Source organism: Equus przewalskii, chromosome 14 (genome assembly GCF_037783145.1).
Source record: "Equus przewalskii isolate Varuska chromosome 14, EquPr2, whole genome shotgun sequence".
NCBI classification, from domain to species: domain Eukaryota; kingdom Metazoa; phylum Chordata; class Mammalia; order Perissodactyla; family Equidae; genus Equus; species Equus przewalskii.
Genome location: NC_091844.1, coordinates 8,476,265 through 8,764,622, shown reverse-complemented (window position 1 = coordinate 8,764,622; position 288,358 = coordinate 8,476,265). Strand labels below are relative to the sequence as shown.

Here is a 288,358-nt window from a genome sequence, read left to right as displayed (position 1 = left end):
AGAAGCATCATTAATCGCCATAGATTGGTTTCACCTGCTGTGGAACTTCCTATAAATGGAATCATACACGATGTACTCTCTTGTGCCTGGCTTCTTTTGTTCAGGGCAATGTTTTTGAGATTCCTGCATGTTGTTAGGTATATTAGTAGTACTTTTTATGAGTTGTATTCTTTTCTACATATATTCTGCTATTTGTTTACCCACTAGACGGACATTTCAATTATTTCTAGTTTTTGGCTATAATGAACAAAGCTGGTATGAACCTTCTGTGCAGGTCTTTTTTTGTGGACATGTGTTTTTGATTTCTCTTGGTATAATGCCTAGGAATTGAATGCTGGGTTATGAGAGATAGATGTTTAATTTTTTTAGAAACTGCCAAAGAGTTTTCCAAAGTGGCTTCATCATTTTCACTCCCACCAGTTATGAATGAGAGTCCCAGTTGCTCTACATTCTTAATGTATTTGCTCCATATTCTCACTATATTCTCTCAATATTTGTTGTTGTCAGATTTTTTAAATTAGAGACATTATTGTGGGTAGGTAGTGATATCGCACTACAATTTAATTTGCATTTCTCTGATTGCTAATGATGTTGAAGAATTTTTCATGTGCTTATGAACCATTCGTATATCTTTCTTTGTGAAATATCTGTTCCGTCTTTTGTTTTTTTTAAAGCTGAGCTCACTTTTTAAAATGTTGCATCATAAGAGATATTTAATATATATTATACACAGTATTTTTGTCAGATGTATGTATTGGGAATATTTCCTCCTATCTATGGTGCTTTTTTAGAAGTTTTTAATTTTGATGAAATTCTATTTAAAAGTATCTTTGCCTACTTCTATAGTCGTGATGATAGTTTTAGCATTTAGATTTAGATCTGCAATCCATTTTGAATTAATTTTTGTATATGGTGTGGGGTAGGGATCAAGATTCTTCTTTTTTTCTGTATAACTATCCAATTTTAGCACTATTAATTGAAAAAAAAACCCTTTTCTCATTGAGTTACTTTGGTTCTTTTGTTAAAAATCAGTTGGCCAGATATGTGCCTGTCCACATCTGGACCATATTCTGTTTCATTGATCTATTTGTCGATTTGTATGTAAATATCATACCATTATGATACTGTAGCTTTATAGCATGTCTTGAAATCAGGTAGTATACATCCTCCAGGTTGTTCTTTCTAAAAATTGTTTTGGCTATTTTAGGTCCTTTTTAATTCAATACAAATTATAGAATCGTGCAATCAATTTCTACAAAAAAAGCCTGCTGGGTTAGGGAGAATTGATATCACAATAATTTTGAGTCTTCCTATCCATGACATGTTATTTCACTCCATTTATTTCATTCTACTTCATCTCAGTAATGTTTGGAGATCTCAGTGTGGAAGTCTTGTGCATCTTTTGTTAAATTTAAGTCGCGGTATTTTTATTTCTTATGTTAATGTTAATGGAATTGTTTTTCTCAAATTTCATTTTCCAATTGTTTAAAGTTAACATGTAAAAATAAAAATAGACTTTTGTATATTGACCTTTTATCCTGTGACCTCACTAAATTCACTTATTCTGGTAGCTTTTCTGAAGATTTCTTTGTATTTTCTACGTACAAAACGATGCTGGCTGCAAAATAAAGACAGTTTAAACTTAAGTTCTTCCTTTTCAGTTTGCATGTCTTCTTATTTTTTCTTGCTTTATTTCACTAGCTAAGAGATGCCATCTAACACAAGGTTGAATAGAAATGGGGAAAGCAGGTAGTTTTCGCCTTGTTTCCAAGCATAGTGGAAGTGTTCAATCTTTCACCATTAAGTCAGTGTTTTCCACAGATGCCTGTTGTCAGGCTAAGGAAGTTCCCTTCTGTTCCTAGTTTGCTGAGAGTTTCCTTTCTTACCACGAGTGGGTGTTGAATATCGTCAAATGCTTTTTCTGCATTTATTTGATGAGTGTATGGTTTTTCTTTTATTCTGTTAATGTGGTGAATTACATCATTGATTAATGCTAAATTAACCTTCAATTTCGGAGATAAACTCTACTTGGTCATGATATATTATCATTTTGCGTATTGCTGAATTCTATTTGCTAATATTTTCTTAATGATTTTTGTTCCTATAATTCACAAGTAATATTTATCTGACGTTTTTCTGTTATGTAGCATACTGTCAAGCTTCGATATCCATGTAAGTTGAGTCAGGAAGTGTTTACTCCTTTATTTCCTGAAAAAGTTTGTGTAAGGTTGGTATTATTGCATCCTGAGATGCCTGATGAAATTCACCAGTGAAGCTATGTGGGCATGGAGTTTTCTTTGAGGAAACTTTGTAGTTACAAGTTCAATTTCTTTTGCAAATAAGGGAAAATTCAGATTTTCCATTTCTCATAGTTCAGTTTAACATTTGTGTCTTTCAAGGAATTTATTCATTTTGTATAAGATGTTGAATTTATTGGTATAAAATTTCCATAATGTCTCTTTATCATCTCTTTACTGTTTACGAGGTTTGTAGTGATGGCTCTTCTTATATTCCTGAGATTGGCAATTTCTCTCTGTCTCTCTCTCTCTTTCTCTCTCTTTTTATTACCAAGGCAATGGAGTTGTCAACTTTAATTTTATTGATTTCCTTTATTGTTTCTTTTCTTTTTCATTATTTTCTTTCCTTATCATTCTAATATTTTCTTTCTGCTTAATTTGTTCTTCTCCCTACTAACTCCTTAAGGTGGGATCTTATGTCACTGGTTTTGAATCTTTCTTCTTCTCTCATGTAATCACTTAATGCTATATATTTCCCTCTAAGCACTCCTTTGGTTGTCTTCCACAAATTTCAACATGTAGTGTTTTTGTTGTCATTCATTTAAAAATATTTCAGATTTCCCCTGTGATTTCTTCTTTGGCTCATAGCATATTTAGAAATATGTAACTTCATTTCTAAATATTTGGAGATTTCCAAGTATTTACTGTTATTGATTTCTAATTTAATTTTATTGTGATCAGAGAAGTTGCTCCTTATGATTTTAGTACTTTATCATCTATCTTGGTAAATGTTCCATGTGGCCTGAAATAAACGTGCATGGTGTCAGTTATTGTGTTTTATAAATGCCAATTAAGTTGGTTGATATTGTTCTATAAATGCAATTAAGTTGGTTGATATCTTTTGCCTACTTTTTCTATTAATTACTCAGAGAGGAGTGTTGACATAGCTAAGTGTGATCATGGACTTGTCTATTTCTCTCTTTAGTTCTGTTGACTTTTTTCTGAATATATTTTGAAGCTCTTTTATTAAGAGCACACACATTGCTATGCCTTCTTTCTGAATTGACCCTTTTTTCATTATTAAATTTTCCTTGTTATCTCTGGTAATATTCCTTAAGGCCTGCCTTGACAAAATAATACAGCTACTCAAGCTCTCTTATAGCTAGTGTTTCCACAGTGTGTCTTCCCTTTCCATTTGCTTTTAACCTTTCTGTGTCTTTATTTTTAAAGTGTGCACCTTGTAAATAGCATGTAGTTGAATCTTGAGTTCTTATCCAATCTGACAAGCTCTACCTTTTAATTGAAATGTTTTGCCAACTTTGCTATTGTTTTCTATTTGTCCCATCTGTTCTTTGGTCATTTGCTTTTCTTTATCCCCTTCTTTTGAATTAATTGAACAAGTTTTAGTATTCCAATATATCTCTTCTATTGACTTTGGGTTTTGTAGTGATTTCTCTGGAGACTATAATATGCATTCTTAATTTATTGTAGTTTGTCTTTAGTTATATTATATCACTTTATGTAAAATGTAAAAATCCTACAACAATACTGTTTCATGTATTTCTGTTCCATCCTTGTGCTATTTTTTACTACATTTTAATTCTAAGTATGTTATAGTTTCCATTTTGTGTTCTCTTTTTTTCTTTTTGTTTTTTTGTTGAGGAAGATTAGCTCTGAGCTAACACCTGTGCCAATCTTCCTCCACTTTATATGCGGGTCACTGCCACATCATGGCTGACAAATGGTCTAGGTCCATGCCCAGGATCCAAACCCGTGAAAGCAGGCTGCCGAAGCAGAGCATGCCAAATTTAACCACTATACCATGGTGCCAGCTCCCTATAATGTAATCTTAATATTTTTGTTTTAAAGAGTCAATTATCTTCAAAGAAATTAAGAAAGAAAAACAGTTATATTTACCATTGCTTCTCTCTTTATTCCTTCATGTAGATTTTGAGTTCCCATCTGCTTTCATTTACCTTCAGCCAGATGAACTTCCTTTAACCTTTCTGGTACTGTGGTGTATTGATGAATTCTTTCAGTCTCTGTTTAGTTTGAAAATGTTATAATTTCACTTTTTTTGAAGAAGATTAGCCCTGAGCTAACATCTGCCACCAATACTCTTCCTTTTGTTGAAGAAGATTGGCCCTGAGCTAACATCCATGCCCATCTTCCTCTACTTTATATGTGGAATGCCTGCCAAAGCATGGCTTGATGAGTGGTGTGTAGGTCCACACCCGGGATCCAAACCAGCAAACCCTGGGCTGCTGAAGTGGAGTGTACAAACTTAACCACTATGCCACCAGACCAGTACCTAGTTTCACCTTTTTAAAGGAGATATTTACTGGAAATAGAATTCTAGGTTGATGGGATTTTTTCTTCAGCATTTTAAAGATGCCATTCCATTTGCAGTTATTCTTAGTGTTGTGTGTAAACGTGTCTTTTTTACCTGCCTGGTTTAACATTTTTCTCTTTTCATTGGTGTTCAGAAATTTTACTAACTTACCCCAAGTCTTCTTTTTGTTTATAATACTCAGGATTTGTTCAGCTTGTTGGATTTGAGCTTGTTGGGTTGATATATTTCATCAAATTTGGAAACATTTCCACCATTAAATTTTCCTTTCTTTTTTTCTTTGCTCTAATATCTCTTACCTCTCCTTCTGATCTGAGACTACAATTACACCCATGTTAGAAATGTATGTCAATTCTCTGTCCCAACTATTTGTTTATTATATCCACATTTTCCTTATAAATCCTTGAACAAATATGTGACAGTTGTTTTAAATTTCTTGCCTGCTAATCCCACTATGTGTGTCATCTCTGTGTCTCTATTGACTGTTTTTATTCTAGTCTTTGGTCGCATTTCCTGCTTCTTTGTCTAGTGATTTTTGAGTGTATGCTATACATTGTGACCGTAGTATTATTGAGGGCCTAAATTATATTTCCTTCCTTTTAAAGAGTCTTGCATTGTTTTGGCAGGCAGTTAATTTACTGACAGCACAGCTTGGTTTTAGGTTTTTGTATGATAGGCTAAGAATAGGTAGGATAAGAAAGAGTAGCCCTTATTTTAGGGCATGGTCTTTCTGGGGTCTTAACTAAATGCCTAGGATGTTCAGTGAAGTTTCTCCCCTCTGGCAGGTTGAAGCTCCAACATTTCCCAGTGCTGTGCCATCTCTGGAATTTCCATTCAGTTCCCAGCTCCCAGCAGTTGTTCTCTTCCAGAAGTTTTAGAGTCTCATCTCTACATGTGCATGTGTAGCTTAGCATTTGACCACAGACTCAAGAGGTCCATTATGCAGATTTCTTGGACTTTTTTCCTACATAGCTTCCTCTTCTTTGGTATCCTGCCTCTCAAATTTCACTTGCCTCATCATCATCAAACTCTTATCTTTTCCTTCCACACAATGATAACACTGCTCTCTATTTCAGTTCCACTTCCATGCCATGGTTTAGAAAGTGTTCTCAGGTAGAAAAGCTAGCATAAATGTGAAGTTATTCAATGTGTTCTCTCAAGCTCTGCACGGTCAGCTGTCCAATAACTGAAAACAGTTGTTTCAAACTTTTTTTCAGTTTCGTAGTTGCTTATGGTAAGTCCAATATCCAGCATTGCATCATGGCCTGAACTGGGAGCCTCCACAAGTCCCTTTTCTACAGATGAGAGTGTGGAGGCTTAGAAACGCCATATGTTTCGCCCAATCAAGGTTACTGAGGTAGTGAGTGTCAGAATCCTGACCAGAGCTCTGATTTATACCTTTACTTTCAAATTTCTCAGGATCACATTTCACTTTATATCAGTCCCTGGTGTGTCCTTTACTAGTGCTGCATCTCTTGGAGACATTGGGTGGCAGAGTGTACCAGGCAGGCCTGGTTTGGAATCAGATTCTCCACTTACCAACTGATTGACCTTACACAGGTTTCTTCACATCTGTACCTTCAATTCCTTATCTATAAAGAGAGTATAAAAACACTCACCCTTGTGAGGGATTCATGGTGATCAAATGTTCAGAGCTCAGCATTGTGCCTGGTGTAGAGACATGCTTTGTAAATGTGAGCCAACCCCTGTCAGACTCTGTGACCGGGGGTTGGCAACGAACAGATGCTGCTCCATCTCTTTCCATGCACATGGCAAGTCTGAGTTGTTTTGTTTATTAAAGCATTTTGATGCAACAGCACTTGGTGAGTCCCAGGTGTTATTAATATCTCTGAATCACTATGCAGTTCTTTAAATATCTTTTTTTCCTCTAGCTATGTTATTTTTTCCCCTTATCTCACTAAAATGTAAGTCAGCAATGAAGTTATGAATTACCGCTCCCTTATTCTCTGTTCTGTAATTAAGGAATTGCTAGGGAAGAGCACTCGCTGAGGGAGGGGGGCAGCAGTGCAGCAGGCGGTGTGAATGCTGGCGGCTGGTTGCCACTAACGTGCCACCTGGGGAGAGTGCGCTGTGCAAGCAGCCCAGCTTACCCAGCTTACAGGAGCAGAGCTTGGTATGCAAAGGCTGAAGGGTGTAATCAGTCTCGGCCCATGGGGATTCTCCTTGTTGGGCTTTAGTCTTACCAAAGGCCAGTTTCCTAACCTGGCAAGCACCTTGTTTTAGGCCTTAGCATCTCCTCAGCATCTCCTTTTGCTTATCCGTGCCTACCAGAATCAACCAGCCACCCATTTCAGCTGTACCCCATGTTCATTATGTTAAGCTGGGGAGGGGGGCTTTTCAGCAGAATTTGATCCTTTCCAGGTATCCATCTGCTTAGGCCTGAGGGCAGAAAATCTTGTAAAGCTACTCTGCCTCCAAACCCACTGACTTTTGAAGACTTTACATCATGAAAATGCTGTTAAGAAGGGGAAAAAACAGTTTCTGACAACAAACACTGCATTTGTTTTCTTTTGACCAACAGGATGACTTCTCCCTTGACTACCTCCAGGTTCTTGGAAAGAGAGAACTGTGGAGAGAAGTTGTGAAGTAGCTTTCTTTGGGGAAGGCCTTTGAACATGGGAGGGTTTAAAATTAAACAGACATGAGTTCAGATCCCACTCTGCCCTCTTCCTGTGTTTATAGAGAGGTCATGGAGACTCAGAGAGCCTATGACAGAGCCAGGGTTGGACCCTGTCAAACTGGCTCGTGTCACAGCTCTTAACCACTTCACTATGCTGAGTGTTTAAAGCAAGTAAGAAACCTGTCTGCAAACTCTGAGCCACGTGAGCCCTTCTCTTGCCTCATCAGCAAAGCAAGTTTAAAGAGACAGGACAGTGGAGGTGCCAGCTCCACAATGTGACTGTAGAGGAGTTACTTGACTTATCCCAGCCTTGAGACTAACAAGGACCCTTTTCATGGGAACAGGGTTATGTTCCAACTTAGGAGGAAATCATCTGAATAAGAAAGTAATGCAAAAAGCATGAGCTAGAACTCCCAAAATGGCAGAGTGAGGAACTCAATGGGCCCTCTTCCCAACAAAACCACCATTTAACTGGAGGAAATGTAACAACAACAACAGTTATCTAAAAGTCTCTGAAAACTTCTGTAAGGACATACAGAAAATGAAAAAATATTCATTCAAGAAATCTACTAAATCCCAGTAGGAGTGAAAGTCCGTAGCATTTGAGCCTTGACCTGCTCCTCCTCCAACTTCTCTCCAGCTCCCTCTTAGATGCTCTACCCAGGCCAGCACAGCCAAGAAGAGGGGGTCTCTCTCTCTCCCCTGATCCCCAGTATAGAGCTACAGTCTCACCCTGGGGGAGAGGATGGGGTGGAACAGGCCACTGGTATTTCTCGTCTCCTCCAGTCCCATGTTGCAACAGCTCTGTTCCTGGTGAGTGTGGCAAAGAGGCTGAAGCTCTTTCCCCTCCATCCCCACCCAGCCCCTGCTCTACTCAGTAAAGATACTCTATTCCAGGTGCAGCAGGCCAAGAATACTGGGGCCTGATTTCCCCTCTTCGCCTATCCCCACTCCAGCTTGTCTGTAGAGTGAAACCTGGACACTGGAGGGGCAAGCCAAGAAGACCAGAGGCTACCATCCCTCCCCCAGTAACTGCTGGCAGTACAGAGATATCACTCCAGGAAAAGTAGGCTGCTGGACCCGAGTTTCCGTGTAGTGGTGCTGAGGTTCTGCCCAGGGAGGCCTTAAGGAAAAAATGCTCAGCAGCTCCACCTGAGGAAACCGACTTTATTTGGAACAGAGCATGGAAAATTCCATGCCTACGAGCATGTTGGAAACAATGGAGACCTTAGTGGAAAACAATTAATAGGGCTCTCCTAACTTTCTGATACTGTAGCAACAAGCAAAATAGCAGAGCAGCCAGAAGTTTGACAATAAGAACCCAAGAAAGAGACAACCAAGACGAACTCTCCTGAGATGACAGCCAACCCTCATAGGTTGGGAAGACTATGAGCATGGACTAGGCTGCACCCACTCAGGAACAATCAGCAGCACGTGAGGCAAACTTGAAAATATTCAAGGCTGCTCACAATCCACCAACCAATGCGCAAAAGCCTCACAAGGAGCTCGATCACAACCTCTGACCAAACACTGGCTGAGCAATAAGCTTATGTGATCCAGGGGCAAATCTTAGGAAGCCAGATCTAAAAAAATCATATGCATCCGGCAATCTGGAAGACTATATGCATACCCAAGGCTGTGCTCTTTGAGCTGTGATCAGGAAGAGAACATCCAATCTACTGCTCTTTGGCTAAACATGCAGCAAACCCACAAACTCCTTGAATTGTGATAGCAGCCTCCAAGCCATATACATAGTAAAGGATAAAAAATATAACAGATGAAGAGGACTTAAGTACAACCTTCGACCAATAAGTGTTTTGTGATGACCCAGAGCAAACCCTAGATAGGTAAGCTAAAAGATAAAAACAAGGCAAAATATTGGAGCAGGAACATTAGAGACTACCAGTGCACAGGAAATAGATTTCGCAGAGTTAGTTTAGTCAAATAACTAAACCAATGAAAAAATGACCAAGCAAACAACAATGACAACAGCAGCCCCAAGGTGGGAAAAGTGACAGAGAGTCGATATCCAGAATCACTACAATACGTTACCTAAAATAGCAAGTTTTCAACAAAAAAAGTATGAGGCATGTAAAAAGTTACGAGACTTTCCAAACAAGATAACATGAGCCTTAAGAATAAAGCAGTCAATAAAACTGAGGTGACACAGATTTTAACTTGCTAAATAAAGATTTTAAATCAACTATTACAAATATATTCTAAGAAATAAAGGAAATCATGTCTAAAATATTAAAGGAGACTATGACAACACAGTCTCACCAAAAAGAGATTATCAATAAAGAGATGGAAATTATTTTTTTAAATGGAAATTCTGGAGTTGAGGAGTAAATTAACTGAAATGAAAAATTCACTAGAGGGCTCAATAGTATTTTGAGCTGAAAGAAGAAAGAATCAACAAATATGAAATAGACCAATAGAGATTATGCAATGTGAAGAACAGATAGTGAAAACATCTCAAATTGGATTAAGGCCATTAATCTACACATGGACAAATCTCAACAAGCCCCAAGTAAAATAAACAAAATAAGTTCACACCCAGACACATGAGAGTCAAAATATTGAAAGCTGAAGATAAAGAGAATTCAAAGCAGCAAGAGAAAAATGACACAGGACGTACAAGAGATCTTCAAGAAGATTTACACCTGACTTTTTATCAGAAACCATTGAGGCTGGAAGAGGGCGTACAAAGAGAAATAAAAAGTGTCAACCAAGAAAGTTATAACTAACAAATCTTCCAAAAATGAAGGCAAATAAAGACATTCCTGGATGAACAAAAACAGAAAATTCACTGCTGGCAGATCTATGCTAGAAGAAATACTAAAGAAAGTTCTTAGACTGAAAGCCAGTGACACTGGACGGTAATTTGAATACACGCACACACACACGCAACAAAAAATGCCAGTAAAGGTAATTCTGCAGCTAATTATAAAAGATAAAATAATTGCACATTTCTTCTCTGAACTGATTTAAAAACAATTGCATAAAATAACTTGTGTATTTTTGTATTGTTGGACTTATACCTTATAGAAGTGTAAAACATTCGGCAATAACACAAAGGAAGTGGATGGGAACAAAGCTGTATTGAAGTAAGGAAACTACACAGGATGGTAACTCAAATCCACAGGAAGAAATCAAAAACAATAAATAAGAAGGTTAATATGGCAAACTCTACAAATATATACTTGCTCTCCATTATTCTCTCTGTTTCTTTAAAAGACATATTACATTTAAAGTTCATAATACATAAAGAGGTTAAAAATGAAAGGATAAAAAAAAGCCATATCATACAAACAACTACAATAAGATAGCTGGAGTTTCTGTGCTGATAGCATACAAAATAGACTTTAAAACAAAAAACATTACTAGAGATAAAGAGGGACATTTCATAATAATAAAAGGGTCAAGTCATCAGTAAAACATAAAAATTACAACATGTATGCACCTAACAACAGAGCCCCAAAATACACAAAGCAAATCTGACAGAATTGAAGGGAGAAATAGATAACTCAAAAATAATAGCTGAGACTTCCATGTCCCACCTTCTGTGATGGAATACACATTCTTTCAAAGTGCACATAGAATGTTCTCCAAGATAGAGCATAAACTAGGCCAGAAAACATGTCTTAATAAATGTAAAATGATTGAAATCATATGAAGTATGTTTTCTGATCACAATGAAATTAAATTAGAAATTAACAGCAGAAGGACATTAGGGAAACACATAAATATGTGGAAATTAAACAACACACTCTAAATAACCAATGAGTCAAAGAAGAAATCACAGGGAAATTAAAAACGCCTTGAAATGAATGAAAACAGAAACACAGCATACCAAAATTTATGGGCTACAACACAAACAGTGCTCAGAATAAAATTAATAGCTGTAAATGCTATTTTAAGACAGAAGATGGCTCTCAAATCAATAACTAGATCACACCTTAATAAACTGGAGAAAGAAGAGCAAACTAAACCCCACTCAAGAGAAACAAGAAATAATAAAAATTATTCAGATGAAATGAATAGAAAAATAGATTAAGTAAAACCGATGAAATAAAAAATAGAAAACCAACAGAGAAAAACAACAAAACCAAAAGATGGTTCATTTGACAAGATCTACAAAGCTGACAAACTTTAAGCTAAACTGACCATCAGGGGGAGGAGGAGAAAGGATCCAAATTACTAAACCAGGAATGAAAGAGGGGACATCGCTGCTGACTTTGCAGAAAGAAAACGATTAAAAGAGAATATTATGAATAATTGTATGACAACAGTTTAGGTAACTTTGATGAAATAGGTAAATTCCTAGAAAGACAAAAACTACCAAAACTGACTCAGGAATAAGTAGGAAATCTGAATACAGCTAAAAGAAATGAGTTCAAATAAGGTTGCAGGATGCAAGATCAATATATAAAAATCAATTGCATTTCTATACACTGACAATGAACAATCCAACAATGGAAAAAAGAAAGAAAAATTCCATTTACAACAACATCAAAAATAGTAAAATACCTAGGGATATATTTAACAAAAGAAATGCAACACTTGTACACCTAAAAGTATAAAATATTGTTGAAAGAAGTTCAAGAAGAATGGAAAGCTATCCCATGATCATGAATCAGAACACTTAATATTGTTAAGATGGCAACACACCCCAAATTAATCCATGGATTTAGTACAATCCCTATAAAAACCTCAGTTAGTTTGTGGTTTTTTGCAACCATTGACATGCTAAGCCTAAAATTCATATGGAAATTCAGGGAACTCAGAAGAGTCAAAACAATCCTGAAATAGAAGAACAAAGTTGCAAGATGCACCTTTCCTACTTTCAAAACTTACTACAAAGATGCAGTAATCAACAGAATGTGGTAGTGGCATAAGAACAGACATAGACCAATGGAATAGAATTGAGAGTCCAGAAATAAACCGATATATTTATAGTCAATTGATTTTTGACAAGGATGCCAGGAACATTCGATGGCGAAAGAATAGTCTTTTTAACAATTGGTAATAGGACAACTGGATATCCACATGCAAAAAATGAAATTAGACTCTTACCTTACACCATAAACAGAAATTAACTTAAAATGGATCATAGATCAAATGTAAGAGTTAAAATCATAAAGCTCTTAGAAGGGAACATAAGTTTTCATGACCTTGAATTAGGCAATAGTTTCTTAGATATAATGCCTAAAGCTCAAATGACAAAAGAAGAAGAGATAAATTGTTCTATATAAAAAATGTAAAACTTTTGTGCTGCAAATCATATTATCAAGAAAGTGAAGAAGACAATCCACAGAATAGGAGAAATTATTTGCAAATCATATATGTGATAAAGGACTTATATCTATAATACATGAAACAAACTTTTACAACTCAATAATAAAAAGACAACCCAATTAAAAATGGGCAAAGAATACGAGTGACGTTTTCCCTAAAGAAGATATACAAATGGCCAAGAAGCACACTGAAAGACACTCAACATCATTAACCATTAGGAATATGTAAATCAAAACTGCAACGAGATACCAGTTCACACTCACTAGGATGGCAATAATCAAAAAGACGAATAACAAGTGTTGGTGAGGATGTGAAGAAACTGGAACACTCATTCAGTGCTAGTGCGAACGCGAAATGGGGCAGCCACTTTGGAAAACAGTTTGGCAGTTTCTCAAATTGTTAAACATGGAGTTACCGTTTGACCCAGCAATTTCACTCCTAGGTATATCCAGAAGAAATGAAAACATATGTGCACATCTTGTACACAAATGTTCATGGCATCATATACATAATAGCCAAAAAGTGAAACGACCCGAGCGTCCATCAACTGATGATGGATGAAGAAAGCATGGAATATCTGTACAATGGAATATTATTCAGCATTAAAAAGAAAGGAGGTACTAATACATACTACTGCACAAATTGATCATTTATTTGAAATGTCCAGAAAAGGCAAATTTATAGAGGTATAAAGTACATTGATTGCTGCCTAAAGTTGGGAGTAGTAAGAACGGGAGTGACTGCTAATGGGCTTCTTTTTAGGATGATAAAAATATTCCAAACTTAGGTTGTGGTGATGGTTGTACAATTCTGTGAATATACGCAAAACCATTCACTGTACACTTTAAATGGGAGAATTGTATGGTATGTGAATTATATCTCAATAAAGTTGTTTTTAAAAATGGTTTAGCAATCCTGGGCAGAATCTTGTAAAATTGTATGGAATGATTAATGCTTAGAATGGAACCCATTAAGTGCACACGATTCTATTGGGCTACGTGGTACGAAGAATCATCTCTATAAACACATCTGGTCTCTAGACACAACTTATCACTTGCCCACAGCCCACTCTTTTAACTGTGTGATTCATAACTTCTTGCCCTGGGACCCCTCATTGTGCCAAATCTTCTCCTCTTAACAAATATCAAAATAAAAAAGAAGAATTTTTTTTAATCTCCAAAAAGTTAATGAGGCAAATGTTCTCTCTGGGAACATATTCAAAAGCACTTTAAACTATTGAATTTATTCCAAAGGGAGGCATCAATATTATCATTTTTACTATACATACTCAGGCTATAAAATCATAAAAGCTAACTTCATGAATCACATGAGAATGTCAAATTCATGACTTATAGTCACCTTTATTAAATCATTAGCCATTGTATTGGATATTTGCCCTGAGATAAAAATTGGAAGAGCATCGCCCTTCGTCATGAGATTGGAAGGCCACAGAAGAGCTTGCCCCCTACTGTGGACTCTAGAGTGGTCTCCAAGGATGCCACATGTGCGGCACACGAAGCTGCACGCACACCTTGTACATCCTTGGCTGGCATTGCCCATCAATCCCGACACACCCACCTACCCAGGAGAACGGCATAGCCTGATATAGCGCTCCAAGCAGCCGTGCTTGAAGTGGAGTTTGGAGGAAGGGGAACCCCACTGACCCCTGCCCCGAGCACTTGCTTTGTGCTGAAAAAAGTCTGGCACTGACAGGCCTCTGGTCACAGACTCCAGACTCAGGGGAATTGACTAGGTCAGTTTTGGGGTATAATTTCAAAACTCATCTGGACGGTACTGAAATGCTCTGGATGGGATGGTTTCGATTAGGCCTACGTGTCCTTCCTGGAACCTTGTTGGCCTTGTCTGAGCCCCTTGGGTGAGTGATCTGAGCTGATTCCAGTATGCCAGGCCCTTCAGACATTTGAGTCCTATCTCAGAGGACCTGAGGGTAGAGGGATGCAGACAGGAGAGAGTTCCCACATCCTTGACCATTCTCTCTGCCCCTTAGGCAGGTCTGGTGGCTGAAGGCTGCCCTGGGCCTGAAGATGGAGCTGGGAGCCCCAAGAGCCTCTTTTCTTCTGCTTGTCAATAGCATTGTGCAGTTTGACCATTTTCCTTTTGGAAAGCGACCACTTACTCTTACCTTCCAAGCGAGAAAACCTGTCAATCATGCAATGGTGAAAACTCATTATTTGTATAAAACAAACAACCCTATAAGAACAAATATTTAAATGTGATGAAATTTTGCTTTGGCTGGGAGTGTTATCCGTTGAATTATGTTGCCCCAAAATTCATAGATTTAAGTTCTAACACCCAGTACCTCAGAATGTGACCTTGTTTGGAGATAGGGTCTTTACAGAGGTAATTAAGTTCAAACGAGATCATTAGGGTGGGCTCTAATCCAATATGATTGATATCCCTATAAAAAGGGGAAATTTGGACAGAGACACATGTACAAGGAGAATGCCATGGAACGTGAAGATGGCCATCTACAAGCCAAAAAGGGAGCCTGGAATAGATCTTTCCCTCACAGCCCTCAAAAGGAACCAACCCTGCCGACATCTTGATTTCGGACTTCTAGCATCCAGAATTGTGAGAGAATATGTTTCTGCTGTTTAAGCCATCCAGTCTGTGGTACTTTGTTACAGGCAGCCTTGGCACAGTAACACAGCGGGTTTCTAACCCATCCATCTAGGGTCTCCTCTGAAAGGCTGGCATATGGCCAACATGGTGACACTCCCACAGAAACCATTTTCCCTTCAGGCTATGGCTTTCCCTCAGCAAGACCCCTGAGGCTGAGGGTGGTCTCTGAGCTGGGCTCCTGACCACACTGGCAGACTTCTAAACCCCAGGTGTGGGATGGCCAGATGGATGGCCAAAGGCCTTGTGACCCCATTCAGGCTCTGTCTCCTCCACTGCCTTCTTTCTTCAACTAGCTCTTCTTCAAACCAACCCCTTTCTGGCATCCAATCCCTCCCCAGTGTCAGTCTCATCACCAAACAACCTCTAAACCACCGTGTCACATTCCTTGAAAGTTTTCGCCTCTGGTTCCAGGGCTTCCTCTTCATACCTTTAATGCCCACACCATTGGTCCCTCCAACACCGAGCCTTATCATGCCTCAGGACCTTCGATTCCAAGGTTCCTTCCCCTCACCTCAGGTCCCACAAGTATGGTCACATCCTGGACCTTCTCCTCACCAGGAGCTACTCCTCTTCTGGCGTTTCCTCTTTTGCCACAACCTCCTGGCTTTCCTCCTCCCAGGCCCGTTGAACTTGTCCATCTCACCGCCTTTATCCCTTCTCAACACTGTTAAACTGGCATCCAAGAAGAGCGATCTCTGAGAGGCAGAGATCCACTTTACAATTCTGGGTCCTACTTCCCTGGTCAGACATTACTTCTCATCCACCACTCCCTCCTAATGTCCACTTGGCCCCCAACCCCAGTCTTGGCATCACTCACCTTTGAATAAGACCACAGATTCCGCTTTTTTGGGCTTGACCTTGATCCTTCTCTCTATAGAGTTTTTGCATGCACCCTCAGTCTCTGTCTGTCCCCACATCCCACTCACTAACTGGCCTTCCTATTTGGCCCCGGGTCAGCCCTGTTAGTCTGCATAGCTGGCCTCTCTACAGGATCGGATCAAACAAAATCTATTCTTCTGTGTCCCACAGACCCCAACCCTTTATCTCCCTTCTATAGGGTCTGTTAGTGGGTTCCCATTACCTCCCACATTGTCTTGCTTTTCCATTCCTTCCAGCTGCTGCTCCAACCCTTGACACATCCCTCCCTCATGGAAGACAGCCTCCCCTCCTACTTAACGCCAGGGAAAAGGTGTGGCTGCCTCATTACATGAGTTCGTGAGAGTGGGAATGCGTGTGTGACAGACTTCTGAGCAGTTATAAAGCAGTGATTTGAAGAAAGAGAGAGCCTTGGACGCTTACAGCCTGCAGGAGTTTCCAGTCCAGGGCCAGGTGCTTGAGAGACATGCCGCTTTCACAGTCCCTGCTGCAGCAGGCGGAGCACAGCAGCCTGCAGCTTAAACTTGGCCTTAGCACTTTGGCCTAAGAACTTGAAACCTTCCCGAGAAGACGAGAAACAGGAAAACCTGGTGAGAGGGTGAAAGGTAGGCTCAGGGGCCAGCAACATGGTTTCTCTGTAGCCCAAGACTTCTCAGGGAGGCATCTGGGTGTAACACGTGGGCTCCAGCTGTCAGGTCCTGGGGAAACGTGTGTGGGCTCCTCTGTTAGCACTGCTCACTGTGGATATCAAAATTGTTTTCAAGGGCTCCAAGCCAGTGGGTAAAGTGAGGTATGGATTTGGGGAGAAGGTCGTTCTCTCCCCTTGTGCTGAGGTCCCAGGTCCTCCCAGCACCTGGGGACAGGAGGCTCTGGGAGCATCAGGGATGGTTACTGTCACCCCTAACACTGTTGTTCTCATGCAGGGCACTGGCAGGCCTGGCAGCAGCAGCTGGAGAGACATAAATGTGCCCACAGGGACCTGGAGTCGAAGAGGAAGATGGCAGCCACCATCATTAGAGAGACCTCGTCACTTCGCTTACTCGGAACCGTGTTTAACCCTTCCATGCCTACACCCACACACCCACATAGCATCATACACACACACACCATGCTCTCACACACACCCTCCTCAGGGCCCTGCTCCACCATTATCACCCTCCTCGTGCACCTCCAGACTTTTCTACCCCTTGGCCACGCTGCCTCCCCTACACAGGTAGTCCAGGCTCTCCCAACCAGGGACACTCGCCTGTCAATACTTTCTTTCCAGCAGGGACTATTGGCCTCCCTTCATCAACACAGTCCTGGTAAAAGTTGTCTGTACTTCTGCCTCTCTCCTTGTCTTCAACCACTGCACCCTGCATTTTGACCTTCAGCCAAAATCACAACCAACTCCGAATGGCTGGATCCAGGGTTCTTTCCCAGGGTTTTTGTCATATCCAAATGCTCAGCGGCATTTGACTGACCATACTTTCTTGGAACTCCAGCCTCCTTTGTTCCCCAGGCACCTCACTTTGGGTTCTCTTTTTTCTAACTGCTTTTTCCTCTTCCTCCAGCTGGTCTGCAAATGGCACTACCCTCTCCAAATTCCATATAAATCCTCTCGTCTCCTTTCTCTACAACTGCCACCTGAGGGTGCCCGCTCCTGCAGCTTGAAGTACAATCAGAATCTCCATTCTCAAAGCAGCTGAGCTCCAGACACCAGGTTCCTAACTGCCCACTGGGCACTTCTCCCCGGAGGCTGGACCCTTTCGGGCATCTTAACCTCAGCCTGTTCAAAATGGAACTTTTCTTTATGTCCCTCCAATGAAACGTTGAGGCATAGAAGAAGGAACCTCACACCTTCCTCTTTACAATCTCCAAAACAAGTGCGCAGCTTGGGGCTGGAGGTGCATTTAGTGACAGTGTCACCACTACTGTTTTCTAACCACAGATGAGTTAAGCCACAATGCAGATCAGCCAAAAGGAGATGAAAATTCTGACTGAAACTTTTATGGAAAAAGATTTACCATGATGAAAAGCGTTCAAATTGTCCCATTCTTTTCTCTAGGTAATTACATGTTATATTACCACTAAGTATCATCCCAATCATCAGACCAACACACTGATTGGGTGAAATGTTGTCCCTGTTGCATGCCAGCTCTGTGCTGCATAGCCTTCTTCTCTTTCTCCGCATTCATCAACATCTTACCCATCCAAACCCTTTTGGCATGTTGCTTGTCTCTGTCTGACATTGTTCATGGACCACACCGAGGAGCACCCAGTTATTCGGTTTGGAGTTTACAGACCAGGATGTCAGTCGCAGACAGATTACAGGTGAGCCTTCAGCATAGGTGACATTTCTGTTCTGCATCCTTGTGATGAAAGGAATGATTTGGATTTTGCTCTTGTTTTGATGTCAAAGAGAGAAGGAGGTAGAAATATATCCGTGTTACAAGTCACAGCGCCTCCAGCAGAACCACTAGAACAACAAAGGAAATTCATTTTCTCACCCTACTTGTTGGTGCATGATTTGTTTATTCACGGAGAGACAAGCACGCGATAGAATATAAAAAGTGAAAGCCCGCAGAAGGATTTAAAAATGGTGTTTACATTGCTATTAAAGTTCAGTCTTGATGTCACAGCAAGAAGGCAAAATCAGAAAAGTACATAATGTAGTTTGGAAATAACAGAGCTGCCATAGAGCGAAAGAAGGATGGAAGCACGGAGTGAAAAAGAGAGAGACTGGGGGAGGCAGAGATGAAGATGCTTGTGGGGGCAGTGAGCGGAGAGACCTCCCCTGCTCACCAAGGCACACTTAAGCCCTCTGTGTGTGCGCCTTCCTGAAAACCTTACCTTTTCTTTCAGGCAAAGAAAATTCTCTTTCAGAGAATTTTAAACGGTGTGATTATAAACAGCAAGAATTGAGGCAGAGAGGAATTCTCTCTAAATCTGCAGCCCCCTCGAGCTTCCTCACTTGATCTCCTACAGACTCTTTCCTTTTCTGTGAAATAGGAAAGGTTTCCTAGGTTTATAAGGAAAAAAAATTTTTAACCCTCTAGAGCACTTTTTGCGTAGATATTTCATCTGTGAGTGGATGCGGAGGTAACTACAGCCATCCACTACCTTCAACTCTGTGAGTGAATGCCACGGCGGACCCACAGCTGGCTACCTGGGGGCTGCTAGAGAGGGGCCAGAGCAAGCGGCAGCACAGAATTGCAGGTGGTTTGTCAAATTCATAAATTGCTAGAATATGTCAACGGCACAACAATTGCTCTTCTGGATGCTTCAAAATGAGGGAGGGAGCATCATTTAAATCAAAATAATAAGAAAGTGGTAGTGGTCAACCACATTCCCATGGGCAAGCCAGAGATGAGGGAAGCCACATGGTCATGAGGGCCCTGGAGATTGAAAGCTGCTCTGCCATCACTTGATTCTGGCATCAGACAGTCCTAAGTTCAATTCCCAGCTCCACCAATGACTAGTTGGCAAGCCTGAGTAGGCACATAACCTCTCCAGGCCCTTCTCCCCAACTCTAGGAAATGAGAGTGAGAGGGGACACATCTTGTAAGACTGTTGATAGAATTTTAAAGCATAAAATGTGTAAGGTGCTTATCTCAACATGCCTGATGTAGACACACGTACAGAGTACTCAGAAAAGAAACCGCTATTACCATCACCTTTCTGGTCGCCAGTAGATACTACTGGTCCTCGATCTCTGCTTTTTATCCTTTGCAGATCTTTCCCCTCGTGTGAGTGGCTCTGCCTTGGCCACCCCAGAGATGGACCCCTGACCAGGCTGGTCAATCAGCACATCCTTCTCCTTCAACACAGACATGGGTCAGGTGGGTGCAGGACCCTAGGGGCCAGTGAGAGTGATGCTCCTTCAGTGATGCTCCTGTCTCTAGAATTATTCTCGGTAAGGTGATGTTGAGGGGTCCTCTCCACCTCCTCCATAGAAAGGGTTGGTCAGAGGATGAAGCCAATGGGGAGAAATCGGAGCTGAGAGAGGGAGAGAGAGAATCCACAAGGCCCCTCTGGAACCCTGGGATCCAGCCAAGCCACTGAAATACTCCAATTATGGGTACCCATAGACCCTCCTTTCAGCTTAAGCTACTTTAAGTTGGATTTCTTTCTCTGGCCACTAAAAAAACTCTGGCTAATGCTACCTACTCAGGGTGAAAAATTGAGTAAGGGTACCCACCAATGCCATGGGTGGTTGTCAATCCTGATTATGTGACAAAATCACCTGTAGGGCTTTTAAAACAATACAGGGTCTAGGTCCCAGCCCTGGAGACTCTGATTCAATACAACTGGAGGGGTCTAGGCATCCTTCTGTTTTAGTAAAGAAAGAATGAGGAACCAGGCACCTCCAGGAAAATCTAGGGCATCTCAATTACTGTGGGGAGAAAGAGGCTTGGGGCTGTGAGGCTGAAATCAGAAGAAGGCCTGTCACTGGGAGTTCTGTGAAGAAGTCTGAGAGGGCCATACTATCATTGCCTTTGTTTTTCTTGATAAGAAGTGGGCTTTTTTTCTTATAATAATGGTGAGCTTTCATTTGATGTAAACAGAGATCCAATTATAGCATTTTATTACTAAGAAACCATTTCAATCAACCCTTAATTCAGGTTCACGCTGAGTCTTGACAGTGGTTCCTTTCTCCCACTGGTGTGGTCACCCCCCACAAATGTCATTTATGTTCAGGCAGTTCTTGCTTGCATGCTCCCCTCACCCAGCCCCTGGAAGAGACTGGCCAACCCTGACGGAACCAGTGAGTACCACCTTTCTCCAGCCAGTGGGGACTTTCTCCAACCCCCAAGTGGCCCTCGTTCCTTTCCAAAGGGCACTCCCAATAGCATATTTGTTTAGCCAAAACGCATCCATGTTTGAAGGAGAAAAAAGGGAAGTCCTCTTTGCTGTGATCCAGTGTGAGACGAGGAAGGGGAGGGAGTGCCGTTTCAATGGGGGCCTGTTTTGACTACCCGGTGCTCTGAATACTGGCCACAGCCATCCAGCTAATGCCCATGGGACTCAGCTTCTAATCATGTGGCTGAACTCTGGAGCCCATTGTTAAAATTCTGCACTCAGTTCCAATGTGTGTTTTTTTCCCCACACCAAGTAATTCTCCGACATCAGCTGGGTCAATTCAACTCAATTCTGACACCATTTACCTGGAAACAGGGTCAGATCCCGCAGGTTAAGGGCTCAGTCCTATGAGATTGCCCCCCACCTTCAGATGCTGATTGAGAGTCCATGTTGTCACCTGTGCTTCTGACTATAGACTGGAGGTTCCAACATCCCCTCCTTGGGTTCAATTCATTTGCTAGAGCAGCTCACAGAACTCAGAGAGACATTTTTCTTGCTAGATTAGTGGTGCTTTACAAAGGTACAACTCAGGAACAGCCAGATGGAAGGGTATATTATGCGCAGGGCAAGGTATGGGGAAAGTGCGTAAAGATTCCACGCTCTCCAAGCTTGCCACTCTTGCTGAATTTCCACGTGTTCATCAACCGGGAATTTCTCTGAACCCCATCCTTTTGAGTGTTTATGGAAGCTTTGTTACATAGGCTTGATTAATTAAATCATTGGCCATTGGTGATTGAACTCAATCTCCATCTCCCTGTGCCTTCCCCAGAGGTAGGGAGTTGGGACTAAAAGTTCCAACCTTCTAATTATATGGTTGGTTCCACTGGTAACCAGTCCCCATCCTTGGCTGCTTCCAAAAGTCACCCATTAACATAACAAAAGACACACTGTTTGCTCTCATCACTTAGGAAATTCCAAGGGTTTTAGAAGCTGTGCACCAGAAACTCTGAAGACTAAGTATGTATTTCTTATTATAAACTACAGTATCACAATGGTCTTGCCCCAAGTCATCTCTCAGCCTTATCCAATCCTATAGTGAGTGTCTTCTCATTCCCAACATCTCAGACTCCTTCAAGTTCATGAACTCATGAGTACAGATTACAGGGCACTGGCTACAAAAGGAGGTTTCTCAAAACAGGGTCCAGGAACTGTCCACACCCAAACCCCTGGAGATATTTGGTTTGGAAAAAAAAAAAAGCCAGATCCAGATTCCTAGTCTTCTCCCAGACCAGTGGAATCAGACCCTCTGTGGAGCTGGGGCCGGGAAGCTGCATTCCATGCAGCCCCCCAGGCATTCCGAGGCAGGAAGTCTGAGAATCTGGGGTGGGTGGCCCCGGCTCCTCTCCTCTCTCTCCTCTCTGGCGTTAAGTGGTGGAAATCAGAAAGCTGGGCCCTGAGCGGGCTCCGGGAGGAAAATGGGAACCTTGCCTTGCCTTCCCCGGCATGCGGGACCTATTAGGAGGACTTGGATGAAAGGCAAGAGGGAAAAATGGTTCTTCCACCAGGCTGGCATTTTAGAAAACCCTGTTTCAAACACCCTGAATTTTCGGACCTGAAAATAGTTATTATTTTTGCCCTCATTACCTTCTTTCCCTATTTAAGATGTAATCATTGTCAGAAAACTGCAGCACTGCACATTCCTGCCACAGCCTCACACAATAGACACTAAAAATAGGGCTCTGCCTCTGAGCTCCGAAAAATTCTCCAAAATGAAATATATATGTATACATATTACTGGAGGTCCTTCCTGTCTTGTCTACTGACATCCGTTTTGCCTTTTCTTTCCCCGAAATAGCCTTCCCTTGTTTTCTCAATGACCTCCTTCTCCTGATGTGCGCCGGTCAGGGCCAGCGCTGGCCTGGCCTGGGCCCTCAGCCACTCTTCTTGGGCTTCCTATTTTGATTCATGATCCAGTTACCACTGCAGACAAAGCCGATCCATCTGGAACCTTCTTGGCAAATGTCAGACTTGCCAGCAGCTGTGACGACGCCACCCCGGTCCTGCCCACCCCTCGCATTAGTTGGGGAGATAAAAGCCCTAGATGATTGATTTGAAGGCACCAGGGCCTGGCAGCTGCTGCGGGCGCTGGGAGGGGACCTTGTAAGCGGATGGCCGCCAAGTGACTTCACAGAGGAGCGTGCCGTGAGGCAGATTACTAAATGTGAGCGGAGAGAGCTCAGCGTCTGGATAGCGGGAATTTCGCACGGGCAGACATATTGCTGCCTTGGCATTCTGGCAAATTCTAACACCCGAAATAGCACGACTTCTTTTAAATTCCTCCTGGCATCTGCCCAGGGCACCCACACCCAGGAAATGGTGGGTGGGGTCTGTTTGGGCCCACTGCAGTGAGCTAGAACGATTTCACTCGCTTCGGAAAGGAATATATCAGAGACATGAATGCAGCTCAGGAAAAGGCAGGGCTTCCACAGAATGATTTCATTCTCTCTGGCTCTTCCTTCTGTGACTTGGGCCCTGCTGTGACTGCTGCATGTGCGTCACATGGGACGATGGGGCGGGGTTCCTGGCCTCCACTAATGTGAAGCCCCCTTCTCCATCAGCTCCTTAGCTCAGTTCCCTAACCTGGTGTCTAGAAACCAACATGTCCCAGACCTGCTGTGGGTTTGATCCAGGGCCAGGGGTTCCAACACTTCCACAGCCTCCCCTGGATCCGAACCTGGTTTTCTCTCTCTGCAGCACTGCCCTGAGCAACTCACGGTGCTCTGTGAAATGGGCTGAGCAGGACAGGGCTGACTCCACTGTGGTATTTTATTATCCCAAGACACCGTGGTCAGCCATGTTAATGCCCGTTATCCACAGGCATTTCCAGCATCACCTTCTCTGGGCATCTGTGGGCACACTATCTCTTGGGCAGCTGCCACCACACAATAGATGTGTCCCAGGAAAGTTATGTATGAGGGTGATTTTATAAATCTGACCTTGTGCTGAAAACGAAAAGTTATCCTAGTTGTAGAAGTTTTGTTTTCATGAGTAATTCTCTTAACCTACAGCTCACCCATGCACATTCTCACTGACTTTCCAAAGACAAGTGCAATCACACATAGGCCAGTTCTTTCCGTTATCTACTGCTGTGCAAGAAACCGCTCAGACTTACTGGCTTAAAATACCCATTTTATTTTTTTCTCATGATTCAGTGGGTAGACTGGGCCTCAGCTGGAAGTTTCTTCTGCTTGTCTCTCATAGGCCTGCAGTCAGATGGCTGGACATCCAGGATAAGTCTGTTCACATGACTGGTGCCTTGCTGGGCTTGGCTAGAAGGCTGGGGCCCTCTTATTCAATTCATGTGGTCTTTCCATGTGGCTAGCTTGAGCTTCTTTACAGCATGGCAGCTGGCTCCAAGAGCAAGCATTCCAAGAGGATCAGCCCCACTTTGCCAGCAGGTATCAAGCCTCTGCTTGCTTATGACCCTTTGCCCAAAGCCAGTCACATGGCCAAGCCCAGAGACACTGTGGATAATCCCGGAAGGCAGGGCTCCTTGGGAGGTGCAAATGGAGCAAGTCTACCACGCCAATCATCCTATAAATGTAACCCACAGAGGGATAACTGAGTCTGACACACCTTAAACACCATAAGCAAATCAGGGTGTCTGCTTTTCTCACAGAGGAAACTGGAACAACCATAGAGCCATTCAGTATCAAAGGAAGAGCTGGCCAGCTCTCCTGAACAGCAAATTCTCATTAACACATAGGAAGTTGGAGGACATTTTTGGTTCTTTTTTTTTTTTTTTTTTTTGTCATTTCGATTTTACTAACTTTTAAAAATAACATTTTAATTGAAAAAATAATACATGCACATCATGGTTCATTGTTTACATTCTTCGTATTCACCGGATTTGAATGATAATAACTATTTACATCACTCCTGGCGCATAGCCTTCCCACAGGCTTCCCTCCTCTGAGAAACAAGACCACCAACTTTGCTGGCAAATCCCCCAGTTCTCCTGCAAGTTTCTCAGAGAAACCTTGGCCATCAGCTGCTGATCTCGCCTGCGGTGTCTACAAAATACAAAACATCCAGTTGGCTCAAAGTTCTTTCTCTTGGACCTGAGTGCCCACGATGTCTGGCACTTTAAAAGCTTAAATCAAGAGGAGGATTTGTTTTCTTTTGTTTTGTTTTCAAGTAGAATTGACACACTGTCCTGGAGTCCCGCAGATACAAAGTTTGGATTTTAAAAACTCAACAAGTAAACCCAGGGACAATTATTTTGAAAGATTAATAAGAAATAATTAACAAATAAGAATCCAATACATACAGTATGACATTAAATAGCACAAGAGGAAGATGAGGCAGAAGTAATTTTTTAAAACACTTTCTTATGGAAAATTTGAAACATTTATATAAGGAGCCAGAATACTATGATGAACTGACTGGTGTCCATGATCCAGCTTCAATAATTATCAACTTATAGCCAATCTTAGCTCGTCTTCACCCTTATCTAGTACCTGTCTCTGCCCCCCCTCCGGGTGGGTAATTTTGAGGTACATCGCAGACATCATATCTTTAAATATTTCAGTGAATCTCAAAATAATTATGCTGATTGAAAGGAGTTAGACAGAAAGAATATATACTTTATGATTCTATTTATTTAAGATCCTAGAATGTTCAAACAAATCTGTATTGACAGAAATTAGGCCAGTGATTGGAGATGGGGGTGGGAGAGGCAAGAGCGGGGATTGCAAAAGAATATCAGAGACTTTTAGGGGTGATGGATATGTACATTATCTCGATTGTGCTGATGGTTTCACAAGTGGGCACGTATGTCACAACTCACCAAGTGGTACATTTTAAATATATGCAGTTTATTGTATATTGATTATACCTCCATACATCTATTTTAACATAATACATTAAGGTTGAAGATTGGGTTTAAAAACAACCAGGTTTTAAAAATGGACTTAGATGTTTAAAATGGTTTTATTCTTTCTATTTTTATTGACATGAATATTTAAGGATATGCATTTTCCTTTGAGCTCACTAAAACTCACAGGTTCTGTTGTATAGTTTTTTTCAATTGTCACTGTTTTCTAAAATTTCTGCAATTTTTGTATGTGTTTCTTTTTTGACCTAATAGATGTTTAGGATAGAGTTGCTTATCTTTTTTAAAATTTCAGATAGAAGAATCTTTTTCCGTCTCTCTATTTTGTTACCAATGTCTAGGTTAACCGTATCATGATCAGAGTGTTTTCCTGTGCTCCTCCTACTTTTGGGAATTTTTGAGATTTTCATTATCACCAATTATGTGCTCAGTTTTCATGGGTGTTTCATTGACTCTTGTGTTTCATTGACTCTTGAAAAGAAAGTAAATTCTCCATTTTCAGGACATAGATTTTGACATAGATCAATCAGATCAACTTTCTTAATTTTTACTTATTTTTGTTATTTACATTAATTCTGACATGAATTAATAAGGTTGTAAAAAGTTTCCTACTAGAAGTGTGTTTCTGTTTCTCCTTATATCTTCTGTAATTTCTGCCTTATGAATATTGTTGCTACGTGATTTTACGCACAGATATTTGTTAACTATTCTTTCTTGGTTGTGTGAAGTATGGCTCAGCATTATAATGTCCCCTCTTTTGTCTCATTTAATGGTTTTGCCCTGAATTTCCTCTTCTTTGAAGGTAAACTGACAACACTTACTTTTTTTTGGTTTTTGCTTGCCTGGCACACATTGTTCCTCCTCTTCATTTTCAACCTTTATGGTTCACTGTTTTAGGTATGTTGCTTTTTTTTGGTGTAGAGAATTGTCGCTGAGCTAACATCTGTGCCAATCTTCCTCTATTTTGTGTGTGGGATGCCACCACAGCGTGGTTTGATGAACAGTGGGTAGGTCTGCACCCAGGATCCGAACCCACAAACCCTGGGCTGCCAAAGCAGAGCATGAGAACCCAACCACTAAGACACTGGACCAGCCCCAATATATGTTGCTTTTAAATAGCATAAAATTGGATTGTAGTTTATGACATAATGTGAAAACCATTTGATCCCATTTATACAAGTTAATCTTATTTAGATTTGTTGATGTGATAGATGAGTTTGAGCTTATCTATGCCATACTATTTTGTTCTCTGAATATAACGTTTTAAAATCTTTCCATATAAGTCTATTTGTTTTCTGGGGGGGTCAGGCCAGGGAGGAAAAAGAGAGGAGAGGAGAAAGGCCTCAAGAGAAGAGAAGTTCTGATATTTAGGAGGATTTGTAATATTGTTCTGATGATTGTCTTCATAATTTTGTCACCTTAGAGAACCTTTGAGCATCTGCTTTTTAAACACGTCGAGAAATAATAAAATTAATGTGTATTTCCTTCCCTTTCTCTTACCTCTCCTCCACTTCCTGACTTTAGTCAATAATACTATCCATATTAGTTTTTACTTTGGACTCTTGAAAATGTTTATATATGTCCATTGATCCTTTAGCTTTAAATTCTCTCCTTCGTCTCTCCGATTTTACAGGTAAGGCAATTACTCAACTCCCTGCCATCTTTTACCCCTTTCCCATGCCAATTTTGGTTAGTTGTATTATTTCTACATTGTCAGAGCATACAACATTTACACTCTACTTTGTACTCCAATCCCCACATCACATTTACTGTTAGATCTAAACCTAAATATAATCCGCGCTTACAGACAGACTTGGCTAAAGTTTCTGTAGTTGACTCTCAGTTGGCCGAAGTTCATTTTCTGGTTGTTTCCTCAAGAAGGGTTCATGGGAACGACACTTTCTGAGCTCTCGCATGTTCAAACAGTTTGTTACAGCCTTTCCAATTGTTCAACAGCTTGCACGATATAAAAGTCTTGGTTTGCACTTTCCTTAAATATCTTCTAAATGTTTCTCTATTCTCTTCTAATGTTAAATGCTGTTTTGGCGAAGTCTGAGTTCAACCTGATTTTTTTGCTCTTTGAAAGTGACTTAATATTTTGTGCTTTACTTCCCAAAGCATACTTTACGTCCAATAACTTGACGAGGCAATGTCTCATGTGGTGACTGTCCCGAATCAGGTTTCCCTTGTAAGTGGTATGAACATTCAATAAGGAAATTCAAGCCTTGCTTTATTTTAGGAAATGTTTTGAATTATATTTTAAAATATTTGTTAATTGTATTGTTTTGCAGGCACTCCAACTTTGTACAAGTTGGCTTTCCTTTGACTTCCTGCTAGCACTACCATTTTGTCTCTAATCCTCTTAAACTCCTTATCTCTATTTCATGAGTTTGCATTTCATATTTTTACCTTTTGCTTCCCTTACGGTGTTTTCTGCAGTGGCTTTGTTCCCTTTTTCTCCTTCCAATTTTGTCTTCATTTTGGGGATGGCTTTACATTTTCTCCTTCTTTCCTGAGTCTTCTAGTCGTATCTCATCACCTCCCATTGCCTCGTCATCTTTTATTTGAGCTCCTGCATTTGTGCTCTGTGGTTTTCCTTTAGAGAACAAATTGTTTTGTTATGGTTTTTTGGTTTGGTTTGGTTTCTAATTCATGGTGGAAAGTTGGATCATAATTTCATCTCTTCCAGACCACATTTTTCTGGTGCATGTTCTGTTGACATGATTTACTGGTCTTTGTGTTTTATAGTATGTTTGTATCAAATCTATTCTACTTTTTTTTCCCATTACTTATAGAGCATATGGGTTGAACTGTCCTAGATAAAGCCTTTTGCAGGAGGTTCTAACCAGGGCGGGGGCAAGAACAGTCTTCCAGAATTCTTAATCCCAAAGAATCTCTCTCTCTGTTTCCACAGAGATGGACTGCTTCCTGAAAACTCTGCCTCCTCAGCTTCTCTGAATCAACCCAAGTCCACGACTGCTTCTGCTGCCCATCCTAGGACCTCCAGTTCCTTCCCCAGCCAGAGCAAACAAGGGGCAGGTGAGTGACTCACCTTCACGAAGTGTAGTTTGCCTGCACTTTCTAAGCCCTGCTGCCACTGTCCCCTAGACACTGTTGCACCTCTTCCTGTGAGGTTTCTGCTCTTGGCAGCCCTTACACATGTTTTGGAGTCTACAGATCGTATCTGTCTCTAAGTTTCAGTGTAGGTGAAACTCCTTGAAGCCATGTGTGATTTCCATGAGGAGAAAGAAGCACCACCACCACGCTCATTTCCAAATCGGATAATTTGGGGGAATTGATGTTAAGCTTCCATGCTCTCCTGCCCAAGGCTGTTAGCAAGGTACAGTTTGAGGCTTACTGGACGTATGTTCCTCCTCCATCACTTTCATTCCCCCTCTCTGGCTCCTGCACCACTGTTCAGGCAGGTAATGTGGGAATATGCATTAGTGAAGAGGGCAGTTGGTGAGGACAACCAGGAGTGGCGGGAGCTGTAGCAAAGCAGGGAACACATGTGTCATCTAAAAACATTCAATATCAACTAAGGGGAAAACACACATACACACACACACAAACATGTCTGCAGGCCCTTGGTGTACCACCTGGTCTACATCATCTCTGGGCTCCTTCTCTGCTATCTTGTATTAAGGATCCCCACTGTGACAGCATATTTTCTTGGTGGTTTCTCCACCCCTCCACCAATCCCTAAGGCTCTCCTTGATGCTGACTGCATCTGTATCACAATGTCTTTGTGGAGAAACCTTGCTTTTGCATCTACCCTACGACCCCACCTTTGGCCCTGTTCCAGTCTGATCTCTTTGCCTTAAACAGATACCTTCTCACCGTGCAAAGCCTTGACCCAAAGCAGCTCTGTGCAGGCTGGAGTTGTCCTAGGCAAGTGCACCACACTAGGGGCTCTAGTTTCTTCCAGAACTAGATTTGACCACCCCAACCTCCCAGTTCCAATGTCCACACACAGAGTGTGGAAGCAGCAGGGTGAGGCAGCCCTCTGTGGAGAGAGATAAGCTGGGCAAGCTGGAAGGAGGAGGCAGAGGAATGCCAGTGTGGCAGAGCGGCCTGGGTGGGCCTAAAGGGGAACTGAGGACAGGCCCAGGAGGGGAGACCTATGCCCCCACATGTCACCTGGGGCTCTGTGCGGAGATTTCTGAGCTGCTGCGAAGCTCCGACTACTCTGGAACGAAGTTGGAATGTTGCTGGAGAGCAGCCTGGGCAGGGGAAGGGGCCAAGTGCTCTGGACACTTACCAGAAATAAACAGGCTGCAATGAAATAGATCAAGAATCCCTTCCAATTAGGACAGTTGTGTGGGTTAAAAAAAATTTCCTGAAGTAAGAAAAGGAACCAAATGCAAAAATCTGTTCTTTTCTTCCAAAGGCTTTAAGTAGCAAATAAGCAAGGTGTCAGGACTGGGAAAGCCTTCTGTCTAGGCTCTGAGTAAATGAACTTGCCTTTTGGTAAAGAGTTTGAGTTAAAATTAAACAGATACATATGCATAGCTTGCAATAGAATGATTCTGCATGCAATGCCTGAAAAAGAAATCTGAACAGTTTTCTGAGTAGGGCAAGCAAAGAGAATGAGACAACAGTCCCTCCAGAAATCCATGAACAGCCTCTTTCCTTCCACAGCAGAGGAAATTTCTCAGAGCGGCCCACCAAATGTCCTCGTGGGCTGACCACAGAAGCACAGGGCTTTCTCTGGAGCTTCCTGACAAGGGGCTTTGGTGCACCCCCAAAGACAACATTCACATCAAGGACTGCCTGCCTACCTCCACGTCTGCCCCCACCCCAGCGGAATCTTCAAAGTCTGCAGAAACATCTTCGGTCCTTATACCAACTATCTGTGTTGGCCCTTTTTAATGTAAACTTGAGTTCAGTTTCTAATTCCAATTTAGATTCTGTATTCTCAAGACCTAGAATAGTGCTTAGCTCATGGTGGCTGCTGCATATACATCCAGCGGATGGATGAATCTCATGCCGTGCTATGGCTTCCAGTCTTCTAACTTCCCTCCCTCTCCTATTTTCAACTGTAATTGATTCTTTGAAAACCTGACCCCAAAGAGGTCAGTTTTTTTCAACATAGCCACAGGCACCAGCTGGCAGAAGGTGGTCAGTGACCTTAGGGAGGGCTCATGGGAGCATTTGGATGACACCCCAACTCTTCACTCTACTAGAAAAAAGGACTGTGTCAAGTTTCTCTGGGGACATGGGCAGATGTTAGGAACAGCCTGAGCAATGCAGGTTTAGAAAGAGAAATCTCTTTTAGAATGAAATCATCACAGAAGGCGGGCTTTCTAGAAAGTGCCGTGGAGGGAGGTTGTCTGCACCCGTGCCCTGGGCAAGTCATCGAGAGTGGACCACACCACATGCTTTTACCTTCACTCACTCACTTGTTTCATGACCCCCAAATTCTCATTCATTGACTCTCTAAATAGATCACTTGAACTTCACTGTAGGCACTAGGGTGTGGACTGACTGAGCCCAGGGAAGGGAGGTGCCGTGCCCTGTCACACACAGAGGTGAGGAAGAACAGAGGGCCCCAGAGCCATTTGTGTAAAGCACAGCTTCTTTATCCCTACACATTTCCATGGAACTGGATTATCCCCTGAATCCAGCAACACAGGCTCCAAAGAAACCTGCTCCCCTAAGACCACCTGCTTGATGCAACGACCCTCAGGGCCATATTGTGTATCTTCTGTCCTTCAGCCACCCCATCCCTGCCCCGTCAGCCTCCCCCAGCATAGTGGCATCACCCTTTGGGCATCTGGCATTTTCACCAGTGGAAATGCCTACCAGGAATCACAGGCACTGGATCTTGCCCTCTCTGATCCTACCCTCTCAGAAGCACAGTTTGGCTCATTTGCACTTTTCCTCTGTGCTCCGGCCATCACTCTTCCTTCCGCTGACACCATCCCCATCACTTCCTTGCGGCTTGTGTGGAAGAGGCCCATGGGGTGGATTTCAGCTAAAACCTTTGGTAAATAATCTGAAACTCTGCAGGTACAGGGAGTTGCTTCCCAATCAGTTGTGAAAAAAACAGAGACTAAGTTTTTCACTGCCCAAGCCACTCCAGTCATCAGCGCATCTCTTTGGGAAGCAGTGTGAACTCTTGTTCCCAGAGAATTGTTTGGGAGCTGGGTGAGATGCTGTGAGATAATAGAGAATATGTATTGGTCTCTGCCCTCAGTCCCTGGCATAGAACTCCTAAAACCCTTGTAAATTCCTAAGTGATAAGAGCACTAAGAAAATCTTTTGTTTTAATGAGGCAATTCTGCGTGGGCTCCTGGACGGTTCCTGGGTGGGCGCTGGTCTCCAGAAAGACCAAGACATGATTAGAAGCTTGGAATTTTCAGCCCCAACTCCCACCCTCCAGAGAGGGGAACGGGTCTGGAAAAGGAGCCAATAATTGATCACGCCTGTGTGAGGAAGCCTCCATGAAATCCCAGTCTCAGGGGGCTTGGAGAGCTTCCAGGTTGGCTAGCACATCCACGCTGGGAGGGTGACACACCCCAGCTCCACAGGGACAGAAGCTCCTGTGCTCAGGACCCTCCCAGATCTCGCCCTTTGTATCTCTTCACCTGGCTCTCCATCTGTCTCCTTTACCACATCTTTTAATAAGCTGGTAAACGTAAGTAAGTGTTTCCCTGAGTTCTGTGCGCCGCTGTAGCAAATTAATGGAACCCGAGGAGATCTGATTTGCAGCCAAGTCAGACAGAAGTTGTGGGTGACCACTACTCGCAATTGGCATCTGAAGTGGAGTGGGGGCAGTCTTGAGGGACCGAACACTTAACCTGTGGGATCTGACACTATCTCCAGGTAGATAGTGTCGTAATTGAGTTCAATCATAGGACACATAGCTGGTGTCGCAGAGAATTGTTTGGTGTCGGGAAAAACCCCCACACATCTGGTGTCAGAAGTCTTGTGAGTGTTCTGTGTGAGTAGCGAAGAAGTACATAGGATAGAAATACAGACGGAGGTGGAGAACTGGGTTTTTTCCTGCATAGGAGACTGAACTGAGTTTTCCCTTTATAGATACACTTACGATTTGCATGATGTGTCCATTTCAGAGCCATCTTCCAGTGATGTTCAGAGGACTTGATTAATTTTGACCAAGTTTGATATTCGCTTTAGATTCCATTAAATCTACCACCTTGAAATTGAATGTTCTTTGCCCCCGTGCCTCCCCATGTGGCCCCCCCAATGGTGTGGTGTGCCCCCTTCTCTAGGAATACTCCGTGAGTATAACAAACTGTCTCTTCAATGACACTCATCTCCCAATCTGTTGGCCTCACCAAACCTGAATCATAATAAAACCTATATTTTAAAACACCATCTACAAGTCAGCTGGGCAGCTCTTCTGGACTCAGTAGGGCATCTGTGGTCGGCTGTGGGTCCAGCGAGCCGCTCTGCCGATCGTGACTTTGCCACCTCCTTTGTTTGGGACTTGACTGCTTTATGGCTATAAACTTCTAGGATGTCCCTGACTGAGCCAGCCGGGCTCTCCCTCCTGGGGTCTCTCACCCTCCAGCAGGCCAGCCTGGCCCTGGTCACAGGGCAGTGGCAGGGAGCCAAGAGTGTAGAACCGGGCAGGATCTCTGCAGGTCTCAGTTGGGAGTAGGCGCACGCCACTTTCCCTGCATTCTATTGGCCAGAGCAAGTGACAGAGCACCCCAATTCAAGGGAGAAAGAAAGAGACTTTAGCTTTTGATAGAAGATGCAGTAAAGTCTCATTGCAAATGGTGTGGATGCAAGCAATGGTGGGGAAATGGAGACACTTCCTAGGCAATCTACCACAACATTCTTCTGCACGAAAGAATAAATTATCTAAAACACGATTTCCCCACAGGCTCAATAAAGGTATTTACATTTTAAGCTAAAAAAAAAAAAAGAAACAGTGGCCTGTGTGTGTGGACAATTCTTCACTGTTCCAATAGGACTAGAATTAGATGGCATTTCATCATCTCAGTGGGGGGAATAACATAAACAGGAATGATTGGGACAAAATATAGCACTGCAACTGGGAGTTACTGGGTGCACTCGTTAAAATGCACATTCTTGGCCCCAGAAAATCTAATTCAATAAAGCGCAGGATAAGGTCCAGGAGTCTGCATATTAACCAGCAACTCTGCGAACTTCATACACGTGATCCTGAGAAACTCGGTCTGAAAAATGCTAGTGTCAAAACGTGCCCACGTGTGTGTGTATGTGTGTGTGTAGACCAGTAATATCATCTCCGCTTTACAAGAGGAAACTAAGGCCCTAAAGCTTAGACCTGTTTAGTGACCTGTCCAGGTTCACTCAGAAGGTTCATTGCAGAGCTGGGATTAGGACCCGTGTCTCTTGGCCCTTGACCAATGAGGTGTGATTTAAGGGGTGCAGAGAGCCCCCATTGCTCTTAAACCCTTTCCCCCCCGGGCTGCCGCAGTGCCTGAGAGCCCCCATCAGTCATCCTTGGGCTCCTCTTCAATATCAGCAGGATTATTCCCAGGCCCGTCTGAACCTTGCAAGGGGTCTGGAATTACTCGGGCAATGGTGACATGGGGGGAGGAGGGAAGGCAAACATATTAAACCCACTGGCCTAACAGTCATGCACCTTAGCTTAAACTGATGTGCTGTGTTCGTTGCTAATTCCCAGCTTAGTCCCTGAGGAGCAGGCAATGAAAAGAGAGCAGGAAGGGAGAAAGAAGGAAGAGGAAGGAAAACATCTCTGTGGTCATTGCTCTCTCTTCACAGGCAGATTCCTCGTACTCCCATGGTGACGATGATGATGGCAGCCATCACTGTGGCCATTCTACAGGTGGAGAAACAAGGACTCAGAGAAGCTTACCCGGATTTCCCAAGGGAGACCCAGATCCTGCTTCTGCTGGCCTCCTCCTGGAAAATGATCATTTGACAAATAGAAATCTCCAAATTGCTTTGATTTGGTGTGTTTCCTCAGAACTCTGGAACAGATATTGATGGTTTCCTCTGGAAGAAGAGAAAAGTGAGAAATCAGCTCACTTTAAGATAAATTAAGTCTTTAAGCTTGGTGTGAAAAATGACACCCGGGACACATACCCAGCTGGGAATTTGTGATGGCACAGGCCCGTGCTGACTGCCTTGAGAGCAAGCAAAATGTTATCAGGAAGACAGAGATGCATCTGTGCCCAGTCTGTTCAGAATTTTAAGCACCAATGTCAATTGCACTTCAGACTGATAAAGAGAATAATCCTCATCAGTTTGTCATTGGCCCTTGTCTCTGGGTTATTCCTCCAGGGGTCTGTGGCAACCTCGGATGGTGTATTAGTCAGGTCCTCAACAGAAGCAGAACCAATAGGATGCATGTGTATATTACATTATTACCTCTCCATAGATGGATGGATGGATAGATAGATAATATATCCCTATATCTACATATCCATCTAGAGAGAGATTTACCTTAAGAAATTGGCTCACAGGGTTGTGGGGCTGCTAAGTCCAAAAGCTGCAGGGCAGGCTGGCTGGCTGGAGACCGAGGGAAGAGCTGATGCTGCAGATCAAGTCTGAAGCCAGAGAAGGTTGGCAGAATTCTTCGTCCTCGGGGGACCTCAGTCTTTTTTCTTCTAAGACCTTCAACTGACTGGATGAGGTCCATGCCTGTTATGGAGGGTAATCTGCTTTACTCAAATCCTACTGATGTAAATGTTAACCTCATGTAAAAAATGCCTTCAAAGCAACATCTAGTTTGGTGTTTGTCCACAAACTGGGTACCATAGCTGGCCACGTTGATGCATAAAATTAACCACCACAGCTGGGCAGGGGGTACACCGAGGGGAAGCTGGGGATCCGTGTTTAGAACAGGCTTGTTGCTGAGCCGGACTTGATGCCAGGAAACAAGACAGAGGTGCAGCCCCAGCAACTCCAGCTTCTGAGTCTCAGTAGAGTTGGGGTCAAGAGCTGGTGTGGCCTCCTGGGGAGCGAGCTGATTCCTCCCAAGTGTGTTTGAGCAAGATGGGCTCTTGTGCAGTGTAAGACGGGGCGGCTCTGCTGGCAGCTGTTACTCCATGAAGCAGACCCTTGCTGCAACCCCTACTTGTGCCTCAGGCCCCACTCTCTCAATAACACCTCTGGCACACAACTCCCAAAGAGACCCACAAAGGGCCTCAGAGTGACAAGTTCTGGATTGTTCTGCCTTGTTGCTCCTTGAAGGCTGTGCATTCAGCCGGCTGGATCCCCCAGAGCCCGGGTTCTAGGAGTGTGACAGACGAGTCGGGGCAAGCCCAATGGGGGTGGTTTCAAGCTGCTTGAAAGCCTGGGAAACACTACAGCACTGAGTGAAACAGGAAAGCTGCCTCCTGGGTCTCTGTAACAGGCTCCAGGCGCAAAGAGTGGAAGCGGTTGGGGAACCACGCAGGAGGGAGGGGTTTGGGTGGTGTTGCCAGCAAGTTGGGGGAGATGGTGAGAGGGGGGAGGTGAGGAGGGAGGAAGAGCTGGAGAGGAGGACGGCAGAGAAAGGTGATGGCCCACAGCAGTAAATTCTACTCTGGTCTCTAGAAAAACAAGAGAGAGGTGGAGGTGGAGAGGCGTCCCTTAGAGCCCTGTGAGCTGGACGGTGTGAAGGCGGCCCCTTAACTGGGGCCAACACACAAACGCTGGACGTCACTATCTGGATGTTCCTGGTGCAAGTCGTGTATTTTCAGTCTTGATTATCTGAATAACTTGCTTGAATAGCTCTAACCTGAGGTAACATCTGATTGGAGAGAGAGAAATGTGAAGCCCTAGAGAGGGAATTGTGGACAGCAGGGCTGGCCTGGGGGAGCATCGGAAGGGGCGGCTCCTCCAGGCATCCTCTCCATCCTCCTGCAGCCCCTGAGCTCAGAGCTGCCTGCGGCCGACTTCCGCTGCAGGCAGGGGGCACTCCTCTGTGACTCCCCGAACCCTCACCACGGCCCTGCAAGTGATAATGAAATCTAACATTTACTCGCCTCTTCCCATGTGCCCGGCCCTCTTCTCAGAGCTTCGTATACTATATCATCACGTTTAGGAAATAAAGTCCCATTTTACAGGCCCGGGGATGTGACATGCCCGCTGGTGATTCAGTCTCCCTCTGCCTCAAAGGCCCCTGTTAGCTCCCCTCTGCAGCTGGACGCAGCCTCTTGCTGTTTCTCACAAAATACTGAGCCCAGGGGATCGTAATGCTCACCTGATCCACCCCCTTCATTGTACACAAGAGGAAAGCGAGACCCAGGGAAGGTGAGCAAGCTCTGTAAGGTTGCACAGCTGGTTAGTGGCAGGGTCAGGACTAGAACTCAGATGACCTGACTGCTGGAGTCACTAAGATTCCTATTTGTGGAGACGAGCTGATAGACTCATTCGCACTGTGGTGTCAGTGACTGATAATGGCTTAATCCTGCCATCCTGGAGTCATCTGAATTTTTACTGAGAAAGGAAACTGTCAACCATTGGCCAAGTAGGGTATAAGAGGGTGAGTTTAAGGAGGTTAAAGTTAGGAGTTAAAAGAAAACATTCTTGGTTCTCCTCAGATGGTATCACATAGGCAGTCAGCTCTTCTGCTTACTTAATAGGCACGAATTGCACAATAATTCACCCACCATATTACCTTAGGTTCCAGCTGGAATGACTGATAAATTCTCACAATGCGCCGTGGAAGGGAACTTCAAGATCATCTTGTTATGGAATGGCAAACATGCCCCTCTGCTTGCATCTCCCTCCCATGCCGTGGAAGGCATACTAATCGATCCCAGAGCATTTGCTCCTCTTCCCTCCATTCCCATCACTGCTGAGAAGGGACTGGTTCTGAATCCTTTTCAGCCAAGAGCTCTACCAATTAATTACAGTAGATTAAGGCGCTGGTAATCAAAGCCAGGTCTGCAGACCACAGCAATGGCATCGCCCTGGAGCTGGTCAGCATGCAGAATGCCACCCTGGATCCAGATCCACCAAATCAGAATCTGCCTTTCCCCAGCTTCTGGGTGATCCACATGCACACTGCGTGTAGAGAAGCACTGGCTTAAGTTTCCTCTTTGCTGAATAAGAGAGCATATGCTTCGAGCGACGGCGCCAATGCTCTTTAGAAGTGGCAGTGTGGGAAGGTCATGAGACGGAAGCCAAACCCTCTGGGTTAACCCACGTCCCTAATTAACTGGGTGACCTGGAGAAAGTCACACAAACTAGGCTATTAGGCTGAACATTCCACGCCCTAGGCCCGAGTCTAATTCCCCTCTGAATCTCTGGTGCCTAGAATGTGTGGAGCTCAGCAAGCGCTAAGGGAAAGAGCCACCTGCGGACCTCAATTTACTCACCCACAGGTGAAGGTGGACTGAAGAAGGACTCCCAAACCCTGCACCCACGTGCCCGTGACGCACTGACTTGTGTCTCGGTGTAGTCACATGGGACAGGTGGGTTGGCAGAGAGCTAGCAGGCAGTGAGAGTTTCTGCCCGGGAAGACTTCTTGGGAGGGGAGACTCCAGGATGGGAAGCTGCGGGTCAGGACCCTGGTCCTTCTGCTCAATCCCAGGAACCTTGGTCAGGCCCAGTCCAGCTTCTTGTAACCCTCTCCTTCCTGTTCCAGGCCTCTACACCCTCCCTCAGTTTCTCCGCCACACCCCAGGCACCCTGGCCTGTTCCTTCCTCTCCCCCAGCCTGGATATGGAGTACAAGGCAGCGCCCCCATCGCCCACTTCTCTGCTGCCCATTCTCTCAGGCACAAGAGCACCTTTTGGTTTTAAGGGTTTTATTGCCAATCACTACAGGCAAAGCAAGAATGGGGGTTGCATAGTCGGTAGAGTTCCCATAACGCCCCTGGAGGTCTATAATCTTAGACTCCCCCTTTGCACCCCTCACCTTCCACCCCTTTCCAGGCTGGACAGTCTTGTGGTGCCTCAGGCGATTTGCAACACTCTGCTCCCTACCCCCGACCTGGAGCCCCAGCGAGCTGAGAGGCCCTGGGTCTTCGAAAAGCGTCTCCAAAGGGGACCAGTAGAAGACACAAAAAGAAGAAGAAAAGAGACAAGGGCACCCTTAGCCATTTGAGGATCTTTTCTTTAGCCTGATCAATAGCCAGCATCTCACCACGCCTTCTAGCTCTTTGAGATCACCCCTGGGTTCCCCCATGGGCCAGAACTCCGCAGCTTTATCGTCCTGCCAGGATAAATTCTCCCAAATGTTTTAGTAAAATAAAGCTGCTGGCCCCTTGGGTTTCTCGTGCAAACCAGTCACAGAGTGATTTGATAGAAGGATGCTTTGCCTTACGCACACATTAGGGGATGACACTGATATTTGAAAAGTGTCAGGATTCTCGTGCTCTTGTTGAATTAATAGTGTGATTTATTGGAAGGTCGGGGGAAAAATGAGACATACAGGAATAGGCACCACAAATGTGTGCTTGCAAAGTTATTCCCCCAAGTCGTCTGTTAAATTCAGAACATTTAACAAATGAACCAACCAATCCGAACAGATGAGTGGCCATAAACTTTCAGGAAGGCTGCCCTGAAGGCCGGGTTCCTACCAGCCCTGCTGAGGGCCCTTGGGTGTGATTTCCATTCTAATTATCTTGACCACCAGTTCTACCTTCCACTGCAAGTTTGTTGATTGAAAGCAGAAAAATCAGGATTTCTAGAGCCCCTGAAGATGAAACGACCAAGAATTCTGAGCTGACAGAAGACACGTCTTGTTACCAGGGCAAGACAAAGATCTGTCTCTGGGACGATATCCTCTTGTTGGCAGTCCAGAGAATGGGCTGTTCCAGTTGTGGCTAGATAGTTTATTGAGATAGTAATTCAATCTTATTCTTATTACTGACAGTGCCAATAGAGTTAATTTTCTCCTTTGCCTCCTTTCTAAAACAACAGCCAGGCTTTTGAGTCCTAAAGATGTGTGATGCCCTTGCCAAAGGAGAGAAGGATCCCACCTTTGATTTCTAAGTCCCAGGCTGGGAGAACAGCAGGGCTCTTTATCTGAAAAGGGACAGTTTCCGTTGGATGAGTGATGGGGGCAGAAGGTATGGTTCGACCTTCGGCGGTGGGATTAGGTAGGCAGTTCGGTGAGAGTGGAGGTCCATGTGTGCTGAAGACCCGAGCCCCAATTGTTCATAGTGTCCCTAAGGAAAGACGGCTTCTTGGAGAGCTGGGGAAGGCTGAAATCTATGGTCCTGTTAGTCCAAGTGTGGTCCATGATCAGCAATGTCAGCATCACCTGTGAGCTAATCAGAAATGCAGAATCTTGGGCCCCATACCAGACCCCCTGAATCAAATCTGTTTTTTAACAAGATCTCCAAGTGCTTCATGTGCACGTTAGAGTTTGAGAAGCACTTCTCTAGTTTATGCTGCCTGGGAGTCTCAGCAGCGATGTCAACTAACTCCGCACAAAGGAAGAAAGTGGGGTCGCAAATTGGAACACTCCCCACCGACTTTGGACAAGATACTTTAGGAGCAGCAGTGATAAATCATTCTACAATTTTCCAGACTGTGTAAGCACCAGTGTTCCCACACAACCCAGGCAAGGAGGAGGACCTCCAACACAAGGCTGAGATGGAATTTCCCACCAGCCCTACGGGTGAGTGTGTGAATTTACAGAATTCAGGAATCTGACGTGTCTTTCACCTGGTGCTGTGGAGGAAGTTTATGCTCTTTACCTGGTTAAATGGATTTCCTGAGAAGCTATGTGTGAAATACCGACTCCCTAGCATCACCGCACACTGTAGATGTTAATTCTTACTGTTGAAAATTCAGCAGCATAGGTGTAATTAATTAGTTTTTGCTGCACGAAAATCTGAAGGTTTCAGTGGCTTATAACAACAAATGTTTCTTCTCCTTGCTCATGGATCTCAGGCTCTCTGTGGCTCTGCTGGGATCTGCTGGGCTTGACTCCCAGCCATAGGTTGAGTTCAAGTCTGCTCCACGTCTCCTTGTAGCTGAACCAACAGCTGCCCGAGGCATATTCTTCTCACTGCAGATGGCAGATGGCAGAAGCAAAGCACGTAAGCCAAACCATAAAGCCTCTGCTAGCATCACACTGGCTCACATATCATTGGCCAAAGCAAGTCACATGGTCAAGTCCAGGTGAATGAGGAAGTAGGCTCCACCTACTCTATTGAGAAGCACTGCAAGGTCATATGGCAAAGGAAGAGAGGAGAGAAATGGGAACAGAAATCCAATCTTGCACAACACATTAGCCCGTTTTCCTGCCTAGTAAACCTAGTGAACCCAAGTAAGGCTTTCTAGGATGCTGAAGGCGCTGACTAGCCAGGGTCCACCTAGGACCAAGGATGTAGGCAGGCAGAGAGAAGCCTGCTTCTCCAGAGAATGCCGAGGCTGTTATTTTAAATATACCCTGCTCACTTCTTATTAACCTGATCTGAAGGCAGCAAAAAAATACCAGTTCACTTAGGGATTAATTTCTGTGATTCTGGTTAGTCAAGATTTTCCTGATTGAATGCAAATGGGCTTTTTTTTAAAATATGCAATAATTATGAATTTTAAAGAATATGTAGTGCAAATTCAGAATACGCTTTCTTATAGAAAATTTTCAAAGAAATAGTATATGGTATAATAATAATAGCAAGGATGATGACAAAATATATTGATTGCTTACTATATGCCAGACACATTTATTCCTCAGCCAACTCTATGAATTAAGTCACATTATTATCCTCATTTTGCAAATGAAGAAACTGAGACATAAAGTCATTTTCCTAGGGTCAGACAGCCAGCCAGAAGAATAAAAAACTCTTGAACTGAACATCTCTTAGCCTCATTGTTCTTGTCTGTGAAATGAAAATAATAATCCCCATTCTGATATTATTAGTAATAAATATAATATCTATAGGGCCAGCCCGGCGGCATAGTGGTTAAGTTCCCATGCTCCGCTTCATCAGCGTGGGGTTTGTGGCTTCAGATCCCAGGCAGACCTACACATCGCTCATCAAGCCATGTTGTCGTGGCATCCCACATACAAAACAGAGGAAGATCACCACTGATATTAGCTCAGCAACAATTTTCCTCAAGCAAAAAGAGGAAGATTGGCAACAGATGTTAGTTCAGGGCCAATCTTCCTCACCAAAAAGAAAAAAGGGATAATATTTATAGAATCCAGGTATAGTGTAGGCTTTCTATAAGTGATATCTACTTTAAAGGAACACAGCTTCTTGATCTACAACATGAAGGCAATCCCTGAGACCTTCCTCACTGTAGGAAATGGGCTTAACTATTCTGATAATCAAGTCCATAGTGGAAATGATAGCAGATAACCAAGTTATTAATATCTTCCAAGCTTCTCTCCAAAATGCTGAATGAGGGCTTGAAAAGAGTATTAAGGCAGGGTTGAAGATTTTCTAAGAGAGAAGAACTGTGCTTTCATCTCTTTCCTCTGGTAGGAGGGGGAGGTTCAAGAAGAAGGAGGAGGAAGAAGTGGTTGAGCCTGTGTCAGTCTTTTCCTGAACTGGCTGGTGGGAGCTCTCCCAGACTGGGGAATAGAGGCCTGATGGCAGCAAAAAGCCCACAAACCAGAGAAATCAACCACCACCCTATATTTGGTATCTAGTCCAAAGATGCCATTCCTGTTGCAAATCCATTTATAATCCCTAAAGATATGCAAAACCCAAAGACCATAAAAGAATGTTGTTAGCAAGTTGAAAAGTCATAAGAATCAATGTAACATGCCTCTTGGTGGAATGTGTTCTTTTTTTTTTTTTTTTAAAGATTTTATTTTTTCCTTTTTCTCCCCAAAGCCCCCCGGTACATAGTTGTGTATTCTTCGTTGTGGGTTCCTCTAGTTGTGGCATGTGGGACGCTGCCTCAGCGTGGTCTGACGAGCAGTGCCATGTCCGCGCCCAGGATTAGAACCGACGAAACACTGGGCCGCCTGCAGCAGAGCACGCGAACTTAACCACTCGGCCACGGGGCCAGCCCCGGTGGAATGTGTTCTTAAAAGAATCAACCACAGACCTCATAGCCATTGAAAGGATAATAAAGAAACAGTATGAACAACTCGACATATGTTAAGTTCAACAACTCAGATGAAATGGATCAATCCCTTGAAAATTACAAACTATCTAAACTCACCCAAGATGAATAGTCCTATAACTATAAAATCAATTGAATTTATAGTTAAAAACCTTCCACAAAAGAAAACTCCAGGCCAAGATAGTTCCACTAGCAAATTCTACCAAACATATAAAAGAAATAACACTAAATATACACAACCTCTTCCAGAACATAGAAGAGAAAGAAAAGTATCTCAACTAATTTTATAAGGCCAGGTTTGCCCTGATATCAAAACCAGACAAAGATAGTACGAAAAATTAAAACTACAGACCAGTATCTCTCATGAACTTAGATGCAGAAGCACTCAACAAAATATTAGCAAACTGAATCCAGAAATGCATAAAAGGAACTATACACCATGACCAAGTGGGATTTATCCTGGGTACACAAGGCTGGTTCATCATCCAAAACATTGTTCAAAGTAATCCACCGTATCAATAAGCTAAGAAGAAATATCATATGATCACACAAATTGACACAGAAAAGGCATTTGACAAACTCCAGCACCAACTCATGATACAAATTCTTGGCAACTTAGGAATAGATGGGAATCACTTCAACCTGATAAAAAGCATCAACAAAGAATAATAAACAACTAATATCATATTTAATGGGGACAGACTGAAGACTTTCCCCCTGAGACTGGGAATAAGGCAAGGCAAAGATATCCACTCTCACCACACTTATTCAATATACTACTGGAAGTTCTAGACTCTGCAATAAGGCAAGAAAAAGAAATAAAGGCATACATATTGGAAGGAAAGACATAAAACTTGGCGTATTTTCAGACGGCCTGACTGTCTACATAGAAAAACCCAAGAAATCTACCAAAAACTCCTATAAAATAAGTGAGTATGTTAGTCTGTGAGGGCTGTCATAACAAAAATACCGCAGACTAGGTGGCTTAAACAGCAGGAATTTATTTTCTCACAGTTCTGCAGGCAGGAAGTCCAAGATTAAATGCTGGCAAAGTTGATTTGTGGTAAGGTCTCTCTCTCCTTGGCTTGCAGGTGGGTGCCTTCTTTGCTGTGTCCTCACGGGGCCTTTCCTCTGTGCACATGCTCCTAATGCCTCTTCCTCTTCTTATACGGACACCAGTCCTACCGGATTAGAGCCCAACCCTTGTGACCTCATTTAACCTTAATTACCTCCCTAAAGGCCTGTCTCCAAGTACACTCACATGGGGGTTAGGGCTTCAACATACGAATTTTACAGGGACACAGTTCAGTCCATAAGTCAGTTTAGTCACATCCTAGGACACAGAATCAAATCACAAAAATCAATCATATTTGTAAATACTGGTAGTGAACAATTGAAAACAAAAAAAGTAGTATGTACAAGAGCTCCCCAGAAAAGGAATATGTAGACTTAATTCTAGCAAAATATACATAGAATCTGTGTGCTGAAAACTCTAAAATGCTAATTAAAGGAATCAAACAAGCCCTAAATATGTGGAGAGCTATACCATGTTCATGAATTAGAAGTCTCAACATAGGAAAGATGTCACTTCTGCCCAAATTGATCCATGGATTGGATGCAATTTCAATCAAAATCCTAACATAATTTTTTGTAGATTCTCATTCTAAAATTCATATGAAAGGCAAAGAAATGAGAATAGCCAAAGAAATATTGGCCTTGGAAGAATCCCACTATCCAATTTTAAAACTTACTTTAAAATTACAGTAATCAAGACAGTGTGGTATTGGCAAAGGGAGAGGTACAGAGATCATTAGAACAGAATAGAGAGTATAGTCATAGACATGAACAAATGTGAAGTATTGATTTTTGCCAAACATGCAAAGGCAATTCCATGGAGAAACAATAGTATTTGGCATTCATACACACAAAAAAGAGAACGTCAACTGAACCTCACACCTTATACAAGAACTATCTCAAAATGGACCATAGATTTTACTGTAAACATAAAACTCTAAAACTTTTCAAGGAAAGCATAGAAGAAAATCTTTGGGAACTGAGGTTAGGAAAAGATTTCTTAGACATGACAGCAAAAGCATGATTTGTAAAAGAAAAAATTGATAACATGGACTTTATGAAAACTTAAAGCTTTGTTAAGATGTTGTGAAAGATAATGCTAAAGAATGAAAATACAAACTACAGACTGGGAGGAAATACTTGCAATCATATGTCTGACAAGGGCTTGCATGCAAAGTGTGAAAAATTGTCTTAACAAACAACCCAGTGAAAAAATTGGCAAGAGACTTGAACAGACCCTTCACCAGAGAGGCTGTATTGATGGCAAACAAGTACATGAAAAGATGTCCAACATCACTAGCCATTAGAGAAATACAAGTTGAAACTACAACAAAACAACACTATACCTATTAGAATGGCTAAAATTGAAAATGCTGACAATATCAAGTCCTGGTGAGGTTGCAGCTGTCTGGAACCAATGTACAATGCTAGATGAAATGTAAATCAGTGCAGCAACTCTGGAACAGTTTGGCAGTTTCCTGTAAAAATAAATATATACTTATCTAACCAGCAATCCCATTTCTAGGTATTTACACCAGAGAACTGAAAACTTATGTTCACTCAAAAATCTGTACACAAATGTTTAAAGCTGTTTTATTCATAATTATCGAAACCTGGAAACAATCTAGATGTCCTCTCATGGGTGAATGGATAAACAAAATGGTATACGCATACATTAAAAAGGAACTATTGATACATGTAACAATGCGGTCAACCTCAAAGGCGTTATGCTGAGTGAAAGGAGCCAGTCTGGAAATGATACATACTGTATTGTTCCATCTATATGAGATTCTCAAAAAGACAAAAGCATTGTGATGGAGAACAAACAAGTATTTGTCAGAGGTTAGGAGTGGGGAAGATACTGTGATTATGGTCAGGCAGCACAAGAGAATTTTTTGGTAATGCAACCGTCTGTATCCTGATTGTGGTGGAAGTTACATAAATCCATAGGTGTGTTTAAACTCATGGAATTGTACACACAAAAAAGGTAACTGTGGTGTATATTAATTTGAAAACAAATTTTAAAAAGTCATATTTCTTGGAGGAAGAGAATTTTTAATCAGAAAAAATATACACACTATGGGAGAAATTGCTATTGTCCCCTAAAATCCATTCTCCCTTTCTCCTTTCTGGAAGAAATAATGACATTCTCTCTGTGTGAGTTTTCGTAGGGCACATGGCTGTCCAGTTAGAGACTGCTTTCCCAGCCTCCCTTGCAGCTAGATGTAGCATGTCACTAGGTGTTGGCTAGTAGATATGATGAGGTATGAGAACCTCCTGGACAATGAAGCTGCTTATACCCTCCCTCTTCCTCCCCCCTTCTCCTGGAGGTGGTGATGGTGAGCTACGCTCAACCACAACGATGAGGACAACTGGAGCAGACACCTTAGGCAAAAGAAGGACAGCCACCTTCTTTAAGGAAGGCAGAAATGCAGGGCCAGCTGGAAACCTGGATGACCTCATGGAGCAGAGCACAACGTTCTGCCCTGGACTGTTAACATGAGAGAAAAAGAAACTTTAAACTTACATTGGCTAATGCATTTTGCAGTCTCCACTTTGGAGCAGCTTAATCCTTACCATAACTAACACACATATTCATTGTAGAAAAATACAAAAGGTAAAGTAAAAGTCATCCTGAGTCTCACCACCCAGGAGAGACACACTTTGATCTCACCTTAGCCCTTTCAATATGCTGGTAGGGTAACGTTAAAAAAGAAATCTGTCAAAGAATATGAGCTTGTCTTGTATTGTGGGAGATTTTTTGAAGAATCCTGGATTTGGAGGGCGGGATAGAGCATAGAATTCTTTTTCAGCCCTTCGATTGCAATAAGCCCCCTAGGAAACACCACTGTCTGGAGACTGCTCCACCTACACACTACCACTCAGTGCCAGAGTAAAAGCAGACTAGCAGGCACTTCCTGCTGAGGCCATGTTCCTGTCCCACCCCTGGGGAAAGGAACTGGTACAAGAGCGTACTTAAGAGCTTGGTCTTTGGAGTTGGGAAGCCATGGGTTCAAGTCCTAGCTCCACTTCTCACTACCTGTGAAACTTTGGCAGGTGTCTTAACTTCCCAGAATTTCAGTTTCCTCTGCTCTAAAATGGGAATAAATAATAGCCCCTCCTTCATGGGTAGTTGTGAGAATTAAATGTGATCAGAGATGCAGAGGTATGGCACAGTGCCTGGCCCTTAATAAGTTCTCAATAACTGGAGGTGATTTGCTCATTCATTCATGCACCATGTGTTAATTAAGTGCTGCTATACGCTAGCACATTTCTAGGCACTAGGGAGATAGAAGTGAGTGACTCAAAAAAGATCTTTGCTTTCATGCATCTTATCTTCCAGTAGAGGAGACAGATAATAAACAAAATTTTAAAATAATAATAGATCTCATGAAATTAAGACGGAGAAGAGTGACTTATTGTTAGTAATGATAATAGCTCTGGCATGTGTGAGGATGTTCAGCTCCAGGTTCCCCCCTCAGATCCCCACTCAGGTTCCATGCAAAAAGCAGGATGGGTGTGGGCAGTGCGGACATTGACCGTCTTTGACAGAAGAACTGTGCAGTGCATAACTTGGTGAGTCGTGGCAGGTGCCCGCTCCAGGCCTTGAGTTCTCCATTGCTGAACATGGCCAAAGCCTTCAACTGCGAGAGCCTTGCAACTACAGGCCAGGAGGACAAGCCTGGAATTCCAAGGATGGATGCAGGAGGCGGAAGCTGTGGTCCACCAGTCAGATCTCCCGGCCCTCTCTAGGGAGCATAGGTAGTCCCCTTTGGGGACTTTTTCTAACTAATGAATGGCAGGCTGTTTCTACTGAGAACAAATTTCTCTATCCATGGATCAAGAACTAAACAGCAGTTCTCAACCCTGTTTTTCATCAGATTCACTTCTAGATCTTTAAAAAACAACAAAACCACTCACGTCCTCCCATTCTCGGAAATTCTGCTTCAGTGCAGCTCAAGGATGGAGACTGGGCATTCCCACAGCATTCCAAGGTGATTTAGATGTGCACTACGTGTTGGGAACCACTGGTTCCAGATCCAACTTTCATCCTTAAACCAAATCATGGACCACCTCTTGCCCACAGGCAGGAATGGTCGAGATGCTGTGCCATTGTAGGGCCAGCTTGTCACTTCCCTCCCCGGAGTCTAGACAAGAGTGAAAGAACATTCCCATTGGAGAAGCAGACTGCTTCCCAGAAGTGCAGAGTCCAACGATCATGCTTTCCCTCTAGCCTGGAAGGCTGGCTCTTCCTCCTCTCCCGGCATCTCCAAGGTCCAACCAACCTTCAGGCTTGCTACTTCCAAACCCCCTCTCTGGCAATGGCAGCTCTCAAGAGCCTCTGCTTTCTTTGAAATCTGGCCTTCTCAGTAGTAACCAGGTTTTACAGTTTATGAAGAACCGTTGCGTATATTATGTTATTTAATATTCTCAGCAGCCCTTGAGACAAATCTCGTAACCATGTTACAAAGGGAGAAACCAAAAACTTAGAACATTAAATGATGTGCAAAGGCCACTTCACCTGTAACTGGCAGATGGGGAGCCCAGGTCTCCTTCCTGCAAAGTGCTCTCAATTTCTACCCTACCCGGCACATCTTCTTAGGCAGCGTCCTGTCACTGACCGTTTAATTTCTATAGGTGTCAAAGTTGTTAATTTAATCTTCCCAAGTGCTTGATCACAAAAATTACATTTTGTTTTCCTCCTATGTTGCTCGTTGTATTAGAATGGTTCATTCATGATAGTACTTATTTGACTGAATTTATCAAACATACATTGTTTACCTAGTGCCTAATTTAAAATGGTGTTATTTACCCCCCCAAAAAATCGAAATTCCTTTTCTGGAAAAGATTAACTACACAAAGTAAGGCATACTTTTCTAGCTTTAGTTCTGAGTTCTAAATTTAGAGAGCCAACATGGACATGGGCTGGGCTGAATTGAGCTTGCCGACTGGTTTGCTGGAGCATAGGAGGTCCAGGATCATGAGAGTTTGGATACTGTTGTATTTTTAACAACCTTCGTGGAGTCACACCTTCCCCACATATCTCCTGCATGGGCGCTCATTTAGTATAAAAGCTCAAAGGTCTCAGGATAGCAACTAGGCACTTTTTCTGGAAGGTCATCGGCCCCATCATTTTCACATTTTCTTGCAGGAAAACTACAAACGATTAATGGAAGTTACAGAGTCATCTGGAAGAGACATACAAATGATTTGCACATCGAATAAAAAACATTGCCATTGCCTCATCCTCAGGATGGGTTTTTTAGGACCCATTACTTTAAAGTGCCTTGATAGAAATGATCAGAACACAAATCATTAGGCAATTGTTAATTTCGTTCACATCCCAAGGATACTGGCACAACAGATTTGGCAAGGAACATTTCCTGTGTTCCTCTCACATAGCTCAGATTTCTTCATCACTCACAGCAGCCAAGTTAAGCGGCTCTGTTGCATAGAGGGAACTGGTGGGCTGCCAGCTGTGGCATTGTGCGGACCTGGAGATATTTCCAATTAGACGAGAGTAGGAGGCTGCCTCTGAGAGACATGAGAAGATGACTACTCCCTTTGCACTACGGAAGGGAAGAAAATTGGCCCCTCTAGGGAGAGAGCTCACAGTTGAGAAATAGCTGCATTCCCATTCAGTTTCCCATGGGGATCCGTGCAGCAGACCGGAGTATAGACCTTCCATTCTCCATGGGCTGAGCTGAAGCTGAGCATGGTGAGACCACACTGGACCCCTGGAGCTCCCAGAGTCCCCCTGGATGCTTCCCATCTCTGTACCTTTGCACAGTCTCTCCTACCCCGGATGGGAATAGTAGTGAATTAGACACTGTAGAAGGAAAGATATATAAACCTGAAGATGAATACATAGCAAAATAAACTACCCAAAATGTAGAACAGAGAGGGGAAAAAACTTTTAAAAGTGAACAAAACAACAATGTCTTGTGGGACAAATCAGGCAGTCTAACATATATGCAATTGGAATCCCCAAAAAAGGAGGGGGAGGAAGAGGAAAAAAATATATGAAGAAATAATTTTTTCCAAATTTTATAAAAACTATAAACCCAGAGATCTATGAAGATCAACAAACCTCAGGGAGGATGAATACAAAGAAAACCACATCAACTCACACCATAGTCACATTCCTGAATCCCAATCATAAAGAAATCATCTTAAAAGCAGCCAGACAAAAAAGACACTTTAAATACAAAAAAACAGAGATAACAGTGGCTGTAGATTTCTAGTAAGAAATTGTTTTTAAAAAACAGAAGAGAAAGGAAGAAAATATTTAACATAATAAAACAAAAAAGGTCACCCTAGAATGATATACCCTATAAATATCTTTAGAAGGAAGAAAAATTGAAGACTTTTCAGACAAACAAAAGCTAAGATAATTCTTTATCCATAGACTTGTACCATGAGACATGGTGAATACGGTTCTTCAAGGTGAAGGAAAACGATACCCAATGAGAACTTAGATCCATACAAAGAAAGGAGAAGCAATAGAAATTTTAAATATGTAGCTAAGTATAAAATATTCTTTTCTTAGTTCAGAAAAAACCTCCTTAAATGCTAATTGACTGTTTAAAATAAAAACAATGTTTCATGAGATTTATAATATAGAGGAGTAAAAAGCATAACAATAGCACAAAAGATGGGAGAGGAAAATGGAAGCACATTTGTAAGGTTCTTATATGTGAGGAAGTTTGATATCGTGTAAAGATAGACTTTGATGATTGAAGATGAATATGATAAACTCTAGAACAAACACACACATGGAAACAAAACAAAAGATGTAGCTTAAGAAATCAATAGTGGAGATTAAAAAAGGACTAATAAAATACATTCAATACAAAATAAGGAAGAAAAGAGAAAAAAGGAACAAAGAAGAGATGGAAAATATAAGAAATAGAAAACAAATAACAAGATGGTAAACTTAAAGCCAATCATATCAATAATTACGTTAAATGTCAATGGTCTAAATCTGTCCTGTTCCATACACTAGCCACTAGACACATGGGCCTATTTAAATTAGGTAAAAATTTAATAAAATCAACAGTTTAGTTCTTCAGTCACACTAGCAGTATTTCAAGTGCTTGATAGCCACCCGGTTAGTGGCTAGCATATTGGACAGATCATTTATAATATTTCCATCATCACAGAAGGATCTATTGGAAAAGGCTGGTCTAAGTACTCCAATTAAAATCAGAGATTATAAGACTGAATAAAAAAGCAAGAGCTATCTTCCAAAAGAAAACACTTACACACACGAAGACATATAAGTATGAGGGATGGGGTGTGAAAAGTTAAAGGACAGAAAAAGATGTACCACGTAAACATTAATTATAAGAAAGCTGGAGTGGTTCTGTTAATGTCAGACAGAGCAGACTTCTGAACGAGGCACATAACCAAGGATAAAGAGAAACATCTCAAAATGCTAAATGGATCATTTTACTTAACAATCTTTAAAATACTAAAAAAGATTTAACAATACCAAAGATGTCTGTATCCAATGACAGAGATTCAAAACCCATGAAACACTGCTCTGGACATACCCTCCTGCATGAAACACCATAAAAAACTGGACAAAATGTGTGAAACAACGTTTTTTAAGACATTAGACATGAGGCAACAGAGGATAGTGATCTTTAAGAGACAGGAAACAAATGAGAAGAGCCCTATAATTGCCCGTCTACAGGTCCTGGCGCAGGGATGGGAACACAGGTGGAGCCTGGTGGGCTCCCTGAGTGGAGGAGACAGAGCTAATGGTCCAGGGAGATGAAAGTGGCTAAATATTACAGGGCAGAATGCTAGAGAAGAGAGAGCTGTACAAAAAGAGAACTTTGGAGATCTGCAGGGTTCTGCATCAACTATTAAGCAGAGTACTGATAGTGAAAATGTGAAATTGTGGAAAGAATCACCCATAAGGATTAGAGGGAACGTTATACGGAGCTCATACAAGGCCAGGAATAGTGTGTGTTCACCAGACAGGAAAACTTGCTAACGGAGAAGGCACTGGGCAGAATACTCAAAGGGTCTTGCCTACATAGTGGGTGAAAACTAACCCTAAGTTGATTTCAAACGGCCATATACGTGATGAAATTTATCAAACTGTACATTTAAATATGCACAATTTACTGAATATTAATTATAGCTCAATAAAGCTACTTTAATCTACTTACTTTTATCTAAAAAAAGATAAGGACATTTATGAGCAACTTTACACCAACAAATTCAACACCATAGATAAAATGGACAACTTTTTTGAAAAACACAAATACCAAAACTGTCTCAAGAAGAAATAGAGAATGAAGAATTATATATGTATTTAAGATATTGAATTCATAAATACAATATTCTCACAAAGAAAATTATAGGTACAGATGACTTCCTTGACAAATTTTCTAAAACTTTTAAGGAAGAAACACAGAAAGCCTACTCAAATTCATTCAGAAATTAGAGGAGGGAACACTTTCCAACTTATTTCATGAGGCCAGCGTTACCCTGATACCAAAACCAGACAAAGACATTACAAGAAAAGAAAATTATAGACCAACACCACTCATGAACATGAATCCAAAAATCCTTAAAGAATTTTAGAAAATCAATTCCAGCAACATATAAAAAAATAATACATCATGACCGAATGGGTTTGATCCCAGGAATTCCAGTTTCATTTAACATTGGAAAATCTATCAGTGTAACTCACCATATCAACAAACTAAAAAAGAATGAAAATCCAACAGATTCAGGAAGATCATTTGACAAAATTTAAAACCCACTTATGAAAGACTCTCAGCAAACTAGGAATAGAAGAGAATTTCCTAAATCTGATAAAAGGCATCCATGAAAAATCTACAATTAAAATCATCCTGAGAGTAGTGATGGATAGAGTATGCTTCCCTCCTAAGTTCAGGAATAAGGCAGAGTGTCCACAGTCACTGCTTTTATCCAACATCATACTGGAAGTCGAAGCCAGTATAATAAGGCAAAGAAAAAAAGATATTAAAGGCATACAGATTGGAAAGGAAGAAGTATAACTATCATTATTTGGAGATAATATATTTGTATACAAAGGAAACCTTTAGAATCTGCAAAAAAAGCTTTTAGAATTGAGTAACTGAGTTTATCAAAGTCACAGGATAAAATTCACAGGTCAATAAACAAAAAAAATTGTATTTCCATATACTAGCAACAAACAATTGAAAATTCAAGTTAAAAAAAAATACTATTTACTGTATCACCAAAAAACAAACATAGTTAGGGATAAATTTAAACAAAATACATTAAAGAAATATACACTGTATGCTATAAAACATTGCTGACAGAAATTAACACCTAAATAAATGGATAATTATACCATTCTCATGGGAAAAAAAGACTCAATATTATTAAGATGCATTCTCCTCAAATTGATCTATAGACAACACAATCCCAGTCAAATTCTCAATAGACTTCTTTCGTAAAAACTAGATGATTTTGAAATTTATATGGAATTACAAAGGATCTAGATTATCCGAAGAATTTTGAAAAAGAATAACAAAGTTAGAGCACTCACGTTATCTGATTTAAAGACTTACTATAAAATTTACAGTTAGTAAGACAATGTGGTATTGGTGTAAAAATAGACAAAGATCTAGATAGACATTCGCATATCAATTGATTTTTAACAAAGAGGCCAAGCTAATTTAATAGGAAAAGGAGAGTCTTTCAACCTATGGTGCTAGAACAACTGGATATTCATACCAGGAGAAAAAAAGGAAGCTCAACCCCTTCCTCCCAGTATAAACAAACTCAAAACGGGTCACACACCTAAAAGTAAAAGCTAAAGTCATAAAGCTTTTAGAGAAAAATATTGGAGGAGATCTTACTGATTTGAGAGTAGACAATTTCTTAGACAGGACTCAGAAGGCAATAACTATTAAAGGAAAAATTGATATATTACACTTCACCAAAATGTAAAACTTCTGCCCATCAAAAGTCACCAGTGAGAAAATGAATAGGCAAACCACAGATTGTGATAAAATGTTAACAGGAACTTTGTCTGATAAATGACTTGTACCCAAAATAAATACATCAACTCCTGAAACTCATAAATAAAAGAAAAAGAATTTAATTTTAAAGGATAGGAGAAAAAATATTGACCAAAAGAGATATACAAGTGGCAAATAAGCTCATAAAAAGATGTTCAACATGTTAGAAATCAGAGTATTAAAATCACAATGATATAGCAGTACACACCCACTACAAAGGCTAAAATTAAAAAGATTGATGATACTGAATGTTGGCAAGGATGTAAAGTATGGCAGACATAACTCAAAGATGGCCCCCAGTGATCCTGGCTTCCCGGTGTTTATGCCCTTGCGTCCTCCCCTCCCTTTGAGTGTGGGTGGGACCTATGGCTTGCCGCTATCCAATAGAATGTGGCAAATGTGTTGGGCTGTTGCTTCTGTGTTCACATTACATAAAATTAAGCCTCCATATGAAGGGCCCATGGGGCGAAGAACTGAGTGTGGCCACTGGTCAACATCCAGCAAGGAGCTGAGGCCTCACAGCCCATGGGGAGATGAATCCTGGCAACAAGCCCATGAGCTTGGAAGTGGATCCTTCCCCAGTGGATCTTCAGGTGAGTCCAAGCTCTGCCAGCATCTTAATTGCAGCTCATAAGAGACCCTGAAACAGAGGACTCAGCTAATTAGTGTCAAAATTCCTGACCTGCATAAACTGTGTGATAATAAATATGTGTTGTTTTAAGCCTCTGAGTTTGTAATAATTTGTTATACAGCAATAGATAACTAATGGATGGAACAAGTGGAACCATCATTCATTTATGGTGGGAGTATAACATGGCATAATCATTTCGTAAAACAGTTTGGCAGTTTCTTGTAAAGATAAATATGCATTTACCCTAAGACCCAGCAATTGTACTCTAGGTATTTACCCAAGAAAAATAAAAGTATACGTCCATACAAAGACTTATACATGAATATTCGTGGCAGCTTTATGCATAGTAGCCCACAACTAGAAACAACCCAAAGGCCCGTCCATAGATGAACGGACCAAGAGTAGAATATCCACACAATGGAATACTACTCAGCAATAAAGAGGAACGAACTAATGCATGTAACAATCCTGATGAATCTCAAAAACATCAGGCTGAGGGAAAGAGGCCAAACGTAAAAGAATATATGATCTATGATTCCATTCATATTAAATTCTAGAAAGCACAAATCTAATCTATGGTAATGGAAAACAGATCAGTGGTCACCTACACCTGGGAGCTGGGGGTTAGGTTGGACAGTAAAGGCTCACAGGCTGACTTTCAGGGGTGATGGACGTGTTCTACATCTTGATGTGGCCGTAGTTACAGTCAGTTATCAAAACTCACTGAGCTGTTCACTTAAAGTTGACACATTATGTTATATATAAATTATTCCTCGATAAAGCAGATTTTTAAAACATACATCTTAGAATGGATTAAAGACTTAAAAGATAAGACTAGAAACTGTAAAACTAGAAGAAAGCACAGGGGAAAGCTTCATGACATTGGTCATAGCAATGATTTCTTGGATGTGTCACCAAAAGCACAGGCGAAAAAAGCAAAAATAGACAAGTGGGACTGCATCAAACTAAAACGTTTCTGCACAGCAAAGGAAACTTAGAGTCAAAAAGCAGCGTACGGAATGGGAGAAAATATTTGCAAATCATATAACTGATAAGGGATTAGTATCCAAAATATATAAGGAAGTCCTACAACTCAATGGCAAAAAACAAAATAAGCCAGTTAAAAAATGGGCAGAAGGCTTAGATACATAGACATTTCTCCAAAGAAGTTATACGAATGGCTAACAAGTATATGAAAAGATGCTCAGTACCACTAACCATCAAGGAAATAGCACAATTAGATATCATCTCATGCCTCTTAGGATGGCCATTATCAAAAAACAAAAGATAAGTGTTCATCAGAATGTGGAGAAATTGGAATTCTTATATGCTCTTGGTGGGAATGTGAACCGGTGCAGCCACTACAGAAAACAGTATGAAGGTTCCTCAAAAAATTAAAAATAGAACTACCATATGATCCAGCACTCACGCTTCTGAGTGTTTATCCAAAAGAATTGAAATCAAGGTCCAGAGGAGATATTTGCACCCATATGTTCACTACAGCATTATTCATAATAGCCAAGATGTGGAAACAACCTAAATATCCTTCTAGAAGCAAGGGGATAAATAAAATATATTGTACACACATTAACCTTTTTTTTAAAAAAAAAAAAAAAAAAAGGAAATCCTGTCATATGCTATAATATGGACGAACCTTGGGGGTATTGTGCTAAGTGAAATAAGCCAGTCACAGAAGGACAAACACCGAAGGATCCCACTTACATGGGTTATGTAAAGTAGTCGACTCATAGAAGCAGAGAGCAAAATGGCGGTTGCCAGGGGCTGGGGGGAGGGGGAAGTGGGGAGTTGATATTCAACAGGTATAAAGCTTCAGTTACGCGAGATGAGTAAGATCTAGAGATCTGCTGTACGACATTGTGCCTACACTTAACAATGCTGTATTGTACGCTCAAAAAAATTTTAAGAGGGTAGATCTCACGTTAAATGTTCTTATCTCGCTTTTTTAACAGACCCTCAAATGGGTGATTTGCCCAGCTGTATCTGCTGTGAACCTGGACCGGGTGGATATGACTCAGCTGTGCAGCCCTGGGACCCTGAACCTCCCTTTCCACAGAACTTTCCCCAAACTATGTCATGGATTGTTCCATTGAGGGTCTTCCCATCTAAAATATAAGCACTCTATGGAATATCTCCCTAGGGCTTACACAGTGCCTGGCCCAGAGCAGGCATTTGTGGAATAAAACATAAATTTTTACAAAATTTTGTGGAACGAATGAAACTGTATTCAGTTCTTCTGCCATTGTGAGGGGTCCGACAGTCTGAACCAAGCTATTTTGTGGTCTTCATAAAATTCCCCATGGGAGACTATGCGTTCACTCTGACTGAGTTGTCTGCAGACCTATTTCTGGGTCAAGTTCACTCCAACGGACACCTGTGATCAAAACCGTGTTGCCAGAAGTGGCCTAAACTAAGGAAACCAGCTCCCCAGCTCACTTCTCTCCAGGCAGCTCCTCCTTACACTTGACAACTCCCGGCCCTCCTCAGGAGCAGCTGGACTGAGCTGCTTTTCACATTCCAGTCTCGAGGATCAAGGAAGGTTCTTCCCAGTTGTCCCAAGCAGGACTGGCAAGCCCTTCCTCTGTGACCCCCAGGCCCTTCGTTCTTACCTCTAGGCTAACCTTCAGGCTGTCAGATTGTCATTATTGCTGGTGCGTCTGACTCTCTGGTCGAGTCGGATCTCAGTAAAGTGGAGTCAAAACCATCTTTCCAGCACTCATTTTGTTCACATATTTCAACATTTCTGAGTGCCTGCTGGTTGGCTGGCATTGAGCTAGAAAAAGCCCCAGCACAGTTTATCAGGCACATAGCAGGCCTTCAAGAGACGGGTGCTGCTGTTAGTCTCTGTGGCAGGGATCTTGGTGTTGGTGTTTCCCAATCCATTGGAAATCAAGCTTGCTATGTTTCAGAACAACAGTTTCTCCTGGTCTACCAAAGGTGGCCTTACAACTAAATAAAATGCACAGGTTTTTAAAGGATGTGAAGGAAGGCCCAGTAGCAGAGACAGCTGGCTGTTTGCTGAAAATCTTCCTCTCCTTCTTCTTTAGGAGTAGAACCTGGATTTTGAGTAGGGCACATTACCACATACCTAAAGACTATTTTTCCCAGACTCCCTTGCAGCTACAAGTAGCCATGTGATTAGATTTTGGCAGATGAGATATTAACAAAATTTTTGTGCCAATTCCAAGATCTCTTTAAAGGGAATGGGCATCCCCTTCTTCACCCTTACCCATCTGCCACCTGGAATAAAGATGTGATCGTTGGAGCACTAGCAGTTATCTTGGACCATAAGGATAGAGGTCAAATAATAGAGATGGTAGATTGGTGAGCTGGAGGGAACCTGGTTTCTTAGGACTGAGTGAAACTCTCAAGCCAGCCCTGGACAGACTTCTTTCATGTTAAAGGAAAATATACTTCTATAATTGTTGTAGCCACAGTTATTTTGGGTTTCTGAAAAGATAACACTCAGCCAGGAATGATGCTTTGATTCCACTTTTAGACTTTTTCTCTTTGACGTAAGAATTGCAAGTTTTTAAGTAAATGCAATTACAGAGACTTCCACTCAAGTACCCTGCAGCTTGAAGTGTGTATAAATGGGGGGAAAATTCTCTCTGAGTCTTGCAATGTTTCAAGCCTGTTCTCACCTCAGGGCCTTTGCACCAGCTGTCCCACAGCCTGGAATGCTCTTTCCCCAGATCTTGAAAAGGCTGGCTCCTCCTTGTCATTCAGGCTTCAGCTTACCTGCCACCTTCTCAGAAAGGTCTTCCTTGCTGTATAAAACAGTGCAACCTGACATTTTCCACTTTAGGTGTTTATTTATTGTCTGTCTCCCCCTCACACCAACTGAAGTTAAGTCTGATGAGTCATTTTATTTACTCACTCACCACTGTATCCCGGCACCTCCAACAGTGCCTGGCACATGCCTGTTGTTGCCCACTTGTTGATTGACTGAACACAAGACTGAGCGTGAAGGGCCTTCTCCCCAGGGCAGCCGCTGCTTTGCTTTTGCTCATCCCTACTTGGCTTTCTGTTTTTAATACGTCCCCTTCTGCCTCTCAAAAATGTTATTATGTGCGAAATGGAGCGACTTCCCTTAGGCCTAATTTGCATAAACCAATTGTTCTGTAATGCCTGGTGGTAGCTCGACACCAGCCAATACAGTACTTTGGACTGTCATAGATTATTAAAACTGCAATAATAATCCATTTATAAGGTTATTTCCTGAGACTAGTTTTTAAGGCATGGGGAATAGACAGAATGTGAGAGCCTTGGTCGCCTAAGGGGAAGTAGCACCAACAAGGGGAGAAAATACACAGGAAGAGGAGGCTGAGGTGCGTGAAAGGTAATTTCCATCTCATGGCTTCAGACAGTCTATTAGTTGGGGTGAAGGTTCAGCAGTACGTCACAGAGACCCCAAGTACCAGTGGCCTAAATGCATCTGGTTGATATGATAGGTCTACTCTGTGAAGGCGTCAGAGACCCAGCCTCCCTCCACCTTGTCACTCTGCCATCCCTAGGGCATTGCCCTCAACACTGGGGTCCAAAACAACTCACCACCAATTCAGCCCTTGGAAAGAGGGAGGTGGGGGCACTCCCTGCAGAATGCATCCATCACCTCTGCTCACACCCCATTGGCCGGTACCTAATCACATGGCCATAGCCAGCTGCAAAGGAGCCTGGGAGGTGAATCTCTTCTCTGAGCAGCTGTGTAGCCAGCCACAAATCAGGGGTTCTACTTAAGAGAGGGAGAAAATGAAGACCGAGGGACTCCTGGCAGCCTCTGCCCCACGTAGCATGTCTTGGTGGAAGGATTTTTAATGAACAGTCCACACAGACAGACTTGTAAAAAAGGTACATAAAATAAACCCATGCACATTTTTCTACCAGTCTATGATTTCCTGGGAAATCCAAGTGTGGCAAAATAAAGAAAATCTTACTGGTTTTCCACTCCTGCAGCTCCTTACTATTCACATTGGCCAAGGAAGTAAGCACCACACTGTTGGGCTCTCTGTGGGCGTTTCTGCATGGATGCGAGCAGGTGTGAGAATCTGAGTATGCATTCATACACAGACCCTAAAGTTATAGGTGGATGGAGAAGCAAGAATTAACGATTTGCTTTATTTCCAACACAACATGAAAGTTCGAAGTTAACTTGTATACCAATCCCTTCTGTGTTTTAAACTGTTAAATAAGTTCCATCTCCCCCATTTTCTTCTGATTCCTGAGCAGCAGGACCATGTGGCTAGTCTGGCCCCTTCCCCATTCTAGGGTGGAAAGTGATTCACTTTTCCGTCATAGACAGCCGTATGTTTTCTTCTGTTTCTAGAGCACAGAAAGGATGAGAGCTGCTGGGGGTGTGCCACAGTCTGTGTGGCTCCTGTCGGGGAATGAAAAGGCAGCTCTCCGAGGATGTGAAGGCTGAGAGCACCGGGGACCAAACCCTGCAGTCATGCCGCACGAGCCTCCTTCCTTCCTGGGCTCATCAGCAGGGACGGACGCAGTGCACGCAAACAGCCATGCTGGCTCCAGTCACGTCTCATTTTTAATCAATGCTCCAAATCTCTCCCAGAGCTGAATGGAAATACGTGTGTTCCCATCTACCACGAGGGGGAACTAGACACGGACAAGGGTAGACTGGGGCTCAGTGTCCTGGCCAAAAATATCTACATCACAAAATTTGCTTTTCTATTGACTTACTTGACTCCCGTAATCTACTGCAAGACACATTATGCCTTTCTAGAACTCAGGGCTAAGGAGGGGGTCACTTGAGGTGCCACAATGACCACTGAAAACTCAAAAGACTCACGTTGACCAATAAGCAGATAGTTAAGCAGCTGTAAAAAGCAAAGTCAACAGGAAGTGAGTGGTCTCTTTTCTCTCCAGCCCTCGCATTTGTTGGGCAGCCATCCGTGCCAGGCACTGTGGCAAGCACTGCGGAGCCAGCGCAGGACATGCAGACCCAGTCCTGCCCTCGTGAAGCTTAGCACTCAGATTCCAAATTCAGAGTCTACCCCACCCCTATTCAGGTCAAATTTGACTGCACCAGCCCAGACCCATGTCCCTCTGAAACAGGCTGCTCTCTTCCTTGACCCCCAAAATGGCTTTCCCCCAAGAGCCCAGAATTACAAGGTTTCCCAGGATGCAGGACGTTCAGTGCTGAAAGAGGAACATCCCAGGCAACTCGGGTTGAGTTGGCCACCCTACCTCGAACTGAAAGATGACCCTGCAGGAAAGGAAAGTGGAGAACCTCGAAGCGGTTTCTCACCTGGACTACGACACAGAGCCCTATAACTCATACAACCCCGGCCTTTCCCAGAACACCCGTATTCACACACACACACAACTGGGTAGAATTTCACAGGTGCAGTCTAGACCAAATAGACGTCCAGGGATGGCTGGAGCCCAACCATGTTCCCACAACCGGTATGGCACGCAGTGTGTCCTGGTGGCCTGACCCACACGCCCCAGCCCCGATTCTCCCCTGAGCATTACTGTCACTCCACTCCCACCCCCGCATTTCTGTCCCAGAGCCTGCCAGACCATCCGCAACCTCTGGACACCCGCTTAAATGGCCCCCACCACCTGTCCTGCCAGCTGCTCACGGACATCCCTTCATTTCTGCCGCTGCCTTGGCCTCGGCCCTGCTTCCATCACTGTGTCCACTGCCCCTGGAGGCACTAGGGGGCAGTGGCTGAGAGCACGGGGTGTGGGCATCAGATACATGGGGTTTCAATGTCGCTTCTTTCCAGTGGGCAGTTGGGCAGATTAGGCTTTTCAGGTCTCGGGGTCCTCATGAAAAATGAGAATAATAATATCCAGCTAAGAGGCTAAGGCGATACGTCCCTATAGGGACTGACACAGGTAAAACCTCAGCTGACGTCAATACTCTAGTCTGGTGCACCTAGTGGCTCACGAGCCTTTGTCCCCTGGTCCATATCTCCCCAGTGCCTGGCACAGAGACATTCGCTGAATGAATGAAGTGTGATGCAAAAGTGAAAGTTTGACTTCTAGAATTGGTTACTGAGAGAGTATATTTGGTAATCTTAGGAAACTGTAGAAGTGACAGGTTGTGCCTTCTCAGCCCAGAGGGGCAAGTGACAAGGACATTCCCACTCTCCCCACATCTAAGGGTGGAGAGCAATTTGGCTCATGGATAACAAAAGCTCTCAAAATCGTCAGTTCAACAATTGCCCTTCTAGAAATTTATGTGAAGGAAATCATCAGAGATGTATACAAACATGTCTAAGCGGGCTGTTAAGAGCACTGTTGTTAATCAGAGTGAGGATTATAAATAGCCTACCTAGCCACACTAGTCGGCAGTTAAGTGAATTAAAACACGCCCGTGAAGAGGGACTACAGAAGAGCGACTGAGAACCCGGTCCTGAAGCCAGACTTCCCGGGCTGTCCCGGTCCTGCCACTTACCAGCTGTGCAATCCTGGGCAAGTACTTACCCTTTCTGTGCCTCTACATCCTCATCTGTAAAATGGGGCTAAAATGAGGAGTACAGACCTGGTATGTACTAGGTCTTTGATGCGAGTTCGCTACTCTGATTATTTTCCTACTATTGAAAATCGTCTTGTAGAATGTTAAACATGAGAAATTGTTTACAAATTTATTATTAATTTTTCTAAAACAGAATGCAAAAGTGAATGTCTAGCATAACCCTAATTTAAATTCTAAAATGTAGCTTTTAGAACTAAAGAAATATATATGGCAACCAACAATGGTTATCTCTGGATGGTAGGGTTACAAGTGACATTTTCTCTTCTTTTGGTGCTTTTCTTCTTTTCTATGTTTCTGCTATGAATGGTTCCTTGTGACACATATACTAAAATGAGAAGGTGGGTAGCATGGTGATCGGCAGGAAGCCTTGAGCTGGGGAAGGGCGCCTCGGTCCTACTCTCTGTCCTGCCTCCAGCTGGCTGCGAGACCAGGCATGTCCCTTCCCCTACACGTGCGGTGATGGGGTGGGCTAGAAGCAGTCCTCCCGAAGACCCCTCCAGTTCTGAGCTTCTCTGAGGCACATGGTCCCTATGCAGAGATGTGCCGAGGGCTAGCTAGAGAGGCAAAACAGAGAGCAAGTTGGAAATAAATAAAGGTATCTTTAATTAAATGACATGAAAGCCAGTTTCCTCACAAAGGCCAATTCTGACCCCATCAGTCATACAAAGGCCTGCAATGAGCCACCACCCTACCCTAAGTGTCCTGGAGCTGGTAGTCACCAACTCGGTGAGATTTCAAGGGCCACAAGAGATCCACCTTCTGGAAAATGCCCCTTCTCCCAACTTTTTAGATGGCAACTCCCTGCTCTCAGTCCTTTGGGAAGCCGTTATCTGCAAGGAACTCGGTTAAAATGCAGATTTTTTATTTTTTTTTTTGCCTTTATTCCTTTAGTGTGTCCTTAGCCAGTTGTGTTTATCTTGCCCCCTTGGTAGTGAACACTTTTCTAGGCACTGAACACACAGATGTGTCTGAGGTTCGGCCTCTGATTCAAGGAACTTACAGTGTGAGGGGACTCTGAGGGGAGGAAATAGGCATTTGCAGCTCCTGTGAGGAAGGGGGAACACAGGATGCTGGGAGCCAGCCAGAGGGCAGCTGTGTGGGTGAGTGGATCAGAAGGGCTTCTTGGAGAAGTGATGTCTGAGGCGGCCCAATGTAACAACAACAGGTAGCCAACCCAGGTAGGCTCATTCCTCCCCTGGATTGGACAGGAGTTTCTCAGACACCAGGTGAGCCCAATGCCACTGGCAAGTGGGGCGGTTGGGAGCCCCCATAACAGTAAGCAGTGAGGAGAAGCATTCTCCCCTCACCAGGCCTGAGGCTCCCCTTGTCCATGGAGAGATGGGGGAGTCTTAGGCCTGTGGTGACAAAAAGGCTTCCTGGGCCAGGCTTCTTAAGGGACTGAGAGCAGGGATTTACCACCTGGGAAGTTAAGAAAACTCAACTTATCATTAAATGATAAGTTCATTGGGATTTTTGTGGTTCTTGGTACAATGGGTGACATTCCTGTCCCTCACCCAGAGACACTCTGTCCCCTAGGAAACCCCAGCAGGGACCAGTGGGAGCCCCAGCAGCACCAGCTAAACCAAACACCAAAATAATACCACAAATGCTTAGAAAACCTAACTGTCATGGGAAGCACAGCCCTTACAATTGGGCCAGGACCCCATGCTAAATCCAAACAGGGTGATTGCCTACTAAAATATAAGACTTAAATAGGAACCAGAGTCTTCTATCATAATAGACAAAATGTCCAGATTACAATAGAATATTACTTGTTGTACTAAGAACCAGAAAAATCTCAATTTGAGCGAGAAAAGACAATGAATTGATGCCAACTTCGAGATGAATCAGATGTTGTCATTATCTGACAATAATTTTAAAGTAGCCTTCATAAAAATATTTCAGCAATAAATTACAAACTTTCTGGAAACAAATGAAATATTTTAAAATCTCAGAAAAAAATAGAAGCTATAAAAAAAGAACCAAATGGAAATCATATCACATAAAAATACAATAACAGATATGAAAAACTCTATGACAGTAAAATGGAGGTGACAGACGGTAGAATCAATTAACTTGAGGATTGATCAATAGAATTCATCCAATACAAACAATACAGAGAAAACACCAAAGGAAAAAAAATGAAAAGAGTCTCAGGGACATGTGGAACAATAACAAAAGATCCAACACTTATATCATTGGGTCCCCAGAAGAAGAAGAGAAAGAGATTGGGGTTGAAAGAATATTTGAAAGAATAATAGCTGAAAATGCCCCAAATTTGATGAAAGACATTAACCTACAGATTCAAGACACTAAGCAGACTCAAAATTGCATAAATCCAAAGAAATCCATGGCAAGATACATCACAATTTAATTTCTGAAAACTAAATACAAGGAAAAAATCTTGAAAGCAGCTAGAGGGAAATGACACATTACCTATAGGGGAGCACCAATTTGAATTTTTCCTCAGAAACCTTTCTTTATCTTCATGAGTTTTATAAATCATATTTGACGCTTGAAATAAAAATAACAACATCTGATACTCAAGGCAATGATATTTAAAAGTGAGGAAGATAAAGGAATCTAAAAGAAAGTTTTCCACACTTCACTTGAAGTAGTAAATGTTAGCTGTGATATAACAAGAGCAATCACTATGAAAACATTGCAAAGAGATACACTCAAAAGCTCAATAAATAAATCAAGATGGAATCCTTAAAAAGTTCAAGTAATCGTAGAAAAGCAAGAAAAGAAAAACAGAGGAACAAGAACCGGAGGAAATGAATAGAAAACAAATATCAAAATGGCAGACTTAAGTGCTAACATGTCAATGATTACTTTAAGTGTAAATAATCTGAATGCACCAACCAAAACACAGCTTGACAAAGTGGAGAAAAAATCATGACCCAACTATATGCACTTGACAAGAAACTCATTCTAAATTCCATATAGGAGGAAACAAAACCCAGAAAGTGGAAGGAACTTGCTTCAAGTCACACAGCCAGTTAGTGGTAGAGCAGGCACTAGGATCTAGGTCTCTGTTGCCCCCCACCCCACCCTGCCCCAGCGCAGAGCCCCTGGCCTAGCTCACCCTGCTGTCCCCCTTGTCTGTACTCTCGAGGGAAACTGCCCTTTGTGTGTAGCAGGAGTGGGGGCACGAGAGGTGGTCCTTTCCCTTTAATGAGGATTGAAATAGAGAAACATCACACATGAGTGACCCGACTGCAGCTCCTTTCATCATGCTGGACTGTCCTGCCGACTAGAAATTTTCCCACTGGTATCGTGTCACTGTGTTGGACCCACACTCTCTCATCCCCTGACTCTGCCCCTGTAATCCCTTAGATCATTTCAAAAGTGACAGTCCCCAGGTGACAGGTTCCAAACTGAAGCAGCCAATCACCTTTCTGACAACTAAAATCGTGCCGCACTGTGTGATGTGTGTGTCACCATCACCCCTTCTACAGTCACTCCATCGCAGGGGACTTGTGGGACTGCATTCCCCAGAATCACCCTCTCTGTGTGGCTGTGGAGTAGAGTTTGCCAAGGAGAGGAACCGGAGGGGGAGAAAGAGTTATTCTCAGGAGAAATTTGCAGGTGGGCATGTGGGCAGCCAGCAGGTGTGAGGTTCATGGCACCTTCTAGGTGAGTATTGCTTGCCTAAAAGTGCAGGCTGTGACCTAGTAGGTGGTAGCTTCTTCAGATGCTGCAGGCTGAGACAGTTGGCAGGACCTCCCTGGAGTTTCCTGAGAGTCTCGCTGGTTTCCAGCGAGCTCCTGAGAAGCTCTTCAGGCCGACTTCTTTAGGAGTGGCTTCTCTGCTCTTCCAGTGATTGTAAAAGCCCTAATTCTGTGTTAAAACTCTTCATTTTGCAGCTGTGGCTTCTACTTTCCTGAACTGGGAGTCACTGATTCTATTCACTAAACGTTTCTGTTTTTCTTCCTTCTGAGCTCAAGGAAGGTTTGCCTGTTCATGCAATTTGCGTTGACCATTCAGATGTGAGGGAAAGCCACATACGATCCTTCTAGAAAGAAGCTCTAAGAGCTGAACGATTTACTGTTTTCCCTTCCCTCTACATGCTCAGTCTTGCCTATACTGACTGATGCGGAAACAGCAAATAGGGTGACAGGCCCAGACTGTAGTGCAGACATTTCTCTTCACTGGATGGTTAATATACAGTTTGAAGGTGGTACACGGTTTCAGATTACAGTCTGAATGAAAACTCAAAGTGAATCTGTACATCTGCTAAAAACAACAGCAACAAAAATTAAAACACCACAGTTTCTCAACTGTCTACATTTGGAAGATTTGGAAGTTTCAGATTCATGAACCTTTTTCCTGCATTCCTTCAAAAACTATCTCTTGTGCTACATCTAGGAGTCAAGTACGGAGGCAGATGCAAAGAATAGAAAAATGAACAAGACATAGTTCCTGTTCTGAAAGAACGTGCATCTCGCTCTGCAGATGGTGTGCAACCAAGTCGAAGACAGTATGCTAATTGCAGAGGGAGAAATATTCATCCATTTCTCCAGTATCTACTGTGCACCAGCCCCATGTCAGCCATTTTATACACCTTATCTCATTTAATCCTCACCACGGCCCCCTTAATTTGGAGTTATGATCCCAGCATTAGACCTCAAGGCTCAGAGAGGGTAAGTAACTCATCTAAGATTATCCAGCAGGTGAGGGGCAGAGCCAGAATTCAAGCACAGATTGGCATATCTCCAAAGCATGAGCTCTTTTCAATACACGTGGCACAGTAAGTGTCAGAACAGACATGGCCATGGTGCCAAGGGAACCGAGACTGAGCCCAATGCTGTTCTCCTGTGGTCCGAGGGACATCAGATCAACACACTCTGCCCTCAGGCCAGCTACAGAATGCCCTGGGTCTGACAGTGTCTAGCAGGGAGGGAGGACATGGAGAGTGGACATTGCCTGAGAGTTAATCCTCCACCAAGCTCTCTCCAGCAGCATAGACTTGTCTTCAGTTCACTGATCCCAAATGAAAGGATGGGAGGTTCTCCTTAGCACCCAAGGAAGGAATGTGAAGCCCCTCAAACTGCAATGACCTCACAGCAAGACACTAGGAAGATTCTGGAAGCAATTGGAGAACTGGAGGCCGAGTCTCTAATGAGTCCTGAGCCAGTGGGGCCTATTGGGTACACGTAAGCTGAGTGCTGGCCAGAAGGAGGAGCAGCCCTGAGGCTGAGGATGGAGGGAAGAAATCCTGCCGGCTGGGAGCCAGGAGCTGGGGAGCCAATGACAAAAAGGCCCTTGATGCAGCCCACGCTACCGAGCAAAGCAGGGAACGCCTTGGCTGCGTCGGCCTCCTAGCCTTCCACAGTCAGGGAGGGCTTATTACCCTCCTTTTGCAGCTGAAGAAATCTCACCTAAGCCTCAGTTAGATGGTCTGCACCTGGTCCAAGCCAGTGGGGCTTCCTCTGCCCCCAGAGACGGCCCCTCAGGATTGAACCAGGGCCTGCTCAAAATGAAGTTTTCATCCAGGTCAGACCAAGCATGAAGGGTCCTTCGCTGGGCTTCTGGGAACCTCTTGGATCCTTCAGGCATTACCTGCTAATACGTAGCTAGAAAGTCAGAAATGGGCATCAATTTCCCCAGAGAGAGGGCCACAAGACCCACAGCTTTCCATTTTTCAAGTCCTTAGGATAAATTTGTGGGTTGTAATGTGCAAGTTTTACACGGCCCAGACAAACGACGGCAGCCTCCAAGACTCATTTAGGCCAAAAGGGGGAAGCTGGCGTTGTGGGAAAACCTGCCTGCACCTCGCCTGTAAGCGGCTTTCAGGGTCCTTTGCAGTGAAAAGTCAGCCCTTCAGGTTCTTGGTGCGAATCTCGCAGCGTGATTCCACGGTGGGAGTTTCCTTAGCACCGCGATCGTATTTGCCTTCATTTTCTGTTTATCAAGAAGCTAAAGAAGAGGAAGCTCCCTTCTACCAACCGCAGGGATTTCTCCAGAAATACCTGGCAGCCTCTTTTATTCAAAGGTTGCCCACTGAGTTTAAAACAAAACAAAAAACCGAAAAACAAAATAAAACAAACTTGTTAACATTCAATAATCCCCAATCTTCAATCCCAAGAGTAGCTTCCATTTATTTTTCTTGTTCTGGTTTATGAGTTTTCTATTTCCACTGTGTGCTGTGAAAATAAAACATTCTAGAGTTTTAACAATACATCAGTTTCCAGTAGATAATTTTGGTGTGAAGTTAAACTTTATGTCTATTTGCATTTTTTCTCGATTTTTCTAATATTTCCTATAGCACCATATGGGCTGCATTTATCACCTGTTCTATCCTTTGTCTCTGATTTTTTAACTCATAATCAGCAAGCTTTGTAAAAAAAATAAAGGAATTGTCAAGTTATAAAAGTTGTTTTATTCGAGTCTATTTTAATTTAGTTAAGCATCATCCTTTTCAGTTTTCTCTCATATTCTCATCTAGGAATTATAAGAAAGGACTAAATGGAGTATAATTTTATATTTATTGAGTGCACGCCATGTGCTGGGTACTATAGCAATAAAGATGCTTTCATCTCAATAATGGAAAACTCAACCTTAAGTGGCATAAACAATAAACATTTACTATCTCACATCATAGAAGTCCCAAGGTTGGATAACTCCAAGATGGCTAATTCAGTGACTAAACGACATCAAACCCATCCTCCCTCTTTGCCATCCTCAGGCTCCCCTTTGCAGTCATAAGATGACAGACTTGTTCTCAAGTCACCACGCCCAATAGAAGAAGAGATTGACTCTTCCTCCGCATCTCTTCCTATGAAAGAGGAAACCTCCCCAAAAACGTACCATGTATGTCATATTGTATAAACTACAATTCACCTCTGAGCCTAAACCCACCATCAAGAAGGGGAATGGGACTAGCCAGTTAGCTTGGAGATGATCCTGGCCTCATAAAGATGGAAGGTTATCTGAGCTAAACCAGTAGGAAGAGGAACGTATGGAAACAACCCATTTTATTTAGTCCCCACGACAATCTACAGATGGGAAACTGAAGCCTGGGAATTTCAATTTCTTTGCCTGATTATCCATACATAAAATATAACAGAGACAGGATTCAAGAATTGTCTTCCTGTTGAATTCAAACTCATTGGAACCATTTCACATTCTGACTTGGAGGTTACAATAATTCTCTGTTCTTGATAATTAAGACAAAATTAGGTACACAATAGCTAGAAAGTTCATGGCAAAAAACCCACAGAATTTTGGAGTTGAGAAGGGACTTTGGTGTCTCACTCCCTACGTGGGTAAAACAAGTGGTTGAGCGTCCATCCTATGTGAAGCACAGCATTGGGAGCCGCTAGACACGGTAAGATGAGTAAACTGTGGCCTCTGCCCCCAGGGAATAATTGGCAGAATGAGATAGGTATACAAATAACAATATCATATGGCAGAATATGGTATGTGCCAAGTGAGAGGTATCCGAAAGCATTAAGGGAGTGTTAAAAAAAGAAAAAGGAAAAAAGAAATGTTGACGGTAAACGGTTGTCATGGAAAAGGTGGGTTCTGGCAAGGTGCCTTGGAGATACCACTTCAACAAGCAAAAATGGCTGGAAGGGAAGTGGATCCCAGGATGAGAGCCCCATGCAGGAGCAGTAAACTGCAGGCCATGTGGACAAAATATCAGACAGTTAAATTTGATGGGAGAGTAGGAGACAAATTACTCCGGAAAGCAAGATGTGATCTTGAATGCCAAATTGAAGAGGGTTTTTTTAGTTTATGGAATTGAGGGGGAAGAAATGAAGGTTTTGATCAAGTGTGACATGATCAAAATTGCCTTTTATAAAGACTAATCTGGCAATAGTGTATTTAGTAGGATGTTTTGTGTCTCTGTTGGGATGCTTGGTCTGCAAGCAACAGAAAACCCAACTCAATATGGCTTGATCAACAAGGGAATTCATTATCTCTTTAAAAGATGCCTGGAAAGTTGGGTCGTTCCAGGGTTGGTTATTTCAGCAGCAGCTCACTGGCCACCTCGCTGCTCTACCGTTCCCAGGATATCAGCACTGTGCTCAGTACAGCTCCTCTTGAGAAAAGGGCTGCTGCGGTCCCCAAGTCTCACAATCGTATCCAATAACATCCAGAGGAAGAAGAGATAATCCCTTCCTGCTGTCCCTCACAGGAATGAGGGTATCACTCCCAGAAGACTTCCCCTTCCATTTCATTGGCCAGAGTTGAGTCAGATGCCCTGGCCTAAACCAATCACTGATAAGGAGAATGGGACACTATGACTGGCTTCACCCAATTGTTACATACCTCTGAGAAACAGGGAGGAAGGGTGGACTCCTCGACACATCTAGGAATCTGTAAATGTGGAAGCAGTGAGGAATGGATGCTGGGAGACAATAAATAGGGCCTACTGGATGTTCCATAAGAAAGGAATTAGAAGCAAAAAGGTCAGCTGGAAGGCTATAGCTCTTTTCTAGCTAAGAAATAATGACTTAAACTAAGGTCACTTCTATACGAGTGAGAATCACTGTTGTTCTTGTATGGTCCCTGGACTCACCATATTCTCTGCTTGATTATCTTCAGTGATGGAGAACTCTCCACCTCCTGAGGCTACCATATTCCTCCTCCAGGGGTTGAGCCAAAACCCCTGGCTCTTTTTCACAGGAACAGTATCCAAGCCAAGAATTCCCCATATTGTGTTTATGCAACTGACTTTTTCATCTTTAATGGTCTTTACTTTTCTCCCCATAAAATGTAACTTTGTTGATTTCAGTACAACATTCCAGCCTGATCTTTGAACAACCATTGATTAACTCTCCATTGTGTACAGGTGGTGTAGTAGGCACTAGAGATAGACAGATAAATAAGGAGCCCACAGCCTAGTGGAGAGGTAGGCACGTGGACAAGTAACTACAAACCTAGTGTGACAGTGCTGTGACACGAAGCAGGGTTATGCAGTGTGGACTCCACACCGCCTACCGCAGCATCCTATTGGCACTTGCTCAAAGCACTTGCTCCTGCCCTCCCCCAGGCATGCTAGGAGTGGAATCCAGACACAAGCATTTAAAACAGCATTCTGGTTGATTCTTATGTGTGTTACATTGGATACCCACTAAGAGATGGATGGAACAGGGAGGACATGAACTTCTGGGACTCCTTGAATAGCGAGCCTGTCCTCCAACTATGACTCATCTTTCCTGGCCTATGGCATTTGCAAAAAGAATAAACAAACTTCCACACCTTCTCTCAAGTTCCTGAGGAGAGTGCTGACCAGGACAAACAGGCAGCGAGCCCTCCAGGACTTCACAGAACCATAAATCAACACTCTGCAGTGCAGTGGCCCAACCAGCAATGAATGCACGTAACCGTACTGTTATTCAGACTACATTTCACCCTTTCATTGCAAGGGGAGCCATGGGAAGTAGTGTCAGATATCCGAAGCCAAGATTGATGACACCCATGACATTCCACTGCTCTTTGTGCCTCAGACACTCTGCTTTTGATTCCATGAAAAAGAACCTTCTGTTGGATTTTCCCTGACCCTCCTTGACACTTCTGAGTGGAGCAGAGACTCTGACTAATACCAAAAAAATTAATTTCTGTGGCCTTCACATTGGAGGTTGGGCTGGGAAGATGAAAAGCAAGTATTGGGGCTAATAAAATATCTACTATTTGAACTAAAGAGAAACAATATTGCTATTATCCTGATCCATCTGTCATCTGTCACCTGGACAACCACATCAGCTCCTAACAGGTCTCTGCCTCCACTCTCACCCCCACGGTTGATTCTCCATTCAGCAGTCAGAGGGAGCCCTGCGTGAAGCCCTCCAACAGCTCAGCTCTCCCGTCCTCAGAGAGGCCTTCCCAAATACCCCAGCTCAAATAGTGTCTGGCACATAGTAGACACTCAGTGTGCACACCGAATAAAGGCAGGAGTGAGTGAATTGCTGTACAAGCACTGATACATGTATTTTACAGACATGTGGCAACTCTTTTAGAGTTTGTTAATGAGATGACTTGTTGATAATATATGCGTTTCCTGTTCAAAACTAGGTATTCAAGAGTGAAAGGAAGATCTCGTTATAATTATACCAGGCCACAGGAGTAACAGGACTGTTTCAAGCAAATGAGATATATGGCCACACTTATTACAGCTAATTAGGAGTATAAAGTCTTTCTTCCCTATAAGAGATAAACCACACGAGGACCAGGGTCAAGCACAGTGTGTGGCACATGATAGGTACACAAGAAATATGTTGAAGGAATTGAATGAACGAATGAACAATATGTTGTATTTGGCACCCTTACTTAATGGCAAAACTAGCTTTAGCCACTGTGGCCACAGATCCAGGGTAGGAACACTGCGTTGAATTGTTGGTCCGGTCAAGGCCACAGTGTTTGTGCTTCCATTTGAGAATCAAGGGGACCATCTGTAACTTCCCCGTAGTTACTAGCAGTCTCAGAAGTTTATCATCCCCCATGGAAGATCTCCTCAGACGTGGATTATTTTCCATGTAGAGGGAAATTTCTGGTTTACAAAGCTCCCACATATATTTTTATAACCATCCTGTGCTATGAACGTGGTATTTTCACTCCTGTGCGACAGATGAGGAAGCCTAGAGTCAAAGGAAGCTTAGTGGCCTGAACTGAGGCATCAGGAGAGATTGTCAGCGCCCCCTCGTATCGCCATCATCATTCATCTTTCCTACACTCAGCGGGGCTTTCTACTGCAGGAACCTGCCTGAGGGCTATCTCAGGCGGCCCTCAACCAACAGGGCAGGAGCTGGTGGATTAACACCCAGCTTCCTTGTCCCTCTGGTGGAATCATTCCAAGCTCTGCTCTATACTGCCTCCCGGAGGTCCCTGTAGAGCCGCATAGCGGTAACTGCTTATTAACACACCTTGTATTGATCCAAAAAACAAAATAATAAATGTTGGCAAGGATGTGGAGACACTGGAACACTTGTGCAATGTTGGTGGGAACCTAAAATGGTGTAGCCACTATGGAAAACAGCATGGTGGCTCCTCAAAAAGTTAAGCACAGAATTAACCATATGATCCAGAAATTGCACTTCTGGGTGTGCACCCAAAGGAAGTAAAAGCAGAGTCTCAAACAGATATCTGTATATCCATATTCACAGAAGCATTATTCCAGCTAAAACAAGGAAGCAACCCAAATGTCCTTTGATGGATGAACACAATGTGGTTTATACATACAATGGAATATTGTTCAGCCTTAAAAAGGAAGGAAATGCTGACACGTGCTACAACTTGGTTGAAGCTTGCAGACATTATGCTAAGTAAAATAAATCAAACACAAAAGGACAAATACTATATGATTCCACTTAGAGGGGGAATCCAGAGTAGTCAAAACCATGGAGACAGAAAGTAGCACAGTGGTTTCTAGGGGTCGAGGGAGGGGGCATTGCGGGATTATTGTTCAAGAGGTACAGAGTTTCAGTGTGGGACAAAGAAAAAGTTGAGGAAATGGATAGTGGTGATGGTTGCACAACAATGTGAATATACTTACTGCCACTGAATTGTACACTCAAAAAGGATTAAAATGGTAAATTTTATGTTACATACATTTTACTACAATATAAAAAATGAGGAAAATAACCTTTGTGTTGGCTTTCTTCCCTAGCCTATTTCTCTTCCCACATAAGTGCTTGCACTCAGATCCTAGTCTCAGCGTCTGCTTTCCGGGGAAGCCAACCTAGGACAAGGCTCATAAACAGCAGAGCCAGGATGTGACCCCCAACCTTGCAACCCAAGTCTTTAGCTGTCCAGCTCCTTGCTCTTCAGGCTACGTGAAGCTCTCTCCTGTGCAGCATCAATAAAATAAGCTTTATCAGCTAGAAGTCAACATTTCCTGACTTTGGAAGTCTTTGCAGCACCCTCACCTAATTGCAAAATAGATCTCTTGGGTTGTGTAAGAGAAAGTAAAGACATGACATATGCCTTTTATTACTAGAACCGAGTTCGTATTACCGTATACCTCCATCTGATCCTTTGTCTGCAGCTGGCTGGTTTTCCTGAAATTCACAAATAGAAAAAGGGTTTTAAAAAAGGTTTCAGGGAGAAGAATTTTATCCAAGCTGTCTACGGATTTTGTTTCTTACATTTATTTCAGAAATATTTAACTCCTAAGCATTGTAAATTTAACTCGAGGCATCCTTCAAGAAATATAATATCTGTCAGTTTCTCTCCACAGGTGAGGCCATTTCTACCCTTATGCCCAGAAACAAATAAAATCCTGGAAAAAAGTAACACCCATTCAGTCTCATGGGTCCTAACAGAATGGTGACACACGAACACACCTCCTCCTTGAAGTCCTCCGTGGAATCACAGAATGCTGATTTTAAGACGTTAAATCTGTATTCTTCAGATCATGACTACCAGACCCCCAGTGAGTCAGTGCATCATTTCTTTTAATGACAATGGAAATGAATGGAATGGAAATCATTGGGGCAAACAGTGAAGTCAATATTGTTTTGTGAACTTGCCTAATTTATGTGTGTGTGTGTGTAATTGGACTGTTATATAAAATGTATTTCTTATTACAGGTTTTGGGGAAAAAGGTGTTGAAAGCCACTGTTTAAAAACGAACTTCTTAGCTTTCTCAAGAGATCTTTTCTGCATCGTTTGCACTGAGCATCAAGTATTTTCTCCTCTCTCCTGATCCCTTCGCTTTCTCCTTAACTTGTTGGCACTGCGTTGGCTGTCTTTCCCTTCCAAAAAATGAGAGAGTAATCATGCGCCAACTGCCCTTTCTAGCGTTCTTAGGTGTGTCTATCGCCTAAATGATGGCTCATTTTCTCGAAGAGTAGCCAATTATTTCAGTTGTGCATATAAACAAACACACACCACTGACAACAAAACTCAGCTCACTGATGTCGTGTTTCCATTTTTCATTCATTTCTTTGGCAAGATGTTGACACAGTCACACATCCCTCTGGCTGAATGAATGAGGTGAGAGGTCAGACAAATTAAGTACGCCATCCACAATAATTTAGTGAACGAGACAACTTACAGAGATGAGTCTCCCCACTTAGAAAACTTACAAGTTCAAACCCACATAAAATGTAGGCTAAAACACAAGCACTTGGAGAGCCACAACCCAGAGAGTTGGGACAGATTTTGAGGTCGGCCACTTGAAATACCGTTGCTTTGATAAACAAGCTTTCAAAAGCCACTCTTCCTTCAAGGGGTGCTCTGGCACTTTGGCAACCTCTTGTCTGACCCCCTGCTCAGCCCCTCCATAGCCCACCTCTTTCTTCTCCAGGTTGAAATAACCAGTTGTACCAAGTAGTGTCTACTGCATGCAAAGTAAAGTGAAAACTGAGTTGCTCAGTATAATTTCATCAATTCAGGCCTGACTTTAGCCCAGCCTGTGTCTCAATACTGATCAAATCAACCAGCTAACAGTTATGTCTGCTGTAACTCAGGACATTGTGGTCACCGTCACTGATGCAATACGCTTCCAAGGGGAATTTAAGGGCGGTGGCGGGGAGAGGATGCTGTTCCATTATTCTCAAGACTCTACTATAGCATTCTCTATAATATTATAATGATTGGTCATTGCACAATCTCCCCACTACCTTTGAACACCTTGAAGGCAAAGAAGGTCTTTCACTTTAGCACCTAGTGCACACAGTAGGTGAGCATCCTGCTTGGCAATGAACAGCCTAACACTCCTTAATCCTGAGAAGATTGAGGCCCTCCGCCACAAGATCTCTCAGCTTCCTTTCCTTCTACCTCAGAAGACATCCATATCTTTACAAAAGACACCCATATCTTCTCATTCCCTTGAATTTCAGAAGAAGAGTGGGGACTTTGGAAACATGTAGGCCTGGGATCAAATCTCAGTTTTGATACTTGTCATCCAGGCCAAAGCTTCTCAAACGGTTGCACACACAAATCAGCTGGGGAGCTTGTTAAAACAGATTCTGACTCAGTAGGTCTGGGGTGGGGCCTGCCTGCTGCATTTCTAACAGGCTCCCAAGTGATGCTGACGCTGCTGGTCCACAGGCCACCATTTGAGTAGCAAGTTTCAAAGTCTCAAGGGTGTAAATGAGCTTGCTCAAATTCCTTAACTATCTGAGCCCATCCCTTCCATGGGGGAAAAGCAAGAGGTCATGTCGGTCAAGCTTGCATTGACTCCATGTAATAAAGACCAAACAGCTTGAGCAGTTAATGGATTTATCTTTTCTCACTTAAGAAGCAGTCCGTGGATAGAGAGGCTGGGGCTGGCGCTGCTGCTCAAGGAACCAGGCTCGTCCACTCTTCTTGCTTCGCCATCTACAGCACATAAAGTTTTATCCTCAAGGCCATAAGATGAAGAGCAAAGGGCAAAAGCCATGTGCCAGCTGACCCTATGTTTAAAAAATCAGAATAAGTTATAAGTTACCCAGAGCCCCACCCTGTACAAGTCTATGTACAACACATTGGTCAGATCTGGGTCAAGAGACACTCCTGGCAGCTCAGGCGTGTGACAGGGTGAGTATTCTAGCTGGGCATATTGCTGCCTTGAGCAAGATTGGGGAGTTATTAATAAGGAACAAGGAGGACTGGACATTGGGTCGCATCTAGCAATGTCTGACGCGAATATCTATTTTGTACCATTGTAATGGGGCTTAATGATGCTTCTGAGGCGCTATGACCAGCATAGCACCTACTACGGAGGAAAACTCAACAGATCTGTGTTTCTGCCTTTCTCTCCTATGGGCCTGACTGCATCCCCTCCAGGAATTGCTGCATTTAGGATTTCTTCTTTCTGATGTCTTGAAAATCTTTTAATGTGTTGCCTTTTTCCCTTCAGCCTTCCCAACTTACCCGTCTCTCCTAGTCTGAGAAAGTCTCTTCCCGGCTTCCCCCTCAGGCTCCCACGCTCTTGTACACCGCTCCGCCCATCATCCCGACAACCACCTGGACTTCATGGGCTTAAGTGCCTATCTCTCTCCTAAAACTGCATTCTCAACAATCAGAAATATCACCCTACCCACTAATTCCAGCAGCCTCTGTTCCTTGCTCATCTTACTGAACATCCTGGCAGCGTTTTAACATCATTGCACACTCCTCCTCCTTAAAACCCCAACCCCTTGTCTGAAGCACGCGGCTCTCTGGTTTCCCCTCCTTCCTCTGGAAATGCTTCTCTTTCCTTCTCTGCCTCTCCCTCTGCCTTTGCCTTGGAAGTAGGCATTTCCCAGGTTCTCTTCTGGACATGATCATTTTGTAATTTCATTCGTTCCCATAGTCTAGAGCAGAGGTCAGCAAACTATGGCCCTCTGGTCAAAGTTCACCCTTCCTTCACCTCCCTCCAACTCCCAGTCCAACTCCAATTTTTTCAATAAAGTTTTATAGGAACATAGTCACACCCAACTCATTTCCATATTGTCTATGGCTGCTTTTGCACTACCATAGCAGAACTGCTACAGTGACCCTATGGTCCGCAAGACTAAAACATTTACTATCTGGTCCTTTACAGAAAAACCTTACCAACCTATGCTCTAGGCTCTTAACAGTGTCCACGTCCACTTTGCTCGCTAGTCTTTGCTCATGCACTCCATCATTTTAACTGCCTGCTAGATAATTCAATAGGATCTCCGCTAGCATCTCTAATTCAAGTCCCAAACTATCCTCCTCCCCAAACCTGTTCCTGCTCTTATTTGCTTTATTTCAATCAGTGACCTCATCCATCGCCTACCTGTGGTGAAACTGAACCTTCGCAGTCAACTTACGGCATTAAGACGATGGAGCTATGAAGGTCCCCCAAGTTCAGAGTTTCAATAGTATCCATCATGAGCATTGAACTGGTTTTGCCTTTAAAAATCAGTGTGACGTTAGCAAAAGAAAAAGCAAAAAGCAAATAAATGACACTTGAATTCAGCTTCTTTTTCCTTAAAATCTGGCTCTAAATCACAGTGCTGGCTTACTCATTTCAGTGTGGGGCCCTATCTCCATGACAGTAGAGGAGGTGAAATTCCATCAACATGACACTCAGTTCTCTCCACTGGCCTATAGAGCAATCACTCATTCCGTCAACATTTAAGTGCTACCTTCCTAACTTCTAGCTCTGTGAGTAGCTGCAAGACTGAATTATATATTACTGAAGAAATAGAAGGACCAACACGTAAACAATATCACAGTCAAGTTTGTTTATAATTCACTTTTTCTACTCCCCCAAAGACTACCCTTCTCAATTTATTACTTCTCAAGTTATTAGAACAGAATATAAATTATTTGGCCTAAAAAATTCTGCAGAAGTATCAACTGAACACACCAAGATCTCCCCGGCAATGTTGGGAGTCCCTTGTGAAAGCTCTTTGAACTGTGCTGGCTTTTTAGCAGAAAGGATTCAGAAGACTTTACAAGCATTAGCAAAAACAAAGAGCAACAGTTGTCTGCCCTTTGATTTGTCCTTTCATCTATCAGATTCCTGGGCATCCGCTATTTGTCAGACACACATGCTAGGTGCTGGAGATACCAAATGAATGACACCGCAGAGCCCCATTAGAAGTCTTACAGAGTGCTCAATGAACCCTGCTCGTTTTGTAAAATCAAATCCACGGGGCCACAGAGCAAGTGATTCATAATACTCATGGAATGAATGAATGTAGGAATGACATTTTCAGGATACGACTTCCCATCAATTACAGAAGGAAGGAGGTGACCATTTAAGTGCCCATGATATGACAAGTGCTGTATTATTTCCTCAGTCTACAGGATAGGCTGGATGAAATCCTGAGCCTTGTCAAAGAATGATGACAACTCAAGAAGTGGGTTTTAATAATCAGATTTCTGCACACAGGGACCACATCATCTTTGCTATACAGTGGCAGCAGTCTTCAGCTTCAATGAGCTCTTGTTTATATTTGAATGATTATTTGTAGTTTCAAAGCATTTTAAAATATGTCGTATCTTTATTCTGCTTCATAAAGCTAGGGGCTGTGTATTTTGATCCCCATTTTGTAGCTAAAGAAACTAAGTGTCAGAAAGTTTAAATGGATTATCCATGCACGGCTAGTGAGCATTAGGTCAGGCACTGGAGCCTAAACCCCCTGCCTCTGTGTCTGTAAACCTTATCACCAAATTCTCCACGGAGCCACAGAGCTCATGACTGGGCAGGGAGTCACCGGCCTCTTCTCGGGCCCAAGCTGCTTGCCAGACTGCTATAGAGTTGACACTTTCTCTCTTACTTTTAAACTTTGAAAGCAATACATAAAAAGGTAAACAAAAATGAGACCTCATGATCCCATAGCAAATCACCTCTTCATTGCTAGTCAGTGGGTGCTGGAAGCCAGAGGAGAATGAAAAGGAAATAATGAAACAGTTAAGTAGCAGTCAAAGCCCAACACTGGGTTCCTTTAGGAGAGAGAGCTTCAGAAGGGACAAGGTCTGGGTCCCAGCACACGCTGCCTGGAGAGCAATGGGCAGGGGGCCTCTCAGCTCATAGCTCAGGCCATGGACTCTGGAGACAATTCAGGCAGCTCCCCCAGGAAACCAGCCTCAGGGAAAGCAGAAGGCCAACAGTCCCACACCTGGCTTCCCGTGCCCTCTCTCCTCAAAGGCAGTCCATTCTTTGGCTTTTTACCTTACTCAGATTTAACATGCTGATCCAGAATCCAATCTCTGTCCGACTTCCTTGCACAGAATGATCAGAGGATCCTCCACCACAAGGTTCAATGAGGACCCTGAAGCCCTGTGCACCTAACTCCAGCCATCACCACCCAGCGTTGGAGACTCTAGAGGCAGCTGCCTGGCCAGTCTTCTTGGCTGAAATTGACTGACCTCACATGTAAACTGGGAAACTTTCCCGCAAGTGGAAAACAACTGTATCCAAGATAAAGAGCAACGAATCCTGTCTTTGTGTCACAAGCCTCCACCAGAGGAAAAAGAGTGAGCAGTGATGAACGTCTCCCACAGGCAGCCTCTTGGCCAGCGCCAGAGATGGGTCTCTTGGATTTTCCATGCATACAAATAAGAAGTCTGCTCAATGAACTGGTCACTTAAATAGGCTTTTCCATCTGTGGAGTTTCAATTTAAAACACTGGCAAACCATCTTTGGAAAAGGTTCTCTTGTATTTATCTCTCCCAATTCACTTAAATTAATTAATCTGCAATTGTCCTCGCAGCTGTGTGATGGGGAGAGTTTCTAAGAACTGAGTTTCTTCTAAGAACATGAGCTCGCTTGCTTATTTGATTTGCCAAAGGCAGCAAGGGAGTATTTTCTCTACACTTTCCTAAGATTTATTACCGGGCTTCTAATTTATTCTCTGTTTAAATTGGGCATCTCTAACCCAAGAAAGTCGTTAGAAAATGAACAGAAGACAGAGGTATGTGATCAGACTCTGCGAACAGAGTTCACTTGAATTGATTGAAACTTTTAACGAAGTTCCACCAGAATTTTAGAAACAACAATAAACAAACAATGGAGATGGAGCACGAGATAATACTGCTACCAACAGAGTGGGTTTTCCATCTTCAGGGACAGGCAATCAGGAAGCATGTTCCACCTTACTACACCCCACCAAGCAGACAGAGTCATGTTCATTAATTCCTACGTAAGGAGAAAGGGAGGAGAAGGTAAGGTCCTGACTGAATCGGTGCCCAGTCACATTGTCAATGGTCCGTAAGAAGAGCAGAGCTATTATCTCAAGTGTCCTCCACAGTGGAAAGTGGTTAAGAGTAGGAGCTCAGGTGCCAGACCTACAGGGTTCAAATCCCAGCTCCACTACTGACTGTGTGGCCCTGGGCAAGTTACTCACCTCTTTGGGCTTCAGTTTCCTCCATGGCAAAGTGAGAATAATAACAGTGTCCCTCACAGGATTACTGTGAGGACTCCTTGATTAACATGTGCGCAGCTGTTAGAACAGTGCCAGTGAGCCATGTAAGTGTTTGCTAGTATTCTATGCATGCAGTAAGAGATCTCTGATGAACAAGTATTGCTAAGGAGGATGCTCTGAGAGCCCATTTAACCAACACATCAGAGAGAGGTCATTGTTTATATACATCCGTGATGCTGCTCTAGTGAAGTTTTGGTGTTTTTTCTTTTCTAAATATTTAGAAACAATTTGATATTTATAGTAGACTATGTCATTGAACTGGTTTGAGTATTTATTTACTTTGTAAACTCTCTTCATAGAAAGGATTAAGAATCATCCCAAGGTTCAAATCATTCAGGTCTGAAAAATGGAAATGTTTGAGGAACACGTGAGGAAAGATTTTGAAGCCGGGAAGGGACAGTCATATACTCTAGAAATTACCATCAAACCTGGGATCTTCTAAAAAGATGCATCTTATTGATTTTTTTGTTGTTGTTAGAACAGCAAATATGCCCACATTTCCTAAAACAACAAACATCAACAATAACAAAACATAACAATAACATGGGGAGTCAAATCTGATTTCTAGGGTTACCACATTATATTATCTAAAATGCCCAGTTTTTGGTGAAAGATTTTGAAACATAAAATAAATAGGAGGGTATGGCACATGCACAGAAAAAAAAAAAGCAGTCAATAGAAACTGACCCTGAGGGGGCACCAATGTTACACTTACTAGCTAAAGACTTTAAATCAGCTATTATAAATACATTCAAAGAACTAAATGAAACCATGTCTAAAGGAAAATAAGACAATGATATCTCACCATATAAAGAATATCAATAAAGAGAAATTACTCTATCCAATTCTAGAGTTGACAAGTACAATAACTGGGAATGATAAATTCACTAGTGGGGGGCCGGCCCGGTGGCACAGCAGTTAAGTTCGCACATTCCGCTTCTCGGCGGCCCAGGGTTCGCGGGTTCAGATCCCGGGTGCGGACATGGCACTGCTTGGCACACCATGCTGTGGTAGGCATCCCACATATAAAGTAGAGGAAGATGGGCACGGATGTTAGCTCAGGGCCAGGCTTCCTCAGCAAAAAGAGGAGGACTGGCAGTAGTTAGCTCAGGGCTAATCTTCCTCAAAAAAAAAAAAAGAAAAAAAAATTCACTAGTGGGACTCAACAGCACATCTGAGCTGACAAAAGAAAGAATTAACGATCTTGAATAAAGATCAATTTAAATTATCCAATCTGAGAAACAGAAACAAATAAGAATAAAAACAAAAATTAGCAGAGCCTTAGAAATGTATAGAACACCATCAAGTATTCCAACATATGCATGATGGGAGACCCAGGAGAGAGAGAGAGAAAGGGTCAGAAAGAATACTTGAAGAAATAATGGCTTAAAATTTCTCAAATATGATGAAATACATGAATCCATACATCCCAGAAGCTGAACAAACTGGAAATAGAACAAACTCAATGAGATCCACACTCAGACACACTATAGTCATACTGTTGAAAGACAAAGACAAAGAGAGAATTTTGAAAACAGCAAGAAAGAAATGACTAATCATGAGAACAAGGGATCCTCAAGAAGATTAATGACCAACTTCTTATTAGAAACCTGAAGCAGTGAAATGACATATCCAAAATTCTGCAGATGGGGAGAGGGAGAGTGGGGAACTATGACTCAAGAATTCTGCATCCAGAAAAACTATCCTTCAAAACAAAAAAGAAATTAAGACATTCTCAGATGAACAAAAACGGAGAAATTCATGGCTAGCAGACTTGCCCTACAAGAACTAGTAAAGAGAATCCTTTAGATTGAAATAAAGGATAATAGCTGGCCATTTGAATTCACACAAAGAAATGAAGGGCACTAGTAAGGATAATCACAAGGTAAATGTAAAAGAGAGTATAAAATATTTTTGTACCTCTTTTCTTCTCTTATCTGACTAAAAAGAAAACATAAAGCAATGATTATAAAACTGTGTTGATGAAGTTATAATACATAAAGATGTAATATATATGACAATAATACCACAACACAGGACAAACAGAATGGAGCTATATCAGACAAAGCTTCTGGATACTATTGCAATTGTTAGTATTAATATGAACTAGATTGCTTTAAGTAAAGAAGCTGATTGTAATCCCCCTGGCAACCACTAAGAAAATAACCAAAAAAATAATAAAGAGAAACAATAAGTGAATTAAAATGGTACACTAAAAAATATCTAAATATCTGTTTAATACAAAAGAAATCAGTAATAGAGGAATAGAGGAACAAAGACATAAGAAATAGAGAACACAGCACAACCACAGGCACTCACAGCTAGAATATACAACTATGTACTGTGTGGGAGAGAAGAAGAAGGATGAAAAAAGAAAAGAAGATTGGCAACAGATGTTAACTGAGGTGCCAATCTTTGGGGGGAAAAAGATATCTATAAATATTTTTAAAAAAAAGAAATAGAGAACACAAATAGCAAATAATAGATGTAAATTCTACTTAGTAATTACATGAAATGTGAATGCCTTTTTTAAAAGGCATATTGGCAGAATGGATAAAACAACAGACTCTAACTGTGTTGTATCTACAAGAGACACAATTTAGAGTCAAAGGCATAATTAGATTGATGTAAAAGGATAGAAAACATGCAAACAGTAACCAAAGAGAGAGGGAAAAATTGGAGTGACAATACCAATACCAGATAAAATAGACCTTAAGACAAAAATTGTTATCAAAGACAAAGAGGGACATTATATAATGATAAAAGGGTCAATTCATCAGGAAGATTAGAAATAATTATAAACATATATGCACCTAACAACAGAGCCCCAAAATACACAAAGCAAAACCCGACAGAAAGGGAGAGACAATTCAACAAATAATAGTTGAGAAATGCCCCACTTTCAATAATGGATACAACTAACCAGAAATACATAAGGGAATAGAAGACACGAAGAACACTATAAGCCAACTAAACCTTTACAGACATCTATAGAGCATATTTAAAGCGCACATGGAACATTCTCCAAGATAAACCATATGCTAGGTCATAAAAAAATCCTCAGTAAACTAATAAGGATTCAAACCATACAAAGTATATTCTCCTGCCATAAGATGGTTAATTTTATCTGTCAACTTTACTGTGCTAAGGGATGCCCAGATAGCTGGTAAAACATTATTTCTGGATGTGTCTGCAAGGATATTTCAGAAGAGCTTAGGACATGAATCAGTAGACTAAGTAAAAAAGATCATCCTCACCTGTGTGGGTAGCCATTGTCCAATGCACTGAGGGCCTGAATAGAACAAAAAGGCAGAGGAAGGACAAATCCTCTGTTTTTGCTTGAACTGGTTTGTCCACCTTCTCCTGTCCTTGGATAGCAGAGCTCCTGGTTCTCAGGCCTTTGGACTCTGGCACTCACACCAGCTGTCTCTCCCACTCCACCCCGGATTCTCAAGCCTTTGGCCTCATACTGGGAGTTACACTGTCAGCTCTCTTTGTTCTGAGGCTTTTGGACTTGGACCGGATCACACTACCAGCTTTCTTGGTTCTCCAGTTTGCAGATAGCAGATTATGGCACATTTCAACCTCCATAATGGCACGAGCCAATTCCCATAGTAAATCTCCTCTCATATACCATACATAGCCTGTTGGCTCTGTTTCTCTGGAGAATCCTGACTAATGCACACCACAACAGAACTAAATTATAAGTAAATAACAGAAAGAAATTAGGGAAATTTGCAAATAGTGTAGAAATTAAATAACACATTTCCTGCATAGATACCTAAGTGAAATGTACATATATGCCCACACAAAAATTATACAAGAATGTTCATAGTCATATTATTTATAACAGCCAAAAAGGTAGAAACAACCCAAATGTTGATCGACTGATGAATGGATGAATAAACTGTGGTATATCACACAACGGGACATCACTCAGCAGTGAAAAAAATGAAGTACTAATATGTGCTACAGCACATATGACCCCTGAAGACATTATGCTAAGCGAAAGGAGCCAGACACAAAAGACCACGCTGAATGATTCCATTTATATTAGATGTCTAAAATAAGCAAACCTATAGAGACAGAAAGTAGCTTGGTGGCTGTCTAGAACTGGGCATGGGGGTACAGGGAGTGACTACTAATGGGTACCAGGGTTTTGGGGTTTTTTTTTAAGTATAATGAGAATGTTCTAAAACTAAATTGTAGTGATGGTTGCACAGCTTTGTGAATACACTAAAATCCATTGAATTATACACTTTAAATAGGTGAATTTATAGTGTGTAAATTATATTTCAAATAAGTTACTAAAAAAGGGGAAAAAAGAACAGCAAGCTCTGTGATAAGGAAGAAAAAATGAGGAGAAGCTAGAGAAAATATCTGGTTTTCTTTATAATTTTGCTTTGGGACAGCCCTGCCCAGAATCCTACGTCAATTATCTCTCTGTCCCCACATCTAGAGGCCCAGTATGATGAGTGCCACAGAGAGAAGAGTGAATGAGACATGTCAGAGGAAAGAGAGAGAAAGAGTGGATGTTGGAATTGGAATGTAAGGGGGATGCCTTGACCTAAGAGGTGAAGGATAGCAGGAAGGGCATTCGAGGCAAAGAAAAGAGCCGTGCCGAGGAACGGATGAGGCCTGGGGTGAAATGCCTCTGAGAATGAGCGGAAGGATGGTTGTGTGGCCAGGAGCAGGGAGAGAGAGCTGGAAAAGCAAGGAGCCTGGGAGGCCTCCCGGGACGTGCTAAGGAGACTGGTTTTTATCCTGGTGTGGGAGAAGCCGGCAAGAGTTCCTAACGAGAGCATCAGATCTGGTTTGTGAAAGCTATCTCTTGGCTTCAGAGTAGATGATAAATTAGGAGGGCAGAGGGCGGGGAGAGACAGGAATAAGTGAGACCTGCTAGAAGCTAAACGCAACAGCGCAGGAGAGAGAAAGCGGCTGGTTCGTTCTAATCAGAAGGCAGCATTAGAAAAATCCATTCTTTTAATCAGGTATCCATCTGTAATCTAAAAGACTATGGTTTGGGCTGTCAAAAGATGATATTCAATTCTCATACCCAAAGAGTACATCACTCCTCTGATAAAAAGATTCGAGAGCAGAAGCTGTAATAAGAACATAACAAGCTGAGGGAGAATGCACTTCTCCAAGTCCCCTGAGTCTTATTTCAATGGATGCATTTACAAGTTCTATCATTAAAGTAAGTTTAAATTCTGTGATGGAAAGAAATGTCATTTTCATCACTGCTTTAATGGAAAGGCTCATCTCAGAGGCAGGGAACTACTCAGACAAATGGATGAAGAAAGCTTGGTATCTCTCAGTCGAGCGGGAAATGAATTTCTGCAGACCCAGTGGCTCTGGAAAACCATGGTCTGTGCTGTCCCCATTGAACTGCTTCATTTCTTAAGGCCTCTGTATTTCTAAATGCTCAATGGATCAGGGACACTTACCACATATATTAAGTAGCACTGTGAGAATTAATAAACTGCCATGGGTCAGAAAGATGGTGTTGGGGCCAATAAATAAAAGACTTTGGCAGACATTACCATCCTTTATGAAAGTCAGACTCGCAGAGAAACTGCAAATTCACTGACGGGCCCATATGGAACTTAATGGAGACGTTCTAACTGCCATTAAACACAGAAATGGAATTCTGAATGCTTTAAACAGGAGGAAATAAGCTGCCAGAAAAATATTGCTAAATAACTGTATGCATTCTTCCAGAACACCGGAAACTGAAGCATTAGGAACTATGATTTCCCTATGAGAAGCCCTCTAAAGAGGAAAGGGCCATCCCTCACACCCATGTTTTGATTTGTTATGGTCAGAAAGAGCAAGCTGCAAGCTGCTTTCATGACCCCAAGATATAAAGCCATGAAAATGTCACAATACTGTCTAACATTTTTAAGCCGTTAACATGTGCCAGAAACTGGCTAATGCTTTATAGTATCATTTAGGCCTCACAATAACCCTAGAAAGTTGACAATACTACTCTCCCTATAACACAGCCAGGGAGATTGAAGTTCAGAGAGATGAAGGGGCTTGCCTGAGGTCACACAGCTCACATGAGGCAGATACTGTATTCAAGACCAAGTTCAAGGGCGGGAGACCCTGAGCCCAAACTTTAAATGACTTGGTTAAATTGCCTCAAATTATAAAATACATGTGCCCTAGAGGTGGAGCAAGAAAACCAGCCAGGCCCAATGCCTGGATGTCTCTCTCTTGACCTTTCCACTTCTGTGCACACTACCTCACCCTATACAGTGGCATTTCTGCTCCCTCATAACTTTGACTCGCCAAGGGTCTGGCCTGCCCTGGCCCAGAATCAACCCTGCAGCACCCTTATCATTGGGGCTGTACTGCTAACTGGTCCTGTCTCTCAGGGCCCAATTCCAAATTCCTGTGAAAAGAATCTTCCAGGTCCAGCTCATCCTTTCAAGCCAGCCTCATAGGTGAGAATCCCCTAGCCAACCAGCACTAATCTACCATGTGTCGACTCGTCCAGTCCGGCAGCAAGGCCGATGCGGGGTCCCATGGAGCAGAACTTAGCCACCTAAGCAGCAGGCCATGGGGCAGGGCGATGCTCCTGGAAGGAGAAAGGATAAAAGTGGGCGGGGCAGGCAAAGGTCAGCATCACCTGATGGGAGGAGCATTCCTCATCTAGACCTACTTATGGAACCAAGGCTGCTCCTCAGAAAGACACAGAGACTGAGAAACTCCGTGGTCTATTGATGACAGGATGACCGAGGGTTAGGAACACGGACTATTGAGGACTGGTCAAAATTTATTAACACTACACTTTGCCTCAAGCTCAATGACCTCATTCCATTGACATCTTTTCCTCCAAGCATCAGACCTACAACTTCAGTTCTCCTCATTGTCCTCCTTCCTGGGCCTCCAAGACTGATCGGGTTTATTTTTCAATTCTCCCTAAGAAATACCTCTAGAATCCATACTTGGTTCCTGAGCCCAGGTCCATATCTCCCCTATAATAGTAACGCAACCACCACAACAATCCTATGAGGAGGGAGTATTATTACCCCCTTATTACAGATAAGAAAACTGAGGCCAAGAGAGGTGAAGGAACTTGTCCAAAGCCACACAACTTGGCAGTAGTTGACTGGGGCTGAGAGCCCACAGACACCCCTGTGCTCTTAAACACTCTGCCAAGAGCCTGATTATGCCAGGTGCTGGGAATAGTGGAGAACCCGACACACAGGGTTCTGCTCTCCTGCACCCTATAGTCTAGTCCACGAAACAGACCAGAGAGGGAGACGCAGAGTTAAGTTCTAATTACAAACTGTGCAGACAAGAGTTAAGCAAGCAGGCCCTGAGACGGCTATACGCAGAAAGGCCTGCTGATAAAGTCGGCCCTCGGCTGGCGTCTGGGAACTCGGATCCCAGAGTGTCCCAGTCAACAGTTAACTGCTAAGGGTGGCTCCCCGTGCCTTGTCTGTTGGTGCAGACAGCACAGTTTACGCTGAACACCTGCTTTCCTCCTGGGAGTCTGGAATTTTAGTCTGTGCTAGGCAGAGGGTGCCTATGTGACCAGCCCCCAATAAAAATCTTGAGTATCAACTCTCTAATGAGCTTTCCCAGGCAGAAACATCCCACATGTTGCTGCATTTTCATTACTGGGGGAGGATGTGCTGTGTGGCCCCTCACGGGAGGGAGAGAGCATGAGGAAGCCTACACGGGGCTCCTCCAGACCCTACCTGTGTCTTTTCCCTTGTGGTCTGGCTGTGGTTCCTTACTACACCACTGTGACAAACCTTAGCTGTGAGCACAACTACATGCTGAGTCCTGAGAGTCCTTCTAACGAATCTCCAAACGTGGGGGTGGTCGTGGAGACCCTCCACACACAAACTATGATAAAGACTATAAAGGAAGAATGCAGGTGACACGAAGGAAAGAGCAGGAGCCCAGTTGACGTGGAGGCTCCAGAAGACCCCTCTGAATGTTCTGTCTCAGCTGAGACCTGATGGAGTTGAGGAGGCAAAGAGCAGGAAGAAAGTGCTCCAGACAGAGGAAGAGCAGGACAAAGGACGCGACAGGTGAGTGCACGGCTCAGCGGAGGGGCTGAACACTGTCCACTGTGGCTGCAGCCCTGCAAGCTGGGGGGCCTGGGGGGGCAGAGCCGCAGACAGAGGCTGCTCAAGGTGGGCCTGGGGTCTAAGTGTTGGACTTCATGCTAGGCCTGCCGGCAAGCTATTGAAAGGTTAGCAGGTCAAAAACATGATCACTTGGCTTTTTTCAAAGATTTTTCTGGCTGCCACGTGGAAAACAGATTCGGAAAATAAGAGGTGGAAGCAGGGAGAACAGCAGGAGGATCCATGGTCCAGGCGATACCTAATGTCCCCGTGGTTGCCAGGGATAGAGGGTGGGTTCAAAAGGCATTTTAGGAGAACAGGTTCCAGCAGCGGCCTCCCAGCTGTCTCCCCAACACCCAGTGCTCAGCCCAATCCAGCCCCCTGCCTGCCTGAGACCTCAGGCTATGCCCCATCCCCAGACACTCCCCAGGGCTCCCCCCGGGGCCGTGGGGGGCAGAGCTGGCCTGTCTGCGATGATGTTCTCAGGCTTTGGCAAACGTGTGATAAAGGTTGCCAGCTGTCCTTTCTCAAAAGTATTGTCCTTTATTTTGACAATTCATTCTCCATATTTTTTTTCTAAAGGGTGTTAAAATATCTTTTCATTTACAAAAGCACTAGAATAGTTAATGGTGTGTGTGTGTGTGTGTATGTGTGTGTGTGTGTGTGTGTGTGTCCTTACATGGAAAATAAAGTTGGTAACCTACTTTCATTCTTTCCCAACTTAGCCCTACTTTAAAAAAAAAATCAATGGTCTATGGAATCCAGAGTTCTGGTGAGCACTTAAGGGGGCCAAGTCCAAACTCAGCCCTGTGTGGGGCTCTCTACAACCATGCCCATGTCCACCTTTACCTTCCAGCATTCTCTCTCACAACTCCCTTACCCTCTGCTCCTGGTTTTTCACCCTAAGTCCTTGTCCCACCCCCACCCCAGCACCCTCCTTCCCAGATTGCCTCAGCCCACAGTAATCTCTCTCTCTCTCTCTCTCTCTCTCACCTCTGTCTTCTCAATCTACTCCTTTCTCTGACTGGGATGGTCTACTCCTCCCATTCAGCCAATTTTCCCTTTCATGCTTTTCTACCTGTGTTCCAAACCCTCCCTGCTGGAGGCTGGAGCTGCCAGGCTCCCACCGCCCTCTCTCTGAGCGCAGGGCCTGCCCAAGCCCTGCAGGGCGCATCTCACCGCCTTGCTGCTGGCTCCACCTGACGCTGTCTGGAGCTGTGGTTGTCTCGCCCAGCGTTAGATCCAGGAGAGGAAATGAATCCAAGGCTTGAAAGGCAGTATTCACCGTCTTCCAGAGGTAAAGTGAGCAGTAAGCACCCCCCTTTGTTATCCAGTTGCACAAGCCTGGAACAAAGAGGCCACTCAGAGGACCACAGGGAAGTCAGAGCGCAGCTAATGAAGAGAGAATACAGCTGCCAACGCCGCCTGTCATGGAGGCCTCAGAACATGGTTTAGATGACTCTAGGCAGGACGAATAGTTCGCTGACATAATTGTAGTTATGCAAGCTATAATAATGATACATTTCCTAAAAGACTCGGATTTCAGGGTATAAATAGATTGGTTTCAGGGATTAGAAAAGAGCTTCCCACGTAGGAGTACCTGTTCCCCCAGCAAAGCATATCTTGGGAGCTTCAGTTTCCTCAAGTGCCAGTGTCATTGTCCTAAGTAAAAAGTTAAAATAGTAAATAGGAAAAATAATCAATCTGTCAACAGGCCAGCAGTGTACTGAGCACTGGGTTGTACGTTGCAGAAATACAGATTTACTTTTAGTTGGGGAGACAAGAAAACAACAATAAATGCGATAAAACTGAATATTCTTAAATTCTTCTGCAAAACGGATATTGAAGGCATTGTCTGGTGTATAACTCAATGTGCTCTACATGAGGACTTAGTAACAAATACTGCTTCAAATATAGAGCCAAGAAAATTGTTTTCTAAAAATGTAAACAACCCTTCCCCAAATGAGGACTGTGTGGACCCGCCAGCTCTGCCCATCAGTGGTCCTTGGCAGGCTGCTCCGCCTGGGGTCTCCTTCCATGTGCCGGCCTCCCCGGTCCTGGCTGCCCCGTCTCTCTGACCCCGCGGCCATCGGTCTTCCCCCTTCCCCAGACTCAGCTGGCTTCTGGCTTCTCCTTTGCCTCAGTCCGTCTTTGCCCCATTTTGCCCTTTGGTCGTGTGAATCACAGCTCAGGATGGGGAAGCATCTCTCCTTCCCCCAGCCCCCAGCTCCCACTCACAGAAGAGTGGAACGGTCAACCCCCTACGTCTCCAAACAGAGCTTTCTTTCTTTTATTTTTTGTTGTTTCTTCTTTACTTTTTATTGTTAAATAAAAATTATACAGAAAACTGCACAAATGTGCAGCCAAGTGGATCCACAGAGGATGAACCCCTGCCACCCACCCTCCCACTGCTCCCCACCAGTCACCGCACCCCAGGAAGCAGCAACTCTCTAGAAACCCTGGCGTCTCTCTTCATTCCTCTCTGTCCCTCGGACACCTGCCACACCCAGGGCTGTTGATTCCACCTCCCAGACTCTCCTCTATCTGAGCCAGGCTCGACCACTCCGCCTTCCCCTGAGCTCCACTCCAGCGCACGAGGCTCAGCCTGCAGGCTGCATTCGGGGCTCACAGACTGGAGTCTTCCACCCGTGCTCAGCCATCAGAAGTCAGAGAGGGGAGCCTTGGGCACAGTTGAGGGACAGTGGCTGTACCTGAGGCCCCTCCATGGCTCCAGCGCCCTGAGAATGCACCTGCTGGGGCCGCAGACTCAGTGACACCGCCTTCTTCTTCCTCTCCTCATATAGGGGTGGTGGTGGCTCCCCACCTCCCCACCCTGTGTTTGCCTTCTCAGCTCCTCTCTCACCAGTGTCATTAATCTCGGCATTCAATCCCCCCTATTGTAGATGGATACAATCCACCCCCTTCTCCACCTCCAGAGCCGCCCCTCCCACCTCTTTCTGCCCCACTCCACGTGGCCTCCAGAGTCGCTTCACTCTTGTCTCCCAAACATAGGTGGCCATAGGTTTGACTGGGACAATAATACTTTGTACGTTGTCCTTGCACACTTATTCACAAAAACCTCCTCATCCTCAAAGTATCCTGGTTGGGACGGCGAGCTGTGTGCATCTCACTCTCCACACAGCAGCCAGAGGGGTCCTTCAAAAACACAAAGCAGGTCGTGCCACTGCCTGCTCAGCACCCTCCAAAACACACCCAGTAGGATGGCTCTGATCAAAACACAAAAGCAGAAAATAATAAGTGTTGGTGAGGATGCGGAGAGGTTGGAATCCTTGTGCACTGTTGGTAGGAATATAAAATGGTACAGCCACTGTGGAAAACAGTATGGTGGTTCCTCAAAAAATTAAACCTAGAATTACTTTATGATCCAGCAATCTCACTTCTGGGTATAGACCCAAAAGAATGGCAGCAGGATGTTTGCACACCCATGCACATAGCAGCATCATTGACAACAGCCAAGAGATGGAAGCAACCCAGGTGCCCATCAACAGATGAGTAGATGAGCAAAATGTGATCTATAGACACAATGGAATATTACTCAGCCTTAAAAAGGAAGGGCATTCTGACACACGCTACAACATGGATGAAGCCTGAGGACATTATGCTAAGTGAAATAAGCCAGTCACAAAAGGACAAATACTACATGATTCCACTTGTACAGGGTTCCCAGAGCAGTAGAATTCAGAGACGGAAAGCAGAACGGTGGTTGCCAGGGGCTGGGGGAATGCTGAGTCGGTGCTTAACAGGGACAGAGCTGCAGGAGGAAAGCATCCTGGAGATGGATGGTGGAGGTGGTTGCATGACAAGTTGAATGTACTTGCCACTGAACTGCACACTTAAAATGATTAAAACAGTACATTTTATGCTATTTATATTTAACCACAATTAAAAAGAAAAAAACTCTCCAAAGACTTTTCACCAAAATTGGAATAAAATCCGTGAATAAACCAAGGCCTGAAGGCTGGCCTGCCTCTCCCAGCGCTCTTGCTGCGGGCCATTCTCCCGCGCGGTCTCCTCTTCCTGCAGCCGTCATCCCCCACGTCTTCCCGCGACATCCCCACGTCTTCCCGCAATGGCTCCTTCACACCACTCAGTCGCAGCCGAGACGCAGCCTCCTCGGAGAGGCCTTCCCTGATCTCCCTCTCTTCTTTCTAGCTTCACTTTTTCTAACCAAATTGTGTGAAATAGACTACCTGTATTGCAGGAGTTTAGGGGTGGGTGGTCAAGGACAGTAAAGCCATCGTCAGAGAGGGAGGTGGGGAAGATGGGATTGGTCCCATGGGTGGGCTGATGGAAAGAAAGAATGAACTGAGTGGCAGGAGGGAACAGCTGGGAGGTCTGCGGGGCCTGTGGTAGCTAACCTTCCTCGGTTGTGACTATAAAAATCACTCAGACACCACTGCTTGATTTGTTCATCTGACTTCAAGGTCTACTTAGTCCATCTCAAATACCTAAATAAACAGTTTTACATCCTACAGCCAAAAATGTCCTCCCAGGTGAGCATGTGTCCCTGTGTAGCCTCGCTTCTTGGAAGGATCGAGGGAGCGAGGGAGGGAGGGAGGACGACACCCTGGTGACAAAGGGTCTGGGACAGAGGCCCAGGAAAGGTGAAGGGTCTGGATCCCGAGGAACCCCTGGCAGCTCTCTGGGAGGTGTGACTCTGGCGGAGCTGAACTTTCGCTCACTATCACTCTCAGACGCGGGAGAGCTCCTGCGAGACCATCACCCTCATTTTGAAGGTCAGTCCAGCCCACACCCTCTGAGCTACTTAACACCCAGGACAATAGGTTTTGATCAATTTCCAACTGACATCTATTAATGCGGTTCTTCTGGGTCAGCATCTCAGCAGATCTAATGACTAATTTGGAACATAAAGAAAATGAGAGGGGAAACCCTGTCCGACTTTGCACTGAGCAGAGCAATGTTTGCCTAACATTCAAAGATGGAAACACTTTGACTACCAGGAACCAAAAAGCAGGCTGAAAAAGAACAGTGCTAACCAACGTTGTCAAGCTTCCGTCCTGTGCCAGTCACTTTATATCCACTTTCTCTAAACTGCACGAACACCTTGCAACAGGAGGACTATTGACGCTGCTTTACAGATAAGGAAACTGAGGCTCAGATGGATCACGAATTTGTCCGAGTTCTTATTCCAGGGCTTTTTCTCCTCACCCTTGCCCGTCTCATTACAAAGGCCGCTCTATTCAATCATATGCACAGCCCATTTGGGTATTTGAGATATAAATCAACCAAAATAACTAACTATTTTGGTTGATTTATAACCTTTAAAGTGTGACTTATTGGTCACAAAGGCGGCTCCGAGCTACTTAGGCCCAGCCTCCAGGAACAGGTTGATTACAAGAAAGGGTTCTTGAGTGCCCACTCCAGGCAGGGCTCACGCTAGAAACCAGGGAGCTTGTGAAGAAAGGCAAGCCGCAATTCCTGTCCTCAGGAGCTTAAAATCTGACCCGAATATCTGGGTGTTCTTGGTGCTCCGCTCCCCCTTCACACCTGTGGCCACCCCGTCCTGCAGCCTGTCCAGCTCAATGCCCGGAGCTGTCAGTCATGCTCTCCCAGGGCTCTCGGATGTGCGGTGAACTGTGTCTGAGCCTCAGTTGCTTTCTCCGCAGGCTGGGCTGATGATCTTTGCCCTGCCTCTCTGGTGGGGAAAGACAAAAACGAGGCAACAGAGGTGATAGCACTGCAAAGTCAAAAGCATCCTATAAGTCTAAAATGTTACCTGTTGTAACTTCCGACTGGAACTCTGCCTTCTGCTCAGTTGCCAGCTGCTTGGTTCTGGTTTGTGCTGAGTATTGTGGTTATGACAGAACAGACTCGCACGTGTCAAGCTGCTGGTTTGCGCCAGGCGCGTGGACTGTCTCGTCGAATCAGCAGAGCAGCTCCGTGGCGTGGGGACTCCTGTGACTATTCCCATTTAACCAAGGCGGAGACTAAAATACAGACAGCTTGCGCAACTTGCTGAGGGTCCCAGAGCTGCGATGTGACGGGGGGGTCAGTCACTCCAGAGCCCGTGTGTGCCACCAGGCTCTGGGGTCTGAGCAGAAGCAGCTGCCTTAGGATTGGGAGCAGGTGGGCGTTGTTAACCCACTAAACACACCAGAGCTCAGGCAGGCTGGAGGCCCCTTGCTGCGGGTGCTTGCCTGAGAGGAAAGCTCCCTGGCATGCATGGTTCTCCCAACACAATACCACAGGCAAACAAGGACGCCCGGATTCAGAAAAGCGGAGCTCACATCACTGTCGCCCCCACACCCCAGGGTCGGGCAAGAACAGGGACCCACACCTAGAAACAGACATCAAGCCTGCTTGGCTGGCATAATCCTGTCAGAAACTGCTCTGTTTGTGTCACATTCGATGTTTGTTTTTGCTTCCAAGCTGCGTACAGTTGTTGGGACAATTATTTTACAGCCCTCGCAGGTAAACGACATTTTCCCGGTAACTACAGGTAATCTGCTGTCATAGCTTTATTTCAAGGCTTCCTCCTGTGAGCTCCATCCCTTCTTCCTGTCTGAAACTGTTCAGCCCTGGAAAGATTCCTCCTCAGCTTCAAAAAAAAAAAAAAAAAAAGCAAGTTGATATTTTGCCGAATTTGAATAACAACCAGAAAAGAAGGTCAACTTTTAAAAGAAGCAACACGGGATTGGATTGTAATTAAATCCGCTCTAGGCTGGGTACGAATGATTCATTTCAAGTACATAACATTCTGGAAAGCACGTGACCAAAGGTATTTTTCTAAATAAGCTCAAGTGCTAGTCGAGTTATTCTTTAAATTGCATGCCAGCGACATCTCCTAACTGGTATTTCGCTTGGCGGGCACCGAGCCCCACCACAGCCTGGATTTTCCTGCAGGCAGAGCCCGGCCTTGTTTTGACAGTCGTTTCTGCCGCTTTCCACTTCTGCCTGGAAGGATCGCCCAGCTGCCGAGGCCCAGGGAGAGATGCGCTTGGTGGGCTCCCAGCTATCAAAAGCACCTCTGCTTGGGTAGGGGGCCTCCTCTGTGGCCCCAGGAGCTGGCCCAGGGCCCTCAGGGGAGGGGGGGCATTATGAAGCCTTAGGTTTTCTCCAGATGATGGCACTGCTGAAATTCCACCTCTTCCAGGGAGCTTCCATCAAAACAATTAGGAGACCCCAGGTGACTGTCTTCTTAAAAATCTCCTTCTAACAGCAACAGTCCCCCACCCCACTGGCCACTCCCATCATCCAAATGGTTCCCAAGGTTGCAGTCAGGGTAATGCACGGTGACTCTACTCTTGGGGTGTACCAAGTAGGTCCTGGCATGGCAACCTGACCCGAGCTGAGCCCATCAGAGTCTGTTCAAAGCCAGGCTCTCTATCTGTGGACCCCAAAAATGGAGGAAGCTGATCTCAAGAAGAGAGGGAGAATTGATCAAATATGCAGACAGGAGTAGGGCTAAAGTCAGAGGGAGAAGGTTCAGACGGTATCTGGGTCCCCAGTCTCGATTTTCCCTGAAGCTCAGCCATCCTTAGGTCCTGCAAGACACTGGAATATTTTTTAAATTAGTTTCCTTTTCCCTTAGGCTGGTTCAAGTGGAGCTTCTGTCACTTGCAACCTAAAGATTCCTAAAAATGTCACCTGACTCTCTCGATCACAACCTCACTATGAAGCATGAAATCTCTGTAACCACACTTGGTCTACCTGGACAGGCATCCTATTTACAGGTGTGCTCACTGTAAGAAAGCTTGGTGTGTTGAAACACAAATAATCAAATCCAAAAAATTAATGGATACGTGTTCATACCCCCAAAAGAATTGCTTGTTCTAGGAAAAAAAACTTGCTAAAAGGGATTCTTTTCATTGCAGTTTGCCTACTGCATTAAAAATATTCTTTTGGAACCGAAGTGTCCATCAAAGGGGCTAGTAAAATGAATTTTGGTGTACCATGTGTATTGGTTTCCTAGGGCTCCCATAACAAAGTACCACCTTCTAGATGTTCTTAAACAAGGAAAGTTTACTGTCTCACAGTTCGGGAGGTTAGAAGTCCAAGATGAAGATGTTGGCAGGGCTGGTTCTTTCTGAGGACTGTGAGGGAAGGATCTCTTCAAGGCCTCTCTCTTTGGCTTGCAGATGGCGGGCTTCTCCTCATTCCTCTTCATATCATCTCTCTCTACGTGTGTCTGTCTCTGTGTTCAAATCTTCCCTTTTTATAAGGACACCAGTCATTTTGGATTACAGCCCATCCTAATGACCTCACTTTAACTTGATTACCTCTGGAAAGACCCCATCTCCAAATAAGGTCACATACTGAGGTAGTAGGGGTTAGGACTCCAACATATCTTTTGGGGGGAGATACATTTCAACCCATAACCCCAGGCAATGGAATACTACACAGCCAGGACAAAGAAAAAGGTGTGTCTGCAGGTGCTGAGAGGAAAAATCTCCACAGATATAAGGTGAAAAAGCTGGTTTTCATGTCTATATATTTTGATACCTCCGTAAATCATGTGTGTGTGAGTGTCTGTGCATTGACATTAACACTTGTACATGTAGGTGTATTTGTTTAATGTCTGGAAGGAATCAAGAAAAGTTCACAATAGTTACCTTTATGAAGAGAGATCTGAAGAAGAGAAAAAGACTTTCACTTTTCATTTGTACTTTATTGACTTTCTATTTCTATATTGTCTGAATCTCATGTGTGTATATATATACACATATATACATATGTATACATATATGTGTGCCTGAGTATGTATATGTACATATATATATACACATTTCTTTTCCTCTTTATGTTTTTTTGTATTCTATTAACAGTGTAAACTATGCATCGTCTTAAAGATGTGAGTTGATTTATACCTAAGTTCTCAGAAATAGGTTTCACGTGCCAAGCACAACCTCCATTCTGTGTATCTGTCTGTACTTGTAAGCTCTGAAGAGGTTGTGTTTGTTCTTACTCACATATGCGGTGTCTAGCATGATTGGCCAGGACATCAGGTCCTTTTTAGTGTTCTGGAGATATTCATGGGGAGGGGGCGATGGAGGTGATGATGGTGAAGAAAACGAGTTGGTCACAGCTTAGAGTTTGCTAGAACTGCTTCCTTGGATAGTAAAATAGAAGCTTTTTCTTATATACCAGAGAGTAATCAGGTAAGACCTTGGACATACCATAATCTCTATTCCACTCGGATACCTGTACTGTTTCTGTAGGTCCAAGAAAAATGTCCTTGGAAAGAATGAGAAGGTTGGGATTCAGCGCATCATTTTTACTTGTCAGAGATCTCTCTTTAGGCCAGTTCCAGGAGAAAAGTAAGCCCTGAGGTCCTGAGCCACCCATTGAACATAGTCAATTCTCTTCTCCAGTGTGCACCTGGAATGGCCCTACAAACGCACCGCTCCAGGAATGTTGAGGAGATGGGCACTCCCACTGTATTCTGCAGTGCTTAATTCTCTTGCAGAACCCAGTTTAAAAAGGATGCCTAGACTCTGCTGCCTCCACCCAGTGATCCTGTTCCATGGATTCAAACATCTTCTACTTCTAAGAAGGAGCCAGGACTCACTGTGGCCCGTATAACAGATGACAGCCAGGCCAGACCATCCGGAAGGTTCCAGCCCCACCCAGAAGGCAGGCACCACCTGGCACATCCACTCTTGGACCTAGACTCTAGGCTGTGCTGTCCAAAACGCTAGCCACACGGCTATTTGAATTTAAATTTAAGCAAAAATTAAAATTCAGTTCCTCAATCACACTAGCCACATTTCAAGTGCTCAGTAGCCACCATATTGAACAGCACAGATTAGAGAATATTTCCATCACCAAGGGAAGTTTTCCTGGAGAGTCCTGTGAGACATGATTGTGAGATGGGCCCAGAACTATACCCAGAGGGAGTTCTTGCTCCAGACTCCATCAAGTCAACAATCCGTTGAGAATGTCAAAGACCACACCGTGGAATGAGAGCCATACACAGCTGATCCAACAGCTTTAATAATAAATAATCATCACATAATAGTAACCTAAGCATAGGTGGATGCTAGGAACTACAAATATTAAACAGGGAGAACTCAGTCAGTGTGAACTCCCCATCTCTGCAGTGTGGCACGGGCAGCGGGGCTGCTGGTCCTAGTGCTCTCATTCTCGTCTTCTCCTTCTGTCTCCCATCCAGCTGCTCCTCTCATTCCCCTCCATCTGCACTGAATGATTGTTTTTCCTGCACACTCTGGAGAGTTGTCAATCTCTCTTTCCCCAGTTGCTCAGTTATTTTTCACTCTCCTTTGCATGTTAAAGAAATCAGGTAAATGCTCTGTAGAAATGTGCACGCTCCTGCTATTCCAAAAAAAGTTGTGTGCTTTTTTCCAAGCATTTTTTCCCTTTTTTTAAAGATTGGCACCTGAGCTAACAGTTGTTGCCAATCTTCTTTTTTTTTCTGCTTTTTCCCCCCAAATCCCCCCAGTACATAGTTGTATACCTTAGTTGTGGGTCCTTCTATTTGTGGCGCGTGGGATACCAGCTCAGTGTGGCCTGATGAGCGGTGCCATGTCCCCACCTAGGATCCAAACCAGTGAAACCCTGGGCTACTGAAGCAGAGGGCGTGAACTTAACCCCTGGGCCAAGGGGCCGGCCCCACCAAGCTTTTTATTGTGATGAAATACATATAACATAAAATTTACCATTTTAGCCATTTTTAAGTGTACATTTCAGCGGTATTAAGTACATCCACATTGTTGGGCAGCCATGATCATCATCCATCTCCAGAATACTTTTCATCTTACAAAACTGAAAATCTCTGCCCATTAAACAAGAACTCCCCGTTCCCCTCCCCCCAGCTCCTTGCAACCCCCATTCTACTTTCTGTCTCAATGAGTCTGACTACTCTGGGTACCTCACATAAATGGAATCTGTTCTTTTGTGTCTGGCTTATTGCACTTAGCATAACTTCCTTGAGGTTCATCCATGTTATAGCATATATATAGCATATACATAGCATATAGCATTTCCTTCCTTTTTAAGGATGAATAATATTTCATTGTATACATATTTCATTATGTATATTAAAAAGTCATATTTTTAAAAAGTAAAAATGTGTTTACGAATTAATAAAAAGACCATAGGAACATACTGACATATCGGAGACCTCTCTCTGCTTACTATTGGCTCTTCCCCAAAAGACCCAGCTTCTTCAGGGGTCAGTCCAGGGAGGCAGGCTCAGGCAGGGACGGCTGCAGGCCAGGAGACGAGTCAACAGAAGCCTGCAGCAAGCTCCGGGGCATCTGGGAGACACGAGTGAGTCCATTAGAGATGAACTAAGTAGGGGCTTTCTCTATACCTGTCATCCCAGACACCCAGGGGAACTTGACCTTTTGTCTACTCTTGGATGGCTCTCATTCACTCAAAGTTTCTAGATCCTTGTCTCCCTGAAACTTAGGGGCATTCGTTTTCATCTGTTATGACCTGGAATTCTGTCTGTCACCGCGTGTGGGCCAGAAATGGCACCGCTGCCGGTGCATTTCCCGACACATGCTACCAGCTGCTCTCTCTGAGTCTTGCAGTTGGGGTGCACTGCGGTCTAGGCATTTTAACAGGAAGAGATCCACTTCTGACCAGAGCTGTGCCCACCCACACCCCAATCAAAACAGTTTCCCACCATGCAGAAACCAGGGGCTCTGTGAACGCATGGTTGACATGCCCAAAGTCAACCATCCATTGCCACCCTGTCTTCCTGCTCTCAGCGACCCCACACTCTACCTGGCCACCGGCCAGAATCACAGGCGGTATCCCTTGCTCTCACTGACCTCCCACCTCCAGCCGAGCACCAAGCCCTATTTACTCTTTCTCTCTGTATCTCTTGCTCCCTGCCTCTTCTCTACTTCCAAGACCGTGATCTCCAACTCGGAGGGTGGCCAGAGTCCCTGACCTGCCCCATAGCTAACCCATTCAATCCCCAAATGGTAACTCAGTGCCCATATTGCAGCTCTCACTGAGCTACATCCCATGGGTCATGAGCAAGACGCCTGCTTTCTCTTAAAACTGACTCAGAAACATGTCATTTCAGTACAATGGGACTAGTACTCTAGCAGCCAGAGGGAGGCACACCTGGCCTGAACTTAGAGGTGGAGGAGGGCTTCCTGGAGGAGGTGATAGCCACGCTTAGACCAAAAGAATTGTTACAAGTTCTCTGGGCAGAGCACAGAGTAGGGGGCAGGTTGGGAGTAGGGCAGGAAGGGATGTTCCAGGCTGAGGAAACAGCCAAGGCAAAGGCCCAGAGGCAAAATTGAGCCTAACGGGAGGGACCTGCAGGCCCCAGGGCTGGAGCCCGAGCATGGGTCCTGGGCAGGGCCAGAGGAGGAGGGCAGGATGGGAGGGGCTGTAATCTGCACAAAGTGGCAGACTCCCAAGTTTTGTGCCTCAGAGAAGAGAGACAAAGCTGGGTGACTTAAAAAGAATAGAAATTTATTCTCCCCTGGTTTAGGAGGCCAGAAGTCCAAAATCAAAGTGTCAGCAGGGCTACACTGCCTCCGAGGGCTCTAGGGGAGAGTCCTTCCCTGCCTCTTCCAGCTTCCGGTAGCCCCAGGCGTTCCTTGGCTTGGGACTACAAACCTCCGTCTCTGCCTCTGTCTTCACATGGCCTCCTGCTCTCCGTGTGTCTTCTCCCTTCTCTTCTCTTATTAGGACACTTGTCATTAGACTTAAGTCTCGCCTTAATCCAGGATGATCTCATCTTGAGATCCTTAATTTCATTACATCTGCAGAGGCCCCGCTTCCAAATAACGTCACATTCACGGGTTCTGGGGCATGGACAAATCTTTGGGGGCAGCGGGGAGGGGGCGCACCACTTAGCCCGCTACAATCACTCAAGCAGCCACATTAAGAAATAAATCGCAAGTGGTACCAGGTCCCCCCCCGCAGCTCAAGCCTGTGCAGCAGCTCCCCGTGACTGCCAGCACAGAGCACAAATGGTTTTCCCTGCCTTCCGAGGCCTTCTGGGATCTGGCCGCACACCCGCCCTCTGCTCTCACCTGTCATGCCCCTCGCAAAGCACTGAATGCCCCCCTGCCACAGGCTCTGTGACTTCTCCTGTGATCCCCCTCCTGCATCACTGAAAATGGTGCCTCCTTGGGGGCCCCCAGACTTCTCCTAATGCCTCCCCCATCTGGGGGAGGTACACCCCCAGAGCTCCCAGAACACCTGTGACCACCGCTGTCCATCATCTTTTTTTTTTTTAAAGGGAAGTTTTTTTTCTTTCATATGTAATGCCAAATGACTTTTTTTTTTTTTTTTAAAGATTTTATTTTTTCCTTTTTCTCCCCAAAGCCCCCCGGTACATAGTTGTGTATTCTTCGTTGTGGGTTCCTCTAGTTGTGGCATGTGGGACGCTGCCTCAGCGTGGTCTGACGAGCAGTGCCATGTCCGCGCCCAGGATTCGAACCGACGAAACACTGGGCCACCTGCAGCGGAGCGCGCGAACTTAACCACTCGGCCACGGGGCCAGCCCCATGTCCATCATCTTTTTGACTTGACTTATCTGTCTTCACTGCATCTTATTTACACTGGTCAGAGTAAGTGCACACAATGCCTGTTTGTGGAACTAAATAATTAAAGGATTAACTATCTGGGTGACTAGGTAGGTTAGTGTGTTTGTGTTCTTTATGCCCACTCGTGGGGTTTACGTCTATGAACACCATCTCCACTGGAGGTCTGTTCGTCAGTCCCCGCATCTGTGGGGCTGCCTCCTTCCTCTCAGCCTCCCCAGCCCTGCCCTTTATCTAAGTTCCAGAACAAATCCATTTGGCTCTGCAAGCCCTCCCTGATTTCTGTCTATAAGATGAGAGGAGGACCTAGTAAGATCAGATAACAGTGAGAGGGAAAAAAACCCTAAAGAACAAAAAGCAACTTCAATCATCCATTCCAAAGTTTTTACGTTGCTTCGATGCCATGCTGGGTCCTGGGGACATGAAGGGAAACAAACTACAGACGTTGCCGCCCTCATGCAGCTTACAGTCCTGGGGGGGGGGGCGCAGACATACAAACCAAGGTGAAATTGCAACTGTGACAAGTGCGACAAGCCAGTTTGAGAGGTCGGAGAAGGCTTCCCTCTGAAGTGAGGCCTCAGCTCTGAAGGCCGGGTGGGGTTAACCGGGAAAAGCACTGTAGGAAGAGGAATCTGGAAGGGAGGAAAAACATGGACAAATGTTCCGAGCCTGGGGGCGCACAGCGAGTGGAAAGAACCCTGAGAAGGTCAGCGTGGCTGGCATCTGAGTCGGGAACCTACTGGAAGAGGGGCAGAGAGGTAGGTGGGCAGCCAGACACTGCCACCAAGTGAAGGAATTGGGCTGTATCCTGAGGGAATTTAGAGTCTGAAGGGTTGAGGGCAGGGAAAGATTTTCAGCAGGGGAATGAGCCATCAAGTTTTGAAAGATTACCCTGGCTGCTGTAGGGGGAAGAAAGCAGAGGACCAGGCTAGACCTGAGTAAGCCGTGAGGCTGGAGGCTCCTGTGGATGCCCAGTTGAAAGATGATGGTGGCAGCAGTGGAGAGAGCGAGACCTGGGCAGATGAAGAGTGTTTAAGTGGTAAAATCAACAGAAATTGGCAACGGTCTCAACCTGGGGGGAAGGGAAGCTCTTTCTTCTCAGTGACCACACACTCCAAACCTGGCCTCCAGCCCCCGTGTCACCATTACACACAGAGAGGAGCCTGACGTCTGTACTTACCTGCTTCATAGTGACGACCAGGTAATTTTGTTCTATTGAACAACCTGCTTATCCCCCATCATGGTCTCTCCCTACTAAGAGAGACAATAACGTAAGACACTGAAAGATCCGTAGGTCGTGGCATTTTTTCTTCAGAGAAGCCCATGATGGGGCCCCAGATGAAGACAATTTCTCACATGCTGTATTGGTTAGGATGCTTCAACACAGGGGTTCATTACCTCACAATAAGGAGGTCAGAAACAGGGGGTAGTTGGGTTCAGCAACTCAGCCAAGTCAGCAAGGACCAAGCTCCCTCTGTGTCCTGGCCCTGCCACTCTTCCCACATTGACTTGGACTTTAGGCTTGTCGCATCATGGTCCCGAGACGGCTGCCGTGGTTCCAGGCAACACGTGCGGTCTCTCAACAACATCCAGTCAAAGGGGCATTTCTCCTCTTAGTCACCCAGTCATTCAGCAGAGACTGGCAGCACACCTGCCGCAAACACCTTGTTAGTGGCCCTACCTAGTCTGGCTCTCGGGAATTCTAACGCCTCCGAATCTTCCAGCCCCAAACCTCCACATACACACAGAGGGGAGTGTGTAAATACCTTCATGGGAGTTTCAGGATTGGGGATGGGGGTGTTAGGTGAGGGTGGGGAGTGTGGCTGGTTGTACTTGGACTTCAGAGTGTGACCTGGGTTCTTCAGAGAAAGTGGCATTTTGCAGGGAGTTGTCAACATAGAACCCTCTCTCTCTTTCTCTCCCACACACACACTCACACACACACACTCACAGAAAGACTATTCATGATAGGCTTTCCAACTGGTTCCTTTATCCAACTCAATAGAAGGGAGGCTCCTAAACGACTCTGGCCCTAAACTGCTCTAAATGAGCATTAATTTGTTCCTAAACACTCGTAGCATTTCAGGTTGCTACTTTAGGACAGAGTCAAATGCAGCAAATAACCTGACAACAGAAAACTCTCACCTTCCAGTCTGAAAACACTTCAACATGGCTGAGCTCCTAGAAACTTCTTGATCCCTGAGTTCTGGGAGATGGCACTGAGAGAAAGACGTCCTCTTGGGCTACCTTTGTGCTGTGATTATTCTCTCTGTGAAACCCTCAGGGCTCCTCTTGAGTTTTCACTAGACTGGAAGCCCCAGGAGAGCTGGGCCTGCACTGCTCACTGCCAAAGGCCTGGGGCAATGCTCGGCACTCAACCAATATTTATTGAATGAATGGACAACAAATTCATGAAGGGATGAATGAGTACACACCCATGGCGATATCCATTCCCCATCGCCTGGCTTAGTTTAGGTTTCCTCAGAAGCAGATCCTGAGATAAGGATTCAAGTTCAAGCAGTTTATTTGGGAGGTGATCCTAGGAACATGATTAGTGGAGTGTGGAAGTGATATAGGGGAGGAAAGACAGACAATAAAGGGAAATCAGGTTACCTTCTACGGGCAACTTAATCCCACTGGAGAACTCTGGGTGCCAGTGCCACGGAATTATTCCACCCGAGGGTGGAAGGAGCTGGGGTGTTTATAAACCAACTCTCCTCAGTTATGGGTTAAGAACTGCTCCCAGAGCCTTAATTCTTTGGCACTTGCTAGCTGCCTTGCATGTGGGCAACGAGGATCCCAGGACACCCACAGCCTCTGCTACACACTTGAGTAACCAACAAAGAGAGGCTTCATTCCACTTCCTAGATCCTCCAGGTTCGCCAAATCTATACCAAAACCTTTCCCGAAGCAGACACCCAGCAAAGGCCAAGGCTAGCACTTGCCGAGTGTCTAAGGTCAGCTTCTCCCTTGGTTTTCAAATTACTGCCCATTCTTGTGGCACAGGCATCGGTCATGATGGCGGCCAAGACTACTGTAAAAATGAAATGTGGCAGCCAAGAGCCTTGTGAAGACGAATTCTCAAATGTATGCCTCTACATGTATGTGTCAGCCAGTCAGTCTACAGTTATTTATTGAGTGGCTTCTATATGCCAGGCCCATGTGTTACTTAACCAAAGCTAGATGAAGCTGGTGGCCAAAGCAGCAGCAAAAATAATTAAAGCAAGCAAACCATTGCTCACCAAGTCTTTGAAGCTCTAACAAGATCTTTTTGGTGAAACATGAAATACTTTGTAAAGACATGGGTAGAAGACAAAGATATCCATTCACTATTCATTCATTCATTCATTTTTGGAGCTCGGGTGCAAAGAGTTGAGTTAATTATACTCCTCAGCTCATGCAGCATTGTCATCCCTGGCCTCGGTGAGGTGTCACTCTTGTTTCACTTATCATTTCTCTTTTATCCCTGTCCCACACTCCCATCCTTCCCTCCCTCCTAACTGACGTGACCATTCTGTTGAAAAGGGGTGCCCTTTCTTTGATTGGGCACTTGACAGCCAGACACGTTTCATGTGCATGTATTTTATTTTGGTGTTGTCTATCTCATTCTATTTCTTACCTTTTTCACTCATGCCTCTATGGTAGAAGACATGAACTGGTATTTACCCAAGACAGGCCAGGAATACAAAGCCAATGAAGACTGGAACTTCCCTGAGGAAGCCAGGAGGATTCTGAGAGCAAAAGCAGGTGCCTGAGCTGCACTTCTTTCCGTGGTCCTCCTCCAGCTGGAACCTGACCTCCGGGGCACACAACATGAATGCTAACTTGTCTGGGAGCGTGCACAGGTTGTTGGGCCAGTGGTGCCTTAGGTCAGGTTCTTGTGTAACTTATACCAAGTCTCTGTTCTCCATTTGGGGATTACTGGCTTCTTCCTCCTGTCTTTTTTTCTGGAGACAATTGTCAGGGCCTCCCTATGCCTGTCCCATCCTCTTATTGTCCCGTCATGGGCTTGTCCTATCCCAGGCTCAGGAACAACCCTCTGCAGGTGTCCCTACCTGAGAGAAGATTATACTTCCCTGCTTTATTGAATTCAGGCACTGCCGTGTAACAGCGGCCAGTGAAATGTAGGCAAAATTGACATGTGCTACTTTGGGGAAAAAGCTGTAAAAGCCACTGTGCTCTTTGCCATGCATCTTTTCCCTCTGCCACAATGACCACAAGACAGAGGCTTGGGTCCCAGAATGAAGATGGCATGAGTAGAGCAATAGCCAACACACAATGGACATGCCACTTGAGTGTAAGATAGATCTTTGTTATTATAAGTCACTGAGGTTTGGGGTTGTTTCTACTGCAGCACATCCTAGCCTGGCCTGCTACAACCTCCAAACCTGAGTTTTTACCTTCACGGCCATGCAAGTTCTATCACTGCTGCTGCTGCTAATAGCTAGCATTCACTGAGCACCTACTGGGCCCCTGACGCTGGACTAGACACTTTACATTCATTCTCATGGTCAATGCCAGTTCATATCTTATTGCCATTTTGCAAGTGAGGAAACTAAATATCAGCTAACTTAAGTAAATTGCCCAAGGTCACAAACAGAGAGGAACTGGTTTTGGAACACAGATCTGACTCTGGAGGCCAGGTCTTAAAACCGTGAGGTTATGCTCCTCAGATTTCTTCCAACACCAACAACACACTTTCTCTCACTAGTTTATAGCATAATGCTTCCCACCTTCATCCCAAGGCACCTGATTCATACCTCCCAGTGGCAGCCATGCCTGCCCTACTAACTGCTGCTTTAACTCTACTCTTGTAGAAGTGCGGGATACTGAGAATCTGCCCTGCCACGCCTGTCCTCCTTGTCCTGTCTGCAGCTGGGTCCGTCTCCAAGCCCTATGCTTCATGGGTGGCTATATCTGGTCTCCAAGCTTGCCACAGACGGAGCTCTAGCTCAGACACCAACCAGTATGAACAGTGACCCATCTCGTTCTCCTCCGGCTCTCCTTTTCCCACCATCCCCTAAACATGGACTGTTTCCAGCACTCTCTGTTGAACCTACTTCTTATTTCTCTGTGTACAGACTCGGTCATAAATTTCACCGGATTCCATTATTTCAACTATCATTTCTATGCAAATGCCTCCTAAACGGGTATGCCATTCTCACCTCACTCCTAAACCTTCTTAGAGGCTTTCCACCTCCTGGAGCCATCTTTCTGGAGACTTAAGATCAATATCTCCAAAACGAAACTCACATCTTCTGCCCCATTCCTGCTCTGGTCAATTTCTCATCTTCTTCATTTCTGTTAAGGACATCTGCATTTTGTCCATTATTGTTGTTTCATTCACAAAACATCCACTGAGTACCTACGTTCTATGAACCCAAAGAATGGCTCCCCCTTGTCCCCTCTTTTTCTTTGAGCCAATCTCCTGCCAGGTCCCACTGCCTCAGCTATTGCTTTCAGAATACACCTCCTAGTCTTTGATCATTCTGTTCCTTTAAAAGGGATGTTGTCTACTTGTGCAAGCAAAATAATTTAGGCTCTCTCTTTCAAAAAGGGAAATCTGAAATCAGAAGCATGAGTCTCCATTGAAGAAGGAAATTAGCTTTAAAATTAAAGAGAAATTATGACATAAATCGCTTAAACTGAAATGCACTTTATTTATTTGGATGCTATGCTCTAAAGTTTCTTTATCTTACTTTTAAGGAAGCTAAATATATAACCTAATGAATTAAAGCGCTTTGTTTAGCTAAGTAAGCAGTTTGAAACACAGGACTTTAAATCAGATTAAACGCTCTATTCACTATCATGAGTGACAGATTTTTCTTCATCGTGGTTTTTTTTCCATTCCATGTCAAGTGATAAGGACTGTCTTGCTAGCAAATTTTTTTATGAGACTATGTTTATCTGCCTAAATTAATAATCATATTGCTATAGATGTCAAGATTCAAGAAACATGCTGTAGATAAGTGTGGAAAGTCATAAAACATAATGTATTAATTTTTTGGTTGATCATCTCTTCCCCGTACCTGAACTTAAAATGAATTTACTGCGTATTTTTTCTTTTCCCTGCCTGGGGCTGATACCTTTTATCCTTTTATTCACTAAGAACTGCAGGATGACGTCCAACGCTTGAAACTATGCTTGAACGTGAATAAAAGCTTTTGTTATTGTTGCAGGTTGATTTGGGTCCCCCCAAAAAAGATATGTTGACTTCCTAACCCCCAGTGCCTGTGAATGTGACCTTATTTGGAAAGAGGGTCTTTACAGATGTAATCAAGTTAAAATGAGGTCACAGTGGATTAGGGTGGGCCTAATCCAGTGACTGGTGACTTTGTAAGATAAAGGAGAGACACACAGGGAGAATGCCATGCGATGACAGAGGCAGAGACTGGAGTGATGCTTCTACAGGTGAAAAAACTCCAAGGACTGCTGGCAACCAGCAGACGCTAGGGAGAGGTGAGAAAGGATCCTCTGCTAGAGCCATCAGACCGATTGTGGCCCCGCTGACACCTTGATTATGGACTTCTGGCCTCCAGAACTGTGAGAGAGGAGATTTCTGTTGTTTTAAGGCACTCAGCTTGTGGAAATTTATTACAGCAGCTCTCGGAAACTAAGACAGTTATTGTTGCTTTGTGAGAGTCGCTAAACCTCAAATACAACAGGAGGAGTTTTAGATACTTCAATACACCCCACCCTAGCTCTCCAAAGTCCACCTGACTTTTCAAGCTCAGCTCAACGCTTATCATTTTCTTGACGCTTGTCGAATTTTACCTTGTATCCTGGAGCATCAGGGACCTGTCAACCTCAATCATTCCCTGGATTCCAAAACCACAGATGGGAATCTCTGGTGCCACCTTTTCTTGGCAGCAGGGAAAGATTCACCCTCACCTTTCACCATCATCAGGGCTTGAGGGCCATGCCCTAGGGCCTGGAAACAGCCTTTTGCACAAGCAGGAGGCTGTAACGTGGCCTTCCTTCTGACCCGCCCTCCCAGAGCCCTCAGAGCCTGTGGCGTGTCATCCTTCACCCCCATGGCACACTGCTGCGGTTTTCTCACAAGGCCGCACACAGCGAACCAGGGTGGGGCAGCAATTAGTGCAGAATCCTTGCAGAAGGGTGGGGAGGACATGACACAAAGAAGCCACAAGCTCCTGGGCACAGAGACTGAGGAGCGCAACAGGCGTCGCCTGAGGCAGGCCAGGAGGAGGTTCTGTGCCCTGCGTCAGGTTGCACGACTGAGGGAGAGTGACTCTTGATAATTGCTGGGGAAACACCACTATATCTCACCCACACTGCTTTCACTGTTTCTCCCTCCTTGCCATCAAGACCATCTACTTCTGGCTTGAAACCACCATTATTGAAATAATGAGGGCTGGGATGCAGAGCAGAAGGATGAGGTTTGAACCTAACTTCTCCGACCTTCTCACTAGGAAATGATCCTCCACCTGTTCTTCCTACCCCTGGAAATTGTGCAAATGATACCAGGTACCACAGGTGAAAAGCGCTCTGTAGGTGTAGAATGCTATACGTGTGTTAGCTGTTATTTACTATCATCGTTGTTACCCACCTATTAAGTTGTAGAAGCTCTTCAAAAGTAGGAATAATTTGCTGTGGGCAGTGGCAGGGGCCGCATGGTGTCCTGCCTCTCGTTGGCACTCGATACAGAAGGATGCTGCAGGAATGAGTGAATTTCCCATGAGTCAGCTTCCCCATCTCCCATTCCACAGACTCTCACCAGGCCTGCCGAGCCTTCTCTTCCCACTCTTGGCCTCTTCCCTCAGGGACCAGCCCTTCTTAGGAAGCTTGGCCCCTGACTGAAGTCTGCCCCTCTGAGGACTGCAACGCAGGAAGTTGCTCCCTGTGCCCCACCGGCCCTGCCCCTGCATGACCAGCTGGATCTACTAGGGGCCATTCACTCACTAAAGGGCTTTGGGCAAGTCACCCAGTCCCTTTCTTTATTTTATTCACCCATACCACGAAGTGACAACCGGAAATGTCAGCCCATTGGGTAGGTGTAGGCAAAGTCAGGGGATATTCGTTGCTCCAGACAGATGGTCCACAGCGTCTGACCTTGTCGTGTGCCGATCAGCTTTTCCTAGTTCCCTAGAGCATCAACTCTCTACAGGCATCCTGCCAATCAGCCCCATGTGGCAAATAAAAAGCATGTGTACAGTCCTGGCCTGATGCCTCCCACTACCCTGGCTTTGTTAAGGGAGAACAATGGGTTGACAATGGTACAACTTGCCAAGTTGTAAGATCCCAGTTGAAAAATGCAACATCCTACCTGCTGTGCACTATAGTTGGGTTAACACAAACACATTTATATAAAATTCGTGAAATCTGCACGAGCCCTTCTCACACGCACACATCCCTCACCCCAATATTAAACCTCCGACCTCCATCTACTCTTGTTCAAATCTTTACACCAACAGAATAAAGTATGTGTGAAAAGAATTTCTTTGAGAGTCAGAAGACCAGAGTTGGACTCTGGAGCGGCTGCGTTACTTTAAGCAAGTCACTCTGAGATTCAGTTTCTCCATCTATAAATTGAGGACAATTAACGCTAGCCCGCAGGATCAATATATATGTATTACAGATGCACCAGCCTAGTTAAAATGTAATGATATCATTGCTATTACTCACCTCTTTCAAATATATCCATAGTTCTCTTAAAACCTGGGGATTTTTAGAAAAGCCACATAAGAAGAGATAAGTAAAGAAAACATAGAAGGAATAGATGTACTGTCACCACGTGGCTTTCTCAAGCTGCACATGGAAATAGATGAGTCTGATCTTGTACATTCCACTTCCAGCCCTGAGGTGGCACAGACAGGGCGGCAGCTTGGAGTAGAAGCAGCCGCTGCTCTCAGGGCCAGAGCCACCAGAAGAAGACTTGAACACAGGGGAGGAGGAGAAGGTGAGGTGGGGGCACTCCAGAAGCTTCTAGATCCTTTGATGGGAGAGAAGAGGTTATGAGCCCTCTCCAAACAGAAGATCCAACTGGTGAGGCTATTCTCTGACCTTCCTGCATCACTGCTTGTAAGATTGGCCTGCAGAGGTGCCAGGTGGCCAGGCAGACACTGTGCTAGTTAGACTCTTTCAACATGTCATAACCAGTGACCAATGCCAGCTTCTCCACCAACCAGTCTATGATCTACTCTGTATACCAGAGGCTATGAGCTGTCAAATTGAGCTGGAAGATGTTTCATTTGGTTCATCCTTCTCCCACCCAAGCTCCCTGCCATGTGCTAGTCTGTTCTACATGTGGTAGTTACTGTGGGTTGACGTCTTCAACCTCCGCTCCTATCCTGTTCTAATGTGCCTTCCTGCAAGGAAGGAGCTGGAAGGCTAAAGTTTGCAAGACTTCTTGGCAGCTAGGGTTCAGGGTGAGACTTGGGGCCTACAGACTAGATACAGGCCTGGGTAACTCGGATCCTGAACAGAACGGAATGTACTTGGAGAGAGAGTCAATCTACTTGCAAGTACCAATCGAGGCACAGGTGGCATGGCCCTCGACCACCAGCTGTGTCGGCAACTTCTTGTTCAGGAAAGAGGTACGGGCTTCCTCGGCAGCCTGGATCTGTGGTATGATTTCAGACATTGCCCCTGTCAGTTTATTGCACAGTCTTTTTTCATCCTTCCCAACAATTCTGAAGGCTAGCTATATCCCCACATAAATCTCCTGCTTAGAGTAGATGCCATTATCTGCAACTAAGAGCCAGGACCAATCCAGCGGTTGTGTTCTGCAGATCCCCGAGATTGAACACATCTGCAGTGCCCCCGGCAAGCTCTGGCTCAGAGAGCCATCCTAGAAACGTTTTTGTGGAGTGATTTTCCTGAAAAAATGTATCACCTGGCATCAGCAGGTTGATATGTTATGACACGTCTAGTGCCCAGTGGAAATAAATATAACCAAGATTTCAAAAATGCATCATTTTGCCTCAGCCCTACAAGTTGAAAATAGTTTAATTTACAGAGGCAAGTAGAAAAGAAAAAAATCACAAACATAAAGGATGGCACAAAAGTGGCATCTGAAGAGGCTGGTTTTCATTTATCTTTTACATTAGGTAGTCATTCAGGCTTGCCATGCACACCTTCACTGCCTTTTACAGGTGGAAATTCACAATTCTAATGGGGAGGGGGCTGCAGATCATTTCAGGCTCTCATGTCAGACATCACCCATATTTGGGTTATTTCCAGAGCAAATACCATTCTAATGATTATCTTCATTACTTCTACTAAGTACATAAATGTAATTTCTTCTGCTGTGAATACCACCCATGTGGGGTAAAAACAAGTGACACTAGATAATTTTGTAAGATTCTTCTCTGATATTTTTAGGAAGGCGTTTTGAATTTGTAAGTTGTGTGAGACAGCCTGTCGTTGGGCAGGGAAGTGGGCCTGCTTGCAGGAGAGTCATCCCTGCACGGAAAAAAGGGTTTCTATCCTGGGCCTGGCTGCGTCTACCCTGGCAACGCTGACGCACAGAATGTTACTGGAATTGGAAAAGGCAGCCTGGGGAGACTCAGTGCCTGAGTCTGGACCCATAAGAACGAGGCGCCCATTCGGGGTCTTTGCGTCCATACCCCAGGTCTTTCATGAGCCTGAAGCCACCTATGAAAAGATGAGACGACCGTGGGTTTGGGGACAGAGAGGTGTCTTTTTGACATGAATCAATAGAAAAGAAAGGATGACTTCCTCCCTGAAAACCCTGAAAACTTAACTGTCTTATGGATTGAAAATTGGACGAAATTCTGCTTACGGTTAGGAATTTAATATTAAAAATTGCCAAGCCACTAATAATCATCACAGAAAACTGCCATATGGAAAAGTTATCAACATGTCCTTTTTGGAACTAGAAAATCACTGCAATGTTTTTAAGTATCCAAAAAAAAAATCCATTAAACATGTTTCTGGGCGTTTTTCCTCCCGTTGGGGTGAGAACAGCATTCCCATTAACAGCAGCGGGAACTATTCATGTTCTCAGAAGGGGCAATGGGCTAATTGCAGATGGAGGATATAAATTCAACTCAAGAGCCCAAGCCCGGCTCCCACGCCCACGCGGGCCACTCTTCTCGTTCCCGCACTCCCTGGAAGCATCACTTCTTTATTCCAGAAGCCCTAGTGGGTCACCCGGGCCCCACACACAAAGGAGCTGGAGAACTGTCATTTCGCAGCTGTTGTGGTAACCTTCCCCCAGGTCTGACTGTTAGGGAGTGGGCGGTGCAGGCAGTTGTGGGGGCGTGTGTCAGGTTCGTAGTCAAACTTCATGCTTTAAAGTTGGCCTTTTCTTATTTTCTTTCTATGGCTACAGCACACTGCCACTGGCTTTGATCCACCTCTTCAACTCTCATCGGTTAAGAGTCGAGGTGTGATACTTAATAATAGCTTAAAGGGCCATCAGTCAGAGAGAGATGCTCATTGGGGTGAGAGGCCAGGCGATGAAGATGCACACCCCAGCCTCCACCACCTACTGAGACCCCGAGAGTCTGTGGTGGTCTGTGTTCTCAGGCGGATGTGGCCATGACAGCCAGTGGTTGCTGAGGGAACAGCGCGGCTCTGCTCCTCTTGGTTCTTGCATTATTCCACGTTTCAGTTCTATTCAAAGGAAAGTGTGCGAAATTTCCCTGTTCTTCCCCCACGGAGCTACAAATGCGGCTGGGTGAGAGGGTTACCAGGAAAATCCGGGGAACGATGACAGGAGAAGGCCACAGCCGTTCCGGGTGGAAAAGTTCTCCAGTGGGCTGCTCAGAACAGATGGCAGATAATTGACATCTGATGGCAAAGTCCTGCCCCAAGAGCGAGCGTCCCAACCTCAGGGACCAGCTGGGGGATGCTGTGCTTGGAACCAAGAACAGAGCCTGGGCTGCAATTCACCCAAGAACGCCTGTTCCCAGGGCCCGGAAGCCCAGGCTTCCACGCCGCCCGCTCAAACCTCTGATGGTCTAGATTTCTTAACAGCAGTGCACAAGGATTCTTCGGGCTGAATACAGGCTACACTTGGTCCCTTTATTTCTTTCTGGTGAAAGCTCAGCATCTGTTTTATGAAAAAATCAAACGACAGGAGGGGAAGTTAAGGGAGAAGAGGGAAGGAAAAGGACCAGCACTAGATTGCCATTGATTGCTTTGGATGAAAGAACAATATTGCTCCTGAGAGTGGGGTATCAAAATTGTGCTTAGACCAAAAAATATTGAAAACACTTGTTGCTTTTATGGGGCTACTAAACACACATCCACGGGATGAAACCACTGTCTCCTGGGGAGGAGCTGAAAGCCATTCCCTTCTCAGAGCTCTTCTTGATGCCTCCCTCAGGAGGAACGTGCACCCCTCCTTTGTGCTTCCCTCGCCCCGGCCCCTGTCCCCTGCCTCAGGACAGGCTGAGTCACCTGTGCAGCTCAGCAGTGGACCCTCAGTGACTCTTCTGATCTCGTCACTTCTGAGAAGATGGAGGAATTTCCATGTCTCTGCCCACAGCAATCAAAGGAGGCTGCCACCAAGAAATCAAGGAAACAAAGAGAAGGTATTCAGCATTCATTTTTAAAATATATGTGCGACACCCATTAGGATGGCTATTACTTAACCAAAAAAAACAGAAATTAGTAAATGTTGATGAAGATGTGGCGAAATTGGAACCCTCGGGCATTGCTGGTAGGAATGTAAAAAGGTTCAGCTGCTGTGGAAAATAGCATGGTAGTTCCTCAAAAAATTAACCATAGAATTACCATATGATCCAGCAATTCCACTTCTGAGTACATGCCCAAAAGAAGGGAAAGCAAGGTCTCGAAGAGATATTTGTAGCCCCTCGTTCACAGCAGCATTATTCACAGCAGCCAAAAGGTGGAAGCAACCCAAGTGTCCATCAATTGATGAATGAATAAACAAAATATGGATATACATACAATGGAATATTATTCAGCTTTGAAAAGGAAAGAAATTCTGACACATGCTGCAACGTGGATAAACCTTGAAAACATTATGCTGAGTATAATAAGCTGTCAAAAAAGGACAAATACTCTATGATTTCACTATATGAGATACCTAGAATTGTCAGATTCATAGAGACAGAAAATAGAGTGGCGGTTGCCACGGGCTGGGAGGAGGGGGGAAAGAGGAGCTATTATTTAACGGGCACAGCGTTTGTTTGAGAAGATGAAGAGTTCTGGAGATGGATGGTGGTAATGGTTGCACGGCAAAGTGAGTGCACTTAACGCCACTGAGCTGTACACTTAAAGATGGTTAAAGTGGAACATTTTATGTTATGAATATTTTATCATGATAAAAATAAAGCCATATATGTCCAACTGCCTAAAGCCCTTTGCATTTGAACTTGGATGGGAAGGAATCTGCTAGCTGGGTCACTGATCCCCCTTCCGTCCCTTTCCTGGCTGAGGAGGAGTGGAAGAATGCAGGAAGCCAGAGGCCTGACCGCCAGCCCAAGGGCCACCCCAGCACAGAGGATAGAGGAAGAATCTCTCATCCTCCCTCTTACAGACTCAGAGAAGTTAACTAACCTGCCCAGGTGACCCAGGTACTAAGCGGGGATAGGGTGACAATGGGACCTGAAGCCAGGTTGGTATTCTGAAGCTGTTGATCCTGCCACAGGCCCTACTGGTCCCCTCCTGTAAAATACATGACCCTTTCCCGAAACCCCTTGCAAAGGTACCCACTTCCCACCATTTGCATCATCTCCCTAAAGGCTTCCTGAGTTCAAGTGCGTTTTTACTGGGTGAGTAATCTATGCAACTACAGGCCCCAAGTTGTGCAGTACGCAGCCTGCCCAGCTGAATGCTGGAGCCCTTGTTAACACTTTATGTTACTTGAGAAAGGTAATACAATAGTTCACCAACCTGTGAACAGGATTCCTTTACTGCAGACAGTTCTCTGGCAGAAAAACAGGCCCTGACCTAAATGACTAGGACATAGGACTGGCAAGCTTGGATGACAAGGGGCAGGAGGAAGGGTGAGGTGACACCAAAACAAGCACTGCCACTGTGAGTGCCTATGCAGACTGGCAACATGGTGACAGAGTGCTCCCTGGCATCAGTGCCTGCTTTTAGATCTGACATGAAACCCCCAGTGGCTTCTGTGCCCTGGGCTTCTCAATTCATTCATTGGATTTCAACAGAATTTCCAAACGTTGCCAGTCTGCCCCTGCCCAAATCCTAGCACTAGCAAATCTGAACCTGGACAGCTCCAAGGACACCAAATGATCTGGCGGTGACCTGTGTGCAACCAGACGTGAAGGGGACGTGGCTGGATGGCAGCTGTTCTTAAAAGGAAAACGAACCTCCTTGAAGACAAACAAGGGGACAAATGCTGTGGGGAGGTTCCCAGGCTGGGAGGATCAGGTGGCTGATGCCACCAAGCCCCCAGTCCCAGGGGCTCGAGAAAGAGAGAGGAAGGTGGCCAATGAGCAGCCTGGGGGACCTGAGAGCGGGAAGCTGTCCCCGAGGAAATCAGGGACAAGGATTAAGGCGAGGCTAAGAGCATAAGCCACATACCACTTATGACACCTCCCGATCTACATGGGGGTGACATTGGGAATATCGCTTAACCTCTCTGAGCTACAGTTTCCTTAACAAAATAGGGAAATATCTACCGCAGGAGGTTGTTATGAGCATTCAGTGAGAACGCATATAACACCTGGCACATAGTAAAAACCCTGTGGTTCTTAAAATGGTTTCTAGGTCTCCTTCACACAACCGCTAACCATGAGTGCAGTACTCAAGGCCATGGGGCTGCGCTTCAGAGAAAAGGCAGCCCAGCCCAGGACACCTTGACCCTGAGGATGCTGGAAGAGGTCCTTTAAACTGAACAGACTCTGAAATCCTCAGTCTGGTGTCTGGGTTACAAAATGTGAGCCCTGGCCCACTTGGCAGCCCCTGAGAGAGCACTGATTTTTCCCTCTTCTTCCAACGGGGCACAGACGGTTACATGACCGTCCTTTCTGCTAACCAGTTCAGGAAAGCTACAACAGTCTCCAGTTTTTTTGAAAAAATAGAAGCTGTTAAAGAAAATGTTTCACTCCCAGACACAGTACAGCTTACAACCCAAAGCGCACGAGCTTTAATTTCAGACAAGACATTTCAGTATGAGGAGCAGCAGGGAGAGGCTGTGAATTTTGCATATGTTGGATGCCATTCTCCCACTGCTTGAGTTAGGACTCAGGAATTTCCTTTGCCAAGTAGGCAAATGGGGTGTATAAGGCTGGAGTTGCCCACCTGGGAGCCACTGGCCTGTGGAGTGGACAAGACTCCCGACCGAGAGGCTGTGTGGTAGACAGAGGGGAGACGTGAGGGCCAAGCTGTGGAAGCAGACTGGGTTTCTGCTCCTACATCCACAATGACCTTAATTGATACAACAACTTTAAGGCACTGGGGTATAAGAATTGAATATTAATATATTTAATTATATATATGCATAAAAATCACACTGAGGAAGGAAAGGTCACTTCTGGCAGAAGACTCAGGGACGAGATCTTGGAAGTGGTAACACATGAGCAAGGCCTTGGGGGACAGGAGAATTTCAGCAGAGAAGGGAGGGAAAGGCAAAGCAGAGACTTGGTGTTGGGGTAGCGCACGTCACACACAGGCAATGCACTGTAGGGAGCAAGGAAAATAGGCCAGAAAGCTAGGTTATGGGTGGATTAAGACGGACCCTCAGAATGCCGAGGCACTTCGATTTGGTTGGGCAGACACTGGAAAAACATGGAAGCTGAGATAGGGTGGTGATAGAGTCAGAGCCAGGTGACAACACAGCCACCAACAGAGTTTCTAATTGCTGTGTCAGGGGAGATTCAGGGAGTCAGGGGGCACAGCAGGGAAGTGAGGGCCGTCAGGGGGCTCAGGACAGTGGCTGCTTACCAACCAGCACAGAAATATTTCAGGGTGTCAACTGCTGATCTCGCTGTCCCAGGGCACGCTGGCTCAGAATCAGGCCTCTCTAAACCCACAACCTTGGCCTTGTTTCAATTTCCCCAAGATGACCTGCTTCATTAATTAATGGGCTTCTTTCCAGGCCCTTGGATTGCGTCTTCTTCTGTGCAACCCTCCTGTGAAATCTCCTGTGTGAAGATCCAGCAGGGAGTTTCAAAGCCCTTCCGTAGGCTGCACCTCTGCCTGCTTTTTCTTCTACAGTTCATATTCTGTAGTTACTTATGGCCAGGTAGAATGCTAGTGGACATTCCTAATTAGGGCTGAACTACAGAAGAGAGAGACAACAGGAAGGGCCAGAAAGAGATGAGTGAATGCAACGTCAGAACACAAGGATCTATTAGGATTCAGTTACTGAATGACAGGAGACAACGAGAGAGCATTTAAAGGCAGAGTTTCCCTTTCAAGCTCAGGTAACTGGAAGAAAAGTACCATCATTAATAGGACTAGGGAGTTGGGAGACTAATTGCACTAGGACTCATAAGTTGGGAGAATGATCTGGGGTAGGGAGAAAAGGCAAAAGAAGAAATTGAATTAGTTTTAGACAAGTTAGGTTGGAGACAACCAAATGGAAACATTAGCAGTCTGTGGGGAATGTGGGAGCAGAGCTGGGAGAAGCTGTCAGAACCAGAGAGAAAGATTTGAAAGACTTTGGCATAAGAACCACAGCATTGGATTCTCTCAAGAAAGAAGAAGAGCAAGAGGATGAAGATAGAGCCTTGGGGACCTGCTTACTTATAGGGTAGCAGGAAGAAGGAAGAAGGATGGAGAGGGCAGGGTGCAGAGGAGGCGTGTAGGTCAGGGCCTTGGCATGCAGGAAGTATGATGCTGAATGAATGAATAAATGAGGCTTCAAGAGGAAGAACTGGGCAGATATCAGATCCTTAACAGGTTTTTTTCATTTTTTTGTTGTCAACATTATTCAGACATGACTCACATATAATATAATTAACTAATTTATAGTGCACAACTCAGTGGTTTTTAGTGTATTCACAGAGTTATACAATCGTCACCACAATCAATTTTAGAATATTTCAACACCACAAAAAACGCTGACCCTTTATCCATCACAGCCCTAACTCCCATGCCCCCAGCAGTAGGCAACTGTAAGCTACTTTCTGTCTATACAGATTTGCCTATTCTGGACTTTCATACAAACGGAATCCTCAGTTACTGGTCTTTTATAACTGCCTTCTTTCACATAGCATAATATTTTCAAAGTTCAACCATGTTGTAGCATGTATCAGGACTTCATTCCTCTTTATGGCCAAATATTCCATTGTATAGATATGCCGTATCTTGTTTAGTTCATTCATCAGTTGATGGACATTTGAGTTGTTTCCAATTTTTGGCTATGACGAATAATGCTGCTATGAACATTCATGTATAAGTTTTTGTGTGTACATTTGTTTTCATTTCTGTTGAAAATGTACCTGGGAGTGGAATTGCTGGGTCAAATGGCAAGTCTATGTTTAACTGTTTGAGGAATTGTCAGTCTATTTTCCAAAGTGACTGCACCATTTTACAATCCCCCCAGCAGTGGATGAGGATTCCAACTTCTTCACATCCTCACCAACACTTGTTATTTTCATTTTTGTTGTTGTTGTCTTGTAGCCATCCTACTAATAACAACCAACCTATGAGTGTGAAGTGGTATCCCATTGTGGCTTTAACTTGCATTTCCTTCATGACTCGGGGTGTTAAGTATCTTTTCATGTGCTTATTGACCACGCATGCATCTTCTTTGGATAAAAATCTATTGAGATCCTTTGCCTATTTTTAAAACTGGGTTATTTGTCTTTTATTATTGAGTTGTACGAGTTCTTTGTATATTTCAGATACAAATCCTTTACCAGATATATGATTTGCAAATATTTTCTACCATTCAGTGGGCTATCTTTTCACTTTCTTGACAGTATCATGACAAGTTTTTACTTTTGATGAAGTCCAATTTATCTGATTTTTTTCTTTCATTGCTTAGGCTTTTGGTACCATATCTAAGAATCCTTTGCCAAATCCAAGGTCATGAAGATTACCCCTATATTTTCTTCTAAGAAAACATGTTCCCACCCCTGTCTCCATCCCAACTGCTCCCTGCTAGCAGTGTTACCTGTGCAAGTAACAAACCCCCCTAGGCTCCCAATCCATCATCTGTCAAAAGAGTAATAAAAAAAACTGCCCTCAGAGGATAGCTGTGAAGACTAAATAAGTTAATGCACGTACGCTTTTAGCTCAGGGCCTGGCACAGGAAGCACAATAAAATTAGCTCAAGCCATGTGAAAGCTGAACAGCCTCCGACCTGCGTCATCACCAAATGTCTAAATCAGTAGTTCTCAAACTTTACATACATCAGAATCTCCTGATAGGCTTGTTAACACAGTTCGCTGGGGCCCGCTCCCAGGGTTTCTGATTCAGCACGTCTGGGTGGGGCTTGAGAATGTGCATTTCTAATAAGTTCCCAGGTGATGCTGCTGCTGCTGGCCTGAGGAACATGCTTTCAGAATCACTGGTCTGAATTATTAAAGGTCAAGAAAACAAAATGGCATCGATTGAGATCTTAAATTCTCAAGTGAAGTCTTTATGCAAAGATCCTACTACTCGATCAATCCCAGGCATAGACACTCTGCACCATCTGAACCTCACTAATACCATAAAAAGGAAAAGTGACTTTAATTACAAATTTCTGGAACGTAAAAATACAGTCAAGCCCAGTTGCCATGAGGGAAGCATCTTTCATTTGAGGGCAAATCCTCACTTGCCTTGAAAGGAAGAAGTCTAGAGTGACAAGCAATAGCACGTGGGCACTAAAAACATTGAACGAGCTTGTCTTTATGACAGAATCACATTCTCTGTCAATGCAAGTGTTAGACTGAAGCCACTGAGAAAAGCATCTTCCTCACCAAAACCTTGCACCAAAGCACACTGATAAAACAATGCTTGCCCATACAGGAAATGCCAGCCTGCTGCCTACTTGGGAGGGGCTATAAATAGCTCCTTGGAGAACATTTTTCTATAATTAGCTTTTCATTTCAAGTGAACCATGTGTAATGAATTTCATATCACTAAATGTTCTTCCTGAGCAAAGTACATGGTAGATTCTGCATTTGTCTCGCAGAAACCTAGGTGTTCAAACAGCATTGCATGGAAGTCAGAGATCTTAAAAATAAGACAGAAATGGAAACCACGCTGCGAAACTAACCAAAAATACCCATTTAGGGTCTATGTGCTCTCACAAACAGACAGAAATGAACACCTTAAATTACCTCTCCTTAGCTGAGTTAAATGGGACATGAGCTGAGAACAGCTAAAGACAATGCGCACTTGTTTGTCAACACAGCTGTCCTTCCGCCCTGTGCTGAGAGGGTGTCCCTCGCACTTCTTGGAAAGTGCGTGTCTCCACAGCGTGCCTGCACCTTCAAGAAGTCGAGCTAGAAGGAAACGCCTCACTGAGTCCAAGAGATTCTTCCACTCTGTATGTGCTTCAGCTCTGACTCTACAATTACTGTGAAACCCTCTCAGCTCATTGCAGGAGCTGAAAAACCCCTCCCATCCTTCTGGCACGTTTACGGCTCACCCAAAGGTGCTTCCCTCCAACCCTCCCTCCTGCCTCTCAGCACCCTGCACACAAAAGACCCTTCTTCCATTCTATTCTCCACATGCTTTGAAGCCGGTGTTCCTGCCACCTTCCAAGGCTCACCCATGACAGCTGTTCGTCTAAGCTGGCGTAGTTTAAATAAGCCCTTGGAGCACTCACAGTCGGAGCTGAACATTTCCCCAAGAGCGCAATCTAGTTCCAGGGAGGGAGGACACACCGCAGGCTACTACATTAACCAGAAGGAAGACCAGAGGCAACAGCTGAGCAAAGCTTCCTCCTTAGACTGGCCCCCCTGGTCCTGCTCTCGTGAGCCAGGAGAGGGCGGCTTGACTGGCACCCAAACTTTCCCTTTGTGAAAGGAATTGTCTTTCTTTCCCAACCTGCGGCCTCAAGTTGGTTTGAAGATCACACGTGTTTACAAAAGGACACTCCCATCCAGGCTGTCACCAAAGTCCAAACAGTGCCGTTGGCGAGATGCCAACATGCCAATAACACACAGAATGACCCACTGACTTTATTTCCTTCTGTGAATTATCAGGACTAAGTGTTGTGCTCTTGCCATCACCAATCCTTCATCCCGGAATTCTATTTCAAGCACTTGGAAGACAGCCACTTCAAGAATGGAGTAAGGATATTAATAACTGTGTACTGAGGGGAGAAAATGGAGACAAGAAATGTACAGCGACGTAATAGCACGTGCCTGCCTTGGCATCAGGTTGTTATCCAGCAAGATCTCATGGAAAGTGAATGATGCCACGAGTATCTTTGTGTTGGCATCCGACACAGCTGAAAGCTGTATCCGGTGGGAGGGAGCATGGGCTTGGCAGTCATCAAGGCAGGATCAAACTCTGCTCTGCCACCTATGTGCAGAGTGACTGAGGACACCTTGAGCCTTTCTAAGTCGGGCTCCTTATCTGTCACCTGGAAATCATAAATCACTTTTTTACAGGGCCTTATGAAGATGAAATGAGGTAATGCAAATACGCGGCACATAAGTATTAGATAAATGTTACCTTTTATTACTGCAAACATTATTTACTAAAATGTCAATTTAAAAATCCTCTTATCCAGACAATGGAGTATTATTCAGTGCTAAAAAGAAATGAGCTATCAAGCCATGAAAAGACATGGAGGAAACAATGCATTTTACTAAGTGAAAGAAGCCAATCTGAGAAGGCTGTATACCGTGTGATTCCAATTATATGACATTCTGGAAAAGGCAAAACTATGGAGACAGATCAGTGGTTGCCAGGGTTTAGTGGGGAGGGAGGCATGACTAGGTGGAGCACAGAGGATTTTCAGGGCAGTGAAACTACCCTGTATGATCCTATAATGGTGGGTACGTGCCTTTGCACATTTGTCCAAACCCACAGAAAGCACAACACCAAGAGCAAACCGTAACGTAAACTATGGACTCGGGGTGATTATGATGTGTCAGCGTAGGTTCATCAGTTGTAAAAAAGCTACCACTCTGGTGGAGAATGTTGACAATTGGAGAGGCTGGGGGGAGAGGGGCCAGGAGTATATGGGAAATCTCTGTACATCCTGCTTAATATGCTGTAAACCTAAAACTGCTCTAAAAAATCAAGTCTATTTTTTGTCAAAGATCCTTGTAGAAGAGAAAAAAATGTGGCCTAAAATCAAACTTCATTACTAGAGAAAATGTACACAAAGGGACTTCCTCGGGGGGCTTAACTATAAGGGAAGATTATTCTCAAGTGCCCATATAGTCAATATCTTACCATCTCTTTTTCAGATGTGTTGTGTTTGCATGCACGTGCACACATGTGTGCCATTTCCTCCCCTGGTCCTTGGAAGTACTGCAATTAACCAGAGGGGATTAGCTGAGGCTCTGGGGCTTTGTCACCTCCAGACTCCTCCAGCCCAGACTTCCTCCCTGGTTCCTCCAGACCAGCTTGGTAAGGAAATCTTACTTCACTCTTTAGTTTGCCAACCACATGATCTAAGAGGCACAAACGTCAAGTGAAGTCTTAATTCTACCAGGCAGGCCGCACAAGGCCTTGATTGTCCCTGGTAGCATCGTCAGGCCCACGAGAGAGCCTGCTGCATGAACCAATCACCAGCCTGCACTTCTCTATTGCTATTAAGCTTCTGCAGAACCAACATGTTGAAACTAACTTTGCTATTTCAAAGCAGGGTGGACATTCTCGAATCTGCCTTCTACAGGTGCTCAGAAGCCCTGGCCTGAGTCAGTCGGTCTCCGGTTTCTGGGCTGGGAGGGCTCTTCTTCATCCTTGTACGACTCAACTTTCCCTTCTGCCTCGGTTGCAAGTTTTCTTCGCTAGCATGATGTTATTCCACTCAGTAATGCATGGTATTGCGTTTTCTTTTTAATTTTGAAGTAAAAACTGCTACTCAGAGGTAAGAATCCATAAATGGGCTTCTGGACATTCCTCAAAAAAAAGTAGGCTCTTCTATCTTATGATTAGTCAGAAAAACTGCAACGATATCATCTGGCATAGGACCCTGTCTTGTTGTTGTCTATTCTAATGTTTGTGTTTAACTTCCTGATGACACCTACCGAATGTGGGTCCCAAGCCCTGAGCTAGTGCTGTAGTTACTGCAGCAGCCCACACGTTCTTGCCTGTATGGAGCACCATATATGAACACCTGCAGTGTGCGTACTTTGAGAATTTAATTGGACAAATAGTGTTAAATTAGGATATGCCACAGATTCAACTTCTATGATGGAAAAGAATACCCAATCAGACTGCAAACACTATGAATTGTTTCACTGATATCTTCAAAGATTGACATCATTGACTGCAGTTAAAGATTTTTATCCTCCCCTCCATAAATTTTGATTCTTTGAAAAATATCTAGGGTTCCTGGATACACCATTGCAGCATTCAATTAATAAAGCGACTTTCTTTTAAAGGACTAACCATATGACACTTGAGAATTTCCCCAAATTGCTAATGCAGTTTTGAAATGGTTCTTTTGCTCCATGCTGCACATTTTGAATAATGCATAGATTATGATCTAGTTTGACTTGTTAGCTGGTTGATGAAAAAACCCTAGCACCAATGTCAGCTCCTCTAAGAAGTCCACCCTGATTCTTTCCCTTGAACTCCTGTGGCACCTTGTCTTCTGGCACCAGACCTATTTGGCCTCATCTTTATCCTCGCCTCTACATTGTAAATCTTTCTTGTACAGAAACCCCTGTAAAGTTTCCTTGATCCATCACAGGCCAAGCCCTGCCTGATTCATGACAAACCTTCACAAAAGCCAATAAAAGGAACTGAACTGTCAAATTCTTAGAATGAACAGAAGGTAAACTTTCCTCTTCAACTCTCCTCTAAATTTTGGGGGAAGGGCACATTCTTGAATGTTGTGCTCTAGTCCTGATTGGATTCCGTGCTGCAGGCTCCACTCCCCCTTATGGTCAGACAGGGGTCCTACCCGAGTGAGAGTAACACTAGGAGATGGGATGGAGTCTGGAATAAGTACAGCAACTACATATACATCATCTCCATGATTGAAAGCCAGAAACCACACATTTAGTGGGATATCCTACTGAGCAACAGGTAAAAACAGACCATAGCAAAAATACTTGTTGCACTGTAGTATTATCTGATGCGTTATGACTATAGTCCATTTGTTTCCTAAAAGATCATTTAACGATTGTTCAACTAGCTCCCAAGAGGGAGGAGCAGGAGGGGGCTGGAATCTCTTTCAAAGCAGGAAAGGAAGGGAGGTGCCTTTAAATTCTGCTTTAAATCTGCTTAAAAGCACAGAACTTCATCCTTTAGTAGACATTAGTCATGGCCACACTTTAAGGGCAGGGCGAAACCTACTTGCCCCAAGGAAAGGGAGGGAGTAGAAAAACAAAGTAAAATAAAATAATTTTTTTAAAAAACTTCTCCTTTTGGAAAGGGAGGGACTTCAAAACGCTAATGTGCCAAATGCCTCCTCCTCCTCCTTGAAAAGCCCTCCAAGTCGGAAGCAAGCCTAAGAATAACAGCTTCTCTTAGGATGCTCAAAGCTCCTTGCAGCTGATTATGTTTCAGGAGGAGAATTAGACAAAAATAATACAAGTGGGAAATAAAGAGAATGACCTACTTTACAGGGGGGAAAAAGGAGCTCTGTGCGAGCGTTTTGATCTAATTGACGGTGTGGGGTTGCATGCCCAAATAAGGCGTTGTTGGTCGGGTCTGCTCGGGAGAGGGCCTGTCTTGAACTTGAGCGGGGAGAGGATAAAGCAAGAGCCTTATAAGAGAGTGGGGGGCGACCCCCAGTCCACCGCCCCGGCCGGGTGTTCAGAGGAAAGGCCCTAGGAGCTTCCCTCTAGCCACAGAACCGAGCATGATAGAAACGGACCGGCGGGGGCGCTTTCTTTTCCAGGGCTGCTTGCCGGAATGTGCCAGGGACCGAAGGACATCAGAAAAAGGCTGCTGGGCGCAGAGCGCTGCGCCAGGCACTGTACCTATGTGATGTCAGGGAAGGGGTGACCTCCCAGGGTTAGAGGACCTCTCTCCTCCTTTAGGCTTCTCCCCAGGCGCCTCCACGCGATGAACGCCACCGCCTGGGGTGGCGGGGGGTCTGCGAGTCTAGGGGAACCCGGTCGCAGCTCCGGGCCTCGGCGAGTGCTCTCCCCTTTTCACCCGTCTCTGTCGCAGAGTATCAAACGGCAGCTCCTGGCTCCCCGAGACTATTTATGTGCATCTGTCTCTGTTCGGGGTTTACGGGAGCCTTCATGAAAGCCTCCCTGTTTCCTCGCGCGCGCCGCTCCAGCTTCTCCTTTTCTTGGATTCTCGCCTGTCTCCTCCCACAGAGGGGGAAAAAAAAAAAAGGTCACGTATGTTTGGAAAAATATGTAGGTCAGTGGAACATTTCCTGCATTGGTGCAAAAGGAGAGGAGGGCAGCGGGGGAGGGGAGGGAGAGGCAGAGCGGAGTTCCGAGTGCGCGCTCCTGGCCACAGCCACCCGCCCCCCCTCAAGTGCTTCTGCCGAGGAGGGGGGCAATTAGCAGGTTCCTTTCCATCCCTGACCCATTTTCCTGACAGGCTATGTTCTCCTTGGAAGAAACATCCCCCCAGCAGGCGCTGCGGTCCTCCCCGGATCAGCGCTCGCCAGCGTCTCCCCCGACCCCAGCTTCCCAGCACTCCCCCCAGCCCCACTGCTCGCTGTCGCCGCCGCCGCTCATTGATAAATCGCAGTGTTCCCCGCGCAGAGGCGCGCCCTGTGCCCTGGGTCTGGCTCCGCGCGCATAGCTGCCCCGCGAGGACAGAGTGGAGGGGACTACAGTCTCATATTCGCCCCCCAAAGCACGGGACAGTGGGGTGGCAGCGGTGGGCACGGCGAGGGTCTGCACTAGGCAGGAAGGAAGATTCCTTGCTACCCCCAGCGACAACTTTAACAAGACCTCAGCTGGCAGCCCCGCATCCGCTTGCCTCCCCTCTCGGCCAGTTCACCTCAAAGCACAACCACCCCTCCCGCGCCCAGTCCCGACCCCGCACCCCAGGCTGGACCCCGCCGCGCATCCCTGGCAGCACTGCGGAGGCGGGGGAGGCCTCGGGGCGCGCGGGTGTCTGCGCCGCCCAGGGATGCTGGGGGCCGGGGGTCCATCGGCCGAGACGGCGCTCAGGGTGCCTGTCCCAGGCTGCGTCGGGGCCAGGGCCAGGCGTGCCTCCAGGACAGACCCGGCCGGCGGCGGCCGCGGGAGCAGAGGGAAGAAGAAGAAGGAGGAGGAGGAGGAGGAGGAGGAGGAGGAGGAGGAGGAGAGGGAGGAGGAGGGAGGAGGAGGGAGAGGGGAGGGGGAGGAGGAAGAGGCGGCGGCGGCTCTCCCCGCCGGCCCTGCGTGCGGAAGAGTTTGCCGCGCCAGCAGCCGGCCTCCCGCAGGAGCCAGGGGACCGGCGCGGCGGCGGCCCGAGAGCGGCGGCCGCGTAGCTCGGAGACCCGCAGCCGCGGCGGCGGCGGCGGCGGCGGTGGCGGCAGCGAGAGCAGCGCCTCCCGCCGCCGCCCAGGAGGAGCTCGCCGCGCCCGTTCGCCGCCTCGGCTCCCAGCGGCGGCGGGAGGCGCGTCTCCCCGGCCCAGTCGGCGCCCGGCCCCGCGGGGCCGCCCCGGCCCGCTCAGAGGTAAGGGGCCGCGCCCAGTGACGCGGGGGGTCCGGGGTGGAGGTACGTGCGCGCGAGGTCGCGGGACTCGGTCACCTGCTCGCCGGCGCAGTGGACGTGGGGGGCCGGGAGGGGCGCTCGGGCTCGGGGCTGCGCGGCGGGGGTCAGGGCGCAGGGTGGTGGGTCTGCATCCCCACCCTCGGTCCGGCCGCCCGGACCTCGCGTCCTGCAGGACTGCAGCAGCGGCCGGGCGGTGGGCTCCGTGTGCCTCTCGCCAGAGGAGGCGGGGGACGAGGCACTCCGAACCTAAGGATTTGAGGGTGCTCAGAGGGTACCATCGGGTGGATGGAGGCCGTGCCCTCGTAGCAGCATTGAAGGTTGCCCATTGGCCTCCTTGATTCCCATCTCGCGCCCCCCGGAGCGTGGGGAGCCGGGGACCCCCGGAGAGCGCGGCATGCGCACCCCGGGCCCGCTATCTCCCGGGGTCCCTAGGTCGGAATTGGTTCCGGGCCGGACTGGGTGCCGAGTCTGCCCCCTGGCCGCTTAGAGAGCGCGTAGCCTGGCTCTTCGCGTCGCCTTGCCGCCCGGAGCTCCCCAGATTGGATGCCAGCGTGCGGTGTTGGGGGGAGGTGTGCTCCCTCCCCGAGCGGAGGAGGCGGCGCACCTTTGACCTTTCTCTAGAGCCGCGCAGGGTCGGTGACCAGGGGGAGGGACAGGTACCAGGGGGCTAAATTAAAAACCAACCCCGCTCCTCCCCCTGCCACTCCTTAACTGCTCAAGGTAAGAAAGTTTGTTTTCAGCCCTGTGATTCATAAATAATTAGTAACCAGTTTTGTTGATTAAGCAAGATGGAAATCTTAAAAATACACACACGCACTTCCAGAAAGTCTAAAAACTCCCAGGATTGTATCCAGGAGGCTTTAGCTCGGAAATTTAAAAGCCCTGGAATTCAACAGGTGTTCAGAAAGGGTCCGAGAGGGGTGAGCTCTACGTATTTCATCTTAGGTACCTGCTGCTTTGGTATCTGGCCCCAAATTCATTCAATTGGTTGGCCTTTTTCTTTACAGATAAAGTATTGAGTAGTTGCTAAATTAACTTAATTAGAGGAGACGAACTGGTCATTCTTGATCGCTTAGAACCCAAACCCTCTTTTCCTTAATAGGAGGGTCTTCCTGGTTTGCACTTCGAAGATAACTAGCTGTAAAGCAGTTCCTGGCAAGGATCAACTCTGTCCACGCCTCTGTCTATCTCACGCTAGCTTAGTCCCCGACCAGTGAACTGACCAGCTAGTTATGGCTTGCTCTGAAACTGAGCTGCCTTCCTTGGGAGGCATCAGTTCAAAATTCAAGGGCTCTATCTTTCTGTCACTAAGCTTTCCTTAAAGGGAGAATTTGCCAAAAATAACCCCAGAATGTATTTAATAATAGCCACCAAATAAATATAATGTTAAAAAGAGTTATCCTGACTTGGGTCACTATTTTGCAAAAGCAAAGAATCTGTGTGTCATTGCACAGCTAAACCAGGACCGGTAGAAGCATTGGCATTTCTCAGCAGTCTGCTTAAACATTTAGTTAAAAATAAAGTGTGTAACATAAAGACATTCAATAATTGTGTTCCATCTCACAGAGAGATGTGGAGTGTGGCTTAGAAGAATTGTAAATGTGCTGCTTTTAGACGTTTTCTTCTAGGAAACCGATGCCTCTATTTATTAGCAGATCTGTCCCACTGCGCGCAAATGTAGGATCGGGTTTTATTCTCACCGCTCCCCAGAGTGACTCCTGTGGAGGCCAGAGGGGAGGGAGTACATTCTAGAGCAAATATGTTATTAGTAAAATGGTACCCCCTAAAGAGTTAAACATGCTGAGAAAAGAACTAAGCGAGGCTTTACTAGTGTGATGAAAAAAATTCCCTGCTATGATGAAAGTGTTCATCTTTAGGTAGAAAATAACAATTGTTTTTAAGCTCATTTGGTTCTTTTAAGAGTTTGGGCCCTTTTTTCTGTTTCTGGCTGTTTAATAATCAAAATGGTAAAAAATGACCCACCTCATCTGATGTGTGTCATTATTAGGTTGAATTCATCTTATTTTTTTGAACCATCTTTCTTAACTCTTGGTAATCTTTATAGCTGGCTCTTAACACTGCTGCTTGTTTTTAGGTTACAAATTCAAAATTAATTATTTTTTAAGGTTAAAATAATAATGCATGCATATGCTTTTCATATCACCATCTTTATGTGTTAATTTTTCAGTCTTGCTTTTGAACCTTAAGAAGCCAAAGAGCTAAGTCCTTTTTCTTAATTTTTAAAACAAGTATGTATTTTGTTCTTTACATGAAGAGTCCATTTTTGCATTGTGATCGGCACACTGATTGTCTCATGCTGATCCCATGCACAAAGGCGACATCTCTTTCCCGAGAGAGGTCAGATTCCGAGGTGTTGAAAATAGCCCAATGACTCAGTATTCTTGTCTGCTTTACGCCAGTAGTTTAATCAGCTACATCATAGAAGCATCTAATTGAGTTTCACATTTAAATAGTGGAAATGATACTTGATGCATTATTTACTTACAGAAACGTTTGATTAGCATGTGCCTGGTCTTCATTCTATTTGTAGCCAAGATGGGAGGTCAGGGACTGCCCCATTTGTATTCCCCACAGCATCTCATCCCTGGGAGGCCTTGTTCATAATAGGTGCTCAACAAATAGCTGTAGGAAACGAGGTGAATTGTCGATGATAGTTATCCACAGCTTAGAAATTTCCAAGTGTTAATGGGGTACTTAACCATGAGTAATTTTAGTTTAAATCTGATGATGATTAATAGTACCTTAGAGCACTAAATAAAAACTTATTAAATGTGAACATATGCTTAAAGGGGGAATTTTTTTAATGCAGTCCTTAGCTAGGGCACTACTGTTTCTCACTGAATTCTTTGAGATTGGGGACCACTTGGCAGTTTAAGTGAAGTAATCTCTTAGGTAAAGTTTCCCCCAGAATTTGAATTGAATTTCTGCAGGTCATAAAACAACGCATGGTTTCCATTTGATGATTCAGAATAGAAACGAGAGTTTACCTTACACTGGTGTGAAGAAACAATGTATTAAAGAAGGTGGAAGGTGCTGAGCTTAGTTTCTCAAACTTCACAGTGCATGCGATTGCCTGGGGACCTTGTCAAATGCAGGTGCTGACTCAGCAGGTCTCGGTTGGGACTGAGATTCTGCGTTTCTTACAAGCTCCCGGGTGCTCCTGATGCTGTGACACACTAGCAGTACTTAACTCAATTCAGCATATGTCTACCGAGCATCTAATGTGTAGTAGGCCCAGGTGATCGAAAAGTAAAGCGCATGGGTTCTTCCTGCCCTCGAGGAGCTGACACGTTGAGGAAGAGAGAGAGAGATTCTTTCTCGACTGAAAATGAGGTCCTGGGATCCCACTCTGCAGGGTGATGCTCACCTGCTGTGTAACTTGGAGCCTCAGTGTCCTGGTCAGAAAAATAGTGGGAACAATGCTTACCTGGTCAAGTTGGTAGGATTACCATAAAGGACACAGGGCAGGCAAGTGATTGCTTTTATCACTGTTGATGGGAGAGAGGGGCCTGGTAGGCAAGGAGGAAGTAGAGGTTCCTAAAATATTTTTTCGCCTAGTTCACCAATTAGAGATTCAGTTTGGTTAACCAACAGACCCAAGACTGACAGTGGAGAACTGGGCTAGGGCTGGAGGGCAGGCAGCTGTGGAAGTCAGTCAGATGCAAAACAGAATTATTGGAAGCATGCACATCTCCACTCTTCTCCTGCCGCGCCCTGGCTTCTGGTTGGCCTTGGCGATACCTTTTAGCAGTATATTTACCTGAGGCTGTTCCTGGTACCTAACCTGTGGGTTCTGTGGATCAAGACCCACTGGGGTGCATGGCAATCAGGCACTCCTTAAAAATATGATTCAGAGGGAAGGGCAAGCGCCTCTCCTCTTTGAGAGGCATTGCTGCATCCCTGGCCGGGCACTTTAATTTTAAGGATTAAAGCCATCGATCAGTCCTTTTCAGTTTAGTATGAGTTACCTGACATTAGTGTGGGGTGTGTCGGAATTCACTGGGTAGATGTTTTATACTTTGTGCTCTGAGATGACTGCTTCCTCCTGACGTCTGGGGAAGATGGATATTCCAAGGCATATTCACCCTCACCTTAGGAGGGGTAGTCTGGGGGCCCTCAAAATATTTCAACCAACATTCTTCTACTTTTTTGTGTATATAAAGATACATATATATATATATATATTTAAAGTTTCATTTATTATTTGAAAGGAAATTTCTCTGCTCCAACTGAGGCTCCGTGTTCCCCCAAAATAAACCTTGAAAACTAATTGCAAGAGAATAGCAGTGACAGTTTGATGTGTGAGGGATGGAAAAATAGAAGAGTGGTTGGAGCCAAGGCAAGCCTTGGGAGCCAGGTAACAAGGGAGGGAAAGGGGGCAGTGAGCATCGAGCACCCAGAATGATGGAGATCCGAGCCGTGGTGGGACCACAGGGTGGGAGGTGGGACTCAGGGACCCAAGTCTGTGGACTTTGCTGCTTTGCTGAAAGCCTGGGGGGATTATGTTCCCGGGTCACTGAAATCCTCGCAGCTGCCAGTGGACACAAGCCCATCTAAGGAAGGCAAACAACAGGGCTGAGCAGAGTGCGTCTTCCAGGCTCTTCTGAACCAAATGGAGCTGCACAGTTTCACGAGGGATGTTGGTGTCCCTTGAAAGTCAAAATATTGAGAACAGGAGAACATTTTTTAAATTATTATTTTTCTGTTATAAAAGTATATTTAATTTTTGGAAAATACAGAAAAGAATGAAGAAAATGAAGATTACCCATAAGCTCAAGGTGTATTTCCTTTCAGTCTTTTTTGTATGCATTAAAATGTTTAAATATTTTTTATGTTAAATTTTTAAAAATTAATACAATCCTGTAAAAATTTCAAATAATCCAGAACCATTTCTAGTAAAAAGAAGAAGATCCCGGTCCCCCTCTGTGGCCTACCCAATAGTCATCCCCTTCTTCTGCCTGACAGGGGGACCTGATTCTGTTCAGAGTCCACCCTCCTCCACATGTCTCAGAGGTAAATCCTGATTGGCCAAGCAACCCTGGCGGGCCTGCTGTCCTTGCCAGTGGTTGGCTGGGGGTGAATACGTGGACTTTGTCCTGGCCAGTAGAACATGAGGGCGGATCGCCTTAAAAACAGGCAAGGGAGGCAGCCTCTCCTGGACACCAGTGCGTGTACCTGGGGCCGCAGTCAGCCACCGAGCAGGCTTGGCTGACCTGCCAAAGAATGCGCAGGTGAAGAATGGGGCCTCCACAGTGCCCTTGACCTTCTGAATTAGGCAAGGAGGAGTCTCTGCTATGGGACATTGGGAGATCCAGAAATCTTCCTGGCCACTTAAAGCAGGTTGAGTTAGGTTTTTTTTTTTTTTAGTTATAGCAAAAGCAGCGTAACTAATGCACCCCAGAGCTCTCCGCCCTTCTCAGAAGGTGACTGCTGTTAACCGTGGAGGGGTGTTCTGCTAGTCATTTTTCATTGTATTTACGTATATACCCACATGTACGTTTTCGTTTTGAACAAACGGAACTCGTTCTATGCATTTTGTTTGGCGACTTTTTTTATAGCATGAGATTTTCTTTGGTCATTTCTTATATCTACTTCATTCTTTTTAAAGGTCTCACAGTCATATTCAGAAGTATGGCTGACACGTAATTTATTTCACCCATTCCCTAATGTTAAACATGTATTGTGCTTTGTTTCCACTTCTTTATTATTACAAACAATGTTTGTATTAACTCCCTTATCTGTACGTCTTCACGTACATTTCAGGGTTTCCAAGGGATTACTAGGAGGGGATTCCTGGATTAAGGGGCACATCTGTTTGGCGTATTGACAGATGCTACCAAATTGATGACTCAACTAGCTATGCCTGTTCCCCTTCCCACTGACAGTGTCTAAGGGTGCCTTGTCTCCAAGGGTGCCTTGTCTCCATGTCTTAACCAACACTCTGTATTAGCAATCTCTTAAATCTTTTTTATGCATTTTCACAGGCTTGAGATAATATTATTTGCAGTTTTCCATTCCAGTTGTTTGCCTTAACCTGAACATAAGCATTCTCCCATGTCAGTAAACATTCTATGTAAACTTTTTTTTCTTTTTTTTTTGGTGAGGAAAAGTGGCCCTGAGCTAACGTCTGTGCCAGTCTTCCTCTGTTTTGTACGTGGGTCACCACCATAACATGGTTTGATGAGTGGTGTAGGTCTGCACCTGTGATCCGAACCTGTGAACCAAGGGCTGCCAAAGTGGCATGCATGAACTTAACCACTATGCCACTGGGCCAACCCCTAAACATATTTTTAATGGCTACAAAATTGTCCATGATAATCATATTTGGAGTGTTCTACATTTTTTTTCTGCTAAATTTAGAGAAGAAAATCTATGTTTCAAGGAAGTTTCCAGGGACAGGATAATTCCATTTCAAGTCTGGTGCCTGATCTCTGGTCCTTTTTGTGGGCCTACAGGCCTTTGGGGGCAGTTTTACTAATGGTGCATTTCAGTGGTATTCAGATTTGTCTTTAGGGCTATACGGAGAAGTCTAGTATTTCTTCAATTTTAGAACTAGATGGCTTCAATTTTCCACTCTTCCGTTTTGCAAGGTTAAGGCCTCTTTAGAAATAGGCAGCATTGGAGGCGTACACATGGCCGCCCGTGGACAGAGTGAAGGAGGGGTCAGACATCACCTTGCGGCAGAGAAGTGTTTTTGAGGAGGTGGGTTGGAGTGAGGGCAGGGAGGAGCCCATCTGGCTGCTGCGTTGCTCCAGCAAATCACTTACTTGCCACATCAGCACTTTCATTTGTGCTGTCAAGGAAAGACGTGGCCTACAGTGTTGTCATCGTTGGTGTGTCAGAGGCCTGTTTCCCTGCACATCGTGATCTAATAAAACTATGAGAAGTTTAAACCCCCAGTTTTGGTGTGTGTTTGTGGTGGGGGTGGGGGCAGACACATGTGGAACGTTGCCAAGAATGATGGCGGCGGCGTAGCCCTGGGATGCTGGTTCTTGTAAGGACCCAAAGCAGAGATCACTCTGGACTGCGCCAAGTCTTTCTTAATGGGCAGGGAGGGTTTTGTTTCTATGGTCTCTCCTCCCCCTTCACAGTGATTGTCAGAGAGAGATTCATTCACAGCAAGTTTGCGTGGCAATTTCGTAGAGGTTTTATGATCTCTCAGGTTAGAGAACTTGTTTCTGTTTCCATCATATGTAGCCCTTGGCTGATCATAATCTCTTGGCTTTATGGCTCAGGACAAACTGATTTCATTGGAGGTAAGAGAGCTTCTTATTTTTGAGCTACTTCTGGGTCTTTTCCACAAGATTTCCACTCTTGGCCCCTTTCTCTCAGCCCTCCACGTTGAGAGTGGTGAGGTGGCCTCATTCCACATAATTCTGGGGTCCTGGAAGCATTTGTCACCTGCCACACTTCTTCTTCTGGAATCTATAACTCACTCCCACATACCAGCTTTACCAACAGCGGGTGGCAGCTCAGAACAAAACCTACCCCTTTTACTATCTTCTTTGCTTTCATTGGATCTGGAAAGGTCCCCCCTTGTGGAGATTGTGTCCAGGGCACGCACAAAACCCCTCAATTTAGAGTTAAAGGTGGCCTTGATGAAGACAGACCCCTGCCTGCATTACACCTCTCCTTCCCAACTTCTCCACTGTCTCAGATTTGCAAGTGCTAACTCGTTTGCACCTTCTGTGCTGTCATTCACCCTCCGCAAGCTGACTCTCAGCTCCCGGAGTCCTGAGTCCCTCGCTTGCTCTCCAGTGAACAGTGGGATGCTTCCTGGCAGGGCTCCAGCCACCACTCTCTGACAGCTCGGTCTTGGACACCGCTGCCAGAATCATTGCCCGTGTCAATACGTGTGCATGCCATTCTCACAGCCAAGCCTGGGCTCGGGGTGGGTCTGCAAGCCTCCTGTACCCGCAGCACCTTGCGCAGGGCAGGCAGGTGGGCGTTCAAAGTGTTCCCGGGACGGAATGAGAGAAGAACCTGTACTGGCTGCTGACTGCCACGCAACAGAAGTGGTCCACTCAGCAGTTTCTAGGGAAATGCGGCAGCGCCCTGCCTCCTCCAAGGGGGCTCCGGGCAGGTCAGTCTGCCTCCCGCTGGCCGTGCCTCAGGCATCCTTGTCCCCTGATTTCTGTAGAGACCTGCTCCACGCTCTTGCCTGGGAGGTTGTCCTGGCTGCATCCACCCTGCAGTTGGCTCCTCCTCAGCCGGGGCCTGCTGCCTCGGCTGCATCACTCGGGGGGCGCCATCCCCCTGCGCTCTGAGAAAATAGCTGTCTCGGCAGTGAGGTGGCCGGCTCCAGTTTGTGCTGCTTCCTTGGCCTTGTGCTGTTTGGTATAAATGGAGTCACATGAGGGGAGTGGTCTGTTGCTGTTCCAACTGTTGGGCGGGTTTCTTCTCTCTCTGATCTCCACATGCCGGACTAGTGGCATCCTGTAAGCACACAGCGAGAAAGTTTCAGCTAACCAGCTTCAGAGAGAGACCTGGATTGGCCCTTCGCCAGCAAAGACCTGGGAAATAGTGGGGCTGCCTAACGAAGGAGATATGGTGATTAAATTTAAAAGAAAAAGTTCCTTTTGTGTTTCCAGTTTCTATGAAGCTGTGCTGTATTTGCACGAATTAGCTGTTTAAAACGGTCAGCTATCTAACCTCTGCTTTACATACAAAATCTTCTATTATTTCCGTCCTGCCGTGTGTCTGAATACGCATCTCTGTTAAGCAGCTGTCTCATCCCCGAGTCTGTGCTTCTTGGGGTGGTGCCATCAAGATGAACTTCCTTGAGGCTCTGCTTGTGTTTTTAACAGCTTGGGTTTGGCAGCTCTTGTATATATTGCACCCTGTTTGTGTGAGATACCTGTGAAGCACTCAGCCTTGTCCTCGAGTGTGGCAGCGGTGACCTGTCGCCTGATTTTAAATCACAGCATGTGAATGGCCATCACCAGAATGGGTCAGTAGCATTTTTAAATGGTTTAATGAAGACAGCTTGTGGCCTTTAGCAGAGATCCTTGGCACCCTGACATGGTTGCTATGGCCAAGTGACCTTAGCAAGTCACATACACCCCAAAACTCAGTCAATAAAAGGGAGGTATTAATACTGAAGGGTGGAAATCAAGAGGAGAGAATGTTTGTTAAAGAGTTCCACAAACATGAGAAGTAGTGGTATTCTTCTATTCGCTGCTGTGACCACCTCGTCTCTCAGACCCCCACACCCAGCTGGGGAAGTGCCAGACTCAAGGTGATTTCTTTTTGGTTTTTGCAGACAAGATGCATGCTAGCAATTGAAAAGCCAGTATATCCCTGTGTTCTCTTGAAAGCTAATGTTATGGGAAAAAATGAAATCCTTAAACTCTAGAAGCCAAACGCTTAGAACATCTTGGCACTTGCTGGGTTGCAGTTTACTTTTGAAAGCTTTTGCCATTTTTAAGAACAAAGTAGCCTGATAACATTTTGTGTCTAAAATTGGATCCAAATCTGATAGAGTCCATGTTTTCCCACAGATTCTGAGATTTTTATGGGCTCTGTGGGGCATTTCGCCATGATGAGTATGACATACTATTTCTTGTGACCTTTTGTCTTTTTCTAAAGAGAGTTGGCCTGAGGAATTGGGGCTCAGCTCTGACCTCCTGGAAGGGTCCTTTTACTCTCGTCCTGTGTCAGAATCCCCTAAAGAGGCGGGATCGCCCCATTTTCCATGGAACCAGGAGTTTAGTCTTTAAATTGGACACACACACCAATTCTTGTTAGTAAGTTGATTTTGAGATGGAAGGAAGGGACCTACAATGGACTGAACGTCTGTGTCCCCCTAAATTCCATATGTTGAAATCCCAGTGCCCAGTGTGATGGTGTTTGGAGGTGGGGCCTTTGAGAGGTGATTAGGTCATGAGGGTGGAGGCCTCATGGATGGCATTAGTGCCCTTACAAGAAGAGGCCAGAGAGCTCGCCAACACACTTTACGCCATGTGAGGACGCAACAAGAAGGCCCCCGCTGCAACCAGGAGGAGGATCCTCGCCGCAACCGACCGGGCTGGCACCCTGACCTCGGACTTCCAGCCTCCAGAACCGTGAGAAGTAAATTTTGTTGTTTAAGCCACTCCGTCTATGGTAATTTGTTATAGCAGCCCGAATGGACTAAGGCAGAACCTCAGTGATCATCCGGGATAACATGGCTCGTATTTTCTAGATGAAAACTAGAGGTTCAGAAAGCAAAGGGGCCTTTCCCTGCTCCCCAAGCTCAGAGGTCCCGCACCCAGGCAGGCCCACCTACTCCTCCCAGGAGGTTCAGTGCTTCCCTTTCTCTGCTGGGACCTGAGGATGTTGTTTCTCGGGTTGAAATCCAGCCAGCCTGCCAGAATGAGGCTTTCCCTAGCCTCAGCCAGCACGCTGAGCACCCAGGAATACTGGGAGGAAATGCTGCAGCCTGAACTGCCAGCTTCAGCCGGGTTTGCCTTATCTCTGTGCACACGCTGTGCAGTCCGCTCTCCAGCCTGAGTACAATAAGATAAGGAAGGCAGAGTCCTGGGGCGGCGAGAACAGGGAGAAACAAGCACAAGGCTGGACACAGACTGTCCACATGACTTCTGGAACCCACTCACTCTTTAGGCACTGACATAAGACTTCCTTCTAGATTATTGGAATAAGAGCACAGAGCTCACTCGTGTCTGTGATGAGGACTGAAGTGCCTGTTTATTTCTAATAGAGCTTCGCCCGCATGAGGGGGGAGGGGCGACGGGGGGACTTTCCACCTGCATTGTTTTCATCCTGTGACTCGTCACTGCCGCTCCTTGGGCATCTCTTTGTCATTTTTCCATAATAAATCAGACAAGGTAAAATATCATTAGGTCTAGGGGTCAGGGAGGGGACTGTGCCCAACTGTCACCGTCATGCACGTTAACTTGTCTGATTTGACCGCAGTCTCTGGAGGGAAGCGCTATTTTATTCTTGTTGTACGTACAAGACAGCAAGGCTCAGAGAGGTTAAGTGACTATCCAGTGACATTCAAAGCAGAAACTTGAATGGAGCCCTTTGAAGAAGGACCAAAAATAAAACAGCTGGTTTTTATTTACTTTTTCTGAAATGCCACTTCCAAGAAAATAGGATGTGTATGAAACTAATTAAGCATCCTAAAGATGACTTCCTCAGCTGAAGCGGTTTTCTTGAGTGTGAGGTTGTTGTGCGGCTGGGGCAGAAGACAACTCCAGTCTGGGGTCCGTGTTCAACCCAGCCCTGAGGAGGAAGAGGCTGCATATGAAAAGGCACAAGAGAGGAAAGCCGGCAGGAAAAACTTTTTTAGGGCAAAATCATTATTCTGTTCCTTGCCATCTTGTAGCAGCTAACCTGCTTTTCAAAATTGTTTCTTTTGCTGTAATAAGGACTGTTAAATCAGGACAGGCCTTCCGTCTCTCCTCATTGTCTCCAGAGTCAGGGATATCTTTCTCTAGCTGAGCACAACAGAGAAGTCAGCCCGGGAAGGAGGGCCAGCTAGTACCACATTTGCGAAACACCAGTTCCTCTGAGTCCGTCAGCCCCAGGACTAGAAATCCACCGCTGACTTACTTATGGAGAGCCCCCCAAAGTCCCCCAGGTTCACCCAGTGTATCCCCCAACCCCTTCCCCTGCACACACAGGCACGAACCTCAGCGCTCAGTGTTTGTTAAGGAAGACAGATGCAGGCAAGGAATAAAGACTTTCACGGACCAGGCTTCTCCAAGACATTGCTCCTCGGTTTGACTCCTGGGGGGGGACCCACAAAGCGGTCCATTTACCCCGTGAAGGCGGTTCAGAACACGCGGAGCCCGCCTGCCTCCTCCAGCTCCGGGAGGCCGTGGGCAGAGGTGCTCGGCTCTTCTTGCGGGCGTGGCACTGAGGAGCCCGTTACATCTGTTCTGTCTTCATCTATCTTCCTGCTCCCACCATTTGTGGAAACAGAAGCAAACCCCCAAAATAAACATCGGGAAGATAATTTAGTCTGACCTATGATTGGCATACATAGGCACATGCAAAATCAAATTTCTTCCTGCCCCTTTGCTCAGATTTCTGGCACACCCACACCCAAGAGGCGGGGTTAGCCATCCAGCGCCGTCTCAGAGTGAGTGTATTACACTGACCCGAGAAATTTCTATTCTTTCCCCGGAATCCTTCAATAACATCTATCCGAATTATTCTGTGCTGTCTATTGTTGCAGAGAGTTCTAAAAACAAACGATTTAGGAAGGTTTTCTAGCTATGGCGCATTAAACCTGTGCCCTGGACAGTGACGATGAGGGAAGGTGGGGCCTGGGTTACTTGTTGTGGGGGCCAACTTTGAGTGAGTGTGGTCAGGAGGTAATTATGATTCAAGGGCTGCTGAGTTCCAGTTCTGCGAGGGGCAGGCTATACCAGGTATATTCCCTTCTTCATCGGTTCCCACACACAGAATTTTTGGCATCTTGGTTTCAAGCTCCCCTGGTTCTTTGGTGTTGCCTCTGGCTCCATCACGAGGGCAAGTCCCTGGTCCACGATGTAGTGTCAGGGGAAGGAAGTCCACGGGGTTGGGAGGAAGAGTTCTCCCCAGCTTTCCCAGGTGGGAAGAAGTTTGGTTGTAAACATGAAGGAGCTTTGGACAGAACCTGAGATGAGCTCTGCAAACTGTGAAGGGTGGTGCTTCTCTTAGTTCTGGGGCAGGTTTCTCAGGATCCAGAATGAAAACCAAGAATACGTTGGAGCTCTTTAGCGTAGCTCACCTGGCGACAGCACTCGCGTTGCTATTGCCAGTAAATCATGGTGCTCGCAGACCCCTGAGTCACACAGCAGCAAGTCCTCATCCTTCCAGAATCTGTTTACATCCTAAGGCTAACCTAGTATCTTAAGGAGATTTTTTTCCAGCCAAAGTAGAAGCCTGAATTCATTTTAATTTAGGCAAAATAGATCATTCAATCAGATGACTCGAGGCCCATAATAGATCAATTTTACCTTCTATCTAAAAGTTAGCTTGTAAAATACCGTCTCTATCCCAATATCCTATTCTTTCTTTTACCTAACCACAGATCGCCATTTTTGAAGACAAACAGTTTACATTTTTCTTTTGCAACTTCCCCTTTCGGTAACTGTCAAGAAATTTCTGGGAAATATTTGGAGTTAGCTTCCAGTCTGATTGAAAATAAATTGAATTTTCTTCAATTTGGTCTTTTTCTCCTCTTCAAGCTGATGGGAAGAAAAATTTGGCATGTGTAGAAAAGAGATGATAGGGAAGAGGGATGCTGCTGTCCTCAACTTTGATGCTTATGGCGGAGTCTCTAGGCAGGGCCGACAAGCTACAAGAGAGCAGGCCACCGCAGCCATCATTTTACAGAAGGGGAAACTGAGGCTGGGGCTGGAAACAGGTCTTCAGCCTCCCGTCGTGAGGTCCTTGTCTGCCCCTTGTTCACCTTATCCCTCCTTTCTTGCCCTACCTGTCTTTCAGCAAAGGTGTTGATCATTTCAGGAACAGGAACAGGATTGAAGCTGTGAAAAGACAAATACTGCCTATTTTACGTCCTCAGATTGCCACCATTGGTTAAGCTTATTTTTATGATTCCCGTAGGTTGTATGGGTAACAATAAACACTTTTAATTTGCTTTTCATGATTTATGCAGTGATTTAATTTCTTTTCCTTGAAGATGAATTGGCACAGTCAGTGAGTTGAGATGGAGACAGCAGTGGCACCAGGGCCGGGAGACCCCTGGTCCAGCCCCTCTTTTCTGGGGGAAAGGACTTTATTTCTCTATATCCTATGAGAAAGTAAGAGCACAAGGCCCACCTTCCAAGAGGGATGTTTGTGGTGATCAGGTGAGCTAATGAGGGTGAACACACTTTGAAATGGTTAGTTCTTAGGGGCTCGCTCCATTGCTTTGGAGAAGTTGCTTTTAAATGTGCAAAAGAAAAATTATGATTGCATTTTAGATTTACTTGTTTATTTCTGTGGTCTCATATAGATTATTTTTGTGGTCCTTCCAATTTTTTCTCCTTTCGTTTCATTTTTATCAAAATTGACACCAGGCATGTCTAGCACTTTTGTTTCTTATCAGTTGAGAATATCTGAGCTTGACTTGCTTGACTCTTGAAGTCTGTCTTCTTCTAGAGGCAATCTTTGAACAGTAGTTAAAAGAGCTATTGTATGTTTAAATAACACTTTTTGCTTTTTGACAGAATTTAGGATCAATTAAAAACTGCTCATGGTTAGTAGATGCAAAGTGTTTCAAGGCAGACTGTTCTCATCTATAACCAGGGAGTTGATATTTTGATATCTTACATGAAAAACAAACGTTAATGATATTGTTTCGTTCTCGTCTCCAGCCTCTGGGCCTCTGCTGGGGACATCCTTCCTCTTCCTCACCTGCCGACTCCTGTTCACCCGTTAGACTCAGCTCTGGCTTCTGAGAGGCTTCCCTGAGGGGACTGATGTCCTCTGGGGTCCTGCAGAGCCTCTTGCGTGTCTTTTCGTGACAGTACCCGGATGTTGCAGTTTTGAAGTTCCCAGCTCCTGTGACGACCTCCCCGCTAGACTGTAGGTCCCCTGGAGCAGAGATGAAACCTTCTTCCCTTTCTCCCAGGAGCTGCTGTGCAGTAGACGGGCGCCATCCGTGTTCATTGAACTGAACCAAAGGACAGGAAGCCTCTGTTCATGAGAACTGGGACCACTTTTAAAAAGTTACGTGATTCAGTCATTTTTAGGTCCTTGAGATGTCCCATTGCATCGAGTGCTCTTCTCAGCCCAGGACGAATCTGCCTGTGTTCACAGGCCCTGCTTTCTCAAAACCTTCTGATTCTCCCTTCTGGTGGCTGCCTCACACCAGACAGCCTTCTCTCTGCAGCCTCTCTTCTTGTCTTAATCCTTCTGAGGCTTTAGGGGTTAGAATCTGAAATCCCAGATTCGGTATCTCAGAGAACATCAGTGCCTATGAAATCACCTATCCCAGATTGGTGGGGCAAGGAACACTGTGAACTGTGTCCGTCAAAGAAGGTCACATATGCTAAGTGACAAATGACAATCTGATTCCATTTTACTTAAAAAAAGGAAAAATGAAAGGAATGATCTCTCCATCAAACGTAAGCGTGGGGAGGGAGTCAAACATGGTGCTTACAAGTCAGGGGCCTGGAATTACGCTGCTCTTCTCCTTACCAGCCCTGCAACTTAGGAAAGTGGCTGAAACCCAGTCCCTCTGTTTCCTCCTCTGTAAAATCGGGATGATGGTAGTGCCTACTTCCTGTGGCTGTTCTGAGGATTAACTGAGATAATATACGCAAAGCCCCTAGGGTTGTGCCTGGCAAGCAGTGCCTGTTAGTCGCCGCTATTAAATTTTCTACAGTGAACGTGTATGCGCATGGCAATTAGACCTCTGAAAATGTTGAAGAAAGTATTAAAAGTTAGGAGAAAGAAAGCAAACATAATCCCTATCTGCATGGCTGGGATCTTGCTATAGGGCTATGTAGGGGAATGGCCAGAACCAGGACCCATTGCTGTGCCCAGTGACTAAGGGTTGGGACATTCAATAGCCAGACTGACCCTGCAGAATTCCGTGCCCACACACACGCACGCACGCACGCATATATGCACACACACCCAGGTGCTGGGAAGACTGGAGCGCTATCTCCCTAGGTATTTACATGTCTGAAAGGAGGAGTCCCAGATCTTGGAGACATCTCTAGGTCATAAAAGCCCAGACACATGGGACTCTCTGACCCCAGAGATATTTTCTTTACGTTCCAAAAGGTCAAGGTAAGAACCCAGAGTGCTCTCCACCTCATCTCAAAGGAGCCAAGGTTTCTCTTCCTCCTTTCTAGACAGGGAGGGAGGCAACTGCTTCTCTCCTGTACATAAGCAGAGGAAATTCTTAGTTTCCCACCCCTCATCTCTGGGGGGTAGCCTGCACCCCTGTAGAGAGTCTCCATCGGCTCTCGTCACCTTGCCATGGGTCAGGTATGGCGGCCGGCGCTGCAGGTCAGGATGGCTGTTGGTCTGGGTGTGAATATCAATAAAGGGCTCCTTTCCTCGAGCTGGCTGCCTCGTGTTTCTACAGCATTCGTGTGTCTAAAGTAGCTGTGCGAGTGGGGCAACGTCTCAGACCCTGCACCGTTGACAAACAGGTCCGAGTAACTGGGCGCTTCTCTGGCCCAGAGAAACCCGTGTGCCTGTCTCTGCGACATGTTCGAGGAACGAGGAAGGTATCAGCACGGCCCCACGGGGTACGTCGGCAGGACCAGGAGGCTCCAGGTGGCCTCACCGGCATTCCTTCTTTTAGCAGAGAGACCTAGACATCAGTAAACAGCCAATTTTTACAAATTCTAGCTAGATTCTTTGACAGAAAAGTACAGTTCTAAGGAGGTGACTCTGTCCCAAGCTGTCTCTGAAAGGAGTGGAAAATGCTGGTGTCTCCCTGTGTTGCCACTTTCGATCAGCCTCATCTGGGAATTTAATACTTTTTCTGATCAAAGTCTGAAGTCCCTGCTGTGCTCGAGCTTTAATCTTGGCTGTGCAGCCTCCCTGCTATTGCACACACATGAAAACCAGGTTACGGCCAAGCTGCGATTTCGTGTTGGGGGTCGGGGGGCTGAGTGGGGAGTACTTACCTAGGGCACAGGGGATCAGTGCCTTGATGAGGGGAAGGCGTTTTGACAGTCTCAGGTAAAAGGTAATCATTTTTCCAATGTAAGTTTTAAGTATGTTTGAGATATTTTATTCTATATACTGAATTTTGTTCATTGTTGAAATGGCCCTAGCACATGTTTCCTGTTATTTTTAATGCTTTTGTCAAGCAAAAGAAGAAGAAGAATTTAAATTCAAATGCTTTTCTAACTCCAATATTAACTTCAACCTCTTTTTGATAAGAAAAAAAAATGCTTCCGTTTCCCCTACGGAAGTGGATGACATTGATAAAGCCCTGGGAAGGACCCTTCATAGAAGACAGAGGACGAGGCTCCTGAAGGACCCTGCCTACCGGATCCCTCTCAGAACCGCCTTCATCTCATGTACCAATGAATCGTTCAGATGGGCTGGGAAATGGGAAGACAGTGTCCTGCTAACCCACACCAGAACCAGGGAATTCCAGCCCCAACGTCCTGCGTTCCCCGAGGGGAGCAGAAGTGGGGGATTCAGATGATGAGCTACTCCAGAAGAGAAACCCATGGTGACACCTGGTCTGTTCCGGACTGAGTCAGGCGGTAGTACTCAGATAAACAGGACCTGTCAGCTTCCACTCTGCATACACAGAGCTTGCCAACTTATTTTTCCTTCAATACTGACCTAATTAATGCACAGTTTGTGTCATTAGGTCCATATACAGTAAAGCAGTTTACCCGACATTCGCCCAGCATTTGCCAGGTTCCCGCTGTGCCGGAGCTGCCACGGAGGGGTCGACGCCAGCGGGCTGGATGGGGAGGCCCAGTGCTCCAAGGCGCCCTAGGGCCCTTTTACCCAGGATGAGAGGCTCAGAGGCTCAGATCAGCAAGTATTTTAATAATTCTCCACCACATATTTCATACTCGGAATACCCGTTTTCAGAGAATTAGGATAAGTATACATAAGCTCTCCTGAGAAGTTCGCCTTTCTTTGCTCATTCGGTCTCCAGCAGTGCTGAGGGTCCTGTGATTATGAATGGTTTTCTGCATGATTTCCCGTTGGCTCTACAGTACAGAAGATAGAGGGTGCGACGCTAATATGCTTAGGGCCAAGGGTGCATTTTGAAACACATCCTTAATATTAATATATTTCCTCTTCATTTACCTCATACTTGATGGGTAGAGGGGAGCTTTCAACTGTTCCAATTCTGGATCAGTGCATGTTCACTATTGACGCTGTCCAGGCAAGTCATATGAACTACTTGAAAGTAAGAACAGAGTGTTCTATGACTGTACGGATTGGTCCTGTGTCACCTTTTTCCAGAGCAATGGTTGACCCTTTTGTTCAACTTAATTTATTTTCCTTATGCCGCTTTGGTTAGAGAAGGAGATAAAGAGACAAGGATGAGGAAGGCAGGAGAGACGCCAGACTGTGGAAATAAATGAAGACTAGCCAGATGAGAACCAGCAAACGCTTTTTATTCCTGGCTGGCTGTAACAAGGGAGTCAGCCACCATCGCCTGTGTCTTGGCAGAGACTCAAAGCAGGCAGAGGCCTGGGAAAGCTGGATAATGAAAACAGGGGAAGGTGCCAAGGGAAGGCACCACGTGTGCCCTGATCAGAGGCTGTTGGCATGAGGAAGTTAGAGCTGGGCTCACTACATGGGGGGCATCATATGTGACTGGTTAGGGAGTAGGGGGTTGGAAATTCGGGAAGCTACCAATTATTAATCAAGTCCTAACCATTTTGGACTGATTGTTACAGGAGTTATTGCTTGGCTTTTGGGATTGTTGCTAGAGAGAGTGGTCTGACTTCCTGCAAGTCTGACTTAGAGATAGCTGACTGGTCTCCCAGGCTGGTTGCTTTAGACAGTGGATTGGTTTTCTGAGCAGGTTGTAGCTCAGAGTTCTGTCGTTACATATTGTCTGGACACTGTCTGTTTATATATTTAGTATCTCAGTACTGATATAGCGCTGGCTAAGAATAAATGACAGACCCAGCGCACCTGTTGGCCTGGGGCTGCTCAGGCTGGCTAGCCCCGAGTCAGGTAGCAGACATCCAGACTGTGCCTAATAACAGCCATCTGACAACAGCCCTGGTGGGCAGCTGTGGACTTGACCATGAGGCTTGTAGACACGACACTTGCAGCGTGTGCATGCTGTGAGCTCCTGACTGCCTTCCTCAAAGTTGGATTTCACGCTAGCAAACTGCTTCTTCAAGGGACGCCCTGTTTTATTGGGCAGGGACAGCCCCATCCCTGTTTTTAGTCCATTTCGGTAGAGACTTGCTGTCTTCATCATCCAGGGACTCCTCTGACAATAAAAGACCCTCTTATCTGTCATTTCACCCCTGCTCTGGCCAGGAATGGAGTATTCCAAACAGCTCTGGAATTTCTGTAGTAATCTGCTCCTTCTTCCGTCAATTTCTTGCCCCCCCCCCCCCCCCGCCCCGGGAGTTCAGTGCCGTGACCTCCCTGCCCTGGGCCCTGAGTCTGGCCTGAGGCAAACGGAGGCTGCCCCCAAACGGCTGGGCAGTGTGCATGCCAGCCCTCGACGCCCGTGGCTGTGGTCCTGCAGGCCCACGTGGGGTCTCTGGCAGGTGGGTCCCCTGCCCCGCCCCCAACCCCCGTGTTTTGTTTGGATGTTGGTTGTGTGTTTTGCTCTGGCATTTAGGCAAAATTCTTCGGTGGGAACATCATTGAGAGCCAAAGGAGACACTGGAATCTCTTACTTTTCTAGAATTTAAAAAAAAAGTTTTCCGAGTTTAAAAAGTTAAGTTTTACATAAAATGTGTCTGAAGTATTTAAGTTTATAAATAAACTCTAAAAATATTATGTAGGGTTTTGAAAGACATCTGCAAGTTTCGAAGAGGGGATGGTTTTAAAAAGGCATTTCTTCTCTTGCCTTTGTGTGTGTTTGTATTTTAAATTAAATGACATCCTCTGAGTGTAGGAGTGAAGTTAAAGCTGTCAGGATTTTTTTCCCTCCTAATAACAACTCTTGTGCCATTGACTACCAAGAATAACAATAAGCCTTTTTTTAAGTTAAAAAAGAGTATTTATTTTTGTCACTGAACGAACAACACTTATTCATGTCCTTAAGTTATTTAAAGTATTTTTATGAATTCTAAGAATAAGTCATTTTGAAGTTCAGCTACACAAAATAGCAATACCTTATTAGTGGGTCCTCCGCCCGAAATATCTTGGTCGGTGGGTCTTGGCCTTTCAATAATAATAGCTAACACTTACTGAGGGCTTTTATGTGCCATACACTCTTGAAAATGCTTTAAATATATTACCTCATCTACTGCTCACATTATCCTTACTTTATACCTTGCAAACTGAGGCCCAGAAAGGTTCAGCCACTTGCCCAAGGTCACACAGCCATGATTTGGACCGGGGCCGTCAGACATCTACCTTAAGCCCGCATGGACCATAGAAGGTTCCACCCCCAGGCTGTCGAGGCATTTAGTTCCTTTGTTGTTCCTCCAAAAACATAAACTTGAAAAGGAAAAGAAACATTCACTATATATGTTTTTAACTTGGAACCCTTCCAGCTCTTGGAGTGTAAGAACTAATGATCGCAGATTCTCTCCTGGAATTAGGCCTGGACTGTTGCAGATCTGGTTGCTGCTGCTGGTTGGCTGTCCATACAGCTCAACTTGAGAGGAGACAAGTGACAAAACGAGCAGGAGGATGGCAGTGAAAATAATTTGTGATTGTCTTCTTATCTTGTAATTCTTCTTTTACAATAGGTTTTTAGCAGACTTACTTTTTTTTTTTTTTTTAAAGATTTTATTTTTTTCCTTTTTCTCCCCAAAGCCCCCCGGTACATAGTTGTGTATTCTTCGTTGTGGGTTCCTCTAGCTGTGGCATGTGGGACGCTGCCTCAGCGTGGTCTGACGAGCAGTGCCATGTCCGTGCCCAGGATTCGAACCGACGAAACACTGGGCCGCCTGCAGCGGAGCGCGCGAACTTAACCACTCGGCCACGGGGCCAGCCCCTAGCAGACTTACTTTTATTATCGTGGGGAAATACTTAATTCCACTGACCTGTCCACTTAAAGATGGTTAAAATGGTCAACTTGGTGTTAGATATATTTGTCCACAATAAATAAATACATAAGGTAAAAATTTTCAACGCCCTGAGCTCGTGGGTGAGTCCTCAGTGAGGCATGCTGTCTGGAGGACTCACAGGTTGTCTTGGCTGGAGTGAGAGTTTCTCCAACATGTAAATGTTCTGTGTTGATCTCACAGGAATCAGAAAGCCTTTGTAGGGTATGCAGACCTTTAGGATAAAGCCGAGAGTAGTATAGAAGTGCCTTGCTTTGGTGCAAGAAGTGACTGCTTTGGTGGCTTCAAGAACCACTTCAGTTTCTACCATGTTTGCGGGGCTACAGGTACAGATACAGACACTGGTGAAGATGCGTCCTCCTGTGCTCAAAAGGAGTGGAACAATGGAGTGGTGAAGAAGGGCTCCCCTGGGCCATATTTTTAATTTTGATGGCTCTAGTCTCTTTTAGAAGTGAATGTCTTCAAGAACTTTCCTCCCCAGGGAGGAGACACAAGCTCAGGGAAGAAGGCTGCACGGGGTGGGCTGCCACGATGCCACTGCTGGGCCCAGGAAGATGGAGCTGGGCTTGTGTTTTTAGGAGGATTTGTTATCAATTTTGCAAGATCCTGGTTACAAAGTCCCATGGGTTCTCTGTGGTATGCTCCAACCCTATTTTCTTCATAAGCCCTGGTGTTTTTTAGGGTGCAATTCTTCAGGATCGTGTAAGTGATGTTCTGGAAGAAACATCTGCATCCTTCTTGGGAGGGTAATGCCATGAAAAGTTCTTATAGAAACAGGGAAAGGTCAAGATCTGAATCAGACCTTGAGTTTTTGCCATTCTGGGTTCCAAGGGGACTCCATGGACAGTGAAAAGAGAATTTGCAGGGCGTCAAATCCCCCACACAATTTGGCAAAGAGCCAAGCCAGGTCACCATGAAATGGTCACTTCCACATCCAGCATACACTCTTTCTCAAAAGCATGCTGTTAAATGACAGGAATACACACATGCCATCATAGGTGGAAAAAGAGATCTTAATTAAATAGGTGAGTGAGTGAGAGAGTTACTTGCATAATCAGAGACTATAGAGCTGGGGACACCTGAAGGGGACAGTTCCCTCTAGTAGGAGAATATGCAGATCTAGAGCTGGAAATTATTTTAGTTTAACATTCATGTAGTCAGGAGACTTTCTCATATGCCCAACAAGACGTTCTCTCCTTAACTTTAGACTGTTTACTCTTAAAAAGAATTCTCTTTGGGGAAAAGCTTGTTGTTGTTTGCCCTGACAGCCGTTCTCTGGCTTGAGCTGCTTTGCCGTGAGTCCCCAGATCCCCTGCGGTGGGCTGCAGCCTGCGTGGGGGCCAGGTGGACGGTCAGCACACAGGCCAGCTGTAACGGGTCTCAGGGATGTGGGTTTCCCGTACATTTTAATCTAGGTGTAACCTGAGTTTAGGCACTCGCTGAGGAGAGGAAGGTAGTCGGTCTCCTTCCCCAAGGGCTGTTCCATGAGCAAGATGCATTTCTTCTAGATGGATTCTTCTAGAAGCGTTTATCCTAGACCGATGTGGTACATCAGCCTAAAGTCAGCTCTTCTTTCTCTGGTTCAGGATGGGAGTTGGGTGTTTTGATTTTGCTCAGCTGATAGTGAGAATAAAAGTAATTAAGAGACCCTAAATAGTCTCTTTAAGAAAACTGTCACCTCCCTGCTTAATTGTGACCACCAATAAATCCTGGAAAGGAGATGACGGTGGCAACAGGTCACAGCGGGAGGAGCGCAGTCCCCAGCGAAGACCCACTGTGAACTCCAGCCCCGCCCCCATCAGCTGCTGGAATGTGGGCAGCTGGTCTCGTGTGTCCTGTCTCAGCTGTTCCCTCACAGAGACTGAACTACAGGTGGCTGCTCCCTCGGGCTCTTCAGCTTTAAAATCTCTGCCTCAATGATATTCGAATCACAACGTTATTATAAAGTGACAAAATATGGCTATGATATTTACAAAAAGCTATATATAATGCATTTCCTCATCACTTGTGGGAAGAAATTAAAATTGTTAAATTCGTAACTTTGCTCAAAAGCGAGGTTGCAGAAGGGTTCAGGTGCCAGCAGTTGTCTCCAGGCTCAAGTTTGTGACAAAGAGGTTTTGAGAAACTGGAAAGAGGTAGGAGAAGGGGAGAGGGGTGAGCATGGCATAGTTCTGTCCCCATCAGAGGCCCCGTTGTCTGCAAGAATTTGATGTAGGCTAAAGAAGCATCGAGAGCCATTGACGGAGGGAGAGGTTATTCTGCAATGGTCGAGGAAAGGGGTAGGACATTTTGAAAAATAAAATCTAAAATTTTACATCTTCAGTTTATATGGCCAACTTAAATTCCAGATAAATATAACAATGAATTTTTTTTTTGAAAAACAGGAGAAAATAGAAAAGGGAACACTTGCAAAACTGAGAGTAAAGAAATTTCTAAGATTAGAACAAAAAGAAATCACAAAAGAAAATATTGACAGATTTGACTTAAATTCCTGTGTTTCATAAAAAGGTGATCAAAATGTAAAGACAGTGAACATGGAGAGGATATTTGCAGAAAAGAATAAAACATTTAACATAAAGAAGACTCTAGAAACAGATTTTAAAACTAAGAGTCTAATCCAGGATTCTTCCAGTTCTGGCCCAAGAATCACTTGCGTCAGAATTCGTTAAAAAGGTAGATTGTTGTTCTCCGCCAAACGCTTCCTCCAGTTCCTCAGCACTCTCCAGCTCGGGACCCACTGCCCTACGCTGGCAGAGGGCATTCCTCCCTGTGAGGGCACAAAAGAGGAAGGGCAGATGGTTAGCGCAAAAATGGTCCGTCTCTTGAGAAGTTGAGGAAGTGCAAGGAGATCATATTTCATCAATCAAGTTATCAAAAAAGCGTTAAAAGGTAATGCCTAGGGATGAGAAAAGGGCTTTCCACGGCATCGCTTGTGGCTGTGCATGCCAGGAGAGCCTCTGCAATAGATGTCAAGGGCTCTAGACATCTTCATACCCCGAGCCTCGTAATTCTTCTGGGACCCCTCGTAAGGGAATAAGCCCGGCTGGAGAAAGAGCCGTGCTAACCACAGTGCCATTTGTGTTAGCGAAACGTTGGAACCCGAGCTGTCGGAAAAGCTTGGTGTGGTTAAATTAACCCTGAGCCACTGCTGGGTGAAATAATAGGCAGCTATTGAAATTAGGATTTCAGCAGATTACAGAGTAACACGGGAAAATCCATGCAATGTTAAGTGAAGAAAGGACTGTGCAAAGTTACATCTCCAGAATGATCTCAACTACATAAAATGCAGCCTTGCTTAGGAAAGGAAACACAGAACGTGACAGGGGTGTTGTGGGTCGTGAGTCCATGGAAGAGTTTAAATTTTATTTTTTTACTTTTCTGGGTCCTCCAGGTTTTTGAAGGAGTATTTCTTGTTTATTTGGCGGGAGAGGGGAGCACGCTCAAAAATGACCTTCAGTGAAAGAGAAGCAAGGGAGGACCTGCCGCAGGGAGACTCCAGTGGAGGACACGGCTCGGGGAGTCTGGCGTTATCTCATGGGGCTCTTGGGGGAACGGAACCAGGCAGGGATGGTCGTGCTCCCACTTTGAAGATGCGAAAGTGAGGCCCAGGCAGGTAGATGACTTCCCCTGGATTCCTCAGCAAATCAGAGTCTTTGGAACCCTGAGAATGGGTGCCCTGGTCATTTTCAGGCAAGAATTTTTCCCATGGGACTCTACCCACCAGTGTAAGAACAGAACTAATTTGACAGACATTTGCATCTTCGAGATCTCAGGCTCGCACAGGGTAACCTCCTCCAACCCGCCAACGTGTCCTCTGGCTGCAGTAGGGAGGGAAGGAGCGTGTGCTGGGACAGCGTGAGGAGGGTGTTTAGGCACCCAAACTGGAGTTGCTGGGCGAGATGGGAGGGGCTGCTCCCCGTCCCTGTGTTCCCCACTGCCCCCATGTGAAGAAGGGTGATGAGCAGACAGAAAGAGTGAGCCTTTGTGGTCTACACCCTCCAGAAGCCTGAGCCTGGGTGGGTCAGCGCTAGTTCCCCAGCAGGGCAGTTTGTGGGTGAAAAATCACTAATGGCTCCATGTGAATTTCACTCATTATTTTTCCATAACACTTAAAAGATTAACTACACTGAGGCATTAATTAGCATGCTAACCTCCCTAGCTGGGTGAGAATAATTTGAGCCCTGCATTTTACTGACCTGTCTTGTAAACTCCTTCGGGGTTGTGTGTGGTAGACTGAAGTCCTGTCTACTTCCCTCGGGGCTTTCAAAGGGGCTCCTTCAGATTTTGTCAGACTATCCATTTCAGCTACACCAAGGCAGCTGTTGTTGGGGAATATATCAATCGGGCACCTGAAGGAAACACCCTTGGCATCTGTCTGAAACTTGCTCAGGAGGAAACAAGACCTAAACTTGAGGGAGGGTTGATAAGTACTTACTTAATCTGACTCTTCAATCTGTTTCTTGAAAAATAACATAATATGTAAATTAAAATTCACATTTCTTAGAATTGTCTCAGTAAATCATCCTCTACGATTGGATGAAGGCCAGAGTTGGGCTTGATTTCCACAGTCTCTCGAGGGGTTGCTCAGCAGGGCCTGGGTGAGCATATGTACCATCATACTGGGAATATCCATGTAAATCTCATGCTTACGCAGAGGACGTGATTGTCATCTTTGTGTTACTAACCTCGGGCCTGGAACAGTCTCCTTTTGTGCTCCGTTGATTCGAAAGGTCAGCGCTTCAGAATAGTCCTTTCATCCAGTTTACAAGGAGGCCAGTGAGATCCTACCGTGGAGAGGCAAATTCGCGGTCCCATTCTGCTTCTCAAGGCAGGGTGCATGAAGAGGGAGATAAAATAAGACGTGGACAGGTGGAGGAGGACAAAGCGGAACCACAGGCCTCAGCAGCAGGGTGGAGCAGCTCAACTTCCCGCCATACATCTGTCCACTGGATGCAGAGATCTGAAGACCAAGCGGTGACTTGAGGAGGGAATGTGAGCTGCAAAGCACTGAGGAAACTTAAAAGATGTCAGCCCTGCCTTTTGAGTCTGGCCAGGGCGCCCTTTGTGCCCTGGTATGCTGTCTCGGAGACAGGCCCCTAGGCGTGTAGTGGGACAGCATGGCAATGGGCCAGGGTTGTGGCTTGACCTGAATCATACTCTGTCTAATGAGAGGGGCTGAAACCCAACTCAAATTAGCCTAAGCAAACGAGAGAAAGTACTGAGAAGGATGTGGAGTAGGTGGCAGAATCCACGGAAGAGAGACCCAAACCAGGGCCTCAGGGCTCGGAACTAGGCTTTTCCTTTGCCTCTTTGTGGTCTCATGCTGAGTATAGGTTATCCCTGTATGGGGAGAGCCCCCAAATCACACCCTAGCAACCCAGGGGAAAGAGAAAGCATTTTCCCCTGGTCCCTATATGCCGGTCCTAGGGGAGGATTCTGATTGGCCTTGCTTGGCCACATGCCTTCCTCTTGGACTACTGCAGTATGTAAATTATGATTGGAAGGCCAGGGTCATGTGCTCACCCTAGGAGTCAGGTGACAGGTACTGTGAGTGACAGCCTCACCAAAACAGTATGGGAGGAACTCAAAGGAAATAAGAGTAGGCCAGAATAAACGAATCCCACAAAGGGGTGTGCTCTAGACCAGCTGCTTCCGTTGATGATGCTCATTGTAGGTATGTTCATTCATCTGTCTTTCTAGCCCTGTGCTGACTGTGTGTGGCCGTTGGCCACGTGTGGCTACTGAACACTCGAAATGTATTGAGTCCAAACTGAGATGTACTCTAAATGTAAAATACATGCTGGATCTCAGAGATTTAGTAAGAAAAGAAGAATGTAGACTATCCTATGAGTAATTTTAAAAAATTTATTACATGTCGAAAAGATAAATATTTTGTATATGCTGGGCTAAGCAAAATATATTACCAAAATTACCTCTATCATTTTACTTTTTTTAATGTGGCCACTAGACATTTTAAGCTACATATGTGGCACACATTGTTATATTTCTCCTGTTCTAGACTGTGTACATATTTCTATCTTGGGTGTATTCATGTAGCAAAATACACATTAATCCTTAAGTTTGCTACCCACTGGGTCATGTACTTTTATTTTTCCTGAGATTTCAGCGCATGCTCCCTGTTTGAATGTTTGGGATTTTAGAAACTAAGCCGTTATTTGCCTTTCCTGATTCCTAGACAGAAGTTTCCTAAATTGTTTAGTCTGTCTCACCAAAGCCCAGACTGTGGGTGAAAGCTGGAACCCCATGGCATTCGGGGGGATAACAGTGACTGACAGATGTCACAACTTACGTGCGGATTCTCATTCTTGGAACCCATCAGTGAAGGTTTACACGTCTCTGTTAAAACCACCAGCATTCTGAGTTGCTTTGTTTTACTTCGTTTGTATTTTTTTTTTACCTCCTTTGTTGACTCATCATGCATTTAGTCTGCAATCCAGATGTGAGAAAATGTTTCAGAGCTTAGTCAAATGCGAGCTCTGCCCACTTGTAGTCTCACTGCTGCCTCCCTCCATTCATGCATCCTTCCATCCTTCCATTCATCCATCCTTCATTCAACAAGTGTTTACAGCCTCTGGGATGTGCTAGGTACTGGCCTGGGTGCTGGGAATAAAGCAGTGAGCCAACCAGGCCCATTCCCCAAACTCATGGATTTGGCAGATTATAGCACCAGCCTCTGCTTTCCTTCACATCTGGTGAATCAGTGGCTGTAAACCAATTTTTCCCGAAACTCTTGCAGGAAAAGTACAATGCCTAGTATGGAGGGTCTCAGAATAGCTCAGCTTGAATGAGGAAGGTGGGGATGGGGGCAGGCCACCATTCTGCGCCATCCTAAAGGGCTCCTCCGAAAACTCCTGTTCTAAATCACCCTTCTCTCTCCAAACATGTTTTACTTATTGTGTCTTCCAGTAATGCATTTTGATTAGGTGGATTAGAGCTAAGATCCCTGCTTAATCAAGACAAATTAAGGAGCTTTTCCTGAAATTGACATATTGAGTGAAATACATCCAAAAACAAAACAGAAAATGGATCCAGGTGTGTCTGGCTTCTTAGGAGTATTTTCTCTAGGACAGGCAGTAGGTTTCAGGTAATTCTGTCTGTGACGTTAAGTAACAGGCAAGACAGTAAATTAGGATTTCTTTTTAAGTGTCACATATTTATTTTGCTTGCTAATTCCTAATCTTTCTTCTCCTGAATTAAACACATAGTTCATTGATTGGGTGATGAGAACTGTTTCATTAAGCTGTTGCCCACTTTCCTGAGCAAAAGCTCCCAGCGCTGCCTGTTCTTACTCATTTCTCACGAGCCCCTAGCAGCTGTGCAGATCCAGTTGGAGCACACCCATTCTGCGTGCCAGTGGAACATGGAAGGAGCATTCCTTGATGAGTGTTTAAATAAGTCCTATTTAGACCTTAATGGAACTAAATTAGTGAAAACCTGGGGTGAAGAAAAAAAGAAAACATTTTTCCCCTTTCTTGCCTTTCAAGACTATCTGAAATGGATTTTTAAAAATTTGATGTTTTTAAAGAAAAAAATTGAAAATAATGCTGGACAGAATTAAAACCACTTAGCATGCTCTGAACGCAACTCAGTGTGTTATGTCTGCTTAACAACTAGGAAATCAGAAGCAACATAGGAAGACTGTGTGTATTTGTGTGTGGAGAGGGGTGTTCAGAATCATAATTAACGCGAATGGAAAGGAAGCCTCCGGGAGGTCAGGGAGGGCTGAGCCAGAAGGCGAGGGAGACGCGTCCATTCTGCATGGCAGTTACGCTACTGCACCCTGACCTTTTCAGTTTAGTCATTTTAAAACTTCAGAGCGGCTAGTAAGAAGATGCCTAGGTGAACAAGCAGGGCAGGTGAGGGAGAGCGGTGGGGGCATTGTTGTTGGAATTACAAGGGCATGGGGTAGAAAGGACAAGACATCCAAGCACAAGCTTAGGATGTTGTCATTCCCTGAGCTCTCCCTACGCTTTCATTCATTGCAAACGTTTGCTAGGTCCTAAGTGGCAGAGACATAGAAAGCTCAGCCTCTGTTCTCAAGGAACTGGCTAATGGGAGAGACAGCCAGTGGACTGTCAGTTTGACGGCTGCCCTTGGATGTGGCCACTGGGCTTCCTGAGTCCATGCTCATCAAGGTGGGACAGGCCAGAGCAGGCCACAGCGGTGACTTGGTAAACTCCGGACAGTAGTCACTAGGCTTTAGTTTTAGGGAGGGTTCTAATATTGAAAGGCACTGCCTCCACGAGTGGAAGCTGACCAAGTGGCTGTGAGCATGTGCTCCTGCGGGTCTGGGCTGCAAGTGCTGCCATGGGCAGGCCACACTTCACTGCAAGTTAGCTTCCCTTCAGCAAGGGGACTCTACTTTGCCCCACTAAAACAACCACTCGTGCATAATGTGTTATCTATAACACGTGGTCTCCCTTACATCTTTTTTCGAGAACTCAAGCTACCTCCCTCCTTGCCCTAACATTGTGTATTTGGCCTGTATCTGTTACAGGCAAGTTGGAAAGTTGGTTCTGAAACATCCTTTTCTTCAGGAATCTGGAATAAAAAATTGGTACTCAAGAGAAGGAAGTGATGCAGTCTTTAAGAACACATGCTTTGTTCAGTGTTAACCACTGTGTTTGCACGATGGGCCTCGACAAAGAGGTGAGGGCTGAGTGACGGGGCAAGGGCACGGGTTTGTTCTCGTTTGCTTCCTATTGAGGCTTTTGCTGTAACTGACAGTTCTTCTCTCCATGAAAGTCATGCATATCTGACTCGGCCTCTGCCTTCCAGGGCTGGACGTTTGCAGACTGTGACCTAGAGAAAGTGAGGCCTGGAGGAAGGACGTGATTTGCTGGGCTACTAAGTGGTGACAGTGGTTAGACTTGAACTTGGATCTTCTCTGTATTGAATATTGTCTTTCTCCCTTTTGTCCTCTGCTTCATGCTTTTAAAAATTCACAGAGAGCAACACACTACTTCCAAAATACACTCTTGCTTCCTTAATTACTTTAATTTCCTCTCTGAGCAAAGAAAGCATTGTCAAACTAAAGTTTGACACATGGGTATGTGTTTCCAGTTCTCTTTTTTTTCCCTTGCCTCTCAGGCAAGGCTGGGCTGACAGGCGTAGGTGGGGCTGGAAGAGTTAGGCATGCTGATCCAGGAGCAATTCAGGAGAAGGTGGTAGGAAGCGCCCAGGACTGCGCATAAAACCTAATTACAGAAAAATACATCATTAACATCAGATCTCACAGCAGGTCCCAGTGTGACTATTATGTGAAATTAATTAGTCCTTACTTAACTTTTTTTTAATCACCTCGGTACTATGAAAATAGTTCTAATTACAGCATCGGTTGTTCTAAGTCATTAAGGGTCATCATTTTACGTGTCAGTGTACTCATTCAGTCTTGTTTATTTGGATTTAAATATAGCAGCCCCGTCACCTCCGTGGGCTAGTTTTCCTACATGGTAACATATTTGGTAAAACTAAGTAAGGTTGGCGAGACCAAGGTCTCGAGAAAATAAGGTGCTAGAGTAAAATAATAAAAATCCACTCATTGCTAGTGAGTGGCTTCTTTTTTCCAGAAACTGTGCCCTGGGAACCGAAGGTGAGGAAAACCAGTAAAACTCTGAGCTTATAGACTAGTAGGGGAGATTGGCATTAAACGAAAGATCCCATAAATCAATGCAGAATGTCACATCATGCCGGGGGCTCTGATCCAGTCTAAGGGCCGAGGGTGGCCTTTCTAAAGAAGTGACGTGAATGGGGCAGTGACACAAAGAAGGTGGAGTTTCCAAGCAGAGGACACAGCATATATAAAGGCCTTTCAGCAGGGGAGATGGAACTGTGACCTACGGGGTAATTAGAGTTATGGTGGGACCAGTTACCAAGGGCCTGATGTTGCTTTTTTAGCATTTTGTCCTAAGTGTAATGGGAAAACAGTGAAGGTTGGTTTGTTTGTTTTAACTTATTTTTTTAAATAATTTCAAACTCAGAGAAAAGTCACAGGAACAGTACAACTAACTCTTTATACTCTTCACTAAGAATTCCCATTAACATTTCATTGCACTAGCCTTGTCATACTCCCTATTTATATACATGGTACTATTTTTTACTAAGCCATTTGAAGGTGAGTGGCGATACGATGCTGAAGGAAGTTTCCCATATATCCATAGTACAATCATCAAAATAAGGCAGTGAACATCAATGCAGCATTTCCTTCTAATCCTCAGGCCCTATTGAAATTCCACAGATTGTCCCACTCGTGTCCCTGATAGGTCCAGAATCCAATCCAGGGTCACATGTTGCATTCAGTTTCTCTTCCATCTGGGACAATTCCTAAGTCTTCGCTTGTTTTTCATGACCTAGACATTTTGGAAGATTACAGGTCATTTACTTTATAGAATGACCCTCAATTTGGGTTTGTCTGATGTGTCCTAATGATTAGATTCAGACTGTTTTGGCAGGAATAAACAGAGTGATGCAATCTATCCAAAGACTGTGCTGTCGATTGGTCCCGTTACTAGTGATGGTAACTCTGATCACTTGATTAAGGCGGTGTTGCCAGGTTTCTCCACTGAACTGTTTCTTCCTTTTAATTAATAAGTGTTAAAAGCTATTTTGAGGCTAGATGAATATGCTGTTTCTCCTCAAGCATTCCCTCACTAGTTTTAGTATCCACTGATGCTTCTTGCTTGAAACAGTCATTACTATGGTGGTTGCCATATGGCAAATTTTGAATTCCTTCATCCCTGCTACATGTATTAGTTGGCAGTTTCCTGGAAGAGGAGCTTTCCTTTCCCCCTATTCATTATTCCACTCATTCCTTTCTATCAGTATGGGTTCACGGATTCCTGTTTTGTTCTCTGGGTTATAATCATAATTTCGATGCTCAGATTGTCCCAGGTTTGGCCAGTGAGAGCCCTTTTGAGCTGGTTTTTGACGTGTCCCCACCATTCTTTGAGCACGTCTTACTTTCTGGCATAGGAAGCTGTTCCCGGCTCATCCTGTCCTTGCCTGCTCCAGCCCTGGAATCAGCCTGCTTCCTTTTCGTGGAGAGCAGTGGACTCAAGGGCTCTGAGCTAGACAGTGGCCTGATCTGATTGGCATTTTGAAAATATTACTGTGGCTGCCGTGGAGGAGTGCATTGAGGGGCGAGACAAGAGCTGAGTGAGGGAGGCCCTTGGAGAACTCTTGGCTGTAGCTCAGTCTGCTGGCTTAGGCTAGATAGTGACAGTGCAGGCGAAAATGGGGGTGGATTTAAGGTAGAGTTTGAAGCTAGAACTGACAGAGTTGTGATGGTGGGATGTGGGGAATGACACAGGGGGAAAATGGGGGTGTCATTTCCTGAAATAAGAAAGACAAGGGAGGGAAGGAGCACCTTTGGCAGAGAAGATCCCAAGTTCCGACTCGGGCATGTGAAACTAGAGGGTTCTGTGACGGCCAGGCAGTGAGGTGGAGGTGCGGGTGGAGGCAGGAGTCTGTGACTCGGAGGAGAGGCCAGGGCTGGAGACGCGTGTCTGAGAAGCTGAGATTCGACCACATATGGGAGGCTCTTCTCCAAGTTTTGCATCAGGCCTTACTGGCTAGAATAGCTTGTTCTTTACACTTGCATTCTGCCCTGTTTTCTTTTTGCAACTCTTGGCAAGTGCTTGGCATTTTCACAACATGTTTCAAAGCTTTGGGGCATGTTTTTTGAACTGGCCCTTGATCCATTTATCAAGGAGTGTAAACAGATTTCCTCTCTGCACCACCCCATGAATACCCAACCCCAATAGACTGGGAAAGACGTCAACAGTAATTGTCACTTTTTTTGGGTCAAGGGATCTATACAGAACTATGTATGTGTTAAGAAAAAAAAAGAATATATGTGTGTGTGTACATATACGTATACATATACAGACATGCGTCACTCAACGATGGAGATACGTTCTGAGAAATGCGTCGTTAGAAGATTTCATTTTTGTGCCAACATCATAGAGTGTCCTTACACAAACCTAGATGGTATAGCCTACTACACACCCAGGCTATATGGTACTAACTTACCATACCACCGTCATATATACGGTCCATCATTGACTGAAATGTGGTTATGTGGCACACGACTGTATTTGTATATGTATATATGTAGTACTTAAAATGTTTGCTATCAAAAAATACATTATCTCAAAATTAAGATTGACAAGGGATTATTGAAAATGGAAGGCAGATAAAGAATCCATGATAAGGAGACTATAATCATGCCATTCCCACAACCCATCAGATGGGTGAAAGGAAAAGACTGGAAGAAGAGGATGCACCAACCAAGGAACGCCGGAGTCCGAGTGCTGCTAAGCACATGCATGCTTCACAAACACAGACCTGCTCTTCAGACCGTAAGAAAGGGCTCTGGCTCCCATGCCTTAAGTTCAGTCATCTCAGTAGATATGGATGTTGTTTGTTTTGGCATTTTTGCTAATGTTTACTGAGTTATTTTTGCCTCTAAATCAGAAACAGCTGGTTTTACTGATGTTCGTGGGGCCGCTTTTAACTTTTGCTTTTGTTTGAAAAGCTAAGTTCGGAGCTTTCAGTGCCTCTTACTTTAATTTCTATTTCAAATCAAAGACTGGCGTTAACTGTAGCCTGGCAACGTGGGAGCCGGCTGGAAAGCTAGTGCGATGCCAGCGCGGTGCTGTCAGCTGGACGTGTTGGGGGGTGGTCATGGGGAAGCGGCAGATGGCCCAACAGCTCCTATCCCATCATTCTCCTTTCTGTAACTTTCTTGAATCCTTGGTAGGCCAAGAGAGGAGGTTTGCAGGTCCCTCTCTGCTCAGGTTTTTTACATTTTCCATAGGCATTATTTTTTAGCAAATTGGCACACTCACTGGTCCTTTTTCACAACACCTGAAATATGTATGGTGTCTGGTTTCTGCAAATAGTCAGTTTGGCTGGAAGATCTATGGACAGAAGTGCCAACAGTGCTCAGAGCCTCCTTTTTGGGGGTCACTTGTGTACAGATCCCATTTTGTGTCCTCACCACACTAGAAATGGCAGCTGTCGGGACCCATGTGACTCTCTCCTTACACTGCCTTTTATCAGCATTGATAACCACTGCTTGTAGAGTTGTTAGCAAAAGAGTCTTATTGGATCACAAAGGAGTAAGCCTGGCCTTGTTATGGGGGGGGCGTCCTCTCCAATGAGGAAGGATGTGTATTCACTCTTCTATCAGGGACCATAGGTCACTCAGAGCAGTATAATTACAGCAGCCACCAGTCTGTCTGGTTATCTGATGCCTCTGAAAGCCTACCTTGAAATAGCATCCCCTCAAAATAAGAGAGAGAGCAAGAGGAACTAGTTTGCAGCTGGTAGACACTTAACACAACGATCATTCATCCCAAGTGTCTGAGTACCACACACAAGTAATGCAACTTGCCGGTCAGTCACACTAGTCTTATTCAAGCAAGAGGGGACCACACCTACCTGACTCTGCTTCCTTTTCCACACTTGGTTAGTTGGTTGGTTGGTTGATTGGTTGGCTGGTTGGTTGGTTTGATGATAGGCCCATGCACTTACCTACCAGCCCCTTCGTGGGTTACTGATTGTGTCTCAGAGGGAGAGACCCTGGCAGGTAGAAAGATGCTCATAACAGAGCGGTGCTGCCCCTGGGCCCACACATCTGCACCCTGGGTTCAGTGGATTGGCTCCTTTTTTTCAACGCCCTCAGGGGATATGAAGCCCGGCACTAGCTTCTGATGGGGGAAGTATTTCTAATGGGTCAGAATGGTATGTGAAGGACTTTAAATAGCTTTTCTATCTTTCCTCTTACTAGTCTAAACACAGGAATGGGAAATTGTGGACACTAACAGGTTGCATATGTAAACACAGCTGGGCCACTTTCACACAACAGTGAAGAAATGTTTTCTGTTCAAATATTTTATATCTTTGCCATTTTGACCATTCTTATTTGAGTCTCTTCCGTCTGTAGCACCTTTTATGTGTATAATTCATATAGAACTCCCTAGATTCCACTTTGTAGTGTGATTATTGCTGTCCATCCCTCTCTCATAGACTAAATGCTCTCTGAAGGCAAGCTTTGGACCTGAAGCACATTTTAATTTGTCACACTGCCTAATCTGAGCCCAACACAACTCAGCACTGAGGAATTGCCTGAAATGAATGAATGAAAACATTTCTACTACGTCAAGACTGGTCTAGTTGTGGAAATGCTGTGCTGAGATCTTGTCAAGATGGGCTGTGTCTTGCACTTGAAATATCAGAAACTAGACGCTTAGTGGGAATTTGGTTGACTTAGATTATTATGATTTAGCATGATATTTCTACGGAAGTTATAAACATGTGGGATACCGTTTATCTTTTCTGACTTGTTGATTTGTGTGTAGTTATTGTGCTTAATAAAATGTGACGAGAGGAAAGAGGGCTCAGCTGAATGTCAGCTCAATATTTTTTGGTTATTCTTTTAGTAATTATCAAGTTACCTTAAACTCTATACCTGGTAGTCCATCAAGATAAAATAGCAGGAGTATATCTAAATTGCTCACAAATTCACTTGATATTTTCCAAAATATTGTGATATAAGATGACTCTGTGCTCCCTAAGAAGAAATAAATAAAGCCTCTACAGCATATAGTGGAGATGAGCTGAGAGTTAAGTTCCTATTTAATCAGCCAACAGCTCCCTGGAATAAATAATTCCAGGAGAACCCTTCTTTAGAACACATGGCTGAAATGTCTGCCTTTAAAATGATGGAGCCATTTCTGAGACAGAAGGAAAGTGACATGGGAAAATGGTTGTCAAGTCATCTGCATGGCTCGGATATCTACATAACCAAAAACCGTGGCACAGCACTCCCTTATTCTGCAAAGCGACTACTAAGTGTTTAAGGTCACTCTCAGGGCCTGTAACCAAGGATTTATGGTGAAAATATAGAGCAGCAGTTCTCAAACTTGTTGCTCTCCGGACCTCTTTACATTCTTAAAAACTGTTGAGAATCGCAGAATTTTTGTTTGTGTGGCTTGTATCTGTGAATATTTACCATCTTAGAAATTGAAACTGAGGGCAATTGGAAACAATTATTAATTTATTTTAAAATAACAATAATAAATGTATTGCATTCTAACATAAAAATAATAACCACGTTTCCCAAAACAATATAATTTAGTGAGAAGAGAGACGTTGCTCGAGTTTTTGCAAATCTCTTTAAAGTCTGGCTTAAGAGAAGGCGGATATCACACGTAGTATTTTCTGGGAAACTCCACCCCACACTCTTGAGAAAATGAGATTGAAAAAGACAAATGATGTCTTAGTATTATTGTGAAAATAGTTTTGACTCTGTGGACCCCCTGAAAAGGTCATGAGCTCCCCAGGGATCACAGGGCCACGTCTTGAAAACCACTAATACAGAGTAATAGTTGACATAACAAGCCTGAACCAAACTAAAACCCTGTTCTCTGTGCCAAGATGTTGGCAGTCCCTGGTGAGGAAGAATGCTGTTTTGCCTGTCCAATCCAGTGTGATCCTTTGCACAGACTTTCAAACTTCCCACTGCACTGGGGACACAGCCTGGCCTTCTGTCTGCTTCAAATGGTGCTAAGGCTCTACTTAGCTGCTATTGTCTTCTTCAGCTGTGACTTTCTACCCACATTTGGCCTGTAGGCAGCTTACATGATTCACTTGCTTCCCTGACCAGTGACTACTAGCATGTTCTACTTTGTATGACACCTCTGCTCAACTTGGGTAACCTGGTCCTGTCAATCACCGCAATGACACTAATCAAAATAAGAAGGCGAGCTCTTGAACAGACAGACGCCAAGTCAAAAACCCAATGCTTGACCCTATTTCAGAGAAGAATTTTAAAAAGGGGCAGTTGCAGGTGCTTGGTGGTGTTGACTGAATCTTCAACTCACATGCAAGAGGTCGTGCTCCTACTTAACTTAGAAACCAAAGGCGCCCTGTCCAGGAAGGACAACTGCCGACACTGGGAACAAGGACATTTCTGTTTGGACCAAGACTGTTTAATTCCCAGAAGGCCAGACCTGGAGGAGTGCTGCAGAAGGAGACCTTGAGCTGCCTCCAGCTAAAATTGTTAACCATCCTATACGCTTGCCTAGACTCTGACCCTGATGTCTGCTTATTCCTGCCTTTTTGCTGCCTGTGACCCAATCCCCAGCCTAACTCCGCAGAGTGACCTGCCACCCCGTCATCAGTGTTCATGCTCACCTCTTCCCCTTATGAATGGACAGTTTCTCTCCCCATGGCCTGGCGTTGATTCCTGCTGTCTAACCACACACACAGCTGGAACCTAACTGTGCCATCAGTTAGGGCCGAAGGATTAGAACCGGAATGAGCAGTGTGACAAAGGAGTTGAGGCCAGAGACAGGAAAAGAGAACAACTGATCAGTGCAAAGGATTCCTGTTTATCTTCTGCTTTTCTCCTTGACACTCCTGACGCAGTTTGTCAGGAGCGGGCCGTGCATGAGTCACTTGTTTACAGTGTGATTTCATTCCCCTCCCTGCAAGAAAAATACTAGGGCAGTAGAGCTGAGCTCATTTTCCTTTTCTCCAGCCCCCTTCTGCTTTTCCCAGCAGGCTTTATCCCCAGCAGCAGGCCCAGATATTTCCATCAAGGCTTCTCTTTGTCCAGCAGTCTGATAGAGTTAACCTGGTTAACACAGATGCTGTGTGCTTTCTTTCTGAAATATCATGTCTGAACCTGAAGGCAGGATGATTAGGTTACTCACTTGCCAAACAGAAGACAGTCATGCACTGCATAACAATGCTTCGGTCAAGGACAGGCCGCATATATGACAGTGGTGCCATAAGATTAGTACCATGTAGCCTAGGTGTGTAGTAAGCTATACCATCTAGGTTTGTGTAAGTATTGTAGGGGAGGAAGAAATTTTCCTCTACCGTTCTAGATTCTTCTGGCTGGTCTAGAATTAAATTGCCATGAGACAGATTAGCAGTAGGAAAACAAACAAAAGTTCAATGACATGTATACATATACATTTCCTGGGAGAAAAACATGGAAACTGAGTAACTCACCAAAACTGCCTAAGCCTGCACCTTAAATACCATTCTCAGCTAAAGACAAGATGTTGGGGGAGGGAAGAGTCAGGGACTTCAAAGGGAAGGAAGGCAATTCACAGGTGGGGGAGGAGGAGCAAATATTTGGAAAACAAATGTTTGGCCACACAGAAGCAGAAGAATACAGAGGGGAGCCCAACAAACAGGCTTTTCTAGATTCCTCTCTGTCCACCACCTAGTTCATGTTACGCTAAGGTGAGAGCTCACTTCCTGAGACGGGTTTTTTTATCTAAATTCTTTTAGGCAGTTAAGGGGGAGGTAACAAGGAAAACTTTCTGAGTTTCTTAAAAATAATCAGCCCCAAATAATCCTCAAGTTAAAGAGACACATTTTGGGGTGGCAAATTTTGTTCCCTTTCAGTACACTCTCTGATGTTCGCACAGTGGTGAAATCCCCTAACGCATTTCTCAGAAGGTATCTCCGTTGTTAAGCGATGCGTGTCTGTATACACCACAAAATATTACAGAATTATTACAGTGCCACAAGGAAAGGCAAGAGGACATCTGGTAGTGGAGTATCATCTCTGTTCATTTACGCATCCAATCATTGAAAAATATTTATCAAGTGCTGTTATGTGCCATACATCTTTAAACACAACAAAGATTCTTGCTGTCATTGTACTTACATTCTAGCTGCTAGCAAGTCATCATCCATTTCGAATTTTGGATGAAATAAATCTTTTCTCTAGATTCTCAATGGTCATTTTGGTTGTAGCTTCCATACTGTTTCTTGTTTGCTTTGGGGGAGATGAGAGCTGAGTCCAGGGAGCTGAGTGTGAGGGAGGAAAACAGTGCTTGTTCTCTTTGGTGACATAAGGCACATCATTCTAAAGGCAATCATTTACAGATCAATTAATTAATTTTGTAACCAGTATAATATCTGATCACCCAACAACTAGTTGAATTTGAAATGGTTGCTCCAGAACCTCTGTTAGGAGCACTGAAAAATGGTGTGCTCTGACCTAAAAAAGCAGCTTCCTCGATGGTCAATATTTCTTTGTTGTGTGCTTGAAAAGAATGTTTATTCTCCCACTATTGGGTGCAATATTCCAAATATGTCCGTTAGATCTGTGCTGTTTAATTTCATCTATCCTAACTAATTGTTGTATTGCCCGATATATCATTTATGAAACATGTCAGAAAGTTTTGACTTCAGTAGAGGAGTTGTTAGTTTCTCCTAGTGGTTCAGTACATTTTTGCCTTATGTATTTTGAGGCTGTATTGTTAGGTGCGTACAAGTTTAGGATTATTTTCTCTTCCAAGTGAATTGAAACTTTGATCCATGTTTTGTGACCCTCTCTTATCTCTAGTTATGCTTATTTCCTTAATGTCTGTCTGTCTGATATTAATAGAGGTACATCAGATTTCTTTTGTTATTTTTTACCTAGTATTTGTTTTTCCTCCTTTTAATCTTATTTTCTGTCCTTACATCTCAGATACATCTCTTATAAACAACACTTGCTGGATTTTAAAATATTCTGTCTGATAATCATTTTTTTTTAATCTGGAGAGATGAGTCCATGCACTTATTAGGATTCCTGAAATATTTTATATTATACTTGGTATTTGTCCCACTTTTTCTGCTTCTTTTTTCCTCTTTTTCTGCCTTCTTTTGGATTTTTCTTTTTCTTTTCATTACATTTTCCCCTCTAATTTGAATTCATAATCTCTATGATTACCCTAGTATTTTAACATAAATACTTAACAGAGTTCTATATTAATAATATTTTTCTTCTTCCCCCAAAACACAAGGACCGTAGAATGATTTATTCCTTACATGCTATTATTATCCAGCATTTTTGTTCCATATTTTTTGCACCCTAAATGAGTCATTATTATTATTGTTTTATAAAGCACACTATCTTTTTCCACCATTTCTTCTTGCCCCTCAGAACTCCCACCTGGGATAATTTCCCTTCATCTGAAGGATATCATTTAGAATTTAGTTTGGTGAGAGTTTGTTAGTAGGAACTCCTCTTTTCCCTTCATCTGAAATGTCTCTATTTTATCTTAGTTCTTGAAAGATATTTTTGAAGTATACAGTTCTAGATAGTGGTTATGTTCTCTCAGCACATTGAAGTTATTATTTTCCTGTCATCTGGCTTCCGTTGTTGTGCCTGCAAAGTCTGGCACCTCCAGCTGCTGTTCCCTTTAGATGATCAATGTTTTCTCTGGCTGCATTTCAGATGATGTTTTTCTCTTTGGTAATCTGCAATTTTATGGTGATTACCTCTAGCAGTAGATACGTTTTTATTTATTTCACTTGGGATCATCCGGCTTCCTGAGTCTAAGGAGTCACGTTTTTCTTAAATTTTGGAAATTTTTCTTTTGACTATTTCCTGTTCCCCATTCCCTCCAATATCTTTTTTCTAGAACTCCAGTCTGACAGGTATTAGCTCTCTGTCTGTTAGACCTCAGTGTGCCCTCTGTCTCTTAAACTCCCTTTTATATTTTCTATCTTTTTGTCTCTCTGTTCCACAGTCTGGACAATTTCTTCAGATCTGCCTTAGATTTTACTGATTCTTGCTCCACCTGTGTCTCAACTTAATTTTAACCAGTCTTTTGAGTTTTTAAATTTAAGTTACTAGATTCTTATTCTTTTTTCTTTGTCAAAATTTCAGAATTGTTTGGTCATGGTTCCTTGTTCTTTGCTTTCATTTTCAAGCCTTCTGTTCATATCTTTAAACATACTAAACATACTTATTTTGTAGTTTACATATGATCCTTCCAACATCTGAAATGACTGTGAATCTGATTTTGCTCTCTATTCTTTCTGCAGGATCTTGTTCATAGTGTCCTTTTTCCTTGCACATTTTTGAATATTGACTGGGCTCATAATCCTTGGCACTTGATCTGTGAAAAATTTTTGAAGCCTGGGTTAAAGTTACTTTCCTCTAAAGAGGATTTGTGTTTGTTCTGCTGTGTGCCTGAGTGCCGTCAACCTGAAACCACTTTAAATTCTCTCTCATGGATTCTCAAACCACGCAGTTGGATTTCGGGCCTGAAACCTGTGTGAGACCACCCTGAGGTTATGACTCTTTGGGGGAGATTATTTTTCCCTTGGGGTTGAAAAAGACAGATTCCTTCCTGTCTCTTCCCTGTGAGCAGGTCTGCTTCTCTTTCCCATTTACACTGAGCATACCCTCCTGTGAGGTCTGAGCTTTATGCAAGGGTCTCTCACTGGCCTTCTACCATGGACATGCTTTATCTCCCCTTCTGCCTCATCCCACACAGCATCGTATCAAAGCGTGAGGTCACCAGGGTCCGCCTCCTGGGAGAACCTCGCTTCAGCCTTGTTTACTCCCAGGACCTCAGGCCACTCTGTTTGGCCTATATAGACCCCTCCTTTTCTTATCAGCCCAGCAGTCATTCAGATGTTTTCTATCCTTTTGTCCTTCATGTTTAGTTGACTTCAGCAGGAGGTTGTCCAAGATCCCGGAAGTCGAACCTGTGCAGTTAACAAATGTTCTGTATTGTGAAGGCCAAGAGGCCCCATCTTGCCTCTAGCAGACACCTCCTTCTCTGCTCACTTCTTCAACCCAAGGATGGCATGGAAAGGCCCCTTCTTCCATGTCCTCTGTTGTTGAACACACCGCCAATCAGTACTACAGCAGGAGGGCTATACGGACACCAACAGATGTGGTTGTGGCAAATGCTGTTGCTTCAGACCCCTCCAGGTGACGATTCCTGTGAGGAGTCGGCTCTTCCCTTTTTTGCCTCTGGATTGAGCTGTGTGGCCTTTAGTGGCACCTTGGACTTTGGAAGAGTCAGGTCCTGTATCATTCAGACCCAAAAGCAATGACACTTGGCTGCTTTGTCACTGCTGTTCTGGCAGCCTCCTCCCAGATGAGTCTGGTTGTCCTGCCACGCTGCCCCAGGCCTCCTGTTGCCTCCTTTCAACCATGCTCTAAGGCAGGGGTCAGCAAACTACAGCCTGTGGACCACATCTAACCCACAGCCTATTTTTGTAAATAAAGTTTTATTGGGACACAGCCATGCCCATTCATAGCTGCTTTTGCACAATGACCTGCAAAAAGGAAAATATTTACTATCTGTCCCTTTAAAGAAAGAGTTCGCTGGCCCTGCTCTGAGGCCCTGCACTAGGCTCATCATCCCCTCAGGTCTTTCCTAGAGCATCCTGCATCCATGCGTTCCCTCCTCATCGCCCACACTCATACCTCGCCAGCTCCGGCCTTGCTCCACTGACAGCTGCCTCTTTTCCTCAGCCTGGTCAGGATTTGCCCTTTGAAACATTAGAAATGCATTTCTGCATGTTCAAAGACAATTAGTAACTTGCCCTGGGAAACCCTCACTTAATTTAGACACTTAACAGTCTCCCTGCTCCATCAGGAGCCCTCCTCCACCCTGGAATAGGTCTTCAACTTCAGACCGTTCGGGGGAAGGCAGATGTCTTGCCTCTGTCTGTTTCCACAACCACTGCAAGTGCACATTTCAAGCAGCTGACAGTCTTGGAAATAAAACAACAACAAACGTATAAAACAATATTTTAGTAAAGTTAAATAGCACTTAATAGCACCAGAGGAGCTCTTCTTTTAAAGCACTAGCTTGAGCAGTGAAGAATTAACTTATGCTGAAATCAGTCACCATCAAGTACATCTGTTTTGTGGAAGAGGCTCATCAGTTTGCTTTCTCTGGCTGAAAGAACATGGACCACTGATGGTCTCATGGTCAGGAGTGTGGATTCTGCCCTTCACTGGTGATCTGGTGATCGTGGGCAAGTCACTTAGTCTCTCTGTGCCTCGGTTTCCTCATCTGGATAAAGGGGTCAGAGGGTCACTAACACGATGAAATAAGATGAAATATTTTAAAGTACCTGGAACGGTGCCTGGAACCTCAGAGGCCATCTCATTTTAGCCATTATGATCCATTGTTATCTAACCTTTCTGGCCTTGTTTTCTCAGCTGTAAAATGACATCACAATAACAAACTTTTATATTGTTTGGGGAGGAACCTTAATGGATTTAAAGCATCAAAACAGGGCACACTGGAGGAGCCAAATAAATGGTGGATAGTTGTCATTTTCTGGGGTTTTGCTAATATTTGTTCCCTATCTTCCTTTCCCTGCTGAGGCTATCTATAAATTCCTTTTTTAAAAGGAATAGTTTCTAGAAACATCTAATACCTAGTGGCCATCCTCAGTATGGTGGGCCTTCAATGACTGCTTTTGGCTCATTGGCTAAACACTGGGTGAGAAGCCCAGAGCTTCTCACAGAGCTTTGTGAGTGTTCTCTTGTCAACCAGCTCTACTTACCAAGACTGAGTCACCACCTCCAGGAAGCCCTCCCTGATCCCTAACCCCACCACCTTGGTGCTTCTGTGGCATTGTGTGATGGCTGTATCTGTCTCCTGAGGCAGGGATGGAGTTATTCATCTGCACATGTGTTGTGATTGACAGACTATGTTGCAGTAGGTACTGCAGACCTTCTGGTTCAGTGCACAAAAAAATTAACAAATAAACAGATGCCAATTAAAATCTCTTTGAGAATACACAATGAAGAATGAAGATATCTATCTTAAGAATTTTTTTTTTTTGGCTGAGGAGGATTTGCCCTGAGCTAACATCTGTTGCCAATCTTCCTCTTTTTGTATGTGGGTTGCCACCACAGCATGGCCACTGACAAGTGGTGTAGGTCCGAAGCCAGGCCGCTGAAGCAGAGCATGCCGAACTTAACCACCAGGCAACAGGGGCTGGCCCTATCTTAAGAATTTTGGGGGCTGGCCCTGTGGCCAAGCGGTTAAGTTCACGCGCTCCGCTGCAGGCGGCCCAGTGTTTCGTTGGTTCGAATCCTGCGTGCGAACATGGCACTGCTCATCAAACCACGCTGAGGCAGCGTCCCACATGCCACAACTAGAAGGAGCCACAACGAAGAATAGACAACTATGCACTGGGGGACTTTGGGGAGAAAAAGGAAAAAAAATAAAATCTTTAAAAAATATAGAATTTTGCCATGTGGTTCATTTTCTCAATACAATATTAAATCTCACAAGAGTACTGTATAAATATATCCCTGTTTTCTGTCTCCAAATTGCAGAGTTAATGGAAATATGCACACAAAATAACACCCACAACATATACCAACTCAGCTACATTGTCCTTTAAGACTCTATGTTTTATCCTATTCTTCACATTTTGTTCAAACACCATTTCACTTTTTAATGCCCTCTCTAAAGCCATTTTAGAATTATGAGCTTATAAAATGTTTAATTTATAATAATTCCGTGGGGACTCCTCTGAGGAGGGGTTTTGGTCTACACAGTAAGCAGGGCTGCCGGACCGATGCAATGGATGGTGTAAGCAAGCTCAGAAATCCCAACCACCGTCGCTTACTTAAGTGTTGTGCCTGCTCTGCTCCTCCTCGTCAGAACTGTCTATGGCATTATAGGGCTCAAAAAGTACTTGAGGACGAAAATGGGTTCACCTTTCAGTGACCCTGAAAAATGGGAGGGGCTTCTGGAGGGCTTTTTCCAGAGGGCAGTTTTAAGTATGTAATCAACTCTTGATGGACCAACTAGAGACGAGTGGTGGATTCAGACCACACAATGGAGTGCAACAAAGATGAAGTGCACTGAATTTGCTGGGTACCGAGCACCCCGCATTGCCTTACACAAGCCAGAGACGTGGTCTCTGCTTCCAGAGAAACTGGGAATTCTTATACAGCAGTTACGATTTTAAAAGATAAAAGTACAATAAAGTGAGACATGGGTTTTCTGCAAGGGTTCTCACAGCCCTGCAATGTGGTCAAGGCGGGGAGCACCCAGCACTCTGGTGCTCTTCACACAGGCTCTCTCCCAACCTAGAATTTGGGGTACTCTGATGCCAGGTTCCAAGCCATGGCCCTGAGGAGGGTGGATGGGCCCTTGTTTCCACGTGGTGGGCCTTCTGCTGGACAATTTGTGTAGCCAGTTTGAACTTATTGAAAATGAGTGTGGAATCCTGGACATGTTGGCAGGCTGAAGAGAATTATTTTCATCATTTGTAGAATTAAACGCTTAAGCACCTGTGGTCCATCCATACACTGCAATATCATTCAGCCACAAAAAGGAAGGAAATTCGGACACGTGCTGCAACATGGATGAACCCTGATGACATTGTGCTAAATGAAATAAGGCAGCCATAAAAGGACAAATGCCACATGATTTCGTTTACACGAGGTACCGAGAGTCATCAAATTCGTAGAGAGGGAAAGTAGAATGGAGGTTGCCAGGGGCTGGGAAAGGACGGGAAAATAGAGAGTGGTGGTTTAATGGACGGAGTTTCAGTTTGGGAAGATGAACAATGTTTAGAGATGGAAGGTGGTGATGATTACACAGCATTGTGAACGTGCTTAATGCCACTGAACTGTACCCTTAAAAATGGCTCAGATGGTAAATTTTGTGTTACGTGTATTTCACCGCAACATTTTTTTTTAAAGCGTAAGCACACACACGGCGCTAGGGCATCCTGCGGCTGTGCCTGTGAAGCCTCATTGCCTGGGCTCTCCAAGGGGTGCAGACGAGACAGCTCCTTTCCTAGGATTTATCAGGCTCAGACCCTGGGTGGATCCTGGAAGCGTGCAGCCTGTCGAGACCTGAGAGAGCAGCGGGCAGGGCTGTGTTCTGTTGGTTTTGTAGACCGGAGGTCGTTTACTTTGGCATTTTTAACAAAGATTTTAAAGCTTGTGGAATTTGCCATTCGTCCTGGTCTTACGGCCCAGATTAAGCATGTACTTTTTCACCCAAATGCAGAACAATAGCAGACGGCATAAAAGCTTTCCCAGGGCTGTTTTCCCCTTGAAGTAACAAAAAAGAAGATGGATGGGGAAAAAACACCCACATGGAATGAAATACCGCAGAAAGCAAATTTCAAACCACATGATGTTAGCACAGAAGGGAAATGGAGATAGGTTAAAACCGTGTGAAGTGCCAAGAGTTCTGAAGTGAGGGCTCTTAAGCTATTTTTAGCATTAAAAATGCTTTAAATCCTGTTATTCCATTACACTCCAGTGAATCAAATTATTTGCCTTTCTCCATGTTTACCACTACTAATTGTTGCATTTGATTAAATCAGAGCAGGCCTGCCAGAGAGGCGGCTGACACGAGCGGAGAGCCCTACTTTGGGGGTAAACTGGAGGTCGTTGCTTCTGTTTGTATCTTCCGCGTATCTGGTGCTCGCAGGGACACACTGGAGCCATAAATTCACTTTTCAGCATTCCTCCACGGTGGACAGGACGATCGAAAATTTCGAACCAAACTACGTGGCAGGCACCATTTTGTGGAACCAGAATGCGTTGCACGGAGAAACGCAGCACAGCTCATCTGGGGCGGCTCCGCTGCTCTGAGACTCCATCGGTGGCTGCAGGGCCGCCCTGGCTTCTACCTGGCCCCCAGGAGAACGCGACAGCAGCTATCAGCCTCTTCCTCCCAGACCTGGCCTTCCCGAGGGGGCTGCGGCAGAGTCTCTAAGCGGCCCAGGAATCTGTATTTTAGTGGCTCTCCAAGTATGTGTGCTGCCCAGCCAGATTTGAGAACCACGGCCGTAGTCAGTTATTTTCCATCACAGTAACGAATAAAGGGCCTAACTGGGAAGGCGTGCACGGCTGGGTGGCGGGCAGTCGCTCAAAGCCGCCTGCGGGTCCTGTTGGCCTGGGGGGCTCCAGTCTTTCAGGAAAGCTGCCTGTTGCTGAAATCCATCTCTTTGGCCATCTCATCTGTCTGGAAAACACAGCGAAACAGGTCACAGGGCCGCCAGTGCCCGCTCTGCCGGCCCGGAGCTAACCTCAGCCGCTGCTGGTGGAGGTGGCCGTCCGCCCTCAGGCGCCCAGGGATGCAGTGCTGTGAAGAGCTGGACCCGCAGCGGCCAGAAAAGGCAGGCGACCCCAGGGACCAGAGAAAGAACATCAGGGTGATGGAAAGCTGATAGAAGAACTCAAGAGGTGTGGTGTTCCGGGGCGCTTGACTTCGCACACAGTCCACTCATTGGGAGCCCCTCCCCGAACTCACTGTTCAGGTTCATCCTGGTGACCGTGAGCGGAGAGGAAGAGGGGATAGCTGTGCTCCCTGTACTCCGCTGAGGCACACGGGGAGGTGTGAGAGCCATATGGGAATTGCTCCGTCCAAAATAGATAAAATATCAAAGCTTTCTGGAGCAGCTCGTTTCTGGGAAGAATTTGTTTTCCCTCACAGCTGGCCCTTGAGGACTGGCCCAGCAGCATGTCTGAGGTTGGTCAGCCTCCCCTCCCTTAGGAGCCCTGCAGCCCCCAGGCTTCCAGGGAAACTCTCCTTTGAGAATATCTGTAGGTGTCATCACACCCACTTCCACAGCCCCACACATGCATTTTCTGATACTTTTGCACGCTGTGGTTATCGTTCCAACCTTGAGTGGTAAATTAAATATGACATGGATCTTGGTTCAGGCAGCTCTTCCTGACATGGCCTCTTAGGAAGCTCCATCATTTTGCTAAACTGCAGCTTTCAATTGACGAACCCTTTCGATTTTATTCCATGAACCACCTTGTAAGAATCATACAATACCAGGACCAAGGAAAACGAAATTAGCAAACATGGCTGAAAGACGAAGCGGAATGTGTCAAAAACTCTTACAGCCTGGGGACTGAAAAATTTCTAAATTACTTGTGATATAGCCAAGTCCAGAATGCTCTGTGTTTGTGGGCCCTCTGGCCTCGTACCTTGATTGCAAAAAGTGGTGATGAGCCAGAGTTACCCAACGTCCGTGGAAGGTTCTTTGGCAGCAGCTAAGATGGGCTGCCTGTGGCAGAGGTCTGCCTCCAGGAACCGGGTCAGTGCATGTGGCCGTGCAAATATCACTGTCCACCTGGCTCCAGACACTAGGGAAGGCTGGGCAGGAGGAGGAAGAATCTGGAGGAGTGTCCCAGGAGCTCATTGAGGAGACAGTATTCTCTGATGCTTGTGCCTGAGCAAGAGCTCTACAGGCCAAGAGGAGGTGAGTCGCTCATAACAAAATGGGCATGCTTTGGAAACAGCCAAGAACCTGGAAAACCAGTGGTTCATCTTTCCGTTGTTGAGTAAAAGCATGAGAAAGATCCCCAGCGACAAGCTTGAGAAAAACAGCTACCTGTAACACTGAAGAAAGAAGAAAACAGAGAGATTTGGCTTCAAAACGCACCCCCAGCTTTAGCCATCACCTGCAATGGTCCTGTGTGGTGCCTTAGGCTCACTAAGAATATATACCTTCAGTTACCTGCCAGCAGAATCAAGGTAACCTCCTTGTTTTGTTTGCAAGAAAAGTTTGCTCAATTTGTTGATGTTGCTGTTGCTGTTGAAGCTTCTCACTGACGCCCAGCTGTAAGGAGTGATGTTCACCTGTTTGAAATTTTTCTGAGTTCAAATAATATAACCTGGGTTTTCAATGTTCACCACTGATTTTTTTTTTAAAGTACTGTAAATTATTTAGGAGAAAATGCCTTCTAAGTTTTCATGAAAGTACAGTAGAAAATATCTCTGGGGAACATAATGGTAGATATGAATAATTTGCTTTATTGATAATATTTAAATGTTCAAGATTCTGTGAATCACTTTTTTCTTTTTTTTTTTTTTTTTTGCTGGGAAAGATTTACCCTGAGCTAACATCTGTTGCCAATCTTCCTCTCTTCCCCCCGCCCCCACCAAAGCCGCAGTACATAGTTGTGTATAGTTGTAAGTCCTCTGGGTTCTTCTCCGTGGGCCACCACCACAGCATGGCAACTGACAGATGGGTGGTGTGCTTCAGTGGCTGGGAACTGAATCAGGGCCGCCAAAGTGGAATGCAGCGTACTTTAACCACTAGGCCATCAGGGCTGGCTCAACACGTTTTCTTTTTTCCTCTGTGAGATTTAGAGCTGACCATTTGAAGGCATTTGACTGCAAACCCAAGGCTATAATTATGTCACTGGAATCAGCTTCCTTGTTCCCTCATTTTTCTCTCATGACACATGTGGCATCGAGCAGCCTCCCACTCTTCTCTCCCAGACTCGGTGTGACCTGGCTACAGTGAGCGCTCGTCTCTGGAGAGGCAGGAGCCAAGCTCTCAGGACGATCAGATCGTGCTTTATATAGCACTGTATTCTTTGCAAAAGGCTTTTGCATCTTTTAGATTAAAAACAATTATAAACAAGGAGCAAAGTGTGTCCTACAGCAGCTCAGGGAGAAAGGCCACAGATTCTGTGCCTGAGTGAGCCAGCTCTAGGGGGTGGCTGTCGGCCGCCTGCACTCACAAGGTCTAGTCAGACCCCAGCAGGAACACGGTGCTCGCTTCCAAAGAGAACATTTCAGGAGGATCCTTGACAATCAGGAGGAGGGGGGCAACGGAGGATATTTGGCCTGAAAAAGAGAGGTCTCTGGGGGACAAGAGCACCCTTCTCTGATATTTGAGAGCTGACTTCATCCCTAGGATGGCTTTAATAAAAACGGAAAACATTAATGGAAATTAACAAGTGCTGGTGACGATGTGGAGCAACTGGCACGCTCGTGTACTGTTGGTGGGCAGCCGCTGTGGGAAGCAGTTTGGCGGATCCGCGAACAGTTAGACACAGATTTACCGTATGACCCAGCAATGCCACTCCTGGGTGTATACCAGGAGAAATGAAAACACGTCCACACAGAAACGTATACACAATGTTCACAGCAGCAGCATTCACAACAGCCAAAAGGTGGAAGCAACCCAGGTGTCCATCAATGGATGAATGGATAAACAATGTGGTATAAACATAAGGGAATACTATAAGGCCTTAAAAAGGAAGGAAATTCTGAAACATGTGCCAACATGAATGGACCTTGAAAACATTTCATTTATGAGAGAAGCTCGTGACAAAAGGTCACATACTGTATAATTCTTTTTGTATGACCTAGCCAGAATAGGCAAATCCATGGCGACGGAAGGGGCACTGAAGGAGGTGGGAATGGGAAGCAATTCCTGAATGGGTCCGGGCTGTTTCTCTGGAGCGGTTTTGCAACTAGAGAGAGGTGCTGGTTGCACAACATGTGAATGCAGTAAATGCCACTGAATTGTACACTTTAAATGGTTAATTATATGTTAAGTGAATTTCACCTCAATTTAAAAAATAATAATAACCTAATCTGAAGGCTGTCATTCTATGTGGCCCCCGGACAATAGCAAGAAGAAATGAGTAGAAGCTCCCAGAGAGGGCGGGGTGGGGGGCAGGCAGTGGTATTTTTGGCTCCATAGGAAGAATTTTCTACCAAGTTCAACTAACAGGAAATAGAAGACGCTGCCAGAGAGGGCAGCCTGGCTCCTCTGGGTGGAGGAGACTTACCCAGTGCTCGCTGGGTTGTTGTGGATGGCGCCCAAGCTCCAGAGCAGTGATTCTCCACTCTGGGGGCACATGGGAACCACCTGGGGGGCATGAAAAATAACCCTTGGGCCCACCCCCAGAGGCGCTAATGCCCTTGATCTAGGGTGCAGCCTGGGCATCTGGACAAAGTCTCCCAGTGTCCATTTGCTTTAGGTGGAAGCAAATGACCTTTAGTCCCTCTCGCCACTCCTCCATCCCAACAGTTACTTCTGTTTACACGACAGTGGCGCCTGGCATGCCTAGCAATCCGCACTACTCACAGTGTGAGCAGTGCCCCTGCAGCTTCGGCATCACCTGCACCTGGTGAGAAATGCAGACTGTCAGCCCCTCCCCAGACCCACCGGATCAGAATCTGGCCTCTAATAAGATCCCGAGGTGGTTCATGTGTACATTTGAGTTTGAGAAGCGCTGCTGTAGACCTTTATTTGCAAGACACTGAACTGCTTTTTCTCATTTTATCTTCTGAACAGTGATAGCAACCAGGGCAGGTGACACATTGTCACTGTTTGCTGGATGAGGAAGTTGAGCCCAGAGGGCTTCACTCATTCTGTGTGCTGGTGGCAGTGCCAGTCTCGTGGTGCCTAATCCCCGGCCCCCTCCACCAAGCCTTGAGCCTGTTTCATTCATCTCTGGTTTCCTACCCACCTCCCTCGTGCCGACCGCGATGCCCAGCCTATAGCCCTGCCCACAGCCCAGGCTGAGGAAGTACTTGCTGTGCTGAGGAGGAGACAAACAAAGGATGGAGGAAATGCAGGGGCCCCTTCTACTGTCTCAGTCCCTCAGGTGCCAGACACACCTGAGCTCCCCCAGAGCCAAGCATCCTGTTTCCTGATCTCATTCACGACTTTGCTGTGTATTCTGGATTGTGATGTGGGGGCCAAGCTGAGGGTACTGGTGAGGGTGAGAAGGAGGGTGGACACGCCTGGCGGCTCCCCTAGAGGTGGGAAACGGTGGATGCCCAAGGGATGGAGCCCTTAGCCGGGGCTGGGAGGGCCTGTTGTTCTGTTGTGCTGGAGTGGGGAGCGAAGGGGCAGGTCCAACAGGTCCCTCTCCAACTATTAATACTCCTGGTTCAGGAAGTATTGTTACTAGCACAACTAGCAAACATCAACAAAACATTGTCATGCTGCATGACCTTCATTCGTAACCTCCTTCTGCTTTGGATTCTCATTGGTAAAATGGGGAGCATTCCACTGCAGCCCTCTGGGGCCCGAGATGGAGGGGGAGAAGTCTCGCACAGCCTGAGTGATGGGTCAGCCGAGTGCCCCAACATCAAACCAGTGCCTTTTCCTGCAGGAACTCACTGAAGAATCACGGCAGCCCTACAGGGCCGTGCTGCACGGGAAAGGGAAGTGTAACTGAAGAGGGAGGGCCTGCGAGAAGGCTGTGGGGGCCCCATGGTCACCATACTTCTTGTCTGAACTCCTTGCAATTCAAGGACTTGGCCCTAAACATGTGAATTTACGCCAGGGCTTGTTTGTCAAGTTACCCTTTCAAAGTCTACAGGCTCTGTGAGTGTTGCAATGCTTCATAAAACCAGGAGTTTGCAGATTGATGGAACAGGCCACGTCCAGAGTCTCTGGTCCTGGCTTTCTTGTCACAGCGTTCCTGGCATCCAGCATAAAGAAGCAGAGGGGGAGATTAGGGGTCTCATGTCTCCATACCCAGAAGGTGCTGGGCTCTCTAGGAGCCTCGGGACTTTTCCCAGCTGAAGCTGCAGGAGGAGAGGACTGTAGGGTGTGTGGGCACCCATCCCAGCCTGGGGGGTGGATGCTGTGTGGTGCCTCACTGCTGGTGCTCTTATCATTTGCTGCTCATTGTTTTTTAAGCTTTTTATTTTGAAATAATTCTAGACTCATACAAAGTTGCAGAGAGGTCCATGAGCCATGTCCCCCTCACCCATTTCCCCCACTGGTTCCATCTCACGTCACTATGATACAGTACTTGAACCAGGAAATGGCCTCGGTACAATCTGTGTATATAGTTCCATCGTTTTACCACATGTGTGTCTTTGTGTGACACCACCTCCTGTTCCCTTGATTTCTTTAAAAATAGTTGTGGGATCCTCACAAAGTCTGTAAAGACCCATTTCCTGGTGCTTTCCTGGTGGGAGGAAGAAGCCATTGTGCAACTCAAGTGGAAGAGACACAGTTCACAGTGAGTTCTAGAGTCGTGTGACACAGCAACCCTCTGCCTTTCCTGGATGAAGTCATTCACACACACAGTACACACACACATGCGTACTTTCTCCGTGGAAGACTTGGAAGTGTTTGGCAGATGCTCCTGAGGCCTCTTCCTTCCTTGGCTGGGAAAGGGGAGGAGCTCGCTCCGTTTACCTGTAAAGCGTTCCTTTTTAGAGGAGAAATCGGCGTGAAGTCAGGGGATCTCGGACGTGGCAGTTGCTTTCATCTGTAAGAAAAGGAAACTGACCTGACCCACGGGAAGTTACTTGGAATCATGTGTGTCCTACACTTGCAAACATAGACTTGCATCTTAAAGGACCCAGAGTCTGCAATGGATTGGAATCTGACAACTAGAGGAGGAGTTGGCATCCAGAAACCACAGTGCAGGCAACCCATAAGTAGTGCCATTTTACTTCTTTACTATTAAATTTCAGATAGAAGGGTACATTTTTTTTTTTTTTTTTTTGAGGAAGATTAGCCCTCAGCTAACATCTGTTGCCAATCCTCCTCTTATTTGCTAAGGAAGGCTGGCCCTGAGCTAACATCTGTGCCCATCTTCCTCTACCTTATATGTGGGACGCCTACCACAGCATGGCTTGCCAAGCGGTGCCATGTTGGCAGCCGGGATCCGAACGGGCGAACCCCAGGCCACCGAAGTGGAACGTGCACACTTAACCACTGCGCCACCAGGCTGGCCCCCTAAAAGGTAAATTTTTTTGAAAACTAACCCCAGTCTGAAAAACAAAGGCCTTGTTGGGATCCACCAGGGCCAAATGTTGTCATCAGTAACTGGGTTTATGCCAGGCCATCAGCAAACTTGGTCATAGGTGATGTAAGCAATGTCCGGGGTCAGAATGGGTTCATGGCCTCGTCATTCCCAACTGAGAACATCAGCACCTGACGGAGACTGGAAGTCAGGTCCTTGACCTACATTTGACTCATTTGCAAAGAGACATGTCAGAGCCACACACAGTAGCCACATAAACCTGAACTTCAGGTAGCCACGCGCTCCAGGATATTAAGGATTTACGTATGCACTGTTAAGAGGAGAGCAAACTAGCACGAATGGCCCAGATTTGTCACCATGGCACAGTCATGGATGGAGAATGCTTTGTTGTAACCAGAGTTTCTGCTCTTATGGGTTCTTATTACCTTTCCTTATTCAGCCTCATTGTCACCTGTATGGACACCTGGGCAGGTAATTCTTACCCAGAATAGTACATGGGCTGAACGACCATCTTCAGATGGTTATAAGACCTCATTTTTATATGACATTTCATAGTTTACAAGGTTACTTCTTATTTCACCAAAGGAAGAAACCACAGTCCAAAAAACGTAGGTGATTTCCGCAAGGTCAACAGCTGGTCAGTGACGGAACCAACACCATGTCCACATCTACTGATTACACCTTCCCACGGATTTGGGTCATGTCACACACACAGCAGTCTTCCTGTTCCACCCCTGGAGAGTGGCTCGCAGCCCTGAAGCAGTGTATGAGTTTGTGGAAAGAAGAAGAGCAGCCCCTGCTTCCATGGGGAGCCCCACTCTGGACTCCTCTCTCCTCATGCGGCTCCTTAAACATCTCCCAAGGGCAGGGGCTGGTGCCGGAGACAACTTGACCCTGGTTCTGGATTCTGGTTTCCAACCCAGATCTATGGCCATGGCTCCATGGGGCATTTTTCAAGCTGCTTGCTTTTTTGTGTAAAACCACAATGTTTCTCAGTATTTTAAAGTTGCTCTAAGGTTGTTCTTCCTGAGTTCAGTTTCTTCCTCTTTGTCTGAATCCAAGTCATACTGTCATCTTCTCCCTGTGGCCGTACAAGGGCATTTAGGAACTGATCAGAAAGTAACTAGTACGTTTGGAAGATAAAAAATTCATTGCATTTGTTTTTCCGCAACCAAGATAAGAGAAAGGAAAGCATGTGCTTTGTACAGCTCACCATGACCCCATTTCTGATGCGGATGCGTTCTTCCTGCCCCTAGGATTCTTGGCCTCATGGTGTTATAAATCCTAACGTGTTGCCATGTAATACATATGGGCGCACACACACACGCAAACACACAGCCGTACATTGTTAAAACCTCGCTTGTGACCATAGCTAAGAATAGGCTATGTTGTTGCTAGTATAATTTTTCATGACTTCAAAATGTTTGCAAGCGTAGGGCCCGAGGCAGACCACTCCTCAGAGGGAGCTGGCCTGGCGTCATTCTTACATAGTTATGAACTTGGCTTCTCTTCTGGAGCAAGGCAGAATAAACAGCTTAAACCACATGAAGGAGGAAAGAATCTCGAATGAGTAATTTAGTGAGAATACAGGTAAAGAAGAGAGAAAATATTCCTAGGAGAAAAGTTAGGAAGAACTTAATACTTCTTACTGCCATCTTAATTTTTTTTAGTTATATATATATGAGAACTTGCCTTTGCCTAATAAAAAATGGCCCTAAGATCCTTTACCTTTTTATTCTTAATGAAAGGAGTGAATTGCGATGAAGATGTATTGCTTCTCAGAAAACAATGAGAAAATTTTTAAATGTTTTCTTTTTATTTAAACCAAACATCTCCTTTTGTTTTGTTTATTTGTTGGTTGGTTTCCTTTTCTTTCAAACAAGTTTGCAAAAATGAAATTTATTTCTGTTAACATTTATAACATCCAAAAATGTGAGTGTGGCCTTGGAATGATTCAGTTCTGTCCTAAAGAATCTGATGGTTTTTGCATAGAACTTAGCATACTCTGGGGTTTGAGAACTGCGTGACTTTATTTAGGTAAAGATGAGAATATAACACCCCTAAATATACTGTATTATGTAATTAATCAAGTAAATGGAACATGCTTCGAGATGCTGCTGCTGCGTTAGGCAATGCGTTGAACAGTAGATTTGATTAACGTATAGTCAATTTATTTTAACAGCATTTCACTTTGACTTTGTTAAATTTGTCTAAAATTGTAAAATGATTTAAAATTTTTAAAAAAATCCAAACTTTCTCCCATTTTACCCAGAATTTCAAAGTTTTAAAAAAATTGTAGTTAGCTGTGGTCTCGCGGAAACCGGTGTGTGATACTTTGCTAAACCGGCTAATTGGTGGTGATGAGCTTTGCATCGCCGGAGGATGGCAGTGAGGGTGGGATGCTGCCCTCCTCCAGTGAGTGGGCCGGGAACCACTCACACTTTTGAAGGATGATTCAGTTCACAGAAATGTTGTTTATCACCAGCTCTTCAGGAAAATACTGTTATGCAAGCTGAAGTCCCAGTACAGGAACCCTTTGGATTGCTGAGACCTTTAAAAGGGCTTGCTTTGCAGGTTTCCCGAAGCTGGTAAATATCTTTGGAATTTAAAGCTACCTGACGTCCACGGTGAGGCTCTGTGTTTAAATGAGGACTAGCACCATCTGAGCGCTTCCTGGATTGCTGTACTGATAACCACCTGAGCTAACATGGTGCTTTCAACCTGTGGCTCACCTGTTAGGTGCTTTACAGGTATTGTGTCCTTAAGTCTCAGCTGCCCGTGAAGGTGAGAAATTGAGGCAGAGAGAGGTTTAGTAACTTGCCTGAGGCCACTCAGCTAGTTCCACAACAGAGTCACATTTTGAACACAGGGTCTTCCTGGACCTGTTGCCTCTCTGCCAGCGATCCTCATCTCTCTTCGTCAGTGGTGGGGCTCCCAGGGCACAGCATCTGTGCTACATAAACGAGGGCCAGGGGGAGAGAGAAAGGAAGGAATGGCCGTTGTGAAGGCCAAGGGACGTCCTGGCCTCTGCCTTTTCATTCTTGAAAATGTCAAAGAGAAACTTTTCAGATGAGGCCGTTTCTGAAAGATGTTGGGTGAACATTCCCACAGTCTTGGGTTTTTAGGTCTGAATGTTTCTAAAAGGCTTATTACAAAACCTTCCAATACCTTTATTACAGAAATGAAATAAAGAAGAAACAACGTCCAGCATTTTAGAAGAAAGCCTTCTAAAAATTACACATATCTGCGTTTACAGATTCCATCACCGTGGCCTGGCCTGGGCCACAAGGCTCCTGCTCTGTTGAGAAACTTCTCCGGGACCCCCAGACTAACTTTCGTTGGCTCCTGCCCCAGGGGCACCAGTGAGCTATTTGCGGGGTTGAGCTAGGGGTCCTGTCCCTCCTAGGAGCCCCAGGGAGCAGGACCTGGCCCCAGGGCCCCAGTGTCAGCCTCTAGGTTGGTGCTGAGCCCTCCTGAGAAGACCTGATTTCAGACATGAGCTCCTGGAAGCAGGTTAGCTCACCTGGGCCTCAGGGGAATTTCCCTCAACATGTCTGGTGCTTTGTCCAACTTCCCAGCCCAAGAGGCACAAAGGGGTGGCAGTTCTGTCCGGACAGCTGCAGCCTGGAGGAACACAGGAACAGCGTGGTGCCTTCCTCTCCAGCACGGGGCCCTGGGCCGGCTGGTCCTGACACAACTGACTCGAGTCCAGCCATGCCCCCAGCATGCATCCAGTTATCACCAGCAGCCGTCGGGGGGGGGGGGGGGGTGGAGGAGAGAGGCGGCATGAGCTAGGTGGAGGAAGCAGGTGAGCTGGGAGACAGCAGCAGTGTCCGCCGGCAATACTGGTGCAAACTGTCTGGTGGTGCATCTGTGCGAATGAAGTGTCTTATTTCACCGCCGTAAAGACACCAATCGATTTGTCTGTAGAGGCAGGGAAATGGCAGTGGGTGTCCAAGCTCTTCTTTTCCACAGTTCTTGTTTGATTTTTTTAAAGAACCAGTTCCCCAGGCTTGCTTTGAGTTCCCGCAGCGCCCGGGCGCCCGGCTGGCCCCGGAGGCTGGCCTGAGCACCGCATGGGCGCGGGCCGGGCGCGGCCTCATCGCCGCCTCATCACGGCGGAGGCCCCGCGCTGCTGCGCTGACCTACTTTCCTGTGTGCCCACAGCAGGCTAAGCCTGTTTAGTGTTGTCCAGAGGGACTGGGCAGAGCAAGGAGCTTTCCGAGTCGTGCAGATGGCAGTCTTCTGAGCGAACACGGTTTAATCTGTTTGCCCTGTTTTCCATTAGTCTGAGGGGTTAGGACCCAGCGCCCGAGGTGATGCGGGGACAGGGACCAAGCCAAGGGCCTCATGCGTCCCGCTTCAGCTCTCCCCAGAGAGTCTGCCTTATGGTGAATGCTGGGAACCCAAGGCCCGGGCTTCTCTCCAAACTTCAACAACCGATTCTTAAATGGAAGCTCTTCGCTGGCGGTTCTGCTTTACTGGGAGCCTGTGCGGAGGCCCAGGAACGCCTGCTGCTTGCAGAGATGCAGAGAGGATGGGAGTGTGCTTGCCCTCCCTCGAGGGGTTACCGCCTAGTGGGTGTGTGTTGACGGGGGGCGGTCCATGGCTAGGGCCAAGGCTCCGCAGAAACAAATCGACATTATAGTGAGGGGAGGATGGCGGAGGTGCTGGATGGGTAGGAGGGCTTCTCTGACCTTGGGTGGTGTCGGGAGGGCTGGAGGGATGAAGAGGATGGTGATGGTGGTGGAAACGGAGGAGGACATTTTGGCCGTGTAGATATCCAGGGACAGGGATGTGGGAATGACGTTACTGGGGGTGGGGCTGAAGTCACAAATTGGTGGCTGTTGGTCCAGGACTGTGAATGCTATGCCTGGGAGTTTGGAGTGCGTCCTCTGAGCGGAGGGCAGTGTGCACTAGAAGCTGTACATATTCCCCCGCAAACACACACGCACATATTTCCTGCTTTTATTCTTTGCTGAAATATTGCTGTGTTGATGCTTGTGGGCGTAGGACAGTATCTGTTAGAGTCTTTCATGGAGAAAATGGTAGGATCAGATAGTCCTGATTGAATAAGCTGACATACGAGAAAACCAGAAGCTAGGGCTTTATCTGTAGTTTATTTCACTAAAGTATTTCGTGCATAGCAAAGTGCCTTACCAGAGGTGTCCTGGGCCTGCCCTTTCTAATCCCAAAGCCCTGACTGAACCGTACTGACCAGAGTTGGGGGGTGGGAGGGGTTGTGTCTGGAATTCTCCTTGACACCCTGAAGCCACCACCCAGAGCTTCAGAGCTAGGAGCCAAAGAGGAGTCTGGCCAGTGGGTGAATTATGCATTTATTTTGGAGTCACTTCATTAGTCATTTGTAAGACTTGAGAACTCAGTCTCTGTTTTGAAAAAGAAAAATACATATGTGTATCCCTCTCATTTCTCTTGCAGTTTCTTCAGTGTTATCTAGGGGCGGATGTGAGCAAGGGGAGAGATCTTCTAAGATAGCTTTAGTTTTAACATGAATGTACAAAATGGGGAAACTAGAGCTTTCTAGTCCTGCCAGGGCAAAACCCAATTGGCTTTTAAACGATATAAAAATCAGACATTCCTGGACCTGCTGGCACTGTCTTGACGAGCACAACCGTGTCTCAGCCAGTGATGTTCCCCCCTCGGCCAGGGTCTTCCTGGTGGAAGGGCTTCGAGTCCCTTCTCTCCAGTGGGCTGGGGGCTTCCTGCGCAAGTGCGGTTTGCATCTGCTGTTGTGTCTCATCTTCCCATTTGGGTTGTGGTGTCCGTAGGGCAGGACTTTCTGCAGACTTTGTGGAAGGGGCTGTGCGTGTTTCTTGAGAGAAAATGGAGGTGAAACGTCAGCTTCCCTCCATCCGAGCCCTGCTCGCCTGTGATCCCCAGGCCCCGCAGCCTCGGTGTGCATTTCCTGGGTGGTGATAAATGGAATGAGAGAACATAAGGAGTGCTCCTGGGAAGCTGGGAAGCACTGGAGAAAGTCAAGTCATGTTGCTCTTATTATGGGAATGCTTTGAGGGCAGGCGTCTGGTAAGATAGGGAAGGACATTATCTGTGTTGGAAATTGTCCTCTAACCAAAGCTGATACGACATCCAGAAATGTGACCAGTTGTTTCCTGAGGACCTTCCTGTGTTGGCCATCTTACGTCTCATGGATGCAGCGGTTCCCTGGGGTGGGGGGTTGTTTTCTCCTTCTGCCCTCCCTAGTCAGGGGCTGCTTCACCGTGGGTGGGCTGGGCTTCTCCTCTGGACATCCCCTCCCAAGGCCTCCTGGGCATCAGTGGCTATGGCTCAGAGTCTGGACCGCCCAAGGAGGTGCCAACTAAGAGGAGCAGTGACCTCAAGCAGGCGCCGAGAGATACAGCCCAGGCTCACGCCCACCTCCACTTTTTCCGTTTTTTAGCACAGACAGGTCTGGGCGTCGGTCACGAGGGCCGATTTCCCAACCATCGGCTCAGATGGAACCAGACTCTGTGTCAGGTGGGAGGGCTGTCCAGGTGGCTTGGATGGACCTTTCAGAATCCCCCATCCCAGAGGAAGCCTCCCCCCACGGCAGCACCCGCCTGCCCAGGGGCAATGGTTCTCAGCTAAATTGTACCATAGTGAGCCAACAGAAGGAACACAAGAGGATCTGCCTTCACATAAACCTTTGAGAAGTGAATACAGTGACTACATTAAGTCACGGTAGACTCTCGCAGTGGGAAGGAAGGGCGCTCCTGTGGGGCCCGCTAGCTCGGCTCAGCCAGGCAGTCTTAGCACAGGTGGTGGGCAGGAACTCCCTGGCTTTCCAGAGAGGGCTGACTGCATTCTCTATTAAACTGTAAAGAAGTGATTGCCGTGGGCAAACAGGAAAGACAATGGAAAGCCAGGCTGTTTTGTACCTAGGAGGTGTGTGGTGTCAGGCAAGTTCCCTGTGGCTCTGGAGGTGCTGGCCTGGTCTCATTTCAAAGTCTTGGTTTCCGACCACTGCGCTGTGGAAGAGGAGGCGATTCGCCTTTGTTGCTTAGCCCATCCTCTGCTTTACGTGGATGAGCAATCTGATGGGCTCTCATACGGACGGTGGAAAGTGGGTACCATCCCACATTTACGGATGAGGTAGTCATTCCCAAGGCTCCATCCAGGCTACTGCACTACGTGAAGGAAAGAGGGTGGGGGACATTCAAACCCAGATCTGGTTAGCTCCCAAATTAATTTTGCTGCCTCCCACAGTTGGCCGTGCACATGAAACATCCCACATTTTTATTAAACATTATTCGAAGCTCTGACATTAAACCAAGTATTCCACAGCCTGGGTTTCCAAAACAAATTTGACTTCTTGTTTCAAGGACATCTTTTCCTTTTGCTCTCCTTACAAACATGAGCACAGTTAGGATGCGCATTCCCAGGCTAAGAGGAGCATTAGGATGAACAGGAAGGGAGGTGCTGGTCTGGAGGAGCATTTTATGGATTCATTTCAGTTTGTCTGTGGCAGCTGAACAGCGGTTCCCAACGAAGGCTTTCACTGACTCAGCCCTGAGCATGACTCATAAATCTCCTGTTTCCCCTCTTGCTGATTTTTGTAGGCATCTATTGTCCACACCCTGACCACACACCGTCACCCGTCGGGTTCTCTAGTTAACTCAGGTTTACACTGTGCAATCTAAATTCTTTATAAAGGGGCCCCCTAAGAGGAATCTTAAGTGATTAGAAGATAAGTTCCAAAGGTTGCAAGAATAATAGGTCATGTTAGGATGACCCTTCCATCCAGACATCGCAGTGATTTCTATTTTGGAAATTCTTTGCTGACCAAACAATGTCATTGTAAATTTACTTAATAACAAATTTTCTATCTTTCTCCATCCGTTGCTTCATTGCTTAAGTCACCGTTTCCCTGAATAATGAATCATCAGACTCTTGGAAAAAGGAAAGCAGGAAGGAGGAATCATGATCCTAACAGGCAGAGAAAGCCTCAGCGTTGGCCTTGGAGAAGCTTAGGGTTCGATCCTCTTTGGGTCACAGAAGCTCCCTGAGGTGGGGTCTCATCTTGGTTTCTTCTGGGAATCGCCTCAGTGAGGCTCCGGCAAGCCCCGGGAGGTGCTTCTGCTTGGAGAAGTGTGATGTGGCTAGGGTTATGGAGGGACCTGTCCGCCGCATCTTTCCCAAGTAGAGGAATATGCTGGAACGTGACAAGAGTCTCTCAGTTGGAGGGGAATTGGGATTGCAGGAGCAAGCAGCTCTCAGGTTTTCACTGTCATTTCCTTAGAAGAACTATTTTTGCCCCAGCAAATGAATCATTGCAACCAAAATGAAGTTCCCTGGAGAGGAAGAATTAAAATATGGAAGTTATTTCCTAGCCTCCCCCGAAGGACAAAGGGAGAGCAGAGAGCGTTGCGATTCCTCAGTGACTGTTCTTCAAAGCCTTTTTATTCCTTAAATAGAACGAGGAGAAATCATCATCAGGCTCCAACGTGTGAGACACAGACGTTAATCCAAAACGACATGAGGGCCTCACCAGGGGCCCACTGGGAGGACAGGAGGCACACTGGCTGTTGACAATAAATAAACCCCAGTGGATGGGGGAGATGTGTGTGCTTGGTGTTGCCTCTTTTGATTTCCACTTGTCCTTGTTTTCAATATTTTTTCTTTTTAATGAACTAAATTCACCAGGTTTGGTTGGTGTGGTGGGGAGGAGCATTAGGATTTTCCAGCTAACTTGAGACCTGTATAATTCAAACCATCTTTCAGCCAGTTTGAAAACATCGTGATTTCCTTTTGTAAACACATCGGCCTTGCAGCAAAACAGCCTTATGATAGTCATTTTGGGGACAATTCATGATGATACGGAGTCAGCCACTGGGCCTGTAAAGGCTGTGCAAAAAGTTCAAAATTAAAAGACACTGAAGAGGAAGGCTAAGGAGTGATTCTAGTGATTCTGTCTGGCCTGCTTTTGTAAATAAAGTTTTATTGGAACCCAGCCACACCCATTCGTTTCCATATTGCCTATGGCTGCTTTTGCATAGGCAAAAGGGCAGAGACTGTATGGCCCGCGTCTAAAATATCTGCTAGGCAGCCCTTTACAAAAAAGCATTGCCAGCCCTGCTTGAGCAGAATAGCATACCTTTCCTTGTGTGTTGCATGTAGCCTTCTCTGCAGACCCAGGTAAGCTGCCAGTCCCCAGGGGGGGTCCCTGTTACCTGTGGGACTCATTAGTCTCCTGTCTCGATGCCGACACACTGTGGAACCCATGACAGGTGTGGAATGAGAAAATAGTCACACTGCCATTTGCCAGTCCCTGTTCAACAAGGGCCAGCCTTCCAATCAATTGTTTAGTAGGTAGCTGTGAGAAAGAATGTTCTAGAGTCCTTGGGCAGAAATTTCACCTTGGTAATGAAAATGTCATTTGCAGACCTCATTTTCGTCCTCCAGTTGAATTAAAGTCAGTAGATATTTATCGAGGGCTGCCGTGGAAAGGACATCCTCAGTCACTTCTCCCTATGTTTTATCCATTCCCTTCTCTCCCTCCCTCCCAATCTGACAAGAACCTAAGTTTCTGTTGAGTTATTTGTGGACGTTGTGGGCAGGTCCACCACTCTGGGCAGCACCACTGTGTGTGAGTGTATGTGTCTTTCCGCCATGCCTACACACACACACACACACACACACACATTTTTCAACACTGATAAATGGGAAAAAAAATCTCGCTCTACCCAAAGACATTTTATAGGCTTAAATACAAGTTTTTGCTACTAGCTGTTTAACTCATTGTCATTATTGATATTATGATTAATAGTATCTAAAATTTTTGACGACTTATTTGTACCGGGGACAGTGCTGGGGGTTTCTCATTGATTCTCTCACTTTCTTCTTACAACCACGCAGTGAGGGAGACCCTTCTGTTATCCCCGCTTTGCAGATGGGTCACTAGGCTGGGAGTGCACGTACTTGCCCCAGGTCACACAGAGCTACTGAAGGGCAGAGCCAGGGTTTCAGCTGGGGTCTGCTGACTCCAGGACATCACTGCCTTTTCCTCTTCACAGATGTGGATGCCGGACCCAGGAGCTCTGAGACCCAGCATGTCCCAGTAGCTGTACCTCCCAGCAGTGGGTGTGGCTCTCTGCTAATTCCCTGGGGAATTCCCGGGGCCCACCTAGTACTCATTGGCCTTGCTTGGTTAGATTTGGCAGCTGGTCTGCCTCCTGGGCTTGGCCCCAGTTCCTTCACCCACCCCTCCCTGCTCAGCAGTCTCCATAGCCCTGCTCGCTGGCAGCCAGGGGTGGTCTCTGGCGGTGGGGCAGGAGCACCTGTCTGTGGGTGCTTCGTGGCTGGTAAAGCACTCTTCCAACCAATATGGCACTTCCCTTCTCTGGTCAGGTGCACCTCTCTGAAATCTTAGGTCTGTGGGACCCCATGGTGATCTTCCTGCTGTGCAGAGAGTGTGTTCATTGAAATTCAAGGCAGACAAGAAGAAAGGATGAGGCTGGGGTCTCCTGCCTTAGCAGGGGCTCAGGACAGCAGGAACGTACAGGTTAGGACAGCTCTGTGAGGCAGGCATGGGATGAACAGAACTCACCTTGAGACCTTCTGTGCTGCAGGCATCATGCTGGCCTTTTGTCACACGTGCATGCCGACACACCACGTCTGCCTGGTGGGTGTAAGCCTCATGTTAGGAATGAGGGAAACAGAGACTCATGAAGTTTAAGGGACTTGCTGAAGGTCATAGAGCAAGTAGGTTGGAATTGAAATTTAAGTCAGGCTGACTCTGAAGTCAGAACCCACACATGTTCCACAGGCACTGGGTGAAGAAGAACGGCCTGAGTCAGCTCCAAGGAGACACAGCCCTGGGGGGCTCTGCCCGCTGAGCCAGGTGTCCACGGGCAGGTCGCTCAGCCTTTCTGGGTGGTGCCTCCTATTCATGAGAAGAGGATAACTGTAGCCAGCCCATTCCACCCACAGAACTGGATGGAGATAAAATGAGTTTATGCTTTTTCAGACCATGGCAGCCGCCAAGGGTTGGTGAGGGAGTCATTGGCCCGTCCTGAAGAGCTCTGGTTGTCGTTTCGTCTGAGTGGATTCTCCCTTTAGTCAATAGCTCCTGCACACGCAGCAGTGTTTGTTTTCATTTTTCGTCATCAGGACATAACTGTACCTTTAAATATCCTTCGTAAGTACTGATACTCTGGATTGACTGATCATTCAGAGCTTGGTGGGAGTCGGTGTTAGGCCATCGTGCGGGAATTCAGGTAGGGATTTGGTCCTGGCTGTGTCCTTCCTTTCCTCCCCTCTGCCCCTCTGCCTCCTTTCTCTCGTTTATTCCTGACACATTTGTTGGGCACCTAATATGGGTAAGGAGTGAGCTAGACATGAAATGGGTAACGATGCGTTATACCTCACCATTGCCATCAAAGGAGAGACCCTGATTTTGACTGTCTGCTGTGGGCCAGGCTTGCAGTGGGAACCTTCATACGTTTAAACTTCAGTTCGTGTTAGGGTCGCGGCTGTCCTCTGAGGGAGGTGTCTGTCACTCCTCTGATCAAACCTTTCCATCTCACGCAGAGCAAAAGCCCGTGTCCGTCCAGCCTCCTTGGCTGTTTCCTCCTCACCAACTCCATCCACCACACTGGCCTCTTGGCCAGTTTCTTGCTCTTCTTGCTGTCTGAGGGGCTTCCCTCCAAGGTATCCTCCTGGCTCACTTGCCTCGGGAGTTAGCTGAAATATCATCTTATCAAGTGAGCCTTTCCACGACCCCTTAAAACACCAGAGCAAGACTTCCCCTGCCCACCCCACCACCACCTAAGTGCCGTGAGAGCAGGGGCCTTTGCCCAGATGCTCACGGGATATCTGCTGAATCACTGAATGTCACACATGGACATCATGTTACTCCTTCAATGAATACACCTTGTTGCCTCTTCACAGAGCGATGCCTTGTACATGGATCAGAGGCCTTAACAGTGTTAAGATTCAGTTTTTCCCAAATTGATCTCTAGATTCAACACAATCCCAATCAAAGTTACAGCAGGCATTTTTATAGAAATTGATGATGTAAATTGTAAAATTTACAAGGAAAGGCAAAGACCTAGAATAGCCAGGAATCTTAAATAAGAACAAAATTGGAAGGCTTACACTACATTGATATCGAGAATTCCTACAAAACTACAGTAGTTAAGATAGTGTGGTAAGATGGTGTGGTACTGGCATAAAGATGGACAAATACAAGATGCCACAGAGTCAGAAAATATAGAATAAGTTTGCCTAAACATCAGGTTAGTCATGTTCTCCAATAATATGCCCAATATGTTTCCAGGTCAAGTGCCTTTCTGTGTAAAGCAATGGGTCCAACTGTTAATCTGATGAAAGTTTAATAATGATATATCAAAGTCTAAAAACAGGGAGAGTGGTATATTCATTGTACTTTTTTTGAGATTAATAATTGGATCTGCCACTTTAAAGATAGAGATTTTTCATCTGCGAAAAAGGGTATCTGAAAGTTGAAGAAAAACATATTGCACAAATTCTGCATAAAAGTAACTAACATACAGTTTAAAAATAAGTGTATACTACCTTTGCCAGGTGATTCAGGTCAACATAACAGTACTACCCCGTGTTAATACCCTTGATATGATGTGATGAGAATGGCACTTTGTCTCTGTGGGCCTCCTCCTAAAATCCCACGTGCCCAGTCTGACCATGAGAAAAACATGAGAAAAACCCAAATTGAAGGCATTTTCACAAATACTCCTCAAAATTATCAAGGTCATCAAAAACAAGGAAAGTCTGAGAAACTATCACACCCAAGAGATGCCTAAGGAGACAGGATGACTAAATGTAATGTGGTGTCCTGGATGGGATCCTGGAACACAAAAAGGACATTAGGTACAAACTAAGAAAATATTAATAAGGTATGGACTTTATTTAATTATACTGTGTCAATAATGGTTCATTAATTGTGACAAATGTACCATACTACTGTAAGGTGTTTTGTAATGGGGGAAACTGGGTGCAGGATATGTAGGAACTCTCTCTAATGTCTTTTCATTTTCTGTAAATCTAAAATTGTTCTAAAAAATAAAGTTTATTAAAAAAAAAAAAGATTGACCAAAGCAATTAGGCAAGAGAAAGGAATAACAGGAATCCAAACAGGGAGTGAAGAAGTGAAATTCTCACTGTTTGCACATGACATGAGCTTATATATAGAAAACCCTCAAGAATCCATAGGAAAACTATTAGAAATAATTAACTACAGTAAAGTTGCGAGGTACAAAATCAACTTACAAAAATCAGTTGCATTTCTGTACTCTAATAACGAACTTACAGAAAGAGAACTCAAGAATACAATTTCATTTACAATTGCAAAAAATAAAGTACCTAGGAATAAATTTAACTAAGGAGGTGAAGGACTTACACAATGAAAACTATAAGACATTACTGAAAGAAATAGATAACGACATAAAGAGATGGAAAGAGATTCTGCACATACATAGAAAGAATAAACATAGTTAAAACGTCCATACTACCAAAGCAATCTGTGGATTCAATGCAATCCCAGTCAGAATCCCAATGATGTTCTTCATGGAAATAGGACAAAGGGGCATATGGGGCAACCAAAGACCCCAAATTGCTAAAGCAATCCTGAGAAAAAAGAACAAAGCTGGAGGTATCACAATGCCTAACTTCAAAATGTGCTACGAAGCCATAGTGATCAAAATGGCATGGTACTGGTACAAAAACAGGCACACAGATCAATGGAACAGAACTGAAAGCCCCGAAATAAAACTCACATATACGCACAGCTAATCTTCAACAAAGGTGCCAAGAACATACGATGGGGAAGAGAGACTCTCTTCAATAAATGGTGTTGGGAAAACCAGACAGCACATGCAAAAGAATGAAAGCAGACCATTATCTCATGCCATACACAAAAATTAACTCAAAATGGATCAAAGACTTGAAGCTACGTCCTGAAGCCATAAAACTCCTGGAAGATAATATAGGTAATACACTCTTTGACATCGAACTTAAAAAGATCTTTTCAAATACTATGTCTTCTCAGACAAGGGAAACAAAAGAAAAAATAAACAAGTGGGAGTTCATCAGACTTAAGAGCTTCTGCAAGGCAAAAGAAACTAGGATCAAAACCAATAGATAACCCACCAATTGGGAGAAAATTTTTTCAAATCATGTATCCGATAAGGTGTTAATCTCTGTAATATATGAGGAGCTCACACAACTGAACAACAAAAAAAACAAACAGCCCTATCAAAAAATGGGCAGAGGATGTGAACAGACATTTTTCCAAAGAAGAAATACAGATGGCCAATAAACACATGAAAAGATGTTCAACATCACTAATCATCAGGGAAATGCAAATAAAAACTACACTAAGATACCACCTTATGCTTTTTAAAATGGCTATAATCACTAAGACTAAAAATAACAAATGTTGGAGAGAATGTGGATAAAAGGGGATTCTCATACACTGCTGGTGGGAATGCAAACTGGTGCAGCCACTATGGAAAACAGTATGGAGATTCCTCAAGAACTACCATATGACCCAGCTATCCCACTACTGGGTATCTACCCAAACAACTTGAAATCAACAATCCAAAGTAACATATGCACCCCTATGTGCGCTGCAGCACTATTCACAGTAGCCAAGACATGGAAGCAACCCAAGTGCCCATCAACTGATGATTGGATAAAGAAAATGTAGTGTATATATACAATGCACTACTACTCAGCCATAAAAAAGGCAAAATCATCCTATTTGCAACAGCATGGATGGACCTGGAGGGAATTATGCTAAGCGAAATAAGCCAGACTGAGAAAGACAAACACTAGATGATTTCACTCATGTGTGGAATATAGACAAACATGTGGACAAAGGAAACAGTTCAATGGTTACCAAGGGAAGGTAGGCACAGGAGGTGAAGGGGAGCACTTACGTGGTGACAGACAAGAAATAATGTACAACTGAAATCTCACAATGATGTAAACTATTACGAACTCAAATTAAAAAAAAGTTTATCCTATGTGTCTGGACACTGAAGATGCCCCGTAGATAAAAGGAACTGCACAGAGATTCTGTAAATACACAGATAGGATCATCACACAAGATATTTGCCAGAAGTGCCAAGGCAATTCAATAGGGAAAGGAACATCTTTTCAATAAGTGATCCTGGAGCAACTGAATATCTAGATGGGGGGTGGGGGTGAAAGATGATCCTTGACCACCATCTTATGTCACACATAAAATTTAATTTACAATGGACTGTAAACCCAAATGTGAAAGCTAAAATGATGAAGCTTCTAGGAGAAAACATAGGATAATTCTTCATGACACCAAGGTGACAAAGATTTCTTAGGACGAATCACTAATCACAAAATAAAAAATGTATAATTTGAACTTTATCAAATTTTAAAACTGTTCATCAAAAGACCCCATCAAGAAAGTGAAAAGGCCAGGCACAGACTGGGGCAAAATCTTCACAAACTGATCTCTAGATCTGGCAAAGTACTGTATCCAGAAGAGAGAAACTTCAATAAATCAGTATTATGAAGAAACAGCCCAATTTTAGAAAGAAAGAGAGAAAGAAAATTGACCAAAAACTTGGACTGAGAGTTCACGAAAGAAGCTATCTAAATGATCAATAGGCACATGAAAAGATACTCATATCATTAGTCGTCAGGGAAATGCAAATTCAGATCCCAATGAGATCCCACAGCATATCTACCAGAATGACTAAAATTAAGAAAACTGACAATACCAAGTGTTAGTGACAACGTGGAGCTGCTGGAACTCTCGTACACTACAGAAGCAGATATAAAATTGTACCGTCGCTTTGAAACACAGTTTGGCAGCTTCTAATAAAATAAGAGTGTGGCTACCCGATGATTCAGCAGTTACTCTCCAAGGTGTAATTTATGCCCAAGAGAATGAGTACGTGTTTCCACCAAAAGACTTGGATATGACTTATCACTGACGTTAATTTTGGCCCCAAGTGAAGCTGGTTTCTGCAAACCTTCTCCACTTAAGGTTACTGTCTTTCCCTTGTAGGTAATAAATATCTCGCAGGTGATACTTCGAACTATGCAAATATCCTGATTCTCCTGAAACTTTTGTCCACTAATTTCAGCATCCATTGGTGGATCTTGCCTGGACAGTTGCTACTATGGAGTACTGAGGGTGACTATTTCCCTATTCCTTCTACATTTAAGAATGGGAAATCTTCTGTGGGGGCATATTTCCCCTTCTCCACTTATTTATTTGTATCAATGTGGACTCATGGATATTTAGTTTATTCTACGGGTTATAATCTATCATTACTGATTTTGTCACTCAAATAGTTCCCGGACCCCCTGCCAGGCTCTCTTTTCCTCAGCCTCTCTTCATTATTGTCAGTTATTATTTCTTGAGTGTTTAGTTACTAGATGCAGATGCCTGGACTTCAAATTTGGAGAGATGTAACAAGGTTTAAAAAGACTCCAAACAGTTCCCGTTCCAGAAAAATCGAAGAAACCCAGAACTGGAAGAACCCCTCAGAAACGAACCTTCTTGAGTGTGCTGGGTATCCTCCTGGCACCCCTCCATGCCTCTCCATCCTTCTCTCTGCCCCAGGGGCTCCCCTTGCAGAAGACGTGAATAGGCTCCCTGCTTCCTCTTCTGAGTGACATGGCTAAAGGAGACACAAGCGGAAGAGGGGGTGCGGGGAGTGAGGGGAGGTGACGTATTTATCCCTTCAGTCCCTTCTTACAAGATTCTTTGGGCTGGCTGCATCCCTCCACCCAGTGCCGCCTCCCCTATGTGACATGCTCCTTCCAGGTTTGGGTAACCATTTCCCTCTTGTCCTTTCACCCTTAGAGGTGTTAACAGCTCTTCTGATACCAACCCCAGGTAACTACACCATCGCTCTTGGTTCCCCTACACGCTACCCACACCTTTACAAACAGCTCCTTTGTAATTCAGTCCTGTCTCCTGTTGGGACCGTGACTAATAAACCTCATAAATGTCTAACCCATCCAGAATAGATGGTTATCCAGAGTAAAGATTCTGCAGCTTCCCTCCGTTGTTCACTCTGAGGGTTAATCACATCAACAGTTATCTTCCCAGCTCCAAACAGAATCTCCTCTGCCTTCATTTAATCTCCTTTTCTCTTCCCTGGCACTCTGTGGTCATAAAGAAATAGCTGCTCAAAATCCTTCTATTGGAAACTCTTTATACACTTGAGAAGAGTAGTTGGGACTCCTTAGACTCCTCTGTTGTTCCTTTACCCAGACCTCATAGGACTGCTTCTCTTCCCTTTGACCCTCCTTGTGTGCCTTTGGGGTCCCTCCAGCTCCTCTACATCATGAGGTAAAAGAATGACTCAAAATCTCGGGGAGGGAGGGACAGCCATGTTCACAGCAGCGCTACTCACAGAAGTCAGAAGGTGAAAGCAACCCAGCGTCCATCGACAGGTGACTGGATAGACAGAAGGTGGTGTAAATGTACAATGGCATAGTACTCAGCCTTGAAAAGGAAGGCACTTCTGACACGTGCTATGATGTGATGAACCTCAAGGATACTATGCTAAGTGAAATTAGCCAGCCCCAAAAGGATAAATACGGTATGGTTCCGCTTATATGAGGTATCTAGAGTAGTCAAACTCAGAGAGAGGGAAACTCATAGAGACAGAAAGTGGAATGGTGGTTGCCAGGCCCTGGGGGAATGGGTGATTGGGGAGCTATTGTTTAATGGGTACAGAGTTTCAGTTCTGCAAGATAAAAAGAGTTCTGGAGATGGATGGTGGTGATGGCTGCACAACAGTAAGAATGTACTTCGTGCCAGTGAACTGTAGACGTAAGAATGGTAAATTTTGATGCCAGCCTGGTGGTTTAGTGGTTAAGTTCATACGCTCCGCTTCAGCGGCCCGGGGTTCACAGGTTTGGATCCTGAGCGCAGACCAAGCACCACTCGTCAAGGCACACTGTGGCGACATCACCATAAAATAGAAGAAGATTGGCACAGATGTTAGCTCAGCAACAATCTTCCTCAAAGCAAAAAGAGGAAGCTTGGCAACAGATGTTAGCTCAGGGCCAATCTTCCTCAAAAAAAAAAAGATAAAGATAAATTTTATGTTATGTGTATCTCACCACAGTTTTTTTAATTAAAAAAAATAGGAAGGTGTGAGAGACAACAGGTGTGACAAAACTGAAAGGATGTCGGTGTGGAGCTTCTGTAGCAGGTGCTACTGGGGAACTCAGCTTAAGTGCCATCTCTTCACATAGGTGCAGTTGAGCAGAGTGGCTTTGATAAGGGTCAAGTGACAGGAATCAGGACGAGAAAATGGGAGGGATGGAGAAGAAGAGGAAGTGTAGATCATCCAGGATTCATGGATTCAGGAAATGTTTAAGGATAAACAGATACAAGTCAGAGAAGATGTGGTCAATAAAGAATAGCTGTTAGTCATTTGTAGATGTTTCGTTTATGACTAAGCAACCCCATCCATCCAAACGGGAATTCCAGAACCTCAGGAAAGTGGACTGAAGTCCACATTCCTACCACAAGCATGCTGTGTCCGGGGCATCACTCATGGCCCTGGGGAAAAAAGGCAGCCACCACTTTCCTTGGAGCACAGGCCTGGGGTAGTGCCTCATTAAACGAATTGACACTCCATTTTTCTTGTCTTAATGCTTTGAACAGATCCCATCTGGAAAACATTAAGCACATCCCTGTTTGCAGATGTGTTAACCCATTTTAATTATAATACAACCCTCAACTGCTGAATGGTGTTTCTTACAAATCTATCACTAAAATATGTCTGCTATTTACTGCATGGGGCGTGTGTGTAAATAGGGGCTGTGGCTGCAGAATTCCTCGTCCTCTTTGGCACAGACCCATGTTTGTGCTCACAGCAGACCCAAATCACAAAACTAAATTATCTCAGAGAAAGATTCGTTTGCCCCATTAAAAACTTTTATCTACAAGTGAGCTCCGTGCCACAGTGGTTAAGTTTGGCGCACTCCACTACAGTGCCTGGGATCTCAGGTCAAATCCCGGGCATGGACCTACACACTTGTCAGCCATGCTGTGGCGGCATCCCTCATACAAAATGGAGAAAGATTGGCACAGAAGTTAGCTCAGGGCTAATCTTCCTCACCAAAAAAAAAAAAAAAATTATCTAAAACTTTAAATTTCAAGAGTAAATGTTAGTCCATTTGCAAAGTGTTGGTTTTAGGGTTCTGACTTCAGACCCTCTGTTTTGAGAACAGAGGCGTGTGGGCAGTGGTGATTCAGCTTCTCCGTGGTCCCCACTCCTATCTCAGTCACACTCTGCCCTCTCAGCCACTGCGCCTTCTGCCTCCAGTGCCCTCCACAGGCTCTTGCCTCACAGACACCTTGAAAGTGTTTCTCCATGGAGCACTGGCTGGAGAGGGAGCACTCCAGACAGGGGGGACTCTGGGAAATGTGTGAATGAAGGAAAGAGTCTGCCGTTCTGGGAGGTGAAGGATCACAGGCCTGCGTGTGGCAGAAGACGAAACCGGATCTGTGGGCCTGAAAGGCATCGAGCAAGCGTCCTGGGACAGTCAAGGCTCCAGGCGCTGAGGTAGTCTCCGATGACTTCAGGCTGCGAGAACATTCCTGGATTGTTACCTCATTTTTCGCATCTGTGTGCCTTGTCTATCTAGGGAAGTGTAAGTGCCTTAAAGGAAGCGTGGCGGATTACACTCCTTTGAGGCCCCGATCCCTCCAGGCTGTATGTAAGAGGAGCTTGTGTCATTGAATGAACAGAGAAACAAATAAATTCTCTCCTTTAGAATGTCATAGGCAGATTGCAGGTTTAAGGCTTGAGATAAACAGATGCTTCGTTGAGCCGGGTCTAGACAGCAGTTCTCAAAGTGTGATCTTTGAGATCTGGGGTGGGGGGGGCGTCCCTCGAGGTGAAAACAATTTTCCTAATAACATTTACTCTCATGAGCGTACGGTAGACTTTTCCAGAAGTTCCTTGACATTTGATGACTTCATCGCTCTGACACCTAATGGAATGAGTGCTTGCGTATTTAAGATTTCTCAGTTTTAACCAACGTATATAAGAGCTCTTCGGAGTCCTCAATAAATTTTGGAGCATGTAAAAGGTTGCTGGAACCAAGAAGTTTGAGAACTTCTGGGCTAAGTCGTGTGGATTAGATAAAACCAAAATGATGACAACTAGAAAGACCTGTAAGAAAAATCTAGAAGTAGATGGTAATTGCCTGTTCTTTTTTGCAGGAAAAACTGCATAGAAAATCTAATGGATGAAGATGAGAAAGACAGGGCAAAGAGGTAAGAAGGAGGCGTCTTCCCTGTGCCGTGTGTCTGCCACTCTGACCCTTGCTTGTCCTCACTCAGTGCAGATGAAAGAACCAGCAAGGCAGGCAGCTGGGGACATGCCCTCAGCACCACGCTCGCGGACATTCCGCGGTGCTCTACTAAAATAATGTAGACCAACTCCCTCCGTTTTGGTCCTTACCCTGAAATTACTCACTGTCTGGGTCTTGCCCAGTGGTTTAGACTTTTAACACCTTCATCTGTTAACCCTGTTGCCTCAGGTCTCCTTTCAGAGGCCTCGGTTACTGCTTTTCCAGGACAGACACTGCTTGGCAGGGCAGCCTGAGTGGGGCCAGGAAGGCCGGGGTGCACGTCCTGGCTCTGCTGCTGGGGCGCTGTCTGGCTTTGGGCAATAATAGTAATAATCATTACCACACATGGAGCATGATAGTCATCATCACCGTGCCAAGCACTTCTGTACACATTCCCTCAGCTCCCTCATCTGGACATGGAGCCACCATGACCACCTTGCACTGTTGTTGTGTTGACCAGAAATACTAGCTTGGAAGCTGGCGTGTCAGAGCTGTCACAGCCCTGTCCGTGCTGGTTCCTTCACTGGACGTTTATTGAATACCTCCTGTCTATGAAGGGGAGTCATAAAGTTGATATTTTGACAGTAAAGACCAGTTGAATGTTATCAGTTTCACTGATTTGCCCAATTTGGCAGTTACGGTGCTAGGCTCTGGAGAAATAAGGACAAGTGAGAGACTGCTCGCCCCCGAGGAGAGCGCAGGCGAACGGAGATGACGGGTCGGCACCTACAGATCGTGAGGTTGCAATAGAGTGCTGTGGCAACACGAGTGTCTGCTCTCAGGAATGCCTTCACGCAGGCCCGAGAGCTAGCCGCCTTCCCCCATCTCACTACCGTCTGCTCCTGCCACCGCGTGTGCGTGGCAAGTCCCTGGATCCCCGGTGACAGCCTCTCCTTCTCCTGCATGGCTGAAGGGTTTGCCCACTTCCCTTCACAGAACTCACTGCCTGGTGGTCACGTACAGAATCCTCCACATGGAGCCCTCAGAGGTCCCCTAGTTCAGAGGCTTCGGCAGTGTCTGTCCTTCCACGTTGCCTGGAGGTGGGGGACAGCCATGGGAACAACAAATCCCCAGCCACTCCAGACCTGCATCTGTGGGGCACAGGGGGAGTCTGTGTGGTTGTTAATTCCCCAAGTAGTTCCTTAAAACAGCCAGGGAGCAGGGGAAATGGCCAGAGGTGTAGCGGGAACAGGGTTAGCTTGGAGCGAGGGTTGTTGAAGCTGGAAGATCGTCACTGGGAGTTCTTCGTTCCCTTCTCTCTACTGTTCCATGTGTCTGGAAACTTTCTGTAGTAAAAATTTAAACAAACGACAGTACCAGTAGTTCCCAGCTTATTCTGAAGTAGCGGGCCCTTCTCTTGGCATCGGGAACGACGGTGCCCCACGGCAGTGCTTTTTAAACCTCAGGCCCCAACATAAGAGGGGTGGCAAGATCCACGTGGTCCCGACAACACGTAAATGAATAGACCAGACAGGCCTGGGGGAGAACCCTCCGGCCCTATCACAGGCAGGCTGGCTTCCAGTTCTTCCCTCTGGGATGTTTCGCCTCTTGGTTTCCCCCCAGGTAGTGTGGATAGAGCGCTGGTGGCAGGGATCTGAGCCGCATTCCTCGCTGGCCCTGCCCAGGTTGATGAATTCCAGCAAACCCCTCCACCTCTCTCAGCCTCCACCTTCTCACCTGCAACATGAGCGGACTAACTTCCGTCCTGCCCTCCTCTCAGGGTATTTTGGGAATCAGCCACAAAATACAGCAAGAAGCTCTTTTTTTAAATTATTAATATTAATAATATTTATATTTATAAAAATACATGTTATTAATTAAAATTATTTGTTTAGTTATTTAAAATGTTATATTTTTAATTTTAATAATTAATGTATGTGAAAATGCAGGACACTTTACAATAGTACATTTGCAAGGTATTCTCGTTAGCAATAATGAAAAGATCAGCAGTGGTGGCCAGCATCACTGAGTGGTTCCTCATCCTTTGAGGGCGCTCAGTACCAGGCTAAGTACTTTTCAATGCATTATCTCATTCATCTCCTCCACGTTCCTTTGAGATGTATATAATTGTTATTCCGTTTTTACAGATGAGGACCCTAAGGCTCAACAAGGTTAAGTAGCTTGTCAAACATCACAAAGCTCTATTAAGTGGCAGGAGTGGAAGTTCAACCCAGGCTTCCTAAACCTTAGACTCTGTTCTTATTCCCCGGACCACAGCGAATCTCCTCATATGAGAACTGATTCACTGTCTGGCGGGCGCAGGCTGCGAGCTGTGTCCTGATGTGACTCTGAAGCCCACAGGAGTCTGCTTTCGCCATCATCATCTTTAATATCTTCCCCACCCCCAGGCCCAGCCCTGCCTCTCTGTTGCACTACTTACCTCAAAACCAAGAAGAGAGAAAATGCATGTTCGGGCTCTCCCATACTCAGAATCACCAAATATAGACATTCAATAAAATCTTGGCTAAAAGTTCTTAGAAATAAATCAGATTGTGTGCAGCTTCTTTCCATTCATTCCCACCCCTCTTTGCTATGAGCCGTGGGCACTCACACCTGCAAACTACCTACCTGGAAAGCTCCCTGCACAGATGCTGCTGGCCCTCACTCCCCTCTCGTCCTCAGATGGGGACACGGGCTTAGAATGTTTGGTGATACCCAGACCTCCTCGCCAAAATAGCAGCAATAATGCAGTATGCTTCATGATAGTTGGGAAAAACAAGGAGAAAATAAACACAATCCTAAGATGGTATCAGTTTCAAAGCCTCTCATTTGGCAGGTTTTCTAGCAGCAACATGGGCGGCCCATGCCCGAATCCCACCTGGAGGCCTGATGTGAATTTTCACTCACCTGGTATTTTTGATGAGATTAGAAATGCTTAGCCTCAGATCAAAACTCTCGTTGTCTCGGAAAACACATGCTATGTTAGGCAAGGTTTTCAAAGCTCTAGGGAATCCATGGTTTATCTGGATTGCTGGATCGTGTTTTCTGAACCAGGACACGGTTCCATGGTGTTCTGTGAATTTCCATGTAAATTCAGTGAGTGTTAATTGAGGGCCTATTGTATGTGAAGAATTCTGTGCTGTTCTCTCTGGGGAAGATACGGAACATGGTCCTTGAACTCAAAAAGCGGACAGTTTGGAATGTCATGACATTTGGAATCCTTAGATAGTGCCGTTCACAGTCTGTGTTCCAGTCATGAGCGTGTCTTTCCAGCTCTGATGTGACATAGTTCTGTGGTCTGAGTGAGTGTGTGTCTGTGTGTGTGGTCATCCGGGAAGCCGTGTGGTGGGGCAGGAAGTGCACAGCTCAGCATCACACGGGCCTGGCTTTGAGTCTTGCCGCTTTTACTTTCCGTGCTTGGACAAGTTTCTAAACCTCTCTCAGCCTCAGTTTCTTCTTCTGTAAAATGGGAGTGATAACAGCAACTTCTTGGGGTTATTGCGGAACTGAATGCACAATGCAGGGTACATGGGGCTAATGAGAAATGCTACAACTTCTGGAGCGCTCGCTGTGTGCCTGCAGCATTTTACAGGCATTAACGCTCTCGTCCTCACAGCACCCCCTCCGCAGAGGGTATTGTTAGCCCCACTTTACATTTGAGAAAGCCAAGGCTTCGGGATCAGACGGCCAGTCAGGGACAGGCAGGGACTCAAATTCAGGCATCATTTACTAGAGTCTGGGCTCCTAACGACTTCTCAAGACATCAGTCAGTGGACACTGCTCCTTTTGATTTGTCCACGGGGTTGGGACAGAAAGTGCTGATAGGAATCCTCGCTTTCCAAAGAAAGCAAGTTTCTGTAACTTTGCAGTATTGTGCAATATAGACTACTCCATTTCTTGATAGAAGTGAACACTAAGAAGAAATTGTTTCATGTTAGCCTCTTCCTTTAATCCAATATTAAGTGAGTAGTTCATCAATCAATTAAAATTACATTATCTCCTATCAGCCAGGAAGTTCTGTTTCCATAACCCTGTGCATTTTCCTTAAGGGAGGGAGGATGGGTGGTGACTTTTGTTAGTAAGAATCAAGAGTGTCAGGCACGAGTGGGTGGTCCTTGGGGTTCTCGACAGAGTGAATGCTAGTTCTGAAACACAAGCAAAACAACTTCCTGGGGCCTGCCCGGTGGCTCAGCGGTTAAGTGCACACCCTCTGCTTTGGCAGCCCAGGGTTCACCAGTTCAGATCCCGGGTGCGGACATGGCATTGCTTTGCAAGCCATGCTGTGGTAGGCATCCCACATATAAAGTAGAGGAAGATGGGCATGGATGTTAGCTCAGGGCCAGCCTTCCTCAGCAAAAAGAGGAGGATTGGCAGTAGTTAGCTCAGGGCTAATCTTCCTCAAAAAAAAAAAAAAAACTTCCTTATTCTTTAACCTTCATCCTTAGTCTCAACACAGATAAAATTCTTTAGGCAGAGGGAGGAGTTACAATACAGCAAACAAGAAGCCTATATGTGCCCTTTTGCAGAAGCAAGTGTTGCAGGAGGAAAAGTTTTAGCCATTCGGAGGCTGGTTCCCCCGGGGGTTGTTGGTTGATGTGGACCCCTGACTGAGACCATTCTGTCACCCTCCCATGTTGTAAGCAGATGAGAGATAAAGAAGCGGATACATAGCCTTACCCTACCCTCAGGGAGCTTTTAGGCAAGTTAGGGAGGCATTCTTGAAAGCAGGCATCAAGGAGAAAGAACATATCCTGTGGGGTCTGTCATGGGCAAAGCTGGCGGGGGAGGGGGGGTCGATCAGGATTTGTAAGTTCTACATTCTCAGCCAAGTGCTCTTTTTTGTGGAGAGTAATACGGTTAAGAGGAGAGACTGACCTCATTTCATTGTTTCATTTCTCCGGATATCAATCCTGAAAGTCTGGAAGAAAAGGCTGGTCCGGTGCATGAAGGTTGTAGCCAACCTGGAGGACGTCGGCTCCATGCACACCTGCTGATGCCCTGTGTGAGGCTCGGTGCAGAGTGAGACAGCTGGTCCTGTGTGGTGTGCGTGGATGTTCTCAGCTGGAGCCCATCGTGCTAATTTTGCTCTGATTTTCTTTCATAGGCTCTTGATTGGATGTTATGTACATCATTGTAAGCTCCCCCAACACGGGAAAAAAATGGCAGTAAGCAAGATTTGAGGCTTCCTTTCTGTTTGTTTTCTTTGGCGATTAAGGCAGCAGCAGGCGTTGCGAGAACACAGAGGTATCAGGACACATGGTTCATTTATATCACCCTGTAATTTCCAGACGAGTGATTCTGGAGTCAAAACAAAGGGAACAGTAGAACTGTACTTGCAGGCAGAATGCTAATTCTCCTGTGGCCCAGTAAACAGCAGACTGGAAAAGGGGACTTCCGCTATTTGGGGCTTTTGGCTTTTACCCTGGTGGGGTCCTTGGGCTGGCGAAGAAGAATTGTCAGAAGGAGGAACGTGTGCCCAGGAGGCTTAGAAATTTGGGGATGTCCTAGCTCAGGGGCACCCACAACCTCTTTGGGGGCATGTGAGGCAAAGGGCAATTCACTGAAAGCCCTCTCAATAATTTCAATAAATTTTAAATTGAGAAAGGATGGTCAGAAGTCCACAATGTTGAAAATGCTGCCTTTCTTCAGAAAAGGCTAAACATTCCTTTTAGAATTTCAGTGACCTGTTCCGAAGGATTGCGCTCCCGTGAAATGCTCCCTGTGCAACCGTTAAGTAAGAATCACAAGGAAATTAGGCCAGTTTCCCATTTGGCCACCGACGTTTCTGATAACTAGTTAGGAGTAAAGATGTGCCTGTTATGTCTCAGGAGAAAAGAACAGCCTCAGCTGAGCTCCGTCATCCCCCACACGCTTTGCCACGTCTCCACAGTAGAAAACATAGAGTTGCCAAAGTTCTCCATGAAACAAGGAGGGCACCAACCTGACCCGTCTTGCTCCACATGGGGTGACCTTTCTCCCCACCCAGATGATGTTCTCTTCTTGAACCGAGCTGCTGAAGGCGCCTGAGCTTGGTGGTGCCCCCTCTGCCTTGGTGTGCAGGGGTGCTGTGGAAATGAGGACGTGTGCACCTGTCCCGAGGACCCAGCTAGGCGTGGGAGGGGACTGCACTGACTTGAAATGGGCCTTGCTTTATGCCAGAGTTTCCCAAAATGCATTCTGGGAAACATTCATCCCAGCAAAGCCCTGAAAACAGGTTTGGGCCATGCTGTTTATTGTTTCCCCCTTTTGGAGAGTTTCACGTCTCCTTAGCCCAGTAAAGGTGCTAAAATGTGATTAGCAAATAAACGTCTGTTCCATTTGATGTAACTGTGCATTTTTTTTTAATTATTGGGAAAAAAATAGTAACAATAAAATAGCTTCTCTGGCCATGGTCCTTCCTCTTTCTCCAAATAATTCTTCATGATTTTCTGTGGAACACTCTTTGCCCAATACTGTCTTATGCAATGGATATATCAATTCTATTCCCATCATTTTTGTACATTTTCTTATACATGAAAAAATACCAAAACAACATTGAAAAATACTGAAATGTTTAAGGAAGTAAACAAAGAAGATTTATAATCGTACCACCTAGAGATAGCCGCTGTTAATATTTTTGATGTATTTACCATCATGTTTTTCTATATTTCCATCAAATTTTCACAGGAATACTCTTAGAAGCTCTTTATTAATGTGACTAAGACTCTAATTTATTCTTCATGAGAGTTTACCTTTCATGGAGAGGACTGTCTTAATATAGAGGATACTTAAAATTTGTGGCATTGCTGTGAGCAGAGCATTGTCACAGTTGCCTGTGTAGACACTGACAGTGAGCACGTACTTGGTGTGTTTCAATTCTACAAGAAATTATGAGACCTTCCTACAACCACCCCTCTGTTTCAGGTGCCCCAGAAGACTCTTGTGGAGACTACAAAAGCAGCCTCAGACCTCAGCCTGATAAACCTTCTCAGACAGGGTCGTTCTGCTCGGTTTCTGATACTCACATTTTCGGAGGCCTGGTCTGCCCCTTATCAGTTTCTGTGTCATCCTACAATGTGGAACTAGTTAGCCCAGTTAAGATATGTCAGAATTCCCAGTCTGGAAGGAACCTGGGGCATCAGTGAGTCTTTATTTTAGGCGTTAACTATCCCGGGTGTCTGTTGCTGTGTAGCAAACTACTCTAAAATTTACAGGATTGAAGCAAAGGCATTTATTTTGCTCATGGATCTTCAGCTTGGGTAGGGATTGGCAGGGAATGCTTGTCCCTGTCCTGTGTGGTCTCAGCTGGAGCAGCTCAAAGATGGTGGCCTGGATCCATCTGCAGACGTGCTCACTCCCACGGCTAGTGGCTCATATCGGCTGAGAGCTCTGCTGGGACTGTGGCTTTCCGCGTGGAGGTGTGGCTTCCTCACAACATGTGACTGGGCTCAAGGGCAAACGTCATGGGGGAGAGAGCCGGGGCTGTGGGTCCTCTTACTACCTGGCCGTTCACTAGCAGCAAGTCACGGAGGCCAGCCAGCCCACACTCAAGGGGAAGGGAATTAAAATTCATCTTTTGGTGGGAGAGTTTCAGAGAATTTTTAATTCTCTAGTTTAAAATCACCATATCAATGTCTTCACTATTTTATGAGAGAAAACTGGGGCCTGTGGAGGTGGGAGTGCCTTGCCCACTCTCTCCTGGCATAGATGGCAGAACCAGGATGAGACCTTGCATCTCCTGGTAACTTGTCTCATGTTGCTTCAGCTAAGCTGTACTGTCCTGTTCTCTTGCTACCCCAATCACTCTTCAACTTCCAGTGGTGATTGTAAGTGTGAAAATGACATGCCTTATAAAATGCCTTCAGCTCCTCATCACAGAGACACTCTATGGGTTAAAAACCACTCTTCGTGGAACTGCACACTTACAGACTGAGTGTTATACCTGTTATTCAAAAGCCCAGCTGCTTTGGCAGCAAGCGGAGCCCACTAGTGCTTCCATCACCAGTTCTGGCCATTGCTCTCCAACTTTGTTGGGAAGTTTTTGAGTTTATCAGCTTTTACTCCATCTGACCAACTGCGTTTGATTCAGAGGACGTCTATTTTCCCATCGGCATGTTCTGTTTACTCAGTTAACAGAACTAGACTTACTGGGGCAATTTAAAAGATGGGGACCTTGGGATTAAACATCAGGAAAATGTCTTCGTGTGGAAGTCTGTTAGGTGTTATGGATAGTTTCCCACTAGATGCTGGAGAGGCTTAAGCTGAAGTGATTGCCAGCCTAACCAGTCTGCACATGAAGTGGATTAAAAAGAAGAGCCCGCTTGTGATGATAATTATTTTTTTCTCTTTTTACTGACTTTGTCCTCTCATTCGTGATCTGGCTCACAGATCAGAAGTTCTGATACAAAGATTTTGAACTTCTTCCCTTTAGAGAAACACAGGATTTGGATGATGTATAAAATGCTTCTGCACCAGACATTCATGTGTCCTTGTGAATTTAAGGAAGAAAGAGGGCCAAGGACACAAACCTGCAGGTGCATGTTTACATTTACCTGCATGCTCAGACTACCCACTCCTGCCACAGGACCTCTCCCAGGAGGATGGGAGACGAGCATCTCCCTTCCTGGTCTGTGTCACAGGCTCCTAAGAAGGATCTGATCTCCATCCCAGCTACAGCCATGCCTCCTGAGTAGTTGAGTGTGAAGCTCAGTTTTGTACACTGTGTGTGCACACCTTTGACCATATCCCCCCTGAGAAGGAGGGGAGAGAGTCATTGAGCATAGTTTATATAGGAGGTATCCATCTCATGAAATCCCCCAACAGAAGGGCCTTCAAGGTTCCACCAGTTGGAGAAACCCGAGGGGCGTGCGTGTGTTTGTGTGTGTGGACGCGCACACATGTGCATATATGCAGATTTCCCCTCCAGGTTGCTTGGCCTTGGAACCCTGGTTCTCTCCCACCTTCCTTTCTGCAGTGCCTCTCCTTCCTTGAGTCCTCTTGATACACCTTAAGCAAGGTCATCTTGTAAGAACGCAGGCTGCTGTGCTAAATCTCATTCAGATCCTGAGCTGCAGGTACAACCCTCCTCTGGAATTCCAGAGCTCTGGGGGCCTAAACATCTGCTCCTTACCCCATGTGCCCTAGCTAGGCCAGTATGGGTGCCCAAGTCTACCCTCAGTGGGTAGGGAAGTGTGGGAGAGTAGTCTTATTGGTTTAATAGAACTTCATGTTGATAGGCAATGGTAGTTTCCTTTTGATACTTTTTCATTTTAAGATCATACCAGAGTAATAAACTCATGCCAAGGGAAGGAGGACCTGCCCACTTCATCTGCCATCCTCCTTATTCTCCAGGAGCCACCCAGAAATTTGTTTCCTCAAGAGTCTATTGTATGTAACTATTGTTCAGTTCCTCCCTGTATGCTTTCCTGCAAAAGGGCCTTGTTTACAGACCCTGCCGTCAGGCTTTCAACATCTGTTCCCACCTTTGATTCCTATGGGTCTTTTATTACATACTCACTAAAAAAGGTATGAAAAGATATACGGAGGTTCCAGACCTAGGTCAGATGGCGTCAGCCTACTCCATCCTGTCCATCACACTGAACGCAGTTATAAAACCTGGGCAAAATGCATGGCACAACTATTTCAGGACCTTGGAAAGTAAATAGTAGAGGCAGATTGGGGAAGTATCGCTGAACTGGCAATGAGCTCACCATTTTCTTCCCTCTAGTATTCTCAATGCAGCCGCAAACCAGAAGCAGGATCTGCGCTAACAGAGAGAGGACCAGGAGAAGCCCTCCAGTACTGCATGAGGAGTAGGAACAGGGTCTCTAGTGCTCACACTGAGTGAGAGGAAAGCTGCCCTTTTTTGTTTTTTTCTCCTTTTCCTTGTACCCTGTAAGCAATCCTCTGATGGCAGCAGCAGAAGCAACAGCAGCTGCAACAAGGATCCATAGGAGACTGAAATGTTGAGGGAGGGGAACCTAGCTCTCTGAGCAGAGGAGCTGTGGGTCTAAGAGGGCGGGATGAAACCCTGTCGCTTTTTTGTTTTTCCTCTCCATCTCCCTCATGCATGGTCCCAGATGAAGGTGCAGATGTGGGAAGTATGAGGCAAAGCAGAATAAATAAAGAACCAGCTTTCTGGCCAGTGGAACAAAAAGGGAGCCTTGGGAACCAGGAGGTACTGGGCAGAGATCTCAAAGAGGGAGGAGCTCAGGAAAGTGACCCTAGGAAGAAAGCGGTAAGTTCCTGAGCTCACCACTAAGCTGAATAGGCCTGCATCTCACCTTAAATAGTGTACCATAGACTTGGACCACCACGCACGGTCCAAGGCTGGCCATGTGGGACAAATATAAATAGTACCATAGATTTCCTAGGAGAAACCATGGAAACCTTCTTCTAGTGGCACAATATTTTTTAAATGGCAAAAGAAAAGAACTCTTAGCCCAGATTTTTATATCCAGTGAAAATATCCTTCAGAAATGAAAGTAAATGAGGATATTCTCAAATGAAGGAAAACAAAGAAATCTTATCAAGAGACCTGCTCTGAAAGAACTGCTAAAGGAAGTTTTTCCAACAGAAAGGAAATGGTATCAGTTGGGAACTTGGGATATGAGATATGAAGAAAGAGTAACAGAAATGGTAAATATCTGGCGAAATATAATAGATAGGCTGACATTGGGGAAAAAAACTTAATCTGATCTGATTCAGTGTATATAGATGTAGTATATAAGATGACTACGACATAAAGGGAGAGAGGATAAAGGGAACTATATGGAATAAAGTTTCCACGTTCCACTTGAAATGGTAAAATATTCTAAGTAAGGTCTGAAGAGATAAGTTTTTATATTACAATCCCTAGAGTAATTACTAAGAACTATGCAAAGAGATATAGTAAGTAAAAACACAATAGATAAATTAAAATGAAATACTAAAAAAAGTTTAAATAACCCAAAGAAGACAGGAAAGGAGAAACAGGAACAACAAAAAAACGAAGAATGAAAAAACAGAAAATGGCTGGTAAAATGATTTACCTAAATCCAAACATATAACTAATTACATTAAATTTAAATGGTCTAAACATGCCAGCTAAAAGACAGAGATTGTCACAATGGATTTTTTTTAAGTAGCCTAGTTATATGCTTTCCACAAGGCATTTGCTTGAAATATGGTGATATAAGTAAGTTAAAAGTAAAACTATGGAAAGTAATATACCACAAACACTAATTAAAAGAAAGCCAGATTGGCTATATTAATATAAAATAAAATACACTTCAGAGCAAAGAAAATAACCAAGAATAAAGGGTGACCTAACATAATGATAAAGGATCAATTTATCAAGAACACATAACAAGTCTAAATATATATATAGGGGCCGGCCCCATGGCTGAGTGGTTAAGTTCGCGTGCTCCACTTCGGTGGCCCAGGGCTTCACCCGTTCAGATCCTGGGCGTGGACCTAGTACCACTCATCAAGCCATGCTGAGGCGGTGCCCCACATGGCAGAACCAGAAGGACCTACAACTAGAATATACAACCCATATACTCGGGCTTTGGGGAAAAGAAGAAGAAGAAAAAAAAGAAGATTTCAACAGATATTAGCTCAAGTGCCAATCTTTTAAAAAAATTAAAATTAAAATAGAAAAATAAATATGTATATACCTAACAACAGAGCTTCGAAATACATGAAGCAGTACCTAAAGAAATGAAACGAGTCTTTAATATGCCTATCTCAATAACAGAACTGATAGATGGAAATTCAGCAAGGATATAGAACAACTGAAAAACACCATCAACCAACAGGATCTGCTTGGCATTTATAGAATACTCCACCCAAAAATAGCAGAATACACCTAATTTTTAAATACCCATTAATGTTCATTAAGATAGACCAAATCCTGCCTCATAAAGCTAATGCAAAGAAGTCTAAATGAACTTGTTAAATTAGAAACAGAAAGATAGCAGGAAAAATATCTCCAAAACGTGGAAATTAAACAATATACTTCTAAGTAATCCAAGGGTCAAAGAGGAACTCTCAAGGAATATTGGAAAATATTTTGACTGAACAAAAATCAAAGTACAACATATCAAAATTTGTGGGTTGCAGCTAACACAGTGCTTAGAGGGAAATCTGTAGCATTAAATGCTCATAGTAAAAAAGAGAAAAGGGCTCAGATCAACAACTAAGCTTCCACCTTAAGAAAATAGAAACAGAAGAGCAAAATAAATTCAAGAAGAAGAGTGAAGATTATAATATAAAAGCAGAAATCAGTAAGATTGAAAACAGAAAAATAATAGACAAAAATCAATGAAACCAAAAGGTGATTTAAAAAAAATTAATAAAATTGGTAAGCCTATTGCAAGAACGACAAAAAAGAAGACACAAATTACCCAACAGCAGGGCGGGGGTCAAAGGAGCTATCACTACACATCCCTCAGATATTAAAAGGACCCTAAGGAAATACTGTGAACAACTGCATCCATATAAATTCAACACCTTAGATGAAGTATAGCAATTACTCAAAAACCATAAGCTACCAAAACTCATACAAGATGAAATAGAAAACCTAAAAAGTCCTGTAACTAATAACGAAATTGAATTTGTAGTTTAAAACCTTCTGAAAAGAAATCTCTAAACCCAGATGGTTCCACTGATGAATTCTGCCAAACATTAAAAGAAGAAATTTCATCAATTCTGCAGTCACCACTAGAAAGTTGAAGAGGAGGAAATATTTTCCAACTTATTTTATGAGACCAGCATTACCCAGAAAAAGTCAGTACAGGAAAATAAAACTACAGACCAACTTCCTTCATGAACATAGATGCAAAAATCCTCAACAAAACATTAGCAAATCATATATATATATGTATGTTTATACACACACACACGTATGGTGATATATACATACATGTATATAAAATACATCATGACCAAGTGAGTTTTATCCAGGGAATGCAAGGTGTTCAATATTCAAAAACCAATCATTTGTAATCCACCAAGTTAGCTAAAGAAGAAAAGCCAAAACCACATGATCACCTTAACTGATGCAGAAAAGAATTTGACAAAATTCAACTCTATGGTGTAAACTTTCTTCAAACTAGGAATAGGAGGGAATTTCCTTAACCTGATAAAGAGCATTTACATAAAACCTACAGCTGATATACCTAATGGTAAAAGACAATGTTTTCCTCCTAAGTTGGGGAGCAATACAAAGATACCTGTTCTCATCACTCCTATCCCACATCATACTGCAAGTCCTAGCCAGAGCAGTCACACAGTAAGAGAAATAAAAGACGTATTGATTGGAAAAAGAAATAATACCTTCCTTATTCACAGCTGACATGATTGTATATGTAGAACATCCTAGGAGACTTACCAGAAACAAACAAACAAACGACCCCCTATAATTAATAAGTTAATTTAGCAAGGTCACAGGACACAAGGTCAACACACATAAATCAGTCATCTTTTTGTAGGCTAGCAATGAACTATTAGAAACCGATATTAAAAACACAATACCATTTACAATCAATCCAAAAGAATGAAATACTTAGGTATAAATCTAATAAAACATATATAGGATATTTATGTGAAAACTGCAAAATACTCATTACAGAAATCAAGGAAGACCTAAATAAATGGAGAGATATATCATGTTTATGATTGGAAGACTCAATGGAGTAAAGATATCAATTTTCCCTAAATTGGTCCATAGGTTGTTTTTTTTTTTTGAAGATTGTCACCTGAGCTAACAACTGTTGCCAATCTTCTTTTTTTCATTTCCTGCTTTTTCTCCCCACCTCCACCCCAGTACATAGTTGTACATTTTTAGTTGTGGGTCCTTCTAGCTGTGGCACGTGGGACACCACCTCAGCATGGCCTGACAAGAGGTGCCATGTCTGCGCCCAGGATCCGAACAGGCGAAACCCTGGGCGGCCGAAGCAGAGCACATGAACTTAAGCACTCGGCCACAGGGCCGGCCCTGGTCCATAGATTTAAAGCGATTTCAATCAAAATCCCAGCAGAACTCTTTATAGATACAGACAAGTTGATTGTAAAATATAATGGAAAGGCAGAGAAATTAGAATAGCTAAAATAATTTTGAAAAATAAGAGTAAAGTTGGAGGAATCATATTATCCCATTTTACAACTTACTATGAAGCTACAATAATCAAGACAGTGTGGTATTGGGGGAAGGATAGACCATAGGTCAATGGAACAGAATAGAGAATAGAGAACCCAGAAATCGACCCACATAAATATGACCAATTGATTTTTTACAAAGTTGCAAAGGTAATTTAATGTGGAAATGTCTTTTTTAAAAATGGAGTTGGAACAATTGAACAACCATACTCAAATAAACTTCACCCTAAACCTTACATATTATAAAAATAACTAACTGAAAATGGATCATAAATCTAAACGTAAAATGTGTAAAACTCTTAGGAGAAAATCTTCACAGCCTGAGGTTAGGCAAAGGGTTCTTAGACCTCACACCAAAGCACAATCCTAAAGAAAAAACATCGTTAACTTGGACTTCATCAAAATTAAAAACCTTTACCCTGTGATAAACAATATTAAGAGAATGAAAAGGCAAGCTGGGAGAAAATCTTGACAAATCACATGTCTGACAAAGGACTTGTATCAGAATATATAAAGAACTCTCAAAACTCAACAGTAAGAAAACAAAAATCCCAATTTAAAATTGGGCAAAAAGACATGAACGGATGCTTCACCAAAGAAGATACACAGATGGCAAAAATTACAGGAAAAGATGTTCAACATCATTAACCATTAGAGAAATGCAAATTAAAGTCCCGATGAGATAACACTGAGCATCTCTTAGATTAGCTCAGAGAGAAAGTCCTGACAGTACTGACTCCCCTCGAGGCCCAGGAACATCTGGATCTCTCCTACATGGCTGGCGAGAAGGTAAAATGGTACAGCCACTCTGGAAAATAGTTTGGCAGTTTCTTATAAAGTTAAACATACGCTTTCCATGTGACCCAGCCATCCTACACCCAGGTTACTTACTTGAGAGAGCTGAAAACTTATGTTCACACAAAAACCTGGTCACAAATGTTTACAGCAGCTCTATTCATAATCCCCCAAAACGGGAAACAACCCGAATTCCTTCAACGGATGAATGGATAAACAAGCTGTGGTACCTCCGTCCCATAGAACACGACTCCACGAGGGGAAGGGCCAAGGGACTGACAGGGCAGCAACCTGGATGAACCTCGGAGGCGTTCGGCCGGGTCCAAGGAGGTAGGCTCAAAAGGTTTCATGCTGTGTGATTGTATTTATGTGACATTCTTGAAAAGAGAGCATAGTGATGGAGAACAGAACAGGGGTTGCCAGGGGTTACAGGTGTTGGGGGGGGGGGGAACGGTTGTCTCTTGATTGTGATGATGGTTATGTGAATTTATACACGTGCTAAAATTTATAGAACTCTGCCCAAAAGAACAAGTCAAGTTTACTGTATGTTAATTTTAAGAGTAAACATTTTTAAAGGCATATGTATCATCAGCATCACTTTTTCTAGACAAATGACATTAGGGTGTGACTCCTTTGCCTCTGACCCCCGCCCTCTCCCCTGTGAGTCCTGATGGGGGAGCAGAGCCGCTAGCCATGCAGGGCGCTGGGGTACTGGTGCTGACCATCCTCGCCTCTCCTTCCTGTCTCTGCTCACTCCCCACTAAGTTGGTCCCCCTCCCCTTTCTCCTGATGTCCTGACCAGTTTCCCTCCCCGAGACCATCCGTCAACACCTGTCCCAGACTCATCGGAAGCTGAGACCAGATTGCCTGGTCTGGCATTTCAGACGCTGTGGTTGGCCTCACTCTTCTTGTCCACTCTCTGCTCTCTTTACTCTCCCACATGTCCCAACTCTCCGGTCCAACTCCAGCACTGAGCTCTTCCTTGGGCTGTCCTCCCCACCACCTGCCCATCCATCCCTCAGGGCCACCTCGCATGCGGACCCTCCCTGAGGGCTTCCCTGACCACCTCACATGGCTGATGTGCCTTTGAGAACTCCCTGGGCCGTTTGTTTAAATGTCTTCCCTAGTCTGTGTCACACTGCACCTTGTGTAGTAGCTCTTGAGGTGTGAATTCCTTCTCGTCCTCTAGACTCTAAGCTTCTCTGTGTTGGGTCCCAACACCTGGTTATTGTTGCCTCCTCATATTACTTGATGGAGTGTCTTGCATACAAAAGGTGCTAATCAAAGAAAGTAGACAGAATATCAAGGCTATCTTCCCTGTTTCTAACTGGTATGGTCTGGAGAACCCTCAAGTCAGTAGTGTAGGAAGCCCTTGTACTACCAGATGTGGGGCCTGGAAGGTGACCTGACCCCCCTTCCCTGGAGGTCTGTCCATATTGCACTCAATGAAGGGATCCTCAAGGTCCACCCTCGGGGAGACTTTCTGCCGCGATCCCCACAATGTCTGTCTAGACAGACTAGGTTGTGCTGGGGTAACAAACAACCCCTGCATCTCAGTAAATCCTACACATTCATCACAGGTTGGCTGGGCCTTTGCTGGAAAGTGTCCTCACTCAGGGACCTGGGCTGAGACAGACTTCACCTCTCTCAGGGCCAAGATAGGAAAAAGGAATGTGGCAGACTTTACACTGCCTCTTGCCGCTTCTACCTGGAAAGACACATGCCCTTTTTGCCTGCCTTTCCTTGGCCAAGGCAAGTCATCTGGCCACGCCTAAGTTCCAGGGGGCAGGGAAATGCAACCCTGCTCTGTCTAGAAGGAAACCAGAAATATTTGGTGAGCAGTAGCCCCAACCACCGCAGGTGAGCACAGCAGTGGGAAGAGCTACCCCTCCTAGGAGCTGGAACTGAGAGCAAAATCTTCCCTTGATTTTCTGCAGGATCCTTCCCAGAACACAAACACGGTCATCCTCTTAGCATGCAATGCCATTTTCCTGCAGAGTGTGTTTAGTTTCTGTGCTATAAACTCAAGCAGCCAGAATTCTACACTCTTGGTTCCGTGCTCCCAGGACACTGGTGCATAGCTCCCTAACAGATCACATCACAGTGGTTTTGGAGGGAGCTGTGGGAGGAGCCAGGAGAGTGCAGTGCTGCACGGCACGGGCACCTGAGCCAGCCTGCTCCATCACTTCCTAGTCCTGTGATGTTGGCGAAGTATACAACCTCTCCGTGCTTCAGCTTCTTCCCCTGTGAAATGGGAATCATAATAGTACCCCTACCTTAAAGGGTCGTTGTGAGGATTAAAGGAATTAAGACATGTAAAGCACTGAAAATAGTGCCTGCTAGAAGATATGAACAGACATTTCTCCAAAGAAGATATACAGATGGCCAACAGGCACATGAAAAGATGTTCAACATCACTGATTATCAGGGAAATGCAAGTCAAAACTACACTAAGATATCACCTTACACCCGTTGGAATGGCTATAATCACCAAGACAAAAAATAGCAAATGTTGGAGAGGTTGTGGAGAAAAGGGAACCCTGATACACTGCTGGTGGGAATGCAAACTGGTGCAGCCACTATGGAAAACGGTATGGAGATTCCGCAAAAAACTAAAAGTAGAAATACCATATGACCCAGCTATCTCACTACTGGGTATTTATCCAAAGAACTTGAAATCAACAATTCAAAGAGACTTATGCACCCTTATGTTTGTTTCAGCATTATTCACAATAGCCAAATCATGGAAGCAACTCAAGTGCCCATTGACTGATGATTGGATAAAGAAGATGTGGTATATATACAATGGAATACTACTCAGCCATTAAAAAACACAAAATCATCCCATTCACAACAACGTGGATGGACCTTGAGGATATTATGTTAAGCGAAATAAGGTGGACAGAGAAAGACAAACACCATATGATTTCACTCAGATGTGGAAGATAAACACAAGGACAAAGAGAACAGTTCAGTGGTTACCAGGGGGAAGGGGACTGGGGGAGGGCACAGGGGGTGAAGGGGGGCACTTACATGATGATGGACAAGAAATAACGTACAACTGAAATCTCGCAATGTAGTAAACTATTATGACCCCAATAAAAAAAAAATTATGCCTGCTACATGGTAAGTGCCCAACAGATGTTACCTATGTAAGCAGACGTCCCACGAGGGACCCCAGAAAAGAAAACCTGCAGCTCTTTGAGCCCTGAATTCAAAATCAAAGGATGAGGCTTGTTTCAATGTATATTTAAAACACACACACACACCCCCATCCCTTCCTCCCAGGCTTCCTCTCTCCCTCTCTCTTTTTCTCTCTCTTAGACCCAATTAGAAGAAGACAAACAATCCAATTGAAAAATGGGCAGAAGATTTGAACAGATGCTTCACAGAAGAAGATATATGAAAGGGCATTAAACATGTGAAAAGATGTTTAACATCACTAGTGATCAGAAAAACGCAAATTAAAACCATAATGAGGTAAACCACAATGGCTAACATGAAACTGACAATACCAAGTGGTGGCAAGGATGTGAAGCATGTGGAACTCTCATAAGTTGATGGTGGCAATGCAAAAACAGTACAGCCACTTCATGTAACAGGATGGCGGTATCTTACAATGTTAAACATACATCTATCATATGACACAGCAATTTCGTGCCAATGTATTTACCCAAGAGAAGCGAATGCCTAGTCTACACAAAGACGTGGACATGTCAGAACAGCCTTATTCTTAATAGCCCCCAACTGGAAAGAACCCAAATGTCATGGCATAATCGTACAATGGAACACTGGTCGACAGTCAAAAGGAATGAAATATTAATATATGCAGCAACATGGATGAATCTCAAAAACTTTATGCTAAATGAAAAAGACTATATGCTATCTGATTCCATTTACGGGAAATTCTATAAAAGGCAAAGCTGAAGTGACGGCAGATCACTGGTTTTCTGTGGCTGTTGTCAAGGAGAGATCAACAACGGAAATGCGGGAGAAAACCTTTTAGGATCAGGAAACTGTTTTATATTTGGGTTTTGGTGGTGGTTACACAATTCCCAAAATTCATCAAATTATACTCTTAAAATAGGTGAATTTTATTGAATATAAATAATGCCCTAAAAGAAAAAGCAAACCCAAAGACTGATTAAGTGTCTTTCAGCTTGTCCTCCTGTCTTGCGTGGGATGGTCTCAGGCCTGCCGAGCAGACCTCCTTATTGGAAATAAGGTCATTCGAGGCTCATTTTCTTTCCCTTGCCTCAGAGCTGTGGATCGAGCTGACATTGACCGATTTCCACTGGGCCCCATAGTGTGTCCCAGGTGGAGGCTGACGGAAACAAACTTGTGTTTCTGCCACTAATGATACAAGCCTTCATCGTATCCTCTGCCAGGCCCTGTTCGTTGTCATTACACCCATTGAAGAAGAGAACAGTGATAACGAGCTGGGTGTTATCCGCTCACAAATAATTTATAATGGGCAAACTAGGACAGGAACAGAGCTTTTTTTGGCTAAGGAGGTTGCATGTCACTCTTTAAAATCTAGGCCAAAAAATTATTTATAATGCATAGACAGTCACTCAGAAAGTTAAAAGGTTCCTTTCTTCTCTCCCGTGTGTTTGAACACTGTGCTTTTTGCCCCGGACTAGCAAAAAGGCCCCTGAGCATCTCACTGCTACACCTGCAGTCAGCCTGTGCTTGTGAGAGAGCACATGGGAAGACAGTTACTCGGCGAGGCGTGAGGCCTTTGTAGAAACCCCTTAAAGAATTTCAGCTCCTCCCCCAAATCCAAGAAGGATAGAGACAAGGGAAAAGTCAGGACCTTTAGGTAAGGGTAGTGACCATGCACTTCAGGCGAGCGTTGAAGAACCACCTCAGATGTTATCAGGACACAGCCTGAACTAAGACAGAGTCTGCAAAAGGTGGCTTGTAAACGGGGGTGTTGAAGTAAAAGACAGGTTGTGTGTAATGAGGCAGAGGCAGACGGACTGGTTATGGCCATCATGGCATCTAGGAAAGGGAGACTGGGAATGTGGCCCTGTACTTCCAAGGGCCCTTTGGGGAAGCAGAATCTTTGTTGATACCAATACCTACCCCAAGGGAGGTGAGTCCCTCTGATGGGAACCCACCGAGTTGTCGCAAGCCACCGGCACCCTGCCTGGCGGCGCATTGCCCAGTGGCCTCCTGATGAGTGACAGCTCTCCAGGAAGTGTGTTCCCAGGCGCCGGGATGCCTGGACCAGTAGGCAGACCACGTTTGATAAGGCCTGCAGCTGTGGGCCCTGCTTTCTCTCAGTGAGCTGACTTCCTAGAACAAGTCCATCCTGGGTGAATTTGGGAGAGATGGGTCAGCCTTCCCAGCCCTGGCTTGCCTTTGAATGAGCTGGCTGTTGATGAGCGGCTGGGTCTGTGGGGCTAAGAGCCAGTCCTGGGACTATGGTGTGTCCTTGAGGATCCAGGCCTCTGGAGCGGTGCAGCCTCCCAGGCTTCCTCAGGGTGAGAGTGGCTTCCTGCATCACGTGTTCCTTGTTTGGTGTCTACTGGAGCGGCCCCTGTAGCCGTGATTTCCTATTCAAGTTCCCAGGGTCCTAGGGTTCCTCAGAAGTACCTTGGTGGCTCAAGGGAGATCTCCTCCCCTCAAACCGAGCAGCTCCACTTTGATCTCTTTATAGGCATGCAGTGTAGTGTGGCATTTTTTTAATAGACTTTATTTATTTATTTATTTATTTATTTTGCTGAGGAAGATTAGCCCTGAGCTGACATCTCTTGCCAATCTTCCTCTTTTTTTGCTTGAGGAAGATTGGCCCTGAGCTAACATCTGTGCCAATCTTCCTCTGTTTTATATGTGAGTCCCTGCCACAGCATGACTGACAGGTGTAGGTCCACACCTGGGATCCCAACCCATGAACTGGGGCCACCAAAGCAGAGCACACTAAACTTAACCACTAGGCCGTGGGGCCAGCTCCATAAACTTAATTTTTTTAGAGGAGTTTTAGGTTCACAGTAAATTGGATGGAAGGTACAGAGATTTCCCATATATTCCCATCCCTACATATACACAATCTCCCCCATTATTAACATCCCCCACCAGAGTGGTACATTTGCTACAACTGATGAACCTACGTTGACTCATCATAATCCCCCAGAGTCCATAGTTTACATTAGGCTTCACTCCTGGTGGGGTGCGTTCCACAGGTTTGGACACGTGTGTGATGACACGCATCCATCCTTACAGGCTCGTACGGAGAAGTCTCACTGCCCTGAAAGCCCTCTGCGCTCCAACTGTTCACCCTCCCCCACAACCCCTGGCAACCGCTGACCTTTTTAGTGTCACCATAGTTTTGCCTTTTCCAGGATGTCACGTAGTTGGAATCCTACAGTATGTATCCTTTCAGATTGGCTTCATTCCCTTAGTAATATGCATTTAAGTTCTTCCATGTCATTTTTAAAAGGGTTCCCCTGCTCTTAGCATCTTGACAGCCGTGTGCAGTCCCTGTCATGCGATGGCCAGGGGTCCGGCGTGGCTTACAGACAGTTTTTTGTGAGATGTGCCTTGTCTCCCCAGTAGGAAGATGAGCTCTAGGATAGTGGCCAGGACATAAGCCCTGGGTGGCACTGGCTGTCTGCTGGACATTGGGGACACCTGGCTACCCTTCATAACTTGGTGCCACTAGCCAAGTGCATGGAGGTGGAGTGGATGTGGTGTGAGCCTAAGGAAGGGCTGTCAGGTCGAGCTCCTCTGGGCTGCAGCCGTCTTGTCGTTTGCTCCCGAAGTCAGAGTGAGCAGCATCTGGCGACGGAGCTAATCTGTGTAAGCTTTTGCATCTGAGTCAGAACTTACTTATTAATACTGTCTCTCTTTGCGGCCAAGAGTCTAGCAAAACATTTTTCTGTCCCCATTACTCAGCTCTGAAATGTGGTGAATGTTACTTTCCCTGAAAGAGTTTTGATAAGTGATCACGACAGAATACACTCTGATAGAAGGTACCTCCATTTCATAATAAAGCCTTTATGAAGTGGAATGTTCCAGTCACCTGTGCATTTTGTGTTTACAGAGCTTCTCGAAACAAGTCTGAGAAGAAGCGTCGGGACCAGTTCAATGTTCTCATCAAAGAGCTTAGCTCCATGCTCCCTGGCAACACGCGGAAAATGGACAAAACCACCGTGCTGGAAAAGGTCATTGGATTTTTGCAGAAACACAATGGTAAAGGTTATACTTCTCTCTGTTTTTATGCTGCTCCTGCCCTTTCCATTTGGTGATGACTTCATCAAGCTGGTCTTCCTGCTTGGTTCTCTCTCCCCAGCAGAGCCCAACCTCATCAGTCACAGGCTTCCTCTTTCAAAGGCACTCCGCCCTCTGGAATAGCTCCATCCCCAGCAGGTGTGGGAGAGGACGCTCACCTCCCAAATGGCTTTATTAGCCAGAGGAGAGAACCCAGAGTGGCCTCCCAGGGTAGCACCCAGCCCAAGCAGAGTGATGCTAACAGTGGGAGCGTCCTGATTAGAAATGTCTAAAGCAAGCATTTTTCATTCAGTCCTAAAGAAATGGAATGCCCAAGTATTCATTTGCCCCTGGGTCAGACTGTACTGGTTTCTCCAGACATCTCTGCCACCGCCCCTAAATTCTTTGGCCTTCTGAACTACACCATGAAAAAAATAAATTGAAATTCATTAACTTACTTAATGTCAGATCCATTTTTTATTGAGATATAACTCACGTACCATAAAATTCACAATTTTAAAGCTTATAGTTCAGTAGTTTTTAGTATATTCACAAAGTTGTGCAACCATCTAATTTTATCATCCCGAAAGAAAGCCTGGGCCCATTCACAGTCACTTCCCATTTCCCCTTCCCTCCAAATCCTGGCAACCACTGAGCTACTTTCTGTCTCTGTGGATTTGCCTGTTCTGGGCGTTTCATACAAATGGATTCATACAATATGTGGTCTTTTGTTTCTGTCTTCTTTCACTTAGCATCCATATTTTAGCAAGTATCTGTACTTCATTCCATTTTATGGCCAAATAATAGTCTATCGTATGGATATACCACACTTCATTTATCTCTTGATCAGTTGACAGATGTGGGGTTGTTTCCACATTTTGCCTGTTATAAATAATACTGCTGTGAACATTCCTGTACAAGTTTTTGATTAGATCTATGTTTTCAGTTCTTTTGCATGCATACCTAGGAGTAGAATTGCTGGATCAAATGGTAGCTCAGTGTTTAACTGTTTCAGGAACTGCCAAACTGTTTTCCGCAGTGGCTGCACCATTTTACATTCCAGGAGCAATGTATGAGGGTTCCAATTTCTCCACATCCTCACCAATGCTTGTTATTGTCTGGTTGAGTATGTGTATTTACTATAGCCTTCCTAGGGAGTGTGAAGTGGTGGCTCATCGTGGTTTTGATTTGCATGTCCCTAATGACTAATGATATTGACCTTTACTGATCACTTCATGTGCTTATTGACCATTTGCATATCTTCTTTAGAGAAATGTCTATGCAAATCCTTTGCTCATTTTTAAATTGGGTGGTTTATCTTTTTGTTGTTGCGTTGTAAGAGTTCTTCATATATTCTAGATACTAGACCCTTATCAGATATGTAATTTGCAAATATTTTCCCCCATTCTGTGGGTTGTCTTGCCACTTTCTTAATGATGTCCTTTGACACACAAAAGTTTCAAATTTGATGAGGTCCAGTTTCTCTGTTGTTGTGGGTTGCTTGTGCTTTAGGTATTGTATCCCTATCTGAGAAACCATTGTCTAATCTAAGGTCATGAAGATTTACATCTGTGTTTTCTTCTAAGAGTTGTATAGTTTTAAGCTATAAATTAAGCATTTAGATATAAGCTATACATTGAGCATTTAGATATTCAATCCATTTTGAGTTAATTTTTGTGTATGGAGTGAGGTAAGAAGTCACAGTTCGTCCTTTTGCACATGGATATCCAGTTATACCAGCACTCTATTCTTTTTCTTTAACTTTTTAATGCTGTATGAAAGTATAACACACATACAAAAAATACGCGGATCATAACTATATGATTTAATTGGTTATGGCAAAATAAACAGCCAGGAAACCAACACCCAGATCAAGAAATAGAAACTTCCCCAGTAGACGCCCCTTCCTGTCTACCTCTACTTTCCCCAGAGGTAATCTCTTCTGGCTTTGATTTAACCTTACGGGACCTTGTTCAGACGGACGCATACATCATAGACATGGTGTCCGTGCGATTAGTCTGTGCTCTTCCAATGGTACGGCTACTTCGTTTTCATTGAAACGTAGTATTCCACTATATGACTTGATCCATCCTTGAACTTACGTCTTCTTCAAATCCTCCTCTCTCCATTTTACTCTCCTTCAAACTCTTTTACTTCTTAGCACTGACCACTCTGCCCTGCCACTCACCTAGGGATGGTACAAAAAATTGGAGAATAGTTAAGAGGGTTCAGGAGCTATTAACAAGCAAGAAGAGCAGAATTCTTTATTCCTTAACCATGACACCCAACATAATAAAGTCAGAAATGTCAGATTATTGAGGAGATAATTACATAGTGATGCTTCTCTTTCACTGACATTTTTCTAGACAAGATGATTTCATGGAAGAAGGTAAGGCTAGGATATTAGATAGTTTCATTATACTTGTTATTCTTTTATTATTTCTTTAATAATTGTGTATACCTATTAAAAATGTGACAGTAATGATATATCCTCCTTTTTTTTCCCCAAAGCTGCCCAAGGCAGAGTACAGAATATGTTAATTGCTTTTGTTAAAAGTCAGGCAAGAACAATCAAGCAGGATTGGAATAAAGTGTTGCAGCAATATTCGACTGCCCGGATAATTTAATCGGAATGGTTACATTTCCTAAAAAATGAGTTAGGCAAGTGAAATAGCAGGTTGGTTGGATTACTAAGATGTTTTGTGCAAATGACTCAAACTAGGTCAGTGGCACTGAGAAGCAGGACAGCTGTTAAATAGGACGGCTGGGATCAAGTTCATCAGTGTGACATTTATGCTGGGCTCTGTCCACTGCGGAATTGCAGAGTTGTCAATTCTGGGACCTGGAAGGGATCAGTAGCAGAAACTCGGCCTCCTAACACCGGGAGTGCCTGTCTCTGTTTCGCCTTTTTCATAAGACTAAGGCCTACTCTGCACAGCCCACTTAAATGCAACCAGGACCACTCCAGAATCTCACTTATCCTTATTCCACATTCAAAAGATTCCATATCCAAAAGAAAACAGAAGTTCCATGGAAGATTTTGTGGAGAAATATAGTGGTTGGACCAAAATTAGGATTAAAGCAAAAAACAGAAACAAACTTTTCATTACCTATAACCCAAATGGACGTGAACTCCCTCCCCAAGCATCTGCAGTGGTCAGCATTTCTTCAGGGCCCACCATGAGCCAGGCAGGCACTATGCTAAGGGCACTACATATAGGAACTCATCTGAGCTTCACAGCAGTCCTTTGAGCGAGTACCATTTCACAGATGAGGCAACCAAGGCAGAGACGTTAGGCCACTCACCCTAGTCAGACAACGGGAAACATATTTGGTATTTTCATTGGTATATAGTATTCTGTTACATGAATACCAGGCAGTCTGTCTCCAGAGTCAAGTTTTTAACACTACACCCTACTGCTTCTCCACAAGAGGTGACTTATGGGGCTCTTGTGGATATTGATATCATTGCTGTGCTAAGGATGTTCATTAGTGTGGCATTTAGACTACTGGTTCTCACCCTTGGCTGCACTTTAGAATTGCCCAAGGAGCTTTTAAAAATACATATAACTGGGTGACACCTCACACATGAACACGTCAGAATTTCTAGGGGCAGAACTCCAGTGGTGAGCTGGAGCCGGCTCACGTCAGCTTGCAAAAGATGATTGTTAAATTTTCAGGAGTTTTGCGAGCCAGTTGGCATCAAGTTGACTGCTTGAAATCAGCCACCGTGGGAGTATTTGCACCACAGGAATGGGCAAACACAACAAATCAGGGCTTTCTGTTGTAGAGATGGGGAGCCTTTTTACCAGTACACCACTGGGTAAGGCCCAAGCATCCATATTTTTAGAGCTCCCCGGGTGATTCCAGTGTGCAGCCGAGGTTGAGAACTGTGGGTTCAGACATGCTTTCTGCCTTCATGCTAATGGGAGACCACATGGTAAGTAAGGAAAGAGGATTAGGTCCACGTAGTTGTTATAATCATTTAGCTCTTTCCTCAAATCTTTCAGTTTTCTCAATTTGGGAGATAAATCTTGATCTTGAAATGTATACCTATTCTCTTTGAAGTAATCCAAATCAAAATGAGAATCTGACCATGTTTCTTTGTAGAGAAATTTTGTTTCATCAGTATCTATTATGAGAGAGAAACTCCTAAATTATGTAAACAGCAAGGCGTATTCATCCTTATCCACCTCCATCTAAATGTTACTTCTACAGGGCCAGGCCGACCTGCACGCTTTCCTCTTCCTGTGTGAGTCTCCAGCTGATTTAACGTCATTTTATCTCAACATCAAGTCCCATTCTTCATTCACGCCCCTTCAGCCTTTCTGCCTTAGTGGATCGGGGGGCGGGTTGGGGAATGGAGAAGGCTGCAGAACAAGGAGAAATGTCTCTGTTGGGTAGAGTAATATTTCCCCAGCCCAGCAGAGTTTCTGCTCCATTTTCCAGACTTTTCTCTGACCACATATAGCTCAAAGACATACTGCTCCTTGTTCACATGTACCAGGAGCAGCTGTGAGGTAAGCATTCTAGGGCACAACTACAACTTACACTATAGTAGAATTTTTGGGGTTTGGCTGTTAATTGCAATGTTTTCCTGCAAAAATTGCTCCCAGGTGGTTTTACCTCCTTTGCTATTTAGAAACCACTTTGACCACATCTCTTTGTTATTCCTGCCTGTGACCAGTAGCTTCTGATATTGGTCACATCAAATGCCAGTGGAGGCATGATTATGACTCTGAATTTTATTTCCCAGTTTAACATTTTTTGACCTGCTTTGAGATGTTTTCTCTAACATATTTTTTGATATGCTATGAGTTGAACCTTAACTTCCAAGGATATAATCAAATTGTTGAACTACAAAGCAAATGAAATTGCTGCTTCCAGCATTGTTATGCTGTTGTTTAGAAAGTGTCCCATCATACGGAATGATCTGAAAGTTACTTATGTAAAAGAGAGGGGTCTTTCATTTTCCTTTACCATTAAGCTGAATGGGCCTCTATCTAAGTCAAATTTGGACTGCAGGAAAGACTCTTCTGGGCAATTAATGTACAGTTTGATCCTAATGGTCAAAATAATTTGACAGATGAGTTTATGGGTTGGGAAAAGGGAGAGGGCATTTATGGTGTTAACTGATTAACATATGGGTGGTCCATCTCTCTTCTAAATGGTCACACTGTGGCAACCATTTGTCTGAGGAACTGGTTTCACCCTCTCTTCCTTGCCTCGGCCAGCACCCCAGAGGGAACGCTGGCCCACAGTTGTGTGTAGTGCCCTGCCTCTGCTTCCCAGGATGCATCTTACTAAGTGTAGCCTCTGGCCGGAGTGGCAGCAGCAACTTGTTCTTTCTGAAATCTCAAGGAAAAAACCGTCCTGGGAGAGCCAAGCCTTGCAGAGAACACTGGGTGACTGAACACATGAAGCTTTACACAATCACGTGCGTTAACTCAGCCTTTCCCGTCATCTTCATTCACGGGTAACCACGGAACTGATTCAAATCCATTCACCCAAATGGTGGAATGCGTTCTGCACGCTCCATGTAAGAGGCTACCAGCAGCACAGGGTCAAAGGAGGAAGCCTTTCAATGTTTCTCCTAGTTTAAAGTTTATAGATTATCTGCCTGAACAATTTGCATTTTCCAGGAGGTTGTTAAACAGGTTGGGTTATTTCTCTGAGGTAGGATATAAATCAGATGTACTTAAGTTTTTCTTAGCACCAAGAGAATAATCCCTAAAGAAACCTCTTACTACATAAAGGGGAGCTAAGTGTTGGTTAAACATGGAGGATAAACCGAAGGAAAATCAAATATATTCGATATAGCATTTAAGTTATCTGTAATAATCTCATCAGAGATGTTTTAGTAATAAAACAAAGCACTCTTTCAAAAGTGCAGAACTAGAGTGTAGACTGATGACTACTGAATTTACAAACGTGAATAACATCTTCAGCAAGAGGGAGTTACAGAAACAAGCAAACTATAGATAACCCAACAAAGTTTTGAGAAGAGTAAATTCTGGCTTTAAAAAGAATTAAGTAACATGTATCTGTATGGCACATTATACTTCAGTACCTGGAAATGCTGAAGAATACATTACATTCTGCATGGACACAATAGGTTATTTACCACGAGCCTAAGATGCTTCTGGAATTTTGAACATCCCATATCTCTAAAGTCTTTTGCTTCACCTTAACCGCGGAGAAGCAGCTTACGAACGAGTGTCACCATCCCAGTCTTCTTCCTGTTGCCTTGATAGGTGGCAACTACCACACTCCAACTGCTGATGATGGCCTTTGTCTTGTAGAAATTCAAAGGCATTGTGCCACCTGCTAATAGCAGGCACTACGCCCATGCAGAGGGCGGGGACTCTCCTCCCCAAAGCCTGAGTCAAGGATGTGAAAACATCAAGAGGTGTTTTTAAGCCCATTACGTCCAAAGTTCACAGTCCTTGGAAATCAGGGTAACATATCTCCTTATACTGGCTTCTTTAATTAAACTACACAGAGGTTTACACAAAATTACATGTACTTCACTTGTTAATTCCAATTTCTAGGTGCCTTTGAATATAAAAGCTTATTTCTGTTTTTTTTTAGAAGTCTCAGCGCAAACGGAAACCTGCGACGTTCAGCAGGACTGGAAGCCTTCGTTCCTCAGTAATGAAGAATTCACCCAGCTGATGTTGGAGGTGAGACTGCACTTTCAGATTAGCTTAATGGGTTGCAAATCAAAGTGTAGCTGCTTGTTCCAGATAAGACCTGTCCCAAAGTAAACAACTGTTCTTGACCCTGGAAAGAGGTCTTGAAACAGAACCCCCTCTGAAGCTCTGCACACTGTTGCTTGTGTTTTGGCTACTGAGTTGGGCAGTGTAAGCAAGGATCCCCAAACGGAACAGGGTGTGTACGGTCACGGCACTGATGGCAGGGCGGGCCCACCCATCCTCACCCAACTAGAGGACACCGGGTGGGTGGGGGTGGCCAGGTTGGAGGTAGGTAGAGCAAGAGGAAGGAGAGAGGAAAGATTATATCTCTGCACCGTCTTTTGGCTCAGACAGTCTCCTTTTTAGAATGCAATAATTTTTTCCCTTAGTAGAACACATTTTGAAAACAAAAGTCTTCTTTTAAAGTCAAACTTGAGCTCCTATTACATCAACATGACAGGTGGGTGTCACAGCCATAGGTAACCCTCTGCCTCCCCACCCAGCACATACCCCTTCTGCACTGAGAGAGGTGCTCACGTTTCTTACCCTAGACAGTCAGGCGCCCACACCCACCTGCAGAAATCTGGCTGATCTGAGTGAATAGCCTTCCTCGATGTCAGATGTTTATATATGAGTGAAATCTCTCTGTACACATGAGCAGTTGGGTGTAAGTCTGCAAAAATGTCTGGCTCAGAGCTCCGAATTCTAAACTGGGGCTAAGACTGGGAGACCATGGATGTGACCGTGGAGGGAGAGAAAGCCCCAGACGTGGCATGTCTGGGCCCTTGAGCGAGAAGACGAAAACTGGGACAGATGAGGTCAGCAAACGGAAGTTAGACCCTGGCTGTGTGTCAGTGGTTCCTGGCAGGGTTTTTGGAGAGTGGCTTCTTGGGCTAAATCTTTCTATATCTCGTCTTATGTGCCTATATAAGACTGATGTAAACTTTAATTTACATAAATTAACTATGCAGAAAACAGAAAGTACTGGAGTAAGAAAATGCCAGAATGAAGATGTCCAAATATTATGATATATAAACGCATTAATGAAAATTTGCATAAAATGAAAGGTACTTAAATCTACATGTGAGCTATATTTAAAGAAAATACAGAGCTTTCTCCAGAAGCAATGCATTTTAAGTATATTAAATTTAGAGCAGCTTGTGAAATAGAATGTTGAATTAATGCATCATTATACTACTTTGCATAAATCATTTTGTCTTTTAATTCTTAGGAAAAAGTGGTTAAAACGCATAACCCTATAGCACCCAGCCTCTTTTTAAGAGCCTTTTTAAGAGCACAACCTTTTTCTTTTTCCAGTGAGTTTCAAGATATCAAAAGTATTTGGGGAAACATGACTTTTACAAAATTAAAAATGGATAAATATCCGGGCTGAAAGGGAGGACTAAGATTCAGGACACTAGAATTTCTAGAGAAAGAAAATTTTAGATTCGTATGGCTATTCCTTCTGCACTTTCTCCTGCTCCCAAGATAAACTCCTTGAAGCCGATCTAAAGGAATCATGCTAGATGAGAGAACTGGACCTGAAATGAAGCCTGTACAGCAGGCGGGCCTCCTGGGTGAGCTGCAGCTTTGAGGAGGCTGGGAAACCCAGCAGCTACTCCTTTTGACTTCTCTCTGCTGTTTTAGGCTTCTATTCTAACCTGTTGCTCTCCAGTAGACGCAGACCCGGTGGTGAGTAGCGGCAGCCTCCCCTATCTTCTCCCGAGGGTCCGAGCCCCAGCAGTGGCCCCCACAGGATGACGTCATCATTCTCCACTGTGTAACTTCTTCATGCTGTGTGTCCCGTGCCAGCTGCACAGCCTTCTCCTTTTTCAGAGTCATTTCAGGGAACACGAGGAGTCCAGACGCCATATCTTAGCAACCAGGAGGTTCCCATTTTAAATGAGAACAGAACCCCTCAGGCCCCAGGGCACTGACCTGCTCGTGCCTTCTGGCTGTGAATCCTTCCTTCCTCCCTCTTCTCTCAAAAAGGCCCCAAACCGGACTCCTGGAGGGCTCACGCAGCTGTGGAGTTTGAAAGAACAAAAATGGCTTGGTTGCAGACCAGTCACACTGGTGAAGTGTAAGCTGGCCAAGATCATAGCCACAAGCATTTGAACAGGTAGACTCAAAAGGAGGAAAGCTTTTGTTGACCGATGACTAGGGAGTTTGTGGTGTTTCTGGAACTTTATTCAGAAAACTACAGCGATCTTTTCTCTTAGCCCAGTGGGCGTCCCAGAGAATGCAGAAAGATTCCATCAGAATCGGGAAAGGGGTGGCTTCATTTCCCCCTGGTGTGTGGCAGGTATAAAATTTGGACCATTATGGCACCTTTGGCGTCTCTGAAGCTCCTGTCAAAGGCACCTTTGCCTTGAGAGGGGCACATCACTTTGCAGTCACATTCTGTTGAGTCTCTCTCGAATGCTGCTGACGGGACTTCTAAAACCGGAGCAAGTGTTCTCAAAGCAGTGACTCAGCGCAGTTCTTGTGCGTTTGATGGAAAATGCCAATGAGCTGATGAAAGTTATCTTCCATCTATAAATACCTTTAGCTTTTTAACACCCACTTGCTTTACGAATTCAAGAGGGGCATGGGCTCACGGTGCAAGGAGATAATTTGTATTGCTCCTACTTGTGCCAGTATTTTAGTCTGCTTTTTCCAAAAAGCTTCGGCTGACATCATCAGCAGTGCCCCCACTTCTTAAAGAAATTCACCTCCAGGAGCGCTGCAGATACAATTTTAAAAACAACTTAGAAAAATACTTGAGGGAAAAAGAAATAAAAGTTACTAGGATGTACCTCTGGTTCACCGTAAGGTCTAAACCAGGGTTTCTCAACCTCGGCAGTATGAACATTTTGCACCTAATAATTCTTTGATGTGGGGGCGTCCTGTGCATTGTAGGATGTTTCACAGCATCCTTGGCCGGTACCCACTAGATGCCAGCAGCTCTCACACCAAGTAGTGACGACCAAAAATGTTTCCAGACATTGCCAGATGTCCCCTGGGGGCCAAAATTGCCCAGCATTGAAAACCACTGATGTAATTGAAAAGGATGAGATCTGCTTAGAAATACACTTCAATATACTTTTCAGTCTTAAATCCTGCAATATGTAAGTGTAAAATAATAAATGACCCTAGCGTTAATTTTCCTGGGGAAAAGAACTCGCTCCCATTTTGGCACATTGTAACGGTACTCTTCACACAGTTAGTGGACAATTTCCAGTCTCTGCTGCCACGGTGCACTTAGCCACACCCTCCTAACTTGATGGCATTACAGCCCTTTCGGCTGTGCAGAGCCTCAGCAACATCCTGGGAGAATCTAGCTGAGCATACGAAATGTTTCCAGAACTTTCTAAGCACATTTTTCAGTTTGGGTTTTTTTTTCCCCAAAGTGGCAAAATTCCCATACTTGGGAAAGACAGTCTTTCAAAGACACAGCCAGTAAAGCAACAGTGATAGATTACAGTGACAGCCCACCTGAGTGTATTACTCCCTCAAAGATGCGTTTTCTGGTGAGGTGGGCTCGGTGCACCCAAATAGACAGTTCCCAGCACCACCCCATTCTCTGCTGCCTTACGTAGTCTGAATTCTAGAGATCAATGTTCAGATGTGTCTTATGAAAGCATTAGGAGCATCCACTAAGGAATCTAAAAACAAAACTGCAGAAGTGTCTGTGAAAAAACGTTGACTGTCTAAACCTTCTCTTTTCTCTCACAAGCCCCCAGAGCAGGGCATACAGTAGGCACTCAGTAAAATCTTTTAAACGAAAGCATTTTTCAGACATTCTGAAATGCCTTGTGGATCCAGTTGAGTTACACGGTGCTTCCGCCTCAGCCCTTACTTGTTACTTCTGTAGAATAATGTGAATGTTCTTTACAAACATTTCCTTCAGGAGGTATTTCTTTTGTGGCAGTGAATGTAAGCAGAGGTCTACCCTGACCAACAGGCACACTTTCTGTTTTTAATGCATCTCTTAGGCCTGATACTTTCGGTAAATGTTTACCCTGAAGTCGAAGTGATCCTGAGGGTAGGAGATGGGGACCATAAGATATCCCTGACATCTTTTCATGGTAATTGTGATATTTCTGATCCAGCTCAATAGTTAGCTTATCATTAAAACTACTTGGGTAATTTCCATGGCTGAATTTTGTTTCATGATACCAATAGTCAGATTTTTCACTGAGCCTCAAAGAGCTTTTGTGAGCACTTTGTGTGGGCTAGACAAATTCTGTGTAGGAAACCATCCTGTGTGCAGGGCAGAAAAGTGCTGCGGAGTTATTCATGGAAATATTCTAAGGTTACTAGACGATGTCAGTGTCATAATAGGGGGTCCTTTGCTTTGCTGACATCCTCCTCCATAAAAGCTTGACGAAGGTGCCTTCAACTGTGGCGTTTTCCGCAGGCATTAGATGGTTTCATCATCGCGGTGACACCGGACGGCAGCATCCTCTACGTTTCTGACAGTATCACGCCTCTCCTCGGGCATTTGCCGGTGAGTTTCTGCTCTGACGGCCTTTGCCAGTGCACGTTATCACCTCTCCTGGAAACCCATTCAGACCTCAGCTCGGGGGTGGTGCAGGGATGTGGGGGTCTGCGTGTGAGGAGGGTGAAGAACCGCCCTCGACCAGGCCGAGGAGGCCAAGGTCCCGGGGGCCTTCCAGGGGAAGGGCGGGTGCCGGCATGTGTTGCCCTGGAACAAGCAGGACGCCGTGGTCTCCTCAAGGCCAGACCTGGAGCGGGCGCTCTGACCCTTCTGTGCCCCAGAAATTGCGCAGGAGCAGTGGACCCATGAGAGAGTCGCAGCACAGTTAGCAGAGCTCAGGGTCTTTACAGAGGCTGATAGACGTCCTGCAAAGGGAAAAGCTGACGTCCTGGGTCCACTGAGAGCTGGTCGAGGACTGTGCCGCCGATGGTTGGAGATGGGCCGTGGTTTGGGGATCACTAGGGACATGACTGAGGTTGCAAGTAGGTTGTGATATTTACTGGGGGTAGCAGTTCAGCAACGGGACGATCCCAGGGAGTTGAAATACTCTGAGAAGACGTTATTGGACCAGGTAGGCCTCGGGGAATAAGGAGGATTGTGCAGGCAGAGAGGAGAGGGCCAGCTCCGAATTCCGGGGGGAGCCAGGCAGAGGTGCAGAGGTGGGGTGGGCATGACATGGTCAGAGCCCCTCCTAGGTGTTCCTCCCTCCCTCCTTCCCTCCTCTCTGCAGGGGCCTTGCTGGCTCTGTGTAACCCTCCCCCCCATTTAGGATGATCTGATTCACAGGGCAGTTCCTGACTGGTGGAGGGTCCACGTTTGATGGCCCCTCATAGGCATCCGGCCAGCCTTCCATTTCCCGCCACGCCGTGATTTATCCCCACAGACCCTGACGTTGAGTGACAGCTATAACAGGAGCAGCCTGTGGGTCTGATTGGGATAAAACATCTTCTCTTCTCTCTCCTCCCTGCAAGCCCCACCAAACCGCCTAACCCCTACCACTCCCCACCCCCGGCATATCATCGGTGGATGGGAGGCAGGGTATGTGATGAGGATGGCAACAGGTTGTCCTGGGTTCCTGTAGGTAGGAAATCCTGGGCCAGGAAGATGCTGGAGGACATGGTTGCCTCTACTTAGCCACTGCTGGCGGGGAGCAGCGTGACCTTGTTCTGTAGGCAGCTCACCTCATCTCGTTGGGGTGATGATTCCAGCTTTGCTAATGAGCCCAGGATTCCACAGAAGCCACTCCCCGTTCCATCATTCCTGCAGATGGTGCCGTGTGGAGATCGAAGCCTCTGTCCACATTTTTCCTTTGCCAGTCACTGCGTGTTGTAGCCCAGAAAGGGATTTTTTACTCTGCTAGGCAGAGGCCTTTGCTTTACGCCATGATCCGTCTAACCTTTGAGTTTCAGCCATTCCCTGCACCGTTGTCAGGGTGCGTTAGGCCAGGGGTTCTTGCTCCTCTTGAGAGCTCTCAGAAGAGGCTCATTCTCATTTAGCACTAAGGAGTCGAGGGTGCGGTGTCAGCTTGCGTTTTGTCTCAGGCTGGGAGAATAGTGATGAGGCCGTGTGGGGAATACAGAAGGGACCCCCATCAAGCCAGCCGCTTTCTCTGGGCTGCTCTGAGGCTGGCTGAGGAAAGCAGAGATGGACTGGTTTTTTGGAGGGGTTATGTTTTGTATTGAATGGACAGGATTGGGTGGTGAGAGGCACTGATTAAAGGCAATGAATCGTAGCCTCTTAATGACCTGGGAACGAGATGCAGGAGCCTGTTTGGTAAACAGGATTTGCACTGTTCTGCTTTATGCTCTTGTAGTTATCTGATGACCCAGTTGCCAAACATGGCAGAGAGGACTTAGAAAGTAAGTGAGGAATTCTTCTGATTTGAAATTATAGAGCAATTTAGGATCACCTTTATGAATTATTTTCTAACTCTGGAAGGACCAGAAATGACCCTGACTCTAATTTATCAGTACTCGACCCGAATGAATGCATATTAAGTGCCTATATATAGATCCACACCCAGAAACGCACCGTGTTTCCCTTAAGTTCCCCAGTGGAGGTGAGCCCGGGATGGACAGTCCCCAAATTTAACTTCTATTTCCATCTAACTGACATTATCCAGTTTTTACCAGGATCGTCACCTTCTTCCCCCTTTTTGCTTAGCATTCACTTGTATCCTTTGCCCGTGGGTGGACAAGGGTGATTAAGGATGCGAACTTCCCTGGTGTCAATCAGCATACAGCTGGTTTTGCGGAGGAGCTGGTCTGGGAGTCATACCTCCATTACCTCCACTTTATGGAGGAGGAAACCTAAGGTGGCCCAGCCAGCGAGGGGCAGAGAACAGCCTAAACCAGGCCCTGCTGACTGCAGAGCTCAAACTTGTCACCACTCTGCTCTGGTGTCTTTCTGATGCCAAGGATTTGGGTTGCCACTTAGGAATTCTGCTTTCAGTTTAGTTCACTTCAATCTAGACTTATTTATGACTCAGTGTGAGCCCAGGACCTGTTCACAGGTGATGCAATGATTCAGACAGACCCTGTGAGATGTCTTTCCTTAAAGGTTTGCAATTTTGTTGAGAGATTTCACCTGTTAACAGTTAGAGCCTAAGAGAAAAATAGCTCACATTTATTGAGCACTTACTATGTACAGGCGCCATTAGGAGCCCCTTACATGCGTTAATGTGTGTGAAGTACTTAGAAGAGGGCCTGGCACAGATCCAGGGCTCTATCACACTCACTTTCCTTATCCTTATTGATCGTGACAATGACCCTATGAAGTAGGTTGTTACCCCTGTTCACAGATGAGGAAACTGAGGCACAGAGAGGTTAAGGTCCCGCAGCCAGCAAGTGGTGGGGCTGCGATTTGAACTCAGAACCTGGTGCTTAACCCTTACTCAGAATTCTCTGTAAAGACAGAGTAATGTTGAATGTTCTCAGGGTTGGGTGGGTGGTCAGGAAGGGAGAGAATGAGGAACTGAAAGGCAGTGGTCAGTCTTCGTGGAAGAGGTGGCCATTGAGGGGCTGCATGGCCAGCAGGGACACAGCGTGGGCAGGGGACAGGAGGCCATGGGCCCCGGCAGCAGTGCCTCCATTGGTGTCATCGGCTGGCATGCTGGGGGCTGGGTCTCACTGTGTGGCCGGGATTGGAGGACCTCGGTGGAGAGGAGAGGGGAAGCGCAGCAAGAATTCCTTTCTTCTTTTGAGACTGTCAGCCGTCCAAGTCTCTCTCTGCTTCCTTCCTACTCCGAGAAACTCAGACGTGGCAAAAGTTTGCATGATAGATTTCTGTACGGCAACTTCCTGCTGAAACATCCTAGAACTTTCTTTTCCAGTTTGACAGAGAAAAGAGAGAAAAACACAGGTCAAAGCAGAAAATGCTTTTAAGATAAAGTCAAAACTTTCCCATGGTGGGCACATCAGCACATTTCGGCGTCTAGCGTGAACCCGGGCAGTAAAGGAGAAACACGGGCACAGGGGATGAGCACGCTGGTGGAAGACCAGGCTAAAGGGGGCTTCTGGGACGAAAACCTTTCAGGAAAAGTCCACGTGCCGTGAACAGAACTGGGAAAGAGTATGGCTGAGGCCAAACCAGATGAGACCCAAAGTGGGCACTGTGCTTCCTGTTTGGACTTTTGTTTGAGTTTTTGAAAATTTAACTTCCCGGATTGCTTTTCTGATTTGTTAATGAATTTGATGTTCGCCTGATGGGCTGGACTTTGCTAAGCCCTTAAGGCAGAAGTCCTGTCCTCAGCCCTGAGTGTGATACCCATGTGCCTAAATGTTCATGGAGCAAAGGACTGCGTTCATAAATGGGGCTGCTGCATCGGAAGCAATTGCAAACAGCTTGACAAGAGTGGGAAGTGCCTCGGACATGAGAAATAAAGTCATGGATAACACAACTTCCCCCAAAGAAAATAACCTAGGCACAAGTGGTTATGAAGTTGGAGAAATCCACAAGCCAAAAAGGACGTCCGTATAACGCTGGTTCTCCAAGTGGAAGCTCCAGCAAGAAGTGCAAGGTCAAGGGGGCACATGGGGCCAAGTTGCCATGGGTCACAGCAGGGAGAAGAGGTCACAGAAAAGAAAAGACTTACGTCACCACGAAATGCAGCAGCAAGGCCAAGGCCCTGAAACGCTTTCCAGAAAACATCCCTCTGCCCTTCCTTCCCCGCCCTGCCCTCACCTGCTGGAGGAACCCACCTCATCCATCTTATCAGAGGCAGCTCTGTCTGGGCAGAGCTGGGGGGGCGCTCTGCCTAGGAGGGGCCCCGATAGATGTGGCTGCAGATCAGAGCTGAGAGGTTAACTCACAGGTTAAGAGTCCAGGCCGCCAGTTAGACTATTTTTCATTTTTATATAGCACACAGACAGAAGTATGTATAAAACATATGTTCCATTTTTAAATTAATGATAAAGCGAGCACGGACATACATGTAGCTATCCCTGAGGTTAAAAACAGAACATGGCCAGGACCGTAGCAGCTCCTGTCTGCTCCTTTCTCATCACACCCCACCTTCTTCCTAGAGAGGACAGTTTCCCTGACTTTGAAGATCGTTGTTTCCTTGTTTTTCTTTGTAGTTTTATCAACTTTTAATTTGTCGCTAAACACTATAATTTAGTACTGCCTTTTGTTGAACTTTATGTAAGTAGAGTCATAGAAAAATGTACTCTTTGTGATTTCTCCTTTGCTCAACACTGTCTGTGAGATTCGTCCTTCTCACACTGTGAGTTGTAGCTGTTGTCAGTTCTTTCTCATTGCTGCGTAGTACTCCACTGCAAGAACGAGCTGCAATTACCGGTCCATTCTAGCTTGGAACTCTTAGTAAGTGCTTCTGCGAGCATGCTATACGTATTTCCTGAGGAACATTTGCAAGCGTCCCTTAGAGAACTGACCGTGTGTAGAATGCTGGGTTGTAGGGTAGGTACCCCTTCACCCTTACTAGATAACACCAGATTGTTTCCCTCATGCTTGCACGCATTCACCCCGTCCCAGCAGGGTGCAGAGTTCCAGGTGCTCTGTGTCAGCAGAGCTCAGGATTGGCAGGCTTCTCAGTTCTTGTCAGCCTGGTGTCTGAAGGTATCTCATGGAGTTGTGTGTTTGTTTTTTTTTCAATAATAATAATAATATCCTCTGAGAGAGACAAACACCTTAAAACTCTCAACCAACCTCTTATGTTTGGTATTTCTTTGCTGGGAGAGTCAGCCTGAGCTAACAGCTGTTGCCAATCTTCCTTATTTTTTCCTCTCCAAAACCCCAGTGCATAGTTGTATATCCTAGTTGTAAGTCCTTCTAGTTCTACTATGTGAGCTGCTGCCACAGCATGGCTACTGACAGACGGGTGGTGTAGTTCCAAGCCCGGGAACCAAACCCAGCCCACCAAAGCGGAAAGTGCGGAACTTGAACCAGTAGGCCCTCCGGGCTGGCTCTTATGGAGTTTTACTTTGCTTCTCTCCCAGTTACTAATGAGCTTGAGTGTCTTTGTGTGTGTTTGTTAGCCATTTGGATTTCCTCTTTTGTGAAGTGCTTGTTCAGTATTTTGCCATTTTCCTAATGGGTTTTCTGAGCGTTTTCTTGTAATGATTTGTAAGTGTTCTCTCCATGTTCTGGACGCTAGTCCTCTGTCAGGTATGGTTTTAATCACCTCCTACTCACTCTGCCCCAGGGTTGCAGGGATGGCTGACCATGCGACACCTGACACTGGACAGATGTGACTGACAGCAGTGTGTCAGTCACATGTACTCACAGCCCAGGGGAGGAGGACACTAGCTGCCACACAGGGCCACACGAGAGCTGCCCTTGGGAACAGTGAACCAGCAGGGGCTGTGGAGGCAGGCCCTGTAGTAACAAGAGGATGGGGTGCCCCCGGTCCCCACAGGAGTGAGATTGGCTTGTTTGAATAATTCTGTAGGCTGGCAGGGGACTAAACTCATTGCTCAGGGATGAGTGGGAACTGTGCCTGGTCCCCTTAAAAGGAAGCTTCTTTAGCACAGGGACCTTATCCATGGGGACAGAGTGGAGGAGAACTTCCAGTGAGGCCAGTTGTGGCCCTCCCGGTTTTGCCAGATAATGAGGCAGCACATGACGTGGAACCTTAACTTTAGGCTGCACCTTACACCACAGATATATGTGTCACAAACATCTTCTCTCGTTTTGTGGCTTACTTTTCCCTCTCTTTAGGTTCTTTGGATGAACAGAAATTATAGTTGAGGCTTTTTATGTCTTAATTCCCCATTACTTCAAGGTCAAAGCTGTTCTCTATACTGTCTTCTGAAAGCGTAACTATTTAGCCATCACTTTGATTCTGAATCTAAACTAAATCAAAGCGTATCAAATATGCCTCCACCTTCCAGGTCGTTGAGGGAGGCCAAGGCCCTGACTGCTTCCCCGAGCCCGTTCCTGCCTCTTCTCAAAGGACTGAGAAGTCCTGAGGCTTCTCAAGGACTTCTCACCATTGCCCCTTCCAACTGTGGCCAACACAGATCTCCAGCCAGAGCTGCTGGGGCCTCTTAGGGACATTCCTGAGCTGTGTTCCCGCCCAGCCCACTTCCAGCTCAGCTAGCCAGCTCGTGTGTGCTCCTTGCGCAGGCTCACTTGACTGCTGGGTGCAGTGGAGCTGGTGCTGCTAGTTCAAAGGGAGAGAGGAAAATGCTTCCACAGCCCGATCAGATCGTCCGCAGGCTCTCAAGGTGCCTCAAGAGAAAATGGGGGAGATGTGAAATTTGGGATTTAGGGCACGCATTCATAGCAAAACCCAAAAAAGGGTTCTTGATGAATCAGCCGAGGACATTTCAGTAAGTTGGGATGGAGAAGCTTCCACCCCACCAGGTAAATGATACTCCTGATAATGTGATTCAGCTGTGAAGAAGACTGCAGATGGCACGTTCCCTCCCTTGTCTCCGTAATTGCTGTCATTTTAATAAACAGAGCTCAGCTCATTCAAGGGACAGTTCAATTGCAGATATAATTTACTCTCCTGTAAGCACTAGGGTTTAAATTTTCAAATTATCATTGTTTGTGTTGGTTTCCAGCACATGGAAATGACATAATCGTAATATAATAGCAAATGCATGTAAAGAACTTGCTCTATGCCAAGCACAATTCTGAGACCTGTCCATGTATTAACTCATAATCCTAACAGGCCCCCCACAGCGTACCTCCTCCAACCTCCATCCAGTGTTTGTCTTTGTTCTGTGCAGAACCTATAGCCTGAGCCCTCTGACCTGCCAACTCTCTTCCACAGGAGCACCTAGGCCAGGCAGCCCGCAGCCCTGCTGTCTGCCGTACTCAGCATCGGGGGAAGTGGGCTTCCTTCCCACTGGCCCCCCAAGAAAGGACCATGAGTGGCTTAGTTATCATTTCCAAGTCTCTGAAATGTCTTTAAGGAGAAAGACTACTGTCATCTGTGAGCATTAGTCATCTTCTAAAAAACTAAAAGGAATGGGCTTAAAATAAAAATCAAGACCATCATAAGAACTTGGAGAAGCTAGAATGAGAAAATGATAGCGCAGGCTAGTGAGCTGGCTTGCAGAGGCTTTGTCCACAGAGATCAAAATGGGTGCATCCAAGCTAGGAGCCTTGGAGCCCCCAGAGTCCCTCCCTTCCCTCCTCCGGTCCTCCATCAGCCACCAAGTGGTGTCCACCTTCCTTGCACCCCCTAAAATGCTGGCTGCAGGCTGGGGGGAACTTGCCTGCCTTATTGTGCTTCTTTCCAGGGCCTACAGCAGTGGCTGGCGCACGGGAGCCCTGAGTCAGTATTGGCTGGAGTATGTTGTTGAAGGAACGGCTTGGACTCTGTCCATTCCTCTCCATCTCCACTTCCCTGTGTCTGTTCAGACTCTGACCATCACTGGCCTGGCTGCCTGTCTTCACTCCCTCCTCACATCACTAAAGGGGTCTCTTTAAAATACAAGTGCAGTCCTGTCCTCCCTTCCTTTAGGTCCCTCAGGGGGTCCTCCGGGCACGCAGGATGGAGTGCTAACTCCTTTGAGGTCTTCTATACTCTGGGCCCTACTTCCCTTTGCAGCCTCCTCCTCCCCCAGGGCTCCTGTCCTCCCCTGTACTGCAGTAATGGCTCCCACCTCCACTCTTTTGTGTGTGCTGTGCCTCATACCTGGAGCACCCTGGCCACCTGGCAGACATCATCTTGTCCCCCAGATTCCACTCCAGGATTCCTCCCTCTGGGAACCGGTCCCTGGGAGACTCTGTTACCCCTTACATTTGGACTCGGCACAGCATGCTCAGTGTTCTCTGAGCCCCTTGTTTGACTTCTGTCATAGTGCTTGCCACGCCCTTCTTTCAGCTGTCTACACATTTTTATTGAAGGCCAAGCATCATTCAATGTCAGGGATATGGGGGTGGAGAAGGCAGACAGGGACCCCCCCTCTCCTGGAGCTCCAGGCAGAGTACACAGGTCAAGACATGAATGAACAAGACAACTTCTAGTCACTTCGTAAATAGTCATTAAACACCTAATGACACTAGCATTTGTTGAGTGCTTGCTGTGCGCCCTTCTGTGAGCAGCATACTGAAATCAGCTCATGCAACCCTCACAGCTTCCTCGTCTTGCAGTTGAGCAACGTGCAGCTTGGAGGGGGCAGAGCCAGCTTTCAAACCCCGTCTCTGGGGCTCTCACCTGTCTGGAGATGCGGGCTGGTCCCTTGCAGGCTTTACCATCTAGGCAAGGACTGGCCCTTTCAGCAGCAGTTCCAGAATGGCAAACAAGTACAGTGGAGGGGTGCAGAGGCCAGCGCAGCAGGGCTGGGGGCACCAGCCTGGGTGAGGGGCTGTCATGGGTGCTTTCTCAGAGGAAGTGACTTCAAAGCAGGGACCTGAAGGATGCACAGGAGTTAGCTGAACAAAAGGAAAGGGTGTAGAATGTTCTAGGCAGAGGAAGGCCCAGAAGGAAGAGCAAACCAGGAAAACTGGAGAAAAGAAAGTTTGAAGGGCTGGAGAAGTCCGAGTGGCAACTTCACTTATAAGGTCGTGCGGAGCCTCATAAATGAATTGGGAAATTTCAGCTTTGTCCTGGGAGCAACTGGAAGACAAAGGGCGTTTTTAAGCAAGGTAGTGACTTGATCTGACACAAGGTCCTTCTGGCTGTTGCTGGAGAACCAATTGGGCAGGGACTAAAGTTGAGGTGGGAAGACCAGCTTGGCCAATTCATTCCCAGACAAGAGATGATGGTGGGTCTAGACTAGTGTAGAGGCCGTAGAAAGAGAGAGAAGTGAATGGATCTGAGAGAATTTGAGGGAGGAAAATCTCACAGCACTTGGACACAGTTTGGATGTAAAAACGAGGGCAGGATGGGGAGGAGTCCAGGCCACCACCTGGGTGTCTGGTATGGGCACGTGACCAGCTGACAATATCATATATGGGGACAGAGAACACAAGGGGAGAAGGTGTGGGTGCGAAAGAATGATGATGTTGGGGATATGCATGAATCTGTGGTCCCCAGGGGGCATCGGAGTGGCAGGTGGAAGATGGAGCCAGGACGCACAAGAGAGAGTTGCCTGGAATACAAATTGAAGAGTGTATACAGATGGCCTTTGCAGCTGTAGGAGGGGATGCGTTTATTGAAGGAGACTGAGGCAGCGATAGAGACGTGCCTGTCTCTTTCCACTGTGAGCTTCCACCTACACTACCCAATATGGGAGCCACTGGCCATGTGTGGCTATTCAAATTTCAATTAAAATAATTAAAATTAAATATGATTAAAAATAGTATTTTTCAATTTCAGTCTTCAGTCACACTAGCCACATTTAAGTGCTCAGTAGCCTTGTGGCTGGTGGCTTCCATAACGGACAGTGTAGGTGACAGACCATTCCACCATCACAGACAGTTCTATTGGACAGTGCTGTATCCAACTCAACAATATATTTATTTTGTACTCACAGTGCCCAAGCACTCAGGAAAAAAAGTTTGATTCCTTCCACTAGAGATCTTGAAGAAATAAACAGGCAGCAGTTTGCTGGCCTAAAGTTCAGGGAGGGGACCCCCTGTGCTCCTCAGGGCCCGCCTCGCACTGGGGCTCCATCCGGGCCAGAAGGCAGGAGTGTCGGCCACAGGGCTCCTCCAGTGAGAGGAGGACTCTGCACGTTTGTCTGACTTCACTCTGACTTCTCTCTTGGGCCCTGCATCTGAGCAAGTCAGACCTTTTAGATAACAGTTCAAGGTTACAGAGTGACAGACTGAGCGCCTTCACAGAAAATCACGTCTTGAACTTTGCATTTCAGAAACCAGCTCTGAATTCTCATGAATGTTTGGTGTTTGCTTTTTCCTTTGCTTTTCATCGTCAGTGAGTGTGTACCTTTCTTTATTTTCCTTTTCAGTCAGATGTCATGGATCAGAATTTGTTAAATTTCCTTCCAGAACAAGAACATTCAGAAGTTTATAAAATGCTTTCTTCCCATATGCTTGTGACGGAATGCCCCTCCCCAGAATACGTAAAATGTAAGTTTAACTTGACTCGTTTTACAAGATATGAAGATAGTTTTATTTTTGAAGGGAGGTTAGAATGAATTAAGAAGGGAGGACTAATTTTAAGAATAATTTTCCGTGTGACTCAGAACATTTCCAAGACCCTTAAAGGTATATTTTAAGTTTAAAGCTAAAACTGGAGTTTGGAATACATAAGACATTTAACTTTTATGTGGAAAATTTGAAAACATAGAGCTTAAGAATAATAACTTGTTTTGCATGTAATACAAGAGATTTCTTGTTTTTAACCTGAGTCTTTTAGTAACAAAAGTACAAAAATCAGCAAGCAATCTGCTTATTTTGGAGGACACTATAATGCTGGATTTATATGATGCCAACTGAAAACTGAATAATTAGGCCAAAAATCCAAATTCTCTCCTCCCGAGGCTGTCATCTGGTTATTTATATACATTTGCGGGTTTTATGGAATTTTTAAGTTTTTCTCAAAATTGGCAACCTGGAGAGAAGGCTGGCCCTGGTGCCTCGTGAGCCACACGTCACTTAATGAAGCACATACGTGGCCGGAGGTAGCGAAGTGCCTTGCAGTTGTTCCAGCCTTACTCCATTTTCCATGAATAATTTGTCCTGTTGTACATCTGATTTTCCTTCAAAGCAAAGCGAAAAGATTAAATTAAAGAGAGCAGCTCTATATGAGCAGCTTCATTTTAATATACTGTATGAAAGCAACCGGAACTAATCAATGCCGGCAGAACCAACCACAGACATCTGTGAGCAAATTAAGACGAGCTGGGTCCAAGGATGGAATGCAAAATATCTATAAACTATGGGGGGGAAAAACCTATGCTGCAAAGGTTATAAAACCATGTCCAAAAGTCTGTCATAATGAGAAATAACCTGGCCTTGTGTAGACTAAAACCCCAGTTTCACGAAGACGCTACTCGTTTAGAGTCTGTGTAATGCTCATGTTCCCTTTCTCTCCCCTTGTCCCTTTAATGGCCCAGCTGACAACGATTTAGAGTTTTATTGCCATCTTCTCAGAGGCAGCTTGAACCCAAAGGAATTTCCAACGTATGAATACATAAAATTTGTAGGAAATTTTCGCTCTTACAGCAATGGTAAGTTTAATTGTTCTATAATCGCGACAGTGTGTTTTATCATGCACACGTGCACATGGGGGCAGAGGAATCACTGAGGGAGGAGGTGGGAGATGTGCTTTTCATATTTGCTTTTGGATTTTTGTGTTCCCAGGATGCGTTTTTCTGCTCGTAAATGTTATCTCCCGTTCGAGAAAAACACACTCCCACACCTGTTTACACCAGCGCACAAAGTCCCACTGAAATGCACATTATTCGCTTCTTTATTTTCAGGCCGGTGGAATAGTTCTGTACTGTGAGAAACTACTTGCAGTTAATAAAGAACAGGCTCGGCCTACACACAGCCAAACAGGGCTTCATTGTGACATGAAGATCCATAACCCTGGTTTCTGCATTTTTATCCTCCTTTTTCCAGCACTGCTGTGAGCATGTTTTCATAGATCTGGAACATAGGTCTTCTCACTCCAGCCCTAATGCATAGTAAGTGGCCATTTTACGATGAGCCAGCAATCTACATTGGATGAATTATCAAGCAGGATCAGCCAAGCAGCAAAATCCTATTTTCTGAAATTACCCTGATAACTAATTGTCCAAGCTCTGGCTGTAACTCTAAACTACGCTTAAACACTCAGTTTTACTTTTGACCCAGGCAAAATGGGAATGCAGGCCTGATGCCAGAAATTCGGAAACATAAGTCCCAGCGACAGCCCCGTGGTGGAGCCCAGCCCAGAAAGGCTTGTGTTTTGTTTGCTCCACTCCTGAAAACTCAACACAAAACAAATAACTTTGAAAGATCTAACATTTCACAAAACAGCAAAGATGGGAAAAAATAGAAGGAAATGTTGACAGGGAATGTGGAAAGAAAGAAGAGGGAAGGAGAAAAATACCAAAGGGAAACAAATACAGAAAGATGAGCCACAGAAGTGAGGGGTGGCAGGTGGGAGACCCAAGGGAGGTGCTGATGGCAACGCTGGCTTGTGCTGCTATAGTGACCGTTGTTGACTCTGGACCCACAGTCGAGCCTATTGCTCCGGTCACATTAGTCCCAGAATTTCCGTTATAACCAGCCAGCCACGGCACCAAATCCTAGTGCTGAGGCTAACAGGGTTTTTCCTTCAGCCTTAGATGATCCTGTTGTATGTTATTTGCATCAATACACATGCTTTGTTTAAAAGGCTCCAACTAGATGTTAAACAGCATGATCCTGCCAAAGCGATTTTCAGGTCCCGTCTCCAGGGCTTATGCCTGGATGATGGGCTCTGGGCCGACTTGGGGCCCTTCTGGGAACCTGCCTATCCAGGGCTCAGTGTGCCTAAGTGGCAGGAGGTCGCTTTCCCAAGTGGGCCCTCAAATCTGGGCAAAGCAGGACGAAGCCAAGGCCTGACCATGCCTAACCCAATGCATCCGAAAGGCTTTCCGAAACCTCATGAGACTAACATTGAATAAGCCACACAAATAAGTAAATGGTGGATTGTTGAGCTACCTATTTAAGAAAACTGACCTAAGAGGCACCTCGTAAAAAACCAAACAAGATGCCAGCCCTGGTGCAGTGGTTCACTGGGTGGGGCAGCTTGTTAAGATGCAGATCCTTGGGCGCGCCTGCAGATTCTAGTTCAGGAGATCTGAGGGTGGAGCTGAGACTGTGTGGTTGGAAAAGAACTTGGGGTTCTGATGCAAAGGCTGATGTCATGGACTTTGAGAAACACTGCCCTATTGTAATACTAAATGCCATTCCGTAGGAATTTTAATGATACTCCTCTCTCTTGTGGCGCTCCTTCCAGACAACTTTATCCTTGAATTGATATAAGCAGTGGTTTGGAATTTGCTTAAAATGTGTGCTGTGGCCAGAATGCCAGCTGTCGGGATAGCAGCATATCCCAAGTGGCCACATGCAAGGAAGGGAAAGGCACCCTGGCCCCCAGTGTGCCACGGCTGTGGGAATTATGGGATGCTGCACCTACATGACCCATGAAAACAATGCACGGGCTTAATTCAAGAAACCCACCTGTGATTGGCTGGTGGGCAGCAGTTGTATCCTTTGTAAATTTCCATTTCCACGCCTCTCATTAAGATGCTGCCGAATATCTCTTTGAAGCTTCCTGTCATTTATCACATTTTAGAGGGTTTCAAGGAAATAGGCAGGCTTCATCGTGAATACCTGGGAGTTTTTTTAACTAGCAAGGCTTTATTTTCACTGCAAGTTGAGACAATGTTTATTTGCCTGAAAGAGTGTGTGGAAGTTATGTGTGATTTTTCTTTTTTTTTTTTTTTGGAAACTGTTACTGCTATAAACACACAGTGATGAAAGTAGAAAATTTAAAACCAAGAGCACAGAGTGTCTTCCCAGAGCCTGTTGAACAAACTAAAGTGAGAGGGGCTTTCTTGAGACAAAGTCTCCAGATGTCACTGTGGAAAACCTGAAATATAGTTCTCACCTGGATTAAAATGGACAGCAAAAAAATGTCAGAGACAAGTGAATTTCTAAGATTTGAACCCTACAAAATCACCCACATTCACCCATTTTTGACATATAAAATTTTATTTAACATAAAGAAATAATTCCTATTTGATTTTGTAGGTTTACTTCTCAATAAACATTGAACAATGAGTTAATAAAAAAGCTCACCTTAGGAGTGTTTCTTAAGTACCAGGCTCTGGGCTCAGTCCATGCATTGATCATCTCATTGAATCCTCACAACAGCCGTGTGAGGTGGTACTATTGGCATCATCCCATCCTAACAGAGGAGGAATGGATGTGTAAAAGAGTTAAGACTGTGGTGTATGGGTGGGAAGTAGGGGACCACATTCATACCCAGACCCTCTGACCCTGAACCCACACTCTTACCCCCAGCACTTTGCTGCCTCCCCACAAATCCATGTTGAAATTAAACATCTAGATGCAGAACTCAGGGCTGTCCCTGCCACCTGGCATTCTGTTGGTACATGATGTCCGTACCTGTGCACATCAGATGTCCTGCAACCACATACCAAGCTATTTTAAGAGTACCCAAGACTTGTTTTAAATCAAATATGGGAAAACAGGCAGATATAGAAATGACTGGCATGAAGGAAGAGGTTTATGCTCATAGATCACTAGAAAAGGCACAGTGTGCTGTGTAGGGCCATGCAGGGAAGCACCAGGTCAGTCAGGAGGCAGAGGGAGCAGGAGAAAATGTGGGCAAGAGCCTCCTTTGTGGTGTCTGCAGGAAAGAACGGACAAGGCGAGCAAGGAGGCTTAGGGTTGGCTAATTTGAATACTTTCAGCAGGCTCTGGGACACAGGGCTGTCCCTGGTAGTCTGGCTCCTGGCCCTGGGGTGATAGTGGCCCAGAGTGTGCGAGCCCTAGAGGAGGTGGTGGGAGTGTGGCCTCTGGGTTGGTTGGTTTGCATGTGAAAGGTACACTGGAAGGTGAGTTGTTTACTACCCGTAGGAACTGGCTAACCCTGAGAGAAACAGTCCCTCCAGGGGCCAGAAAGGCCCCAGATATCAAAGCATCAAATACAGAAACTAGAAAATGTGGTTGTTACACAACCCGCCTCATGCAACTTCCCTGAGTTCCCAGGCCTGGCACAGGTGAAAAACCAATATGTAAAGTGCAGAAGAAAAATGACCATGAACATCAGTTTTATTTTGATAGAATACCTGCCCACACCTCAAAGAACTATGTGGGAAACCTTCCTTTGGTCCATTACCGTGAAAAGTCCTATCATTTCCGTAGGGCTATTTGGTTTATGGAGCATTGCCTGGTGCATTCTTACTTGATGCGTGTCAAGAAGAAACGAGGCTCTCCTTTTTATAAATAATAGAATAGAAAGGACGGCGACCTTTACTCATCTGTGGACTCATCACACCCCTTCCTGGGCCGACACAGTCCACGCCTGGCACATAGATAAGCACTCGACAAAAGTAGGTAGACCTAAACTGAGGCTCGGAGATCTTAGTCCTTGGCACACGGATGGTAGGGGGCACATTCAGACCAAAGACTTCTGACTCATGGGAAAATAATGCTCTTCCCGGAAGCTGATAATCGAGCTCTTCTTGAGGGACCCCCAAGCACACTCCAGGGAGATAGCGACAGCTTCCAGGAGGGCTCCCACCACTTCCATGGCCTTAAATCCAAGGTGAAGATTAAAGCCATGTGGGTATGTGCCACGTGAACTGGAGCATGTCTAACTTCAGGTGCCTTGTAAATTGTCTACACCGGAAGGCCTCCGAAGCAACAGTGTGTGGTCAGGGACGCTCATCTTTGGCCTCCATTCACTCCGCTTTCTGTGCCCACCACTCCCATCAAGTTCCCTCCCCACCTGGGCTCCCTGGGCGCTCCCTGATGTCCTTACCCAGGCCCCTCACTGGGGGTGCCCCCATCAGAACTCTTTCCCCAGCCTAGAGCTCATCTGATCACCGATGTGGCCCAAGGCTGACAGAGGCCCTGGCTGCCACTCAAAAATGACCACTATAGGAAGCCTCGGGCCTTAACCCAGAGGGCCCAGGTTGAAATGTGTAGGCTTCAGGGCAGGGAAGAGAGGGTGAGACTGAGCCAGAGAGCTTTTGATGACCCTTCAATCATAGGTGAAGACCCCACATGCTTGCCTGCTAACCTGAATAACTACGCACGATTCATCTGGCTCTGTAACCAGTGTGAGTAAGCTAAGGTAGTAGGAATTGTGAGGGAAAGGAGGGACAAAAGTGCCTTTGCCCGTGTTAACCAGATTAAACTCTTAACTAGACATTTCCAGACTCACCAGTCCATTATGCCACCTCACCTCTTTACCTCTGCACCCCGGCCGCCCCCCGGCTCCATTCACTGAGGCTGAGTATACACAGCAACCATTGCCCAAATACTTGAGCAAAATGGAATTTTCCCCTTTTGCAATATTTGCACATCTTGGTCACTCCTTAGGACTTCATCATTCGCCACAGATGTTCTAGGGGGAAGGGAGGGAAAACAGGATTTCACATCTTTAACCTAGATTTTTAATAAATGTGAAGAAACATGTGTCAGGAAATAGGACAAGAAAGTAGCTTTCTTAGAATTATTTCACTTTAGGACAGTTCCTAACCCAGTCTGTGAAAAGCTTCCTGAGGGACTCTGAGCTGGGATAGAGAACCACATGGCGCATCCTCTCCCCAGAGAAAGCCCACTCTCTGATCCTGGCCACATCGTTTCCAGAATAGGGTTGAAATGCAATTACTTTATTCAGGGTTATGGTTGTCCCGTAACAGATTCTTTTTTAATGCTTTCAAACACATACACCATCCCATCTTTTTACTTCACCAGTTAAATAGAGGAGACTGGGGCCCTTTCCCAGCCCCTCACCCAGGTCCTGCAGCCCCACCCCCAGCACTCATGGGGAAGGAACCGGCAGGATGATTTTAAAGGCATAAGGAACAGTCTTTGCTTTCTGGGGTCCTAATAAGCAGGTTCCGGTTCCTGAAAGATAACTTCATGCCAGGAAGAAGGTAATCCTCTATTTAAGCTCTGGCTCCTCCCCCAGACTTGGATTTAAATGTGCATCTGACTGAAATCCAGAAAGCAGTATTTCAAAAGTCGCTGGTGTGGTTCCAAATAGGTCACCCTCAGCAAACATTCCACTCTGGGCTTTCCAGAAACCACACGCCAGAGTAGAAAAGTTTCCCTGCCCTCATTTTACCTACTCGCCTCTAACCACACCGCCCGATTTGAAACACTGGCACAAGTGGAGGCTTTTCAGTCGACAAGACTTGATTCCGTATGTTCTGAGGGATGTCTGTAAGTTGCCTCATTTTATGGCTTTGGAGTTTTGTTTGTTTGGTTTTTTTTTTTTCCCCTGAGCTAATTGAGATGTCTCAGGTAGGGGAACAAATGGCATGCCTGCCAGACCTCACTGCGAATGGAGACATGCGTTTAGCACAGGAAGGAATGTGTGATCCATCTGTCACAGGCCCCCAAGAGTAAGAAGCAGGGTGTCCCCTCTGCCTCAACAAAGAACTGTCATGTCCTTCTCCGGCAGTGGTCATTGCTGGCAGAATAGATTGTAGAGGAATTAAGACCACGATAAAGGACAAATTGTTACTCAAGGACATCACGTTGCATGAGAATCTGGAGTCCCTGTGAAAATGGAGCAGTGAGAAATGGTCAGACATTTATCCACCACATCTTTCTGCTTGTTTCGGCCTGGGAGCAGGGGACCTTGGTACAGGTTGTCCGTCCAATAACTGTGATGGAAATGTGCACAAGATATCCATTTGGAGCACAGACGATGACGGCCTGTAGGAAGTTCACTTCCCTGAGCATACAAATAATTTGGCCCTATCCACACCAGCCATCTGGTGGATATCTTGTCAACGCCATTACAACCTTCTGGCTCCGAAAAATACTCATTTTAATTAATGAATGCCAGGAGAAAGAAGAAATATTTAAGTAAGACGTATATTTTCCCATTAAGTTTTTCAATCGGGCAAAATGCGAACCCCTAGCTTTCTCGTGTGGCACTCAGCTTCTCTCCATCCTCGTTCTTCCCTGTGCCAAACAGAACTGGCAGAGAGAAAGGAAGAACCACGCATTACAAGTTAGGTGGCAGCCCAGGTCCAAAACTGGACAGGATTATTCTGCTGCAGCTCTTCTGAGAGCCCAGGGCCCCGACTTTTCAGAACACCCTGGGTAAGGCAGACTGTGAAGAGGAAACGGAGTCTGAAAACAGTGCTTCACAAGCAGGAGATGATTTCTCGTGAACGTGTAGAAAATTATCTTTCCCTCAACACTGCAGCCCAAGCATTTCGGACGTTGGTCACAGATGGACTTAGGAATGTTCTTCTTCCTTCAGCAGACTCCCTGCTGATGGTTTCCCGTCTTCCCAGACACCTATCGGCTTTGTTTTCGCTTGTCCCAAGAAGTGCTGAGAAAGCTATTTCTCACTCTCCTTGTGGACTATTAATGCCTCTCCCTACAGCTCTTGCAGCTAATTTATCATAAGCAGGCCATCTCTCATCAGAATACTTAATTGTTTCACCCTGATGACTGAGCATGACTGAGCAGGAGCGAGTCGGTGCATCTCTCTCCATTTCTTTCTGCTCTTTTCCCCTTGGCTTGTGTTCATCATCACCATCCTCACTCTTCCCTTTGAAAACACATTCTCACGCCACCTGAGATCTCCCTGCCCCTACAATCATCCTGATCTCCTTGTCTTGACTGATTCGGGAGTTCACCTTTGTCATCAGAAAGACCTGGAAGCCAACTCCAGGTGCCAAGTGAGATGGACATTAGTCGTCCATATTCCCTGCAGAACCTTGGGCTCTCTTGTTTTTGGAACCCCAAGAACGCTAGCCCAAGGCAAAGTTCTTTCAGGGTCTCTGAAATTAGAGACTATGCTGAAAGATTCAGCAGCAAAGGGGACTTGATGACCCCGTGGACCCTTTTAATAGGAAGACCCAAAATTGATCACCATCCTGCGTCTTTCCAAGCATGAGGCCCACAAGGGGCACTTCTGCTGTTTTCCACGGAGAGGTGGGTGCTGCGTGCTGATTTGCCGCAGGTCTTGCCCAGGCATCCTTCTGACAGTGTTAATGCATCAGTAGGGCAGTGAGCTAGCCCGAGTGCCAGTGGAACCCAGAACCGTGCTCCGAGGGCACCCTCCCCAGCGAGCCTGCCACCAGCAGCACCCATCCGGGCTGCGGAGGGGAAGGCATCTCGGCATCTCAACATCTGTGCACTAGTTGCTGGCAAGGATCAGATGGTCAGTTCCCAAACTGGGCCATAAACTGTGGTTAGGTGTGGGATGGAAGGTCATCTCGTGAGAGAGTCATTCAATAAACAGATGCTGAGCACCTGCTGTGTGCGAGACGCCTGTCCAGAGCTGGAGACAGAGAGAAATCGACCCAGCCCTTGTGGGGAAAGCTCTCTCTTTAGCTTTGAGCAAGAGTAAGATCAATTTTGAGTAATATGACTCTAGGGGAGAAAGTGGAGCAAGCAATAATCACTTTTGTCTATATCCCGAGTGCCGTGTGTGCGTGTGTTTTGAAGTGGCGGAGGGGAAGACCAGTCTGAAAGTGTCAGACATCCGAGAAAACGGGGCTGCGCCTGCACTGAGTGATTCATCCTCCTGAGAGGCTCGGGAAGCCAGTTGTAATTAGATATATTTTTTTCTATTACTTAAAATGAAACAACTAATTAAATCCTTAATTAATGTTCTTAAACTACCTTGGGATAAGAAGTGCCGGAGAAGTTATTCCAAGTGCTAAATATTACTGTGAAGTCCCAGGGAGCAGTTTGCTCATGTGTTCACTCTCTAGACCATGCGAGAAGGCTCAGGCTGTGAGTAAAAGTCATTTCAAATGCAACTGGCAAAATGTTTAAAGTTTCTTCTTCCCCTTGGTTTTCCCCGAGGTTTTCCCCGTGGCCTCTGTTAAGACTTTCACTCTTGATTGACTATCACCTTTGATCAAGCCCTCAGCCGCTTAAGGTTTTTAGGGGGAAAGCTTGTTTAGAAGCTTTAGCTCGTTCTGGGCCCCTCTGTAAAGTGTCTAGCTTATCAAGCGCAGGCTGTACGCAATAATGAAATTTCCCTTGTGGGGTGCATTTCATCTTTAAAGCCCTAGAAGTTATAAACAGACTGATAAAACCACGTTGGGAGGCAGTCAGTCAACAGTAAACATCTACTTAATTTCTGTGTCTGAGTCTCTGCCCCTGTAAGCTGTCGGGGGCTGGCGTTTGCCCTGCTCCACACTCCTTCTGTCATCCATCCCCCACCCCCGCCCAACAGAGTGAATGAGCTGAGCAGCCTAAAGCATCATGCACACAAGGCTCATGGTTCAGAGACAGATCACAGGGACGTTCTCTTTAGTTCCTGGGAAGTCCTCGGAAGTTTGCGTGGAAGGTCTCGATATCGTGGAAGAGCAAGCAGAATTTTATTAGGTGGTTCTCTGGCAGGTGATGTCTCTTAGATTCAAGCAGAGAGGATATTTCACATCTGGGAAATTTTTTAATGTCTTTTTTTAATTATGCAGATGTTCACATCCGCGGACCCTTCCCTTGTGTGGAATTGTTTTCGTTTCCCTTGACAAGTTCCTTGGCTCACCCTAAAGTTAATCTGCAGTGATCGAAGCCAGCTAATGACGGATGTGAACTCTCTTTGTTGCTGTTAGTGCTGTCAGGCTGATTCTGACTCCCGGCGACCCTGTGGACAGCAGAGCGGAACCCTGCTCAGTCCTGTGTGCCATCCTCTCCCCTTCTGGCGCTGCATCAGACAATCTCCGCTGCTGTTCACAGGGTTTTCGTGGCCAAATTTTTTTGGAAGTGGGTGGCCAGGTCCTTCTTCCTAGTCTGGAAGCTCCACTGAAACCTGTCCACCATGGGTGATCCTGTTGGTATTTGAAATCCCGGTGGCACAGCTTTCAGCATCACAGCATCGTGCAGCCACCACAGTGTGACAACCCACAGATGGGTGGTGTGGTTCCCTGACCAGGAAACGAACCCAGGCCACCGGAGTGAGAGCACCGAATCTTTACCTCTAGACCCCCAGGGCTGGCCACAAACTCTCTAGGACCACTATTTTTTATTTTACCCACTTTATATTCATGTCTGGAAACATTTAGTATTTATGTGGATACAGTCAAAGTATATGTTTTAAAATGAATTTATTCATGTTAATGGATGGAAGAACACATTATAGAATCACTTAGAAACCTAGAAACATATAAAACAAAAACTTAGTGGAAAGCTAAAATCCAAAGAAAGTCTTGCAGATTTCACTTGAGAATGCATTTAGTTTTCTGATGCTTTACATGTTCTCAAATTGGAAAACATAACCATATTTTAATTTACAAGTTCAGAAATGTGCAGGATATAATCGATTACATTTTAAAAAGAAAGAGGTAGTACAGATTAGCTAGCATAGTGATCCTCAACAATGTCTGCATGTTCGTAAATCTGGGGCGTTTTTAAAAGTGCCAGTGCCTGGGCTTCAGCCCCAGAGTTTGGGAATTCACTGATCTGGGATGGGGATGGGGCCTAGGCAGCCCTGTCAAAGGTGCCGAGGAATCTGGTGTGTAGCCGGGTTTGAGAATTCCGTGTACGTGAAGCTGACTTTTCTCATATTTAGCAGAGTTCTTTTTCCCATCCAGCAAACTCCACCTAAACTAGCAGAATTGTTCTCCGGCCCAGAGGTAAAGCAGTTCTCACAGCCACCCCAAGGGAGGTCTGGCTCCCAGGAAGAGTGCTGCCGACGCCAAGTGGGAGCTCCCCAGAGGCGTCTGGGGCCGGGTCTCAGCACCGTGCTGGGCATGGGGCTAGAACAGTCCCTTCTCCGCCCTGATGGAACCCTGGACGTGGAGTCAGGAGACCTGAGAAGAGTCCCTGCTCCATCGTCTCTTCTCTGAGTGGCCTCAGTTAACCTATCTAGCCTTTCTGGGCCTCCGTTTTCCTCATCTGAATGAGGACAGTCATGCCTTCCCAGACTAGTGAGAATAAATAAAACACAGATGAACAGACTTTGCCACCTGTGCAGCGCTACAGAACTGGCAAGTTTGGCTATGGACTGTGTACCTCTGGGGATCACCCTGAATGCTGAGGTCGTCTCCTCAGTGGTCCCCGCCAAGCCCATCATCAGTCAGCTCTCAAGGGCGAGTTTCGGGGCAGAAGCCCTGGAAGCCCATGTGAGCGCCGCCAGGGCCAGGGATGGGAGGGGGATCCACGTGGGCCAAGACACCGCTGCCTTCCCTGGGCCCGGCGGCATCAGAGGCACCGTCTGACTGTGGAACTCACCCTGGAAACACTGGCAGAAGGGAGTGTCCAGGCCCTTCCTGCAGAAGGAGTCTGTCTTCTCATTTTGCAGAATATTTTTCCCAGCACAGTAGTCTCAGTGGCTGTAGGACTAGTGGAAGTGAGAGGCAGAGGAGTGTGTTGGTTACGAGCCTGGCCTCGAATGCCTGCTCTGTTTGGCCTCGTACAAGTTATTTCACCCGTCTGTGCCTCAGTTTCCTCATCTGTGCAATGGGGATCACAGTAGCACTGACCTCATCGACCTGTTGTCAGAATGAAATGAGTTAATATATACAAAGCCCTGAGCCCGGTGCTGGCTTACAGTACTGCCGGGTAGGGGTTTGCTGCTGCACCATATGGGGCTAACCTGTGTCTCCCCCCTCCCGCCCCAGCGCCCAGCCCCGTGTGTAACGGCTTTGACAGCACCCTCTCGAGGCCTTGCAGGGTGCCCCTAGGAAAGGAGGTCTGCTTCATCGCTACCGTTCGTCTGGCAACACCACAGTTCTTAAAGGCAAGTACCTGGGAGAGAACTCATGCAGAACCTTGACGATTGAGTCACATTTAATTACAGTTAGTTAATTGTCTTCATGGGAAAGAATAAAACCACAATGGAGTTGTCACTGACTTAGAAGATTTAAAACGTCTGGTTTCTGTACCTATGTCAGCCCACAGGCCCTTTCCCCCGACTCCAGCTCCTGCGAGCTGTTTTGTTTGCAGGCAGCATCAACTGCTGTTCGGCCTGCAGACACGCTCTTTTGTAACTCTGTAAACTTTCCTACTGTTCACACCAACACTGATACCACTCAGGGCAGGCATAGGGGAGAACTGAGTGTCAAAACTGACGGTTTGTCTGTGTTCTCTCGTCTGTGATTGCTTTAACATCTATGGCATGAATATTGAGTTAAATTAGTAACTCAGATTCAGAGGAAAAGCCATTTTCCACATGTTTACCACACTTCTAGATAATGGGAAGGGAGTGGTGTGACATTTTGGCTCCTAGGTATTTTTCCCCAGCTTGTGAAATAAATTTAGTATCAGCTAATACCGAAATTAGCTACAGATGATGAGTTTCAGGCCAACACAGCTTGGAGACTTGCTCTGAATGATTTTAGCTTCTGGTACCCACCATGCATTCTTGAACATAGCGAGGGTGAGCATCTGGCACTCCAAGCAACATTTTTTTCCCTTCTAATACAGGAAATGTGCATAGTTGACGAACCTTTGGAGGAATTCACTTCAAGGCATAGCTTGGAATGGAAATTTTTATTTCTGGATCACAGGTTTGTGAAAAGAAAAACATATTTGGGTTGGGTCCTTTTCAACTGTTTGTTTGCATGAGCCCTGCTCTCCTTGGGAGAGAAAAGTTGAGCCAGGTCCCTTCAAGGAGAAGGACTTTCTGGCGGGAGGAAAAGGGGTTCCCAGCCAAGGGTGAGGTGCCTTCCCTTCCGCTGCATTCGCCCCTTCTGTGGGTACATTCTGTTTGCGTCAGACCATCTCAGGAGAGCCAGATGCCGCAGCCGGGGACATCTTTGGAATACCCCCCCACCGCGCTCAAGACCCTCTCCAGCTCCCTTTAAGGCAGGAGCTGACGTCAGGGAAACTTCTCATCCTCTTTCTTTCAACACCTTTTTGTCCCTTTGGTGCAATCTTCTTTTTTTTTTTTTTCTTCTGTAACATTTTTCACGGTTTAGGAACTAGAAATCTCTCCTCACCCTGTAATTTCTTATTACACTTTGGGGTTGGGCTGACCCAGTCTCAAGATGTTTTTAATTACTCAGTAGTGATAAAGTTTATTGTTACTTGGGCCAGGTTATGCCAGGGGAACAGAATATCTAAGTGCCAAAAAATTTGAGCACTTTGGAAAACACGGCCTCTCCGGTTTTGACCATTGCAAAATTATTTTCCTGCCCTTGTTCTTGAGAAATGAGGCCTCCGCATTGGTCATTAAACATGTAACTGTACCCTCCGCCTTGAGGCACAGCCACCATGGTGAGTCCTGCCATGTCCTTCCTCCCCAATGAACGGTCCCCGTTGTCCTTTCAGAGCCCCACCCATCATAGGATACCTGCCTTTTGAAGTTCTGGGAACCTCGGGCTATGACTACTACCACATCGATGATCTGGAGCTCCTGGCCAGGTGCCACCAGCACTGTGAGTACCACACACCCAGCCCCAGCACCCAAGGGCCTCCTGCTGTCTCCACGGAGCCGTGACAGCCAGATGCTTGGCCCTGGAAGTCTGCTTATGTCTTGGTTTCTCTCTGAGGCAGAGGACTTTGTCTTCTCTAAATGACCAAGGAGTGTGGTGGAGGTCCTTGTCTGGATCACCCCCATGTTGTGTTTTCAGCTGTCATCGACCTTGTCCTGCCTACCCCCACCCCCCAACGCCATCCTAGTATCCCTCAGCTATGCAGCCTATTTCATCTTACTTGAGAAAACTAAGGTGATGCTGGTCATTTTTTTTTAAGTTATGCAATACATTTCAAAGACAAAATACTGCATTCACGTAACTGTTCTTTAGTCAGCAAACATGTACTGGTCACAAACTACAGCCAGATCTGAGCTGGGCCCGGGACGGAGAGATGATCAGAATCTCCTTGCCGCCCTGCAGGAGCAAGGTCTGATGGAAAAGCAGACATAGGCGACTTTATAAGATGTTCTCAGTGCATAGAAGGGGACGTACATGGGATATTGGGGGACTCAGAGGAGGGTCCCTCACCCAGCTGGGGGAGGGGGTCAGGGAAGGCTGTTGCCGCAGAAGAGGGGAACAAGCCAGCAAAGTTACAGGAGGCAGGACTCATGGTGTGGGGACGGGGGATCTGCAAGCATACCTGCTGTCTCACCTAGCAGGAGGAGTCAAGAATTAACCACTCAGAGCCATATATTCGGGGCCAAGTTCCAGCTTTGACCAGGAACATTTGTAGTAATAGTGACCTGTGGTGCCTCATCCGGGACTGACCACCAACGCTGTCTCTGATGGGTACCCTATCTGTCTGTAGTACCCATTATAACCTTCTCTTCTCTGCTCTTCTTGTGGACAAAAGAACAGGCTTGAGTGCCATCAGGATCCGCTGTTAGAATTGAAGGCTAATCTTTAAAACTTGAACCCCTTGCTCCTCAAAGTGTGGTTGTCCAGCGGCAGCATGGACGTCACAAGGAGTCTGCTGGACCCACAGACTCTCAGGCTCCTGCGCAGGCCTGCAGAGTCAGAACGTCCACCATAACAAGACCCCCAAGGGATTCGCGGGCCCGGGACAATCTGAGCAGCACGGCTCCTTCGAGCCAGTGCTGCTTCCTTCTGGCTCTTCTAACAGAGAACAGCGTCCTGCTTGTAGAATCCCCTTCACGTCTGAAGGGCCTGCCTGTGGCTCGGGCGAGACGTTCTCGCTCTGTCGAGCCCACGCCCTTATTCACTGGGCTTCTCTCCTCTTTGGAGAGAAAAGACAGTGGCTCTTTTTGTAGCTTTGGTTTCTTAGTTATGATTTCTCCTAATATTTGCATAAAGAGGTACTAAATTCCAGGCAATGAGGCAATAAAACCCAAATTGTTCTCCTTCCTTGGCCCCACGGTCCAGCTTCCTGCCTTGCACAGGATAATAAACCAACAGCATGCAGTCTGTCCTGGACACCCCCAGAGCAGCCCTCTCAGACATAACCCTGGGGGCTGCGGGCAGCCCTGCAGCCGCGGGGCCCAGGTGGAAAGCACCTGTAGCCGACTCTCTCTCGGAAGCGTGCAGACTGGGGATGCAGTGCTGACTGACAGCCGCAGATCCCTCCAGAGCTGGGCTGCCAGGTCTGTTCCGGGGCTCTGGAGTGTCTCCCGTGCTCAGCTCCCGCGGCTCCAGAGACAGCTCCGCCTGCCACAGGCAGATGCGCACCAGGAAAACCCGGGCCTCTCTTGAATCAGACCTCCAGTTTGAGACTTTGTCTGCATCTGCCCTTGTCTGAGGGTCTCTTGAGCTTGTGAGCACTTGGGAAAGCGTGTGGATGGCGCTTCCATTGTTTAAGAATTCATTGTCGCTTACCGTTATCGTGATAGTCACTTAAAATACAGCGCCGCTGTTCGGCGTTGTCTTTTTGAGAGCTTGTATTTTTAACAATGAGTTTTGGGGAAGAGGTCATTTCGTGTTAACATTCGTTCCACGCAGACTCCATTTTCCACCAACAGTGATGCAGTTTGGCAAAGGGAAGTCGTGCTGCTACCGGTTTCTGACCAAAGGCCAGCAGTGGATTTGGCTGCAGACGCACTACTACATCACCTACCACCAGTGGAACTCCAAGCCCGAGTTCATCGTGTGCACGCACTCGGTCGTCAGGTACGGCTGGGGCGGGTATGCAGGCGAGGCCCGGTCAGGGCGCAGCCATCTGGTCGTCCTCGTCTCTGAGGAGCAGGCCCCGGGCTGGAGTTCCTGAGCTGGCCCGGGCCGTCCTCTGCAGTTGACAGAATCCTCAGCAGAGCTCAGTTCCCTCCCAGGTGCTCAGCCAGCTCTGCTCTCCCGGGCTCGCTTCCTCCGAGCACTCGGTCGGGCCCCGGAACGCCTCCGGAGCTCTCAGGCTGCCAGGCTATGACTTAGCGAGTTACTGCTTCACTGACCTACTTACATATTTTCCCCTCATCTCTATCCATCCCCAGCCTTCCCTTGTTGCTGTTTTGAGAAGAAAATTAAAATTTTCCTCTAAGTAACTCAAAGACATAGTCCCCTTTATTTTTTATGCTTTAAAAAACCCTGCTGGCAACTGAGGCAGTGTTGGGAACAGAGCCAGGCTGCCAGTGGGAAAGGGCTCTTGGAGGGTCCTGGTGGCCTCAGGGAGCCGTCAGCCCCATGTGGGTGAGCTGTGCTTCCAAGGGAGACAGCATAGCCAGCATTTCATAGATGCAGCCTTTGTGGGGTCACAGTTCCCAAAGGTAAAGCAGAAATGTCATTCATTTTTTTGCCCTGACTACAGAAATTTTAAGAACATAAGTCCGTTTTAAACTGGTCTAGAGAAGAGCATTTGAGGAGAGCAAAGAAAGAAAGGTTAGAAGGACTACTTGTTATATATACTGTCATGCGCTGCATAACGACATTTCAGTCAATGACAGACCCCATATACGATGGTGGTCCCATAAGATTAGTACCATACAGCCTAGGTGTGTAGTAGGCTATACCATCTAGGTTTGTGTAAGTGCACTCTATGACGTACTGTGACGAAATCACCTAATGATGCATTTCGCAGAATGTGTCCCCATGGTCGAGTGATGCATGACAGTACATATAACAGATAGATGATAAATAGACAGATGGATACGTGTACATACATATAGATACTATACATACATCTGCATTTTATATGTATATATGAGAGAGAGATGATAGAGAGTAGATAGGTAGGTAGGTGGGTAGACAGATAGATAAATGGATAGATACCATATATACATCCATGCGCACACACACATGCATATATATAGTCAAAAAGTCAGTCCCTCTTCTTTAGTAAGTGGGGAGAGAGGACAGATGAGAAGTGCTAGTCTTTCTTGGCCAGTGACCCTGATCATCACATTCGTGGCCACCCTCAGGGACTGGATCTTGGCTTCCTAGCCCACCCTTGGGCACTTCAGCAGCCAGTGGTTTCCGATTCCATGGTCAATCCCACCCACTGCCACCCAGCCTGGGCCTTTGCCAGAGGGTCCCTTTGCCCCCAGGGAAGGCTGGACATTATCAACACCTTGTTCTTCAGACTCTGCTTGACCCTGCTCTTCCTCTCCATCCTCCACCTCCCAGGTCTTAGAAAGAAACTCTCAAAGGAAGTAGGGAGGGAACTAATTAGACAAGAACCATTCTGGAGGCACAAGAGCCACCGTCACTCCCAAGCCCCCTCGCCCAGCCTGCACGTGCACACTCGAGGCAAAGCCATACCTGGGTCACTTTGGCCACCACCACATTGAATTGATTACCCACGCTATTTAAAAAGTGGCTCCATAGACTGATCAGAGGTCTGGGTCTGGGTCTAGATCTGTTTGAGAGAAAACTCTCTGAAGTTTGTAATTACTAAAAAAGTTATGTGTCACTTCCCATACGCACAGTCCAGACTGAGTCGCTTTTAAGAAAGGCTTCTAATTATTTGAAGGCTGAGGCTTTTCCTGTAGATGAAAACGTTTCTAAAGACAATCGTTTTTGGAGGTTTCGGAGGGAAAAAAGGTAAGTAAAGTAGAAGGGAATAAAAACATCCTGGAAAGGAAAATATTCTGAATGTCACATTAGAAGTCACTCCAGTGGAATTCAGGCACAGAATGAAACCGCTTCCCCAAACAAGTACCAGGACTCCGTGGTGACTATCCTGGGAGGGGTACCGATGTGTCATATGAGCCCTCTTTGCTGCTGTCATCTGGAATGTCCCGCCTCCAGCTGTGGTCTCTTGATTTCCTGATCAGTTACGCGGATGTCCGGGTGGAAAGGAGGCAGGAGCTGGCTTTGGAAGACCCGCCATCCGAGGCCGCCCACCCTGCAGTGCTAAAGGTATGCTGATCCCGCCAGATGGATACAGGCAAAGTGGCTATGCAGAACCTTCCATGAGATGTTATAATAAAAACAGCAGATCGTATTTATCGAGCTCCTGCTCTGTTCCGAGGACTATTCCATGTGGTTCTCAGGTATTTGCACATTCTCGGGACATTCTGTGAGGCGGGCACTGTTAGCGTCCTTGTCCATCTTTCAGAGGAGGCCCAGAGGACACAGAGAACGTAGCTAACATACAAGGGCCCGGAGGGTGAGAACTCGCAGAAACCACCTTTGGACTCAAAGCATGGTTGGCAACTTTCTGACCTCACGGGAATGGCGACAATAAGTCCGCTTTGTATCTCCCCCACAGATAAAAGGCTCGGGGTATTCCATCGTCCCACTGAGGCGTGGAGTAATTCTGGGGCCCCTGTCTTCCCTCAGCCTACGTGCTGGTGTTCTGCCTCCAGGACGCGGGCATCTCCCGAGTAGAGTGCCCCTCGCACGCCCTCCGTGTCACACACCCTCCACGGTGCACTTTCCATTTCTGTGTCTGGAGTCTTAGTGAACAGCCATGTTGGAGCTGGCTGCGCGTCAGGGAGCTCCCCTGCTGAGAGATCTTCCGCTTCACAAAGCCCGCACCCCTTCCCTCCCCAGCCTGAGCTCTCGGGGCCCCTCTGGCCAGGCTTCCCCTGCCTCTGCTCCTGGTGTGTCAGACACCGAGAGGGAAATGTGCAAGTAGACCAGAGCCCTGTTCCTCAAAGGTCATTCTTCAAGCAGACGCGCCTGTTGGGAGAGAAAGCAAGACAGGGAGGCAGTGTTGTATTTCATCAAAGCTAACCCACCATTATTTTATCCCCCACTAAGAAAGAGAAAATGCTGCCAGGCAATCTGTGAAATAAGGAGTTCTTTTCACCAGTTGAAGGACACATCCCAATTTCCTGCCCAAAATGAGGGCAGGAAAGTGCCTCCTAGAACTGATGAAAGACAATTCAAGTTCCAGGCTGCCCAGTGTCCTAGAATCCAGAGTCTTTGGCCAGAGGCTGACACAGCAGCAATGGTCCAACAAAAGCATCTCTGGTCCATTGAGGACTGAGTTGGGAGGAAGAAGAAATTACCTTTAAAGATGAGAGAGCAGTCAGTGTCTTTGCCGAGCCTCCCCTGCTGGTGTGCTGCGTGGTGACAGGTGTGTCATCACCAGCATACTGATACGTCACACTGGTCATTGTTTATGGAGGTGTTTATTAGCCAGCACTGTCACATAACACACCGTGCATCATGTCCGAGACGAAGTTAAGCTGTTAATAAGCAGGTGTTAGACACACCGTACATCATGGCTGAAAAACACATGTCTTGTGTGTATCGTCCAGTCGGAAGGTCATTATTAAGGCTTTTGATCCTTTGGGAATCCTGGTTCCCAGTGGAACTTCTCATAAACATGCACATATGTATAAACACACAGATACAATCTCAGGCTGCCAGGTTGAGAAGCCCTTTTTAAAGTAAGAGCTCCAGGACAACGCTTTTCAAACTATCATTGTAATAGACCATTTAGTTTTTTAATTTCCAATCTGTTGCTGACTGATGCTTTTGTAAAAGGCAGATTCCCACACTTGGATGTGATGTGTGGCTATGTTGATGGCTGTAAAAGCTTCTCAGTGCTTACTCTCACTTCCTGTACTTATTTCTCTGCTGACCAGGAGCACACAATTTGCAAGTGGCCGTGGGCTGGGGATTCCACTCTAAGGGGTACGATCTTGGGGAGATTGTGACTAAGTAGCAGAGTCCCAAAAGTGACATTTAGCACAGCAAATGCAGGCACATCTCATGATTCTGTTTGCACAAAGGCCTGTAGGTCACATATCACTCATTTCAGCCCTACTTGGGCACATACACAGTGTCCACCCTCACTGGAGTGTGACTCAAAAAGACAGAAGAGCCACATAGACTCACACCCAGGGGTTTAAGACCAGACCATGGGACATAAAACAGCCTGTCCAAGCAGCCCAGTGGATGCCAGGAATTTCACCATCCTCCTAAGACTAGGTGGGAGCAACAGTAATCGTTATGTTTCTTCTTTAGCTTAAAAATGATCATTTTTAATGCGCTTCCTACAGTTATGACACCTGAGCCAAGCAGGATGGAAAGATAGCTCCTCGAGGTCGGAAAGTCACAGTTGTTTGTTGCTGTCTCATCACACTTACCTGAAGCAGAGGCATCCTGGGAGCCAGGACCAGTTAGGAGACCATTGGCCCTTTGCCTGTTCTCACCCCGGGGCCCTGAGGCTGTAGAGGCAGAGCGGTGGGGAGACAGCGTGGGAAGTGCCCAGAAGGGTCCACAGGCATTTGTTTCATTGGCATGTTAACAATTCAGTACCACCAGCAATCTTATTTCTAGAACTGGCCTCTTCCCCTCTTCTGGGAAAGTCAAGATTCTGGGCAGTGAGGTGACAATTTTAAGGAAAAAATAAAATGCAAAGTCAGTTATGAAAATCTAAAAAATCAAAATACAAGGTGAGAAAGTGTAACAAATACTGCATATAAGCTACAAGCCTCAAAGATGTCTCGATTACACATATGCATAAATAGTCCCCCTGGATTGTTTGATTACAGCATTTCTCTCAATACCCTCCACATTTTTCTACATATTTAGAGGCGAACTAAAGTCGTGTGATTCATTCCCATCATCTCGATGCTGAAATGTGGACCTTGTATGTGTGTTTCAGGACAAAGGCTCGAGCCTGGAGCCTCAGCAGCACTTTAATGCACTTGACATGGGCACCTCCGGCCTTAACGCCAGTCACTCGCCGTCAGCGTCCTCAAGAAGTTCACACAAATCCTCGCACACGGCCATGTCAGAACCCACCTGTGAGTGTGATTCCATGGATGGGGAGATAGGTGGGCACCCCATAGGACCAGGGTGGTGGGGGATATAGAGTCCCACAAAGGCCCAGGGTTGAATAGAATCAGCCATTGGTACCTACGAAGCAGAAGTTGCCATCCTGTTGACACTCTTCACTTCCTTTCCCACCGGCCTCCTGCCTTCCACCTCTCCACTCTCTGGTTCCTCCACTGCCACACGAAGCAGACATTAAGCAGGTGACACGCAGACCAGATAACTTGGCCAAGTTTTGGTAACTCTGGTAAAGCGTGTGATCAGGCAGGTGGTTGAACCAAGTGGTGGACATGAAGCTTGGGGATGGTTTGCTGTCGTCTGCCTGTTCCCCAGCAAAGTTGGAGGCTGGCAGAATTTTTGTGGCTCTTGAAACCACTTCCATTCATGCTGGACTTCCATTATCAGAGATTCCAACCAAGCCCTTGTTTCACGGACACCATGGTCATCGTTCCCCTCTTTTGATCAGAAAGCCCTTGAGTGTGTGTGAGTCAGAAATGTGACTTGTCATTTTCTTACAGCCACTCCCAGCAAGCTGATGGCAGAGGCCACCTCCACGGCTTTGCCAAGATCGGCCACCCTGCCCCAAGAGCTCCCCGTGCCGGGGCTCAGCCAGGCAGCCACGATGCCGGTACGTGTGTGACCCCAAACTCCCAAATCAGGGTATGCTACAGCGTGGCAGGGGCCTGCAAGGCCATAGGACACGATGCTGCGTCTCCCCGGAGGACCAATTTTACTTAGATTAAGCTTGTGGGGCAGCAAGGCACGGGTGAGAGGCTATGTGATTTAATTGGCAACTAATTTGAAACTTTTTTATTCCAAAATTAACATGGATGTATATCCATAGAATGCAAAATCCAAATGAGTTTTAAAGGTAAAGCTCAAAACTTCAAACCTGGGATCACTGCCCCAGAGCCTCTTGGGGTGCATGACTAGGATCCTTCCATTTGGGATCCTATTTCACTCCAGTGAAAATATCTGAGAAGCTTGGTTTCCCTGATAGGTGCCAGACCTCTCCAGAATGTCAAGGACGAGTGGCCTCCTAGAAAGAGGCCAGCTTTGTGCAGAATCACTGATGTACGGTACTCCGTTCTCTGTTGCCTTGTAACAGACCACACCCAACTTAGCGGCATAAAGCAACAATCATTCTTCATGTTCACGGATTCTGGGACAGGAATTCAGAAAGGGCACAGTGGGGACAACTCCTCTCTGCTGCCTGGTTTCAGGGGCCTCTCCAGCCAGAGCTGAGAGATCCATGTGCCAGGTGTGTCTGCGCTCACATAGCCAGCACCCAGGCTGGGCCTGCTGAAGGCTGGGCCCCACTGAGACCATCCACCAGTGACTTGCATGGGCCTCTCCATGCCTCAGGCTTCTCCTGGCAAGGCGACTGGGTTCTGAGAGGAAACGTCTGGAGAGGGAGCCTTCCATGAGAGCCAGGCAGAAGCTGCGTGGCTTTCTATGAGCTAGCCTTGGAAGTCCCACAACATCACCTCTGCCATACCTCTTGGACAAAGCAGTCACAAGCTCACCCACAGAGAGGACATAGACCTCCACCTCTGGATGGGAGAAGTGTCTGAGAACTTTAGGGGCCACATCAGATGGTCTCCAGATACCTCATGTGACCCCTCGCTGACATTTTGGAGATGGGAGTGAATGTGCCACCTTCCTGCTTGCTGTCACCGTGAAAGTTATGCACACTCTGCTTGAAAAATTTGGTGACATTTTATTTTCAAATAGAACATGACAAAGACTGCTTTCTTTCTCTCCGGCCGCCTTCAGACAGCCTCGGAAGCTATGACCGCCCCGCCGTTCTCCCAATGCTTGGCTGTCAGTATAACTTGCAGTTCTGTTTCCTCCCAGCCATGCAGGGGAACACAATTGGGAGGATCAAAACCAGTCTCTGGCTCAGCCCTGTGCCCAGGATTTCTCACTAAAAGCAAGGTCTGCTGTTGTCATTTCCTCCCAACGTTGTCCTGGGTCACACTTCCCATTTTGGCTGCTTTTTATAGTCCCTAGGGACTGGGGGCCGAGTTTGGAATAACTTCAGAAGAATCCTCTTAGTTTTCTTTTAAAAACTCTAGGGGGCCGGCTCCATGGCCGAGTCGTTAAGTTCACGCGCTCTGCTGCAGCGGCCCAGGGTTCCGATCCTCGGCGCGGACATGGCACCGCTCGTCAGGCCACGTTGAGGCAGCATCCCACATCCCACAGCTAGAAGGCCCTGCAACTAAGATATACAACTGTGTACGGGGCAGGGGGGAGGTTGGGGAGATAAAGCAGAAAAAAAAAAAGATTGGCAACAGTTGTTAGCCCAGGTGCCAATCTAAAAAAAAAAAAACAAAACACTCTAAAAAGCCAATGAAGCTGAGGGTTTCATTTCTTGTCTCTACACATTGTCTCCCCCCGACCCACTGCCCACCCAAGGGATCAGGAAACAAGGTCAGTGACTCAGCTGACTTCCCAGGGATCTCACAGATTCCAGGCAGAGTCTGGCGAAATGGCACTCGTGTTCACTGCCTAGATGAGTTGATGGATAGAGACTTGCATGGCGTGTCTGTCCATCTGTGTAAGGGTTGAGCAGAAAGCATAAGGACCACATGCAGAGCCAACACTGGTCATTGGTACAGCTCCATTCATAGTGCCTGATGACACTGCTGAGAATTTATCACCAAATCCACCAAGATCGGAGTCTAGAGCAGGAGGCAAGGGAAGAGGAGTGGAGCAGAGCTGCCAAGCTCCAGCTTTGCCACTGTGGCAGGGAGGCATCACGGCCCCTGAGTGATGCTTAGGACCTTGCTCAAGGACACCCTGCACCAGCCATGTGTCAGCTCTGACTCTATGCCCTGCAAGGGCAGCAGCGCAGCCTGCTACCCCACCTTATCCGGGGGAACATATACCGTCTAGAAGTCAGGCCTTCACTCTGGTGCAGAAGGGCCTCCTTTAAGCCAGAGAACCCTGCCGACTGAGAGACAGCGCCCCTGTCCCTCTGTAACATCCCAGAAGCTGTGTGTATTAACAAAGCCCCTCTCTCTTCCCCAGACTCCCCTGCCTGCCCCATCGTCCTGTGACCTCGCACAGCAGCTCCTGCCTCAGACCATTTTGCAGACCCCCCCGGCCCCCATGGCACAGGTGAGTCTGGGACTCGGGGAAAGCGAAGCCTGGCAGAGGCATTTCCCCAAGACAGAACGCATGGTGTCCTTGTGAGTGTGCGGGTAAAGTTGGAGCCGATGTGTACCAGGCACTTAGGTACCAAACCAGGCCCCAGAATGGGGGATGACTCTCCCAGCATGCGGGTGGGGCATGTCGAGCTACGCACTTGCCCCTACACCTGCCCTCTCCTTCCAGTCTCGTCTTCTCCAGACACATTCTCCCAGTTCTTTTCTCCAGTGTCTTGTTCCTCAATGCTTTTCACAAGCTTTGTTCATCTCTCTGCCACTTTTCCGTGTTCCTCACATTTTTTATGGCTCCCAGTTGACCATGATATTTTAGAAAGGGTCTGAATTAGGCCAGATGTCATAGGAAGACTGCAAGGATCTAAAAGCTGCGAGTCCAGTACTGTAAATATCACATTTAAAAAAAATGATCAGAGCTTTGCTGATTAATTCCTTCCTTGTTTCAACAACAGTGAGTTACTATTTGGGTCAATCCGTGAGCAAGTATGAGGGATGCAAAGATGCTTGTAACATAGCTCTTGCTCATAGCTCAGAGCTCAAGGGGAGACGGGTATGTAAACAGAGAAACCCCCATGTCAGGCCAAATGTTTTTATAGAACCAGTAAGAAATACTCTGTTTAGGGAAGTCCAACATGGCTTCCTGGAGGAGGTGACACCTGAGCTGGGCCTGGAAGGATGAATAGGAGGTTGCCAGATGGAGAGGTGGAGGGTCGGCAGGGAAGAGGTACCCAGGTGTGAGCTGACCCAGGTGGTGAGTTCTGGAAATGTCTGACATGCTTGAGACCTGGCAAGACGCTGAATGAAACCTCGGCCATTCAGTCTGCCGTTGCGTAGGGCAGTTGAGCTGACTGGCACACACTCTGCTGAGGCCAGAGCTCTGACCTCCATTCCTTTATGCAATATTTGCTTTGCCCCACTCTCTGGCCGTAAGGAGGTCCCAGGCAGCAGTTCACCAACATGTGCCACTGGCCCCACTCTTCCCAAAATGTGGACTTCTTCTGTCTTGGTGCCAATCTGTCACCACTGATGAAAACTCTTTCAGAACATATGTCCCATTAGCAGTGGTCTCGAATGTTCTCCTGGAGTAGGAAAGACACAATGTGAGCACGTGCTTCTTAATGGGGTCAGGCTTGAGTGAGGATGACTCCACTCATCTGGAGTCAACTAATTAAAATAGTCTATATTCATCCTCATTAGCCAAAAAAAAAAGGAATAACTTTTTTCTCTTCAAATTTTCAAGGCACGTTTGTATGAAATTAGCAAATTTTTCAAACCAAAGACACAGGAAATGAGAATTCCTTTAACTTCTGGGTCTTGCATAGTAAAGAATTTCTAAGTTCTATAATACATAATGTGATTAAGCCCCTTTGGGAATTCTAATTTTTCATTCATTGAACCTCATTTTAATTAATAGCAAGAGTTCTTAATGTCTGAGGCATATTATACTTAATTATAACTGTAGTCTGTAAGACTCTCTTGCATAATGCTGGCCTTTCTTACCTGCCCCATGTGACACAATGAGGCCCTACAAGGGTCTCTCTTTCCCCTCGCTGAGCTGATCAGTGTAGCACCTCGTCAGGGAAAGGGGGAAAAAAGAAAACCCAGAATCTGGGAAATGCTTCTCTGGGTAACTGGTGGTTTTCCTTTATACTGTGTTTCTAAAATTCTCTTAAGTTAGAGGAGATCTCTTTATCCTAAAGGTCACAATCAACAATATAACAGCAGACTAATGCTGTGTGTCCTGCGATGCCTGGAGAAAATGAGAATGATAATAGAAGTAACTAACACTTGGGAAGAGCCTTGCTGGCCACCCGGCGGCCGGCCCTTCCCTGTTCACCTTGGAGCCGCCGGACAACCCAGTGTCGTCTCCTGGATGCAGGAGGCAGAGTCCTGAAGGTTTCCTGACTTTGCAGAACCCACCACTGAAGCTTTTATGTTTTGTTTTTTAAATTTAATACCTGATATGCTTGTTTTTCTTTCTCAATCGAATTCCCTGTCAGAATCCCAGCTGAGTGCTTTGACAAGTTACATTCTGATTGAGATTTCTCTGGGCAGCACCTTCCATTATTAGTCTTACTGGTTCTTCCCATTATTGTTTTGCTGCTCCCAGAACTGCCGTCAGTTATTCTGCCCTCTGGTGTATCCCACCTGTATTCTAAACTCTCGTGGTCCCCTTGCTTTTCCATCTGTGGGGGGTTAAAGGGTGGAGAAGAGAGGCAGACTCTGGAGTAGTTTGCAAAAGGCAGTGCGCAAGAAACGACTAAGGAGACTGTTGGGGTAGAGAGCGAAGGAATGAAGGTTAAGTCATCATAAAAAAGAAAAGGAAGGGAAGGAGGGGGGAGGAAGGAAGAGAAGCCCCAGTGCAGCAGACTCACTTTCCTCAAAAAATGGGAGTCCTCGGGAGCCCCATAGAGCCCAGGGCGGGCCAGCCCCACTCCGGTCTCATGATCCCCCACTCTTCACGTGTTCCTGCAAGGAGAGGACCTTGTGTCGAGGTAGACAGGTGACACAGGGCAGAGGTCACCTGCAAGATCTTCCTCAATTCTGCCCAGGAAGGGATTAAGAGATGGAAGGAAGGGGAGACACGGCGCTCTTGCACAAAACAATTATCATCAGTGTCCCTCTTACAAGGTAACGCTCTGCCAGGGTTACCATCATGGGAAATGTTAGGTGATTATATCGTTCTTCTCCTTAGTTGTTTCTTTGAATGGATTTCCAAGAAGCCCGTAGGGACAAGTGAGCCAGGGGAAGCGAGGGAGGGTGGTGAGGCCTCCATGCCCCAGACCACAGGTTGGGAGAGCAGGGCTCCTGTGCAACGTGCCATCAAATTCAAGCTTTTGTGAGCCGTTACAGAAGGGCCTTGCTTGCCAGGTCTGGATTTAGGAGACAGACAGGACCCAAAAATGCCTGTGGAGCTGTCACATGCCAACGCTCATGCCCTAGATGAGAAAAAAGGGGGAGGGGCTCTCTGACACCTTGCTTTTGACATTCATCTCCAAAACCACTTGTCCTCTGTCCGAATTTGGAATCTCAGTTTGTAAGTACTGCTTACAAACTCATGTCTCCATTCTGTGGCCTCCCAGACTACAGTGCAGTACATTAGACCTGCAGACTCCCGTGGGCCTGAGGAGAGCTCACATGGGGACCCTGGGACGCCCAGCCCTCATCCACAGCCCCTGCTCACCGCCGAGCTCCCCAGCGGTGGGTCACTCATTAGGGATGCTGACAAAGGTGGATAAGGGACGGGAAATGAAAGCGGGCAGGGCCGCTCAGAAGAGCAGCAACATCTGTCTGCAAGGCTGAAATAACTCTTTCATCTGGTTATGTTTTTTGTCTCCACCTTGAAGTTCTCGGCACAGTTCAGCATGTTCCAGACCATCAAAGACCAGCTGGAGCAGCGCACACGGATCCTGCAGGCCAACATCCGGTGGCAGCAGGAGGAGCTCCACAAGATCCAGGAGCAGCTGTGCCTGGTCCAGGACTCCAACGTCCAGGTGAGGCCCCTCCCTGGGCCCGTGGGCCCGTGGTGCTGTCCTGCCCGCCGCTCTGTGAGGTGCCCTTATCCACCCTTCGGGGCAGGCAGGACCCCCTCCAGAGTCCCTCTGCGCTGCCTGAATGGGCCCTGCTTGCTAAGCCTGTGGAAACTTCCGCAGACCAAGAACAAGACGAATCCCGCCTCCTTCACCCCAACTCCAGGCCAAACGTGAAATGCCCAGGACATCATCTCCACTCACCCCTCACTCTGTTAGGCTGCATCATCCGCATCTTCATTTGTGGGTTTAGTGCTCTACCCCCTGCCTGCTGCTGGCCTCCATCCTTTGAAGTGATAAACACCCCCCGCACCTCTGTAACTTTGCTCTCGCAGCCCCCAGCCCAGGCTGCTGACAGAGGAGAGTGGAAGCAGCTCTGCTCTGTGTGTCCTCTCACCCAAAACAGGAGTGGAGGGAGACGCTGGAAACGATGCTCTCTGCACCCTGCCCCCAGGGCGACAGCAGAGGGAGCTGGGGCCTAGAGGTCAGCACCCTTCATGCCAGTTGGGGTGCCTGGCAGGCTCTGACAGGAGCAGCTTTGAACTATGACCCCCAGATGTCACTTCTTTGAATCCTTTTGAGAGATTCTTTTGGTAGGAAAAAGTTTATATATTTGATCTCTTTCCAGAACAAGTTATTTTTACCAAGTTTTTACCACTTGCATCATGAGTCTAGGACTATTTTTCTTCCAAAGTGCATTCTTTTGACCCAGCCTTTAATTGTAAATGTCATTCTGGCTGCCCTCGCAGTCTGCCCTGAGAGCTCTAAGCCTTTGCACCCCCTTAAGAGAGACAGAAGGAAGCAGAAGAGCCCCCTGGGGAAAATGGCTGGCATGCTGTCCCTGCGCCTTCCCCCTCCCTGTCCTCACGGACCCTGCACTGGACCCCCAGCTCCTGAAGCGCAGTGACACGGCCGAGGGGCAGGCCCCTTGCGGGCGCCGTGCTCCGTGCACTGAGATGAACGCATGATGGTGCTGAGCGGTCGTGCCACGGGAGGTGCTGCGGACGCCCCTCCTGCCTCCCTGGGCTCCCCAGAGGCGCTCCTGGGGGCTTGCCAGACGCTCAGTGGCCCTGCACGGCCCTCTCGGGCCAGGGCTGGCTGGCTCCTGACTTAGAGAGGCCGGGGCCCAGCGAGGACACACTGCCGCCCGCTGCCCCAGGCCTGCGTGCGCGTGTCCAGGCCCAGGCGGCGCGACGCCCCGAAATGGACCAGGTAGGAGGCTGCAGCAGCGTTTACATGAAAAGAAACGGAGTCATCGCGGTGTCGAAGCCGCTTTTTACTTATTCATTCCCAGCTGGAAAATGTCCCCACTGATGCAGGGCGCGACTGGTAGAACTTGCCTGACTCCAATTACTTGAATGGAATTTTTATACTAACAGGAAGGGGGAAATTGAGCCAGAAACTGCTGAACGCAAGATAGGCGTAGGAGCCTCTTCCTCAGGGCCCGGACTTCTCTATTTCCTGTCTTTTCAACGTTAAGGCTGAATTCTCAAGTAACGGGCCACGCGAGGTTCTCTCCTCCACTCCTTATTATGAAGCATCCTGATTTGTCCTCCTCGTGACCAGTGCATTTGGTGACGGCCCCCCCCCCCCCCCCCCCCCGCCAAGCACGCGTGCCCGAGAGCACCCGAGTGCTGGGAGGCTGACTGGGAAACAGCCCTCAGACCGTCCAGCGTGCTCCTTCCCTGTTGTCATTGCTGTGACCTTATCTTTGCAGTGGAATTTTCCAAAGAACATGGAAATCCACAGATAGTCAAACCAGAGAACATTTCCTCAAGCCGTCTGCCTCCCTGTACTTTTGCAATTTTAAAGATTTAAAGAAATATGTTCCAAAATGTGATATTTGTTTTAAAAACTACATGATTCAAGCATAAAAAATAAGCAAGTAAAAATTACTCCACTCTTCCAAAAAGGAGGGGGGGTAGATTAAAAAGAATGGCAAAACGTTGATAATTGTTGAAGCCTTATAATGCTATATGGGGTTTCATTAGACAATGCTTTGTGTATTTCTAAAATACTCTGTAATAAGAAGTATTTGTAAAAGTAAGCAGATAAGAATAAGGAAAAACCACATGTGAGGGTAGGATTGGTTTGTTCTTGAAAATTAGAACTGTTTTTTCCCTCTGATAACTTTTTCCACTTGAATTAAGGAATGATTTTTCTCATGCTTTCTATAAAATTGACCCCGAGCCCTTTTTAGAAGTCATCTTCTTAAGCCGTAAAATTCCACTTTATTGTCGATAAATCAGACATGGATGTGCACGACGGCAAAACCAGGGTTTCCTCCGACAAAGTCCTTGATCCGAACTTCAGTGAACTTTCCTACTTTACTTCATTGGCTTAGAGCTTGCATTGAGTCTCTGTGTGCCTGTGATGCTTGCTAAATAAGATTTTTAAAATATTTTTTAAAAATCGAGTTATGAGCAAGAGGTTGGCTAGGGTGTTGGTGTTTGCACCTAAGTGGAGTCATGAAGGCGCTACTGGTAGAGCTGCTCTGCAAGAGGCTCTGTCGCTCTCTGTGGTCCAGGGAAGGCTGCCTCTTGCTTTCTTTTTGAGGGCATGCGCGCCCTCTGCTGGCTACTCAAAGAAATTCCTAGAAGGACACCTGTAGCAATGGTAAATGTCTTCCTTCCTTCCTTCCCTTCCTTTCCTTCCTTCCTTCCCTCCCTCCCTCCTTTCTCCCATCCATACACCCACCCACCCATTCATCCATCCATCCTCCCATCCATCTATCTGGCAGACCCCGTTACGTACAGGCATTTGGTTAGGCACTGTGGGGGTGCGGAGATAAACAGGACAGCATTCTACCCTGAGAGAGCGTACGTCAGTGGGACAGAATAGCAGACCAAGCAGACTCTGACATAACACAAGCAGAAACAGTTTGCCCTTCTTTGAGCAAAAACCTCATTTATTTGTTTATTCATCATTTATTTATTCCATTTATTCATTTCTCAGCGAGTTTTTATATGCCCAAAGAGGCAAAGGAACAAAAAGCTCCTTTTTCTCATTTTAAGTGTTATTGTTATTATCTAACATTTATTGAGCATTTACTATATCTCAGCATAAATCTCATTTACTCCTTTATGAGGCATGTGCTGTGAATGTCCCTGTTTCATCAATGAGGTAACTAAGGCTTTGAAAAGTTATCAAAATGGCCCAAGGACATACCACTAGTCTATGGTGGGGTTGGAATTTGAACTAAGGAATGTCTGATTGGAGCTAGATTATGCTGCCTGTCATAAATAAAGGTTGCAGTTATTTGAACTCTAATCAGAAGGTAAATTGTATCCTACTAGAAGTATGTTTTTTAGTCTGAGTATTGAGTTTTTGCCGAAGTGGTGAAGTGTAGGTTACCATACGTGCTGCAAACAAGCCGTGTGATAACCGGGAGCTGGGACTGCGTGAAGTACGAATCCTCAGACTGAATCTGTGCTGAACGGGCACTGAGCCTGGGATGATGGATACCCAGGAAATTCTTCGTAACTTCTCAAGCGACCAAGAGCCCTCATGCAAAAGTGCAGGCTTCTCTGGAAGGCGTGGGGGCGTGCCTGGAAAGTAGGGAGACGGAGTGGTGTGGTGGGAAGGGCACTAGATGGGGACCCGCCAACCTCAGGGCTCCGGGACATGGCTCCACTCCCCTACGAGCCAGACGCTCCAGCTAACTGACCCTGGATCGCTCCACCAGGTGTCTGCCTGGCCTGGCTCCACATCACCTTCCAGAACCACCCTGCCACTCGGCAGATCAGAATGGCGGTTCTGCACTGGGGCATGAGGTGCTGCTGCACTGAGTACAGGAACTGGGTTAGAACTCCGGGTGCCGGAAGAAGAAAGCTGTCCTCATGAAGAACCCTAAAATGGCGTGGAACCCGGCTCGTCGAGAATCTGAGAGGGACAATGTCAGTGCTGAATGCCCAGGAGGAGCTCTAACTGTTGGAAGAGCCCCTTACAGGTCTTAGGTGTAAATTATTATTAAAATTATTAAAGTTGTTTTTCTTAAGTCTTTAGGGTCAATTTACAGATTACATTTTATTTACAGATCTGTTAATTTGGTCTAAAAATAGCAGTGTTTTTACTAGTTTTTATTTATATTCAATTAGTTTATAAATTTAACAAATTGTAAATAATCAACATTATCTATGAATGCCATTAATTTACAAATTTAATATATCTAAATCTTTCAAACATTTCAATGCCTAACAAGGCAGACTTATAAATCTAAGCAGTAAAATCTTTCTAAGCACTTAAGCAATTATTTTAAGTCAAATATACTAAACTTATAAATGATCAAGGTTTCATAAACACTTATACACTCTTTACAAACTTGATCAAATTCTCTTAAACCTTTCAAATTAAGATTACCAGGCTAATTTTTCACAGTCTTTTAAATGTTTGAGACATCTTAGATGATGAAATGCACAGAGATTATCGTGAAGATAAAACTTATCCTTGCGCAGAATTCTAAAGGCGCGGACTTGATGTTCTGTCGTCATCTCTGCACGCATTTGCCTTCCTGGGAACGCAGGGTCGCCTAATTAGTGGGAGCAGATTCGCCATCTTAGCTGGGAGCACTGGGTTGAAGATGCCCAGCCGCAGTATGAGTACAGACCCTGGTCACTGGTCAGAGCTTCAAGGGCAGGCACAGGGCCTGGTCCTACTGCCAGGACGATGCGGCCCACACCACCGGTTAGCCAACCCTCTGCCACCATTACTGCATCATTCATTTTATTCACAGGATATCCCTCCCTTCTACTAAGGAACTGACAAGCCCACCTAGACTCTTTACAAGCACACCAAGTTATCTAGAGACCACCTGGGTCCTCCACACTGTTAGGCCTCCATCACTAGACTGTCACCTTGAAGGCGGGGTCAGTGTCTCTCCGAACCCCTTGCTCTGTCGCTTTGCACTGCTTGTGGCATCGCAGCGCTCAGCTGGAATGAATGAACGAACTCCGCCCAAGCAGGTCAGAGAGAGCAAAAAAGCTGACCTCCTAACAGAGGACAGGGAACCCAAAGAAGGTGCAGACCTGGCGGGCACCCATGACCCCAGCCTTAAAGGCATTCCTCTTCTGCTTCCAGATGTTCTTGCAGCAGCCAGCTGTCTCCCTGAGCTTCAGCAGTGCCCAGCGCCCCGAGGCTCAGCAGCAGCTCCAGCAGAGGTCGGCCCCAGGGGCCCAGCCCCAGCTCGTGGCCAGCCCTCCGCTTCCAGGGCAGGTCGCCCCTGCCCAGGTCACAAACCAGCACCTGCTCAGAGACTCGAGTGTGAGATCAACCCAGGTAAACGTGCCCGTCTCCAGACCCAGCCCTTGCCACCAGGGCAGACCAGGACCTACTGGATTCCTGCCGTCTCTGCCAACTGGAAACCTACTGTGACCCACTCTATGTGACCTCCTCTGTGACCAGGGCTAGATGATGGTGGTGGGATTTTTCCTTTTTTTGTTTGTTTTAAGTCACTTCGAAACCCCAAGTTGCCTTGGTTTCCTTCTGTGTTTTATTAATATATTAAAATACCTTGAAGGGAACTCTCAGCTTTGATCCTGAACTGAGGTGGAGGTGGATACGGACATGCCAGCCACTCACACTGACGGCCCTATGTCCCCACACGTGTGTCTTCAGTCCCCATCACCCACTCCTGGTTTTAGCCATTATCAGTGTGAGAATACAGATCACCCACTTCTGCTCACTGTCCCCTCCCCCAGGGCCACCCTGCTCCTCCGGCCCCCCAGATTCCCTTCCCTCGCAGCCATTACTACTTACTACAAGCCACCTGTGAGCCTGCAGTCTGACAGAGTCACCAGTCAGTACACGGCACTTGAATCGAAAGGCGTTAAGAAGTGCTGAGCCCGGCTTCTGGAAGATCAGAGATTGGAAGGAGGGGTACAGGCTCGCCTCAAGCTTCTTATGTTCACACGCGTAATCGTGGCTTCAGTGACCATCTGCTGGGCTCTGTTGTTCACCAGCCCCCAGGGGAGCAAAGAGGAAGGCGAGCTGTCCTTGACCCTGAGGGGCGTCTGGTCTAGCGGGGGCTCCAGGAGCGTAAACAAATACTGTGCAGTTAAATGTGGAGGAGTACATGCGTGAGTCTCTCTTCACCCATGTGTAAGGGTTTTACTTTAAATTTTGGTTTTAAAAGTCAACAGAAAAATTAACGGGTGAGAATGGCCAAGGAAATTTTGGAAAAGAACAAAACTGAAGGAGGATTTACACTATGTAACAGTAAAAGCTTTTGTAAGAGCTCTGAGAATTAAAACACAGTGCTGCCATCATACAAATGGACAGTCACTGAAACAGTGGAAAACCCAAAGCCCAACCAAGCCCACTCCCTTGCTCATTTGTGATTTTACTCCACGAGTATTTAACGGGCACTCACTGCATGCCAGGACTAGATTCTAGCACCAGGGGATGGCAGTGAACAAAAGAGAAAGGAAGAACAGAACCTCTGATGCAGGTGGGGACAGACAAATGAGTGAAAATCACAATGTGACAAATCTCAGTGTGGGACACTGGTGAGGGAGGGGATGGGTTAGAGTTGTCAACAGGGGTCCAGAGAAGGCCTCGCTGACAAGACAGTACTGAGCAAAGACCTGAGGGGGTGAGAGAATGAGCCCTATCTATATCTGGGGAGGAGCACTGCAATTAGAGGGACTAGCAAGTGCAAAGGCCCTGAGGCAGGAGTAGGCCTGGTGAGTCAGAAAAACAGCAAGGAGGTCGACATGTCTGGAGTGGAATTTGTGAAGCAGAGGTAGTTCAGTTCGAGGCACATTTGTTACTTGCCTGCTGAGAGCCTGGCACTGTCCTAGGCCCAGGGCTTTCAAAGAATTCTTGAGGTGCTTACAGTCCAATGGGGAAGACAGTCACAAGACCAGAATAATTCAGTAAGTAGTCAGAGGATCCTCAGGTAGAGGAAAGGCCAAGGCAGGTAGAAGAAAGAGGTTCTGGGGAGGCTTCCTGGAGAGATGACACCTGAGTTGAGTCTAAATTTCACCTTTCTTGCTAAAATGATGCTCCAGGGCCCGAAGCCAATGAGAAGCTCGCCACTGATGCAAGGAAGCGGGCGCTCGGTGAGCCTGACGCCCCAGTTCAGCAGCGCCGCAGCTGTGCTCCCGACACCCCTGGGCCTGACCACCCCTGCCCCGGTCTCCAGGGACACCAGCCAGTGCCAGCCCAGCCCGGACTTCAGCCACGATCGGCAGCTCCGGTACGAGACCGTCCTTGTTTACACGATGACTGGGGCGGGTTTGCACGATTCCCGGCTGCCCTCCTTTCTGAGGTAGACAGAGGCAGCTTTCAGACAGTCAGGAGTAAAGCCTCGGCAGTTTCTCTCAGCGGATGAACCTGCAAGAGGGCCAGGGTCTTGACAGCCGGAGATAATGGCCTGCTGCACTCAGCATCTGAGAGCAGAGCAGGCACCGTGGGGTCGGCCAGAGGGGGGCCCTTGCTGCTACCCCTGGCCAGTGGGCCAACGGTTTGGGTGCTCATCAAAGCTTCCCGTTGATCTCTCCCTCTGCTCCAAGGCTGTTGCTGAGCCAGCCCATCCAGCCCATGATGCCTGGGTCCTGTGAAGCGAGGCAGCCCTCGGAGGTCAGCAGGACTGGACGGCAGGTCAAGTAGGTGGCGCCAGGCGGAGGGAGGGTGGCCTCAGGCTGGCAGGGTTTTCATCTGCCCGGACCGGCAGTGCTCCCTCCGAGTCTCACACTAAGGGCAGGGCCGAAGTGTGCCCACCCCTCTGAAAGGACTCCTCCCCTTAGCTTTTCTTCCATTTCCCGCTGAAGCAGACGGACCTTTGGGTCAGCGTTCCAGGCCTAGAACGCGACCTGAAACAATTAGTTCTCTCTCTAGCTTGTCTGAACGCCTCAGCCTAGGTTATAGCCCAGGTCCGTGCTGCCATGTCCCCATCCCAGGCACCCCCGAGGCTCCAGCTGACCGCGGAAGCAGGTGCCCACTGCAGATTCACAGGGCGCTTTGAGCTCGCCTGCTCCCTGGTCCCGGCGCTGTCCACGGGGCTGTGACCCCACAGCTGTGAGGCCCGCCCCCCTCCCCGACACCTCCTACCCTCTCCTTTCCCCAGTCTCTTCTCCACTTGCAGCCCCAGGACCAGAAGCAGCTTTGCTCAGCTGTTTAATGAACAGGGACAAAGGTTACTGGAGACAGAGAAGTAAAAACATGAAAAGCCATGGAAAACAGCTTGTAGCCCTTTGAAATGAGGCAGCAACAGAGCCATCTCGCAGACGTCTTTGTGTACAAACACTGGTTTCATTGGTGTCCGAAGTTCACTGAGACACTGCTAGCTAATTAGGCCTGGCTGCCCTGTACAGAGGTCTCCAGCCATCCCCTGGGACCGTCCCCTGGAAGTCCTTGCTCCCCTGTCCTCCTTCAGCCAATAACAACATAGCAGCGGATGCTTCCTGCGCATGTCTGCAGGTCCGGGGCCCGGACCTCCCTCACTGCATTTTGTCCCGATCAGAACCCCATGGCAGGCACGTGGGGAATGTGTGCTGAGGGAAACCTCCTCTAAATTCGCGGCCCATGCTCTCAGCTAGGCCGGGGGTTGGGTCTGGGTTTTGGATTTTGCCTGTTCTTTCCTTCTCCTGTGATCCAAATAAGTGGAAACAAAAAATCTTGTTACATCGCTTTCTGGACAGCTTAAAATGCAGTGAACTAGGCAAAAACAGAAATTCTTTCCTCTGGGAACTCTAACTGCCACTTTGGGTCAACCCAATAATTTATATTCTCCCCATTTCCCCTACCGTCTCTACCAGACATGACCTCACACTCCATCTTCTAGGGTGTGTCAGAATCTGCCTCCCACACACACGGAGGCCTCTTCAGGGGAAGTTTGGAACCCCTAATGCCTGTTACAAATGACCCCATATAGAGAAATAACATTTCTAAAATATAATGCAAAGTGCACTTCTCATTAGTGTCTTTAAACATCTGTTCCTAGTCTACACTCCTCCAGAGCTTTCTTAAATGGCCCTCCTCTGCCCCTTGGTAATGGCCCATTACCATCAACACCTCTTTCTTTTTTTTTTTTTTTTCTTATTGTGGTAGAATATATTATATAAAATTGGCATTTTTAACTAGTTTTAAGTGTACAGTTCAGTGGCATTAAGTACATTCACATTGTTTTGCAACCATTACCACCATCCACTTCCACAACTTCTTCATCTTCCCAAACAGACGCTCTGTACCCATTAAACACTAACTCCTCATCCCCTCCACTCCCAGCCCCTGGCAACCACCATTCGACTTTCTGTCTCTCTGAATTGGACTACTCTAGATACCTCATCTAAGTGGAATCATACAATACGTGTCCTTTGTGACTGGCTTATTTCACTCAACATACTGCCCTCAGTGTTCATCCATGTTGTAGTGTGTGTCAGAATTTCCTTCCTTTTTAAGGCTGAATAATATTCCATTGTGTGTATAGACCACATCTTGTTTATCCCTTCATCCATCAGTAGACACTTGGGTTGTTGGCTGTTGTGAATAATGCTGCTCTGAACATGTTTGAGTCCCTGCTTTCACTTCTTTTGAGTGAATACCCAGAAGTGGAATTGCTGGATCCTATGGTAATTCTATGGTTAATTTTTTGAGGACTCACCATGCTGTTTTCCACAGCAGCTACATTTTACATTCCCAGTAACAGTGCGTGAGGGTTCCACCTTCTCCACATCCTCACCAACACTTGCTATTTTCTGGGTTTTTTCATAAGAGCTATTGTAATGGCTGTGAAATGGTATCTCATTTTGATTTTGACTTGCATTTCCCTAACGACTAGTGATGTTGAGCATCTTTTCATGTGCTTCTTGGCTATTTGTATCCTTTTGTCTACTCAAGCCCTTTGCCCATTTCTTAACTGGGTTGTTTGTTGTTTTGTTGTTGTAGTTGAGCTGTAGGAATTCTTTTTAAATTCTGGATACCAATCCCTTACTAGATGTATGATTTGCAAACACTTCCCATGGGTTGCCTTTTCACTCTATGGAGTAATGCGCAAAAGTCTGTAACTTTGATGAAGTCCAATCTATCTCTTTTCCCCTTGGTTGCTGTGCTGTTGGTGTCATCCAACTCCTCTTTCTTAAAGGTGTGTTTCTCCCTCCCATGTGAAACCACCAGGTATGCACAGAGCCAGGCCGTGTTTCAAAGTCCAGACGGGCACACCACCAGCAGCAGCGCCTCAACTCCCGTCCTGCTGATGGGACCCGCAGTGCTTCACCCCAGCTTCCCCACCTCCCAGCCGCCGCCCCTGCAGCCCGCACAGGCCCAGCAGCAGCCGCCACAGCACTTCCTGCAGGTGGGCGCTGGGGAGACAGGGTGAGCCCCGTAGCCCAGGCCTGACCGCCCTTTCCTCCCTTGCTTCCAAGGTGGTCCTAGTCCTCAGCACCAAACTAAGCCCCAGACAGACTTGTAGGGATCTTTATAGTTTATAAAGTTCATAATGCTCCAAGTCCACGTTTATATAGTATGAGAAATTTAGAGTTAGCTGTTAGGCCTCATGTGGGTACGAGCTATAAAGGTCCACTTTCCAAAAGTAATTTTTATTATGGTATCCTTATTTTTAGAGCAAAAATCAGACACTGATTACTCTGTTTGTCAGACTTGTTAGTGTGTTTATACACAAAGTCTTATACAAATATAAAATTAAATCATGTTTAGTTAAGGACTCATTAAACTTCCTTAATGCATGCGATAATGTTTCATGAAATTAGAGCTTTCCAGGAAAATGTGGGGCACGTTTACATGTGGTCACTACTTACTTCAAGCAAGTGCCAAGTACCCTGGAAGGAGGGAGGGTGAGCGCCAGTGGTTGGGGTATTCAGAGGGGACAGAAGCGTCTGCTCAGCTCTGGCCTTCTCTCCCACACGAGCCCGGGCGCCCCTTCCTGCCCCGGCTCTGCCCTGTCCCGTGGGGACTCCTCCCTGGCCTCTAGCCCCCACCCAAGGCAGGCTTGGCTTTCCCTTCACCCGGCCTGCCCTGCTCGGGCACCTTGAAAGCCACAGAAGAGTGTGCGGTGACACAGACATTTTGAGGACAGCAGGATAGAGAAGAAAAGAGTCATCCTTGAAGGTCTAGAATGTAATTTAATTCCAAAGCTGCTAAGCCACCTGTGCTGTACTTTTCCAATCTCCCTGACCGCCGGCACAGGGGGAGTCAACTCAGGACGCTGGCTCTGCGTTTCTCGTCAGCTTGTTGAACACAGAAGTGGTTTAGGATGGGAACTGAGGAACTGAGAAGGCAGGGAGAGGCTGGGGAGAGTTGAGGCCTCCCATATACTTCTTCAGCGTAACAGCAGACGTGTTTGCAGGCACATGTTCCAGGTGACGCAGGGCGAAGGGTGCAGAGAGCTCGCAGGGCTTCTCACTGCCCTCACTGGACTCGTAGTGCAGTGTGGGGAGAGGGCAGATCACAGAGAGCCCTGTGGCGGGGAGGCCTCTGAGGAGGAGGGGGGAGGGGGACTCAGAGTCAGACGTGTGGGAACTGCCCAAAGCGTGAATGAGTGGAGGTGAAGGAACAGTGTTCCAGCAAAAGAGACAGCCTGAGCACGAGCGGAGGGCGGGCGTGCCTGGGCAGCTCTGCAAACCCGGGGGACTGGGTTACCTGGAGGGGGAGACTTCATGGACAGGAAGAGTGAGAGCTAGGATGGAAGGTTCCAGAGTTAGGGTTTGCCCACTTGAAGGTTCTGAGCTTCAAATTAGGATGTTTCCTAGTAGATGCTGGCAGCCGGCAGTGTTTGGAAGTAGTCCTGGAATCGGGGACCACAGTGAAAGTGTGCAGACTATCTGTGTCTGGATTCTGCCCTGTTGATTATCTGCACGTGGTCTCAGCTTCCAACATCCAACAACATACAGGCTACATGTAGGTCATGGGCATGTGTTCAGGAAACCACTCCCCACACCCTCGCCCCAGGCCCACCGGGCAGGAAGGAACCCTGGTGCTGGCAGAGAGCTTGGCTTCAATTCACACCCACCTGGCAGAGCCTCAGGTTCCTTTCCTCTCTACCCACCCTCCCCTCCCACACAAGGTCCTGCCCAAGCCCTCACCACAAGGCCCCGAGCCATCGAGGAGTCCTGTAGGCTGACCACATGTGCACACGCCCCAGCAATTCAGCAGAGGAGCTGAATCACAGAACCACCTCTGGAGCCCTTTCTCTTTTCTTTCCAGGTACAGGCGCCAAGCTCTTTGCACAGTGAGCAGCAGGACTCGCTGCTTCTCTCCACCTACTCGCAACAGCCAGGGCCCCTGGGCTATGCCCCGCAGCCCCAGCCCTCACGCCCTCCCCGAAGGGTCAGCAGCCTGTCCGAGTCCTCAGGCCTCCAGCAGCCACCCCGGTAGTGCCCTGGCACCTCAGTTGGGTCACAATCAGCTTTAACCAATGGATGACGGGGGGTTGGTCACGGGAGTTGGGGAGAGGAGTTTAAACTAAACCCTTGGCTTTTGTGCACACTGCATACATTTCAGAACTCCTGGATGGTAGCCATCTCTGGAGTGCGCGGCTGGCACGTGGGAAATGACAGCAAGACTGGTGGGCTTCCCCTGCCTCCGCACTTCTCGGGCGCACTCTACAGCCATACTTGGGCGGGAACCGAGTACCCACGACAGCGTCGTTACTCAGTTTACCTTAGCCAACAGAGCAGCTCACCGCATCCTCCCCAGGGCGCACAGGTCACTCTCACTGGCTGTGGCCCGTCCACCCTTGCTAGCCGGGCTTCACTCTCCTGATCCTCTTTCCTTTGCGTTTGAGAAGCACTGGGTCAGAGATCTGTTTGGAGAGAGAGAATAAAGAGATTATTTTTCATTATTTTTAAATGGTGGTTTTGTTTTAATTTGCACAGCTGCACAGAGGAGATTGCTTAGGCACTTTCAGTTTTTAAAAGTAATAAGGCCTCCTGACTTCGTTTGGAGACCACAGTAACAAAAACAGCCCACCAATAGATAGCCACGCCGGTCGTTATTAACCAGGCTGCAGACCCACACCCTCCAGCCTGAACCCTCGTGGAACCACGCTCGCCCCCCCCCCACACGGCTGGTGATTATTTTTTCCCCTAAATGTAACACTGGACTATTTCCTGTTTACTTCGTCGATTGCAACTACAAAGGCGGACTCAGAGCAAAGCACAATCACACAGCTGATGTTCCGGAATTGTGCTGGCAACTCTAGGACTATGAAGGGTGAGTTCCACACGCCAGGCGGCCTGCGGAGCTCCAGGTCCCCAAGGGACCCACCACGTGCTGGCCTTTGAGGGAGAATGCTGCATCTTTCTACATATCTTTCACGATGAGACCGAGGATTGGATTCTCCTTTTCAAAATGCACTTTGCTTTTTTTGTATGTTTTGTTATGTTGAGATGTTTCTAAAGAAAAGATTTTATGTAATTATAAGACAAAGTGTAGTGAACTGTACAGCTGTTGTAATAATGACCTATTTCTATATAAAATAAAATTGTATGGATTATGTGTAAATTATTTTGTATCTGAGATACCAGTTCCTTTCCCAAATATAAAAGTATAAAAGTTTTCTTGTGTTTTTCTGTGAGTGGACATTTTGTAATAAATTAACAGATTTGTACAATTTCCTCTGGAGGCAGTTTCTGTCCCTTGTTATGTATGCATGCACACATCTTTTCATCAGTAAACATATATATTTTTTTAATTTCAAGACATTTCTAAGGACATTCAAAGATAGGGAACAGGTGGAAGCAAGCAGTGAATGAGCTGGGTAATGGCGTGAGGTGTTTGAGCCACATGTGTTTCAGCCTGTCAGGTCCCCGATCTTTATAGCAAAGGTTGTGCCAGAAAAAACAATGGTTTGTTGTAGAAATGACAGCAAAAACAAACAGAAAAAGTTCCTGGAAACATCTCAGGCTTATGGACGTCGGTCATCTGTGGAGATGACCACAGCATTTGGAGCCCATACTTAGACTCACCTGGGCTAGAGTGCATGGGCACTAACTGCCAATCCTTAGAGATCAGTGATGCATGCAGGGTTTGTGTGTCTGTGTGTGAGACGCACACGTGTCATGTTGACAGGAGGACACAGCAGCAGCTTCTGGGAGGCTTCTGCCAGCTACAGACATACCCCCTTCCCAGGAGGCTTCATCACGTGAATGAGAGGGGGCCCGGGCACACTGTGATTGAGAATCAGAGAGGGTGGTGCTCAGCCCAGGCCTTTCCAAAAGCGTTGGCCCAAGAAAACTAAGTTCCTTTCCTCGCTCCATCATTCTAGCTCTGTGCTTTCACCTGCTCCTCTGTAGAATGAGAGCTCTTTTCAGTTCCATGACTAGGATCAGTTTGGGATGGCATGAGAGGCTGCCATATAAATACATCGAAAAGTTTTATTATTCACACAATTGCTGTATTCCTAAAAAAAGGTAAGTAAATATTTTGCATGCACTAGGAACATTTACTCTTTAAACAAAGGCCACCAGAAAAGAACCCTCTTTTTAAAACAAAAAATCTGTGTAAAACTGGATTAACTATTTTGTAATTAAACTGTTTTGTAAATTTGAAGTTTTACAGATCTGAGTTTTCCGTAAAAGAATTTGTGTTTTAATTGGCTGTCAGAATTCTTGCTTCTAAGTAGAACAAGATTTTTCATGGAAACAGCATATTTTTTGTCCTAGAATTTTCTAGCTGGAAGCCATTAGATGAGGGTCGAGTATGCCAGGCTACTAATTTAATTTAGCATTGCTTCAATCCTACACATGTTCAAAATCTCGATAAACTGAGAAAACTCTTGTTGTATAATAGTTCCTTAAACCCACATATCATCAGGGGAAGTTTAATCCGTAAGCTTTTGATTCATTTAATTTTGCTCATTAAAAGGCTGTTTTGCAACCCTGTCCTATTTCCAGAAAAAACATGACCTTTCTACTTGGAAAACTATAAAGTCTCAGCTCATGAGAAGTGGCTGAAATGTGAACTCTGGAATACACCAAGTGTTATTTTAAACTAACCCAACTAAAATGTATCTTCTGTCTCTACTAGCAACTAAAGTTCAGTTAATTAAAAATGTTTGTTTATACAGGCAACAGGGTGAACTGGTCAACTATCAGATCATTCTAAGCCATGACATTTTGCATTCTTGCCTAAATTATCTGGTAAAATTTGGGTGTTGGGTAAAAATTTCTTCAATTTCTCTCTTCACTTTATGTGAAGCCTAAAGGTATTAAAGTCAGCCATTAATAACCCAGAGAAATAACTAATTTGGACCCTCCAGAGAAATGCCATATGTGGCTTTTTGAACAGACACATTTGAACTCCACACTTTACATATGTGCCATACACACAGCAGCATACTTCTATAAGCATAAGGCAGCTGATTATTTGCTTTTTTCCCCCCTTTATTTTATGTGGGACACTGCCACGGCGTGGCTTGACTGAGCAATGCTAGATCCACTTCC

At 45.5% G+C, this 288,358-nt stretch overlaps 1 protein-coding gene and 3 long non-coding RNA genes across 13 annotated transcripts; 1 reads left to right on the top strand and 3 right to left on the bottom strand.

Annotated features, from left to right (window-relative positions):
* Nucleotides 1-112,293: 112,293 nt before the first annotated feature.
* Nucleotides 112,294-126,462, bottom strand: LOC139075685 (uncharacterized). The gene is made up of 3 exons (XR_011526329.1): nt 126,335-126,462; nt 114,747-114,847; nt 112,294-114,396 (listed from the first exon to the last, which is right to left on the bottom strand). It is a non-coding gene; the product is annotated as an uncharacterized lncRNA (long non-coding RNA).
* A 1,222-nt stretch (nt 126,463-127,684) lies between these two features.
* On the top strand, nt 127,685-286,531 carry NPAS2 (neuronal PAS domain protein 2). Of its 9 annotated transcripts, none has more exons than XM_070573479.1 (21): nt 127,685-127,985; nt 201,253-201,306; nt 223,285-223,433; nt 230,043-230,134; nt 234,549-234,638; nt 244,958-245,078; nt 246,068-246,181; nt 257,288-257,406; nt 258,093-258,175; nt 258,939-259,045; nt 261,061-261,208; nt 263,305-263,389; nt 266,094-266,235; nt 266,782-266,891; nt 269,297-269,386; nt 272,778-272,924; nt 278,037-278,234; nt 279,968-280,155; nt 280,472-280,538; nt 283,074-283,251; nt 285,120-286,531. In XM_070573479.1, exons 2-21 carry the CDS (start codon nt 201,275-201,277, stop codon nt 285,146-285,148), a joined length of 2,289 nt encoding a protein of 762 aa, XP_070429580.1. In that variant the 5' UTR covers nt 127,685-127,985; nt 201,253-201,274; the 3' UTR covers nt 285,149-286,531. The 9 variants fall into 9 exon arrangements, with proteins under 9 accessions (XP_070429580.1, XP_008521934.2, XP_070429577.1 ...); XM_008523712.2 differs by having other exon boundaries at nt 280,472-280,564; XM_070573476.1 differs by having other exon boundaries at nt 280,472-280,564; nt 283,074-283,271.
* Nucleotides 180,377-204,369, bottom strand: LOC139075686 (uncharacterized). Of its 2 annotated transcripts, none has more exons than XR_011526331.1 (4): nt 204,231-204,369; nt 197,556-197,680; nt 191,581-191,652; nt 180,377-180,515 (listed from the first exon to the last, which is right to left on the bottom strand). It is a non-coding gene; the product is annotated as an uncharacterized lncRNA (long non-coding RNA). The 2 variants fall into 2 exon arrangements; XR_011526330.1 differs by lacking the exon at nt 180,377-180,515 and adding an exon at nt 181,960-182,097.
* Nucleotides 284,019-285,715, bottom strand: LOC139075684 (uncharacterized). The gene is made up of 3 exons (XR_011526328.1): nt 285,576-285,715; nt 284,556-284,700; nt 284,019-284,390 (listed from the first exon to the last, which is right to left on the bottom strand). It is a non-coding gene; the product is annotated as an uncharacterized lncRNA (long non-coding RNA).
* Nucleotides 286,532-288,358: the final 1,827 nt, after the last annotated feature.

What these genes read in the sequence shown, in the direction of transcription:
- NPAS2 (XM_070573472.1), top strand. Translation starts at nt 175,946, where the DNA reads ATGGTCCTGTGTGGTGCCTTAGGCTCACTAAGAATATATACCTTCAGT. An exon ending in TCCAGGACTCCAACGTCCAG is followed by an intron (nt 272,925 to 278,036) that starts GTGAGGCCCCTC and finishes TTCTGCTTCCAG; the next exon opens with ATGTTCTTGCAGCAGCCAGC. An exon ending in AGCCACGATCGGCAGCTCCG is followed by an intron (nt 280,156 to 280,471) that starts GTACGAGACCGT and finishes CTCTGCTCCAAG; the next exon opens with GCTGTTGCTGAGCCAGCCCA.